The sequence below is a fragment of the Pleurodeles waltl genome, chromosome 7 (genome assembly GCF_031143425.1).
Source record: "Pleurodeles waltl isolate 20211129_DDA chromosome 7, aPleWal1.hap1.20221129, whole genome shotgun sequence".
NCBI classification, from domain to species: domain Eukaryota; kingdom Metazoa; phylum Chordata; class Amphibia; order Caudata; family Salamandridae; genus Pleurodeles; species Pleurodeles waltl.
The window spans coordinates 599,476,348-599,764,705 of NC_090446.1; the positions used below are offsets into that span (position 1 = coordinate 599,476,348).

The following is a 288,358-nucleotide window of genomic DNA, read 5'->3' on the forward strand; positions in this document are numbered from 1 at the left end:
CCTGAAATGAAGATCTCAAGGAATGAATCTGTTAAATGAGATAATTTTGACTTCTTTCTTGAAGGCCGAGGTTGAAGGGGTTTAATAGTACAATTAAATAATAGCCAATTTAAAAATCATTACAATTAATATACTAATCAGGAAGGCTACATGTCTATTTTAACTAAAATACTAACCATCCGGTACTCCAATCAACCTCACAACCCAAATTTAAAATTGTATATATAATTTATATAAAAAATACATTTAAACATACAACAATAAATTGTTAAAAAAATAACATTTCAAACAATTAACATTTTTAATATATATTTAGACAAAAACAAAATGCACAATCCTCTGGTAAACTCCACAACTGAAAACTAAAATATAATACATCATTTAAAAAATGTATTAAACAAATAACTATCAATTAAAATGTACAGCATAACATATTGATCAATTAACAATAATTAAAATCTAATTAAAAACAATAAAACACTAAACATAAAATGCCCCGCTCCCCCATGTAACCCTACTACCCAAAAATATAATTTTATCTAAAATTTTAAAATGTCTTAAACATTTAAACAAAATAACAAATAAAAGAAACAAATAAAAGATAAGCAAAATAAAAGTTCAGAAAAACAAAAGTTAACATTAACATAAACAATTCACAAAAAACTACCCACAAAATCTACCTACGAAACCAAAACAATATACATTACAATAATATTTTTTTTACAAAATATTTAACAATAACATTAAAAATACAACAAAACAACATAATAAAAATGATATTAAAGTAAACAATATTTTGATCTTCAATATTACGTCAAAACCCTTAAACACAATATTTTGGTCCACGATAATTTGTAGTCACGTTATTCTGAACATGATATTATGATCAGACTGTGTGTTTTAATCACTATTTTGGTGGAATACCCTTGAAAGTGCTAAAGGATAACAGAAGAGGAAAGGAGAGTGTAGATCGGGCAAGCAGAAGACCTGAATGAGAAAAAGATGGAATTAACTAAAGATGAGCACATGATGCCGTATCATGCTGACTGACTCCATAGCTTTTTGTTATCAATGGATGAATGCAGAATTGTTACGTCCTTCTACTTCCAAAGGGATTGTCTGAGATACGGGTGACCCTTTACATTAGCCACTGTGCCATCCAGGGTAAAAACCAACCAGACAACTGGTGCCTCCCAGAATGAGCCCTCAGCAAAGGAAAACCCACAGAGGAAGAAAAAATCTTCTGATGACCAAGTAGCTGAAGAATGGAGTTTAAATAAAAGCCAGATATTCCAGGAGAATAGAGCTGTACAAGAAAATAAATCTGGGGAAAAAAAGAGGAAAAAGGTGGCAAGGAACAGAGGGGGCATAGAGTGCAATGAAAAATACTTCAAAAGATTTGCAGCGCACCTTCCTCCCGGCAACTGCTGCCTAAATACTCTCCAGATGATAAACTATCCCAGGATCCTTTATTCCATTTCTATCTTGGATTGGGAAGAACTGGAAGGAAAACATAGAGCAATAGCCATCTTGAGTAGGCACGTAGAAAAAATACATTGCTTCAGTTCCTGTAGGGTATGTATACGCTAAACCCACTTTAAGGCGCTACAGGTGAACATGATGTAACTAGAAGAATCATCATGCCATGGTACACCAGTTGCTTGTTATGTGCACACTACGAACTGAATCATCTCTAGCTGGCTGAAGATCTCATTGAACACCCAATAGCTTTTCTGATGAACGGAACATCATTTGTAGTGCCGTCCTTGACCATGTTCAACAGCATTATTGGTGGGGGCTAAAATCCAGCTCAGTGATACATCGCTGGCCCAGATATGGAAGGACATTCCTGTATGGTGCAGTGTAGTGGGTTTACAGACCAGAAAGGGAAAACATTGCAGCAAATGCTGGGAGTTCTCTGGCACTGGGAAAGGCAAAGGATGTGTTGAGGGTAGCCTTGCAGCCACATAAGCAGCATCGCAGGTGGGTAGCACAACACAGAAGAATCCTTGGAACAGCCTGGCCAACTCTTCATGTTTATCTGAAAACACATGAGCAGCAGGGAGGTGATTAGTCAGATTTATTGATACAACTCAAATTGAATGTTTGGAAAGTGCTGCCCAATACAATGTCTTGTTTACTGTGTTTTGTATATCTCCAAGTTAGTTGTACCATATGTTGTCCTGATAAATGTGTTGCGGAATTGATACCTTTTAGTGGCATTTATTGTTTTTATTTAGGAGCACATGTTACTTTTGTCATAACCTTGTGTTGGCACAATGTAATTGTCCTGTGACAAAGCTTAATTATTACAAAGAAATATTTAAGTAACAATTGACTAAAAACAGTGATTGTAAAACATGTTTTAATGTTTTTTGCATATATTGCGTTTAAAGCAGATCTTATAAGATGGACAAAACATGCCTCAGCAATACTGAAACATTGAGACACAGAGTCATCATTGTAAATGTTATTCCATAAATGGTCACTTTTAAGAGTCCACCATCATATGCTCATAAACTAGTTGTGGGAGGCCCACACATCAATGAGCACTGATCGCTCATTCACTTATATTTAACCTTTCCAGTTTTCCAGCATTACTAAATGCAAGACTGACATTACTTAAGTTACTTCGTCACATGACTTCAAATAATGTCAGTTCGCCAGAGCTCACATAAAAGGATTGTAAAGGGGATAGGTAACACGTCTTCAGAAGCATATTCTTTTATCAAAGACAATTAAGACTGGACAGGCTATTCTGCCAGTCTGCCATTCCCTGATATGTAGTAGGCTAGTGGGTTAAATTCTTATCTGTAAAAGGTGGCATGACCGAATGTGCCCGTGAGGTTAAATTCTAAGTAGATGTTTTGCACTGCTGGTCTGGTTTGACATTTTTATACAGTTCTTCATGTTGGTTGCAGCTTTTGCCCTTCAAACAGCAGTTACAAATGTCAAGGTTGAACGTTCAAGTAAACACCCGACATTGTCAGTCCTTGTCATATTTACTGTTGAATATAATGTAGATATATATCAATGTACATGATGTATTGAACAATGCATTCATCATTACTTGTTTTGTCACCAATCCATTTCAGCGTGCAGTGCTGGTGAGGCTAGGCATGTGCAGGGCTCGGGTCAATGATCACCGAGGACCTTTGTGCTGGATGGGCACATCTTTTAAGTTCAACCAGCGAGGAAGAGACACCTTCAATCAGTAGGGGGAGCTCACCAGCCCGAACAGTCGCTCTCAAACAAAAAGACTTTAGATAAAGGCTGTTGAAGCACCTGAGGGGTGGTAAAGTTGGAGACCACATGCCAGAATGAGTTGGATGATGGTACTGCTTTTCCCCCACAAGAAAGTACAGCTGAGGTGTCCCAGAAGACCCCATTGTTAACAGGGTCTGAGTATTCCTCTTCTATAACTCAAGAGGCCCCACACAAACTGGACCTCTAGCCGTACCCCCTGCTATACATCTTCTTCCTATAACTGTCCCCTGAACCATATCTGCCAAAGGAATCACTCGCCTTAGATGCCCCTGAGTCCTCAGGTGCCGTCTCTCATAGCCCAAGATTATGTCTCGGGCTGTTTTCAAGGAGGCCATGAAAGCAGTTAGTGCTGGTCAACTGGTGGTCCCTGAGGAGATGGAGGAGATGACAGGAGAAGTATGTGCTCTCCCAGAGATGCTAGTTCATCAGCATCAGCACCTATGTTCTGACCTTCTTGATAGCAGGAGTCACGTCTTGTTTGACTTCCCATCCCTACCCACCTTCTGTTGCAATGCCTCCCAGTTTGTTTGTCAAAGTGTTTTCCATCAGTGCTATGGGAGAGAGAGCAAGAAAACACTTTCAATGGACTGGAGTGCAGAAAGCAAAATAAACAAGCATTGGCACAGCCAATAGTTCTGCCATCTGCTTCCAATTTTAGGTTTGGCAATATTTGCTTTGTTTGTGAATGCTTTTTGTAAAATTGTTCAAGAGGGCTACTTATGTGTATAAGTGCACATTGTGAAGGAGCACAATAATGTCACTCACAATGAGGCAAAGCAGTGGCTGGAGAGGGGTGACCCACTGCCTCATGCTATATACTGTGTTGGGTCAGACCAATTGATGAAGAGACCCGGCTAAATGCCATATTAGTGTATGTGTGTATATATTCCTACACAATTCTTGCTCCTCAGTTCCAAGCCCTCACAAAGGTAGCACTTTGAGTCGGCAGAGCTGCCGATCATATCAATTAGCCTCATCCAACAGTTGTGAAAATGCACACTAAAGTATGCTGTCAGGATGTTTTATTGCCCCAAACTCTTGACGGGTTTCGACCATGTAGGGTCTTGTTTACGATAATGGCAACATACTCCCAGTGCTCTAAATATACAGTACATTAGTAAAAACAAACATAAAGAAAAAAATAGACTTCCTATATTCACAGGGGCGCCATCTTGAAATGTCTTAAATTTTATTTCATTCTTTCCCAATATCTTGTGGTTCTTATCTCTAAATTTCAAGGTAATCCCAAAAATGTGAAAGCCTACACAGATTACAAAGAAAAAATTATTTCATTATCTCCCAATGTCTTGTTGGTGTTTTCTCAAAATTTCAAGTTTATGCCAAAAATGTGAAACACAACACACAATACAAAGACATTATAATAAACAAAAATAAAAATATTTGTTCGACTATTTCATATTCTGGTATCAGAAGTCAACACGATTGTACAGTTTTTCTTCTCAATGTGCTTTGGCACTCATACTTAATCATTGTTTAGGCCCACGTCAAAATCATGCAATAGGTTACTAAGGGCCATATGTACGAAAGCTTTTTCCCCATAGACACAGAATGGGTAAAATCCTTTCGTACATCTGGCCCTAAGACTCCTCCCAAACACAGGTATATTCTATCTCATGTGACTGGAAAAAAACTTTAAGCCCATAGTGGGCAATTAGTAACAGCTTCCTGTGACATATTTTTGTTACATATTTCCCCAGTAATTATCAAGTAAAAAATCATCATATATAAGACCATTATAGATAATCAAAATGAGGTCTTAGCTTCATCTTTCAAAAGGAGGTCAGTTCCTTATGTGGAATGAAGAAAAGGGTAGGGGTTGTAAACTCAAGTCTATCATGTTGCCTTCGGCTCCCATCTCCACTTACCCTTCCCTTCCCCTCTCCTTCCAGAAACAAATAAAAACACTTGTTAAAATCAGATACTGTTGTTCACCTAAAAGCTGAGAGGACAGAGAACATTAGGACATCCATTCTTCCATATATCTGTTCTGCTATGTGCATTCGAAATTACTCTCCCACATTGAGTCCTACTGAATTTGTATTTCTAAAGCTATTACATAGTTAGATTCCCTTATTTTTACTGTGAGTGATCTGTTGCACTCTATGGGCGGATTTCTTACTTGCTCAATGGCAAAGTACCTCAGGATATTCCTGTTGCTGAAATGATACTCATTTAGCAAAGTGGCGGGCTACAGGGTAGTGTTTGTCTACATTGTCTATTGCCCTCATGTGTTCAAGGATACGTTTCTTTTTGGGATGAACTATACTCCCTATGTATCACTTGTCACATGGGCACAGCAGGACACAGATCGCAAAATTGGAACTGCATGTAAGGAATTGTTTAATTTTCCTTTTACCTTTACCATAAGGAACAGAGTATTCCTTTACACATTTGATATTTCTGCACACTTAGCAGTTTCTACAAGGAAAGAAGCCCTTCAACTTTTGTATACTTTGTGCCAAGGTTCCCCTGAATTCACTTTGCATCAGTTGACCTTTAAGGAACCTTCCTTTTCTGTATGTAAGTCTGGGGATCTCATTTATTGTGTTTAGGCTTCAATTAATATTGTTATAAATCTTATACCGTCCCCTGCCTCTCCTCTAGGGGTGACTGCAGTCTGTTCAAACAGCAGGCATTCTCTGGTTTTCTCTTTGACCCTATTTACTGCTTTATCTAGTACCCATTTTGGGTAACCTCTTTCCTTAAATCTACTTCTCATGGTCTCCTGTTCAGTATTGTATGATTCCTCTGTGCTACAGTGTAAGAACCTGGACTTCTTTGCAGATGTCCCCCCACTTTTTACCCCCTTTAGATGCTGATTTTCGACTCTGACAGTGCACTGAGGCCTTCTAATCAGACCTCAGTGACAGTGTTCTTCCCCTAAAACAAGTAAAGTCTAATTGTAACCCAACTGACATGGACATTAGCACCCTGTAAGTCGCTAGTACATGGTACCCCCCGTACCTACAGCATAGGTACTAAAGAGGGTTCTTAAAGGCGGAAGTGTGTCCCAAAATTACACACAGAGTGCCATTGCATGCTGCGTGACATGGCGCCAACCATGTTTGAAAACATTACATGGCACACTCCAGTGTGCTATGCCAAAGACACTGCATGATCTATATGCGAGTCACCCCTACAGCAGGCCTTGCAGCCCTAAGGCAGGGTGCATTATGCTATGTGTGTGGACATAGCTGCATGAGCAGATGTGCCCATGTGGTGTGTAAGTCATTTTTGAGACATTACGAGGGAACAGAGAAGCCTTCTTAAGATATGTACTGGACACTGGGCAAAATGAGTTTCCCAGCTACATAATGGCTTCACTGAAACCTATGGTGTTCAATATCAAACACCTCATATTAAACTCACACGGATTCCAGTGATAGATTTATTAATACATGCACCCAGAGGGTATCTTAGAAGTATCCCCTGAAACCTACTAATCTTCTAGTGTGCTGGCTGACTGGTACAGTCCAGCCTGCCACCACAGACAGGTTTCTGACCCCCCTGCAGGTGAAAGCATATGTTTTGGAGGCAAGAAACAATGCCTGCTCTGAATGAAGGTGTTCACACCTCTTCCAGCAGGATGGCTAGTGATTTAGCATACAAAGGTCAGGGACTTCAAAGTCCCACCCGCCTTTAATATGTTACCCCGGCATCCCAGAGTCCTGGGAGATGTCACCCCCTGCCTTGAGGCCTATTTGGCACTAGGATAGGTGGGAAATTAGATAGGTTTGTGTTAAGCTCCCAGGCTAGATGGCATATAGGGGGGGGGGGGGGGGGGGGGGAGTAGTGACCCCAGGGGTAAGTAGCCCATTGGCTACTACCCTTCACAACCCTTAATCCCCCAAATTCAGTATTTAGGTGCCCCCCTGACACACGGAACTCAGATTCGTTAGACCAAAGAATAAAGAGGACACCGAAAAGCTGCAAGAAGCAAGAACAGAGGAGCAGCAACTGACTTGGTGCCAGCTCTTCTGGCCTGCCCACTGTCCTGGACAATTGCACCAAAGAGACTCGTCCTGCAGCTGACCAGCCTCCAAAAGCCTGGGAAGTATGCCAGCACATCAGGAAGCAACCCACATCCCTCTTGGAGCACGAGCTGCTTCCCTGCACGTCTGGAGGCACCAAAGACCAGCACAAGAGTATCTGCCAGTGTGACCTGGCCGGACAAAGCAACACTGCACCCGAGCCCCACAGCCCAAGGAAGAGTGAACCGATAGTGTCCACAAGATCTAGAGACCCTCCAGAGCTGAACTCCTCTTTGGGTTTAGCTGGACTGGACCCCCAGTCCGTGCCTGCAGCCTCTCTGTGCAGGACATCAAAACCACAAGAGCTTTGGACTGCGAAAACCTGACACCTGAAAGCACCACTGCACCTGAACCACCCCTTCCCCCCAAGTCCAAGTGGGCCAATGGTGCCAACGAGGTCCAAAGACCCTTGAGAGCTGAGCCCCCTTTTGGGTTCAGCTGGACTGGTCACCCAATCTCCGCTTGCAGCATCTGCACCCGTATGCCCCAGTGCCTCCCGAAGTGACCTGTTGATTCTGCCTTGGGCATTGCCCCATACTTACCTTAACTCTAGAAGAACAGTCCTGTAAGTCATTGCCAAGTACCTGTATGCAGTATATGGTTCTTTCCCACAGGATAACATTAGGGCACCGAACACTGAAAAGCACCTCTGCAACCGGATGCCCCAGAGCCGGCCAAGGTGACCTATTGGTGCTGCCTTGGACCTTGCCCCTTACTTACCTTAACTCCAGAAAGACAGTCCTGTAAGTTGTTTCCAAGTACCCATATGCAGTATATGCTTTTTTCCCCACTGAATACCATTACCACATTAAAGTCAATGCAAGTGTGTTTGCTCTATACTTCAAAACTGGTAACTTAAAAAGAATGTACTCAATAACGAAGTTCTTAGGGTTAAGAAAATATATAAAACTTGTTATTTTTCTAAATTGGTGTAGATCTCCTTATTTTGTGTGTTATTTATTGACTATGTGTGTGCAGCAAATTTTTAACACTACCCTTTGATTAGCCTAAGCTGCTCGACCGCCCTACCACAAATAGAGCACTTGAGATTTTTAAAGAAAGTCATGTGCACTTTTAAGAGGGTACCTAGACTCTTTAAACAGCATGCTTATTTTTGGTATAATATATAAATAGCTAACTTCCTACATACAGTTTCTGCATGCCCTTTGGAGTGCCCCGTATGGAATATTTTACTGGAGAGGTTCCGGGTGGTCACTCTGGACAAGCAGAATGGTATTGCCTTCCTGAATAACCTAGTGCAAATAGTGTAATTTCCTATCCCTGTTTTCACATCCAGGAAAGTTATCTTTTCTCTACTAATCTCAGATGTAAATGTGAGATTGTACTAGATAAAGCAGTAAGAAGGGCCAAAGAGTTAATAACTTAGGAACCAGTTTTACCCTGTAAATCACGTAAAACTCTCGTGGCAACCAAACAGTCCCTGGCATACTACATTTCGCCTACAAGTCTATGCCTGCATTAATCTCTTGCACAGTTATATACCCTCCTAATACATACCTCTGTTCAGCACTTATAGTGGAATGTACTATGTGCTGTAAAAAAAAGAACTACCAACCCCACTACTACAACTACATGAGGCCGAGTACAACGATTCATAATATACGTTGAATGCTTCATTCATTTCAAGATGTGAGTGCACTGTGTCTTCCTCATGAGTGCTGTGTCCTCCTCATGAGTGCAGTGTCTTCCTCATGAGTGCAGTGTGTCCTCCTCATGAGTGCACTGTGTCCTCCTCATGAGTGCACTGTGTCCTCCTCATGAGTGCACTGTCTTCCTCATGAGTGCAGTGTCTTCCTCATGAGTGCACTGTGTCCTCCTCATGAGTGCACTGTGTCCTCCTCATGAGTGCAGTGTCTTCCTCATGAGTGCACTGTGTCTTCCTCATGAGTGCAGTGTCTTCCTCATGAGTGTACTGTGTCCTCCTCATGAGTGCACTGTGTCTTCCTCATCTGTTTTTATAACACATATAGGTCATCTTTTGTGCTCTCATGCAGCAACCAGGCCAACAATCTGCACAATCCTGTCCCCACCTAGTGCTCCAGGCCAAGTGTGCCTTATAACACCACTAAGCCTGTCCACAACTTCTGTGTGTTTTCCCATCTCTTCCAATTTACCCTTGATAATTTCGGGGTCAGGCACTGTTCTATTTTCAAGGTCCCTAAATTCAGTCTCTTTGAGGCGGAGTGTTGTTTTTACTCCAAATCCAGTCTTTAAACATATTACTCTCATAGGCACCTTGAACGTGTCCCCCTCGAAGGGTGCGTCATTCACTGAGCCTGTGTTCTCCCTAAAGTAATGCGTTACGTGCGCACCTACCTTCGTGTGGAAACTGCATCTTTATTAACGTCCAGGTGTCAGGAATTTCAAAACATTAACCAAGTGTTGTTTCCTGAGGATGCAACAAGAAGCTGTATTGATCCAAGAAGTGTGTTCCTAGCTCTACTACCCCGCTAGCGCCACGTGCTAGACTCCTCAAGGTAGAAGCAGGTAGGCAGGGGAAAGGGGGATTGGACAGCAGAAAACAAGGCTATGGTGTTAAACTAAGGTGCGACTCGTCAGGTTTGTGGTGGGTGGCCTCTCATATGATGCTTGGCTACCTCTCAATTGGCTGAAGTTGTTTGCTGAAAGAGTAAACAAACATCAAACTATGTGTACTTAATTAATATGCACACTCGCTATCAATTATTTGGGTAAAGGTATGATTACCTATGCTCCTTCTTGTCCTCATGAAATATTTGTTTATGTTCTCACAAAGGAGCCTTGTCATATTTCACTGGCTTACACGCCTGCAACATAAAACACAAAGAGTTTAGCATGGTTTGTCTCAGTAGGCTAAATAACATCCTCACTTTCCAACTTTACCTGCTTCCATTAAAGGTTTATTTGTTTTCTTTTCTCTAGCATTGATTTATGAGCTTCCACTGAGAGTTCTTCAGAGAAGAAGAGCTTTTCAAAATATAAGTTTCTGAGCCTTACCTTAAACTTCAGGCGAACATCGCGAGTTCTTACGTTCAGCTCGGAACTCTGTGTCTTCGGGCTGCTCCAAAAACATGTGTCTGCAGAGACTCTGGAGCAGCTGTTTGGAATACTTAAACATAACGTGAGTTTCAAAGGCTTCTCCTCCAGAGAAGCAACAGGGAGCCCCAACTCCATCACAGGCCTTGTCGGAACGAGCACTGGTGGGAGCTTTGTTGCAGCATAAATAACCTGTCCGCGCCCCACTGTCCCCGGCCCTTCCTAACCTCTGCAAGCCCTCCTGTTTTCCCAAACACGTGCAGTAATAACAGCAAAATAAAAACAAATAATTTTAGCACCAGTTCAGTACACGCGTTATTTTAATTCACCTTCCATTTACTTATGAATGACCCTGAACCCCCGCCCACCCCACCGCGCAACTACACCAACCTACTCCCCTGTGAATAGGATCCCAACACCAGGTGGGTACCCCTGGTCTGTCCGCCCCCAGATCCAACGTCAGAAGTAACCGGTTATGATCTGAAAACCTAAGGGTCAGATGTTTCCTGGCCCACGGGCCCCCCAATCTGACTAGAAACATACTGAGTCTGAAATAGACATCATGCGCTGATTAATCATTCGGAAGCTCTGCAGACAAAGGGAGCATCTCCCTCCGAACCTCGGTTAAATGCCGCTTGGTTGACCACTCAGATAAATGTTGTGCGTACACTCTACGTGTGTCTCCCCGCAACAGGGGAGGTGACCCATCTTTTTTAGCGTCCATTTCCATATTGTAATCCTGGCCCCACATGCAGTTAGTATTACCTGTCGAGAACACCCATGGATTCTGGATTTCCAGGCATTGAAGCTGATTCATATTAGGTGCCCTCTAAGCAGCCTGTTGGTATAATATATCTGCCTTCTGAATCAGTACGTATGCTGCCCCCTACGATCGGTACTCCAGGAGATAACCAAATCAATGCACCATTGGCCACAGAAGTGTAGGTAGTACGGACTAGCTAGCACAGCCACTTTCTTGGAAGTCTGCTTAGTTCTTTGGCATTCAGATTATGGGTTTCCTGCAAACATGAGATGTGGATTTTCCTGCTAAGCAGGTATGCTAGAATTCTATAGCGTTTCATTGACATGCCCCGGCCCCTTATGATCCATAGTCGCAGGTAAGCATGATGCGAATCATAGTTACAAGAAGCGTGGAGAACCTTAAGCACCATATCTAACTCACCCAGCTCCCACGTAAGTAGCAAACAATGCCCCTGTTGTCCCAGCATGGGAGCTATGGCAGATATGGTACACACCCTTAAAGGGCATCAGCAGTGTGGGGAGAATAATCTCCAGGACAGGATAGGGATTCTTTTCAGAGATGTGTCCGATTGCTACTTTGAACGTCCCCCAGCTAAGGTTTGGATAACTACCTCACCAACCCCTACAAAATACTTTACATATAATATATCATTTTTCTCAATTAATCTATGCTACTTCCTCCTTGCCTCCCCCCACTCCACAACCACACCTGTCAACCTCCTGCCCACACAGAGAACTCCATGTGCTCCTGTTAGCTGTTGCCAACCTACAGGCCCGTGACACCATAGAATAAACCTTAATTAAGACGGGAGTCCAGCAGGCTGACGTGAAGTTTGAGCCACGTGAACGTGCGCCGGGGGACGAAGTATCATCAGTGAAAACTTCTTGATCTGAGGAACCATGCTCTAACTCCAAAGCAGATAAGTGCTGCATTCTGCTATGTAAAACAGCCTCTACCAGATGGGCTCTTTCTTCAATAGCTTGTTCTATCACGGGCCCCCTGTTCAGTGCCAGTGAGTCTCGCTTCTGCATCTTGGTTTAGCTGTGAACAACAGGGCAAAACAAATGTTGAGCTTCCGCAGGTTCTGCTTAATCTCCAGAAAGGTCTAGTGCTGTTGTTGAACTTTGGCTGTATAATCCCAAAAGACATGAACTTTTGTGCTTTGGAAATCCCAGGGGCCATGATTGCATGCTAGTTTTAAGATGCAATTGGGATAATTCAATAGTTTTGTGATCAGCGGGTGGGGTGGTGCACCTGGGGCCGGCTAGTCTTCCGGCACCCTGTGCAACCGCTCTACTGCAAATTGTGTCTTTGATATTCCATTCAAAACATTATGCAATAGCTACTGTTCTGCATACTCTTTCCAGTCACTACCTTCTGTGTTCTCTGGGACTTCAATCAGTCGCACATTATTAAGGTGAGAGCATCCCGCCGCATCTTCTGCTCTACGATTCACATTGTCCTCAGCTGTGGTCAAATCCTTCACTCTGGTTTGTAGCTCCATCACTGTAGGGTGCAGGGAAGACAAAATGGACTCATTCTCCACCACCCTTTCTGCCAGCTTCCTGTGGTGGGCACACAGTATGGAGACATACTTGGCAACCCCAACTATCTTTTTTTACAGCAAAGTTTTAGTGTCCAGAATCGCCTCTAAGATAGCCTCAAATGTATCCTTGTATGTTTTAAGAATAGTTTTGACAAATTTGACATCAGCGTCTGTGATGGGGTTGCCTAAAGACGTGGCTCCTGCTCTCTCTCAGCAGGCTGGGATTTGTTGAGCTTACGTTTCATTATTTTGCTCAATCCAAAGAGTCCAGTGGTCACGCGTGGTTATGTCAGTCCCAAAGTGGGCATTAAAATTCAGCTTGATTCCCACCTGAGAATGTACAAAAAACAAGAAACTCCTTCTGTCATTATACTACTATGTTTTGTGGCATAGAACAGCATTGCAGGGCGAGAGCTCCCATTCAGCCGACACGTGGGTCTCATACCACACGAATGAAGGTTACTGATTTTTGAGCTGCCCGCTGGGATATCCCACAAGCACACTTTATGAAATCTCTGTGCAGTGGCACCAGCAGCACTGTCCTGGTGCCTGTCACACACTACTGAGTAGGACAAAGTGTCCTGCAGAAAATAAAACCTCAGAAGCCGCACCTCTACACACACACCAATTCCTGCAAGGCGCTCCTTGAGGCCGCACTCTGCTACCAGGGGAATCTGCTGTGAAGGCCACGCTTAGGCTCCTGGGTGGCCAACATGGTTAGGGCTGATCTGCCCGAGACACATACATAAAGCGTGGCCACTATTGACCTGCCATCCAGGAGGGAAGCCAAACCCATAGTCGAGATGCTTTGCTCGGATCGCACAAGGGACAGGTCTCCTGTGCCGCTGCTTCAGATTTGCGATTCGACGGGGTCGTCCAGGCTGGGCCTCACACTCCATCGGATTTCACTCACCGGTTTGCAAGTCGTGCCACAGCTCCCGACACGTCATGGCAACTATCCTGCCATCGGGGTACAGAGGGAGAGACATCCCCTTTATGTTTGACGCAGGGTCAGAGTTCAGCCCAGGTAGGTCTTAATGTATGAGCCCTAGCCACGCCCCAGGTGATCCTCACTTTGATCTGAAACCTTACCTAGACACTAATTTTAAAAGGCCTGTGATCACTGTATGGATAGGTAGCTATGTGAATGATGCCACTCATCATATTTCTATTCTTTCAATGGAGGTTCCTGTGAATTTCTATCAGCGGAAGCTTCTTTTGGGCTTGGAAAACACTCCAAAGAGACTTCGGTCATTTCTGATGCAGTCAGTGACTCTGTGAACTCAACAGACAGCTCCACAAAAACTGATGGTCCCATTTTGAAGGTTTCCCTTTTTGTCCCTTCTCCTTTTCCTCTTCCAGTCTCCACGCCCCTGTCCTAATGCAAAGACTCCACAAAGCCGAATTGAAGCTTTGGACTAATAGTACGTTTTCTTCTAAGTTGTGAGGGAATGTCATGCCTGCCTCCCTGGCGTGACGCGTCTGTCACGAGGTGCTCTCCATGCTCTCCACGGGAAGGCGCAGGTAGGAAGAGAAGGGCAGGAGAGGAAGAGAGAGGGTACCAGTGGCAAGAAAGGAGAAGCTGGTCCTGCACACACACAAACTTGGAAAGGCCTGCCTCTAGAGGTAACAGGAGGGCCTCTCCAGTGATCCATATATGCACACAGAATACAACACAGAATAAAATAATCTTGTTTATTACGGCCCAGCATACCTTTCGCATCCATTACCCAACCTGCTTTTACACACCAGGCATTTTAGCTGAGGTATCATGCGTTATGTGACCTGCATTTCCGCCTTCAACATTATGAACTGAATTTACAAGATCAGCATGCAAACGTCTATTGGTCAAAATCCAGGACTGGCTACAAGCGACTCGTGTAGCACAGGGCACTTAACAACTATAAACAGGCTTAAGGCAGAGGCCAAATCAAGAAGTGTGGCCGAGCGGCCGATCTTGCAACCATGAAACCAGGTTCGAGTCCCGGTGAAGGCTCAACACCATGGGGGTAGGAACTGTGGCAGTCAGGAGAGATTTATGCCCCTAGGTTCTGGAGTAGGGGGATACAGACGACGACCCCCTCCTGCACCCAAGATTTTGATGTGGAAAATAATGATTAGTTAGTGACAGACAAAGCATGTCGCTTTGAAGTAATGCTGCGGAGCACCTAAGCCACGAAGAAGCCCAGTAACCCAGGGAGCAAATTCTGTGGGGGCTCAGAGACCTCTTTGTGTTGTTAATTATTTATCTACAGTCGCTCGGGTGTTGTACCACTCGTAAAATCGTGGCAGGTGAGCCAGCAGAGTAAAGGAAGGCAGGACATGCTATCGTATACTAATGTAACTGGAGGCTGTGGCCTTTAGGACAGGCTCAACACCTCATTCACTGTGTAGAGTGCCAGTCTGAGTTATGGTCTGGTAAGTACTTTTTTATTGAACTCCATATACTGACACTATTTGAAAAACAATATCTGAATAACTAAACATAAAAGCACTGACCTTTGAGTTTTACAAATCCTGGCTTCTCTACTTGTGTGATCGACTGCACATCCCTTTACTTCATTCTATAACGTTTCCTGCACCATCCCTTCTGTGAGCACGGTTAAGTAATTTAGTTCAGGATCGGGGCTCTATAAAAATTACCTGTATAGTTAATATAAAATAAGTTTGCTTCACGTTTAATAAATCACGATGTAGGCTACATAAATAGAGAACATGGCGAACATACATGTTTCGAGTAACTCGTCAGAGCATGGGGGCATTGTCATAATTCAGTGGTTTAATCATAAGTAATTAACGCAATGGGACTTGTTGAAATATATATACATAGATTTAATTGTATCATTAAAAAAAACACTTTTATCCGTTTTAGACAACATAACATTACAGTAGTGAGACTCAAAATAATAGTACAAAGTAGGAGGAGCAAACAACAGCTCTCCGAAGTACATGTGGCAGATATTTATGAAATCAAGGTCAACTAGTGCACAGAACAGGCGATCGCCACTATGATACAAAACACATAGCCTCGCTTCGTTCAGGGGGCCACTCCAACTGTGATTCACTAAGAAATGCCTTCAGAGCTATTAGAACTGTCACTATCCTACGCGGCCTGGCAGAGCCAGGATGCAGGAGCTTGTCACTCAACCTCTGCCATGCAAGGTGATCCTCCCCCAACTTGTTATCATACCTACTTAGCCTCATATGAAATTCCTTAGCCAACGCCCAATCCGCCACATCCCTGTGCCAGTGAGTCACATCTGGGGCATGCTGGCCCATCCAAGTGATGGCCACCTTGCACCTAGCAAGTACCAGTGTTAGCTGCAAAAATGTGTATGTCATCCCATGACGTTTAGGCCTTTGATGTTCCCAAATGTAGGAGGCTGGCTGTCTATGTAGTGTACAAAAACGATGTGCACTTTATAGAGAATCCAAGCAACCCCACCTTGGGGAGTGCCATGTCGAGTTTGCAACTTTTAAATACACCTTGTCATGCACTTCCAATGGCAGGCTGCATGAGACTGGTCTCTCAGATTGGCACAATTGGTGCTGCAGTTCTGGAGGGCCCTTTCAGTACCCATGCCCTAGGTACCAGGGGTACAATTCACTAGGGACTTACAAGTGTGGCTGAAGTGCCAGTACATAGTACAGTTTTGAGGAAAGAGATCTGGCCCTGAGAACCTGTTTAGCAGGGGCCCAGGGCACTTACAGTTTGGAACCACCTCATTTTCCAGGCAAAAAGAGGGGGCTACCATGTCAAAAGAGGCCCATTCTCACAGTTCGCCAACAAGCAACACTGAGGGGTCGCCCCCACCCACAGGAAAGTAACTCATGTTAGTTTACCAGCCACCTGGTTCCAGAAGTGCTGTACTGCCCAGAAGCTCCATGCCAAGTGGAGAAAATCAGCTCACTGTATTCCACCACAAGGGCAGGCATCTGTGCAGGCATGTGATTGGCAATGGAGAGCCCTGGGAGTCAGGTATGTGCAGTGTAAAAATTGTAATGTACTAGAATGAAGTGGCCATCACAAGAGACTGTCTGTGTAAGCTTGCAGATGCGTGCCCAATCTCCATCCTCCAGGGGTGTTTCCAGGTTCCCGTCCCAGGCCGCATGGGCCCGCAACTGGAGACCCTCTGCATCCATCCTCATAGCTTTGTAGAGCAAGGAGATCAAATACCTACTCAACTCGCAGAATAAAAGGGTTCCCAGGATGCTGGAAGCCCAGGGTGCCACAAGAAAAGTGGGTCAAGTTTGTTTGGCTATCTCTGCTAATCCGGCGTGGTGTAAGAAGTGCCTGGTCCCAGCGCAAATTCCGCTTGTGTGTCCTCAAAGGTAGTTAAATTCTCATTGGGGTACACGCCCCTCAATAGGTTGCATCCCCTGTCCCCTCACTCCTGGAAGAACATATGTGCAGCCAGCTTTCGGACCTGTGCCAGTATCCACACCGGCAAACCGTGGTGGAACGGAGCACATCTCAACACCACAGTGATGAGGTGTTGCCAGATTCATATTCTCTGCCATACCAAAAATGGCACTTCGGTTGGGGACCCAACCCTCTACATTAATAATGCTGGTAACTGCCCGGCCTTGACCGTCCCGGTCAGCAGAAGCTGCTCCTAACCGTCCCCAGGCTCCAACCAGCATGCTGCATGTGTTCAGCATAGTAATACAAGTCCAGCCGTGGCAGTCCCAGGCTGTCCACCCCATACGGTCTTGTCAGCATGGCCAAAGCCGCTCTGCTGCATCTGCCCGCCCAGAGCAAAGAAACGAGGATTGAGTCTAACTGCCTGAACCCGCTAGTCGGCAAGGGACAGAGAGTTTTGAAGGATGAATAGACAGATCTGCCAGAGCACCATTTTAGAGATAGCCAACCTGGCCATCAATGACAGGGAGTGTATTCCAAAAAGTAACCAAGGCTGTCAAGGCGTCCATATCTCTGCTCACTTTAAAATGTAGCTGTTGCGCCCCAGCGTGTGTGACCATGATCCCCAGGTATCTAAATTGTGCCAACTCCCAGTGCAGTCCAATTTCAGGCAACCTCTCCACTGGGGTTCTGACCAGTGATGTCAGGGGGAACAACAGGGACTTGCCATGATTTATAAAGAGGCCCGATAAGGTCCCTAAGCCATTTAGCAAGTGCAACAGGATTGGCATGTATTCCCGGAGGGGGGGGGGGGGTGAGATAAAACATTGCATCGTCTATGTACAGCGACATATTGTGCAGTACTTCCCCAATTTTTATACCCCCAGTTCTGCAGCTCCTGTCTAGCCCAGACTGCCAAGTGTTCAATGACAAGTGCAGAGAGAAGCGGGAATAGGGCCGTCCCTCAGGCCAAACCCATTTCTCTAAGCAGCACTGTCCCACCTGTACCCTGGCGCTGAGCTTGGTATAAAGTAGTCGGATCCAGCTCTGAAATTGGGGACTGAATCCAATGATCCGCAGGACCTCAAGCAAATACCTTAGTCCGCGGTGTTGAAGGTCTTTTCCAGGTCAATGGAGACCAAAGCCATTTCGGCTCCAGAATGCTCAACCTCATGCACAATGTGAGATAATCGCCAGAGACTCATCCCAGTGTTGTGGCCTAGGATAAACCTGCACTGGTCCTCATGAACCAAGACGGTCATATGAGGGTTCAGGAGGTTGGCCAACAGTTTGCATAAAACTCTCACGTCTGAATTAATCATAATGAGTGGTCTGTATGCCAGTCTTGTCTGTGCCCGGTTTCAGTAACATACAAATGTCCCCCCTCCCTCATTGTAGGCAGCAGCACCTCCCTCTCCTTTGCTTCAAGGAAGACCTCAAGCAGGCCTTGTGTAATTGCAGCAGAGAAAGTCTGGAAGAACTCAACCGAAAATCTGTCCCCAACCAGGTCCTTGGCCTGTGACAGCATGTGCAGTGCTGCTCGCAGTTTTTCTAATTCAACGGGCGCGTCTACTTCCTCAGCTGCCACCTCCCCAGGTGCAGGGAGCCCCAACCCCTCTAGATGCAACCCGTAGCAGTCTGGTGCTATCCCTAGGTCTGTGGTATACAACCGCTCCAGATGATCCTGGAATGCAGACACAATTCCCACCGGTAGTAATTCTAGTGCCTGCGGGGGACAGCTAGTGGTTTGTCAGGGACGCCGGTGCTCCCTGCGAAGGATCCAGGCCAGTAGCCTGCCTGACTTGTCTCCCCTCCCTGTGTAGCTGCTGCCTATATTGCTTTAAGGTTCTTTGTCTGGGCGGTCCTAAAGGTCCACTATCTGCCTACGCCTTTCCAGTTCTCCCCTACGTTTGTCAGGGCTAGACTGGTTCCTTCCCTGCAGTGCCACCAGGTCTGCCTCCCCTGAAGGTGTGTCTGTACCCCACCAGTCAGACCCATCCAGGTGCCCCTCGATACAGCCTTAGGTGCCTCCCATTCCGTGGCACTGTGGGCCATGGTACCCCAGTTAATGTCAAGATAGTCCATCATGGCACAAGAGAGAGCCTCCTTCCAAACAGGGTCAGTGAGTATATCAGCCGGCATCCGCCATCCCATTTCCCAGCAAGCTCCCCCACCCCCCTCCACTTTCAAAGTGCAGCAGACAGGGAATGATCAGATAGGAATTGTGCAAGGTGCATCACCTCCCTGTCCTCGATGCATAGGACCCCACCTGCCAATATTCTCCCCAGCCTGCTGTATGTGTGATGAGTTTGCAAGCGCCATGTGAACGCCCTCTGCATGGGATGACGAGCACACCAGACATCTACTAGGTCCATGTTACTCATGACCTCAGTGAAAGAGACTCATGTGGGGTTTATAACTCTTTCTGGGCGGTATCCTGTTAATGCCCTCATCCACAATGCATTTGAAGTCTCCCAGCAAATAATAGGTGTGTCCTGCTCCCGCACCAGTAGGTTCTGCATTGCTGGGAAGGAGAAGGGTCATCTATATAAGCAGCATATGTATAAGTCTCGACATATGTTAAGGAGAATGATGTCCCTGTTGCTACCCAAATCAGTGCCCCTCTGGCACACACTGAATCAGAGGAGTGGAAAACATGACCCAGCCACTTCCTGGCTTGATGCATGACTCCAGCATCACCTAAATGGGTTTCCTGCAGACAAGCAATATTAATCAGTTGCCACTTCAGGAAAGTGAGCACCCTAAATCTCTTTGTGTATGATCCTAAGCCCCTGACATTCCAAGTCAGAAGTCTAAAGTCACCTCCACTGTCTGGACAGAGATTGTGTGGGTGTCTTTCCTCCACCCACTGGATCATGGTCAATTCCAACCACTGTATAAACAGAAACAAAGATAAACTAACAAAACCAATCAACTTCCCACCCCCCCCCCCCCCCAGACTAACATAGTTTAACATAACGACTATAGCAACCCGCCCACTGCATGTGCCAGGACCTGCACAGCATCCCCATCTGTCCAACAGGGACAAGCAAACACAAGCAACTTCCAGCTAGCCATGCATCTTTGCACATGATGTCTGGCCCCTGACAGGGGTACCAGGCCCTGCCCACACGTAAAAATGCACAGTGCTGGTCGATCACTGACCCAGCGCTGCTGTGGGCCTCCATTCACTTCAAGCCTGTTAGCCTGACACTGCCCCAGCAGCCGCTGTTTCCCCCGCATTCATACAACGCCAGGCGCCACCTGTTTAGAGACACCGGAAACAGTCAGTCCCTCCAGCAAACCAGCACACAAGCAGCACAACTTCCACATAACAAAACAGCATTCACCTGCAGCCATCACCAATGCCATTCCCCACCTCAGGGCGACCAGTGTTTCAGGTATAAAGTGTAGTGTAGGGCCCGATGCCCCAGCCTCTATTTCAGTCCTGTGAGGTGGGGTTCCATCGTCCAGCGACATCTTTGGGCCCCAGTGATGCGCACCTGCATGATGCCATCCTCTAGCAACGTCACTATTTGGGAGTTCAAGGGGCCAGCTTCTCAGCGGTCCTCACTGGAACAGCTGCATCTGGGGCCCCATCATGGTTGAGGCCCAGAGTTGCCCCACAGGCTACCACGGAGCAGGAGAGCTGCAGATTTGTCCCAAAATTCCGGCCACTCCCACACGTCTTCAGGGTGGTTGGAGAAGTGTGCCTTCCCCTGCAAGGTGAGTAATCCAAAAGCATATATATTTGAGCTGCATTGTCTTCAGCTTTTGCTTCATGCTCAGGAAGGGTTTACGTAGCTCCTGCACTTTTTTGGTGTAGTACGTGTAAATGGCTTTTCAACAGTTCTCGAAGAGAGGCACCGCCTACTCACTGGAGGCATGAAGAATGCAGTCACTGTACTTCAGGATTTTTGTAATGAATGTCCTAGGACAGGCCCCTAGAAGAGGAGCCATCAGGGCCCTGTCAGCCCCCTTGAGCATGAAGAAGTCTGACAATCCCTGTGGCTGAAGCACATTCCTCACTCAGTTCTCGAGGAAGTTTTCTGCTGAGGTCCCGACCACTCTCTCCGGGAATCCTCGCACACATATGTTGCTGTGCCTTGAGCGGCCTTCAGCATCCTCCACTCGGCCCTCAAGTTCATCAGAGATCATGGACATCTGGGCCGTTTGCTGTTTAAGAGTTGCGACTTCCCCCTGCATGGCCTCAATGTTACCTTCAGCATTAGTGACTTTATCCACTACCTTCCACAGATCAGCATGGAGGAGATGTATATCATTGGAGACAATTTCTATTTTATGTTTGAGTGCGGTCTGGGAACCATGTATGTCTGCCAGCAACTCAGGTCTGGTTGGCTCCTGATCCCTCTCTGGGGGACCCTCTGTGATGTCTTCTCCACTCTGCTGTGTGAGTCTCTGGGGCTGCCGATGCAGCATTGTGTACAGTGTGATGGTATTCTTAGGATGTGAAACTACTGGGCACCCCGGCTCCTGCCACCCCAATCCAGGGTCCACAAGGTTCCCCCTGGGCACCAGTTCCCGTGAACCACTCCCAAGCTGTCACACCAGCCAGCGGCCCCACCTGAGCTACGGCGTATCTTCAGGAGCCAGGGGCTCCAGGCCTGCCTTCCGCTGATTTCCCCTTAGGCCGCCTCCCCACAGGGCCTGCTTGTCCAAAGGCCGGGTCCACAAGCCGTCATTTAGGCCCCTCCAGCAGGTTATCCACAGACACCTGCGAGAGTCAAATCGGGACTCTCACGCACATCTGAAGGGGGCACCCCACGGTCAGCCCCTCACCAAGGATGCCATACCAAGCAGGCCACAGGGGACTCCCCGCACCCAACGGTCCAGGCCAAGGTCCAGTGTCTGCAGCCTCCAGAAGGCGAAGCATCCTGGCCACAGGCCTTGATCAGGAGGTGCCCCCTCTCAGTCGGCATGTTCAGGGTGCTTCAATGTAGGATATGGGGCCAGGGCTTGAGGGAAAATACGTGAGGCCCAACGAAATGCAACAGACCCACATGTCCAGCTCCCAGGGAGGAGGCATAGACAGGTTGCTGTGCCCTGCTGTGTGTGCCCAAGACCAGTAGTGGCACAACAATCAGTTCCCAGCTTCTGCTGCATTGCTAAGACCATGCAGAGAGGCCTGGCTAGACCACCTGCTCCAGATTAAGGCCCCGGGCCTGATGTCCACTCTGGTGGCCGCGCATCTCTGTGGCAGTGCTCCAGACAAGACGCACTGCTTCCACCTTACGGCCCAGCCACTTGGCCCAGTGCTTCCCAGGGACCCCTCCAATCACCGACAGGGCCTCGAGCGACAGCCTGCTCCAGGTCCAGTGTAGTGTGCATCTGTCTCCGCTCAGCATGGCCGCCTACCTCCATCCTGGCCCCCGACATTCTCTGGGGCTCCAAGCCCCCGTCCTCTTCTCTGCAGGCGGGACCTGCACACAGGATCTGTACCACAGGGCAGCCACCCGCAGTGAAGCACCCTGCAACTGTCAGGCAAGAGTGGTGGGCCCTGACCATCACTGGCATGGGGCCCACATGCAAGTAGCCACAGAGAACTCCACAGCTCTGTCGGTCACTGGGCGTCACAGGTGGTCAGATTCGGCATCAGTCTCGCCCTCAGGTGTGACTGTCATTCATAGGGTGCATGTGGTCGCCTCAGCAGGCTGTGAATTTAAGGATTATGCAGGATTTATGCGTAGGCTGGCTGGGAGCACAGGGGTTAACATCCTGTCAGCCATGCTGCTTAGCCACATCCCCTAATTGTATAGTCTTTAGCATATTTATGCTTGATATCCGATTTGTTGTCTAAGTCACATCTTTTGATGGTTTGGCTCGTTCTTTCGATCTTGCAGCCAAGCCAGCCTCTGTCTCAGCTCTTCCCAAGGACGTCAATGCCTCCCTCCCAAATAGTGTGTCTCCTACGCCCTTGCTCAACACCCGGTTACTCTGGGCAAATTGACTTAACCCTCCCACAACAAAAAAATGTATCACTTAATATAGAGTTCATATAGCCAGTTAGAATTTTAGATGGCTAACATATAATTACAGGGATGATTTTCACCAAGGGGTTCTGAGTGACATGAAATAGACAATAAGAGCAAAGCTTGGGTTGTATATGAAGTCACTCACAACGCTGAGGTGAAAAACATCCTCGAAGTTCACTTTTTACCTGTCTATAATCTAATTGTATGCATGGCCCCCAAAATCATCTGTCCCTGCTTTCAAATGCTGTGAAGTGGCAGAAAATTAATGGCGGAGGCCATACATAACATGGCCTCAGTTATGTATCCCTGCCTCAAAGGTTAACAAGCATTTGCAATGCAATAGGTATCGCATTTGCTTGTGTTAGAGCTATTGGCATTGTAAATTCCTAACTGGATTTGTCTTGCCACATAAATTGAAAATGAAAAATAAAACAGTTGACATAAGCAAGCCGACTCAAAGCGTCAAGGCTGCCTTGAGCGTGAACGACGCATAAAAGCAAAAAGAAGTTCGGTTAGTCAAACATATCGGCACTCGTGCAATTATCCATGTAAAAGGGGCAGCCTACAAGGCAGTAACAAAACCTCCCCTAGGCGGGACAAACATAAAGCATTTACCAATGATTACAAAGGATTTTTGAAAGGCAAGTCCACAAACAAGTGAAAGTGATAGGCGTGAGGTGGGCATGGTTAAAAGCCCACAAGTCTTACAACAGGTCAAAGGGACTGCACGCCTGACCTAAAAATTAAAATTTACCTGCTATCCTACCTTCTACCTTTGGCAACTGTGCAACAGGTCAACGCGATTGCATGGTTGACCTAAAAAAAATAAAACTTACCTGCTATCCTTCCTTCAACCTTTGGCAACTGTGCTTTCTGCTTTCAGACAAAGCAGACAAGCAGTGCGGGCTGACAGGCTCTCAAGAGCGCCGTCAGCCTGGCCTGAAAGGCCTTTATGACATCACAACAGTGAGTTTTGTTATCAGCTGTTGCTATGTCATTAGGGTGACCAGGCGTCCCGGTTTTTCACCAGCTGTCCCTGTCCCACTATTTTTGTGAAATGTCCCGTTGTTTTACCTTAAAAATCTAGTCATGCTATATGTCATAGAAGTGTCAGTGAGTTGAGACATTTAGAAACTGAAACTATAGGGGCGCTCTATGAGAGCCATATTCATCAAAGCTTTAAACCCTTGTGTCACGTTCGCACTACATAAAACAAAAAAAAAACAAGTACGCACGGAATTAGTAAAGTCGAAAGGTCACCCGACTGTAGAGGAGCAGTTCAAAAGGTCGCAGACCAGGTCTTTAGGACTACCGACAACATTGCCACGCCCGGACGTTTTTGCTGAACCACGGAGAAATGGCGAGTTTAGTAGCGCTGGTATAGTTCCAGTTCTAGCCAAGTGATCAACAATATAGCCGAGATCGACGAGTAACGCTTGCTTTACGAAGTAACCGTGAGGGGTCAGTGTCGGCACCCAATCAGAACTTCATTTCTAGGACAGTGACAGCTGCTTTGCCCATCGCATGCGCGCATCCTATCAGCGGTGGGGGGGAGTGTCCATTGGCCCAGGTGGCTGGTTTATTGAATCCAAAGACTCGAAGAACTGACAGTGAGCGGCAGATAATGGTCCAATCAGCATTGTTGCCCTGAAAGTACCGAGCTGGGGTTGGCAATATGTGTCCTGGTGGGTGGGAATAAATAGCAGAACAAATATCCAATAGTAGAGAAAGCTGTAACTTGACTCCGCCTTTGTTGGTCCCGAACCAATACATCCCTGTCGGGCTGCCGCCTTCAGGCCAATGGGCGTACGGCAGGGCGGTGCTGCGGCCGAAGAGCAGCCCAATGGCACGCGGGTCAGCGCAGATTGGCCAGACTGAGGGCTGAGGGCGGGGTCAGCGGCCGGTCACTGAGGCCCAGGCAGCTGGGCTCAGAGCGGGCCCAATGGAGCTCGAGAACATTGTGGCGAATACTGTGCTGCTGAAGGCTCGAGAGGGTAAGGTGCCGGGACACCAGGGCAGCGGTGGAGGGCGCGAGGGAGGCCTTGGGACTAGCCGTGTGGAAGGGGAAAGGACATGAGCTGAAGTGTCGAGGTTTAGGATAAAGGGGAAATGAGTAGTTTCTATGGTACTCAAGGGGTTAGGGGTTTCAGAGTTTGACATCGAAGGGACAGATAAAGAATGCTGGCTACTGAAGAGGTTTTGTATCAAGGAGTGGTTGTGGGGACATGATATGGGCGGGTACAGAGGGGTGGGGTCTGGCTCAAAGTGGGAGTGGACTGTGTCTGTGTTGAATTTTGAGAGGGACAATGGGTGGTAGGTAGTGCAGCTCATACTTTTTGGGGCATATAGGGTGGTCCTTTAAGGGGGTTTGTGTGAGTCCCTAAGGCTTGTCTGATGCTGAGGGGAACTAAGTTAATAAGTGTTAGGTAGGTGTCCCCACATCTCCGGCGTTGCCCATTTCAGTCAAGTCCTGTTTTTGTTTTCTTTGCACTGAGGTACTTTAGCCGGTAATCGATAATGAAGGGGAACATAACATGAGTAACATAACGAGAACTGAACCAAATCAATGAAGACTTCATAATAAGCTACTCACTTAGTAAATTGAGAAGCATGGGTCATGGTAGAAGATGGCTTAACTGCAAGGTGAAAGGCGAGGGTCCTTGGGGATAATGGGCCGAGGAAGAGCTAGAAGCAAAGCTATAGGTGCCTCTGAAGAGCAGAGATGCTCGGGTGAGGGGGCGTTGGAATAGAGGGGAAACGTCTCTAAGGAGGGTAAAATAAAGGGTTGGTGCCCAGTGAACATATGGTGACGCGTTTATTTTGAATTAGAGGGTTCTGTTACTGTTTATTTGGCTAGGAGTTGCACTCTGTGGACCCTGGCGCTAACGTTGACCGCTTTAGGGAAGTGGCTTTTCGTCCTGGCACTGAGTTTCTGCCATAGCCAATCCTCGTTCTAGGTTTTTCAAGTTGTGGTAGACTGTTAGCCTTTTTGTGCTGTTGCATCCAATCGATTCCCTCTCCAAAAATGTCTTTGCTAGACAGTTTGCAGCCATTGTTAAACCAAACTGGATTAAATCTAGACCATCTTTTACTGAAATAATAATCTTTAGGGTTTCAGCAGAGTAGAGTCATTGTGATGCATATCTAAAAATTATGTTAAAGCAATGTCCAGCATAAGCTATCTTATAAAAGTACATTCTTAACTCTGCAAATAGAATTGTATTTTTTTAATTTGTTGTGATTCTGAGGGCTAGATTGCTCATTGTTACAAGGCGGTGGCCACCAGCATCTTCCTTAATTGTAGGTCTGGTGTGTTTTTGCTCCCTGCTTGTGTGCTGTAGACTTTTCCACACTACCTGCTAACTCATTTTTCAGATGCAGTCATCCCCTTCTAAAGTCAACTCCACATTTAACACACAATGAATTGGATTTTAAAGGGGATGTTCAGTTTGTATTGTAGTGTTCCTACCTTTATAGCTCAGCCCTCTAAATTAAGTAGTTAAACATACTAAAGCTCACAGACACTCATCATCCAGCCTGCCCATACCTAGTTAACCATCTTTGCTCCATCTCAACATTGTTTATCATGTACATGTCTTGTGTGGTATTCCCTCAATGAGGCCGAAGTACATAATATTCATCTCACTGACCATGTCTGTTTTCCCAGTCAGACTGACAGGATAAACTTGTCTTGACATTTTACTTCTTGAACCAATGTTCTTATTGTATGGTGTTTGCAATCTAGTTAAATGCCTTGGCACCAAACTGACTTCTGTGTGAACGGAAGCCTGCTTTGATGTATGCTATATTTTTTCTTTAGAATTGATAACACTCCTTTAACCATCAGTAATGTGGGGCTCACTGGCTTCTAGTTGTCTGCCTCTGGTGCCCTGCTCTGTGGAATTACACTAAACTAGCTTTTCTGCAGCCCTAGTAATTCTTCTGTATTAGGCAATCCATAGAACATAGTCGTGGCGCTGCCTACTGTCACCAAGCTGCTGTTACAATCCTTGGACTTTTCTTGTCTGCTTTTGTTACCTTATTCCCTCGTATGTTTGCGGTCTCCAGCATTGCTTTTCTTTGTAAATAGTCACATCTTCCTTTAATTCTATTCACCTACTGCACCTTATCTTGATGTTCTGTTGTGAATACTGTGCAGAATTATTGTTGAGATTTTTTTCAGATTTATCTACATTTAGCCCCTAATCTGTGCAAGCCTAGCATTCTCCCTGCTTCATTTCCAACTTTCACTAACGATCCAAAAAGTTTTATATTTGCGTTACTAATTTGGCAGTATTTCCATTCAGATTAGCTTTTTCCATCCTCGCCACCATCTGCGGTTTGACGTTCCCTAGACTAACAAGCGCAGAGTACACTTTTATGATCTGCTGCAGGAGCGCCTCAGTCGTCGATTTAGGCTATTCTGATCCTTGCACAAATAGCTGAGACCTGTCTGTGACATTCACATCTCCCATCGACTGATGATTTTGAATGGCTTCAGCACTTGGGAACTGCCAACGGCAGGCTCAGTCTTGCTAAGGTTCGTGCTTTACTCAGCCATGGCCTCGTGTGGAGATAAATTGTGCATAAATAAGCCTTTCTCGACTGTGTACGCGCCGTTTGAACTTCATAAAGTTGTAATGTTAAACGGTATTTGTTCGGTGTTAACTACAGTTATGGCCATACATTCCGCCCTAAAAAAGAAATGGCATGATATCAAGTGTTTTTTCCTACTGCCTTGCCTCCCAAAGTAGGCTTCTGCGGGGAGATACTGTACGGGATTCTGAGAAGTAGTACTTTGTACATCAGAATTTGCGTTTAGGGCAGAGCTACAATTTCGCCGACAGTCCTTCACTTTCTCTCTTTCTTTATGCTGTTAAGCATTTTCTGTATTTCGCTTGCGATCTCACAGCTCTGGTTACAGAAATTACATGTCTGTTCTTTGATGTGTTCGGTTTAAGATGTGCCCATTTTAGTTTCAGATTTTTGCGAGCCGACTTTAAACTCTGTGCCATAAAGGAAATAAATCGTATTCTACTTTTGATCTGTCATTAGCGACCTGGGCTTCATTATTTTCCCTCCATTAAGTCAAAAGTAGTCCCTTCTCCGGTCATTTCAAAGTTTAAAATGTGTGAAGTGACAACTGTGTGTACTCCTTCTTCTTCTTTTTTTTTTTTTTTTTCCCCTTTTCCTTTTCTTTTCTTTTGAATTTGCAAGGCAACAAGGTGCGCTATGTATCTTCTACGAAATTTGAGTTTTTGATTTACAACATCAAAGGAGGAGATTTTGCCTGCTGGGTTTTATGCAACATATATAAAATATGTGTTTTTATACTTGGATGTTGAGTAGTTACTAGAGTCTATTCCTACTCCAACATTCCTGGACATATTGTTTCATGCGGATGTTTGTTGTGGTGGATTGCAGCATGGCTGCCTAAAGTAAGTCTTCGCTTAAGCCAGCTTGTATATATTAGAGGATTACTTCAGTGCTAAAATTATTATTTTAGATTATGCTTTTATTGGCTGATTGATCCTGCGTTCACATGCATGCTTGGATCGGCTTCTCCACTGTGGGTAGTGTGCCTGAACCAGTGATGTTTGCGGTATATACAAACCTTTGCTAGCATTAAGAGGAGCCGCCTCGTAATAGGTTAAGTTTTCTTATCACTGAGCTTATTTGCCTGCTGTTTACAGTACTGAGTGCACAGTGTGCCTATATTTCCTCTGATTTGAATTCTCAAGAGCCCAGTGTATGGCAAGTTTCAATGAATCAGACGTTCATCGGCTGTTCATCTAAATTTGCTTATCATGTTGAACCATGTGGACGTTTTCTCTCTTGCTTGATAATGCTGTTGTACGTTTAGTGACACACTATCATGGTATTTGGTCCTAAAACGCTAAAAGCAGAGCCCATTACATTAAAGGTAACAAGCTCCGCAAGGTCAAAGCATTCCCTTACCTCTGGACCTAGTATGAAAGCTGCCTCGTTTAGTATCCTAAGCTGATGCGTTGTTTTATTTTGAGTCTCTGTTCAGCTGTCCCAGAGGTGATGAGCGCTGTTGTGTGTTGTGGCTGACATTGTTCATCACAATCATAAGGTCATTTTCTCCATCTTTCTCATGGTCCCTGCAGTTGGCTAATGTGCTCTGCTAGAAGTCTTGCCTACAAGTGATGACTGCTGGTTTGCAACCATAAAGTATAAGCAGTATGAATTTCTCTGGCATACACTTTTTTGGTGTCTCTTACGGGAGGAATAGAAGCGTCTGATTTAAACATTGTATATGGACCCTCATGTATGGATTGTTTTAGTTTCACCCGCTTTCTCAATCCTTCTTGGTTTACTTTGTGTTCTAGGCTATAACAAGAAATATTCTTGTGCAGTCTAGCAACAACCCTGACAAGTGCCACGCATCAGGGGTTAGACTAACACATTTTAGTGCTAGTGTGAGCATCACTACACCAAATTGCTTTAGTCACGCACCTTATAATGCCTGGAGCACCCCAGAAGACACGCTTGACTACATTGAACCAAGTACACTGGGAATGCGTGTACTGTGCTGGCCAGGTGCAAGCAAGCTTTGTGAGTACACTAGCATGTCTCAATCTTATTTACTTTTATATACACATCATTCCATCGATTGCTGTGGCGGGAATGAACATTACCGCCCACAATGAAGCAGAGCCAGGGACTTGAGCATAAATCTGGTCTTTTGTCTGTGCCGCAGGGTCATAATGATAAACCAACAGTGCCCTCACGTGTATCTGAAAAGTGGCACCTTGCATGTTGCTGTTTTCCGGCAAGATGCCACTGCCCCTCTGTGACCACTCAGGATCTGACTGGGCCCCAGAGCAGCTCAAGCAGCAGATTTGTTTTTCCTTGCCATGCGGTCCGCTTTTGCCAGAGTGGTTGAGGACTTTTAGCCAAGCACGACATGGAGAAGGCTGCGCTCACTGGCAGGCCGTATGTTTTTCTAAGTCCTGCATCCCTGCTCTGCGCCTGAAAAGCCCCTTTTCCCCACCTGCCTTCACATTTGCAGCCCTTTACAAGTAACAAGTACGTCCTTCGAGTGATCCGTTGTCCCAGCTGGCAGCTACAAACATTAAATTAGGCAGCAGTCGTAACGGTAACAACTGTAAGACTTTATGCCTGTAGTAAATAATGCTGGTATTTAGAACAAAATATAAGGTCTGTTGCTGGTACTCCTTACTGTGCATAGTTGACAGTAGCGTTTGTCCTGATTTCTGAAATGGTGCTTACGACCGAGTGCAGAAAAAATAGCATGTACATTCACAAACGTCTGCATGTGTGTACACCATGATTGCTCATTGCCAATTGCTACTGAGCTCTGACACTAGTAATTGTACATTAAAGTACATAGCAGCCGCGACCATAGAAAACCTGCTGCCTGTTATCCCCTAGTCTCGACACCCCAGCCTGTCACCTTTAATATGATTTCTAATGTTCATTTGTCCTCGTACTCGAGCCCTCAAGATCACAGATCTCCAGTAGTGCAGTGGCAAACTTTGAGTTTGCAGTTCAACATTGGAGCATTTGCATTACGAGATAAATTTTTTTTTGTGTCCAAGCAAATTGCCTTACAAATAAAAGTCTCAAAACTGTGCCATGCTCTGCCACAATAGTCCTGCTACTAAATAAATTAACAAACCAATAATTTTCCCCCTCTCCACCCTTCTCCACAATAAAAGCATTTGTCTTGCCGTACACCTCCTAAAACAAAAATCAAAGCAGGCAGCAGTTATCTGCCTCATAATTACCTTTAGTTGGGACTTCATGCCCAGCACTGGATATTAAATGTTTATAAAAAAAAAAAATGTAAAATGAGTTAAAACTCCCCCCTCTGAGCCCATAGTACAATGATACTACTGCTATGTAACAATTTCAACAGCCGGGCCTTGAATTTAAAACCTTTATCACCACAAATCCAATAATTGAGTGTGAAGTTGCCCCCAAAAAACACTTAGGTTGGAAGTACCACGATTTAACAATGAGGGAAAAGACATTATTTGGCCAAAGAGAGCTGCTTATCACGCTTCAGTTTGTCTTGCCATGATCTAAAGTACAAGGCAGAAGCCAATCCTTGCACTTCAGTGCAAGAAGTAGGTTGCATGTCTTCCAACAGGAGCATATATAAAGTGTAACCCAGAGTGTTACTCATAAGTCAGTGAATGTCACACGTGCACACTGAAAACATGGAAATGTCACTCAAAACCATTCTGAAAACTTGGTAGCTATGTAGCCAGTCTATTTAAGTGCAAACCACCCATCTCATTAGGATGACACACCAAGCACCTCAACTATGCAGTTTGGGGTGCAAAAGAGTAGAGAGTGCATTTCGTGCAATGTGTGCTGTTAAATGTCCAAAGGGTGACGGAACAAGGAGTACCTGAGGTTAATAAGGCGCAAAAACATGCCGCATGCGTTTTGTGCTTGGAGGTCACACTGCATGCACTAATCATCGCTCAGCTTTCCATCAGGTTTTTTTAGTTCAATGATTAGCCCAAAAACGTTTGTATCTTAAACTTTAGGTAGGTTTTTCCTGCTTCTGTAATGCATACTTTATGAGCGCTGAACAGGAATAGTCACTGGAGGATTCCTTCCAGAAACGGTGCCTGTGAAAGGCCTGCCTCCAGACAGTACAGAGATACCAAGGGTCATATGTACCAACGCACCCTGTGTACATAGCTACCATTATTCATGGGAAAAGTAGCACAGCATTTAGCTTGGTTATCAAGAAAAATGGAATTGGCCCTTGGTGAACGTCCAAGGCCACCTTCCTGTCAGCAGGGAGACCTAGCCCTTGATGATCGGTGCGAGAGGTTGAGTGCCAAGCACTTTTGGCTTTTAGTTTTTTTTTTCTTCTTCTCATCCAGTCACAGCCATGCCTTTCCATACTGTTACCCCCCCCTCTCAAGAAATTTAGCAATCTTGCAAGTTTATATTATGTACGTCTTGCACACCTATTTCATCTTCATGTTCCGGGGAAGGCAACCCCTTCTTTTCTTTATTCTAATTTATAATGGAAAAGCTAGAGTTCTGAAGAGTTAATGATGAATTTTGGCAGCCTTACAAAAATATGTCCAGAATAACACTTAAGTAGTTAAAGTAAGTAATTGATTAAACAATTCATGATGGCTTATATGTCCTCTTTCCAGCCCTTGGGTTACAGAGCACATGGTAACATTATACACTTTGCCTTGAATTTGTTATAAAACATTCACAGGAAACGCTGGTCAAGTAAAGTAAAAAGGATAAGAGAATTCTTCAAATGGACTTATTCTAAATGCGGACACTGCATTGATTTTCAACTAGAGCTCTTCACGCTGCCGTTGGTCATTCAGATCTTCACACAGCATTATCTGTGCTCTGTAAATGGAAACAAATAACTATTGAGGGTGGATGAAAGGGAACATAGCTAAAGAGTCTGAGAACTAGGAGTTTGGCAGCAAAGCAGTTGTCCTTACTACACTAGAGATCTTTACTTAAGCCAAACACAAGCCTTGGGTTACAGGTAAGGCAGAGGGGCACTGGTCCATGTGTGCGTTTGCGATACATAAGAAACGTTTGTATAAGCAGGGTTTGTGGGGCAAAAGGAGGTCTCAGGTCCTATAAGTTGAATCCAAGATACGGCCATCCTGATGTGGGAAAGCCACAGTAATGCAGGGACTAAGTAAGGCATGCAGTTGCATTTTAGGCAGTCGCAAATTTGACCTCTTTAGTCAGACACTGTGAATCTGGGACCACAAAAAGTTGTGGCTTGTAGATTCTGCTTATAATGAAGTTTCATTTTTTTTTGTTTTTTTTCTTCTTCTTAAGAAGTGCTGCAGATTATCTGGTGCACCATATTTGGCTTCGTAAAAAAAAGAAAAAAGCTGCCTAAAGCCTTTCCCCGCCACAAGACTGAATGAAAAACGTTTTTACCAGAGAGGATACAGTGACAATCATGTAGACCATCCATTCAGGAGCCCCAACAGACCTTTACCCCCACCACGCATACAACCTTGGAGCATCACCTATGAGCACAACCCTCACTCAAATCATCAACACCTCCATCACATTCGCCACATTCTGGAAAACTAAAAGCATGTAGCTGTCAGAACTATCCTCAGGAAGCCGTAGGCTGACCCGAACCTACTGAGTAACTTCCGTCCTATCTCTGTCCACCCCTATCTAGCCATTGGGATAGAGAAGGCCATCAACAAGCAACTCATAACTAACTTGAACAACGCCACCTACTGGACAACGCTCAATCGGGCTTCAGAAAAAAAAAAACACAGCACCAAAACAGCAGTTATCACTGGCACCAATGATATCTAGACCATCCTGGACAGAGGACAAACCGCAGCCTTCATCTTGCTCGACCTCTTTGCGCCATTCAACAACACACTCATCAGAAGAATCCATGAGCTTGGCACCCAAGGACCTGCACTAAACCGGTTCTGCTCTTGCCTTACGGAAGAACCCAAAAAGGCAGACTGCCACCCTTCACATTGGAAACCAAGAGTCTGATCAGCAGGTTCCCCCAAAGATTGTCTTAGCCCTACCCTGTTCGTCTACATGACTCTGCTCACCAACATCATCCGATCTCAAGGCGTCACACTCCTCTTTTACGCCAATGACACCAACTCATCCTCTCGCTGACAGGCAAAACAAATCCTCACCCCCTACCCCCCCAGAGCCAACTTCACCAATTATATGACGATGGTAGCAGAATGGATGCAAACCAACTACTTCAAGTTCAGATCAAACGACAGAAGAACTGTTCTTTTGTAAACAGGCCTTCCTGTGGGATGCCACCTTATGGCCTACGGAGCTAGGACCAACACCCACTGATCGTGCCAGAAATCTGGGGATCATCCTGGTGGCAATCTCAACATGATGGTCCAAGTCAATGCAGTGAGTGCTGCCTGCTTTCACATTCTATGTATGCTACACAAGATCTTCATGTGGCTGCCACAGAAAACGAGATTCACCGTCATGCAAGCACTCACAAGGAGAATTGACAATGGCAGCACACTCTGCCGGAATCTCCAGGCAGCTCCTACACAGACAATCCAGAAAGCTGCTGCAAGACTTGTACTCATGCTCCCACACTGCACCCGTATTTCACCACACCTCAGCCTTGCTGGCTCCCTGTTCACAAACGCAGACAATTTAAACGCTGTCATGCACCCATACAAAAGCCTTGCACAACACTGGAGCATACAGAAACAGCTGCATACACTTTCACAGCCTGCCATACACACAGCTCAGTGGAATCGGCAATAAATCAGCTTTGAAAGCATTAGTCTTCCACATTTAAAGCTTCCAGTCATTAGTTACAGAATACTAAATCAGACTTTACCACTTATTGTGCCGAATCAGAAATGAGGTATTTTTGTAGTGTGCTTCGGTAAGTTGTCAAGCAGCTCATATAAAAATATCGACTGAGATCTGTATTGGAGCACCCCTCGGGGACATGCAGTGCTGGAGAAGGCAACTGCCCCAGCAGTTGCTCTTTGTTCTTCAAACAATCAGAACCATCTCATATATCCTCTTGAGACACAGTAGAGAATTTTATTAAATATCCACTTGTTTAAGTAATGGGATGCTTCAGAAACCTACTTGTCCTCTATAAAAATGGAGGTGGTCTATTTGGCTCCATGCAGTGATGCGACAAATTGTGGTAGTCTTCTCATTGTGTAAGAGTTCTAATAATAACCTCTCTGATTATTCCAGGGTCCATATTATTTCGGATATTGGACTCTAGTATGTTATATTTCTCATAGTACTGAAGTCTGGACATACCAGGGTTCCATTTGTTTAGGGCAAATTTGTCATCACTGTAGAGCTCTGAATTTCCCATCCCCTTTGTTATGCCAAATGTTGGATTATAACTGAACTCAATATATATCATAGTTGTAATTATATTATGATTGCATTTTGTAAATTGTTCTGGCTAATGTACTTTTACACACTGACTTGATTTCACAAGATAGTATTGTAATGAAACCCATATTCTACTTTAAAAATATCTAGGTTACCAGCTGAGACCGCTCAGTATGACCATCCCTGTTGGACCACATTATGTAATTATTTGGCAAACCGCTTCATCTTACTTTACTCAGCTTGCTTGTAACAATAATTGTGAGTATGTTACCAAGTGCTAGATCAGTGACTGGGTTACTTTTTTACAGCTAGATGAACACTGCAAGGACGTTTTAAAATCGGATTGCGCTTGATTCTCAAAGCTATGCACGCAGTTAAGTTTGGCTTACATGTGCTGACGTTGGTTTTGCACTCATAAAAAGATTTACACGTAAGAAGTTTTTTGTTTTTGCGGAGCTTCTTACAGGGGCTGAAAGTTGGCAGAAAGTAGTAGTCCCAGGGCTGGAATGGGCTGCGAGTTTGTGCACAGACACAAACGTAGATGCTTATGTGTGTTCAGCAACTCCCCTCCAATTTCCTCATACCATGGAAAAGAGAAGAACATTTTAATTCAACTTACTCTGCAGATTTCTTTTTACATTAACAAATATATATTATTGAATTTGCTCAGGCAAAAGTTGAATGTACAATTGTTTCCCAGGTGGATGGTTTATTCCACTATTTCTCTAAACTGTTGTGAATTCCTGAAGTTGTAAATCTGAACCTTTGCAAATGCTGTACTGTGAACTGACATTCAACTGAACTGTGCACCAGGGATTTGGGCCTATTTGTCCAGTGGGCAAAATCAACAAAATCCCAAACAGGATGTCCAGGGCACCACTGAAACGGAATTCCACACCTCTAGGTGACGTATAGCACGACCTCCCGTTGTTTCAGGCAGGTCTTGTGGCAGGTGGTTAAACCTATAGAAAGGTGGTGTGATGGAAGCACTTCTGTGTGACACTTGCACATGATCTCATGAATGTTGTCATGTCTTTTACTGATAATCGGGCAGATAGGGAGGTATTGGGGACTCAGTCGAACAATTACAGGGAGAAAGGGGAGTTTGCATTGAAAAGGCCTTGTGCAAGCTTTTAGGGAGACATGGACCTCCCTTCTTGGAGTGGCTAGTCATCGTGAGTTTCTGCTGGTGGTATTTTGTATGTCGGTTTAGTGTTTGCAGTTGGGGTTCGTTTTGGTTTACATGGAGTGACTGGACTCCTTCTTAAACCCGCACAGTACACGCCAGGATATGTTTATAGTCGACTGTATCAGACCTTCTTATGATTCTTTTGCCTTTGTGGTAGAGTGAAACCAGCACCGCAAGTAATGTTTTAAGTGGATGATTTGTGGGATATCCGTTTATTGTGACGAAGTGTTGTTCGCTAGCCCTCGAGTGGAAAAGAATGCAGGAGTCGGAACATTTGGGGACAGACATGGTGGGTTTTGCCCCCATGGTTTTTTTTTTTTTGGGGGGGGGGGAAGGGGTGAAGTTTGAAAGTGCCTGGTTTTGCTGCCAGCTAAGTGCTTTGAACAGCTGAAAGTGGTTTTGAATTTTGTACAATCCCATAATTAATACTATGAATTTTGAGTGTGGTTATTGGCCAGGTGGACCAGAAAGCAAGTGGCGGTAAGTTAGATGTGTGGGGCATTGCAATATAGTTGCAGGTTCAAGAAAACATTAGAGTGAACTAGAGACTAGCTCTTCAGGGCACCGCGAGAGCTTGGGTTAGGGCCGGATCCAAAGTGACGCAGTAAATTGCTTTCTTTTAACATTTGTTGTAGCCCTGGTTCTACTGTAGAATTGAATTGGTGAATTTAGTCGTTAAATGTGTCTTAACTGTCTTAACGTGTCCAGTAGGCCACTATTATTTCATCAGTCTGCACTGCTGCCACTGGTTTCTAACACTGTATTCAAAATAGAAAGTGGGTGGTGAGATGGAGTAGGTTTGTAGCAAAACATTTGCTTTTTGTGTTATGTTGACAGTTCAACGGATTAGTGTCAAGTTCGGTCTGGATTTTACATACATCCGTTGGCTGTCTAGTTTGCCTGCCTGTGAGGTCGTCCCAATGAACAGTCTTTAATAACACTCTTAAGAGACTGGCTGACATGTTCGAGGCATCTGAAACGGTGCACTGAACTTCCATTACTTCTGTAAGCGCTTTGTAGAGTTCTTTTAAGTGAATGATATAACTTTTTTTTGTTTTTAAGCCTGCGGTTGTGTGCATGTGTCAGTTTCCAGATTTGTACTTCCACTTCCTTCCTGAGCTATGCGTTTTGCACACTGTAATGTGTACTTCCGCAGATCCGCTTATTGGCTGGCGAATATAAAATTTCATAGCCACCGTGAAGGAAAGTTTTATAGTAATATTAAGGACACGGAGATAATAACACAGTAGTCCCACTGCTGCAAAAATTCATCAGCAATATAGTAATGCAAAATTTCGTAAACACAAAGCTCATTATCTAAGATCACTAGGGGGATGAATTAGCATTGAAGTGTAAAAATCCTAGGCAATTCCATATTGTTGGTTCCGCGAAATTTCACTCCTTCTTCCAGTGTGACCACTTTCTTTGGGAACTGAGCATTGTTCAAATTAACCAATCAGTAGTAGTAATTGACGATTATTTCTTCTGTCTTCCTAGCATTAAAACCCAACAAACTCTCCCTGTTCATGCAATGAGTGCTGTGCCTTCCTTAAACAGCTTCATCAGTTGCCCCAGATTTCTGCACTGGCACAATGACACCTTCGTTGAACGCATATGCAGATTCATACTCTGACATCGGCTGAGTAGGGAAATGGAGGGATCGTTATATAGTTCAAGCGGAGCAGTCCTAGTGCAGCTCCCCAGTAATGGCCTGTAGGTGCAAAGCACATCAGAATAAAATCAGATCATCATGGTCTGTCACCTAATCTCGGTGCTTACTATGTTCAAAATAAATAAATGCAAGGGCCCTTGTCTAGAGGCCACTGCAGCTGCACCAGTCATTGCTCCTGCCAGCTCCGCCAATGGCTTGACCTACACCACTACTGGCCAGCACACTCCTTCCTGTAAGTGTGACAAGTCAAGACTATACCTTTCACCCCAATGCTGTAAGAATGGCTTGGGTGGCAGGAATTACTGATTTTTAATGTATATTCAATTATTGAACAACTGTTATGCTCATTTCAAAATTCGACAAACAGCGCCACCATGTGGTGGACTGTAACAAAACAAGTGCCGGTGTTGACAATTAAGTACTGGTGCTGAGCACTGGAAACCACCGGCTCAAATTAACAATTGCCTAATCTGTTCTTTATACATTCAAGCAATTGATTGCTCCATAGAACAATATGTATTACCCATGTTACACATTAATATGGTCTTAGTTCCAGCAGTTTCAACATGTAATAAAGCCCCACAACTTTTTTCTATGACACAAAGAAAGATACAAAAATGGGGAGGGCGATGACTTTCTAGGGACTGGTTGCCCAGAACTGACTCGGGCTGTTTATGTAATTGATCAACGTTAAGCAATAATACCAGCACATTATTGTGCCTTGTAACCATTTATGAAGAGGGAGTCTGAAGGTCTAGTCATAGTGGTCTAAATATCCTTATCTTTTGAAGGAGAAGGTGTGTAGTTGATTCACTTGCTCATGGTGTTTCCATTCATCTGCCTTTCAGGATTAATTAGTGTGGTCAGATACATCTACCAGTCAGTGAATTATGCACCGGATACTTAATTGTTTGGAAGCAAATATTTGTTCCTGGTCTTAATTTTATGTGTCCTTATTTTTAGGATGTTTAAAAATCCAAAATATGTTATTCACTGTTTTATGTAGCTTAAAACAGTTTAGATTTAGGCTAATGGCTCTTTCTCTGCTTGCCTTCATATGAACAAAGAGCCTCCATTTCCTGGGAGGGTTAAACCAAGGAGCCCTGTCCTGATTGATACCTTCCTTCTAGATTTCCTTGGCTTCTTGGCTGTTCAGCCTACTTGTTTCTTTTGTCACTTGTAGGCTAGCAGGTGAAGTGTGCAAATTGAGACCGGGTCATCTGCATTGGGCCTCTTCTCCTTCAAAGGTATTGAACCAGTTACAGCTTTAGCTCGGGATCCTGCCAAGACAGAGTTATTTATCTACCGATTCCAGAACCATTGAGAGCACTGAGTCTGCCATGAGCTTATTAAATCCTATATTGTTTAGGTTTTACGCACAGCAAGCGGGTATCTCCCTATCTGCTTGGTTCTCCTGATCACTACTACTTCATGATGACCTTAAAACATTCTTTGTGCTTATTTTTTGCACTCTTTTTTTTCTTTCTCTTTTTGATCAACTGATCTGTTTTTTTACACCTTTTCTTTTCTTCACTGGATAACAAGATCCGAGAAGGGATATTCTCTGTTAGCATGGCAGGGTTTAAACAGCCTGCCTGGCACTTTGTACATTTACATAACTCCAAATGCAAGTTCATTGTAAATGTGAAAGATCCTAATTCAAAAGAGGCACTTGAGGTGCCAACATGGAACTTGTGCAAATGGGTCGTGTTGTAGGGCCTCCTCAAAGCTCAGTAAAATAATGCTTTACTTCCAATATGGGCAGTGATGCAAAGGGTTTGCCCGTCATCCCTGAATGAAAAAGCAGCAGATTGATACAGGTATATAGAAAAGTGTAGCAACTTTCAGATGACTTGGCCTACTGGCTCCATCTGGCATGCTCATGTGCGTTTTTAAATGGTTCAATTGAAAGAGAAGGACTTCTGTCGAATACTAAGAGTGGACTCGTATGAATGGAAGCCATTGACCCGAGTGCCAGACAAGATTTCAGGATGCAATGCAGTCTGAGCAGAGCCTGTTGGTGGAGTTGTGAGGTTCTGCATCCTTTTCTGGGGCTCCCGATCGCATTTTTTTGGAAGGCTCTGCCCAGTATCACATATTTGCAAATAATTAATGGAAGGAAAGCAATGAGTCCCAAGATTTGAGATACTGTAATATATTTTCACACCCATCATGGATGGTTCTGAAAGTACCCCAGAGGAGTGATGCTTCCTTGGTACCAGTCCAAATAGGTTAGGATCAGTCTGAAATTTGTAAGGCTGACCATACAATATTGCCCACAAGAAGCCAGATATGCTTGGAAAAATTTATGAAGTTGGATTTTGAGCTAGTGACACTGTGGTTCCAGAGTCAAATTTAACAACATAGTTCTGGTGAAAGGCTCGAATATTGGATAGCCTTTTCCAGCCCTAAGCTATAATGGAACCAATCATTTATCACTATCTGCCACAAAGCCATGATGGGGTCGTTCACATTGTCCCCACACTTTGTATTGTGAAATCCATCTGGGATGAACTCACATCTGTCCTACTTTTCAATATCTATGTGCTTCCCCTGACACTGCTCTTTGAACGGTACCAGTTTGATTTTTCATCTTTGCACTGACAACCAGCACATCCATTTTACTTGATAAATTGTCCAGAGAATCCTCCAAACATTACCTTTTGTTTGGATTGCATACTTAAATGAAAGGCCTTCATGTTCATAAATGATGCAGAGTCTGATATTCAATTAAGCTCTTCTTCACTAGCCCACGACTAGCTCTGGACTTGGAAAGCCTGTCTGCCACTTCATCAAAAGCTGGGAGCAAGTTTATTTCTTATGCTGCTCTCTTAAGCTACTGTGGACAACCCAAATGCTCTTATTTTCTTCACAGTTTCAACAGAGTTCAGCTGATGTGTCCTCAACCTAGCACACCTCAACTCCTCTAGTCTCACTTAGAAAATTGTCAGGTTCTAAATCTAAAGGCTTCTATGCCTTGTAGTCAGAATGCACCCTAATGTCCAGACGAAGGTCCAGATTGGAACTGCACTCCACTGGCTCGCAGTGTATGGTAGGAGTAGAATAAATTAAGGGTCTGTGCACCATTCATAAAACATACTGGGAGCCTGCATGCCCGCTAAAGCTGGCATCTCATTATGTTGCAACCAAGATCTAATCATCTGATTAATCCATTCTTTGTGGATGAAGTGGAGATGCAGATCATTGATCATACAAGGACCTAGACTTTGGAATGCCATTTATCCACCTTTACATTTTATCCCAGCTAGATGTGGTTCAGAAAACGTTTGGACGTCAACCTATCCAAAGCTGCTTTCATTGAAATGGGCGCAATTGAAGAATATTGCATACGTTTACCTATCCTCTCTGATTGGACTATGATGTCCCCTTAATCTCACTCTATTTATTTTTCTTCTTTCCTATTAACCCTGTTTATTTGTAGATTAAAACTTAAAGTAGACAAATTGAGGAACTGAGGAACTGCTTTAGATAATGACGTGTTCCTGAAACATCTTTTTTGCAGAGGCTCTGCTTAGTGTGATATTGGAAAAGTTGTTTAAGTTCTGGGACATCAAAGTAGAGGAAATCCCAAATGTAATACGAATTGGTTACATTTTCTATATAATTTGTTTAGGTTTACATACGGACACCATAGAAGCAATTTTATTTAAAATTAATCTGTAACTGAACTCCGTCCCTAACAATTGAATGATTCGCATTTTAAAAATCATTAAGAGATGGACAGTGACCTAAACCGCTAGAAATTGTTTCTTCAATTCCCCACATAATTGGCAGTGTTTCAACATATTCTGATTTGCCCTTCTGATTTCCAGTGGAATCTAATCATGCCGTGTGTTCCAACCGAAAGAGCAGTAGACATCTATTCTCCGCTGTGTTCTCAATTGTAGATAGAGCTGTAATTTAGTCCAAGATCATAACATTTCTATAGACCATAAGTTGAATGGTGCTCCAAATGTAAAAGAACACTCTCACTCCATGATATTAGTATCAGTTTTATTCTCATCTTGAAGTATACTGATTTATATCAAACATTTTTATTTGTTTTAAAGTTATGTAAAAGTAACAATAACATTCCAGCTGGAGATCTCCATACATCATTGCTACGACAATGGAATGTAACAATGCACAAAGCCACATTTGGTAGTACATATTGTTTGTTAAACAGTTGGAAGTAGTCTCTCCACTGCTTCATATTTTAAAATGTTTACATGGGCAATCCCTGGCCCGATAAATACGTTTCTCCAACGTTGTCAGCCTGTGCGTAGCAGCTTGCGACTCTGATATACAAGGTGGCTGTAGTGAATCCCAGTGGTGGGTGAGATCTCTTTGCCAATTTTGAAGCTAGACCAACCAGTGTACACTCTCCATGGGGGCCTCCCAGGTCGTTGGTGGTGCCCAATATTGTTATTCTAGGGGGCCATTCCACTGGTGCCTTCAGTACCCCTCCACTGGCCTTCTGGGATTTAGCGATAACAGGACATTCCCAGACATGTGTTTTAAAAATCTGTATAGAAGCACTTTAGAGTAGTGGGCATGCCAAAGACATTGAGGTGTGAGATATGTAGCATGTATATATTTTAGTTGGGTGAGTCTTAGATGGGAAGGGATGGCTAAAGTCCGGGGATGGAAGGGCATCCAAGAAGCTCTCCAATCTGCATCATTCAAAGGACCCATCTAGCCTTCCCATTTCTGTTTGAGGGCTACGCTTTTATTTTGTACATTAATCAATAATGATCTGAAAGTTCGTGTTGCCCCCTTCATCACCTTCTCTTTTTCTGGGGAACCCGTGAGGAGTTTAGCTTCAAGGGGACTATATATTCAAGGGTTTCTGGTATCTCCACCTGTGGCATGCAAGTGCATGCTGTTGTTGTAAGTAATTGTGGCACTGAGTTTTGGAAAGAGCTAATTGGGATTGTAAGTCTTGAAAATATTTCATGCTAGGTACTTGCCAAACATCTCTCGGGTAGTTTATACCACCTTCGCCTTGTTTAGTGAACTGCTCCAACTACGCTACGTGATGAAGCCAATGTCCTTTCCATAGCGGGATCTGTTGCATGGGAGTCCTGTTTTATCCAGTTATATGCAGTCCACCAGGTCAGGACACCGCTCTTGTAGGTTACGGGAGATGTTGGGGAATAGGCCCTCCATAAAGTATGCTCGTAATATTTTTGCGGCCCACAAGGAACAGTTCTGGCTGATATGTTGGGTTTCCCTATCAATTCTCAGTCAACCATTGATCACCAGAAACTGTGAAGCCCAGTAATGTACAACAAGTTCGCCATGCCCATTCCTCCATCATACATTGGTTGGCAACACTTGCCTAGTGCAGTATTGGGGGTGGCGACTGGCTGGCACAGGAGAAGGAGCAAATCATGACAGTAAGATTCTGGAAAAAAAAGGCTGGATAAGTCAGCTGGAAGTTTTGCAAAACATAGAGGAAGTGTGGAAGAATCATTTTAAATAATGTCACTATGCTAAGGATGTGGAATGGAAGACGGCCTAACGTTGAAAATCCCACTCCTTTTGCACTCATTGAGACTTCAGGTCACACCCAGTTCAGACAAGATATAAATGCCTAAGTATTGAAAGCTAAGCCTCTTTATTGGGCTCCAAGCCTGCCAGGTGGTCATATCTGAATTTTATTTATGCAGGATCAACAACGATTTGGACCATGTAGTACAAAGTCCTGATGTTTCCTTCTTAAGAGTGAGGATCCGCAATATGTGTGGCCTGTCTCCTGAGGGTTGGCCATGTATAAATTAATGCCACTGGCATGCAGTGCTATTCTCTCTTCCTCCCTTCCCTATCAGCACCAGCCCTGTACCTGCGTCACAACTGATGAATCAAACCAGAGTTTTTATGGCTTTCGCAAGGAAGAGAGGCAACAGTGGTAAGCCTTGTCTGGTACCTCTGACAATTGAAAATGTGTCAACAAGTACCCATTAATTCACACTTGGGTGATTGGGTCGAATAGCGGAGCCCCACACCTCAGCAAATGCGAGCTCCGAATCCCACCCAGTCGGTGAAGTACCAGCCAAACGCTTTCTCAAGAAGTTCACACTGTCCTCTGTGGTTTACTTGTAGCTGTTCCTGATTTTTGTAATATTAACATAATAATGTACCAGTGGAGAGCTTGTTTTATTGTTTTTCAGCAAAAAGGAGATTTTGCCTTATCATTGCATTTACTGATTTACTTTTAAGTGATAATGTCTTAAAGCTTGAATGAGCACTGTTGCAAATTGAATGATCCCTGCCTGGTGTACTCTTGCATTCTCCTGTCATGAGTGCACAACAGTGAGCATCTGGTATCCTGGTTTTTAGTTTTGGCCCCAGCCTCAAACTAACCTAATGTGTGTTTAAAGTCCTAGGCCTGTCCCTTGACAAGTAAAGTCCTGGGGCTGTGCACCAAGCATGCCCTCAATTATTTGACAGGGGACTACCTTCCCTGTCATGGATTTAGAACGTAGGACAGTGGTGGTAGCGTCCCATGTTTAGTGAATTGATCATTGTGACCAGCTCTTTTTCTCAGTGTCTCTGGAATGGAGACCTAGTATCTAGAAGCATAGCCTGCAACATTCAATTGTGTGTTGTGTAAAATGATGTCACTAAATCTTGTCCAGGAGGTAGGCAATAGCTGGCAGTACTAACCTGGTCCAATAGTTGATTACATAGGCCTTTAGCTAATACTTTACTACTGGGCCACGTTTAGATAATATTCCACAGTTGGGCCCTCTTGAATTCTTGCTTGACATCGCCACTGTCTCTTTTATGTAATCAACAGCTGAAGAGCTTTCAGAAGCACTACTGTGAGAGTAGCTTTGGCTATGCCCACATCTTGCTTCCTTTGATTGACAGAAGCTGTGTGCTTCTGCTTAAATGGTGGTTGTACATTGGTTATTCTGACCAGCCAATGATCAAGACTTTAGGTGTAATATGTTTATTATTTAAACTTGCAGCAAAGGCACTAGGCCTGACAAATTTAAACAAGCATTAGCAATGCAATAGATCGTGCGTTTGCTTGAGGTAGAGCGATTAGTGTTGTAAATTCCTAACTGGACTTTTCTTGTCACACAAACTGAAAATAATAAGTAAACCAGTTGACATAAATAAGCCGATTCGAAGCGCCGACGTGAGCACCTTGAGAGACAAAAGGAAAAAGAAGTTTGCTTGCAGTCAAAGTTATCCGCAAAAATGCAATTATCCATGTAACAGGGTCGATGACCAAGGTGGTAAAACCGCCCTAAGGAGGGACAAACGTAAAGCAGTTACTAACAAAAACAAAGGATTTTTGAAAGACAAGCCCATGAACGAGTGCCAGTAATGGGTGTGCGGTGGGCGTGGTTAAAAGCCCAAATACATCCCAACATGTCAGAAAAGCAGCACATGCGCCCTGTTATGCTTGACCTAAAAAGCATGTAGTAAAAACAGTGGCCATTTAAGGGTGTATTGTTATTCCGCAGTACTAAAACATGTAGAGAAGTATTATACTTACATTTTATTTATATTGACAAAACACGGGTGCAGAAGGTTTGCACTGTGATAATCTTTATTAGGCTCTTTTAGAAAGGCTATGATTTTATGACTGTGTGCCTGATGGTTGCCTTGTGAGTAAGCTTGCGATGAACGCAACAGGCATGGGTTTGTTATGCTGACAGTCTAATGATCAAGAGTGTATGCTTGATTAAGTGTGGACAATTGTTTATGTCAGATGCCATAGGTCTGGTGTGTTTATTATGAACAAAGGCAGCAGGCATGACTTACTGATTGTGAAAACCATATGTTAAAATCTGTACTTGTTTAAAGGGGAATTTATATCACACTCTCTTAAAACCTGGAGATAGATATCTTGTTAAATTGATTCTCACACATTACTATTCTACAGAAGATTTGCTAGAATCTGTCCCCCTTAATAGGGGGTTTATGGGAACCGAACCCGAATAATTACATGAACCTCAATATTCCATAATCCTAATATTTACCTTAGGAAGTTCTGCAACCCTTCTCGTTGATCTAGTGGTCAGAGACCACCTGCCCTGCCCCCCCCCCCCCGCCCAGCAAGACACATTTAGCAGAGTAAAAGCATGCAAGAAACTGGGATTGATCAAGAACTCGGTTCTAGATAAAATCAAGTTTTAATACAGAATAGTTGTCATCACAGAGGAATGCAAATTTTAAGTCATAAAAAGTCGAAAATATAGAATCACAATTATAGAACCCTAACAAATCCCGCTAAACTGCCAATCTCATGAAGAGTACTGACAATATCATAGTGGGAAAGAAAATCTCAAAATACTCATACAGAGTCTCTGGATGAAAATAAGAAGTCTCCTGCTATCTTTTAAAACTAGGGGTTTACATGCACATTAATGAAGAAAACTGCAAATTCAGAATAGCATGATAATGGATTGTATGGGCAAATAAAAAACAATTTCTTAAATTGAAAAGGTCCTTAACACTAACCCATTTCTTAAGGTAAGAGAAATATTCTGCTTGCTTCCCTAGCAACTGTACTCCCGCGATGTTCAATCTAATATGAAACATTTCAAGTTGAAATTCTTCAAAATGGTACTTTAGGTACAGGATGGAAAGCTTTATTTACAATACTCGTTTTCTGTTCCCTCTATTACCACAATCTAACAACGTCATTGACATGTTCAGCGGAAACCTGCAGCAGGCTGGTAATTGGGTGAATGAATAAGCAGTAGCAATATTAACAGAACTTCAGAAACTACTCCATATCGATTTAAACAGTGCCTTATATTGAAAGAAATGTAGTATAGTTGTGCCACATATTAACACATCTAAATAAAATAGTATTATTTAAATGCAAAATCTTTAATTCACCAGTTATGGTCACATGCATCATTAAAACTACTAATCCTCACAAATAATTTGTCACCCTAGCAGTTGTATATTGTTTTGCCAACTATAATTTTCTACATAGTTATAATTTCTTGACTATAGTCGTAGCTGGATTAATTTATGCCCAGTATAGGAAGTCTGAGTTGGTTATGCTTATAAACCTGTTTTACAGGCTTTAGGTCTGACTTTCATAGAGAAAAGTTATGTTGGATGCAATACATTTTTTGTGTGTCTATTATGATAAGTTAAAACAAATTTATTAGGCCTGATTTGTCATGAATGGTGTATGTTAAAGATAATGTGCTTTTAAGGATGGATTTGTTTTACACCCTGCTAAAGCCTGTACACTGGTATATTATTGTGAATGGGATAGTGGGTTCCTGCAAGAACTGAGTCAGTGGGTGGCTGGTTTAAGGGATGCATGGATGAGTGATAGAGTCCATGTATGATGAATTAGTAAGTGCCCAAACCAACTAGTGACTGAAAAGACTCTTTTAGGTTGCAGACAGACCTCTTGGCATTACCAGTGCTACCTCAATTTAGAACCTGATATGGCTCATCCCCAGCTATTGAGCACTATTCCACCAGTAAATACTGGTTTACAAACTGCTTCTAAAGTTGCATCCCAACAATTGGCAACTTACTTCAAATAATAATACCGCCCATCAAATCCTATTGATTCTGAAGGTTTTATTGAGGTACTTGTTCTATTAAGCGCTCCTAAAAAATAATTTGCCACCCTCAGAACATTGTGTCATTACCACTGCAAAAGCTGTGTTTGCCACATTGAGTTCTCTTGCATCTCAAAATCCTACAAAATGTAGCCTCCAGGCTCCTCCAAGAATGTATTCTACCAAAATAAAGGCATTATTCAAGGATTACTGCCTGTAGCTGTAGATAAGCTGTTAATTACCATTTCTGCAATGAGACATTAGTGACCGCAACTGTTACTGGTCAGCAGGTAGCAGTGAGAAGGCTATTGGTTTCCTTTTCCCCCCTTCTCATTATTTGCTTTCCCCTTCTCATAGGCGAATTGAACACACCTTGAGCATTACAAGTTGCACTCTGTCACACTGTATCAGCCTCTCCCATTTTTCACTTAAAAGTAAAGCAGCCCTAATTGTTTTTTCATTCAAATCGTTTTATGGATAAGTTCATATCTTTTCTAGAGCAATCCAGTAGTGCATAGGGAGAGATTGGTAATACCCTTAATTTAGGCTGAACGTGCAGTTTAGGACATATTGGTACATTCAATTTTAACAGTATTTGAGTAACACTGAGATGGGACCTGTAGACTAGCATAATGTTCTCAATAACTTGGCAGGTTTTAATGGTTTCATATTCTTGATCTCTCTCTTGTGATACAGATGGATTTTCTCCACTCAATCTGGTAGTTACCTCTTGTGCATAGACTTAAAGCCAAGAGTTTTAAAAGGGCATTGGAAAGAAATAGAGGAAAGGAGAAGACAGAAAATGGAAACTATAGGAGTTATCTATATGTTACTTAATTGAAGAGGAGCAGTTGGGGTAGGTGGAAAAAACACCAACTTCATGTAGGTGTGAACCATTGTAAGTAAAGATTGACTTTATTGGATAGTTTCTCTTTACTAATCTTAATTCTGTAATGGGATTTGCTAATCAGATTAAAGGTCCAGTAACCACCACGTATGGTGTGAAAGAACATATTTTAAAACTTCTTCCAGTAAATGTCCATGAGAAGTGTGTCCCTATTTTCCGGTAGTTGATGTGGAAAGTCTGTCTAATTTCCTTGGTTTATATGTTCTGGTTTTACTTCAATTATAAATCCAAACATTCCCATCTGTTGCTCCCCACTTCTCTCCAGAATGATTTTATTATTGTGCATTAATATAAAGTGAAGAAGAGAGCATTGTTTTTTTCATCACAATGCAAACAGAGGGCTTTTTACAATACCTAGCTTGTACATTTTGCTTGAAGTCCATGGTACCCTTGAAATATCTTGAGACTCTAGTTTGAGGTATCAAAGATGAGAGTTTAAGTAAAAAAGTTTACCATTTCATATATTGATGATGCTTCCTTGACATTAAAAAAGGGGGTAGGTATTAAATACACACACTGGCATTCTAATTAAATCATTACATTTTGATAGAGGACGTTTACGTTTAAGAAAGTTGTGGAACTCTGTATTGAGTATTCTGAAACTCTCCTTTGATCAATCAAGCAGAAGAAAGGGCTGTTCATTATTGTAGAGTTCCTTTCTATTCCAATTTTGATGCAAGTGGAAATTAAAAGGTTCCACTTAAAAGGTTTTCTTGCAGTTATGATCTTGGTATAAGATATTGGACTAATAACATATTTTTAAGTTTAATCTTAATTTTCATCTTCACTGTGAGAAGAGTGTTCGCTGTACCTAAGATTATTTTGAGAGATTCTTGCTGTGTTCATGTCAGATAGTAAATACAGGTAGCGGCTCTGATTGTAATAAGTTATTTTCTAGTGATAGCGTAGCTTGGGGATCTGGAAGTATGGAGCTCTTAATGCCAACCAAATGACTTTGCTACCTAAAAGAATGTGGTAGTTGTTGACGTTATGAATTCCCTTCCTGGTTTTTTTAGTCAAAGTTTGCTCAGTATATGTTAAAATGTTGAGCCATATGAATTTGTTCATTGAATTGTTAGTGGTTTAATCAATTTATTAGGAAACGTGAGATATAGCATAATTAATGGATATTTAATATTTGGTGTTAAAATAATTGAGTTGGCCTCTGTACAACCCCCACAATGAAAGTTATTTAGGAATCCGTTTTTGTATAATATTGATTACATTTTCAATATTTTTTTCTGAGTTTATAGATACACCGTTATTTATGATATACTTATTTGTAGAGCACACTATCACCTGGGAGGGTATACTGGTGTTGAGCATGTGTCAGTCTAGCCAATTCCAGCACCTAGCAGGGCTACTTGGAAAGCCAGGTCTTCAGCTTCTTCCAGAAGTCAAGGAGTGCGGCAGAGGCTCTTTTGTGTAGTGGCAGATCGTTTCATGTAGTAAAAGCAATTTAGGTGAAGGCTCAACTGCCGAATCTGGTTTTCTGTATTCGTGGGATGTGTGAAAGTAGGAGTCTGTATCTGCAGAGGTGCCTGGAAGGTTTGTGAAAGCAGATGCAATTGTTGAGGTATGCCGGACCAGTGTTTTGTGCCTTGAAAGTGTAGGTGAGGAGTCTGAATTGTGCTTGTTTGCCTGTGGGGAGCCAGCGGAACCCCTTCAAGTGCGGTGTGGGATTAGCTTCTAAGCTCCAAAATGTCTTCAACCTTCTGGTGAGTGTTTTATTGATCCCAGCACCTTGGATGTTACCAAAGTCCAGGTTGCTAGTGATTAGGGCATGCAGGAGGGTTTTCTTGCTGCTGATTGGGAGTCATTCAAAAATCTTCCTCAGCCTCTTCAAGGTACTGAGGCAGTGATTGTCGACTAGGTTGGTTATGTCAAGTTTGCTGTCGATGACTGACTTACAAGGTTCATGACATGGGTGGTGTTGTGGTGAGGGTGGATGTCAGTCATAGCTCAGTTGGCCGCCAGGTGAAGTCCCATGATGAAGTGCCCTTCCCAAAGATCACAATTTCGGTCATGTCTGTGTTCATGTTCAAAGAGTTGGTCTACATCCAGTGGGCAATTTCAGTGATGCAGGCATTGAACCTAATCTGAGTACTGGACTTGTTTGACAGTGAGGCAGAGAATGAGTAGCATGTTGTTGGCGTAGGAGGAATTTTGATGTTGTGAGAGCAGATGATGCTGGCCAGAGGAACCATGTTTGCGTGGAAGATAAAGTACACCACTAAATATTTTACTGATACTTTTTGCCATTTAAAACCAGATCCATCCATCATTTATTTTGAATAGTCTATCTTTTTATGGGGGCATAACTTATGGCCTTTTTTGTTTATTATGTAAGCGTACATTTGAGAATCTTCACGGAAATTTAAGATGGTTCGTGTGAATGTTTCCACTTCAGACACCAAGAGAAAAGCACTGTCTGCATTGGCAACTCCTTAATAAGAATAGTTTCGAATTTTTAAGTCTGAGAAATCTTTTTCTCTGTATAGTGCTCCAATAAAAGGCTGCTGTGCCAGCAGAAATAGGAGGGTGTGATCATGGCAGTCTTGTTGTGTTCCATATTTTAACGGGAAAGGTTCAGATTCCAGTACATTAATTTTGATTAGATGTTTGATTGTGATAGAGGTCAATTGAACTGTTAGTAAAAAACAAAATAAAAAAAACACCCAAATTTGTACATTGTAAGATGATGCATAACAGAGGAATGTCACCCTATCAAAAGCCTTTTTGGTGTCTAGTGCTGTAGATGTTGTCTGGGTGGGCAATGTGTCCACAAAATGTTATTATGGTGTATTGTCACTTGAAAGTTTGACTTTCCTAAACCCCTTTAATTCGATACAGTCAAGAAAGGCAAAACTGCATTAAGCTTGTTTGCGGGCACTTTGTTATCACTTTGTGTTTTAATAAGGAGATTGGTCAGTAGTTTACTGAGTCACAAGGATGGTTGCCTTCTTTATGAATTAGGATAATTGAGGCTTTTGAGGACCTTTCTGATATTGCTGATTTTGAAATGAAGTAGGTGAAAAGAGTTTTTAGATTTGGAGTTAATGACTTGTAAAGATTGTAAAATATATTTGTTAGACCATGTGGGTCTAGCATCTACCCCTGGGTTGTGTGAACAATCGCTATAGATGTCTCTTTAAATGTTAGCTAGACATTAAGTTTTGTATTTTGAAAGAGGGAGATTTGGGGAATAGTTTTTCTGCAACCATTCTTTTTATTGTCAACGCATCTTGGATATTGTTTGGTGTGTAAAATTCCTGATAGAAATCTTCATGACTACAGTCATTTTATCTCCTACAAATCTTTGTGGTTACACAGCCTTCCTCCTGTAGTAATATGTTCTTTTCCGTTTTGATGGAACTGATGTAACATCTGATCGTTTTTGTTTTAGGTAGTTGGCTAGCATTTTTCACTTCACAGAATAGTTTTACTTTATTTAATCCTTCTGAATATCCTGCCTCCTTGCTTCTTCAATTGTTATGTTAGTATTTTAAGTTCTTAAATGAATTAAATATTGTTTGATTATTCAAGGTAATATGTATTTTTAAGTGGCTAAGACACTTTTTATAGGTGTAATACTTTCTATGTTGTTAGTATTTCTTTTGTTTTTTTGCTGCTATTCTAAGAACAGTGCCTCTTGATATGCCTTTATGGTATCACTTATTATGCAGGTTTGACTCCTGGTGTGCTGTGTAGTGGGATAGGTTCCCTTTTATTCTCTTTGTGTGCTTATTCTTTTAATATATTTCTGTTCAGCCCCCGAAACTTGCGTTTGGCAATTTCATTACCTACTTTGAGTCAGTTTCATTCAGGCACAACCTCATATACAGATAGGTATGATGTTTGTGTTTATCACTTAAGCTATACGTACTATGTTGATCTAAAAATCTATCCTTGCATAGGATTGGTGTAGGAAGGATAAAGACAGTAAATTCTTGCCCAGATGAGTTACACTTTGAATGTCTGTTTTATGGGCTTTGCTTGACTTAGTTTCAACTTTGAATTGTCTGTTTAATGCCAAGTCTAAGACCTGATTGAAATCTCCCTCCACTGTTAAAGAGATTATCTTCCCTACCTCACATCTCAAGACTGTTTATTCCCAAAAAGGAAGGGCACTTGAGTTGGGCTAGAAATGTTGATCAGCCAGAGGTCTTATGAACCATTGTTAATTTGGGATGAGACCAATCAACCTTTGGAACCCCAATCCCAATGCATAGGCTTGCTATTTGCTTTCTTAACTAGTTAGAATAACAGTGCTGTGCTTTTTTTCTTTTCTTTTGGGCCTATGAAAAAAAACAACTTCACCTACCCGCTGTTAGTGTGTTTTTCGTGCTTCGTTGCCTTGTATTTTGTTCTTAAGTAAACAATACTTTATGCCTTTGACAGTACACTATGATCTTTCGTCTTTTAAAAGGATGATTGAGGCCATTCACATCTAGAGACAAAGTTATTAATTATGGAAAAATGTATCTTGTGTCACATATTCATTTGGTGATCGAGTCCTATTCTTGTGTGAGAAACCTCCATGTCTCACCAGGCATATGGCATATCAAAAGTTTCCTAAGCTTGGGCATGGATGTACATAAGATACTGAAAATCAGAAAGGTAAAGAAAAAAGAAAGAAGGTAGAAGAAAGTAGGTAGCAAAAGGTAGAAAATACAGGTGTGTTGGGACAGGAATGTTCCTTGCATGGCATACAGTTCTTTTGTCCTGCCCTGAGTGCCCAATCATGAGTATAAGCTGTTTTTTTATTTGGGCTAGAGCCTCACACTAATTTAGTGTGTGCACGCAGTGGTTTTGGCCTGTTTCTTTACATGAAAGTCCCTGTCTGAATTCATATCTTGTGGGCCGGAAGGGGTACCAGACATGCTTTCATTTTGCTGATATTGGACTACTGTCCCTACCATGGGTCTAGCATGTAGGGAGTTGGTGGCATCATACCCTATTTTACGAATCAGTAGCTGTGACCAGACCTTTTTGTCCGTATCGCTGCTCCACATTTGCAAACGTCTGTCTCTGTGCACTAACCAAGATTCTAGTGCGAACATCCAGAGTGTATGTTGTACTTGTTTGTGTATGTGTCCATGCACTGTGGGTATGAGTGATAGAGAAATAAGATCAATTTTGAATAAGCCTGGCGTATTGCTGTGCACAAGACTGAGGTGCAGTGGGTTTCCCAGGCAGTACAATTGTATTACTGACCTTCATGAAGCTGAAAGCAGAAGGCCAAGACTGTAAAGTGGTGACTGGGGAGACAATGCTCCGATAGTAATTTATATTGGTCTTTTGGTGAGAGGAGCTGCTGATTAGTGTTCCTGTAGCTCTGTCATTTGGTAAGTGCTGAAGATCAAATGTGGGACTGAAGTCTGTTTTTCAGATTGGAAGGGACCCTTTTTTAGGCCATCCTTTTACCCTAACGTTGATCACAGTTCATTGTGGCTGATGATAGCCAGGTGCTGAAAGTTTACACCTTTTGTGCCTCTGTAGTCTGTATTCCAGGCCGAAGACTACTGTATGCAGAGGGGTGCCCCTCAGAATAAAGAGGAGCCTGGAAAGTATAGAACAGCCTGGAAAGGATACTTGAAAGAAGAACCACCGCAAACAGGTTCTGAAAGTGTAGACCTAGACCTTCATTCTGCTTTGATAGGACCCACTGATCCCCCTGCTTATCTAGTTTTAAGTTCTCTATGACCATGAAAGGGAAAGCTCTGCGGAGTACTCAGAATATTGCTGTGTAACCAGGACTTTTGTCTGCCAGCCAGCTTACCAGAGGCAAGACCAGATTACCTGAAGTCCTGCCTTGCTGAAAGAACTTGTTCATCTGACCTGAGGTGCCCAGAAGTCGGCCTACCTGCTTAAAAAGGGAAGGAGCCTAATAACCCTGTAGGAGGTGTGACTGTCCAGCCAGATACAGCAAAACCCATCTGGTGGTGAGGTCTGCCAGGAGAAGGAAGACTGAGGAGATTGATCTAAAAGCCCTTGTACTCCTGGATGCCATTCTCTCCTGTTCTGCGGTTTGAGCCTAGAACCGTGGATTTCTGGCCAGCCTGGCTGCTGTGCAGTATGACTGACCTCTGTACTATGAATCTCTTCCCAGAAACTAAAGCTAGTGCAGTGTCATGTTGCTGATTCCCTGCCGTCTGTGATTTGAACACTATTGGTGGGACTTTACTGAACCCCATTGATGCCTGTGCTGAACTGGGTAATCTGCATCTTATGCTTAATTCACACTGCATACACATTTTAACCATGGGGAAACCTGCCTACCGTTGCCCGAGGAGAAACACCCATTCAAAGAAAGGGGTTGGACAGTATCCTGAAGCACAGTAATCCTAGTGCCAGTGTCTTAGGTGTCCCTGGTAATATTGCTTTGTATGTTTGTGTTTAATAAAGTACTTGTCTTTGGTAAAGTGACACACTGGGTTGGATAATGAGTTATTGTGATGCTGAGTGAGTGAGCTCTGAGTTTGTGCGTGCTGCACTACCTACTCAAGAAGCCTATCTGCTCGCCATCACTACCACTGATTCAAATGCTGAAGGGATTTAACTTGGGTTGGTTTCCATACCTGTAGTTGGATGCACCCTAGAACATCAAACACACTACCCTGGCCCACAGCTGAGTCCAGGTAGCCACTGCTTGCCCAGTAGTGCCCTGATGAAGAGAAAGAAGCCAAAAATAGAACAAAGACATGAATAACAAGCAATGGGTCTCACATTTGCTTGCGTTAGAGCTATTGGTGTTGTACATTCATAAATGGACTTTTCTTGCCACATAAATTGGTCAACCCTGCCTCATAAATTGGTCTTTTCCTGCCACAAAATTCCAGTGCAAGCATATAAATAAAGCACTTCCATTTACCTTCTTCCTCTAGCTGCAGCAACAAAAAAAAAAGTCTGCCTTTTTATCATCCTAATTTAAATATGCCCTGCTAATTCCAATAGAATACCACTTTCACCATCAGAGTTGCTGGCTGGCAGGGAGGAGTAATAAACTAGAAGCTGTCGCCCAAACATATCAAGTGTTCAAACAGTCCTAGTGTAATAAGAATGTTAAGTTGTCCTGAATCATGGTCATAACTGCAATAAGGAAAGATTAATAAAACATATGCAATTATATAATCCAATAAAAACCTTTACCAGAAAACAAATGTTGTGCATTAAACTGTAATGCACAGAACAGCCTCTAGAGGCTTCACAATGAAAATAGCATTTGTAAGAAACATGGTCATGTTACCACATAGTTAGCCACAACAGGACATAACCACATGGAAAAAAATGACTGAAAGTAATGCAGTGTAACCATATATCTTTAGCCCATAGAGACCGTAGTGCCTTACACATTTTCAGGGATAGCAGGCCTACTGCAATGATGTTACAAACAAAACCCTTAAAACACAAATTACTCTTAGCTGTAAAACAAAAGTTACAGCCATGAAAGATGTTAAAGAGACACTGAATGTATGGAGGGGTTATTACTTTGGGGCCCCCACTAACCTAGTGTAGGGACCCAAAGATGACCTAAACAGAAAGCGCGCATCATGCTGGACTGTTTGGTGGTGTTCCCATTGTCCTAGGACCACCACGTGCTGAGTTGTGGGCAAAAATGTTTTGATAAAGAATGCTTGCAAAGCATTATAGGGTGACTTTTTCCCAAGTGCAGTGAATATTGTAGTAACAGCTATCCCACTGTACCGGGAGAGTTGCCTTGTGGATTTCTGTGTTTTTTTTGGTAAAGCATTTATCAATTATAAGTGTTTTTGGGAAATCTATGCAGCATGAAGTGGAGAGCCAAAAGAAATGACTCTGATTAAGTAGCAGTGTGAACAGTGTGACCAGCGCTCCAATACTGCCAATGGAGTTTGCGCTGTGAGGGTCATGGCTGCAATAGAGCATGAAGGGGAGAGACAAAAGAAAAAATACTTCACCTGCGCTGAAGTATATAGGCAAAAGTGCAATTATCCATGTAACTGGGCCAGTCTGAGGGCAACAAAACTGCCCCAAGGTGGGACAACGTAAAGCAATTACCAATGACATCCAGGGATTTTTGAAAGGCAAGACCACAAACGAGTGAAAGCAATGGGCATGAGGTGTGCATGGTTAAAAGCCAACAATACTTACAACAGGTCAAATCGCTTGTGGGTTTGACCGCAAATGCACACACACAACACCTGGGACCCCTGCCCTACTGACTCCCACCAACCTCTCTGATTCTGTTTGCATACTAACCAGCAGTTAAAACCCAGCCCCTCTCTCTCTCCCTCCTCCAGCACAAAAAAAAAACATTTTAATCACCCAGCCACCCATAGTTTGAAAACAACCATCAAAACAGTTGCTCTTAAACCATTTGGTTAATACAATATTTAGCTAGGCCTTAACATTCTGTTGATTAATTGAAAGTGACTGTCACTTAAAATCATAGCCCATTAAAACTTAGTTTTATGAACATCTAAATCCATTTAACCTTGTAACTGTATTAGCGTTTGAACCATGCAGTTCTTTTAGTACGAATTATTTCTTATTGCCTTTTGTATCCTCCAATTTATACATGTATATAACTACAGATAAGCCTGTGGAAGTATTTTGAGGTCTGAAGTCCCTTTGGAAATCTCTCTTCATAATCTCTCAGTATAATCCTAACAACTATTAGAGGCACATGTTTTGTGAAACAGTCTATGAAACTATTCAACAGTACATGGGTGAGAGCAATGTAGATGTCCTGATCTAAATCTGTATTATGAAGTGACCAATTAGTTTGATTGGTGATCATCTACCTTTCAGTATGATCTGTTGTTAAAAAATGTAAGCCTCTTAGGATTCTCGTATGGCAGTGTCTTTACTTTAAACATTATCTACTTGGCTTAACCTGGAAAACCATATTGATGTCTTTAGCGGAAGCGTTTTCCCCCCATTATATAACCTTTCCATATGATGCTGGGGTCTTTCTTGACAATTGAAGTATCAAGGCAGTATGTGTAGCAAATGTAGAGGTTGAAGATCATTACTTTAGTAGATTTACCTTTCCTAATGGGCAGATATCCTCTGCACTCTTTCTATTTTAAAGTCTCCGAGTAATGTGGTATCTATGATCTTAAGAGCCCGCTATTTAAGTATTTTCTTTCATAAGTTTGCATCTTTTCCTCAACCAAAAAAGATTCCAGTATTGCTAATTCATTGGCATTCTTAAAGTTAGTAATTTTGTTGGCAAGTTCCTGTACTTTTATATCAAGTTGTTAATTATTTTTTTCTCTTTTGGTACATTGGAGTAATTATGATTGGTATGTCCCTCTTCGGGTTGGTTTACTCCATGTGTTGTCAAATCACAGCAATTTTGGCGTGAATGAGAACAGTATTGGTATCAGGATTAACTTGTGCATTGTGGCCAGCTGTTCGACTATTGCTTCCTCATTTTCACCCATGTTCTTTTTCTTGTCAACAATGATGAGTGTCTTCCTAAAGTTCCTTCAGATTTTTGAAGACAGCCTTTTTGTCAAATTCTTCTTTCTGCATTCAAGATAAAGAAAAAGAAGAAAAATACTCATCATTGTTGACATTTGAAATAACAAGCACTGGCAAAGCCAATAGGTCTCTCCAATGTAAGAGATATTGTCTTCGCCAATGTATTTTAGCCATGTTGTTAATGAGCCTGGCTGCTGTTCAGCATTGCTAAATGTTAGTGGCATAGAGGAGAGTGGCGTGCGGTGTCATAGAGTGGAATGCGAAGAGTGGTATAGTGTTGTAGAGTGGAATGGCAGAGCATGTCGTATATTGTTGTGGAATAGTGTGGAGTGGCGTAGAGTGTCGGAGTTCAGTGGCACAGAGCAGCGCAAAGTGCAGTAGCGCAGAGTGGAAGAGGGTGGCACAGAGTGCAGTAACGCAGAGTGTAGTAGAGAGTAATGGTACATAGTAAAGTGGTGTAGAGTGCAGTGGTACAGATTAGATTAGAGTGGCATAGAGTTGAGTGTTAGAGTAAAGTTAATTGGCTTAGAGTGTATTGGCATAGACTGCAGTGTTTCAGAGTGGCGTGGAGTTGTACAGAGTAGATTGGTGTGTCCTAGATTGGAGTGGCGAAGAATAGCATTTTGAAGAGTAGATTGGCGTGGCCTAGACTGGAGTGGTGAATAGTGTAGTGATGAAGAGTGCAGGGTGTAGAGTAGATAGGCTTTGACTACAGTGGCATAGAGTAGAGTGGTGCAGAGTGCAGTGGTGTGTGTAAAGTGGAGTGGTGCCGATTAGAGAGCAGTGATGTAGAGTCGGGCAGAGTGGAGTATTCATGGTGTGGTAGTAGACTGCAATTACAGACAATGCATTTTCAGTTTAAATGACTATTGCATTTGCACAGACATGCAGTTTTACTAATGAAACTATACAGTGCTCGGACAAATGTGTGGAAATTGCATTACCTAGTGTAATGATCCGTTTTGATCATACTATAGTATTTGTATCTAACACACTTCAGAAATAACAAAAAATGAACTTCATTTGTGCGTTCATAATTCTAATATACTCTGAAATACTTACCCAGTTCATTTAAATGTTGTCGTGTGCTAGAAAAATACTGTTTCCTACCCCCAGTATCCAGCCAGATTGTCACACAAATCCTCTTGTATTAAAATCTCAGAAAGAAAAGTAAACAAGCGCTTTTGGAAGACAGTACCTGGCATTTGACCTTGGTCTTTAAATGCACAGGAAATGCAATGAGAAAGATTCAAAGGCCTGCTAACAGAAAGCAAGTTTGTGGAAGAATAGAGAAAACACGGTTTAGGTAACGGGAGGGATGAACTGAACCCAGAGAGCTTTAAATAAATGAAAACCAACAAATGGAAAGCCAGAAAGTGTGAGTTACAAACCAAAAGCCAGTGGTAATCAGTGAGAGGAATGCATTACTATGCCGATTTTCAGAAAGTTTCCAAGATGTATTTAGCAGACCAGACAGAAGGTGTTGTTGCCTCAACCCTCACATAAGTGGCATGCTTTCATACTCGCCTGAATTTAGAGATCTTATTAAGGGTATTACTCGGTGGATCATGAGTGTCTCTTGCTTCTTAATAGAACTTATTGTGCTCTTTTCCTTGCCTGGGGATAGTGGTACCAGCAAATCTGCTTTGAGATGTTTCTGCTTTTTATTTTCTTTACCAATAGTATACATCTTTGCCATATCGAGCTGTTTAGCATATTTAATCTCGTCATATTGTAAGTCGTTTTTAGATTTACCTTAGATCAGTATTATTAGAAAACTTTTGTTTTATTCACTTTTCTCCAGGCAGATATGTGTTTGTAATGTAGGGCAAGTTGAAATGTCTCTAGTGAGACACACTTAAGCAGTGATGCGCCAAAATGCACGCCTAATAACTTGTTAATCGGGACTATGGTAACTTGACTATGGCAAGCTGTTATGTAGCAAAGATGATAAAAAGCAGTAGTATATGGGTACATCAGGCAGTCTGTGGTGTGTTTACAATTGTGTTTACCGGCATCTCTGGACGTTTGCTCCAGAATCTCTCAGCTTTTGTAACCATGCCCATCTCTTTGGCTGTGGGTATGCAGAAAGAGGGAATGATCAGGTGGAGAATGCACTTGCAAAGTTGGTGTCAGGATCTGGACTGTACCTATGGATCCCAGGAGCTTGAAATTGTATTAAAAAATAGCTACTTGTATAAGTAACTGAGTGCTCCCGAGATTTACTTTTCTTTTTGTTTCCATGCAGTGATGTGACAATGTATGACCGCGTTCTCTAGGCAAAGAAAGATATTTTATGAGGGTTTGGATTCTAACAGGCCTTTGATTTTGCCCCCCTTCTGCAAATTGATAGACAGAAGCTGGAAGAAGGCGGGAAGCAGTAGTTCCAGAGTTGGAATGCTCTGCGAGTCTGGGCACGCCACCACACTTGCATGTTTAGGGGTGTTCACTAACTCGGCTTCAATCTCTTCCTATGTGGAAATAGTTGAAAATGTACTCTTAACAAGAGAAGGAGCAAAACGTTTTCCATGCTGGGGAAAAATTGGGTTGTAGTAAAAGTGAACTTGCAGTTTCTCAGCTGGTTTTTCGCTGCAGCAAATGTGTTATGTTTGTCTGTGTAAAGATTTAAATCTCAAATGTTTGCTAGTACAGTTTTCAGGCCTAATTCTATGAACTCTTGTGAGTCGCAAATCTGCACCAGCGCAAGGGAATATATCTTGGAATGCACTTTTGTTACTTTCTTTAAGAATCGTGCCCTTATTTGCGTGTTGCTGATGATGGTGCCTGTAATGGTTTTACACAGTCTTCATTATTTTTTTATTTTTTTATAAGGCTTGCAGACTGGACAGCACAGGTTGCCTGGTTATTAAAGACCTGTTCTGAACTTACAGTGGGCTTACAGCCTGTTATTTGCCTACCATTAAATGGTATTTTTGCCACTCATTTGCCTGTTTATTATACAGTGGCTTTGCTTTCTTTTTTGGTGTTTCTCTCTCCCCTGGAGGATATCCTGTTTACGATCCTTTCGATTGTCTGACTTGTATCCTTCCATTTCTCACATTTAGGGAACTACTTTTTTCCTTTATCATTCAGCTCTCCATTAGAGTGCAAGTGTTTTCTAGCTCTGTCCCTCATATTCTGCTCCCTGTGGAACTATATCTTCACTTCTGTCCCCCCCCCCCACCCTCAAAAACACTACATTGCTCCCACCCTTCCTATGATATCTCTAAGAGCGTATATTTTTCCTGGTGTCTTTCCAGGAGTTGTTTATAGGTTTGGCCTGCTTGCAAGATCGTTTGTTAGTATAAAAAAAAAAAACTTAAAAGGGGCTTGGAACCGCCCCCTTACCTGCCTGAGCTTACCATTGGCTTACTCCAGCGTCGCTCTGATTTACCTGCTTCGGACTAGCCAGCACATAGTCTTCACATCACTTCCTGTCATCATCTTTGTCTTCTTCACCAATCTTGTTATCAAGTTGCCTGTGGACCTAGTACTGCTTCTGGTCACTTCCTATTGTACACTGGCCAGTGTCCTTCCCGTTGGCTGTGATGCGGAAGGTACTTCTTTTTCTTCTTACATGCTGCCTTTTTTCTTCTGACATCATCTTTCTTCGCTGCCGTCTTTTTTTCTCTGACGTCTTCTCTTCTCTTCCAGCATGCTGTCTTCTTACTTCGCTGACATGTTCTTTCTTCGATGCCTTCTTCTCAGTCTTCTTTCTTTGTTGCTGTCCATCTTCTTTTTTCTTTCTGAATAAAGTCTTCTGTCATCACTGTCTTTCTCCTCACGTTTGCACACTTCTCATGCCTTCTGTTTTCTGCTGTCTTTTCTCTTCTTCCCTTTTCTATCTTCTTCCCTCTTCTAACACCTTGGTGGGGTCTTCTCACGCCTTCGGTCTTCTTCCGTCTTACATGCATGCCAATACGAAACCTATTGACTTTGCTAATGCTTGTTGTTTTAGCTTTTGTATTGTACACATTACCTAAAAGTGTAGGCCTTTAATTCTACTTCCTTGGCTACTACAGAGGACCAAGTGGCGGAATCATGTGAAAAGTAAAGTAGGCCATGTCAACCATTCGTATTCTTCTTAAAGTCTGTTCAGTTCCCCAAGTGAAATATATTTGAAAAATAAACCATGCCATTTCTGAAGGTTGCCAGTACTGAATTCAATGTTCACTATTTTTGAGATACCCTAAGATGTTTGCTTTTCTTCCAGTCTTTTGAATCTTTGTTTTTACTTTTATTGAACAGTACTTTTACAGGCAAAGACAAGAGCTCGACACTCGCATTATAAAGAGGCTACTAATTGGATTTGCCAGTGCTTGTTTCACATAGTGACATTTATCAAATTTGTGTTACTAATGCTGGAGAGGAAATAGCACGCTAACTTACTCTGCAACTTTAAATACTATTTCTTACGTTTCAATTTTTTGTGTACATTTTATTTTGAAAGTAAACAATCACCAATCTTGCTTTTATGATTCTGTACTGATTTGTTTATGATCGGAGGGGGCATTCTAGGTAGTATCAATTTGTTAAATTTTTCAAACATATGCACAGTTTTATAGTGACACTACTGTAAGTAATGCAAGCTGAGCTCAGTGCATTTTCATAGAGTGCTCTCCCTAGTAGAAAAGGCTTTTTGCATTGTTGAATTCCATGTACACGTTTGAGCAACTTATAAAGATTGACAAACCTAACCTTAGTGGCAGACAGTCCTCTTTCACAGTACCATACTGAGAGTAGGGTAAACTGGTAGCCAAAGAGTTTGTGCTGCAGAGGCTTGGACCACTTTGCTGAGTGGATAAAATAAACACCAATACTTGTCATTGACCTCAAACACTGTCCTGGTTGTAAGGGAATAATTATTCCACGTTCCTCATGGTTCTGACCTTTGGAGGTGCCTGTGACTTATTTATCATATCGTACATGAGGCACCCAGGGCCATGTTGTGTTGCATCTCTGCCTTCATACTCTGGGGCCAACAGTCGGTGTCAGACTTTTGGGGCTTCTTTTTCAGTCTCAACCCAGGTATTAATCATAGATCACGGTATATTGAACATAACTAAGCAGTCAAATTAGGTAAAGTGACTATTTTGCCTTGTATTATCACCAGGAGATGCGAGAGAGAATTATGGAGCAGCCCTCCTGTTTCCTGGTCTGTCTGTTGCCCCAGGAGACCTTTAGAAAAAACATGTTTTTCTGACTGCCCCTTAGGACTTGCAGTCCCTTTAAGTGAAGGAAGGTAGAGTAGGGCAGTGGTTCCCAACTATTTCACTTTATCATTACTGGAACCCTGGGACCCCCACTGAATCATTATTGAAAGCTGGAGTCCTAATCAGTTAATAATATTTAATTTTTTAAGTAGTCGCGGACCCCCCTGAGGAGGCTTAACGATTTACCCCCCCCCACCCAAGCGTCCCCGGACTACAGGTTGGGAACCACTGGTGTAGGGCAAAGGAAGGTGATAAGGGGCACCACATGTCAGAGCGGCAGGATAGAAGTGACAGAGTAGTGGAACAAGAGGCATTCATCCTCTTACCTGCAATTAACTGAATTCACTGAAGGAGAGGAGAAGGATAATGAAACTGAGCACATCACAGGGGAACGGAGATGGAAGCAACAGCATATTTGTTGTAGCTGTAGCTATCCAAAGGAGCATTCTGTTTGACTGAATAGCTACCATCATTTATTAGAGGTTTCCAATGGTCATTCAAGGGCACAAAATTATTATCCTCTGTTGTCTGTTGGCCCCACCCACCCACCCCCTCCCTGTGTTGGCCCCACCCACCCACCCCCTCCGTGTGTTGGCCCCACCCACCCCATCCCTCTGTTGGCTCCACCCACCCACCCCATCCCTCTGTTGTCTGTGTTGGCCCCACCCCATCCCTCTGTTGTCTGTGTTGGCCCCACCCACCCCACCCCATTCCTCTGTTGTCTGTGTTGGCCCCACCCACCCCACCCCATTCCTCTGTTGTCTGTGTTGGCCCCACCCACCCGCCCCTCCCTCTGTTGTCTGTGTTGGGCCCACCCACCCGCCCCTCCCTCTGTTGTCTGTGTTGGCCCCACCCCGCCCCCTCCCTCTGTTGTCTGTGTTGGCCCCACCCCACCCCACCCCACTCCCTCCTTCTGTTGTGTGTGTTGGCCCCACCCACCCCCCTCCCTCCCTCTGTTGTCTGTTTGCCATACCCACCCCACCCCACTCCCTCCCTCTGTTGTCTGTGTTGGCCCCACCCACCCCACCCCACTCCCTCTGTTGGCCCCACCCACCCTACCCCACTCCCTCCCTAGGTTGTCTGTGTTAGCCCCACCCACCCCACTCCCTCCCTCTGTTGTCTGTGTTGGCCCCACCCACCCCACCCCCTTCCTTCCTCTGTTGTCTTTGTTGGCCCCACCCACCCCACCCCACCCCCTCCCTCCCTCTGTTGTCTTTGTTGGCCCCACCCACCCCACCCCACACCCTCCCTCTGTTGTCTTTGTTGGCCCCACCCACCCTACCCCACTCCCTCCCTAGGTTGTCTGTGTTGGCCCCACCCACTCCCTCCCTCCCTCGGTTGTCTTTTTTAGCCCCACCAACCCCACACCCTCCCTCCCTCTGTTGTCTTTGTTGGCCCCACCCACCCCACACCCTCCCTCCCTCTGTTGTCTTTGTTGGCCCCACCCACCCCACCCCACTCCCTCCCTCTGTTGTCTGTGTTGGGCCCCACCCACCCCACTCCCTCCCTCCGTTGTCTGTGTTGGGCCCCACCCACCCCACTCCCCCCCTCTGTTGTCTGTGTTGGCACCCACCCAACCCCCCCCCCCTCTGTTGTCTGTGTTGGCCCCCAAACACCCAACCCCCCCCTCTGTTGTCTGTGTTGGCCCCCACCCACACACTTACCCCCTCTGTTGTCTGTGTTGGCCCCCACACACCTACCCCCTCTGTTGTCTGTGTTGGCCCCCCTCTGTTGTCTGGGTTGCCCCCCCCCCCACCCACCCCTTCTGTTGTCTGGGTTGCCCCCCCCCCCACCCACCCCTTCTGTTGTCTGGGTTGCCCCCCCCCCCACCCACCCCTTCTGTTGTCTGGGTTGCCCCCCCCCACCCACCCCTTCTGTTGTCTGGGTTGCCCCCCCACCCACCCCTTCTGTTGTCTGGGTTATCCCCCCCACCCACCCCTTCTGTTGTCTGGGTTATACCGCCACCCACCCACCCCTTCTGTTGTCTGTGTTGGGCCCCACCCACCCCACTCCCTCCCTCCGTTGTCTGTGTTGGGCCCCACCCACCCAACCCCCCCTCTGTTGTCTGTGTTGGCCCCCACCCACCCAACCCCCCCTCTGTTGTCTGTGTTGGCCCCCACCCACCCAAACCCCCTCTGTTGTCTGTGTTGGCCCCCACCCACCCAACCCCCCCTTCCCTGTTGTCTGTGTTGGCACCTACCCCCTCTGTTGTCTGTGTTGGCCCCCACCCACACACTTACCCCCTCTGTTGTCTGTGTAGGCCCCCACACACCTACCCCCCTCTGTTGTCTGGGTTGCCCCCATCCACCCCTTCTGTTGTCTGGGTTATACCCCCCCCCACAAACACCCACCCACCCCTTCTGTTGTCTGGGTTGCCCCCCCCCCCAAGCCACCCACCCACCCCTTCTGTTGTCTAGGTTGCCCCCACTCCCTCTCTCCGTTGTCTGTGTTGGGCCCCACCCACCCCACTCCCTCTCTCCGTTGTCTGTGTTGGGCCCCACCCACCCCACTCCCTCCCTCCGTTGTCTGTGTTGGGCCCCACCCACCCCCCCCACCCACCCCACTCGCTCCCTCCGTTGTCTGTGTTGGGCCCCACTCACCCACCCACCCCTTCTGTTGTCTGCGTTGCGCCCCCTGTTCTCTGTTGGCCCCCACCCCCCCCTCTGTTGTCTGTGTTGGCCCCCCACCCCCTCTGTTGTCTGTGTTGGCCCCCCACCCCCTCTGTTGTCTGTGTTGGCACCCACCCCCTCTATTGTCTGTGTTGGCCCCCACCCACACACCTACCCCCTATGTTGTCTGTGTTGGCCCCCCTCTGTTGTCTGGGTTGCCTTCCCCCCCCCACCCACCCCTTCTGTTGTCTGGGTTGCCTTCCCCCCCCCCACCCACCCCTTCTGTTGTCTGGGTTGCCCTCCCCCCCCCACCCACCCCTTCTGTTGTCTGGGTTGCCCTCCCCCCCCCCCACCCACCCCTTCTGTTGTCTGGGTTGCCCTACCCCCCGACCCACCCCTTCTGTTGTCTGGGTTGCCCCCACCCCTTCTGTTGTCTGGGTTGCCCCACCCCTTCTGTTGTCTGGGTTGCCCCCCCCCCCCAACCCACCCCTTCTGTTGTCTGGGTTGCCACCCACCCCTTCTGTTGTCTGGGTTGCCCCGACCCACCCACCCACCCCTTCTGTTGTCTGGGTTGCACCCCCCACCCACCCACCCCTTCTGTTGTCTGGGTTGCCCCCCCCACCCACCCACACCTTCTGTTGTCTGGGTTGCCCCACCCACCCACACCTTCTGTTGTCTGGGTTGCCACCCACCTCCTGTTTCCCCCTCTGTTTCCTCGTCTGTTGTCTGTATTGGCCCCACCCACCCCCTCTGTTACCCCCTCTGTTGTCTGTGTTGGCCCCACCCACCCCGTCTGTTACCCCCTGTGTTGGCCCCACCCACCCACCCCCTCTGTTGTCTGTCTGTGTTGGCCCACCCTCTGTTGTCTGTTGGCCCACCCTCGGTTGTTTGTCTGTGTTGGTCCACCCACCCCGTTGTGGCCCACCCTGTTGTCTCTCTATCTGTGTTGGCCCCCACCCACCCACCCCCCCTGTTGTCTATCTGTGTTGGCACCCACTTGTCTGGGTTCCCTCCCCACCCACCCACCCCTTCTGTTGTCTGGGTTCCCTCCCCACCCACCCACCCACCCCTTCTGTTGTCTGGGTTCCCTCCCCACCCCTTCTGTTGTCTGGGTTCCCTCCCCACCCACCCACCTACCCCTTCTGTTGTCTGGGTTCCCCCCCCCCCCACCCACCCACCCCTTCTGTTGTATGGGTTCCCCCCCCCCACCCACCCCTTCTGTTGTCTATCTGTGTTGGCACCCACTTGTCTGGGTTCCCTCCCCACCCACCCACCCCTTCTGTTGTCTGGGTTCCCTCCCCACCCACCCACCCACCCCTTCTGTTGTCTGGGTTCCCTCCCCACCCCTTCTGTTGTCTGGGTTCCCTCCCCACCCACCCACCTACCCCTTCTGTTGTCTGGGTTCCCCCCCCCCCACCCACCCACCCCTTCTGTTGTATGGGTTCCCCCCCCCCACCCACCCCTTCTGTTGTCTGGGTTCCCCCCCCCCCCCCACCCACCCACCCCTTCTGTTGTCTGGGTTCCCCCCCCCCCCCCACCCACCCCTTCTGTTGTCTGGGTTCCCCCCCCACCCCTTCTGTCTGTGTTCCCACCCCTTCTGTCTGTGTTTTCCCCCCACCCACCCACCCCTTCTGTCTGTGTTTTCCCCCCACCCACCCACCCCTTCTGTCTGTGTTTTCCCCCCACCCACCCACCCCTTCTGTCTGTGTTTTCCCCCCACCCACCCCTTCTGTCTGTGTTTTCCCCCCCACCCACCCACCCCTTCTGTCTGTGTTTTCCCCCCCACCCACCGACCCCTTCTGTCTGTGTTTTCCCCCCCACCCACCCCTTCTGTCTGTGTTTTCCCCCCCACCCACCCCTTCTGTCTGTTTCCCCCACCTACCCACCCACCCCTTCTGTCTGTTTCCCCCCCACCCACCCACCCCTTCTGTCTGTTTCCCCCCCACCCACCCACCCCTTCTGTCTGTTTCCCCCCCACCCACCCCTTCTGTCTGTTTCCCCCCCACCCACCCCTTCTGTCTGTTTCCCCCCCACCCACCCCTTCTGTCTGTTTCCCCCCCCACCCACCCCTTCTGTCTGTTTCCCACACCCACCCACCCCTTCTCTGTTTCCCCCCCACCCACCCCTTCTGTCTGTTTCCCCCCACCCACCCACCCCTTCTGTCTGTTTCCCCCCCCCCCACCCACCCACCCCTTCTGTCTGTTTCCCCCCACCCACCCACCCACCCACCCCTTCTGTCTGTTTCCCCCCACCCACCCACCCACCCCTTCTGTCTGTTTCCCCCCACCCACCCACCCACCCCTTCTGTCTGTTTCCCCCCACCCACCCACCCACCCCTTCTGTCTGTTTCCCCCCACCCACCCACCCCTTCTGTCTGTTTCCCCCCACCCACCCACCCCTTCTGTCTGTTTCCCCCCCACCCACCCACCCACCCCTTCTGTCTGTTTCCCCCCCACCCACCCACCCACCCCTTCTGTCTGTTTCCCCCCCACCCACCCACCCACCCCTTCTGTCTGTTTCCCCCCCACCCACCCACCCACCCCTTCTGTCTGTTTCCCCCCCCCACCCACCCCTTCTGTCTGTTTCCCCCCACCCACCCACCCCTTCTGTCTGTTTCCCCCCACCCACCCACCCCTTCTGTCTGTTTCCCCCCACCCACCCACCCACCCCTTCTGTCTGTTTCCCCCCACCCACCCACCCACCCCTTCTGTCTGTTTCCCCCCACCCACCCACCCACCCCTTCTGTCTGTTTCCCCCCACCCACCCACCCACCCCTTCTGTCTGTTTCCCCCCACCCACCCACCCCTTCTGTCTGTTTCCCCCCACCCACCCACCCACCCCTTCTGTCTGTTTCCCCCCACCCACCCACCCCTTCTGTCTGTTTCCCCCCACCCACCCACCCACCCCTTCTGTCTGTTTCCCCCCACCCACCCCTTCTGTCTGTTTCCCCCCACCCACCCACCCCTTCTGTCTGTTTCCCCCCACCCACCCCTTCTGTCTGTTTCCCCCCACCCACCCACCCCTTCTGTCTGTGTTTCCCCCCACCCACCCACCCCTTCTGTCTGTGTTTCCCCCCACCCACCCCTTCTGTCTGTGTTTCCCCCCACCCACCCACCCCTTCTGTCTGTGTTTCCCCCCCACCCACCCACCCCTTCTGTCTGTGTTTCCCCCCCACCCACCCACCCCTTCTGTCTGTGTTTCCCCCCCACCCACCCACCCCTTCTGTCTGTGTTTCCCCCCCACCCACCCACCCCTTCTGTCTGTGTTTCCCCCCCACCCACCCACCCCTTCTGTCTGTTTCCCCCCCACCCACCCACCCCTTCTGTCTGTTTCCCCCCCACCCACCCACCCCTTCTGTCTGTTTCCCCCCCACCCACCCACCCCTTCTGTCTGTTTCCCCCCCACCCACCCACCCCTTCTGTCTGTTTCCCCCCCACCCACCCACCCCTTCTGTCTGTGTTTCCCCCCCACCCACCCCTTCTGTCTGTGTTTCCCCCCCACCCACCCACCCCTTCTGTCTGTGTTTCCCCCCCACCCACCCACCCCTTCTGTCTGTGTTTCCCCCCCACCCACCCACCCCTTCTGTCTGTGTTTCCCCCCCACCCACCCACCCCTTCTGTCTGTGTTTCCCCCCCACCCACCCACCCCTTCTGTCTGTGTTTCCCCCCCACCCACCCACCCCTTCTGTCTGTTTCCCCCCACCCACCCACCCCTTCTGTCTGTGTTTCCCCCCACCCACCCACCCCTTCTGTCTGTGTTTCCCCCCACCCACCCACCCCTTCTGTCTGTGTTTCCCCCCACCCACCCACCCCTTCTGTCTGTTCCCCCCCCCACCCACCCACCCCTTCTGTCTGTTCCCCCCCCCACCCACCCACCCCTTCTGTCTGTGTTTCCCCCCCACCCACCCACCCCTTCTGTCTGTGTTTCCCCCCCACCCACCCACCCCTTCTGTCTGTGTTTCCCCCCCCACCCACCCACCCCTTCTGTCTGTGTTTCCCCCCCCACCCACCCACCCCTTCTGTCTGTGTTTCCCCCCCCACCCACCCACCCCTTCTGTCTGTGTTTCCCCCCCCACCCACCCACCCCTTCTGTCTGTGTTTCCCCCCCACCCACCCACCCCTTCTGTCTGTGTTTCCCCCCCACCCACCCACCCCTTCTGTCTGTGTTTCCCCCCCACCCACCCACCCCTTCTGTCTGTGTTTCCCCCCCCACCCACCCCTTCTGTCTGTTTCCCCCCCACCCACCCACCCCTTCTGTCTGTTTCCCCCCCACCCACCCACCCCTTCTGTCTGTTTCCCCCCCACCCACCCACCCCTTCTGTCTGTTTCCCCCCCACCCACCCACCCCTTCTGTCTGTGTTTCCCCCCACCCACCCACCCCTTCTGTCTGTTTCCCCCCACCCACCCACCCCTTCTGTCTGTGTTTCCCCCCACCCACCCACCCCTTCTGTCTGTGTTTCCCCCCACCCACCCACCCCTTCTGTCTGTGTTTCCCCCCACCCACCCACCCCTTCTGTCTGTGTTTCCCCCCCCCCACCCACCCACCCCTTCTGTCTGTGTTTCCCCCCCCCACCCACCCACCCCTTCTGTCTGTGTTCCCCCCCCCACCCACCCACCCCTTCTGTCTGTGTTTCCCCCCCCACCCACCCACCCCTTCTGTCTGTGTTTCCCCCCCCACCCCCTCCCCCGCCCCACTCCCTGCCTCTGTCTGTGTTGGTCCCTCCCCCGCCCCACTCACTCACTCCCTCTGTTGTCTGTGTTGGTCCCCCCCCCCCGCCCCACTCACTCACTCACTCCCTCTGTTGTCTGTGTTGGTCCCCCCCCCCGCCCCACTCACTCACTCACTCCCTCCCTCTGTTGTCTGTGTTGGTCCCCCCCCGCCCCACTCACTCCCTCTGTTGTCTGTGTTGGCCCCCCCGCCCCACTCACTCCCTCTGTTGTCTGTGTTGGCCCCCCCCCGCCCCACTCACTCCCTCTGTCTGTGTTGGCCCCCCCCGCCCCACTCACTCCCTCTGTTGTCTGTGTTGGACCCCCCAGCCCCACTCCCTCCCTCTGTTGTCTGTGTTGGACCCCCCAGCCCCACTCCCTCCCTCTGTTGTCTGTGTTGGACCCCCCAGCCCCACTCCCTCCCTCTGTTGTCTGTGTTGGACCCCCCAGCCCCACTCCCTCCCTCTGTTGTCTGTGTTGGCCCCACTCCCTCCCTCTGTTGTCTGTGTTGACCCCCCCAGCCCCACTCCCTCCCTCTGTTGTCTGTGTTGGACCCACCCACCCACCCCACTCCCTCCCTCTATTGTCTGTGTTGGCCCCACCCACCCACTCCCTCCCTCCCTCCCTCTGTTGTCTGTGTTGGCCACACCCACCCACTCCCTCTGTTATTCCCTCTGTTGTCTGTGTTGGCCCCACCCACCCACTCCCTCTGTTATTCTCTCTGTTGTCTGTGTTGGCCCCACCCACCCACTCCCTCTGTTATTCCCTCTGTTACCCCGTCTGTTGTCTGTGTTGGCCCCACCCACCCACCTCCTCTGTTATTCCCTGTTACCCCGTCTGTTGTCTGTGTTGGCCCCACCCACCCACCCACCCCTTCTGTCTGTGTTGGCCCCACCCACCCACCCACCCCTTCTGTCTGTGTTGGCCCCACCCACCCACCCACCCCTTCTGTCTGTGTTGGCCCCACCCACCCACCCACCCCTTCTGTCTGTGTTGGCCCCCCCACCCACCCACCCCTTCTGTTGTCTGTGTTGGCCCCCCCGGCCCCCTCCCCCGCCCCACTCCCTCCCTCTGTTGTCTGTGTTGCCCCCACGGCCCCCGCCCCACTTCCTCCCTCTGTTGTCTGTGTTGGCCCCCCCGCCCCACTCACTCCCTCTGTTGTCTGTGTTGGTCCCCCCCGCCCCTCTCACTCCCTCTGTTGTCTGTGTTGGTCCCCCCCCCCCGCCCCACTCACTCCCTCTGTTGTCTGTGTTGGCCCCACCCACTCACTCCCTCTGTTATTCCCTCTGTTGTCTGTGTTGGCCCCCCAGCCCCACTCACTCCCTCTGTTGTCTGTGTTGGACCCACCCACCCACCCCACTCCCTCCCTCTATTGTCTGTGTTGGCCCCACCCACCCACTCCCTCCCTCCCTCCCTCTGTTGTCTGTGTTGGCCACACCCACCCACTCCCTCTGTTATTCCCTCTGTTGTCTGTGTTGGCCCCACCCACCCACTCCCTCTGTTATTCCCTCTGTTGTCTGTGTTGGCCCCACCCACCCACTCCCTCTGTTATTCCCTCTGTTACCCCGTCTGTTGTCTGTGTTGGCCCCACCCACCCACCTCCTCTGTTATTCCCTGTTACCCCGTCTGTTGTCTGTGTTGGCCCCACCCACCCACCCCTTCTGTCTGTGTTGGCCCCCCCACCCACCCACCCCTTCTGGTGTCTGTGTTGGCCCCCCCGGCCCCCTCCCCCGCCCCACTCCCTCCCTCTGTTGTCTGTGTTGCCCCCACGGCCCCCGCCCCACTTCCTCCCTCTGTTGTCTGTGTTCCCCCCCCCGCCCCACTCACTCCCTCTGTTGTCTGTGTTGGTCCCCCCCGCCCCTCTCACTCCCTCTGTTGTCTGTGTTGGTCCCCCCCCCGCCCCACTCACTCCCTCTGTTGTCTGTGTTGGCCCCACCCACTCACTCCCTCTGTTGTCTGTGTTGGCCCCCCAGCCCCACTCACTCCCTCTGTTGTCTGTGTTGGACCCACCCACCCACCCCACTCCCTCCCTCTATTGTCTGTGTTGGCCCCACCCACCCACTCCCTCCCTCCCTCCCTCTGTTGTCTGTGTTGGCCACACCCACCCACTCCCTCTGTTATTCCCTCTGTTGTCTGTGTTGGCCCCACCCACCCACTCCCTCTGTTATTCCCTCTGTTGTCTGTGTTGGCCCCACCCACCCACTCCCTCTGTTATTCCCTCTGTTACCCCGTCTGTTGTCTGTGTTGGCCCCACCCACCCACCTCCTCTGTTATTCCCTGTTACCCCGTCTGTTGTCTGTGTTGGCCCCACCCACCCACCCACCCCTTCTGTCTGTGTTGGCCCCCCCACCCACCCACCCCTTCTGGTGTCTGTGTTGGCCCCCCCGGCCCCCTCCCCCGCCCCACTCCCTCCCTCTGTTGTCTGTGTTGCCCCCACGGCCCCCGCCCCACTTCCTCCCTCTGTTGTCTGTGTTGGCCCCCCCGCCCCACTCACTCCCTCTGTTGTCTGTGTTGGTCCCCCCCGCCCCTCTCACTCCCTCTGTTGTCTGTGTTGGTCCCCCCCCCCGCCCCACTCACTCCCTCTGTTGTCTGTGTTGGCCCCACCCACTCACTCCCTCTGTTATTCCCTCTGTTGTCTGTGTTGGCCCCCCAGCCCCACTCACTCCCTCTGTTGTCTGTGTTGGACGCCCCAGCCCCACTCCCTCCCTCTGTTGTCTGTGTTGGACGCCCCAGCCCCACTCCCTCCCTCTGTTGTCTGTGTTGGCCCCACTCCCTCCCTCTGTTTGTGTTGACCCCCCCCAGCCCCACTCCCTCCCTCTGTTGTCTGTGTTGGCCCCACCCACCCACCCCACTCCCTCCCTCTGTTGTCTGTGTTGGCCCCACCCACCCACTCACTCCCTCTGTTATTCCCTCTGTTGTCTGTGTTGGCCCCACCCACCCACTCCCTCTGTTATTCCCTCTGTTGTCTGTGTTGGCCCCACCCACCCACCTCCTCTGTTATTCCCTGTTACCCCGTCTGTTGTCTGTGTTGGCCCCACCCACCCACCTCCTCTGTTATTCCCTGTTACCCCGTCTGTTGTCTGTGTTGGCCCCACCCACCCACCTCCTCTGTTACCCCCTCTGTTGTCTGTGTTGGCCCCACCCACCCCCTCTGTTACCCCCTCTGTTACCCCCTGTGTTGGCCCCACCCACACACCTCCTCTGTTACCCCCTCTGTTGTCTGTGTTGGCCCTACCCACCCCCTCTGTTACCCCCTCTGTTGTCTGTGTTGGCCCCACCCACCCACCTCCTCTGTTGTCTGTGTTGGCCCCACCCACCCCCTCTGTTACCCCCTCTGTTACCCCCTGTGTTGGCCCCACCCACCCCGTCTGTTACCCCGTCTGTTGTCTGTGTTGGCCCCACCCACCCCCTCTGTTGTCTGTCTGTGTTGGCCCACCCTCTGTTGTCTGTCTGTGTTGGCCCCCAACCCACTCTGTGTTGGCTCCCAACCTTGCCCCCCCCCCCCCCACATACCCACCCTCTCTGTTGTCTGTGTTGGCTGGCCCCCACCCACCCACCCACCCTCTCTGTTGTCTGTGTTGGCCGGCCCCCACCCACCCACCCACCCTCCCTCTCTGTTGTCTGTGTTGGCCGGCCCCCACCCACCCACCCTCCCTCTCTGTTGTCTGTGTTGGCCGGCCCCCACCCACCCACCCTCCCTCTCTGTTGTCTGTGTTGGCCGGACCCCACCCTCTCTGTTGTCTGTGTTGGCCGGACCCCCCCCCCCCCCACCCTCTCTGTTGTCTGTGTTGGCCGGCCCCCACCCTCTCTCACCCTCTCTGTTGTCTGTGTTGGCCGGCCCCCACCCTCTCTCACCCTCTCTGTTGTCTGTGTTGGCCGGCCCCCACCCTCTCTCACCCTCTCTGTTGTCTGTGTTGGCTGGCCCCCACCCTCTCTCACCCTCTCTGTTGTCTGTGTTGGCCGGCCCCCACCCACCCACCCTCTCTGTTGTCCGTGTTGGGCCCCCACCCACCCACCCACCCTCTCTGTTGTCCGTGTTGGGCCCCCACCCACCCACCCTCTCTGTTGTCCGTGTTGGGCCCCCACCCACCCACCCTCTCTGTTGTCCGTGTTGGCCCCCCACCCACCCACCCTCTCTGTTGTCCGTGTTGGCCCCCCACCCACCCACCCTCTCTGTTGTCCGTGTTGGCCCCCCACCCACCCACCCTCTCTGTTGTCCGTGTTGGCCCCCCACCCACCCTCTCTGTTGTCCGTGTTGGCCCCCCACCCACCCCCTCTGATGTCTGTGTTGGCCCCCCATCCACCCCCTCTGATGTCTGTGTTGGCCCCCCACCCACCCCCTCTGATGTCTGTGTTGGCCGCCCACCCACCCCCTCTGATGTCTGTGTTGGCCGCCCACCCACCCCCTCTGATGTCTGTGTTGGCCGCCCACCCACCCCCTCTGATGTCTGTGTTGGCTGCCCACCCACCCCCTCTGATGTCTGTGTTGGCTGCCCACCCACCCCCTCTGTTGTCTGTGTTGGCTGTGATCCCCTCTGTTGTCTTATTGGCTGGTACCCCCTCTGTTGTCTTATTGGCTGGTACCCTCTCTGTTGTCTTATTGGCTGGTACCCCCTCTGTTGTCTGTGTTGTCCCTCCCTCCCTCTCTTTGTTTTCCGTGTTGGCCGCCATCCTCTGTTGTCTGTGTTGGGCCTCCCTTCCTCCCTCCCTTTGTTGTCCGTGTTCCCCACCAGTCCAACACCCCTGTTGTCAGTCTTGCTCCCCCGCCCCCCGTTATCTGTGTTGCCCATCCATTGTCCATGTTATTTAATGCAGTGCATTGCGTGATTGTGGCTTTGGAGTGCATGTCATTGCATACGTTTTCTGTCATTGCAATATTGATGTTGAATCATAGAATTGGTGGACTTGATTTGATTTTATGCAGCCTTTTGTTCCATTTAGTTCTGTCACAATGGCCATGGTCATTGACACTGCCTTGGGATTAATGTCAATGGTGCAGGTTTATCTTTCAATAATGAAGTCAACCTTCATATATGTAGTTCCAGCATATGGAATATCATTAAAGCGGAGACAAAATTACATTGCAATTAAAAGAGGAGCATCTCTCTGTAGATGCTGTGTTTTTGGAAATGGGATTTCCGAATGCCCTTTTTGCACCAGCTTCATACTGTTTTGATTGGGGCTGCTATTCAAGAATTCACCTGTGTGTGTTGCATTAGCCTACCGTCTGTTTCTCACTGATACTTTTTGCCTTTTTCATCAGAGCTTTTGTTTTTGTTTCCACACAGGTGGCGGAGGAAACCGAAAAGGGAAGAGTAAAAAATGGAGGCAGATGCTCCAGTTCCCCCACATCAGCCTCTGTGAGGAACTCCGGACGAGTATCGGTAATAACACTTTACAAGCATCAGTGTACTTCACCGTGTCCTATTTCTGCTTGCAATTGGCAGCTGCTCACCTTCATAGGATATTTGTCGGGTTTTAAGCCGCTGTTGTACAACTTTTGTCAGTCCTTAATGCATATGCATGCGACTACAGACTCCGATTCGCACACCTGGTCTTTTTGCAAGCAGAATTCTATATTCTTCCATTGCTCCCTGCAGACTCCTCTGGGGTATTGAAATGTTTCACAATTTTAAATAAGTGTTTGGCCCACTAACAGGATGACTCCAGCATTTTCATTGCACAGGTAAACCTCATTATTTGGTCAACGGTTTGTCAATGACTTAGAAATGGGTACCTTACCTTTAATTGCTTCTTCCTCCTCTACCCCCTTCACATTTCTGTTCAAGAAAGAGGAAAGTGTGGGGAGTAGGAGTCCTGACAGGGTTTTACCTGCTCTAGAAGGGCTATCGCTGTGCCCATATTTTGCCAATTTCTACCTTATTATCTCTGGCCTGGCACAGCCTTTCTACCGTCAAACTTCTGACCTGCGTAGGACCAGTGCCCTGCCAAATTCTGAGAGCTGAATGATTAGGTGAGGGTTATGTGGAACGTTTTTGGATAGGACCAATGTGTAGGAGTACCCAATATTGTTGTATGGTGTGGTGACTGTCAGTCTCTTCCTTCCCTTTTAACATCTTCTTCAGGGCCTTTGTACTCAGTCTAAGAAGCTAATAGATCGGCTTTGCTGTCCTACCTATCACATTGTCCTTCTCCTATAAAGAACGTTATCCTATACCCACAAATGGGGGGCGAAGGAGGGGGCCGGTTGTATTTCTGTTCAAGTTGGACTTAAAGCCTTTGCCTGGCTTCACTCGTTGTCTGAACCCTCCCGTTGAGAACTGTGAGGCTTGTGAAGACTGATGAGGATCTTCCAGTATGTTAATTGTAGTTTTGCGAACATGTTGTCTGAGCAGGATTGCAAGGGAACCAGTCATAAACATTACATTGGAGATCAAAAGGCCCTCAACCTCGGTTTGGAATATAGCCTAGTGGAACATGTAGCTCCATAATTTCTTTTATCATGTATTCTGTCGAACTCCAGCAATAGCATGGGCTGTGATTGCCTGCGGGCGGCGTCCATATCAACAGTTCTCTATATTTGGGTCTTACAGCTTGACTGAAGACCTGCTTATATTCCGGAGAGGATGTGGATCTCTGAGCCCTTCACTGGTTTTCCTTTCCTTCAATGACTTTCGTATTCCATCCTTCCTTCTTCCGATTCAAGTCTTCACTATTTTCCGCTATACACCCTAATACGCCTGTGTGTATTTGCTTTTCCCTTTCACCTTTGATGAGACAAGGAAATCAATTGCCCATATGGATGGCACATAGAGGCATGTCTTGGCTGAGAGCAGTGGGCTGCCAGTTTGGTCATACAACCAAATCATGCCAAATTATTTTCTGCCTTGTAGTCTGGGCAGGGTTGGATGGATGGGCCATGGGAGTTGAAATTTAGAGAGCCTTTTGAGGGGACAAAGCATGTATTCTCTAGACCCTCACTTCGTCATAGCTGTGCAACTAATTGGACACAGTTGTACACCACAATGCCACACATATAGCAACAGTGTACTACATGAATGCTGTTAGGTAACGAGAGCTCAGTTGTGCAGTAAGGATTTTTTTTTAAAGCAAATCATAGATAATTATAAATTAGCAGAGGCAACGCAGGATCGGAATTTCCCTCATAGACATGAAGTAGTAGTTGAGGGGGCTCTAACGGTTCTTATACCTATATTTCTGGGATCCGCAAACCTCTTATATGGCAGTTTCTTTAGAGTTGATAGGTGTACCTTATACAATATCTAACTTATCACTTTTACAGTTTTCCTACACCCTAGGGAACAGGGGCAGGTTTGTTTCTGAGCCTTAATGATTTTGTAACTCTTATAAACCACTAGCTCTGACGCTACCTTGATTATTACTGAACTTTTTATGGCATTTTGTTCTCATATTTTCCTGGTATTTTGACATCTCCCCCCTACAACATTTTATTACAGTCAGCTTTGTTTCAACTCAGTTTTTAGTACTCATGCGTGTTATGCCTTTTTAGAGGTACTGGGTAGTCTGTGGCTACTTAATGGTACTTGGCTGTAGGTCGACACTGCTATGGTACTCCAATTGGAAAACCTTGATACTCCCTGTGGGTGCTCGGCTCTGAGTTACTAAACCCTATCACCTCTTAGAGTAAGCTATCTTGACCCCGTAAATCATGGATTACTGCAATTATGTAGCAATGAATGTCCAAATTATGCAGCAAAATTGATTCATTTACAGGCTAAAGAAATTCACATTAAGGCATATCATACAAATAGACATACTATTTGATGTTGCCTTGCTATTTTGATATTTTACTGAACATTAATATCAATGGATTGCCAATGGAAAAAACAAATCTTCGCTTTCCTTAAGGAAAAAGCTGGCTAGAGCAGATTATATTAATAAAATATTATCCATTAACAATTCATAATGAGGCCTTTGAAGGAAGTAAAGGAACACCATGTTATAAATAATGGCCTTTCTGCTACCTAGTGCAAAATAATTTATGTACCTTGAGCGTTGCACTCAGAAGAAAAGAAGACTGCATGTAAACATTTGTAATAAAAGGTAATGTTTGTATATATATTACACATTCTGTTTATTTTCTAAAAATTGAATTAATTTGGGATTTTACGTTGTGGTCATGGTAGATCCCCTAGAAAGCATCTCTTTCCATTATGACCTAGTACTGCAGAACAGTATGGTATTTACATTTCATATTTATCATACACTTTTCCTACTAAGATGCACTTTGGAAATCGGTCCTTAAGGAGTTGTGACTTGTTTGAGATTCTTGTAAGGTCTGATGGCCTGATTTAGAGTTTGGCAAAGGGGTTACTCCGTCACAAATGTGAAGGATATCCTGTCTGCCATATTACAAGTTCAATAGTCTATTATGGAATTATACAATGGCGGACAAGATTTATACGTCAAATTTGTGACAGAGCAAACCCCTCTGCCAAATTCTAAATCAGGCTCTGAGTGTCTAATTGAATTAGCTGCTTCTTTGATAAATATCTGTAATATAAACTTGAATTTTTGTGAACAATGTAACTAAATCTTTTCATGACAAAGAAGGAAGCTTTGTTTCTCTGTGTTCTCCTGCAAAGGATTTGGTTCTGTGCTGAACACTTGGCACCAAAATGTCGAAGTGATCAACCTTCATATGTCGCACCAGATGACTGTGTGCTTGTGCCTCAGCTGCTGAGCTTCCAGTATTCAATATAAATACAATATTTCTCATACAAAATTGATTCCCAGAAGCCAACTAGGAAAACAAGGTCTACTGACTGAAGTTACTGGTGATCCAATGATGTAGTTAGTGGCAACACTGGGGTCCACTTACTGATGTGTGGAAAGTACATGTCAGTATCACTAGATTTGTAACCTAATTACGGTCCAGATGGTTGTGATTCTTTTTAATGGATCAACAATCACTATGGAGTTTCACTGGATAACAACTTTAGGGGCCTCCACCTCAGGATCAGAGTAATGATTGTCATGATTTTCCTGTGATGAGGATACCCAATCAGTCACAATATTTGCCATTTCCACTAGGGAGTTGATTTCATTGTTAAAGCATGATCACAGCTTTAAAATTCAAAATCTCCAAAACTATAGGTCTAAAAGGACAGTTCAGAGAGGTCCGGAATTGGGGCTGCCAACCTCAGCCAAGTTGAGGGTGTGAAGGAGTTTCCTCCTGGGGCTGACAAGGTAGGGCTATCTAGCCGTCATAGACATACATGGTGGTGGAGACTCACCAGCTCTTTCTGTGGCAAGCAACCATGCAGCTTTACAATCCAGTTAATGCTCTTGATTTGTTCTTCCTTTTTCTAGCCAGCTGGGCTGTGTGGATCTGGGAACTCCTATATGATGGCAGTTGACACATTCTCTACAAAGATCTTCTAGTCCGCTCTATCATGTGAGATTGGCTTCTCCAGACAGGCACTCTCACCATGCCAACTATCCACAGGTCAAAGCATTAAGTCTTCATGCAGACCTCAGACTTGGGTCCAGCATGGAAGGAGCATGACAACCCGGCATAGTCTTCAGCTCCTTGTCAAATATCTTCCTCCCACATTAGGTTGCAGGCCTCTCCATCTGGACTATCTTTCATGTGCTTACTCTCTTCTCTTGGCCTAGGATGGAAACCAGAACCAATCAGAGGGTTTGCTTTATTTTTAGTTCAAACACTCCTCCCTGAACTGGTGGAGGAACTTCGCCCTCCTTGCTCTTGCTCAGCGAGTAGAACATGTTTCGGGATGGAGGTTCTGGCAAGGAGTTTGTGCTTGGTTACATGCCAGTGACTGCATAGCTTGAGTTATGGTGACAATGGCCATCCTTGCTCAGAAAGAAGGTACACTGGAGCACCGGCCTGATAAACAGAATAGTGAAGAGATGGAGCACCTTCAAGAGACTCCACGAGTGTCCAGTTCACTGGATTAAGAACACTGAGCTAATCAGAAAAATGGCACAGTGTAAAGAAAATAACTTTTCTAAGCCTTTCGTCCCAACAATGGTTAGCTTTCCATCTCATTTTTTTAAACCTTGTTTCCAGTTGATTCTTAAAGGGTAAGCAGCTGTTTTACTTGGTTCATTTCATGCTTTTTACAGACTGGACATGTGCACAACAGGAGTACAAACGGAAAAAACATTTGTCTCTGCACTTGGTAACAGCTTTTCCTGTCCTTGTCAAAGCAGAAGTTCCTCACCGTCTGCTGATTGTGAAACTAAAAGTGCAGCATGTTCTTGAAATTTATTCTATGCGGGTGTGCAGCTTGTCCGCTAAGTGCTTCCTTCTGGATGGTGTCCAGCAAAGCTTCTGTGTTCATGAGGGAAAACTTGGATCTGACTCTTAAATGTCATCTCGATTGTCAGTCCTTCAGTGCTTGCTGAAGTAATGGAAAACTGAGTACTGTTAATTGAATGGTGCACTGTACCTTGATGAGGGGATAATATCGCTAAATCACACAAATCTAACTGTTCCTGTGACTACAGCATGAAACTCAAAAGAAGTTGCATATAAAATTGTGGATTCCATCAGCTGAAGTGAATTCACTTCGATGGTTAAATATTTGCTCCCATGAATGTTGGGTACTATGAGTGAGATATGAGAGTCTGGGGCACTCATTGTTTCTCTCCGTCTAACACTCTGAGGCTGGAGACATTGGCCACTGAGCCATAGGTTTTAGCTAGAGATAATGATGCACATGGAACAGGTCACCCAGCATTGGGTACGTTAAAGTATACATCTTAAAGTATGCACACACCAGATGAAGAAGTGTACTCTAAGGGTTGACATGCTCTGGCGTAGCTTTCTCTTGACTGACTTGCTGAGGCATAGTGTTTGGTTTTTGTAGCAGTCCTAGTGAGGCATCATTTGTTTGAGGACTTTGGCACTGGTACAAGTTAATAAAACTCTGGTGATTACATGGAGGAATCAGATCACTTGCATCTTCTTTGGTTTTACTTATGCGGTTGGGGGTGAGGGGTGATGGGGTGTAAAGAAGAGTTTTCATTCTTATAGAGGAGCCAACCAACCACCAAATTCCAGCTGTTATTCCCCAAGTATCCTGGCATCATATCCTGGCAGTTTAGAGACATTTACCTGAAAGCTGCCTCTTGCTTTTCCCTTATCCACACCTATAGCGTAGAAAAGGTTAATGTGCTTGCTTCTCTTGTGTATATTTCTACAGTGTTGGTAGGGTGGCATTGCCTGAATGGCACAGAGAAAAGACTGCTAAATAGATGTTTTAAGAGTAAGTGCGACAATAGTTTCCACACTTGTTTCTTCATTAGGCATCTACATGATACAGACAATCTTTAAAGCCTCTTCGGTATAGTTGTGGTCTCTTTGATATACCTCCAGGAACTTAATGGGCCATGTAAAGCACCCCAAGAATTCTTTCTTTTGCTTTCCACTCCCTTAACTCCTTACCAGCATATCCAAGACCGGATTGTCTGAGGGTCACGTGACAAAAGGCCATGAGCCCCTTTACAGGGTCCTTGTCTTGTCAATCCAAAGTGGTTTTCGTGGCTTCACAGACCTCCCCTGGCCCTCTTCACTTTACTCCTCTCTTCACAAAACACAGGTTAACACATCTGTGGTTTCATAATTGGGGTTAATCAATGCTAGACATTTCACCTTGTAGCCAGACTACCAGGGCATGCGAAGAGCAAAGGAGATAGAGTCTGGGGTTCGTGTGCCTGAAAGGGCCCAGGATTCCTACACCCCCACCGACTAGTTACCTCTGCACGTGCCACCTTTACTTAACCTCCACCACAACACCCAGAGACAAAGGAGCAAAATACAGAAGATCAGTTATACAACTGTGGAGCAGTCGTCCCTGTCTTGCAGATTAATACCAGTTATTGAGTAGCCTCACTAATAATCTGTTGCTTTACCATTTTAGCTCTTTTCGTTTCTGGATCAAGGTGCTTCTTTTTGTATACTTTTCCTCTTTGCTGGCAGGGCACTAGTAGTCACAGGATAACAACTGATAATTCTTTTTCGGGAACTGTTTGGTTTTGATACATAAGTGATCCCGCCATTGTTCCACCTCTTATTCGATTTGGGAGCTGCAGCCATAGAAGGATTCAGTGATAAGTGGAACGGCCTTCCTTTGCCAGACATTGTTAAAGATTAAACACTTCTGTCAATATGCCTGCACCTTCACAGTGATTTAAGAGGCTCTGATCCGGATGTTCATGTCGTACATCTGGGTTGGCCTGAGTGGGGTTTTAGGCTTGAGTAATTCCTAGCTGCTTCTGTATATCCAATCGGAATGTGTCCGATTTTCGGAGGGCATGTCAGGAACTGTTGAGGTACTTCTTGTAACCTGTGGCTCCTTCCAGCCTTGCATCTTTCTAATCGTACATATTCATTCATCCCAGCTTGCAATCTCCTCCAGGCAGAACACAGCACTATGATTCTAGGCTAGAGGCAGTGTGCTGCACACATTTAAGTATCACTGTCACTAATGTATGAGGAGCCAAAGAAATGCTCTAGTGACAGAAACCGGTATGAGATTTGAAACTGCCTCTCACATATGCAGCCTTCTTCCACATGGTGGAGATTGGTGATATTGAAAGCACATTTGCAAATACCACCTTTGCATTGGTAGGTTTAACTCTGTTATCACTTTTGTAAAATGTTATTACAGTGAGCAGTATAAGGTAAATCCATTGTGATATTCACATCTATGGCCCTTCGTCAACTGAAAACAACATTTAAATCGCTATCTTGAAAAAGCCAAAGAAAATAGCTTCCTTGCAAACCTATATTCCTTATACAACTGCCTGCTCATCTTAACAACACTGGAAACAAAATTGTGGTTGCCCTGATCTAGGGGTATTTGCAGTGACAAATCTTTCTTTCGCACTAGGCAGAGTGACTAACTGCCTATTTGACTGTTAAGGCGTGGAGTGGGGTGAGGATAATCCCTTCTCCCCGCATGACACTATACAACCTTGTGCAACACCTATTCTATTGAGCCCTTCTGCTGTTGTAACCTGGTGGCCTTATTCCTGAACTACTATTGGGTTGCTTGTGTTGAAAATCAATGTTGTGCAGTTTTGGGGGGGTGCCGATTTCTGAACCGAGGTTCTGTTCAGACCCAGCAGAATCTAAAGTTTAGAAATCCTCTTTGATATTGAATATTTTCCAAGGTGCACAAGTTGGGTCTTTAGTCGTGTGTGAAAACTATTGTGCATGCTGTGACAAACAGCAAGATAGTCTACCTTTGAGCTTGGCTCTTTTGTGACTTTTGTTAGTATTAGTTATGCTCTTGGTAATGTGTATGCATGGTGCCATTGACTCCTCCCAAGTAATTGCTCCAAATCTGTGGCACAGCGTTCTGGCAAACGCAAAGCACCTAGGCTATTTGGGTGCTAAATCCTTCTAGCCAGTGACTGATCTGGAAAGAGCACTGAGGTACAGATGGAAGTGTGATAGTGTGAGGCAGGTGAAGGTGCATTGTGTGCTACTCCTGTTCACTCTTCTCATTTTCATTTTGTGTTAGCATGAAGGCACCGTGAATGTTTAGTACTTTGATTAGACCAGGGCTAAAGCAAGCAGCTGCTACAGAGACCCAGCTGAAGTGCTGCCATGTTCCCTGCAGCTTAGTGCTGCTATTCTTCTTATTCCAGGCAAAGCACCCTTAGCATCTTTGTCAGTGCCCCTTAATCTAACCTGCATCACATTCTACTTATCCACACAAGCTCCAGTTCACTGCCATCTTGACCTGCCACCCCTCCTGCTATTGCAGTATTAAAACCCCCAACACATCTGCCTGAACATCTCAATCCTGATGTGTATCACATGTTTACATTCAAGTGCACACATTTTTGCCAACGCGCCACACTTTTTATCTATTCCAGCACCTCCCCTATCTGCACTAAGACCCACACTCTATTCTTCCAGTGTCCTGCAACAATATATTGTTCAACCATGGGCCTTTTACCACCCTGTCTCTTGCTCATATGCCACCGGCAGAAACATCCCTGCAACGAGAGTCAATTGATGTTCCACTTATTCTTTTGAAATTAGAAAATGTTATACACGGCCTCTGGAGTGCAGCTACTGTACTGCCTGTGCTGGCCCAGGAGTGGCCAGCCCAGTGGATATAAGAGCGGAGATCACACTGGTTTTTCATCGCTTTACTTTCATGAATATATGGAATGACGGGGTGTTTCTGGTGTGCGAATGTGGAAATCACAAATAGTACTGTTCATTGCAAATTCTACTGGGCTGGCAAGAGGCTGCCTTCTGCAACACTCATACTGTTAAAACACACCCCTGTGTTGCAGTGTCGGGCGCAGGAAACCACAGTTTCCTCAAGAGAAACTGTCACTGCTGCAGGTTGCAGTGTCCGGGGTGGGGTCTGTGGTTAGTGTATAATGACCAGAGGGGTTGGGGGAAGGAGCATTATGAAGGCTAGTACTAGCAAAATTTACTCTGAGGGCATCAGCATATTAGTGGCATCATGTGTTCATAGAGTGATTTCAGAGGCTGAAATTCAACATAGTTCATTTTTCTGAAGCTACCACAGAATTTAGTACTCTAACATCTGCACAGGCTATATATAGTGCCATTACAAATAGACTATATATCACTAAACAAACATGAAAATACTCAGCGAACAGAAACCTCAGTCTAATGGCACAGTCATTAGTGATCATTTACTGGCATTGCAGTTGCATTTCTTCACAACCTACATATTACTGGAAGATGTGGATATGACCTCTTCCGCCAAAATATATTTATAATGCTTGCAGGCTATATTATTCTTTAATATTCTCAATCTCCTGATTCTGCCTTAGTGTGGAAAGATTGTGTGAAGTCTTGCTGCTGTGAGCTATACAGAGAATAATTTACCTTTTGAGATGGCTTGTTCATGCAAGGGGAAGCCAACCTGATGATCAGATGACATACAGAGGTCCAGCTGACTGTAAAATCTGCTTTTGGGAAGTGTTGAGTTATTGTGATCATCCAAGAACCATTGAATCCTTGCAATACAAATGTTCCGGGGAATCAAGAACCTCATATGGGTTGCAAATTATGTCCTACCACCACTCCCAATCCCCCCTGCTCACTACTAAGTGCTGAAATGTTTGCAGTGCCTGCCTTCCTCCCCTCCACCGCAGCCTTAAAATTCCCTGCAGGCAGCACAACTTCACAAACCTTATGTGAGATTCAGCTCTGTTGGCTAAATGAGGCAGTCTCAATTCTGTAACTGTTTGATCTAAAAGTAACAAGGCATGGAAGTGATAATTTTGAAAGATCCTCCAGTAAGAGGCAAAAGAAAGATCCACATAGTTTAAGGTAAGTATTCCCATTTGAGACATGACAAGGAGCATTCCCTCCTGGAAGACCAAGATAAGAACTTATTTTCGGGGAGAGCCACATCTTCTCTCCCACTTCGGAGAGGTTACACCTCCATCCATACCTGTTACTACTGTTGAGTACTTATTTTCGAAGACCATTGAACTCCTACCACCTTCTCAGTTCTCTGCAGTGAATGATTGTTATAGGCAACAAGTTGATAAATTGAGTACTAAAGCATCTCAGCATCGAAGCTGTTCCTCTGAGGTATCTTACCTCTGTAATCTTTTTAGACCCTTTTTCATAAGCCTTGAAGCCCAGAATTAAACTTTGGTGTCACGTTTGTTAGAGCCAATTTTGGAGATATGTTTATGCCCTTCTCCACTAAAACTATAAAGAGAAGGTTATAGAAGTAATTCAAGTCTGCACTATCAACATTTTTTTTTTAATCTATGTCACACAACCTCCAGATTTGGTAGCCTCTGCTTCTAGAAAGTGCTACAATACAGGTCCCTCTCAAAGGAGAACAGGAAGGATTATCTGGGGAAAATCGTGCAACACATATGCTACCTTCATGAAGGCAGCTAGGTCCTCTGCTCTTTTGGCTAGGTGAAATGGAGCGCTATGAAAGGCAGTGGGGTAGTTTTTTTGCACTCCTTTGAGAAAGTAGAGAATAATTCAAGGGTGTTTTAAAAGAAGGATTTGTAACACCCACTTTATAAGTAGGTTCAGCAAAATATTAGACAGATCTTGCAGCTTAATGATAATACCACGATATTTGATCAAGATCTCCGGGTTTTGAGCTGTGTCTTTGGTCCCAACTGGCATAGCATAAGATCATGGGCCTGCTCTCTCACAAGTTCCTCTTTCCACCACTTGTACAGACAATGAAATCCAGTGAATGAAAGCTGATAAACTGGTTGGTCTTGTGAAATGCAAAGAATTCTGAAGTATACACCTTAAAGACTATTGGATGGATAATGGTAAAAATCTCCCAGACGGACATGGTTTCCAAGAGCATTTCCACAGCCTTGTGAAAGTCTCCCTCTGCTTAAGCAGCAATTTCCTTGCTTTTCCACTTCCAACCACTACTGCGGTGGTATACAAATTTCCAGTTGTTTCCTTTTGTGGGAGAGGATAAGAGCCAGATGATTGCTCAGTCGTGTGGCTTCCCAGTGTTGTACGTAATACAGAATCAAGGGGCAGGCAAGTTTAGCAGCAAAGCATATAAAACAGAAGTACAAAGAACTCTGTACAATTTTAAGTGAAAACCGGCATCAATTTGCCATCTAAAGTGGGGGGAAAAAGGTGTCTCCCTGGTTTACAAAAATCCACATACTTTTATAGGACTTTAGACAAGTGCTTTGGAAATACATGGTTTTCAGGTTTGCACCAATAGTGAACTAGCCAAAAGAAACATTATACTACAGAATACATTCAGAATTATCTCAATATAGTAATATGCTGAGATTTAGTCATTCTCACAGTTTTAGCTGAACCTTTTGACTGATATATTGATTTATCATGAACCTGTGATGGTTGGAAACGTCCTTGATTTGTTATAGTGAGAACACTTTTCTGAGTACTCTCTACGTAGCCGTGAACACTAGCCATACTCTATTTAGAAAAGACATTGGCAGCAGTCATCACGTGGTATATTGTTGGAGGATAGGGCAAACACAATCTGTTGGCATAAGCTTAGTTCGTAATGCTCTACATTGACAGAAAATCAACTTGCGCTACCTTGCAGATGATCAACACCACTATGATGCATTACTTCAACCAGAGGAGTCAATCCAAAAGGAGAGTTTTAGTGATAGAAGCACAGATGCTGTCGTCTCTAACAAGGCATAGTGCTGTGATGCTGGTACATCTCTTTGATCAACAGAATCTGAAGGCAGACAAACTCATCAAGTTTGTTGTGGAAGAACAACAAAAGGTGGTTAACATCCAGAGTGGTTCCAATATCTTAGAAGACTTGGGAACGCCCCATATAAATTTGTTTGCCCCTTTAGTAAATCAAAAATGTTGTGACTTTACTTCCAGGCCTCTAATAAGTTTTGTGGCTATTGCCTCTCCTATTATGTATGCCAATCTTCTACAAGGCAAAGTGACTGGTTCTCATTGCTCTGACTGGCCAGTATAATGGTGCTAGCAAGACTTGTTCTACATATTTATCCACCAGTATTTTATGCCTATATGAATGTTACTGCTTTACAAGATAAAGGCAAGAATCCTCTTCCCTGGCCTGTTGTTGAGCTTGATCGTCCAGCTCCAGAGTACCTTCCATACAACCACCTAAACCTTTGTGAAAGAGTTGTCAAAAAGAACCTTAGTGTTGTTTTTGTATACTTTTTAGTGAAACAGATTCGGAACCAGGGGCCAGATGTAGGAAGAAAGCAAATTGCGACTTGCAATTTGCGAGTCCGTGCGACTCGCAAATTGCAAGTCGCAATTTGCTATGCAGAAAGGTGTCTCAGACACCTTCTGCAACTCGCAATGGGGTCGCAAAGACCCACCTCATAAATATTTATGAGGTGGGTCGCAGTTTGCGACCCCATTGCGAGTATGGGCACTCACGGGGATGGTGGCCTGCTGGAGACAGCAGACCACCATGTCAGTGACTGCTTTTTAATAAAGCAGTTTTTTTTTTTCTATCTGCAGCCCGTTTTCCTGTTTCGGTATTTTTCAGAGCAGGCAGTGGTCCATAGGACCACTACCTGCTCTGAAAAATTGTTTTTGTGATCATTCACAAAGGGGAAGGGGTCCCATGGGGACCCCTTCCCGTTTGCGAATGGGTTACCATCCACTTCAAGTGGATGGTAACAGCGATTTCATTTGCGACCGCTTTCGCGGGCGCAAATGAAATTGCATAGCATTGCGAGTCGCAAATAGGAAGGGAACACCCCTTCCTATTTGCGAGTCGGAAATGCATTTTGCGAGTCGGATCCGACTCGCAAAATGCATTTCTGCATAGCAGAGAGGCTTTTGCGCCTCGCAAACGGCGTTTTTCGCCGTTTGCGAGGCGCAAACCCTTTGCTACATCTGGCCCCAGGTGTCTAAAGAAACAGGTTCATCCAAAAGATTGCTGGAAAGAGATGGTACTGCCTTATCTTTATTTCACCAAATCTAACCTTTCATTCTCAAAAGTGGAGTTTCTGGGCGTCCTAATTTGGCTGCAAAGACAAGTGACCTTGTAGCTCTCTGCACATAAACTTGTTCTGTGTTCTATCAAAATAAGTTAACCTAAATAAATCACTTTTATTTTTCACCCTCATATTAATCTTAAATTTCTACCTGAAAAATCCCGTCATCTCCAGCCCAAAAGTGTCTTAGAGGTTATGAGGGCATTAAGATTTTTTTTATAACAGAACGATCTGCCCTGATATGGTGAAGCACCAATCGTTCTCCTCCACCACAAATCCCTCCCCTATCTTCCCTTTAGTAGGCCTAATGTGCTGCCATATTTAATAAACGGGAGAAGGATTTTCACTATTAATGCTACTAAGTCCAAATGTGCATGTTTTTCCCCTTCCCAGATAAATACTGGTTCCAACTCGGCACCCAGGAGGTAAATTAGTGTGAAGCTGTACGCAGTCTTGTGGGCAGGTGAAGCTGCAGGTCACAGCTCAGCTGAGGCAATATTGTCTATTCCCACTCCCTCCTTCATCCTGCCTGTGTGCTCTGTGTGCATGGCCCAGACGGTTCCTACTCACAGATCAGGGTCATAGGGGAAAGGATTGGAATCATTGGTCAACCCTAGGCTATGGCAATGCTGTGGGATGTTGCTGTTGGTGGCAAGCACTGTTAGGCTGTCCTCCTTCCTGCAGTCCCTCCCCTGCCACCAACTTACCTTTGATGAAAATGTGTGCAGTGTCTTTGGGCTAGGAATTAGTGGTTCTAATTTAAGGACTCGGTGTTTGTGGACATAAAAATTCCAGGCCATGATACCCTGGGTCATTTGTATTGAGGGCTGAAGCACCTTCACTTTATTAACTTCTGTATCTTAAGGGCAAGAAAATTATTCCCAATTTCTCAGCCCATTCCCACTTAGACCCACAGGAAAACCATGTCCAGATGAGTTTTAGTGCACCTCATTCTAAGTGTTTAGTATAACTTCAACACTATCTTCTGAAAACTAGGGTTCTTGCATTCCGGCCGCAGATCTAAATTTTTATGACTCTTTGTACCTACTGGCTCCTACAGAGGGTGTAGGATTTCCCATACATACATTTTTCTCTGGGTTCATATTACAGTTCTGACTCAGGCCCTTATTAGGAGTGGCTCAATGAATTTGGATGTATTTTCAGCAGCCAAAATCCCATGCATTTTCATGCACCGAGTACAAAAATCTGAATGTTGTTCAGTGTTGGAGTAGGAAAACCTATAATTAGTGCTGTTTCCCCACCTGATAATTAAAGATCTCAGGGTATTATTTATCGAACAATGGGTACTGTTTGAGTCCTTGAGTCTTCCTATATGACCAGTACTGGTCATGCCCCATCATGGCACAGTACGCTCTGCACATTTTAAATGAATTAACCGTTCTTCCATGTGTGCAAGGTGAAAACTTGGGACACCCTCTATTGGCTCCCTAGCACATCTTCCCTCTTTCCTTACATACCCTGCAAACATGTGGAGTCAAACTGACTTTTTAAGTCACTCACTGTGACTTTCAACCTTCTTGGGGTGGGTCTAACCAGTTAGTACTTTCACAGTCAGTCTGAGTTCAGTCTGTTCTACAACTCTTCCCTCTCCTATGGTGGCATACAGACCTCTGGACAGTATTTGGCCCTGATCTTGGGCCTTTGCGGCTGAATAAATGCATTTCATTTACTGGAATAAAAAAACAAGCTTCAAGCTGCCAGGGACTGGTAGGAAAGTAGTCAACCTCCTCCCCTGCATTATGCTTGAACTGTGGTACCCTGCAGCCTCTTACTCACTAGTCAGTTTGTCTAGACTACTGCCCACTCTAAATGGGAGACGGGCCTAAGGTAGCACTTTAAAGAAGCTTGTCTGTTTGTTTTCTGCTTGAGGGATAGGGTTCTTTCACCCTCCTCAAGGCAAAAAATATTCTGACTCCCTCTGAGAACCAGATCTAACTAGCCTGGACACTGACTGACATCACTGACTCACACAGCCTGCCAAGCTGTGTCACATGCCATTAAGCAACCCTGAAGCTGAGGTTCTTACTTCACTCATGCATATGTGGAAAACTATGGAAGATCTCATTGGTCCAAAATATGTCAAGTATGGGATAGATACACAGGTCTAGTTTCCAATAAGCAGACTATACGTAGGAGGATAATGTCCTCAGTTATAACTTTAGACCCAAAAGCAAACAGGCATTTACTTGGCAGGGCTAAAGTTTTTTTTTGTTAAACATTTTATTGATATCCATAAACACCAGTCAATGTAAAATACACGCACAGCTCCTCATTTTCCCACCTAGTGCCTCTCCAATGTACATGCAATACAGAGGTTGTGCAGTGCAAGGGACGTTACCCAGTGGTGCAAGGAAATCAACAAATGAAATCAATAACTAACAAAAAACAAATATTCTGCTAGGTTAAGGAGTAAAGGAGGGCAGTGGATCCGATGACCTGGGTAATGTCCATGCTTTGGCATTGAGGATGTGTGCCAGAGAAGGTGAGGGTTGGGGCCCGGTGAGAAGATGGAGTGTGATAGCATGTATGGCAAACACAGCCAGAGGTAAGGGATACATTATCGGTGTATAGGAAAGTACCATCTTGCCTGGCATGTTACCCCCATTTTTACATGTATGTAAGTTTGGTTTTGCCTGTCTCACTGGGATCCTGCTAGCCAGGACCCCAGTACTCAGTTTGTGGCCTGAATGCGTATACCTGTGTAGTGACTAACTCTGTCACTGAGGCTCTGCTAACCAGAACCTCAGTGGATATGCTCTCTCTGCCTTTAAATTTGTCACTATAGGCTAGTGACCACTTTTACCAATTTCAATTGGCACACAGGAATACCCGTATAATTCCCAAGTATATGGTACCTAGGTACCCAGGGTATTGGGATTCCTGGAGATCCCTATGGGCTGCAGCATTTCTTTTGCCACTCATAGGGAGCTCAGACAAACCTTTACACAGGACTGCCACTGCAGCCTGAGTGAAATAACGCACACGTTATTTCACAGCCATTTTCACTGCACTTAAGTAACTTCTAAGTCAACTATATGTCTAACCTTCACTTGCTGAAGGTTTGGTGCAAAGTTACTAAGTGTGAGGGCACACTTGGACTAGCAAAGGTGCCCCCACATAGTTCAGGGCCATTTACCCAGACTTTGTGAGTGTGGGGACCCCATTACACGCGTGCACTACATTTAGGTCAATACCTATATGTGGCATCACAATGGTAACTCCGAATATGGCCATGTAACATGTCTAAGATCATGGAATTGTCCCCCCCCATGCCAAATCTGGTATTGGAGTGCCAATTTCATGGATCCCCGGGGCTCCACTATGGACCCCAGGTACTGCCAAACCAGCTCTCTGGGGTTTTCTCTGCAGCTACCGCTGCTGCCACCCCACAGACAGGGTTCTGCCCTCCTGGGGTCTGGGCAGCCCAGTCACAGGAAGGCAGAACAAAGAATTTCCTCTGAGAGAGGGTGTTACACCCTCTCCCTTTGGAAATAGGTGTTAAAGGCTGGGGAGGGTAGCCTCTCCCAGCCTCTGGAAATGCTTTGAAGGGCACAGATGCCCTCCTTGCATAAGCCAGTCTACACCGGTTTAGGGAACCCCCAGTCCCTGCTCTGGCGCAAAACTGGACAAAGGAAGGGGGAGTGACCACTCCCCTGTCCATCACCACCCCCGGGGTGGTGCCCAGAGCTCCTCCAGTGTGTCCCAGACCTCTGCCATCTTGGATCCAGAGTTGTGAGGGCATTCTTGAGGCCTCGGAGTGGCCAGTGCCAGCAGGTGACATCAGAGACACCTCCTGATCAGTGCTTAACTGACTAGGTGGCAAATCCTCCTCTGAGGGCCATTTATGGTCTCTCCAGAGGGCTATTTCTCAGATAACGACTTGCAAGAATTCACCATAGTTCCTCTGCACCTCTCTCTTCGAATTCTGCCAAGGATCGACCGGTGACTGCTCTAGGATGCCAGCACAACTGCAACAAAGTAGCAAGAAGACTACCAGCGACATTGTAGTGCCTAAACCTGCTGGCTTTCTCGACTGTTTCCTGGTGGTGCATGCTTTGGGGGCTGCCTGCCTTCATCCTGCACTGGAAGCCACGACGAAATCTCCCGTGAGTCGACTGAATCTTCCCCCTGCCTCAGCAGGCACCAAACATCAGCGTCACCGGTACTCTGGGGCCCCTCTCACCCTGACGAGTGTGGCCCCAGGAGCACAGGTGGTGGACCCAAGTGATCCAGACTGTCCAGTGGTCCAACTGTCCAAATTTGGAGGAGGTAAGTCCTTGCCTCCCCTCTCCAGACAGTAATCATGTGCACCACGTGAACTGCAGCTACAAGGGCTTCTGTGCACATTTCCATGCAATCCGGCATGCACAGCCAAGCCTAGGTCCCCAGCACTCTGTCCTGCGATGCGCAGCTCCCTAAGTTGATCTCCGGTGTCGACTGACTCTCTTTTGCAGTGTTGAGACAACCTCTGTGTTCAGACTTCTTGAACCCGTGTTCAAGGACTTCTGCGGGTGCTACCTTCTTGTGCGTGGGCTCTCTAAGTTGCTGAGGGCCCCCTCTGTCTCCTCTCCCAAGTGGCGACATCCTAGTCCTTCCTGGGCCCGGGCAGCACCCTTTTTCTTCAGCTGCGACTTTTGCAGCTAGCAAGGCTTGTTTGCAGTATTTTGCCAAGGAAACAACTCTGCATCCTCCAGCACTCAGTGGGACATCTTCTAAACGAAGGAGAAGTTCCTAGCACCTTTCGTTGTTGCAGAATCTTTAGTTTCTTCCATCCGGAGGCAGACATTTTGCACCTTCATCCAGGGCTTAGTGGGCTCCCGTTCTCCCCCCCCCTCCCCCCCCACCCCCACCCCCACCCCCACCCCCAGACACTTTCGCAACTCTTGGACTTGGTCCCCTTCCTTTACAGGTGCTCAGGTCCAGGAATCCGTCTGCAGTGCTTTGCAGTCTGTTGTGGTCTTTGCAAAATCCACTATCACGACTTTAGTGTGTTTCTGGGGAAATAGTAGCACTTTACTCCTACTTTCCAGGGTCTTGGGGTGGGTTATCTCAGACACCCTTAGTGTTTTCTTACACCTCTAACGACCCTCTACACACTACACTAGCCTAGGGGTCCATTTGTGGTTTGCATTCCACTTTCTTAGTATATGGTTTTTGTTGCCCCTAGGCCTATTGCATCATATTGGAATCTTCAGTGTTTGCATTACTTTCTGACTGTTTTACTTACCTGATTTTGGTTTGTGTGTATATTTTATGTATTTTACTTACCTCCTAAGGGAGTATATATCATCTGAGATATGTTTGGCACATTGTCACTTAAATAAAGTACCTTTTATTTTTTAGTAACTCTTGAGTATTGTGTTTCTTACGATGTAGTGCCTATATGATATAAGTGGTATAGTAGGAGCTTTGCATGACTTCTTGTTCAGCCTAAGCTGCTTTGCTATAGCTACCTCGATCAGCCTAAACTGCTAGAAGACTACTAATCTACTAATAAGGGATAACTAGACCTGGCACAAGGTGTAAGTACCATTGGTACCCACTATAAGCCAGGCCAGCCTCCTACACAGTCTGGCTGTCCCTCCTCACTCTCTGGGCAGCCAGAGGTGGCTAGAGCTATCTGCTTGAGGGCAGTCCCACTGTACAGTGACCTATGCTTGCACGTGGTCTGGCAACCGGTGTCCTCAATGTGCTGCTCCCTGCAGGTCTGCAGATTTGCATTCCGCCCATTTAATTTCCTCTGTATGCCACAGCACGAAGCTGGGTCCCCCAAACGTTTTTTCAGGCCATTGCCAATTGGTGGTGTGCCATGATTAGTACCAGGTCCATGAATCTGGTTGTTAGTAGCTTATCCAAGGTGAAGGAAAAAGACCCACTAAGTAATACAGGGGATTTTCAGGATATGGCACCTAATAGCTAGGCTGTGTTTCATGTCCCAGTAGGTGTGGATTGCTGGACAAGCTCCCACCATGTGGAATAAGTACACTCCCTTTGTGTCGCATCTGGGGCATGCACCGTGTGCCCCAGGAACATTACATTATTCCTCTTCGAGGTGAGGTAGGCCCTATTGGTAAGTTAATATTGTATACGTTTGAACCTGTCATTTCTGGAAATGCGTAGTGTAGCTTCTAAGATGTTATCCCAATATTTGCCCTGATCGGGCAGCAGTGTCCTTGGTTCAGCTTGTCCGTAGGCGTCGCAGGTCAGTTTTCACATAATGAAAAAGTGCACTGTAAACTAAGGAGATTGCCCCGGTTTTAAAGTTGTCATGTAGATGATCTGAAGGGGAGCATGTACTGGAGGTTTAGCAGAGCCAACTCACTAGTGGGCCCGTATTGTGACCCTAACTGAGCCGTATAATATGAAATGATGGGGGTGGTACCTAAACTCGTCCATAAGGGCACGGCAGTCTTTCAGCATGTAATTTTCGAAGAGGTCACCCAGGGAACCAATGCCAAACCTGCCCAGTCCTGCAATCCGTCCAAACTGTAAGGGGTGTCTATAGCAGTTAAAGCCAAATGTGGAAGTCCACAAGAGTATGGGAGTGTACAGTGTGTTTGCTGCAGCACCCGAGACCAGGCATGCTTGAGTGGGGTGAGTAAAATATCTCATTTTGTGTCCTGTTGCTGCTGAGATGGATGGAGAAGCAGCCGAAGTAGGGTGTCGCAGCCAGGTGTCTCCAGGGTGCCAGCTCCAGAGGTGTGCACCCCCCCCCCCCAGTCTCTCTCCATCATGTCATCCACACAAGCTGGGTGGTCAAGTAATAAAGCTTGTAGTCTGTGACCGCTGACTTGCCATTGGCAGTGGGGAGTTGGTGTGATCAACAAAACCCTTCATTTCCCACTGCTCCACAAAAGGGTCAATAGTAACCCATCTGTGTCTTTAAAAATAGCCCAGGCTAGGTGAAGAGGGATAAAGACACAGAAACATAACAGCCCAAGAACAAATACAATCTTCATAAGGGCAGCCTGGCCCATAATGGAGAGGTGTAATGTGTGCCAGAAGGCAGTAGACTCTCATAGGGAAGCTAGTGTCACTTAGAAGTTACCCTCAGTAACTCAGTAAAGGCTCATTCTTTTTAGAGGTAAGGTTATCTCGGCTGCTTCCATAAGAAATGTTCCAATCTCAAGCGCTTGATAGGAGCCACTTGGAAGTGTGTTCACAGATCTTGTAGTGTTGAGAAACCTTGGGGTGACCCAATAAGTCGAAGGGCCTGGGTATACTATGGTACATGCAACTAAATAGTCCCACGAACAAAAACACCAAATATGCACAGATCAAATTGCACGCATAGGCCCTAGAAAGTGGTCAATTAATTAATCAAATAGCAACAAAAGGGAAACGAATTAGAGACAACTCAATGCAAAACCACTTTAAATTATGTTAGAAATCAGTGGTCCATACATAACATTTGAAATGTAATGGTTGCCCCTTAGTGCACAAACAGAGTGCCGGAAAGGAGTACTCGTGAAGATAGCAACAAAAGATTAAGAAAACATCAATGATTAAACTGTTTCAATTCAGTAGGCGGTGTTCCAAACACATTATGAAAAGCTTGTTCATAACCACAATGAAATAATCAGCAGTTGATCCATAAAAGAAGGATGAGCCCTACGTGGTGTTATTTCCCTCCTGAGGATTAAATGTTCAGTACACCATAGAACGTTTCGACCCAAAGATAGAAAGCCAATTACAATCTTTATGGATGGTCTTCATCAGGATCAAAAAATTATGCTAAGATGAAGGAGCAACCTACAAGAAGAAAAAGTAATTCTAAGTAAAAACACCTAGAACATAAATCCAAATTATTTAGTGCGTTCTCTCCAATGCGCACAACTCCTTACCTGGAGACTGTGCACGGTAAATCCCATAATCATGCACAGATTCACTTTCAAGGAAGTAAAGGCAACAAGGCTCCTCATCTACAGAAAACCTTTTTGTTCAGTGAGAATCATCAAGAGATGCCAATTAAATACGGCATCCTACAAAATCTAAGAAAGCAAACAAAACAACTCACTCTATAGAAACGCTCACCTGAAAAATGACTACGCTCCAGAATGTGCTTTTTAAAACATGTCTTGAAATAAACTAATAAAACTTGGGCCCAAAACCAATGACCGAGTGCCACCCGGGTTAGATTTTACATCTTCCGCGGTGAGAAAGAGCAAACAAATCCAAATTCAATCAGCAACCCAACCATAAGAATCTATCTGTTACTATGTTGCTCTCCATAAGCATCCCACCATGTCAAGAGCAAAGAAGGAAAAAACTAGTGTCTCACCTGTACTATAAAGGCAACATAGTTTCTTTATCTTTTCCATTGTATAGATCCACTACGTGTTATGGAGCAAATGCCGTGCAGCATCAGCATGTGCATTTACATATGCCTGGCTTCATCAGGCTCAGCCAATCGCCTCAGCAAAGTTACATAGGGCGCGACCAATTTTACCAAAAATGCCTGCGCTGGCAAGAATTCTTATAGGGATAGTCTAAGGTTATGTCAGATGTGGCCACCTTAACAAAAAAACACCTGAAGAGTCAAAAATTCTTAACGGGACAGTCTAAGGTTGTTTGTGAAAAGAAAAATACTCAAGAGTTTCCAAAAGACAAGGGGCATATCTAAAAATAAAAAATCAAAAGATTTCCACAATCCAAACTCAAAAGTTGTGATGAAACGTAGCATAATAAAAAAAACAAAAAAACTGTCTGCATCATCAATTCAGACACTGCGTGAACCTCCACCCGGTCTCATTAACTAAAACATCACAAGTCTCAACAGCTGTGATCCACAACTATCCCCACACATTGGGACCAAAAAATGCCTACATTCAGAGTATATTGCATATAGTGATATTGCATAAGATAACCAGGGAAGCCCTCTCACAGAGAAGAGACTGCCTCCATTTTAATTCCCACATTGAAAAGGGGGGCAGGGGTTTGAATTTCATGGCCGGATCGGTTAAATGTACATAAAAAGAACAGTAGCATGAGTTGCTACTGTTCATTTTCTTAGAAAAGCAACGCGGTCAATTTGTCAGTTAGTTGCCTAGCATAATATCAAATACGGTAAACAATCCTTGTCATAAAATATTGTTAAACTCAATAAAACATGATTGTCATAAATACTACCATGACAACATGATATACATACAGTTCCAGAATGTGTACATACTTATCATGGATGCATCACACAAGATGAAAATACTGAAACATATTACCCAGTCTTCGCTATGTCCGACAATGGCTCCGAGTGTACAGGCAAATACACCAAAGATGAATCTTCATTGATTGCTCACAGTGGATACTTGTGATATCTCTTCATACTCATTCAGTCCCAGTGATACCGCATCCACATTATATATCCACTTACATTCACATAAATACAGTATGTTTGCAAAATCAAACCCCACCCCTCCTTCCCTGGGTGGACTGATTTTTCACCTTCCTGATCACTAGCCATCTGAGACTATCCACTGGGTGGTCAAAGGATTTGAAATGTTCCACCAACGGTGCTTCCTCTGTTCCACAACTGATCCTGCTACAGTGCTGTAGGATCCATGTCTTCGCCTTTTGTCGAGTTCAACCCACCTACAAAAAAACACAGGGGCATCTAATAATGTGCATAACGTCTGTGCCGTCACAGTTGATATGATCTTATAACATATATATGTATAGCCATTATAGTTAAAGCTCGTAGTCTCTATAATCGTAGTACAAGACTTACAACTGCCACATTTAAAACGTCCTCTGATCCGTGGCAAATTTGACTGTGTAAACAAATTGGTTTTGGAGGTGCCCCCTAAAAAGAAGCTTACCACAAAGTCCTTCAACCTATTGCCTTTTTTTTAAAACACATGCATGAGTAATTCCCTAGTGTCCAGCTCATTATCCACTAAGGTCTAATGTTGATTCATTATCTTCCTGATCACATGACTACTTGTGCAAAAAGTACTTATGCAAATCATCGTGCCCTGTGAATTGTCTGTCCGCTGTCTAGGCTCAAGTAAATCCTCTCTCGGGAAGTACCCGCCTCATTTCAGGTCCAAATAAGTAGAGCATTATCAATATAACACCTCCAAAAGGAGATAATGTTTGAGTAATGCTTATAAGCATTAACTATGTAAAGGCCTTCATAATAATGCATATACAAAATGGCTATATCCGGTGTGAAGGCCACCCCCATTGTAACCCCTTTTTGTTGAAAATAAGAGTCCCCTTGAACAAAGAAACAAAATCTTGGTCAAAGCTATCTCTAGGAGATAAACTATAAATTTAGTGGGAACTTGTACAAGTTCAGTTTTTCTTTTTTCTTTTCTTTTTTTCTAAGGCTTCCCTAATTACCACCAGTGCTGTTCTCTGCTGGATGTTTGTATACAATGAGGTGATATCCACGGTTACCAAAAATTGTTTCATATGATTAAAGGCCAGATTGTCAATCATTTTCATAGTTTTTATAGTATCCTTCAGGTATGCCTTTGTGGATTCAACTGCTTTCTTAAATAAAAATTCAACGTATTTACAGAGGAGTTCAAAATGGACCTACAACCAGATGGAATTAGGCGACCTGGGGGGGCGGATTCTCTTATAAATCCTAAGTAATGTGTAGATGGTGGGTAAACGTGGTTGTTTCTTATTTGGAAAATCATGGTTCGATGGCATCTGTCGCTGTAGATACACATGTTGTGCATAGCCCGCCATCTGGTGTTGGGTCGGAGTGTTACAAGTTGTTTTTCTTCGGAGAAGTCTTTCGAGTCACGGGACCGAGTGACTCCTCCTTTTGTCTCCATTGCGCATGGGCGTCGACTCCATCTTCGATTGTTTTCTTTCCGCCATCGGGTTCGGACGTGTTCCTGTCGCTCCGAGTTTCGGAACGGAAAGTTAGCTAACTATCGGAAGATTACGTCGGTATTGTTGCGTTCGGGATCGGCTTGGATAGAATCGACACCGCATCGAAGTTTGAAGAGCTCCGGTGCCCTTCGGGGTAGCTTTCGATCCCCCGTCGGGGCCTGGTCGGCCCTACCGCGTGTCAGACGACGCAGATGGAACGGACCCCGTTTCGTTTCTGTCCCAAATGCCACAACAAATACCCGTATTCAGACCAACATTTGGTCTGTAACCTGTGCCTGTCGCCTGAGCACAGTGAAGAGACTTGCGAGGCCTGTCGTGCGTTCCGGTCCCGAAAGACACTCCGTGACCGTCGAGCCAGAAGACTTCAGATGGCGTCCACGCCGACAGCACACCGAGAGTTCGAGGAACAAGAGGAGGAAGAAGCCTTCTCGATCCACGAATCGGACTCCGAGGAATTCGACGATCAAAGAACTGTGAGTAAGACGTCGAAGGCAACACACAAGAAAAGTGACAAGGCCCAGGGGACGCCACTGCCACCAGGCCATGGCTCGACCCATAAATTCGGTGACCGACCGTCGGCACCGAAAAAGGCCGAAACAGTGTCGATCGTCCGACTCCGGTCGAGACACCGGCACGCAGCCTGCTCGGGACCGAGACAGTGCTGCTGAAAAGGATCGACGCCGAGATAGCGGTGCCGAAACGGCTCGACGCCGAGACAGTGGCACCGAGGAAGATCGACGCCGAGAGGTTTCGACTCCAAAAAAGAAAAAAGTCACCTCGGAGCCGAAAAAGAGTACAGACAGGGTTTCGGTGCCAAAACGAGCCGCAACCGACCCAGTTACCGGTTCCTATTCAGAGGAGCAATCACTGTCCTCTCAGATGCGAAAGCATAGATTTGAGGAAGAGTTGCAATCCACCGAAGTGGACCATACGCAGAAACGTATTTTCATACAGGAAGGAACAGGGAAAATAAGCACCCTTCCCCCAATTAGGAGAAAAAGGAGACTGGAGTTTCAAACAGACCAAGCACCACAAACAAAAATGGTGAAAAAGGTAACTCCGCCACCCTCTCCTCCACCTGTAACTAACGTTTCACCAGCACAAACTCCATCACATTCCCCGGCTCACACCACCGCGAGCCAAGGTGACCAGGACCAAGACGCTTGGGACTTATACGACGCCCCAGTGACAACAGTCCAGAGGCGTATCCCACAAAGCCCTCACCACCAGAAGACAGCACGGCTTATTCACAAGTGGTGGCTAGAGCGGCAGAGTTCCACAACGTAAACCTTCACTCAGAACCAGTCGAGGATGACTTCTTATTCAACACCCTCTCCTCCACCCACAGCTCCTACCAAAGCTTGCCTATGCTCCCAGAAATGCTTCGGCACGCAAAGGAAATCTTCAAGGAGCCGGTCAAGAGTAGGACAATAACACCAAGGGTGGAAAAGAAATATAAAGCGCCTCCCACAGACCCTGTTTTCATCACCACACAGCTGCCACCAGATTCCGTCGTAGTAGGAGCAGCTCGCACGAGAGCCAACTCCCACACATCTGGGGATGCACCACCCCCAGATAAAGAGAGCCGCAAGTTCGATGCAGCCGGAAAGAGAGTCGCAGTACAGGCTGCAAACCAGTGGCGCATCGCTAACTCCCAAGCACTACTTGCGCGCTATGACAGAGCCCATTGGGACGAGATGCAACACCTCATTGAGCATCTACCCAAGGAACTGCAAAAGAGGGCGAAGCAGGTGGTAGAGGAAGGACAGAACATATCTAATAATCAGATACGCTCCTCTATGGACGCAGCGGACACAGCTGCGAGAACAATTAACACATCTGTGACTATAAGAAGGCACGCATGGCTACGAACGTCTGGTTTTAAACCAGAGATACAGCAGGCAGTGCTCAATATGCCATTCAATGAAAAACAACTGTTCGGACCAGAGGTGGACACGGCAATTGAGAAACTGAAAAAGGACACTGACACTGCTAAAGCCATGGGCGCACTCTACTCCCCGCAGAGCAGAGGCACTTACAGCACCTTCCGCTAGACAACCTTTAGAGGGGGGTTTCGGGGTCAGGCCACACAAGCCAGCACCTCACAGACAACACCGTCCAGCTACCAGGGACAGTACCAGAGAGGAGGCTTTCGGGGCCAATACAGAGGACAATTCCCTAGGAATAGGGGAAAATTTCAAAGCCCCAAAACCCCTACAACCAAGCAGTGACTCACATGTCACTCATCCCCTCCACACAACACCAGTGGGGGGGGAAGAATAGGTCAGTATTACCAAGCATGGGAGGAAATAACTACAGACACTTGGGTCTTAGCAATTATCCAACATGGTTATTGCATAGAATTTCTACAAATCCCTCCAAACATACCACCAAAAGCACAGAATTTATCAAAACAACATTCAGACCTTCTGGAAACAGAAGTTCAAGCATTATTGCAAAAGAACGCAATAGAACTAGTACCAGAAACGCAAATAAACACAGGAGTTTATTCACTGTACTTCCTAATACCAAAAAAGGACAAAACACTGAGACCAATCCTAGACCTCAGAACACTAAACACCTACATCAAATCAGAACACTTTCACATGGTCACGCTACAAGAGGTGTTACCATTGCTAAAGCAACAGGACTACATGACAACCTTAGATCTCAAAGACGCGTATTTCCACATACCAATACATCAGTCGCACAGGAAATACCTCAGGTTTGTATTCAAAGGAATAAATTACCAATTCAAAGTATTGCCGTTTGGTTTAACAACCGCGCCAAGAGTCTTTACAAAATGTCTAGCAGTAGTGGCTGCACACATCAGAAGGCAGCAAATACACGTATTCCCGTATCTAGACGACTGGCTAATCAAGACCAACTCACTGACAAGGTGCTCACACCACACAAATCAGGTCATACAAAACCTCTACAAACTCGGTTTCACCATCAACTATGCAAAATCACACATTCTGCCGTGCAAAGTACAACAATACTTAGGAGCCATAATAGACCCAACAAAAGGATTAGCCACTCCAAATCCACAGAGAATTCAAAATTTCAACAAGATCATACAACGCATGTACCCAACACAGAGAATACAAGCAAAAATGATATTACAACTCCTAGGCATGATGTCCTCCTGCATAGCCATTGTCCCGAACGCAAGACTGCACATGAGGCCCTTACAACAGTGCCTAGCATCGCAATGGTCACAAGCACAGGGTCACCTTCTAGATCTGGTGTTGATAGACCGCCAAACATACCTCTCGCTTCTATGGTGGAACAGTATAAATTTAAACAAAGGGCGGCCTTTCCAAGACCCAGTGCCACAATACGTAATAACGACAGATGCTTCCATGACGGGGTGGGGAGCACACCTCGATCAACACAGCATACAAGGACAATGGGACGTACATCAAACAAAATTGCACATAAATCACCTGGAACTGCTAGCAGTTTTTCAAGCACTAAAAGTATTCCAACCAATCATAACTCACAAGTACATTCTTGTCAAAACAGACAACATGACAACAATGTATTATCTAAACAAACAGGGGGGACACAGTCACCGCAGCTGAGCCTTCTAGCACAAAAGATATGGCGCTGGGCAATTCACAACCACGTTCGCCTAATAGCACAGTTTATTCCAGGGATCCAAAATCAACTTGCAGACAATCTCTCTCGAGATCACCAACAGGTCCACGAATGGGAAATTCACCCCCAAATTCTAAACACTTACTTCAAACTTTGGGGAACACCTCAAATAGACTTATTTGCGACAAAGGAGAACGCAAAATGCCAAAACTTCACATCCAGATACCCACACAGGCAGTCTCAAGGCAATGCCCTATGGATGAACTGGTCAGGGATATTTGCGTACGCTTTTCCCCCTCTCCCTCTCCTTCCATATCTAGTAAACAAATTGAGTCAAAACAAACTCAAACTCATACTGATAGCACCAACATGGGTAAGGCAACCTTGGTACACAACACTGCTAGACCTATCAGTAGTACCCCACGTCAAGTTGCCCAACAGGCCAGATCTGTTAACACAACACAAACAACAGATCAGGCATCCAAACCCAGCATCGCTGAATCTAGCAATCTGGCTCCTGAAATCCTAGAATTCGGACACTTAAACCTCACACAAGAATGTATGGAAGTCATAAAACAAGCTAGAAGACCATCCACTAGACACTGCTATGCAAGCAAATGAAAAAGGTTTGTTTGCTACTGCCATCAGAATCAAATTCAACCATTACACGCATCTCCAAAGGATGTAGTAGGCTACTTACTACACTTACAAAAATCGAACCTGGCCTTCTCTTCCATTAAAATACACCTCGCAGCAATATCTGCATACCTGCAGATTACTCATTCAACTTCACTATTTAGGATACCTGTCATTAAAGCGTTTATGGAAGGCCTCAAAAGAATTATACCACCAAGGACACCACCCGTTCCTTCATGGAACCTCAACATCGTCTTAACAAGACTCATGGGTCCACCCTTTGAACCTATGCATTCTTGCGAACTACAATTCCTAACCTGGAAAGTTGCATTTCTCATCGCCATCACATCTCTAAGAAGAGTAAGTGAAATTCAGGCGTTTACAATACAAGAACCTTTTATCCAACTACACAAAAATAAGGTAGTCCTAAGGACTAATCCTAAATTTTTACCGAAGGTTCTTTCACCATTCCACCTAAATCAAACGGTAGAACTACCAGTATTCTTCCCACAGCCAAATTCCGTAGCTGAGAGGGCACTACATACATTAGATGTCAAAAGAGCATTAATGTACTACATTGACAGAACAAAGAACATCAGAAAAACTAAACAGCTATTTATTGCATTCCAAAAACCTCATGCAGGAAACCCAATATCAAAACAAGGTATAGCCAGATGGATAGTTAAGTGCATCCAAATCTGCTACCTTAAAGCAAAACGACAGCTGCCCATTACACCAAAGGCACACTCAACCAGAAAGAAAGGTGCCACCATGGCCTTTCTAGGAAATATTCCAATGCACGAAATATGTAAGGCAGCCACATGGTCTACGCCTCACACGTTCACCAAGCACTACTGTGTAGACGTGCTATCCGCACAACAAGCCACAGTAGGTCAAGCCGTGTTAAGAACCTTATTTCAAACTACTTCCACTCCTACAGGCTGAGCCACCGCTTTTGGGGAGATAACTGCTTACTAGTCTATGCACAACATGTGTATCTACAGCGACAGATGCCATCGAACTGAAAATGTCACTTACCCAGTGTACATCTGTTCGTGGCATTAGTCGCTGAAGATTCACATGTGCCCACCCGCCTCCCCGGGAGCCTGTAGCAGTTCGGAAGTTAGCTTAAGCTTTGTACATTTGTAAATATATTATTTAAACCTTAAATAGGTACATACTTAGTCACTCCATTGCATGGGCACTATTACTACAACACAACTCCTACCTCACCCTCTGCGGGGAAAACAATCGAAGATGGAGTCGACGCCCATACGCAATGGAGACAAAAGGAGGAGTCACTCGGTCCCGTGACTCGAAAGACTTCTTCGAAGAAAAACAACTTGTAACACTCCGACCCAACACCAGATGGCGGGCTATGCACAACATGTGAATCTTCAGCGACTGATGCCACGAACAGATGTACACTGGGTAAGTGACATTTTCATTCTAATTCATTAAAAAAAAAAACATCCTCTAGTCTTTCAACAGTCACCCTCTTGATCAAAATTGACACCTCTCTAGTGGAGTCATCTCTGAGCTTCTCATAGCTTGACCCGTCATTCTGCTTTGTAGTCCTGAATATTCTGTGCCTCTATAGACCCCCCCTTCCCCGTCACATGACAATGTGTTTGTGTTTCAGTGATTCCAAGGCTTCATGCTAAAAACTTGGAGATTTTATATTTAACATATTTTCTGTGCGAGGAAAGAGTCATAACATCTCGCAGTACCACCTGTTCAAATTCAAGGACCTTATGAGACATCAGGTGTGCTGGATGGGGTGAAGGTTGAGGGTGATCTCAATCCCTGTATTAGAAAACGTGGGGCAGGAGGGAACTTTACTGAAATAGTGCCTCAACCTTACCTTCCTAAAAATTGAAGCTCCATCTTTATATTAAAAGTATTGGGTGCAGTAGTGGGTACCAAAGTGAGGCCTTTACATAGCACCTGTTGTTCTCCTGATGTCAGCTTTTAGTTAGAAAGGTTCACTGTAGGGTCAGAGGTAGGTAGAATCACCATCTGTAATAATGTTTCCATGTATGTATCTCTCCAAAGCTCTCCCGCAGGAACCGTACCTGTCTCGCGTCTCTGCTCTTGCCTCTGCCCCATCCTTGATCTCTGCCACGTCCCCTGTTCCATGGTTGGCCCTGGCCCCTCTTCCTTTGGTGGGGGGCATTGGCAGCCCCCTAAAAAAGAACCTAATGTCTGATCCTAATAATTGGATCCCGGATCATGGGTATCAGTGATTTAGAGTGACTGAGTATCAGCACAGTTTGATCCACTATCCTAAGAGGACTCTGAGAAACTGGGATACCTTCTGAAACCACCCCTGCCTCTACCTGTGTAACCTCCTTGAGAATCCTTTTGGTAATAATCTTCTTGGAGAGAGGGATAATTAATCTTGCCATAAAATGTTTGTCTTTTGCCAATTTGTCTAGCTTAAGAGATAGGGATAAGTAACCGTCTTGTCATAAAAGATTTTGTCTTTTGCCAATTTGTGTAGCCTAAGTGTCTGTGTAGTAACAGCAAACCCCGATCTGTCTTCTCAAGATGTTCCAAAGCCTCCTTTGCATTAACCAAGTCCGTGTCATGCAAAATTTCCCTTCTCAAAACTGCAATTTCCTTCGTCAATTTCTGGACTTGTTCTAGGGCTCTGTCCACCCCAACACTGTCCAATGTCTGCAGCAGTTGTTAGTCACAAAACTGAAACTTTATTTAAATTTAAGAATGTGAGACTTTTTTATTTGTGGGATTTAACTTTTATATTGCTCTTAATCTCTATTTTTAAAGTGCCTAAACTTAAGTGGTGTACTAATAACCCACCCCTGACCCCCTCAGGACTGTGTTTAGTGGCCTCAGGTGGTAAGTAGCTGCTTTCAGCATCGCAGGGGTCTGTTATCCTGATTTTGTTATGGGTTATACTGTTCCTAGCCCCCCTCCCTATCTGTTCTCTCTGCGGCTTATTCAGTCCTTGTAACCGCTCCTCCGTTTACAGAGCAGAGTGCCTATTAGATCAACATCTTTTTTTTTTTCCGCCCCTGGGTCCTTTTAGAGCTGCCATTTTGGTTAGCACTCTAGTTGACTCTCCTGCCCTTCAGTCCCCATAAAACAGGTGTGATGCAGCCCGCCCGCCCGCCCCACTACGGGCCCATGGGCCAGTATCTCTGGTCCAGCTACAGGGGAGGTAGTAACCTATTCAACTAACGTTTTACGTACCCTTAGACCTATTCGTGAGGAAGCTTATCATAACTACTTTGACTTTGTAAATCCAGTATGGTCATGTAGAAACTGTCACTGGTCCCCTCAGCTTGATCCTGGGACAGGGTCACTGGCTCAGGAGGAATCGACTAGCCTATTCCTCGTGACCAATTGTCGGTCACTGGCGGAGCATAAACCTGACATTCGCCTTCTCCTGAATGAACTCTCACTGACAGCCCTGTTCCTGACAGAAACATGGCTTCATGAGGGATCATCTGCGGATGTGGTCTTAGCACTCCCCCAGGGTTACTTGATAAATAGGCTTGACAGAAGTACCTCTATAGGTGGAGGAATTGCCATTATCTATAGGTAATCGGTAAAACTTACCTTTTGGCCCTTATCGCTTCCCAGATGCGAGAGTATTTTTTTTATCTTTACCCTTAATTCCCACTATACATTCTCAGGGGCACTGATTTATCGGCCTCCAGGACACTCCAATATTTTCATACAATCTCCCTCTGACCACATTTCCGATCTAATTTGTAAAAAAAAAAAAAAAAAAAAAACATTACTCTACTTGGTGATTTTAATATCAATGCCGAGGACACTGACAATCCAGCTGCTAGATCCCTTCTTTGTGATCTAGCTGCTCTGGAACTGGTCCAATTAGTCAGTGGTCCTACACATGCTAAAAGCCACACGACTGACCTGGTCTTTAGTAACACAGTTGGGTTAACTTCCATGCCCCCTCTTCCTCTGGTTTGGTTTGATCTTCATATAATAACACTTAACCTCTCCACTTCTGTTATCTGTAGACCCCCTCCCACCACAACGCAACTATACAGTTGTTGGCACAAACTTAAGGCAAGCAATTGGACCAACGCCCTTGGAAATCTGAAACCAACCTTTACTGGTGATACTGCTGGTTTCTCAGAGACATTCAGTGGCTGGATTGCTAAAACCTTAGATGTAGTACTCCCTTACTCAACTAGCAGGGACCCGACAAAATAATGGTGCTCCTTGGTTTTCCCCTCACCTCCACCTATTAAAAAAAGAATGTAAGCACCTGGAATGGAGATGGAGAAAATCCTATGCCTCTTTAAAGGGGAATTAAAGGGGGATTATAGGAATGCAATCAGACATTTCCATTCAGAAATTAAGTTAGCCCAGTCTACCTATTATACGTCAAGAATTGAACAGGCCTCAAACTCACCTAAGGAGTTTTTTCGAATACTTAGAGGTTGCGCAGCCTAACATGTATAGTAAGCTCTTGGACACCTCCCAAGAACTTAGTAATAATTTAGCACTTTTCTTCGAACAAAAGATAGTAGATATTTATTCTGCTTTTTCTGGAAACCTATATAACTCCCCTAACTCTACAGGTCAGGACATACCACAAGACATTTTATTTTCACACTTCCCTCCCCTTACTGATGAATTGGTTTCTAGCTTACTGGCCGCACTGAAATAGGGCTCTCCCCATGACCCAGCCCCCCCTCATGGTCTTGCTTTGGGTGCCTCTGTTATAGTTCCGGTTCTTACCAATCTCCTGAACTCCTCCCTTAATGGGAGTCTCGTTCCGGATCAGTGGAAACATGCCATAGTTAAGCGTCTACTTAAAAAACCTCATCCTAATACAGCCCTTTTGAATAACTATAGGCCTATCTCTCCGTTGCCAGCAGTGTCTACAATAATAGAAAAGCATGTGAATATCCAGCTTTCAGGTTTCCTTGAAGATAACGACATTCTCTGTCCCACCCAAATGGGTTTTAGGCCAGTCCATAGCACTGAGTCCGCACTGCTAACAGTCACTGAGGAGGCTAGAAGGTGTCTTGACCAAGGTGGTGTGATGGCCACTGTTCTTCTTGACCTTAGCGCAGCTTTTGACACATTTGATCATGGCATTCTTCTTTGGAGATTGTCTGAGCTCGTAATGACTGGTGGTGCCCTGGGATGGCTCTCCTCCTTTTTGGGGAGGGAGGACCTTTCAGGTACTGGACTGGTGCTTTCTATCTAATCGTCTATCGATTAACTGTGAGGTACCCCAGGGTTCTTCCCTTAGCCCCACGTTATTCAATATTTATATATCCCTACTCACAGAGATCGTGAAGCCTTATGGTCTTTTAATTGTCGTATGCAGTAGACACTCAGCTGGTTGTTTCTCTTTCCACTAATTCCAGCACTAATTGCTCTGCACTCACGCCCTGCCTACAGGCAGTGACCACATCGATGTTGGAATGCAAACTCAGGTTAAATGAAGATAAAACTGAAATAATGGTATTGGGACATTGTCCCCGCTTGGGGTTCCATTCTTTCATCCTGGACCCCATAAGGAATTTGCCTCCCCCTAAAGAGAATATTAAGAGCTTAGGCGTCTGGCTAGACCCTCAGCTCATGATGGATTACCATGTAACAAAGATCTCTGCAAGTTGTTTCAGTCTGCATAGATTGTTGAGGAAAGTCTTCAGAATTGTGAAGAATTGACAACTCAATGCAAAAACACTTTGAATTATATCAGAAATCAGTATTCCATACATAACATTTCAAATGCAATGGTTTCTCCTTAGTGCTCAAGCAGAGTAGTGGAAAGGAGTGCTCCTGAAAAGATAGAAACAAAAGATTAAGAAAACATCAATGAGTAAACTGCTTCAATTCAATAGGCTGTGTTTAAAACAAATTACGAAAAGCTGTCCTTAATCACAATTAAATAATTGATAGTTGATCCACAAAGGAAAGGTGACTCCTCGTATCGTTATTTCCCTCCCTCCTAGGACTATATTCTCAGTACAAGCTAGAACTAAGATGTCCACGTTTTGACCAAGGAAGTCAATTCAAATCTTAAAGGCTGGTCTTCATCAGGACCAAACAACTGAGTGAACGGGGCACCCTACAAGAAGAAAGAGTAATTCTAACTAAAAACACCTAGAACATAAATCCAAAGATTACAAGTTATTTAGTGTGTTCTCTCCCGTGCACAAAACTCCTCACCTGGAGACTGTGCATGGTAACTTCCTCAAACAGGAACAGAAGAACTTTCAAGGGAGTGAAGGGAACACTGGTCCTCGTCTACAAAAAACCTTTTTATCCAATCCTGGAACATCATGGGATGCCAATTAAATTTCGGCATCCCACAAAGAACAAATCTAAAAAAGCAAACGGTCACCTGAAAAATATGACTGAGCACCGGAATGACCTGTTCAAAACATGTCTCAAAATAAATGGATACATCTCTTAAACCCCAAACCAATATCTGAGCTGCTCCCGGGTTAAATTTCACATCTTCCACTGTGAGAGAGCAGGTGAATCCAAATTCAGTCAACAGCCCAACCATAAAAATACATCTATCAGTTACAATGTTGCTCTCCAGAAGCACCCCACCGTGTCACGAGCAAAGAAGAAAAAAGGAAAAAAATAGCATCTTACCTTCACCATAAAAGCAAAACCGTTTCTTGTCTCTTCCATTGTATAAATCCGCCACGCAGCACAGAGCAGACGCTTTTCACAGCACAGACCATGTGAACCAACTTCAACTGTGACAAAGAGTCACAGATCAATAAGCAAAAAAAACAGCCATTTTCCAAAATGTTTATGGAGTAATTAGGCTACCGCCTCGGTATCTAAAACACACCTCTGTCAGAAGGAATCTGTCAGCCAGAGAAGAGAAAACTGTAGAGCGGACGCAACTCAGTTGTGGCCTGTTTCAAACACCTGAATGAGACTCAATTCAAACTATGCACCTGATGAGTAAATTGCTGCCTGAACAACAACATTAAAGAACTTAGCACAACATCTTGGCAAACGCAAACCCTCATAGGGAATGCAGGATAAACTAAAGCATGCCAAATAAAAGCAGGAACGACATGGATTACCCCTTTCAATGTCCTTTTCAATTTATTACCGGGTCTGAAACCTAGAGGAGCTCGGCCCGTTTAAAGTCATGCTTAGAGGTCTGTCGGAGCAGGACACAATCTTCGAGGCCTTCTAGCTGCTCAGGAGTAATGGAATGTATTTATCAGATCGCCAATATCAAGCACAGTCCCCTCCTGTAGCCGTTGAGAGATGCTTCGTAAATAATTAATAAAGGTGGAGTACTCACAAAGGAGAGCAAGCCTAAAAAGATTGAAAACGGGCCTGGAAGTAGATGCTGATGAATATTACCTTGCTTCGGTTCCTGTACTGTCCACGAGATGGTGCTATCCTCACTCAGAACTGAATACAAAACGACAGCACAGTTCAGCAAGGTTTCCATTACTTTGGGCCGGATGCAGTCAAATAAATGGTATTGTATGGTAATTTATAGTGCGCGTTTCATTATGGCCCTCCCAAGGTCTAGATTGTCTGCTTTTGGTGCAGTTGGAGTTACTGGGGTTTGTGATAGTTACCTAACTGCTCTTCACCCCAACCTCAATGCGTCGCCGTATTTGAGAGATCAGAAGATTATAGCTTCCAGTGGTCTCTTCGCAAGTTCCTAAGTTAAGTGAACTGATAAAGAGGTGATGGTTGGCATGGCCGAACTCGAGTCTAGATCTTGGAAGAATGAACGGAAATCCTGTCTCTTGTCCAGTGTCCTATGGCAGAAGGTGCAGAGTGTGTGCTTTTAGTGTGACCTTCTCTCTTGACAGAGCAGTCAGGTTGAATTTATTGTGATTTCTTATCATGAATGTATTGGAGTTCTGTCCTTAGTGTGTAGCTCTAAGAGAGCTTTTCATTCAGGATTGTCTCTAGCCGGGGAAGAGGGGTAGATATATGTGCCACGGCTGCTGATTTATTCTAGGAGTGCCGGTGCTATATTCAGTGTGGTATTGTCATGAGGGAGTAGTAGCCCTGTGCTTAGTTTTCTATGGTGTGGTGGATTGTGTTAGTGCAGTGATCTGGAAGAATGTAGTCTCTTGTGGGGCAACAATTCATTTGTGGTATAATGCTAATGTTGTGTTTAGTGTGTTGTCTTTCCCCAACGAATTTGTGCCCTCTTCCATGAGACAGATGTCTCTTGTGGTGTCTGGTTCCGGTAGGTAATAGCAGTGTGTTTTCACTGGTGTCTTGGGTGAGTTTGTGCTAAGATTGGGGTCTTGTGCTTGAAGAGACAGTTCTGCGTCAGCCTACATGAACTTTCACTCATGGATGATCTTGCTATTGTCAAGTTGCTTTTGTAGAGTGAATGTGCTTATTAAATAATACCCACAAACCTAAACATGGCAATGTGTTGTGGTGATGCTGGCCTTACTGTCTTGTCCTAGAAAGGGAGTAATATCACTTTTAGTATTATCTTGTCTCCAGGGTTCATTATTGCCTTGAGTAGAATGGTCTCTTGTCCTGAATGGCCTTTAGTCTTGTTTTTAGTACGGTGCCCTGTCCTGTAACAATAGTGAAGCTCTCTTTTAATGTACTGTTGCATGGCATCCTGGAGAAGCATAAAGGTTATGTTCAGAAAGAGTATTAATATTGCATTTTAGTATGATGAGCTGTCCAGGAACAGTGATGAAGCCTGCTGCTAATCTAGTACAGTTATTTCCTAAATAGGTCCATGCCAGATTTTCAGATTAAGCACTAGTATACATTTCCGTATAATTTACATGGATGGAAATGATTGACATTGTGGCTATTTTGCAGGTTTTTACAGTGATATGGCCCTCCTCATCCACATCTCATAGTGTATTATGAGTTGTGTCCTGGATGCATGATATTGAGTTTAGGGTGATCTCCTGGAAGATCAGCAATACTGAGTTTGTTTTGATGTGATGTCCTGGAACATTGTTGAAGTTTTCTGTCAGTGTGGCATGATGTGTTGTGGATAGGTAGGAATGGTAAGTATAGTGATGTTAGGAAACAGTGGTAATGTACCTGCCATGGATGATTTCCAAACCAGTAATTAATGTAATGTCTTTGACCAGGGCAGCTGTTATCTTTTGTATAGTCAAGTGTTTATCTGGGGTGGATCACAATGTGATCTTAATTGCAATCTGCTAGTAGAATAGCAAATCATGTTGTGTGTGTGTTTTTTTTTTTGGGGGGGGGGGGGTCTGAGGGAGGGGATCTGTGGGAGGGGAAGAATAGCAATTTGTGGGGGTAGGTCCTGTAGCCTTTGCACAAGCTTGTCACAGAGCACTAATTTAGCTCATTTAGTTTCTGTTTATCTTTATGCAGAGCGAGATTACGTCAGCCTCTGTGAGAAGCAGCCCATTGGAAGGGCGTTGTTCCGGCAGTTTTGCGAGGCCCAGCCTGGCCTCTTCCGTTGTGTACGGTTTCTGGATGCTGTGGTAAGAAACATTTCTTCCTCTGCCTTCATGGATAAGTACTTTGATCAGGAGGAGGAAGTGCCCCCTGATACTCTCAACCCTATGATGGTATGTTTTGTTTTACACTTCAGAAATAAACCACCCTCCCCTTCCTGCACACCACAGACTTATAACTGAGAAACCACATTTTTGTTGTTATTGGAAATGACCAACTTGTGCGTGATATTTCCCCACAGTTTAGCATTGATTTTTTTTCTGCCCTAGCACTCTGTGAACTTCTGCTAACCTGTAGTAATGTGCTGTGCATCACCTTCAAACATGAGAGACATACCGCTGACTGGCGTATTTAACTTACCTAGAAGTCCAGAGTAGATGGTACCAAGGTGCAGCTAGTGTCAGTAGGTTAAATGTCACACATTGGATTGCATCGTCCATTGGGCCACCCCACTACAATGACATTGTAGACATGACTACAGGCCTGGCTGCAGGTTTTAACTGCAAATTCAACCTGACAAAATAAACCACCTTTTTAAATATTAATATGTCACCCATAAGTTAGTTTTTTTGCCCATAATACAGGGTGCATGGTATTTAAACATAGATGTAAATGTTTAATGTTAAGCATGTTCCTACAGTGAAAAAGCCCTAAAAGCTGTGTTCACTTTAGAATAATTAGCGGTTTCATAGCAAAGAACTAGGATGCTATGTTCCATGCTAACACTGTATTTAAGGAATGGGGCTTGCTAGAAAACTAGTTAGCAACTATTTGAATCGTTACTAAAAATCCAATTCAGTGCTGAAGTCTGTTTTTTCTAGATATTATGGAAAAGTAACTTTTAGAAAACTACCTTTGCCCTGCCTGAACTGCTTGAAATCTAAAACTTCTGCCATCCTATAACTATAATTTGAATAGATGTGAATGAAGTGAGAGCTGGCTCCCTAGAGCAAACAATAAGCTGTCCTGAATGGGCGGAGATAACCCACCTGAACCTGGCAGAATATGCAGGGGGCTCTTGGAGGATCCTTTTTGACATTAAGTGTGAAGTCCTGATTGAATGCCACATCCTGCGTGACGGGCCTACTGGGGTTTCCCTTGTGACAATTTGTGCGCACTTCAAAAATACCTCCCCTATCCCAGTAAAATGTTAGCTGACACTTGGACAGGACCGTTTTGTCCCCCGGCCTTTTAGCCCCCAATCACAGTGGGCCTCTTTTGATATTACGGTGTCAGTCTGTTTGTCAGGTCTGCTGGGTTTACGTTTAACATGTGAGGTGCACTTCATAGGGTGAAGGCAGAATGCCAAAGCAATCCTTGTGTATTTGAAGATTTAAAAAAAAAACAATGCTTATTTCTAGCTCAGATGGATCAAAGGTTTCTTTAAAAAAAAGTCCTAATTTACTGAATGATGTATTCATGTGTTAAACTAATACAGAAGAGCTGAAACTCTTTACAAGACAGCATTAACGTGTGTTAAAAATTACAAAATAGTGAACTAATACTGCCACAGAACATGAGGTGTTGTGCTTCATAATGTGCCTTATCTTGACACATATTTTAGTCATCCCTGGTGTGTAATGTGGTCCTTCTTTACCACCTAATTGTATGATATTGACCGTGTGTTAGTAAATGAAGGACTCACTCCACTGCAGTCCGCCCTAAAATTGATGTTTTTTAGAACTGTCTGTGTTTGCACGGAACAGAATACTGACTTCCTTTCTTCACTTTCTAGTCATTTCCCACTAGGAGGTACTGCAAGATAGGGGGGCTGTCGGACCATGTCCAGCACAACAGTTGTGCCATTGAATCCATCCTGCAACTTACTGACGAGGACCAAATGGCCAAAACTGTCTGAAGTTGCTTGTGTTTCCATTGGAGGAGGGCCAAGACTGTCTTGAGTATCATGTCAGGCAAATATACAAGGGACTGGGATGAAACCCCTTGTGATTACTAGTGGCTGGTATTAATTCAAACAAACCTCCCTTCAACTTTTGGTCTCCTAAGGAGACTGTCATATTTGGCACTAAAAGGGACAGTGGTCACAAGATCCTGGGTGGTTCAGGTGAAAATGAGGGCATGGAAGTGACTGGTAGAACCTACGGTTCTGCTTCACCGTATATTACAGTAAGAGTAAAATTCTGCTGACTTGCATAATGTTAATACCTCATTTATAGTTGTTGAGACTTGACCCCTACATTTTCCTTGTTCACAGCTGCTCCACTTGTGTTGCATGAGCCTATCACCCCATCTTGCTCAAAGAAAAATCAGCTTAATGGTTTATATGCCCCTTTTTCTCTTTGTTTCGGTGTAGGCAGAATATGAAGTTACCCCTGATGAGAAGCGGAAGGAATGTGGGCAGAAGTTGATAGACACCTTTCTGAAACCAACGGTATGAGTGTTAGCCTGCTCTGGAGGGGTACCGATCCCCATGCTTTGCTAGGGGAGGTGGGACTCTACATTCTTAAGTGAGGAGCTTCCTGCTGCTTGTGGTAGAGGTGGAATGCAAGGACTTTTCTTGTGTTAAATTTGCTGTTTTTACCCCTAGAGTCAAGATTACATCCCTGAAGCGTCCAGTCAACTGGTGGATGTGTGTTTTGAAAAACTTATGGAGGATCCCTGCAAGGAGCTCTTCACGGAATGTGCCAGGTGAGTCCTTGGGCACCATAAAGCAGATCATGATTTCTTCCAGTCTTTGCAGGTAAATCGTAGGGCAGACACGGTTAGAGTGAGCCTGAGCAAAAACGTCTACACCTAATTGTGCACTCCTCAAAATGTTGTTGGGTGTTTCATAATAAACAAATGCTTGATATTTCTGTGAAATTTGAATCGATTTTTGTGGTTGGATTATCCACGCATCAAGATACATGCCAACACACATATATAAAAGCATACACCTCGATTTGTTTTTTTTTTCTTCCAGAAACTGTTGTACACCCAGTTGCACCTGGCACAACATTACTTTCATTGATTGTTCTCAGTATGTATAGCATGATTATATTTTATCCGTTTTTAAATTTCTCCAGTTATTTGATTGGGATATTCCAGAATGGATTTTGTTTTCAAAAATATGTGTTTTTGCACTCAACACATGTAAATGTACCTGGACAGAGGACATTAAGCCTTTTATTTAGTTTTTTTTATTTATGGCCATTACCGTTCTAAGTATACTATTCTCCCACAAAATAAATGTTTCATTTTATTCTGTTTTTTCTTACCTTCCTCTTTTGCCAGACCCATATCATTGCATATGATGATGGGGCAGTTCAGGTCTCAGTTAATTTTGCTACCCTGCCTTTACACATGCTGGATTCTATTTTAAATGTATATTCACAGTATCTTGTTGCGTCTTTAGCCTTTTATCCTAATTACTTAAAGTGAAATAATTAATATGTGTAGTTACAATATGTTAATGGACTGTATGTATGTTGGTGCGATACAAAATTTACAAGGTGCTGCACCCATGCATTAGTCTTTGAGAGGATTCCAGTGAAATTCACTAGCTACATAATCTTCACTATCAGCTTAATTTTTCTTACTTTTCTGGGGGCTACATTTACTAAGTCTAGAACACCTTTGAGGCATTTTACTTTCTAGTTTTATCATCCATAATTTTTTATTTCTAACTTTCATTTGAAGCAGGTGACAGTTTTTGTTTTACTACGAGGTCATTATCCCTGCAGAGAGAATGTACTGGTTGATCCGTTGTGGAGTACGAGAGGCATGTGTAGCTGTAGATACACATGCTTTGCATAAGTCCGCTATCTAGTGTTAGGCTCGGAGTGCTGCAAGTTGTTTTTCTTCGAAAAATATTTTTGAGTCACAAGATCGAGTGACTCCTCCTCTCGGTGCTACTGCTCATGGGCATCAAGTCCTTTGTTAGATTTTTTTCTTTCCGCTGTCTGTTTCGGACGTGTTTCCTCTCGCTCCGGTGAATCTGGGTACGGTATCTTCTGAACTTTATTTCCACCTTTTCTATCAATATTGGTATAATTCTCCTTCCAGAACTGTACAGTGGAATTGGCCTGCCGGATTTGAAGTGGAATGGTGTTCCATTTTCTTTGTATGTAGCAGGAAAAAGCACAGCACCTACTCTTTAAAATAAATGTGTGCAGTTCCCCCGGTTTCACTATGCAGATGCTTCATGTTTGTGTTCTGAAGGATAACGTGGTCTTGCTGTTGATAGTTTTGTGAAACATACAGTCAATTTTGAATGCTAGACTTGATTGTGAGTGTGGATTTCAGAGAGATTCTGTTAAATGTCCAAATACTTTTGCGACGAGCTACCACTTGAAGAAAATCTATCCAGTAGTTGATGAGTTTTCTTGCTATATATTCTATGTAATGTATTTAGGGCTTTTAAATGGATTGCTATAATATCTCTTCATTTGTAAATTGTTCATATTTGCGCGAGTATTCTGTATAATGAATGGCTTCGACAAAAAAGTTGTTCATCTGGTTGTCTTCATAGTTGTTTCTTGAACAAAGTACAGTTGGTGATGTAAATTACAAAAATGGCATTAGCTGATACATGTTTAGTCGCAAGGCAAAGTTCTTCTCAATTTGTCCAAGGAGTTGAATGTTATTTCTGACTTTCATTTGAAGCAGTTGATAGCTTTTCCTCTTATCCTTGGCCTCCATTTTGAGCAGAATATGTATATGTATACTTAGTGTGCTAATTGTGATCTGGAGTGCACTCTGAGTGACAATCACTGTCAAGACATCTTGACGAAATGAAAGGAGTACATTGCACAAAATGTTGCCTAGTGGCAAGCTCCATACCTCTGGATCATCCTTTTAACAGAGGCATAGCTGCACTGTCAGTAGTCTTGATTTTTGTTTTTTTTCCATTTGCTGAAGCATAAAGCACTCATGCAGACGTCAGGCTTGATAGTGTTTATTTTGGCTTCGACTGTAGGTCTTGCTCAGTGAAAGAACCAACTTTCTTCTGTTGAAGGTTCACTCCTGAGTGCCTCCCCTCTTGTGGTTCACTCCATTACTATTTGCTAACCAGTAGGTGACTCAGAAATAGGTATCGTTGATGGTGCATATGTTTTTCATTGAGCAGTACAAACTGCTGTCCTTTATCTTCTGTTTTATTTAACACTACAATAAATTTAACAGTGCAAACAAGGAACACTTTAAAATGTGTATTCTCTTGAATACACACATTTTTGCATTAAAACTAGGGGTGACTAGCTTTTTTATGTACTTTAAAATGCACGTTTCCACATTGGGTCCAATTTCTACTTACAATCGCCCAAATGTAGTTTTTGTTCCCACAATGTTCTGTCCATATATCAATATAGGGTCAGGATTTGCAAAGTGCTTTTTTTCTACTTTCGAGGCTCGTTTTCTCAGACCTATTCCATTGGGTACATCTTTAATTTAGAACAAGGTGAATTAATAACTGTTGGACATTTCAGTATCTTTTTTGACTTCTTAAAATATGCTTCATAAAGCTTTAGTGAGAATTTAGTGACTTGAGCTTGATCATCTTTTCTGCTTCTGTATGTAGCAGGTTGCAGACATCAAGCAAATGTAGTGGTTTTGTATTTCCACAGGATTTGCTTCTAGTCATGGAATTCATAAATGCCAGGCCCTATGAATGAGGGGGACAGTGCTTCAATGTCTGAGTCTCAGTATGCTTGCAGAGGTGTATAGTAAATGCAAGCTCACAAAGTTTGGGATGAGCTCTTAAGTATGCCTAAGGAAGGGCTGTGATGTGCTTCATGCGAGTGGTGTTTGGCCTTCATTGTAGGTATTACACCCTCTTTAACTACCATTGTTTTGGATGGTATTGAACTCTCCACTGCATTCTCTTGGTCATTGAATCCAAAAAGCAATAATGCGGTCTAACTTTGATTTTCTCTTTCAGGTTGATACATGACTACCTGAGCGTTGCTCCCTTTGCTGATTACCTTGACAGCATCTACTTTAATCGTTTCCTGCAGTGGAAATGGCTGGAGCGGTAAGATGGCTTTACCGAAATGCTCACCCAGTTGGTAACTTTTCAGGAACAATTAGGGTGTTGAGGCTGTGGCGTATATATTTTCATGTTTTTGGGGGTACAAGTAGTAGAGGAGAGAGGTAGGCTCTGAAATGGTGAGAGGTGGATCTCATTACGTTGTTTATATGGGCTCAGCTTAGAATACAGAGGTATACTGCTGCAAAGGAAGATTTCACAACCTTTATTAGAAGGTTATAAATGGGTGGCTTTATATGAAGAGAACCCCATGGTCTCGATCAAGGCATTCTTGCTGATATTCATAAATGGTATCCCTATAAGGTATATCTCCACACATGCAGGATCTTGCAACTCATTTGTTAAAATATTAATTTTTGTTTTGGTAATACGTTAAGTAACATATGCCTTATTTGTGTAATATTTTGTCTTTTTAAATGAGACCCTGTTGAACTACTGTGAAGTACATTTGACTGAAAATACAACTCATAAATTTAAAAAGCGAAAAAACAAACTAATAATGCTATGCAGAGAATATTGACTGTACAACTTTAATGATCCCAAATTCTGCACTGTCTCACCATGCACAGCAGTGTCGATCAGTCTAGCAGTCCGTGTTTTCCTCTTACTGTGCAATGATCTTTGAACATCTGAACACTTTCTAAGCTTTATTTATCCTTAGAAGATTTCTTGGTAGCTCTTTTTAATCCTCTGGTTTTGTCATGCTAATGTTGTTTATTCATTGCTATTAAAGAAGGAGCCCCTTTTCCTTGTTTTGGTGGAGGTATTGCTTTGAATGCCTACTTCTCACTGGTGAAGAAGATAGTCTTTCTGATAGATGTTCTGTCTGTGGTTGCAAGAAATACAGGAAGATAAAGATGAGTGAATAGTCAGATAACCGATTCTTTAACATAACGTGTATTTGTAAAGCGCATGTTCATCCAGAACGGTATCTTGGTGCTGAATAACAGATGTTTATGAAACTCAAGAAATGTGTAAAATTGGTTAGGAGATGCGGTTCCTTGTGCTGCTGGAAGACTGATAAGAAGCCTGCCAGGCTGGGAGAACTTGGCAGGTTCCTAGGACGTGTCTGAAGTCACTTTCAACCAAAAGGGCTGTTGTTAACCATTCTTCAGACTGAGATCCAACACCCGGCATATAAGCTGTTATGCCTCTGCTGTTTTTCCTTGCAATAAATCACCTCTGCATTGTACCATTTGATGTTGAGGCCATTGGAGTGGTCTTGTTTGACACCAAGGACCCATTTACTATCCGGTAGTACTCAATGTTGCCATTGTTTCGCCTTCAAAGATCTTGACACCGGTATGCCTCACTCAACTGTCACAGACTACCCCACTGAAAAGCATCTCCTTTTCTTGAATCTAAGCCGAGAAGTTTGTACCCATCCCAGCTCGGCTGCCAATTAGACATTAGTGCAGGAATGCAAAGACATGCTTTTTAAGACAAAGTAAGCAGATAAACATAGACTCCCTTGTGAAAGTCTTTGTTACAGGGCCAATAAGACATTGCTCTGTGGGATTTCCTGTAGCTCAATAGGTATACTATTCTCTAGATCCTCTGGGTCACTTGACAAATATCTATAGGTATTTATGGCCTCTATGGTAAAAGCCAGTCCTTCTTATTAGCACTTAACATGTAATGTACTCTTTCAGTACACATTTTTTCAGTCTCATAATCTTATACACCAAAAGATTCACCAACTGAGTTCAACATTATTAAAGTTCTCCTCCCAGTACAAACACTGCTATTTATGGGGCCCTGCAGCTCCTCTAAAGCGGAGGCAGGAGAAAATGGATGGGCAAAAACAAAGGGTTTGTGAGTTGATTGCAGTCAGTCAGCATAAACTCCCATGAGAGTGGTTCACAACAAATAAAGTTGAATATGGGACTGACTATATGGTAAGCCTTGAAGAAGTCCATGTTGAATGAAACATGTTGACTACGAGCAACTGTATGAATGCAAATTTGAAATCAATAAAGGATGTTCATTAATCACAAAGTTAGACTTACAAGTATTACCCACATCTTTGGAGAAGTTCAGTGGATCGCAGCATTGAGAGGTAAGTGCTTCCCCCTGACACCAATGCCGTGCTTGTGCCTGCCCACACGCGCTACACGTGGAGAGAGCCCCAGGGAGAGCCATGAACTACTGGGCCTATGAGGCTGATACTGCCACTTCAGAATCAGATTCTACCTGTCTCCCACACGCCACTTCATCACTACCCCACCTCGTCTTTTGCCATGCAGTTCTGCAGCCGGGGCCGCTTTGAGAGCAGTGAATGTGCCTGGCTGCACCTGTGATAATCAGCGGTATTGCTGCTGCTTTGTTTGTCACCTTATCTGCCTACTGCCACTGTACTCTGCTCGCTCGTGGAGATGGCCGGACATGACTTCGTGACAGGGCGGTAAGGCGGTGGGATGCAGAGGGACGGTCGGGGAAGTTCGCTCCATGCCATGCCAGGCTGTCCTGCGATGTTGTGATGCACAGCCAAAAGGCTACAGCCTCAACTGTGCATGTGGCTTGAGGCAGCGGCTCCTGCAAGCATAGGGGGAGGGGGGCAAGGGGACAACTTTTGTTGCTGTTTGCTGCTGCAAGTGTTGTTGCTGTTCTTGCGGCCCAGCAGACCCTCACCCACAGCACTGACCACTTCTGCTTTTGTGAAACCTGTGCTGTGGTTCTTAACTGTGATTTTTAATTTGGTACTGCATTATCTGCCCTTAGATATAGCATTTTGGTTATACCATGGGAAAAAGAGAGACTACTACAGGGAGTGCCCTTGATGCAGAAGTTCACACTCCTTCAACCATTGATAACTTCCTGGTGCGGGCAGTAGACCTAGTTTCTAACCAAATAAAGCTGGTGGAGCGCTGACTTTCAGTTGTAACTGAGGACCTGGACAGCTTGCCGCTGACTAATACACCTAGAATGTCTCTCACAAGCAGCTGCAACCCCCAGCATCTTTCACCAAAGGTCTAAGCACTTTTAGCTCTCCCATAGGGGGCACTGACATCAATGTTGGCCCTTCACAGAATAGCCTGGAGGATGGGGCTGCGGCTACAATTACAATTGCTATTTGTATTGGTACTGGTAATAGCTCCACAAGTTTAGTGTGTACACCTGAGCCTGTGGCGAAGCGAAGGAAAAGGTCACAGAAGCCAAAAACATCTAAACCAAAATCAATCCAACTAATTCCGGTAAAACCAGGGCTCAACGACCAGACCATCTTGTGCCCCTGAATATCAATCTTTGGGATTGTCTGAGCACGAGCCTTAGTGAACATTTTGACACCAAACTACGTCCGGTCTATGATCGCCTTGCTATTGTTAAGACCAATTTGAACGTATTAATAAAACTAGGAGAATCTGTTCCTGTCTCCTTGCAAATGACAGTCACTCGTCATAGTTGGTGCTAGTTCACCAGCTGCTAGAGCAGGACCAACCATGCAGCTTTCATCCGATATAAGGAAAGTTGAGTCTAGAGGTGGTTTCAACATTGTAATTCTGTCTTCGGCTATGACTTCTGGAGTAGTTGCCAACCTTGTGCCTCAAGGGAGTGGACCCTTGCTTCTTCCTAGTAGCCTTCCTGAAAATTACCAGCCAAGGCATGCAACCCTCCCTGTGATCAACCCCCCACTGGCTTCCTGCCCCTATGTAATCACCCTAGCCAATGTTCCTAGCCTGGTGATTGACTCACCTGATCCAACTAGTGCCCTAAAGAATAAAGTAACCCATTGGCTGAACAACAATGTGAGCTGTCAGTGGAACTTCCACAATGAGATTCTTTATGTACGGCGGGTAGGGGGCATAAGCCATATGGGGAGGCAATTCCCATGAGACATAATCATTAATGTTCACAGCCCCATGGTTGCAGAGGAAGTATTAGCCTTAGCAAGAGATAGTATGATTAAGCCAAGCTCAGTTAAAATCTTGCCGCTTGGTTTATTTTATAGATACTTGTCTCAGGCCATCACAGGAACTATGGAGGTCAATCTCTAGTTCAATCCCATAACGGGAAACAATTTCACTCTTACCTTCCCCTGCAAATTAGATTCCAGGCACTAACGACTGACTTTCTGAAAAGAGGGGTGTTTGCGCTGAAGATAATGTTGCTGGGATGATTAATCACTGTTGGAATGCCAGCCCATTGGGTCGCGCATCCACCCCCTAAGGCCGACATTCCTGGGCCCGACTGACTAGCCATGGGTTCTTATCTCCACATGATGAACTGCGATACCTTAACCTGGTAGGTGACTGGGGTCCTTACGGATGGGAGTTGGGGAGGGCCTGGTTTGGATGATGAATTGGATGGAACTGTCTGCCGCAATCAGTGTTAACGAACATGCTAGTGCCTCCCACGTGGGGGCAGAGAGACTCCTTTCTCATGCGGTTGCTATGGAAATTGTGTACACGAAATGGGCTGTTTTGATGAGGTTGAGAATGTGGGGTATGGGTGAGGTGGGGGCTCGCCTCATTACAACCACTAGGTTGTTATCTTGGAATTTGGCTGGTCTTGCATCCAAATTGTCCTGCCATGAGTTGTGTGCATTCATTGATACTTATGATAAATTTATTTTCCAGGAAACTTGGTCCACTGTCCCAGTGCACCATTCACGATTTGTGACTTATAGCAAGGAGGCAATTTTGAAAGGCAGGAGTAGGCCAGCAGAGGGTTTAACAATTTGGGTCAAAACTACTCTTATGTGTAGTATCAAGGAAACAGTGAGGATTTCCTGGACATGCTGTGCATTTCTTGAAGTTCTCCAGGTACGACTTCATTTTATCTATATTGTTTATTGCAGGCCAACTGCAGGTAAATCTGAGTCTGGAGTAATCCAAATGCTATCCGCCCATTTGGCTGGTCTCCTGTACCAAGCTGTTAAGATTGTAGAGTGAGATTTTAATGGTCAGATTGAGCCCCAAGGTGCTAATGTGGAATTTTATTTACACAAAGAAACCCAATTATGGCACATTCCTAAGATAGCTATCCCCACTATTAAAAAAAAAAAAAAAAAAAAAAAAGACCCGTACGACTCTCCAACTTAACTCCTTAGTATTGAATATAGGTTTGAGAACGTGTAATGGTAGGTCAAAGTTGGATAAAGAAGGCAAACATACCTTCAATAGACTACAGTCCTCAAGTCTAATTGATTGCTTCTTACTTGACCTCCGGCCTAAGTTAATTGATATGGAGGTCATTCCCCACCAGAACAGCGATCATAATGTGCTGGCCCTAGAACTAAGGAGCTTTATTTTAACTGCACAGCCAGAGGCTAATGAGCCTTTTGATAGAAGGTTAACGGCGGCCCCATACATGCGAAGGGTAAGAAGGAGTGCGTGATCGCATTCTAGGGAGTCGATTGCTGAAGTCTATAAAGCAGTTTCTGAGGTGATTGGGGAGCAGATGCCCCTATTAAACACACCCACAGACCAGAGTGCGTCTCTGACCAACTTTAGTCTCATCTATGCCCAATTGTTTTCAAAATGAAGGTGTCATTTCTTCAAAGAGGCTAGCCGCTCAGGTAGAAGGCCTAGTTCTCCAACGAGGTAGTCGGGCTAGGAAGGTGCTAACAGGCGCAATCAAATCGAGAGACAAACTAGTACTTCAAGCATGCAGAAGGGCATATAAAGACACTATATAGGCAACTGAGAGAGTAGGAAATCAGGAACTGGGAGTGCCTCCTTGCAGCAGTTGAGAAAAGACTCAAAATCATTTTGGAATATCATTGAAACTTGTTCTTGTGATGGGTTTATTCCTGTGGAAAATTACATTAGAATGTCAGAATGGATTGCACGTTTTTCTAATTTGTATTCTCATGAGGAGCACCCTGATTATCATGAACTAGTTAACTGTGATGTAGCTCCAGCTAGTACAATGATCCTCAACCAATTATTAGATTATCAGCTCTGATAAGAGGTCCGCAGTAGAATATCAGTTTTGGTCTAGAGGAAGTAAGAGAGGCCATTAATAAGATTGTGCGGTACAAAGTTCCTGAAGTATAGACTCCCTATTTTACAATCCTTTTTAATGCCATATTGAAAGGGGGCCCTATTCCCTCAACCTGGGCTGGCGCTGATTTCGTCCCTATTTATAAGATGGGGTCGAGAAACATCCCTACTAATTATAGGCCGATAAACCTAATTGACAGTGCTCAGAAAGTCTTCTTTATGGTCATCCTGAGCAAACTCCAAGATTGTATGACCACTTTTGACATATTGACCCCGCTACAAGCAGGCTTCAGAGAGCATACTAGCACACTGGATCAGGTCTTCCATCTTTTTCTATAACACTGGAAGATTGTACAGTTGGGGGGTGGGTGCCTATATGTGGTATTTGTTGACCATAGATCTGCTTTTGACGTCGTCCCCCATTTGAAGTTGTGGCAAACTCTGGCGGATCTGGGGGTTCCACTCTATCTGCCGAATATGATTATAAGGCTGTACAATAACAACTTTGCCCAAGTCAGAAATGGGTGGATAGGCTAGCTGAGGAATTGCTTTCCGGTTATTAGGGGAGTCAGGCAGGGGTGCGTCCTTGCACCCACACTAATTTCCTTGTTCATAAATGATTTAATAAGGTATGGGGGGGGGGGGGGGTTGATCGGAGGGCTGTTGAAGATGCATAGGACTTTCCCATGCCGTCCCATTTTCCCCGGCCCTGCAGGTCTGTAATCACCAGGCACTGGGATCAGCTTTGTATGGAGTCGAGCTCTGGGGGCACAGGGAGGTACCCACCTCGATTACCATGTACAATCACTTTATGCGACAATGGTTTGGCCTGCTAATAAGTACAACGATGCTATCCTTGCGGATGGATTTGAGGCTCAAAAGTATCTCTGACATAGTGAGGTTACGGCCCCCTCTGTTTTGGAAAAGTATTTAGTCACTGGAGTTGAGCTTTTATCAATAGGGTTTGTCTGAAGTGTTGTGCCTGCTAGGGATGGGCAAACTCTTGTGGGTTAAGGATGAGAGGTCCACACTAACATCTACCAGTCTTGAGTTCCTGTGGGCCGCTCCAGAAGAGGAATGCACAATGTCTAAAGAGAAAGTTAAGAGGGCATACTGGTCATACCAAAAAGGCTTACTGTATAGTCTGCCCAATTTGGGTTCAATGACACAGACCTTTCTTATGTAGAAAGTATATTTTGCACTATATGGATGATATAGAGCCTAGCAACACAAGAAAGCTTGATCTTCAGTTCAGATATGGTCCCCTTCCTCTTGCATCATACACCTCCATGTGGGATCAACCACTAATCAATCAAATGGTTATTGCTCATTTTGCAACTCATGGCAAGAAACTATTGAACATGTTTTATTCTTCCGCCCAATCTGTCATAGCATTAGGATGAAATACGTTGCCACACTGTGCCATAGTTTTGGGGTAAGAGAATTTAAAGCAGCCTTAAGAATTATGCAATCTGACACCAGGCAGTTTGTTGTTTTTGTGGTGTTGAGATTCCTGATGCCGGTGTGGAGGATTATGCAAAGAACACTTTAATGGACATATCTTAATGCACTTTTAAGGTAGCGTCTTAACTGTCACTATTTGGTCTTAACTTCTTTAATGCTGTTTTATCTTCTTGTATGCTTTAATCTATTTTATTACACACAATATGTTATGGGTTTTATTCTTGGATTGAGTGATAGATTACAGTGTTCGCAGCATATCAAACATTCCCGTTCTAAAGCAGGCAGCACAGTGTCAATAGAAGCTTACCAACAGACTTTTGCAAAAAAGGGCAACAAGTACGTCCCATTAGAGAAACACTGATCTCATCCATAGCACAAAGAACCAGTATAGTTGTTGACTTTTTTTCTTTACAAAAATCATTAAGGTCATATTATAGGAGTGCGCACAAAACCGTCATGATTTAGGTAGGTATATAAGAACTAATGAAATATTTAGGGGATTAATAACACCATAGCACTTGTGGGAACTTTAAGAAGTCCTTACTGTCAACCATGTATTCCCCACTACTTTAAAATGCTGACGAAATCTTTTAACAGCATGCAGATCAAGGACTACTTTCAGTTCGCCCGTCCAAATGACCTATCACTGGAGCTGCATTACGTATGGACTCTACACACCCAAATGCACAGCAAGCTGCACACTTTTTTCCCTCAGGTACTATACATTACTTCACCCTCCGCTATATTCTATTCAAGGGTCCTACAAATCTACATAGCCAACCTCCATTACAAAAGGTATACACACAAATTGCCATTATTTAGTACTAGTAGTCCCTAATAGTTAAAACCATTCATTAAATGTGTATAAAAAGATTTTCAGACAAGTTGAAGGGTAAATCTACCTGTGTCTGTATGTAGGTATGTTGTTACATGTATATATTCTTGGCATTTGTGCTAAACCTTTAATTGCCGCATATACAGATGCAATTTCTGGTCATTTATTCTACTCCTAATTTTCACAATAGATAAATACCTCTTTGGCAAGACACACTATTCCACCAGTTGTACTGAACTATGAAATTACTGCTCAAACCCCATGATTTTATCCTCAAACATTCACAAGACTCATGGCATCGTCCAGCATTATAAATGATGTAAATGTGTATTAGGTGGTCTGAGCTGCGACCCACAGGCCATGTTTTAGGTCTATACCAATCACTCCAACTGAAGACATGTTTTACAAACAAAGCTGCAGCCTATGTATCCCACTTTCACTGTTTGCAACGTCCAGCTAATTCCATGCATTACTATTATGCTCCTTATTGATTGAGAGCGTCCTTATCAGTGGGTGTCTACAGACCATCTCAACCAGTTAACTAAGCTGAAGGCTTCTCTGCATGTCGGACATCTTAGTTCATGGGACCACACACCCACTCACCTGTTCAAGCGTCTGGATACCTTCACGGGTGATAGTATGCTTTACAAATAAACATATCATGACATATGACAGATAAAATGCTATATTAATCCCGAAGCACTTTAACAACGGACGTTCTAGCACCTGCTTTAGGACCAACTACATTTTCTAGATGACTGCATGAACATCAAGAATTAAGCAAGCCGTCTTCATTCAGACATGCTAGGTCTTTAAATGGAAGTGGTTCTTCATAGCATGCCTCTAATAGGCGGTAGAAATGAAAACTTGTCTAGAAGGCACACAGCTTCTTTGCAAAATGTGGGTTTTCTCTTCTTTAAGTATGTTTGTCTGTAGTCATTATATATCACAGACCCCCCAGCAATAAAAAAGTCCTGGAGGCAGGCACTTAACATGACTTTGCCACAGTATTTACAGTTAGTCTGGATAATCTGCCTTTTGAAGGTATCTTGCCAGAATTTAGTGGCAGAACTGTAACCAACTGTGTTGCGTGAAAGGGTAGGCTGCTCTTTGAGCTATGTTAGTGAGATTGGAAAATCATATTGGGCAGCAGGCTGAAAAATCTCCACCTCCACCTGGCTCTCGGACAGCAGGCTTTTAAAAAATATCTACCATCCTAGCTGGAGTTTTCTTTAGATAGTAGTATTTCTTTGTATGGTCGACACACAATTGTGGGTTCAGTAACTGTACTTTGCTGTATCTTCAATGACTTAAAATAATTGTAATTTTGTTCTCAGGGAGCCAGTTACAAAGAACACCTTCAGACAATATCGGGTGCTGGGAAAAGGTGGCTTTGGTGAGGTGAGTTTTGCACTCTGTCAGGGTCAGACAGCATAAAAAGCTCAACCTTCTGTGCCTTGCCCTTAGTCAACATTTTTCTTTTATACCTTTACCTTCTGTACTTTTTTAACGCACTTTAATCTGTTTTGTTTTATCTTGATGTCTTCTATTTCTTTGGTGTGGTCTTTGGCCTCATTCTCATTCCTGGTTGTCATAGAGAGCTTTGTCAAGTGAGCGTAGCTCCTTAGTCTTCATGATTTTATTTACATTGATTTCCGATGAATTTAGTCTTTAGCCTGATATGCCTGGATTCCCAGCGCTTAAGAGTGTGGCTGATCAGTCAAGATTAAGTGCAGCTTCAGACTACTCGTGTTTCTCGTGGGGCTTTAGAGCATGAATGGCCCAGCTACAGATAGAAATAACGTGACTCGCCCAAGATCACAATGCATCAGAAAGAGTAGGTAGTAGTTCTTGATTGTTTATTAGACCCCGTTAGGATATGTTGCTCACACAGATATCCTTTTTAAGATGCAGGAACAGTCCTTAATTTGTGGTGTTGGTCTCCGGTGCTGGGCACCGGCACTTATTTTTTAGGGCCGGTGCTTATTTTTCTGTCTCAAGCCTTTACTGTGACCAAAAGACACATATGGGAAAGACGGAGGAAGAGAAAAACAAAACAGCGTCGCAATGAGAGAAAGTAAAAAGCTGCAAGAGTAAGCTGAAGGGACAGGAAGTGGTTGTAAATGGATTAAAGAGGCCTGAGATGGCTGAGGATTACGCTACCTCAGTATTCCGTGCTCCCACATTTAATTGCAGCAGCTGCGTATTTCAGAGGAGAGCTTTGGGCACCGGCACGTTGTTGTTTACAAATTAAGCACTGTGCAGGAATGAACAGTTAGCGTGGCAGAGGGGGGGTGTGGCTTGAGAGTCAGTTTCAAGTGTATGTAATAGACAGAGGTCATCCCATTACCTTTCCTCCAGCATCTGAAACTGCCCTTTAACCTGTGTCTTCTGCTCAGGTGTGTGCGTGCCAGGTACGAGCTACAGGTAAGATGTATGCCTGCAAGAAACTGGAGAAGAAGCGGATTAAGAAGCGGAAAGGGGAGACAATGGCACTAAACGAGAAGCAGATTCTGGAGAAAGTGAACAGTAGGTTTGTAGTAAGTACTCTGCATTCTTTCCAATCTGTTGCCATCAACAAGCATTTGACACATTTAGTTTCCTTCTGCAGAGGGCATCCTGTAAGATTTTATTTTTTTCCTGTGCAGCACAAATGCTTGGGACATTAAGGTAGGTCATTAAGCTAGTATCTCACTGCCAAGATGTTTCCAAGATACAGGCCACAGCTTTAATTCCCATTGAGGCGATCGGCATTTCATCCTTCCAAGTAGAGTAAATTGGATTATTCACATTGATTGAACGGACACCTTACATTTGGAGTGTAGCTGAATGGAAAGTCTCATTTACCAGCTATTCCATAAGCATGATTTTGCCTCTCTGTTGGAGTCCACTGGGGCATGGTGGGTTCTGCTTCTCTCTACAGAAGTGCACTGTGCAATCTTTGTTCAGCTCTGCAACACACACTCTACAGAGGATCAGATATAGATTGTGTGTGAACTCGAGCATTGCATTCTCCTCCAAAGTCTATACAGCCTTGGAGAATTTCCTCTTGTCTGCAACATGCATGCACTTATTGTCTTTGTCTCTATACTGTACATGCAATATATGGGCCTTTCTGTCCACTGTAGTATGTATGTATTATTGTTTGCTCTGTACAATTTGAGCACTTAGTGTTTTTCATTAAAAGAAGAGTCGCGCCTAAGAGTACTTCTAATTTTAGGTCCTTTGCACTGGTGGATATTCATTTCTCCTATGTACAATACAGAAGTAGTACTTGATGTATTAGTGAAGTGTATCTGTTATAGCTACTTGTGCTCCTCTGTACCTCCAATGAAATACATTTCTGGTTTGCTGGTTCTTTGTTGATTGTCATAAACGGAATAGAGTATGTCATCTATCGGGGTCCCAGAACACTGAACTTTTCATTACACAGAACAAGTTGTGGCATCCAACTTGACATCTGCTGCAAAAGGAGAGTTAAACAAATTAAAGGAAAATAGCTGGTTAGGCTACATGTAATACAAGGACAAAAACGTGCACTAATCCTGGAATGTGACGGTTTCCATTTTCCATCATGCCTTGTACTGCAGTTGCCTGAAAGACTAACTTGTTTCTGCTCCTATGAGTAATGTCTCTGAACCCTTTCAGGGTTTCTCACCTTACTTTATGTGAATTATCATGCCTTTAAAGCATTTACACCTTCTATGTTTTTGATTTGTGTCAGGCCTTCTCTCTTTAAGTGCTACATGTGTGCCTCTGACCCACACGATTTGTACGGTACCCATACCACTGAATACTGCCGATTTAGCCAGTCAGAAAATGTCAGACTCCGCGTCCATTGTTGGTGTCGTGGTGACCGTGATGACATCGGGGTCAAATGTAGGGGCTGTCTCGGCGCGGTGACTTCAGTTTTTTTCTTTCCGCATCACATGCTGATCCAGGCAAGAACTACCCTGGTCACTTTTTGACCCGCCTTGACACTTTTATCAAATTTTGTGGTAACTGTTGGTGAGTCTAAGAATGTCCCCAAAGACCAAGGATTTTCACCGAATGATGCTGGTGAGGGATCCGCATCGGGCATGTTTGTGGTGTCTGGAACGCGACCCGAAGTCATGCTCTGAGTGCTGGGCCATGCGCCCGAAGGCTTTGAGGGAACGGTCCCTAAAGCTAATGGCGGCCCGGCGCTCGACTCTGCATCGCTCCCGGTCTCGTTCGAGAGGATGGTCTGGAGACCCCCACAGAGTCACCACCAATCGTCGTCCTCAAAGTCAGGGACACTGAGGATGAAAATGAAGAAGTCGAAGAAGGCCAAGCGTTCTTCGACTTCACCTTCACCCCGTTCGATGCGTTGTGGGAAGAGAGTCGCTGCTCTAGGCCTCCGTCCGTGAAGCCTTCTTCTGGATCCACTCCATGCCTCCCCGAGGTTCCTGGAGCCAGAGTGACCCCTGCCCAACTGAAAGATTTTTATGAGGCCATGCTCCTCATTTTTGGGCAGTATGATCCACCTATGGCACCTTTGGGCCTGGGGAGTTGGAAGGGGTCCCTCATTTGGAAGCAGACCCTCATGGACATACCCTTTGATGGCTCTCATCTCTCTGGAGATAAGGCGGACTCGGATCAGGAGAGATTTAAGGACTCCCGGGCTACAGCTTGGTCCCTTGGACTTTCCACAGCCCCTCATTCATAACAGTCCTCTGCCTTTTGCCTCTTTAGTGGCCACAGTAGAGGCTCCCTGCCGCATCCCTTCCCCAGCCACCGTGCCATGCATGCCGTTCAGCCTCTGCTTGGCAGGGGATGCGGAATCCCACGGGCTCATGGGACAGGGAACCAGAGGTCTGCCCAGTCCACTCCCGCTCCCTCCTGCAGCCTCCAAACCTTCCTAGTCTGTCTCCCCACCTCCGCCCAGTTGGCCCAGGATATGCCATCACCTGCCCCACTGGGAATCCATCACGACGGACAGGTGGGTTTTGCGGATCGTCCAAAGGGGTTACTCCCGCCATTTCGAGACTTCACCTCCAGCCGTGCCCCCATCTTTTGGCAGAATGACAGAGGATCACTTGGTACTTCTCAGCGAGGAAGCTGCAGCTCTCCTGGCCAAGGGGGCCATAGAGAGCTTTCCTGTGCCAGAAGTAGGCGGTGGTTGTTATTCCTGCTACTTTCTGGTGCCCAAAGCGGACAAGGTCTTACGTCGTATCCTTGACCTCAGGAACCTCAATCTCTTCATCAGGAAGGAGAAGTTCACAATGCTCATCTTGGCTCAGGTCCTTTCTCCCTTGGAATAGGAGACTGGATGGTGGCATTTGATTTGGATATTTTCATATTCCCCTCTTGCCTGCCCACCGGCGTTACCTACAATTCTTTGTAGGTCACGAGCACTTTCAGTTTACCGTGCTCCCCTTGGACATTACCAGCGCCCCTCAGGTGTTCACGAAAGTGATGGCGGTGGTTGCAGCTCATCTGAGCAGGTCGGGGATTTTAGTCTTCCCCCTACCTCGACGACTGGCTTCAGAAGGTGGATGTGCCCCAGAAAGTCATCTCCACCTTCAGACTATGGCAAACCTCCTGCACACGTTGGGGTTACTATGAACTTGCCGAAGTCAAACCTGACCCCTCTCAGACGCTCCCTTTCATCAGAGCTGTTCTGGACACAGCACAGTTTCGGGGCCTATCCACCCGATCAATGAGTCCAGGATATTCAGGCTATGATCCTGATGTTTTACCCTTCATCCTGGATTTCGGTGAGACCAACTCTGAGGCTGCTGGGCCTTACGGCCTCCTGCATCCCGCTAGTGACACATGCCAGATGGCATATGCGGGCTCTGCAGTGGGACCTTAAGTTCCAGTGGGTGCAGCGTAAGGGGAATCTCTCCAACATGGTCCAGATCTCAGAGGGGACTATGAAAGATCTGCGTTGGTGGCCTTCATATCAGGATTGGATCAAAGGCAGATCCCTCTCCCTTCCTCAACCAGAATTTTCAAAAATGACAGATACGTCACTTCAGGGAAGGGGCAGCCACATGGAAGAGGCAGAGATCAATGGACTCTGGTCTCCGGCGGAGTCTGGACTACACATCAATCTGCTGGAACTCTGGGCGATCAGACTTGTGTTGAAAGCACTCCTTCCCTCTATCAAAGGGAAAGTGGTGCAGGTGTTCACAGACACCACCACCGCCATGTGGTACTGCAACATACAGGGTGGTGTGGGGTCCTGGACCCTTTGTCAAGAGGCGCTACGCCTTTGGACATGGCTGGCACATCCGGGCATTTCTCTGGTGGTTCAACATCTGACTGGCTCTCTGAATGCCAGAGCAGACAAACTCAGCCGTTGATGCATAGTCTATCACAAATGGCGTCTCCATCCAGAGGTGGCGCAAGCCCTGTTTCAGTAGTGGTGAGAGCCTTGGATAGATCAGTTCGCCTCCACAGAGAACACGCACTGTTGGCAGTTCTGCATGTTGAAGTTTCCAAGGCAGTTCTCACTCAGTGATGCTTTTGTCTCAAGTGGAGCTCAGGCCTCCTATATGCCTTTCTGCCAATACCACTTCTTCCCAAAGTTCTAAAGAAGATCAAGGACGACCAGGCCCAAGTCATTCTTGTGGCTCCTGGCTGGGCACAAAGAGTATGGTATCCAGAGCTATTGATCATGGCCACAGATCCTCCGATCAGACCGCTCCTTCGGGAGGATCTTCTGCCGCAGCAGCAGGGGACGGTTCTTCACCTGAACCCGTCCAGTCTCCACCTTCTTACGTGTCAGTTGACGGCTTTTGACCTTCAGCCCAAAGTCTGCGATGTTATCTTGGCAGCTAGGCATCCGTCCACCAAAAAAGTATACACCTGTCATTGGCATAAATTTGTGGCATGTGCACGGATAAGTCTGTTGATCCTCTTTCTGCCCCTCTGTCTGAGGTCCTTTTGTTAATTCTTTCCTTAGCCTGTCAGGATTCTGCCTTGGGCACTCTTAAAGGCTACTTATCGGCTATCTCAGCTTTTCTTATATTGCCAGATCAACCTTCTTTTTAAATCCCCTATTGTGAGGAGATTCCTCAAAGATCTTACTGAGCTGTAACCTCCCACTCCATTTATTATGCCTGGGTGGAACCTCAGTCTTGTCCTCACTTACCTAATGTGTGCTCCATTTGAGCCGTTACACAATTGTCCTCTGCGGCTCCTTACCCTTAAGACTGTCTTTCGGTGACTATCACCTCTGCTCGCAGAGTGAATGAGCTTCAGGCTCTTTCTTCGAAGCGTCCATTTTTGTCTGTATATCCTGACAAAGTAGTGTTATGCACGAGGGCCTCCTTCTTTCCTTCCCAAGGTTCTCACACCTTTTCACGTGGGCCAATCCATCACTTTGCCTACTTTTCACCCCCCCCCCACATCCTTCTCATGAGGAGGAGAGACTCCACCGCCTGGATCCAAAAAGAGCGTTGGCGTTTGATCTTAATTGCAGTAAAGATTTCTGGGTGGATGATCAACTCTGTTGGGTATGTGGGTGCAACGAAAGGGAAGGCAGTGCAGAAGCATACCATTTCACGATGGGTGCTTCTCTGCATCAAAATGTGCTACCTTTTGGCAAAGAAGCAACCTCTAGAGGGTTTGCGTGCTCACTCAACCAGAGCAACTGCTGCTACCACAGCGTTCGCAAGCAGAGTTCCTGTCCTGGACATCTGTCAGGCAGCAACATGGGCGTCCTTGCACACGTTTACTAAACATTACTGCCCGGACAGTCAGGCCCACAGAGACTGCTACTTTGGTCATTCAGCCCTGCAGGACTTTCTAGTATGGTTTTGGTTTGCAGCCCTCCATCGAGGATGGTATTGTTGGGTATCTATTCTAAGGTAAGGAATCTGCAACTTGAAGTCTCTATCAGACGAACAAGTTACTTACCTCCGGTAACGATTTATCTGGTAGAGACATTCTAGTTGCAGATTTCTTAACAACCCACTCATCCTCCCCGCTTGCGAAATGATTTCTAGGGACAGGGATTAGACTTTTAGGGCCTTCGCTCTGGGGCACCACTTCAGTGTTCTTCATGGGTCTGCGCTTTGGTGTGGAAAGTCATGAAAAGAAACTGATGTCACCGTGCCGAGGCAGTGCCTATATTAAAATCCGACGTCATCACAGCGACCAAGATGCCAACGACGGACACAGAGTCGACCAACGCCATCTAACGGCGCACAAGGGTACTGCTCGAAGAAAGTTTCCAGATCTAATCTGACTCCTGGGGGAAATTCTAAGGTAAGGAATCTGCAACGAGAATATGTCTCTACCAGATAAATTGTTACTGAAGGTAAGTAACTTGTTGATTAATACCAGCATCCTGCACTGCTGACTTGCATGGCTGCATAGTTCAGGGTTCAAGACAACAAAACCTCCTGAACAGCGTACCCTTTGACAAGGAACATCTCTTTGGTCCACAAGTCAATGAGGCCCTTGGGGGAAAACAAAAAAATACTAAATGTATGGGGACCCTCCAAACACCTACACCTCGAGGCTCCTTTTGCAGTTCCAGCTATCAGGGTGGTTCCAAAACTACCACTTCTACCTCCGACCAACATAGTCAGTCAGCATTCTTCCTCCAAAGACTACTATAGAGGCTTTTACAAGGACAACAATACTAATGGCGAAGGTAAAGGTGCTTCCCTATGTGATGGATCTCCCACCTCTAACCAGTGACTTTCCCCACCTTCCACCCCCCCCCCCCCCCCTCCCCCCCCCACCCTCCCTTTGTACCTCAGACTGCACAACACCTGTCGGGGGTTGTTTAACTTCAGACCAGTGGGTGTTGGACATTATCCAACATAGTTACTGTTTGGAGCTCATTACCACACATCCCAACATCCCTCCTCACACCCACAGGTTATCACTGGAACATCAAACACTGCTCAAACAGGAAGTTCAAGCTCTCCTTCTTGAAGGAGTCATAGAACCCTTCATTTATAAAATCAAGGGAGTAAACACCTACTTTCTAATCCCCAAAAGGGCCAATTGTAGATCTAAGGCCCAATCACTACATCATGTCAGAGCATTTTCTTATGATCATACTCCAGGACGTGATCCCACTCCTCCAGCTAGGCAACTTTCTCACAGCCCTCGATCTAAAGGTCATCTATTTCTACATTCCAGTAAATCCAACTCATTGCAAATACTTCAGGTTTGCAGTGGATGGTAAACATCAATTCAAGGTCCTTCCAATTTGGGTGACTACCGCACCCTCAAGGGGTTACCTTAGTTTCAGACAAATCAACAACTTGCAGCGAGGACAGTCAGGCACCTCTTAGGCATGATGGCCTGCTGAACTCCTGCATCGCCATAGTACCCCATGCCTGATTGGACATTTGCCCTTAACAGGAGTGTTTAGCACAGCTGTGGTCTCAGTCACAGAGTCAGTTACAGGATCCAGATTTGATAGACTGACAGATTCATCACTCTCTGCAGTGGTGGAATCCCAACAATCGTTTGAAAGGGTGATGCTGTTCCCCAACACAGTCACTACGAACACATCAATCATAGAAGGGGTGCACATCTGAAGGATCTCCTAATATAGGGTGTATGGGACAACAAACTCCAGGGTCTCCATATCTGCTCCAGAGCGCTACAAGCTGTTCACTTTGCCTTCAAAGCATTCCTATCCTCACCTCATTTACAAGGTTGTCCTAGTCCAGATGGACAACATGACTGCCATGTACTGTCTACAGAAACCGAGAGAGAGACATGATCTCTACAATTATCCCTTCTATCACGGATCATTTGGAAATGGGCACTACATCACAACATTTATCTGCTGGCAGAAGATCTCAAAGGCACAGACAACGGCTTTAAAGACCTCCTCAGCAGGATGCAGCAACAAGTCCACAAATGGGAACTCCACTGCAAGTCCTCTTCCCATACTTCCACAAATGGGAGTTCTGTCAGATAGACCTTTTCGCAACCACAAAAAACGCATAGTGCCCAAACTTCACCTCCAGGTTCCCACACCAACTATCCCAGGGCAATGCACTATGGATAGGTTGGACAGGAATATTTGCCTATGCTTTTCCTCCTCTCCCTCTCTCTCTCCTTTCATTTCTGGTTCAGAAGCTCAGGTAAACATCTGTTACAATGATCCTGGTAGCTCCCACTTGGGCTCACCAACCCTGGTTCACAACATCATTAGCCCTCTCTTTAATTCCCCAGGAGAAACTTCCCAACAGACTGAACTTTCTCACTCAGAGCCATGGAGAGATCAGGCACCCCGATCCCAAAGCTGTTAACTTGGCGATATGGCTCCTGAGGTCATAGCGTTTGAATGTATGACCATTCTAAAAGAAGCCCATAGGCCTACCACTAGAGCTTCCTAAGCAGCAAAATGGAAACTAATTGTCTGCTACTGTTATTCAAAACACATTGGCCCCTTCAAAGACAGTGTACAAGACATTGTTGCGTGCTTCATCTCCAAAAAGCTGGGTTAGCTTTCATGTCCATAAGATTACATCTTGCTGCAAGGGCTGCCTTCCTTCAGAATATGCAATGTGACTCCATATTCAAAACACCAATCATCAAAGCCTTCATGGAAGGGCTGTAAAGTGTTTTTCCACCAGGGGTACCATCTGCACCCTCATGGAATCTCAATAGTGTTCTTACAAGCCTTATAGATCCTCCATTTGAACTATTGCAGACATGCCCCCTTCCATTCCTTTCTTGGAAAGTGGCATTTTTAGTCACGATCACCTCACTTAGACATGTTAGTAAGCTCTGGGCTTTATCCTTGGAAGACTCTTTATTTTAGTTACACAGGGTTAGGGTGGTTCTCCGCACCAACCCTAAATTTCTCCCTAAGGTGGTTTCACATTAATCAATCGAGCTACCAGTTTCAGTTGTGGAAAGGGCACTCCACATATTGGATATAAAAAGAGCCCTTATGTAATACTTGATAGAATTAAAACTTTCAAAACAACAAAATGGTTTGCTACTTTTTCACCTCCCCATAAAGGGAAACCTATATATAAATCAAGCATAGCCTGATGGATAGTTAAGTGCATTCAAACATGCTATGCTGAAGTCAATAGAACCTTACCTATGCCTCCCAGAGCACACTTTATTAGGAAGAAAGGAGCACCCATGGCTTTTACGGGAAACATCCAGATAGCGGACATATGTAAAGCAGCTACATGGTCCACAACACACACCTTTACAAAACATTATTCTGTGGATGTTTTGGCACACCAGCAAGCCAATGAAGGTTAGGCATGTACACTCCCTTTGGAGTCGGACTGCTTTACAGTCTGTGCAAATTATGTGCATCTCCAGGCACACATGCCTCAAATGGAAAATGTTACCCTGCAAGCATCGGTTTGTGGCCCTTGCAGATTTTTTCTCACACTTTCAAATGACCATCTCATTACTTTCACTTACTCTACACTTCATTCTCACCCACCTGCAGTAAAAGAATCTAACAATGGATTCTATGTCCATGCGCAGTATTGCACAGAAGGAGAAGTCACTCTACCTCATGACTCGAAGGACTTCTTTGAAGAAAAACAACCTACAACCATCCAGATCCAACACTGGATGGCAGGAGCATGCGAAGCATATAAATCTACAGCATTGAATTCCACAAACTGATGCTTACAGGGTAAGTAACGTTTTCCAACCGCGCTTCAGTAGTCATTATGTACCACATGGAAATTCTTCACTCATACAATCAGAACAAAGACAATATCCTTCCAGCCACACCACCTTCACGGTGTACCTTGCCACCCATGTAGGCAAGAGCTTCAGTGCCCCAGATAATGATAGTGATTTTAATTACACTGGAGTAATCTGAGTAATTTTGTGTTCTTTTTTTTTATGCAAAATTACCTAAAAGTGATCACTCCTAGTCATGTGATTTATATTGACCTTGGGGAAGAATGACTACTACAAGAGCACAGTAGCAGACTGCAAACTACTGCTGTTAGTGTTCTGTTGCATTTAACATGCTTTCCTTAGCACAGAATGCTTCCTCTGTCCATTTTGGATGTGACAGTTCATTTTGCGCTAAGGAAGTAGAGCTAAATGCAGGGTTTTGCTCCTTGTGTAATTCAGTGTAAACTTGAGTAAATTTGCTGTAGTTTTGTTATTCCCTCCCGTAGAACACATGGTTTTTTAAACCCATCTAGCACAGAAATGCTATCTGTAAGCTAATTTTTCAAGCTTTAGCCAGTTGTGGGAACACTGTTTTAATGGGCTTTAATACACAATCTGATACACCTATTTGTTATTTACTCCCATGCGCCTTAATCAACACCATTTGATCCACAGGAAAAATCTGCAAAGTTCACATGAAGTTTATGCTTTTTCTCTAAAATAGGATTCTCACAAAGAACCTTGAACCTCGTGATGTTCTCCACTGTTGAGCATTTTGAAAGGAAACCTACCTGTTCAACAGGCAGCATGTTATTATTTTCTATCTTTGAAAATAATTCAGTAAAATCCTCAGATAGATTTTTCTTGCGGCATCCAACATAGCATTAGTTTGATAGATTTGTTGTATTTCTCTTCTTGTAATGGGAGGAAACAAGGCTTCATTGCATGAAGTGGATTTCTTGTCATTCTTTACATAATCTAAAACTGCCCATAAAAAACGAAGACACAACCGAGGCTTTCATTTCAATTTGGTTACCAATATCCCTTCAGGGCCTTGAGATCTGAATAGGTTGATTACTTTTAAAATATCGTCTGAATCATGTCTGTATTCTGGAATGGAGAATAGTTTGCCTTGCGCTCATGGTCTAAGTACCCTCTTATGATGAGCGGAGTACTAAGTTAGACAGGCAACACAGCCACAATGCACTATCTAAAGAAACGGGTGGCACCAGCTTAATCTAAGGCAGATGTTCCTAATTAAATGTTAGTAAAAATAAAAAAAATGGGGTCTTGAACACGTGCTTCTAGACATTTGTTAAGATCAGGGTTTTTCTCAGACAGACCTGTTGCAACATCCCAAAACTTTGTTTTTAGACCTTTTGAATACCTTTTGAATAGATTGGTGAAAGAACGTTCTCTACAGTTTCTGCCAGTTCACTTCATTCAATTTGTTTTAGTGAAGCACAAATACTCTTATGCCAAGATGTTTGCACCTGAGTAGCCAAAACAGTGGGGATTTCCAGAGAGCCCTGTTTCCCCAAAGACCACACTAGGAGTTTCCATGCAAATCAAATCTCTTATCTGAGACACAAGGTCAGCTATACCATCTCAGGTCTTCTTGTATTTGTCGGCATGGCTCCTGAAGTCTCACAAAATGATTACTTAAACCTTCCTCAAGACTGTATGGATAGCTTAAAGGCAGCACAAGAGTTCTCTACAAGGCCAGCTTGTTCTTTGAAGTGGTAGAGGTTTCATTTGTGATTCTAGCATCATAACTGTGATTCTAGCATCATAACTATGATGCTATATCTTGCCAAGAGGATGGCGCATCTGTTTTCACAAACCTGAATTTTTGGAAGGTTAAAGAAAACCTATTGTCCTTTATGGTACCTTTCTCCTCCATGACAATGCAATCTGGTTTAATCTAAATTAATATTTCCAGCCTGTGTGTGAGGTCATTGCACCACTGTTAATGGAAGGCAGCTCTTTTGGTGGGCATTTTATCGCCTAGTAGAGTAAGTGAGGCTCAGAAACTGCCCAGTCTTCAGTTATCCTTTCTCCCCACCAGAGAGATCCTTGTACCACGTAGAGGTATTTTTTTTTTTTTTGCATGGACAAAATGGAGCTTGAGAAGATCTATTCAGTGATTTATCAAATATGGGCCACTTCGAGCAGGCTTAGCTACAATCAAAAAGTCCATATTCATATAGATACTACTATATATTTTACTCTATCAACAGTAGACATTCCCTCTAGATCCAAGAGCACAATACATGACTTCAGATGGCTAATGCAACTGGGTTGAGGAATATCTCATTGTTGGAAATATGTAGAGCATCTAAACCAGACATCTCAACAAGTAGCTCGTGAGCTACTGGTAGCTCTCCTACTGCCTGTAAGTAGCTCTCCTGTATTCAGCCCGGTCTACTAATTTAGAAGCTTTTACTAGATTGAATAAATATATGTGAGATGATAATGTATGTATTTTCAGATTTCATATGCTGATGTTTGTTGAAAAATGATTGAATTTCCTTAATGAATCTAAAGTTATTATTTGAGTGATAAATCATGTGGAGAGAGTTATTACTCGTATTATTACCTTTGTGTCAGGTGGATTGAAGCTAGGGCTGTTATGTATTACCTATCTAGAAACATTCTAAATTGATTCTGCTTTCGTCTTTGCTGCTGGCAACCCTGCCACATGCACTGATGTAATCACTGCTGACAATCTTGGTCACTGTTGCATCAGTGATATTAGTAGTTCAGGATGGTTTTCATTGAACATAAATAGCGCTTATAACAGAAAAGGTTGGAGACCCCCTGATCTAAACCATTGGTGGCGGGGGAGAGTGCTTTAGAGACTGCATACATACTTTTTTAGATGAGCTTACCATTCTTTTTCTATGTTACATATAAAAAAATACATTTATGACTACCAGTGAAGATCATATGATGTAGCAGAGTTATTACTTAAAGTAATCTCAGTTCTACATTTTAAAAATCTTCATTAAGGACGTTAACAACCCATCTCCTGCCCAGATCTCTCCTTTTCATCTGCAAAAGCATAATTAGTCACACTAGATCCCAAGCATGACCTGCAAATATAATTGAGCCTCTGAGGTAAGGCATGGTGGGATGTGGAACCTGCTAGCTGCTTAAAACAGCAGTACATGTTTTTGCCTTTACAATATATGCAGTCCATCAGCTTTATTTTCTTCACTTTTTTGTTGTTTTACTCCTGTTAGTTTTGTTTTTCCCTTTTGTAGCAGTTGTATGCTTGTTGCTGAAGTACTGTCATATGTAATGAAGTTTAAAAGGATATCAGAAATAATAACCTGTAAAGACTATGAAGTGTGCATTTGCATTTAAAAATGCTGTACTTTCTAAACAAATGTTATTTAAAATGAAAGCCTTCCCTGATCTGCTGCACCCAAGTTGGAATTTTCTGTGTTTTATTTCAATATAGATTTCTACTATGCAGATCAAGGGTAACCACTTTGTGATATTTCCTTATGTACTTTTAATCTTGGCCAGCTATTCAATTATTGGACCCATTCAACCTTTCCCAGTACCCCTGTGCTTTACTGTCTGTGTGTGTGTGTGTGTGTGTGTGTGTGTTTGTGACACCGAGGATGAATTGTTGTTACAAATGCTTTTGCACTGTAAGATTCTTTAAGTTTGGCAGTATTACCATTACAGATGCACAGTATAACCCCTTCTCAACATACTCCTGGGGCAACAGTGTTTGGCAGTTTGCTTTGAGGAATAGATTAAACATCTTGTATTGCAGCCAATTTACGTCGCTTCCTTCCTGTTCCTTTTTTTTTTTACAGGTGAGTTTGGCTTATGCATATGAGACTAAAGACGCCATCTGCTTGGTGCTCACTCTCATGAATGGGGGTGATCTCAAATTCCACATCTACCACATGGGTGAGGCTGGATTTGAGGAAAAGAGGGCTGTATTCTATGCTGCTGAAATTTGCTGTGGCCTGCAAGATCTGCACCAGGAGAGGATAGTCTACAGGTAATTACTGTCGCCCAGCATGACAAGAACAAAGGTGCATGTCGTACTCCTCACAGTAAAGTGTAATAAATGATCCCAAAATTGAGTGAAGCAATTGGTCATTTGTAGTAGTTGCAGAGTTGTGTGATGGGAGATTGCAGGCAAGTCTTTATATCTGTAGTTGACACTGCAGGTGACTGTATGTTCCACAGACTCAGTTGAAGCTTTAAAGTTAGAAGGGCCTATCTAAATTGATTTTTCTATTGCATGTCATGGTGTAGGAATCTTCTTTAAACTACCATGCTCAGACCTTGATGTTTATGGTGCCCAATTCCAACTTTTGGAATGTGACGCAATGTGATTTTTCATCAACTTTACTATACATTTAGGGTCTTTGGGCCCCTGCTTAGAATGAGAAAAGAGAAAGGACAAGTTCCAGTGCCGAAAGTGAGGTTCCCTAAAAGCCAGGACTGATGTCTCACATGTCGTGGTACTACTTAGTAATCTACGATTCAGTACCTAAATGCACAGTCAGCTATTCAGTATCTGGGGGAAGTCCCTTAGACTGAATGTAAAGTAGTCAAAGCTACATTAACTGCACCATGGACAGTAACCGTGCACAATGTTGTGCTCTAGGCCTTCTGATTTCTCTCAAATTCCTTTTAAAGTTAAATGAAGGGCATCATATTGGTCCCCTAAGTTTTGGAATTGCTCCTACTGACTACTGATCCTGAAATGTCACTAGATAGCATATGTGATGTGCTTGTATTTTGATATGTCCTGAAGATGACATTACAAACCAATGTACGAGGTTGAAAAGCCATTAACCTCTTTACAGTCAAGCTAAGGAATTTCTTCTGATCTGAAATATCTGAGTCGTTTTCAAACTTGCAAATCCTCTTTTATTGCAATACCTCCTTGGTTGATTGTATATCTTTGTATTTACAAAGTTTCCACTGTCACTTTTTCACTGCGTGAGAACCTCAGAACACACAATACTGCTTGAGATACTGTAGAGTTCTCAGCAAACCCTTTTCTATTTTTTTTTTTTTTTTTTTTTTACGGCATATGGTGTTGGGTGTCTATTATTGCATTACATTGAAAGTGCTTTTGGTAATTAATATAACCAAGTAATGCTAATGTGTATACCACACGAGTCCTTAGTGAACCATTGTATTTTTGTGGACTGTTTTAACAAGATAAACTCTCTACCATCAGAGCCATGGAGTGGGTGCCAAAACTCCTGGGAGAGACTAGTTATAAAAAAAAAAAAAATAATCAGAATGATACACACTCCTACCAGATGTCTAGTCTCAACAAATTCCAGGTTAGAATGCATCTAATTGTGCATTTAAATACCCATCAAATGTGAATCTCCATCCTCCAGCGGAGGATGGCTGCCATAAAAGACATAATCTTACCTAAGGGATCATTTTGCTCCCCTGGTGGATAAATGTTGGAGAAAAGGAGGACAAGGATATTTCAATATCGAAGGGCACCCTACTAATAAGCGCCTGAAGGAGCAATGTTTGTAGGCTATAGCTAAGAGGGATAACAAAGCCAAGCCATGGTTCCCCCACCACAGACATATCAAAGCCAACAACAGATCTTGCAGGACCATAAACACACAACCTAATCCCCTCCCTGCCCCACCACACCTCCTACCATCCCCACACCTGTCCTAACCCCAGGGCAGGCGAGAGGGGAGACAATGTTAGGGTTATGGGTAGAGTTGGTTCCCAAAAGAGAGCTTCCATCCTGTAAACACCAATTTGACCAGGTTATCCTCACCTGATCAAATATCACAAGTCAGGGAAGGATAAGCGATTTCCACCCATGTTGGGTGTAAATCATCTCCGCCCAATTGGTACTTGCAGTAGTGCAACAGGATTATTGCACTGAATTTCACCCCGCCGAATCCAACGTATCACCACTGCAAAGGGTATTCAGCCAGCAACATCTTGAAAAGGAAGTTCATACCCTATTTCAAAAGGGTGGTATAGTACGAGTACACCTACATCAACAGGAAAAGGGCTTATGCTGCATGTACTTCCTCATCCCCAAAAAGGACAGAACACTGTACCCAACTTAGACCCCCCCGCAGCTCAACCAAATAATCCTGTTGGAGCACTTTCATATGACCACCTAGCAGGGATTGTAGGAAAGTGCCCTTTTTCTTGGCATGGTTACCCCCGTTTTCTGCCTGTTGTCAGTGTGCTTGACTGTGTTCACTGGGATCCTGCTAATCAGGACCCCAGTGATTATGCCCTCTACTCTAAATTTGGTTGCTGCTAACCTTTTCTTCCCACAATTGTCAAACTGGTCCCCCCATATAAGTCCCTAGTATACGGTACCTAGCTACTCAGGGCATTGGGGTTCCAGGGGATCCCTATGGGCTGCAACAGTTATTCTGCCACCCATAGGGAGCCCGTGCAAAAGGTCCTGCAGGCCTGCCATTGCAGTCTGCGTGGTCACCTCACCAGGTCACTGTAAGTCACCCCTACGGTAAGCCCTCTCAGCCCAGAGGGCAGGGTGCAGGTAGCTTTGTGTGAGGATACCCCTGCACTATCAGAGGTGCCCCACAACTACAGTCCCATTTTTCTGGACTTCATGAGTGCCAGGACGGGATTTTATATCTGTACTGGGCATAGGTCACTACCTATGTCCAGCTACATAATGGTAACTAAGAACCTGAGCATGTTTGGTATCAAACACGTCTGAATCATACCCTAATACAGTTGCAAGTATTGGAGGTATGATTACATGCACTCTTGGGGCTCCTTAGAGGACCCCAGGCATGGCTATCACCAGTCTCACAGGGTTTCCAGGCAGTCTAGCTGCTGCCACCCCTCAAACTGGTTTCTGCCCTCCTGCTGCTTGATCTGATCAAGCCCAGAAAGGCAGAACAAAGGATTTCCTTTGGGAAAGGGAGGTAACACCCTCTCCCTTTGGAAATAGGTGTGACTGGTTTGGGAGGGGTAGCCTCAAAGCCACTGGTTTGCTTTGAAGGGCACATTTGGTGCCCTCCATGCATAAACCAGTCCACACCGGTTCAGGGATCCCCAGTCCCTGCTCTGGCACGAAACTGGACAATGGAAAGGGGAGTCGCCAGTCCCCTGTCCATCACCACTCCAGGGGTGGTGTCCAGAGCTCCTCCAGAGGATCCCTTGGTTCTGCCACCTTGTTTCCAAGGTTAGCAGGGAACTCTGGGAGCATCTGAGTGGCCAGGCCAGACAGGTGACGTCTGAGCCCCCCTCCTGATAGGTGCTTACCTGGTTAGGTGGCCAATCCTCCTTTCAGGGCTATTTAGGGTCTCTCTCTTGGGTGGGTCCTCAGATTCTGCTTGCAAGATTCCAGCAGGACTCCTCTACAACCTTCACTTCGACTTCTGGCCTCCGGAACTGCAACTGGAACCTCCAGGACCCGACAAGCTGCTTCAAAGAAAAAATGACTCTTCAGCAACATTGTTTCCAGGGCTCCTGCCAGCTTTTGAACAATTTCCTTGCTGTACATCCTGCAACTCGTCAGCATGCACAAGAAGAAGAAGAAGGAGGAAACTCCCTTGGAGTGAAGGAGTCACTCCCCTGCAACCGCAGGCACCTACGACAAGCGATGACCGGCTGCGTGGATACCCCTCCTGCTCAGCTGTGTGGATCCTGCATCAAGGTTGGTGGTCCGGTGTAGTCCTCTTGGTCCTCTCTGCCAGCTGTCCCATTTTAGTGGAAGTAAGCTTTTGCTTTCCCACGCAGGACAGTACCCCCGTGCACCATGTCTCTTGCAGCTGCCAAGGTTTGTTTGCATCTCCTCCAAGGGATCTTCAGGCAACGTGTAGCTCCAGTACCCAGCACTCCATCCTGCAAAGCACAGCCTCCTGCGTGGTTCTCCTTCGGCGTGGGATCCACTTTTGTAATGCTGCATGGGCTCCTTCTGCAACTCCTGTGTCCCTGTCCTGTGGGTGCTGCCTCTGCTCCTGTAGACTCTGCAATGCTGAGGGTCCCCTGTGACTCCCTCTCCTGGGTTCAGTCCTCCTGGGCCTTGCTGGTCCCCGGCAGCACCTCTTTCCCACTAAACGCAAGATTGCCTTTTCCAAGGCTTGTTGGTGGAAATCCTGCACCGAAACCCATCTGCAATCTTCCTTCCGGCGTGGGACATCATCTGCTTCCATCAGGAACTCTTCTCTGGCTCCAGGGCTGCAGTGCTGACCTGTTCTTTAGTACCGTCGACTAACTCCTGCATCCACAGCTCGGTGGGTGTAGTACCTGCTACTCCTTCTGGACTCCACTGTGACTCTTGGACTTGGTCCCCTCTCTCCACAGGTTTTTTTTCTTCAAGAATCCACTGCTGGTTTTCTTGCAGTCTTTGGGTGTCTTCTCTTTCTTTTCCTCCTTTTGGGTGGTTTGGGGAAAATCCAGTGTTTGACTCCTGCATTCCTGGTTGCTGGGGGGTACTGTGTTACTTATCTTTGTGGTTCTCTAGAAGTCCCAGCTCCCCTCTACACATTTTACTTACCTAGGTGGGGGTACCTTGTTCGCATTCCATTTTTTTAGTATTTGGTTTATGCTCCCTTTAGGACAGTGGTCTCCAAACCTCTTAATGCCGTGCGCCCCCCAGTTGAAAAATAAAAATCTATGGGCCCCCCTCAGAAATTTTCACAAATATTTTATAAAGATGGCAATGTTTAAATATGTCTAGACCTATTTAAACATTGCAGTTAGGTACTGTTACCTTTTTAAAAATGCAATAACACGCTTTTGCTTAAAACAAAGGCCTGTAATCTGTATAATGCTAATTTTGGCCAGTCTGGCACTCCCCCTAGGGGGGCCCGCCCCCCAGTTTGAAGACCTCTGCTCTAGGGTCACAATTGGTTATTACTGTTGGCACTATTTTCTAACCTTTTCTCTACCTATTTCTGATTGCTAGTGTATATATTTAGTGTATTATTTACCTCCTAAGATTGGGTCACCTCTAGTATATTGTGGTGATTTGTGCCAAAACGAAAGTACCTTCATTTTTGTACAACTGAGTGTTTTCTTTCATGTGAGTAGGTGTTGTCACTACAGTGGGATTACATGAGCTATGCATGTCTCCTAGTTAAGCCTTGGCTGCTCATCCACAGCTACCTCTAGAGAGCCTGGCTTCTAAACACTGTCTACACTTCACTGACAAAGGATACCTGGGCCTGGTATAAGGTGTAAGTACAATGGGTACCCACCACATACAAGGCCAGCTTCCTACAGGGATGATGTCATCCCATTTCTTCAACAAGTAGACTTTATGAGGGCGTTCGACCTCAAGGATGCCTATATCCAAATCACCATCCAACCAGCACATTATTGGTACTTCTTGGTTTTAGCAAATGGGCTACACTACCAGTTCTCAGTACTACCATTCAGGGTCACAACAGTCCAAGGGTCTTTATCATATGTCTTGCCGCTGTGGCCACTCACATCAGAAGAAAGGGGTTTCACATCTTCTCTTATCTAGAATGCTGGCTGATCAAGAGCAGCAGTAGGAAGCAATACCTATCACATACTCAGACAGCACTCAGCCTTTTATACGTCTAGGGTTTACAGTGAATATAAAGAAATCCCATCTGCAACCTCAAATGGTTCCACCATTATTAGGGTCAACCCTGAATTCTATTACAGGGAAGTCTTGCCTCCACCAACAGAGAATGGGGGCATCTTAACAACTGCCGCCTTTTTTTCAGTATGGTTGTCCAGTGCAGGTAACAGCTGAAACTAAACTGCTCAGGGTGATGCCATCAGGTGTAGTATTTGTCCGGCATGTCAGATTACACATGCACCCCTCCATCAATGTCTTGCCAGTTAGTAGTAACAAGTGTTGGGTCAGCTGGAACAACTTGTGATAATAAAGGTCGACACTTTCTGTATAGATGGCACACCCACAACATATTATTAGGCAAGCCTTTCTTAGATCCTTTTCTGCAGGTTAACATTACCACTGATGCATCACTTATAGTAGGGTGACCCACAACTTTGTGACCTAAATGCAAGATAACTGGACCCCTCTTCAGCAGAACAGCCACATCAACTGCCTCGAACTGCTAGCCATTTCCCTGATGTTCAAATTCTTTTTTTTTTTTTTTATAATTGTCCGGGGCAAGGTAATTCTATTAAACATCGACAGTATGACAGCAATGTACTACATACAGAAACGGGGAACCGACATTCTCTTCTGTTCTCCACCTTAGCGCAGCAGATCTGGCGCGGAGCAGCTTGTCACAACATACAGATCTTAGCAGAACACCTCCTAGGCGTGAACCACAACTTTGTGGACTTGTTAAGGAAGATGCATCAACAACTCTTTGAGTAGGAACCCCATCCTCAAGTCCTACAGCAGTACTTTTGTGGTGGGGCAGTCCAACAATCGACCTCGTTGTATTCACAAAAGCACAAAATGGCCAACCTTTGCCTCCAGATACCTATAATCTTATCAGCAATGCAGTATGGAAGAGCGCATCAGGAATATTTGCATTTGCTTTTACAGGTCTCCCACTCGTTTCTATATGTGGTCTGGAAGATGAGGCAAGTCTCAATGAGCCCCCATTGGGGTGGCAGCAACATGAGTCAGGCAGCCATCATACTCTACACTGTTAGAGATTTCCATCTTCCCTCACAAGAAGCTCCCCATCAAACTGGACCCACTCACTCAACATCAGGAATTGAGACACCCTGACCCCAGTAAACAAAATCTTGCAATTTGGCTCCCGAGGTCTTAGAATGGAGATGCTTAAATCTTCCAGACGAGTGCACAGCAAGTCTGTGTGAAGCATGTATCCCCACTTCACAGGTGTGCTGTACCACCATGCGGTAGCAATTTGGCCATTACTATCTTGCACATCTGCTTGGTCCTTTCAATGTTCCTATGCAGGACATCATTTCATAGCATATACAATTACAAAAGGCAGGATTCGTATATACCTCTATAAACCTCTGTCTGCTAGCTGCATACATTCAGAACAGGGAACACTCATCCCTTTTTCAAATTCCAATTACAAAGTTATTAATGAAGGTCTTAAAAGGGTCCCCCCCTCCTAAGGAGTCCCCAGTAACGGTCTGGAATTTGAATGCAGTTTTCACTAGATTCATCGGAACACGTTTTGAACCACAGCATTCAGTGGATTTTCAGTTCCCTTCTTAGAAAGTAGCCCTCTTGCTAGCTATTACACCTTTAAGGCGTGTTACGGATTTTCAGATGCTCACTATTCAGGAGCCCTATGTGCATAAAGGAAGAGTGGTCCTTTGTAATAATACAAAGTTTTTACCCAAAATGGTTTCATCTTTCCACATGAATCTGTCAATTGAGTTGCTAGTTTAATTCCCACAACCCGTTTTGGTTGCAGAGAGAATTTTGCACACACTAGACGAGAAACGGGCACTCCATGTAGTATAGTGACAAAATAAAATTGTTCCTTAACAATACAACTTTTTCTTGCTCATGCAAAATTATACAGAGATGAGGCAACAGGTTTTGCAAGATGGATTGTAAGATGCATTCAAATCTATTGAACAATGATGAAGAGAGTGCTTGCACTACCTCGTAGAGAACACTTTACAAATACAAATGGGGCTATCATTCTTGGGAAAACTTCCCTTAGCTGACATATGTAAGGCAGCAACATGGTAAACACTACACATGTACAGACAACATTACTTTTTGGACATTTTAGCACACCCAAAACATTTATTTCAAACATCTGCCTCGTATGCCTACTAGCCACTGTGGGGAAGATGCTGCTTTACAACAGATGCAAAACCTGTGTCTCAACAGCACACTTAATACAAATGGAATATGTTACTGACCATGTAAGCATGTATTTGTAGCTTGTAGTGCTGTAGATTCACATCCTCCCTCACCTCCCCACAAGTGGACAATGGCAGCCTATTTTGTTTCTCTCCTTAATTAGCTACAGTGCACAGGACACACGTGTGTTTTGTTACTGAGATGCTTCCCTTCTTTCTCAACACTGTATGAAAAACAATCCAAGGGTGGAGTTGATGCCCATCCCCTTGTGGACTAACAGAGGAGCGACACTACATCCTGTGACTCAAAACGTCTTTGAAGAAAAACAACTTTCAATATCCAGACCCAAAACACGGTGGCAGGAGTATGTAGAGCATGTGAATCTACAACTCTACATGCTACAAGCTGCTGCTTCTAGGATAAGTAACATATTTCTTCCAAGTACCTTACCTCTCGTTGTGCAGGAGTGCCCATCTGCTCATTTGTGTGAATTTAGCTGTATACAAGTTTTTGTGCATCCACTTTTCAATTCCTCCAGATAGGAACGCAGATGCTTGGCATCTGTGGGGAAAGTCTGTCAGTCTTTGACCACATCTTTAAGATTAATGAGGTCTTGGGTTTGTAAGGGTCAATATGACCATGCGTTTTGAGACTCACTGTAGCCTTTCTCTGGCCTGCTTCTGATAGCCCCAGAAGAAGTTTTCAAAGAGGCATGCTGATTTAGACAACTTATTCAAAACATTCAAGGGCTTGTTGGATCTTTCAACTCGTGGCTTTTATAATTGGTCACCATGAATTGCTTTTTCTGGCTCCAGTATCTCCAGTTGAACCCCAGTGCATGGCACATGCATCTTATGCTTGGCCTTTCTTGGAATTTCTCCCTTTTTCTCACATGGAAAAGTGGCCAATAAAACAAAGTTTATCCTGAATTCCAATGCAAGTCTCATTAAGCTGTTGGTTTATTTACTTTTGTGATGGATATTTTTGAAGCTCCTAAAAAGATATTTTCTGCTGGAGGCTGAGAGGGCATCATCTTTCAGCAGCTTTCTATTTGAACCAACATTTGATGGAGGTAAGAACCATGATGCTGAAAAGAACATATGACATTTCTGAAATAACAAAGGTATACACTCCCACTATTTTCAGAATTCAAACTTTAATTTGACCACAGGGTAGAGGGCAACTTGGTACAGAATTTATTACTGATATTGTGCAGATTTTTCCTTCGCACTCGGTGAGGAGACTGAATTTGTGATATAGTTTTAGAGGGACAATAATGAATATACTCTTCAGTATGGAGGGAACTTAAGATTTCTTCCTTTTTGGTGAAATAATTTGCATCTTGGGTGCAAATTTGTCAACAAATGCCCCAAAATTGTAATCTATTACATTTTAGGAGCTTTCTTCCAGTTACATAAAGTATTGGATGAGTGACCTCTAATATCACCCTCACTAGTACCTGTCATTATGATGTAAAAGTCTGCACATGAGGCACCTGCAGAAGTACCATGCAATTAGGTGGTCCAAGGAAATTCAGGAGTCTGTGTTACCTTCCTCTAGTGAGCTCTGTAATCTCTGTTCTTGTTATCTCCGGCACCAAAGTATCAAACTTGTTGAAGGTCTTACTGTATCATAGGCCGCATCAAATTATGGGGGCCACGAAAAATGTTTCCATGCTCACCTTGGGTTCTCGAATGGTACACATAAAACCTTTAAGTAAATTTTTTCCCATGGAGCAGGCCTAATGCTAATTTGCTGGAGCGTAGAGCTGTCAAAGACATCCTTACAGAAGATGTTCTGATGTAGATACATAATTAGCACAGCTAAGGACAAAGCTGATCTTTTAGCTCATGGTTATTTGCATTAGGTCACATGAGATGCTTTTTCTGGCTCCAGCGTATCAAATGTAATCCTAATGCACAGCACAGAAACCTAGACATATTGTTCTTGAGAGTTCTCCTTTGGCTCCCAAGCAAAAATATTTTTTGAAATAAAGACGGGCTAATATAACACTCCAATGTAACGGTCACCAAAGAATAGCAGTTTCCACAAAGAAGAACTCATGATAATTAATGACCTGGATTTTGAAATTTTGAAAAGATTTTCCAGTAGAAGGCAAAACCTAACTTTGTGAAGAACATCTCCAGTCTTTCTAAAAAGTCTGTGTTCATAGGGATGGTGTCTGAGAAGAGTATTTCCTGTAAGCAGTAACCACTGACCAGTCTCTTTGCACATTGCCTAGAGATTGCATTTGGACCAAATTCCTTTTATCACTGCTCAGTCCTGCATGTTGTGAGAGCCATTCTGTAGATTTAATTTTTTGTCATCTTAATCTAAAATGTAGGGAAGCTACAATAACATGTGTATGAACGGAGTACTACTTTGCAGTGCCAATTTCATTTAAATCTCTATACCATCATTGAGCACATCATGTCCTCACTTTTTATGTAGAAGCACGAGGAGACTTTGGAATCAAATTAGCTCTAAGATCTCATTGGACTATCGTAATATTTTCTGTGTGAGTTGAATCGAAGATCACTGAATGTTGGCAAGAACTGATCAAACAGTGGTATTCAGCATTGCATTCCTGTATCTAAAACATCAGGTTTGCCTGTGGAGATATGACCCAGTGGCTCAGGACAAATATTTCAAACCACTGTCGGAGAGTAAATGGAGAACGAAATTGCAGTTAGGACTAAGTACTCCACACATGCACTTCACAAAGGAATTAATTTGTTTTCATAGCTTCGCATACCAGAAACAAACTCCCACTTCCTTCACACAACCCATTCGACTCCTTAACGGACTTTTTTTCCCACCACAGTTCAGAGAATTTACCAGTATTGCTAAACAGAGCCTCCTAAAAGGGATGCATGCACAGCCTGAAATCACACTGCTAGGAAAAGCCCTACTTTAAGTGTCTTTCCACTTCTTACTCCCCTGGGTTCTTTCCATTATCATAGCAGTCAAGGCTTTTGACATCCCATCTTCCCTCCCTTTTAATTGTTAAGGCAGGTATGGTAGCTATAAATAAAATATTGATCTTTACAAGTGGTATCCAGTAAGTTCAACAAAACTCTTTCCTCTTATAAAGGCCTTTGTGAACGCATCTGATTGTGTGAAATTATTTTTTTTTCTTTCCCAAACTGGTCTCCAAACACCCACTTCTGCTTTGATGATACTGGAGGTGGTCCTTAGCCAACTTCAGACTTAATCCAATGCACGTCTTCAGTTACCTGTTGGTTTATTCGCTGTTGTGGCGGAAATTGCTGAAGCTGCCAGAAAGGACTTTGATTCCTCTATTCTCACCCGCAGGCTGACTTTAGTTGAGTCTTTGTTTGCAATGATTTCTATGCTACCTGCTTACTGTAACACAGAGGTTCTTTAACTGTGGTCCAAAGACCACTAGGGGTTAGCAAGCCTGCTTAAGGGGCCCATGACTGTTTTACAAAAAGACATAATATTACAATTAATTAATTGAAATTAATAAAGTATATACAAATACAAAAGCAAAATTGAAACCTTGCAATTTTTTCTATATTTGATTGTGAATTCAAACAAAATATTTCAATATTTGAGCATTGTGTTTGGTGTATGCTTGTATTTGTATTTTTTGTTTTTGTTTAGGTTAAAATCACAGAAATTTCCTAGGCTGGGGATTCCTGGGTTCCAGTAATGATTCATTGGATTGTCCACACAGGTCAAAAGGTTAAGGACCGCTGCTGTAACTGATGCAGGAAACTGCAGCTATTTTATTACACTTAATCAATGAGTAATCTTTGCATGTTTCACCACAATATTTAGTTCAGATGTTTGAAACTGATCATGAGTCCAGGGATTGCTTTAGTTTTGTGTAGTTCTTCCCTAATAGTTTCTAAACTTCTGGTTTCAAAGCTTTCATTTCAGTCCTCTTCTACACAACCCACCTGTAGTGTATTACAAAGCTCTGCTCTCTCCCTTTGTTTTAACTTTTATGTTACATTTGATGGATGTTTGACATGCAATTAGGCAGACAATGTACACCTTGTTACATTTCCTGCGGCTATATGTACTCAAACCTCTTAGTTACAGTCATATCAAGTGGCCCAAACAATTTAGATACACACCAGCAAACTAATGCTCAGTTCTACGTCTGAGGTTATCAACTGCTGCCAGATATGATTTTGGTGCATTTGCAGGAATCCAGCTTTATACCCTTCTTGTTTTCTTTTCCTCAAGTGTTGACTTACTTCTAGATGTTATTTGAGTGCATAATGCATAATTTGCCACATATTCTTTATCTACTTAATTTTGAAGCATCATCTGTCACTGCTGTTATGGAAATCTTATGTTCTCCATGTTTTCTTTGAATGTACTCATCGGCTTGTCATGAAGAAGGTAATCCGAGGGACTGCCATTAGGGCAGCGGATAATGTTATCAGACTCACCTTCAGGAGAGGTGGTAATAACATTTCTTGCCTTCACCTAGAGCTTGCAGTCTAGATTTCCTAATAGTGTGCACTAGTATGATTTGAAAACAAATAAACTTTTCTTTAGGTACATTTAAGTTCATGTGAGGAGGCTGATGACTTTAAAGATCTGTATCAAGAAATGTCTGTTAAAAGTTCCATTAATTCTCAAGTCTAAGGTACTCCTTCTGTATTTAACATTTTCAAGTTGAACTGGAATTGGCCCCATTTGCAATAGGTTTGCCTTTTTACAGTACCTCTTTAGGACGTCTGTCTACAAAGGAATTGGTGCTACATGCAAAGAACTGAAATGCAGAACTTTTTACTTGTTATGAAATTTGATTGCTTTGTCAAGTGTGGCACAATCCCCCTGGTCCCTACAATATGCATAAACCATTGTCTTTGAGACCAAGATTTAAGTATGCATCGGTCATCTGACTTATAAATATTAATTACATTATCTGAATGTTTATCTTTCATCAATTTCTCTTTCCCAAACACTTGCAATGGCATAAGTTTCTGTTAGCTTGTTTGTTTCCAAATATGATGGAATGAAATATGCATACTTACTTTTTTTTTTAAACACAAAATGCATCTCTAAATATACTTGTTTTCTCAGTTCTGTACAAGTTTAATGTTTTTCTTCTTATGTCTTGTACTTGTTTGATGTCCTGAATAACAGACCTTAATGTTATACAAGAATTAAATTCAGCTTTTCACAAATTATATACAACTATTTTAAGCAGGATGCTGTATGAATCCCTTATTGGTGCATTACATTTTTCCCGGTGACCAGTTAGGCACAGAAAATGTGCTTTTGTTTTTTTTTCTTCTTCAAATGTATACTTCTTGTAGTGGAGCACTGGCCATCATGTCATTTATGTACTATCTTTGAGTGCGTGTTCAGGTTTCAGTAATGCTTCTTCTTTCTGAATTTCCATACAGAGACTTAAAGCCTGAGAACATTTTGCTTGATGACCATGGTTAGTACAAAGTTTTCCTTTTCTGCTTTGTTTCATAATTGCAGATGTATGTTCAATGCCATGTATTTAATTGTTACTTGCTAGATTTTAAGAGAGCATAGTTTGTGTTGGATTTATGTAAAGATTTCTAGTGTCTGTATGGTTTGCCTGTCCTTAATTTTATTGATACATTTTACTAAAGGATTTCCTTTGACCCGAAATGAACTCAAAGTTGATAGCCAAAGTAATGAATTCTTTAAAGGAAAGTAGTTGTTCATTGTCTATAATGGGTTTATTAAAGATTCAGCAACTATGCCATAAGATTACGCTCTTGTGCATCAGAGGATATGCTCCTGTCCTCCATTTCGTGACTGCTTGCTAAAGTAATGTGGCTATGTACCCATGCATCAGGAGCACCGGCTGCATACCAAAGACCACCCTTTCTGCTTCCGTGCCTGGGCTCCAGGACCTTGGTCCACATTCAGCTGCCTCACTAGTGTCCATGTCTAAGGACTTCCTTCTTCGAAGAGTTACACATCAGATATGCACAAATAGTTTCCTTCCCTGCTATATCTCAGAAGGATTCTTTTCTTTCAAATCATGCCATTTTAACTAACTCTCAGCTTTTTAACCCGCCTTCTCTCACTGCTACTGCTGCTGCTTCCGCATCAGAGCATAGCAGCTTTTTCCATTCCCAGCTGCTGCCATAATAATACTTGGTCTATACCCAAACACCATATCAAGATCTCCTTTAATTTTTCTCTGAGCTTCAGCTTGTCACCATCTTCACAATGGAGACCTGGCTGCTTGAAGCCTCCACTCTGAATATTGCAGCCACCATGCCCCCTAATTACTCCAGCCTCTATTTTGTCCATTAGGATAAACATGGGGCTGAATTGCCATAATTTACCATGCAGTATCACTGCCATCCCTAACCTGACTCACACCATTATCATGCCCTTTTCCTACAAGCTCAAAACCATGATTAACTACTGTTACCCTGATATATTATTTTCCTGTACCCAAGGCACACTTTCGTATTTCTTTCACAGGACTCTTCACTCCTTTTACCCTTAAAAGTCACCAAATGTTGCCATTTTAGGAGATCGTAACCTCCATCTGGAGTATGCCAAAGACCAGATGCTCTCCAGTCATTCAAAGCACCTTACCCTCTTTGCCTTTCTTAGATTTCCAAGTTACTCACCTGTAGATCTGGACACCTGCTCAATGCTATGCTTACCATCATGGACCAAACTGTCACCCCCACCCTCTTCCCTTAAGTTGGCCAGACTATTTTGCTGTGCTTTTCCCCCTGCCCTTTGGGCAAGAGAATCCTCCACTTTGGCTCACTAGACCTTGGTTGAAACTATTGGCCACCACCTTTTCTTGTGTTCTTCAAAGTGGGTCATATTCTGTTTCATTCTGTATTACCTTCTCCACTGAATCCTTCATTCAACTCTTGAATCACAGAGGCCCACAACTTTGGGTCCCACGTAAACAGTTCATCTACCACAGAGTGCCCTTCCTTCCTGTAATAATCTGAGTAGCTCAGAACAGATGAAAGACTCTGTAAATCTCTTGAATGACGCATGTTAGGATTCTATGGACACAGTAGTGTATAAAACTCATATTAAAAAATACCAACAGATGATTTGTGATGCCTTCTCCTTTTATTCCTAAAACATTTATGCTATTGTCAGTTACTTTTGTGAAATGTTTTCCATGTGAAAAGGTTATTCTTCCTCCAGGTTTGTAGCACCTCATCGTTCCTTCTCAGCTGTCAGGGGTTCTCTTCAGTTTTTCTCTGTAAAATCTCTTCCATCCAAACAGAGACTGCTATAATATCTGTGATTGTTGACCATAAAATCATATTAGACCAAAGCTGCTTAGCCACTCGCATATCATTAGACATCTCAATAGCATTCACAACTGCCTCATGCTCTGCTTTGATTAACAGCCTTTTTATGAAGGACATCTAAGATCAAGCTCTCAAGTGGCTTGGCTTCTTTCGTTCTCACAGAATTTAAACCATTACTTTTTCTGTTGTTTATCTTTTCCCTCTTGTGTAGTGTTACGCAAGGATCATTGTTAGATCACTCTTTGGTTAACATTTACATGACACTTCTTGCTCAGTCTTGCTTATACGGTCTTGATAAACTTTCCTATGCCAGTGATACACAACTCATCATTTCCATCTCTGACAATCCAGACTTAATGTAGTCTAACCTTTGGTCTTTTATAAGTGTGGGTTCAAGTTGTATGCAGTACAGCCATCTCAAACTCAATAGCAACAAGACAGATGTTCTTCTCTTTGGACACCAGTCTCTTGTCTGGGCTTGGGCATGATATCCTTCAGAACTGGGGTTACTTCCCTCTCCCCTTGTATCCCCTAAATACCTTGGCATTATCTTAGATGATCAGCTTACTTTTACTAAACAAATCCGTCCGGTTTCTTGGACTTGTTTCATCTTCTTAAAACTGCTCAGGAAGATTGTAGCTTTCCTCCTGGTTCTACCTGAAAAAAGGGAATTTATTACTTAATCACCTTCCACCTTGATTATTCCATGTACATTGGTCTTCCAGATTACCTTCTGCACATCTCCAGGTTATCTAGAATCCAACTGCTTGGCTTATTTTCAGTCTGTCAGCCAGATCCTTTGTTTCTTCTGATTTAAAAAACTCTGAGCCAATCCTATGGATATGTCAAACTACCTTCGATTTCATTATTACCCTACCTGGTTAAGTTTTTAAAAAAACAATAAACTTTCAGCTTTCCCAATACCTGGAGGAGAGCAGCATGCAGGACATTAGGTAAAAATGGTTCAGAGTGATTCTTAGAACTGAAACTGCTTGGTTAGCGATAACTGACAACAATGGACCATGTTGGCTGAGGGTAAATCTGCAGCCCTTATTCTTATTGATTTATTGGCAGTAATTGACACAGTATCTCATCATGCTCATTTAAAATGTCTACAAGAGAAAGCTCTTAAATGGTTCCAGTTATTTTACTTGGCTGCGCGGCTTCAATTCACCTCTCCTGCCCACCCAAAGTTCAGATCAGATCCCATGCCAGTTACATGTGATGTCCTTCAGGGTGCATCACAGAGTCCAACACTAATATATACCTTTTGCATCTATTGTTCGTTCAGATGTCATAGATATTGTTTATTATGCAGATGACACAGTTAATTGTTTCAGTTGCTGAAAATTATCGAAACCACAAGAAGACATGATCTTGTAGAATGCCTCACAGAGGTGTCAGTGTGGAGGTGAGATCGTGGTTTAAAGCGAACGGAGACCAGACAGATATGATTCTGTTAGGTAAGGCATATTACATCTAGTCTGCTTTGTGGTGGCCCTCTAAACTTGACCCTGCTCCTAACCCCAAGAATTCCACTGCGGGCGTAGGCATTATCATAGGCAATAATTGGTCTATGAAAGACTGAGTTACAGTGGTATGTGGCATTTGCATGCTACTCTCTCCCTATTACGCAAGATATTTAGCTATATACCAATGTATTGCTGTTGTACCATCGTCAAGGCTTTGATTGTCAGCTTCCTGGACTATGTCAATGCTTCGTAGGTAGGTATGGCAGACTTAATTCTTGCTGCTACAATTTATTCAGAAACCGCAGCCAAGCTAGTGTGCAGTTTATCAAGCAGATCAGAGTCTGCTTCAACTCTTATAATACTCCAATGGCTGGCAGTGTGTAAGAGGGCAATCTTCCAATTGGTTTGTCATGCTTGCAGGCTTTCCACAGATCCAGCCCGGTTTATCTGAGCAATAGAATTATAAGTTATCAGCTGATGAGGACTTTAAGATGCTCTTATCAAGCCCACCTGGATCTGTAGAGCGAGAACAAGAGGGTGATCATTCTCCTATTTAGTAGCAAGGCAATGAGATAGTTTACCACTTAGGCTGCAAATTATCCCTGTGCCTGATCCCTTTCAGGAAGGCCCTAAAAGCCTTACTGCTTCAGTTTTAATCCCCTGCTCCTTCTAGAGTTTCTGTTTTCCTCACCATCACACCAGACTGGGCAAGGATATCCCTACGATGGTGAGTTTTGCACATTTACAGATCAGATTAACATAACATAACATAAAGAACCTCCATTGTCTATAAAAAATGTTCCATGTGTAAGGATGCCTGCCTGGTCCACGGAGCAGTCTACATTTCTGGCCCAAAGATCTGTGGGAACAAGTTCAGGCTTTATCTGCTTCCACTCTCTCTTCTCTCCCTCAGCTGAACTTGTAGTTTCCTGCATCCACTAGATTCGCATGGGTTGACACTGCTCTTCTTCCTTGCCGGCTGTGGAAAAGTGAACAATGTCCTTTCTCACTTAAATTGATTGCATGTCCTTTTGCTTATAGAAAGAAATTAAAAACTCACTTGGGTCGTTAGGTAGTTCATTTTTCTTAGTCTTCTATTGCTGCTTTTCCCCCTCCCCATCCTCCTTGCTCAGCATCAGGACTATACTGCTGCATGTTGTATATCTGTTTTGCAACGGTTGAATTGCACTTGTGTGTTTTCTTAAGGCACATTCCATTATCAACATGTGTGTAGGCTGCATCTTGGTTTTAGCACACTTTTGCAAGTCATTATTTTTGAAACTGAAGTTATTGTGAGGCTGATTGCCATCTTTATTTACTTATCATGAGGAAAACCATATATCACTTTGTTTCTGCTTCTAAAGTTTTTGATCAGTACTTCTTCCCCCAGATTTTGTTACTTCAAGTGTAATTGAAAAGTGCTAGATTCACTTCAGGAATCATCTCCCTCCGCAATAGGTCTTCTGTTTTGCCAGGTGGGGCAGTACGACTCTAGTGTGGCTCATCCCACCCATGATGGTAAATGGGCCTGTATATGACACTCACCAGCAAGTTGGCATTGGTTTCCATTTATCCAGGCATTGATGATTCAGGTTCAGATCTATCCTTCAGTATTCACAGACTTTTCTCATGTCTATTGCAACAGTAAATTAAGTCAGATGTCACCTCCTAAGATCTCAGGTGCCCAAACCCTGTATATGTTGAAAAATGATTCCTGTCTTCCCACAACATCTTTGAGGTGTCTAGGGCCTGAGCTTGGCCCTGCAGGCTGTGACTCCTGCAACCACATGCACCTGAAGCTGAAGCCCATCAGGGTGATGCTTTTTGGAAGGCTTGATTGTACAAGGATTGCCTACTAAACATAAACCCAGTGCTTTTTCTGACTGCTTTGTTGGCTTGTGTGTCCAAATTACTTGATGCAATGGACTACAAAGTCCTTGACTCGTGCACTTTGGTACAATGCACTGCAAGCGCCACATGCCTCTTGAAATGATATGCCCATGCATTATGAGAACTGGCAACCCTGCCTGTGACTACCCTTCCAGGTCACATAAAGAAATCATTTTCTGAACCAGTGAGTGATCAGGATGAATTTAAGCAAACTTTGCTGGCGCAGTGGGCTGTTCTGTGGCTATGTCTGTCACATTCCACAGGGAATGCTTATTTGCGTTCCCCTACCTTTTCATGGGGCAACCAGGCTACTTTAATCTCTATTTTCTTCAGTGGTGAATGGCTATTTGGCCAGAAAGCTGTCTCTTCCCTGGAGCGTTTAAAAAACCACTGCGCTATCGTGTGCTAGTCAGACCAGCTATAGAAAGCTTGGTTCTGGTTGCAGTACAAGCAACACACACACACAGACTCTTTTTACCTGGTTTTGATGCAGCTTTTACTGAAGTGCACTGGGTTCCTGTTAACCAAGTCCCCAGTGGCAGTGTTCTTCCCCAAAACAAGACACCTGGTCACTTGATCCCCAAGTGACCAGACCCTGGAGCACCGTTGTAAGTCCCTAGAAAGTGGTACCTCTAGTACCTAGATCATACGTACTGCATAGCGTCCCTAAGAGCTGCAGCACAACTTGTGCCACTCTGAGGGACACAGCACCAAACTCCTGCTGACTTTCATTGCAGGCCGCGTGACAAGGTGCTCCCTAAAAGTGAAAACACAACATGGCACACAGCCTGTGTGCCATGTTCCCTAAACACTACAGGTAATATTTGAAAGTCACCCCTGCAGCAGGCCTTACGGCCCTAAGGCAGAGTGCATTATATTGCATGTGTGGACATATCTGCATGAGCAGATATGCTCCTGCAATGTCTTTGCTGATTCTTAGCTATAGTAAGTGAACAGGAAACCCATTTTAAGTACATGTGCTGAACACTGGTCACTACGAGTTTCCAGCTACATGATGACTTCTCTGAAAATAGGGATGTTTGGTATCAAACATCTCGTATTAATAAACCCTCACTGATTCCAGTGATGGATTTATTAATAAATGCACCCAGGGGGCACCTCAGAGGTGCCTCTTGAAAACCTGCCAAATGCTGGTCCGATGACTGACTAGTTCTAACCAGTTTGCCACCAACAGACGTGAATCTGACCCCCAAGGGTGAGAGCATTTGCTCACTGTAGGAGGCTTGCCTGGTTTGTAGTGGGTACCTTAGATACTTACACCTTCTACCAGGTCCAGTTATCCCTTATTAGTGAAATGTAGACAGTGTCTAGAAGCCAGGTTCTCTAGGGGTAGTGTGGATGAGCAGCCAAGACCTAGCTAGGAGACATGCAGAGCTCATGCAATACCACTGTAGTCACACAGTACTCACACCAATGAAAGAAAACACTCAGTGTTACAAAAATGAAGGTACTTTATTTTGGTGACACAGCTGCCAAAAATACCTTAGAGACTATACTCCCTTAGGAGGTAAGTAATGTATACAGTATATACACTAGAATGTAGAAATAGCTGTAAAAACAGTTAGAAAACAGTGCAAATGGTGAAAATCACAATAATTAGAAATGGGCCTAGGGGGAACACAAACCATATACCAAAATAATGAAATGCGAAAGTCTGTTTCCTACCTAGGCAATTGTAGTGTTTAGAGGGGCGCTGGAAGTATTCGAAAACACCAAAGGTACATAATAGAACCCACCCCAGAGCCCAGGAAAGCAGGAGTACATCACAGTAACTTTCCTAGAATACACAAGAACACGTGAAAGAAGATTTTTGCAAGAACCAGAAGAGACTGCAAGACGCCAACAATGGATTCCTGAATCTGAAGATCTGTGGAAGAAGGGGACCAAGTCCAAGAAGCACTGAAGAGTCCAGGGAGAACAGGAGCCCCTGCTAACCTGGATGTAGGTGCAGAAGCACCACCAGTGAAGAACAGTCAGTACTGCACCCAAGAAGACGTATACAGGGTTCTGGTTGGTGCAGATGATGTCCCACGCTGGGTGGATGATTGCTGTCTGGTTTGCGTCAACGGATTCCGCCAACAAGCCTTGGCATATGCAAAGCTTGTGGTTAGCGGAAATTGGCACTGCCCGGGACCTGGTGGCCTCTACCCAGGATGGGGAGACAGAGGGGGCTCTTAGCAACTCAGAGAGCCCTCAGAAGACCAGGCAGCGTGCACAGGAGTCCCACAGCACGGGGACTAAGAAGGTGCAAAAGGAGGCCCACGCAGCACTACACAAAGAGATCCCATGCCGCCAGAGGACCACTAAAGCAGCTGTGCGTCGCAGCATAGAGTGCTGGGGGCCAGAGCTGCACGAAGATCTTTGTGGAAGGATGCCAACATGCCTTGACAACTGCAAAACACGCAGTGCACTGGGGTACTGTCTTGCATGGGGAGGCAAGCTCTTACCTCCACCAAATCTGGACAGTAGGACGTCAGGACCATCGGAACCACTTCAGTCCACCACCTGTGATGCTGGATCCACACACTTTTTCACAAGAGGGGACCCAAGCCACTGGTCGTCGCTGCAGAGTGCCTGCTGAAGCAGGGAAGTGACTCCTTCACTTCAAAGGAGATTCCTTTGTTCTTCTGGTGCAGGCTGAAGACAGACAGTCCTCGGAGGATGCACGACCTGGAAACAGTTGCAGTTACGGGAAGGAGCTGAAGATGCAATGTTGCTGAAGTCGTCTTTGCTTCTTTGTTGCAGTTTGTAGAGTTCCTGGAGGGTCCAAGTGCAGTTTCTTCGGTAGAAGGTGAAGTAAAGGATGCAGAGAATTTCTGCTGGAGTCTTGCAATCCGAATCTGAGGAAACAGCTAGAGGAGAGACTCTAAATAGCCCTGAAAGGGGGATTGGTCAGGTACACAGGTAGGCATCTATCAGGGGAGGGCTGTGACGGCACCTTCTGGCACTGACCACTCAGATACTCCCAGAGTGCCCTACCACCTTGGAATCCAAGATGACCTAACCCAGGGGCACTCTGGAGGAGCTCTGACCACCACCCCTGGGATGGTGATGGACAGGGGAGTGGTCACTTCCCTTTCGTTTGTCCAGTTTCGAGCCAGAGCAGGGACTGGGGGTCCCTGAACCGGTGTAGACTGGATTATGCAAGGAGGGCACCATCTGTGCCCTTCAAATCATTTCCAGAGGCTCTGGGAGGCTACTCCTCCCATGCCTGTAACACCTATTTCCAAAGGGAGAGGGTGTAACACCCCTCTCTCAAAGGAAATCCTTTGTTCTGCCTTCCTTGACTTGAGCTGCTCAAGCAACTGGAGGGCAGAAACCTATCTGTGAGGTGGTAGCAGCTGGGGCTGCCCGAAAAACCTCAGAAGGCTGTAATGGCAGTACTGGGGGTTCTCTAAGGAGCCCCCAGAGTGCATGGAATCCTACAAACAGTGCTAGCAAAAGCCTCTGGGTATGATTCCAACATGTTTGATACCATATTCAGAGTTACCATTGTGAAGCTGTACATAGGTAGTGACCTATGTACAGTGCACGCGTAAAATGGCGTCCCCGCACTCACGAAGTCCGGGAAATTGGTCTTGGATGACCTGGGGGCACCTCTACAAGTGCAGGGTTGCCCTCACACACAGTTACTTTGCACCTAGCCTTCAGGGTTTGGAAGGCCTGGCATGTAGGTGACTTATAAGTGACCGGGTGCAGTTTAAATGGCAGTGAAAGGGTGCATGCACCATTTCACACAAGCTGCAATGGCAGTCCTGTAGAAGCCTTGGGCTCCCTATGGGTGGCAAAAGTAATGCTGCAGCCCATAGGGATCCCTGGAACCCCAATGCCCTGGGTACGTAGGTACCATATTCTGACTTATAAGGGGGCACCAATATGCCAATTATGAGTGGAATACTGTGTTAGCAGTATCTAACAACCAGAGTTAAAGGGAGAGAGCATAAGCACTGGGGTCCTGGTTAGCAGGATCCCAGTGACACATTCATACACACTGACAAACAGGCCAAAAATAGAGGTAACTATGCTAGAGAGAGGCTACTTGCTCGGGCAGGTGTTACACACCCCTCCCCACAGGATGATCTGCATTCTAAAGCAGTAAGCTTCAAAGATGCCCACTGCCTTCTGTATGCAGAACTGGCCTTCCTCAAAGGGAGATACCGACTTCCCCTGTCCCAGGGCCCATCTGGATTAGATTGTTGTCTGTTGGTGGCAGACTTGTTAGAACTAGTCAGTGAGCTCACCAGCAGTTGGTAGGTTTTCAGAGGGCACCTCTTAGGTGCCCTCTTGGTGCATGTATCAATCCATCACTGGAATTGGTGAGGGTTTATTAATATGAGATGTTTGAAACCAAACATCCCTATTTTCAGTGCAGCAATCATGTAGCTTGGGTACTCGTATTGACCAGTGTCAAGCACGTGTATATAAAATGGCTTCAGGTTGCAGGGATATATAGGGCTTGTAGGTTCATCAAGAATCCTAGGTACCCAGAGCCAATAAATGAGCTGCACCTTGCAGTGAGTTTTCATTCTATACCCGGTATACAGCAATTCATTTGCTGAAATATAAAGAGTCAAAAATAGGTATCAAGAAAACCTTTGTATTTCCAAAATGGGCAAAAGATAAGGTGTTGAGGAGCAGTGGTTATTTGCACATCTCTGAATTCGGGGTGCCCATACTAGCATGTGAATTACAGGGCATTTCTAAAATAGACGTCTTTTTTTATACACTGTCTTATATTTGGAAGGAAAAAATGTAGAGAAAGGCAAGGGGCAATAACACTTGTTTTGCTATTCTATGTTCCCCCAAGTATCCCAATAAAAATGGTACCTCACTTGTGTGGGTAGGCCTAGTGCCCGCGACAGGAAATGCCCCAAAACACAAATTGGACACATCACATTTTCTCAAAGAAAACAGAGGTGTTTTTTGCAAAGTGCCTACCTGTGGATTTTGGCCTCTAGCTCAGCCGCCACCTAGGGAAACCTACCAAACCCAGACATTTCTGAAAACTAGACACCCAAGGGAGTCCAGGGAAGTGTGACTTGCGTGGATCCCCTAATATTTTCTTACCCAGAATTTCCTACCACCCAACGTTCCCCTCAGTCTCCCGGTAAAAATTATATCTCACTTGTGTAGGTGGGCCAAGTGTTTGTGACAGGGAAGAGCCAAAAACATGTCGAAATTGAGGGGGAACCAAAGTGGGTCCAAAAAGGCAGTTTGAAAAAAAACATTTTTAGGCTGACAAGTGCAGCAGAAATGTTATCGATATAGATGAGACAATGCTGGGTGGTAGGAATTTTGTGGATTCCAGCAGATTCCGGAAGGTTCCATCACAAAAATGTGGGAAAAATGTGTGCTTTCCAGCAAAGTTGCAGGTTTGCAGGGCATTGTGGGTAAGGATATGGTGCGGGTGCATGTGAAGCACACCACCCTGGAATCAACTAAATGTTTAGTTTTCAGATGTGTCTAGGTCTTGTGGATTTTTCCACATGGCAGCGTCCCAAAGTTGAAAAGAAAAAAAAAAAAAAAAAAGTGCAGCCCTCACCATTCCAAGTGGGACGATTTTGAGAGTTACCAAGCTCTCATGGCCCAAATGTAAAACAAAAACCAAAATAATCAAATGTCCTCTTGCTTGACATGGGATAAGATGGTTTAGTGTGCGGGGGAGAGCTGAAAGACTGTTAGCCCCTTCAGTTCGGGTGGGGGCATAACCAGGCCCATACTGGTTGGTAGCCACCACCCCACTATTTTCTTTTATTTATTTTATATTCCCTGGCATCTAGTAGACTTTCTGTCCCCCCGGGGTGTGGATTGGGGGTAATTGCCCAATCTGCCCACTGGTGGGCAGAACAACTTTGGCCCCATTTATCTGGGGTGGGGGTATGGCCATTCTCCCAACCTCTTATTTTGAAAAAAATATATATATCCCCTGGTCTCTGGTGGGCTTTCTGCCCCCCTTGGGGGCAGATGGGCCTTCCAAAATAGTCCAGTCTGCCCCCAAGGGGGGCAGTTATGGCCAACAGCAAAGTGCCCCCATGGGGAGAGACCCTTGCCCAAGGGGCTGCCCCCTCCAAACAAAACACACACACCAATCCATGGTGTCTAGAGGTTTCAGCCCCTTTTGGGGGCAGATTGGCCTAACAAAAATGGCCTAAATACAATCTACCCCCCAGGGGAGCGACCCTTGTCTAAGGGGTCGCTCCCCATACATAAAAACATAAAGTAAATAAAAAAATATATATCCCAGGTGTCTAGAGGTTTCTGCCCCCTGGGGCAGATCCACCTAATTATATTAGGCCGATCTGCCTCCGGGGGGGGGCAGAAAAGGCCTAAAAATATTTTGCCCCCCCAGCAACTCCCCTTATGCGTTAGTATATTAAAAAAAAAATATATATATATATATCCCTGGTGTCTTGTGGTTTCTGCCCCCGGGCAGGGGGGGTGGGGGCGGGGGGGGGGGGGGCAGAAATGGCCTAATAATAATTTGCTCCCCACAGGGCGACCCCCCTAAACAAAAACAAAAATATCCCTGGTGTCTAGTGGTTTCCTAATAATATTAGGCCAATCTGCCCCCGGGGGGGCAGAAATGGCCTAGAAATAATTTGCCCCCCCGAGGAGTGGCCCTTGCCCAAGGGGCCGCTCCCCTTGAAATAGCTTTATGAGTTGCGCAAGAGCACTGTTTAGATTCCAGAAGGGGGTAAGAGGTTTGAAGAGTGGAAAAACTCAGAAAAGACCTTTTAGAAATCATTTAATCAATCTGGAGGACCATAATGAAGGTGAAGAACCTGAACGTCTCTATGACGCAATTGCTGCCAGGTGAACCCTTATGGAGGAATGGGCAAGACCTGAGTACGCCAAATGCAGCAAATAAGGCAATATTTGTTCCGGTGATGAGGAAATAGGATCAATCTGTTGCTGCTGGTACCACAAACAAAATCTATTTCATTTACATGAATAGGTTTTGTTGGTGTTAATTGCTCTGGCCCTTGACAGTATATCTCTGCACTCCTGCGGAATGTTTAGATGTGCAAACTCAAGATGCTCAGGAGCCATGCTGACAACTGCATTGATTGAGGATTTGGATGCAAAACTTGTGTGTTGTTCATTGTCAGCAGATGCAGAGATATTTTCAGTGGGATATTAGACTTCACTGATAGAAGAAGAAGCTCCGTGAACCAATGCTGGCGAGGCCAGTATAGGGCTATTAGTATCAGTGTGCATTGTTCCTTTTTCATTTTGGTTAGGAACCTCTGGATCAAGGGAATGCGTGGAAAAGTGTAGGCAAAGATTCCAGACCATGCTATGGAAAACGTATTCCCCATGATCCCCATTGGTGATGCCAGCTTGCGTAGTATTGGCATTTGACCAGCTGGTGAAGAGGTCGAGGTTGGGTGTTCCCCACTGAGAAAATGTGTGGTTGACTGTGGACCGGTCCAGTTCCCATTCGTGACACTGATTATTTAAGTCTGCTGAGCAAGTCTGCTATCTTGTTTGAATGCCTGGAAGATTAACTGCTGTTAGGAGTATTCCATGCTATATGGCACAGTCCCATATCTCCTGAGCTTCCTTGGAGAGAGGAAGGGATCTTGTGCCCCCGTTTGTTGATGTAATGCATCGCAGTGGTATTGTCTGTTCTTATTACCACCTCTGAATTGGCTATCTTTGGAAGGAACGCCTGCAAGGCTAGTTGGACTGCTTTTAGCTCTAGAAGACTGATGTGCATTGTTTGAAACTATGGTGGCCATTTGCCAATTATTTGCAGGTCCTGCAAATACGCTCCCCAACCCTCTGAGGCAATAACTCATGGGGCTGGGTGATGAAGAAATGATAGGCCGATGGAAAGATGATGTTTCTGAGACCACCAAACCAGAGCCTTGGTGATGTCCGGAATGATCTTGATGGGATTTTCGAAGCTTCTTGAGACCTGGACCCACTGCAGACTGCACTATTCTTGAAGGGGGCACATTTTGAGCCTGCAGAATGGAACTAGAGGGATGCATGAAGACATCATCTCCAATAACTATTTTTAAAGGCGTACTGAAATGGATTCTTTTCTTTGCACTGATTTTGCCGGGGATAGCAGTCTTTGTTGTCTACAGTGGGGCAGGCAGTGCTGGATTGAGTGTTCAGATTTGCCCCCTAAAAATGTTATCGTGTGTGATGGTTGTGGCTTGAACTTCTCCAAATTTATAGTTAGACCTAAGCTGTTGAGTAAGGCAATGCACTTTCTGGTTGACCTGCGTGCTGCTGAGAAGATGTTTGCTTTTATCAGCCAGTCGTTTAAATATGAGAATACTTGATGTTTTCTTCTCCTGAGAAAGGCTGTGACAGGAGCTAGGCACTTTCTGATTATCCTTGGAGCTGATTTTAGACCGAATGGATGCACTCGAAATTGAAAATGGCTTCCTGCTACCATGAATCTTAAGTACTGTCTGTGTGCTGGATGAATTGGGATATGGAAGTATGCATCCCTGAGGTCTAGGGTAGACAAAGTCTCCCTGGTTCAACCGGAGAAGGACATCCTGTAGAGTTACCCTGTGGAATGGTTGTTTTTTCAAATAGATGTTTAATTCTCTGAGATCGAGAATCAGTCTACAGTCCTTCCATTTTTTGCAAATGAGGAAGGATCTGGAGTAAAATCCTTACCCTTGCTGTGACGGTGTGCCCTTGAGGAGCATTTTGTTGATCTCTTTCCAGATCAACAGATACGTTGGGGAAGTATTGGGAGGAGGTATTTGGACAAACTCCAGCGTGTGTCCGCACTTTACCAGTTGTACGACCCACTGGTCCGATGTTATGGTTTGCCACTGCTGGAGAAATAATGAGATTTTTCTGCCTAGATTTAGAGGTAGGTGTTCGAGGGTAGCCGGAGCCCTGTACACAACATGCTCTGCGAGCAGAGTCTTTATTTTGGACAAGCTGAACATCCTCTGGCTGTAGACCTTTTGTAAGCTGCTTGCAAGGTTGTCTTTAAGAGTATTGCTGGCGAAACTGTTGGGAGGCGGTTGCGAACGATGGATATCTAAACTGCTGATATGAAGCATTTCACATCCTCTTGTGGCACGAAAGAAAGACTTTCGAAACTGCAGAGTTCCCAAAGATTTTGCTGTTTCTTTGTCTGACTTTATTGACTGCAATGCCTCGTCAATATGTTTCCCAAAAAGTCCTTGACCATCAAATGGAAGGTCTAGTATTTTATTCTGTACTTCCAGATGAAATGATGTGGCCTTCAGCCAACCTTGCCTTCTGAGGACAGCAGCCCCTGCAAACTAATGAAATGCAGTAGTGGCTATGTCCATTACACAATCAGTTATCTCTGCCAATGTGCATTCTCTCTCATGTAATAACTTTTTAGCTTCCGCTTTAAAGTCCTCTGGCACTTGATCAACATATGGGGTGATGTCAGCCCAAAAATGCCTGTCATATCTGGCTAACACCACAAGGGAGTTAGCTGCTCTTACAGTTATACTGGACATTAAAGAAAATCTTTTGCCAATATTATCCAATCATCTACCTTCCTTGTCCGGAGGTGCGGATATTGGTGTAGAAGGATTTTTGGATCTTCTCTGGGCTGCTTGTGTTACCACCGAATCTGGGAGAGGATAACCAGTCAAGCATGCTGGGGAATCTTCAGGTGCTTTATATTTTTTATCTAGGCGTGGAAGCACTGCTGTGACTGTCACTGGGTTTTGCATGTGTTTCAAACCTTCCTCCCATATGTAACCGACTAGTGGCATGAAGCTAACTGATTTTTGGAATGGTTCCTTGAAGTCACAGAGAAAGCAATCTATTTGCTTGGACGGCATGGGAAGTGCAAAGCGCTTAGGAGCCCTTTCCATAAGATAATTGAATCTTCCGATGTCTCTAGAGGTGAATCTACCTTTGAAGTTGAAGGAGAAGGGGGAGCTGGGATTATATAATCGTCCCAATCCGACTGGTTGTCGAGGAGCTTACCTTCCTCTTGTTCTCCTTCCGATATGTCAGTCTCATGTGGGAGGGTCATATCAGGTGTGGCCACATTCGCCAACGGTAGAGTGGTCGGTGTCTCTCGCGGGGAGGCTACCCGAGAAATTGTAGATGATGGTAGCTGAGGTTGCACCTCTTCTGTAGCAGGAAAGCGCCTATTATAGTTGGCTAGCATTGCTCGTAAGTCAGAAATTAAAGTGTTTGGCAAATAAAAACCCTCTTGATATGCTCGATCACCTACATATTATTGTGGGTCATAACTTCGCCATACTCATCATCCTCCTCCTGGTACTTTACATTCAACTGTGAGGGACTGTGCGCTGTTCCAATTGGACTCTCCTCATCTGATTCGTCATCACCCTCCAAGAGATGAACTGGTATTAAAGGGGATATTTTACTAGGAGAAGTATGCTCTGGTGTAATTTTGGTAGTTTCCTGTCTTTTGTGTATTTTTTCCCACATCGACAAACTTGTTGACGGTGTCGTAGACGAGCTCGTCGGTGTCATAAACACCTTCGTCAACAGCGTTACAGGAGCACTCGTCGATGCTCCTTTCGTTGTCGCAGATTTTGAAGATATTTTAACCGTCAACGGTTTCGTGGTGGAAGCTACCATCGACGGGGTGGTTGTCGTCAATGATGATGACGGTAATGAAGAAACCATGGTTACCTTCATGGATGATGAAGCAGTATAGGTCTTCGTCCTCGTCGACGGTGGGTGTCTCGTCATCAACATTGTCGTTGTCAGAATAGCTGTCGTCGGTACTATTACAGAAACCGTCATCGACGGTGGAACAGATTTCGTCGTTGCCATTGACCACGAGGTTGTCGACGGTGGGGATTTGACAAGTGGTCTGTTGACTGCAAGAGCAGAGGAAGGTCTCTTAAGCGATTCAGCTGACTTCGAAGGAGGCACAGAAGATTATTTTTTAGCCCCTTCTGACCTGCTGAAATGTCCTCTTTGCCCTTTTGCAGAGAATTTGTGTGGAGATGAAAAAGGGCTGTGGCCTTTGTAAGACCCTGAGGTGGTCGTTTTGTAGGCCTTTCTTGGCTGCTCTGAGGAGGTCCTTGAGTGAGAAAAGGGGAGCACAGCTCTGAGGAGACTCCCTAGCACGACGTGCTGTAGAACATCTGAGGAACTGGAGCTTCTCTCAGGAAAGTTCTAAAGGGTGGTGTCACCTGAGTGGTGGGCTCTTAAGTTTGGTCCTTTTTTCTTAACCCCTTGTGTGCAGTGGACGAGACTACTTCTTCCTGCTCTGGGCCCCCAGGGGGAGCGCTAGCGCTCCCCCCCCCCCATGGCCTGGCACACCCCTCCACTGGGCAGGGATGGAAGGGGAATCGCTTCCCCTTCCACCCCCCTCCCCCTCCCATGACCCCCGTGGCGTCTGATGACGTCAGCTCACTTTCGCTCGCTGACCTCATCAGAGACTTTCCCCTCGGCGCTGGAAGCTCAGCTTCCAGGACCCGATTGAAGTAGAAATGCAAAGCATTTCTCCTCCGATCACGTGGAGGGGGCAGAGAAGCCTGAAAGGAGAGGAAAGGCCTTTCCTCTCCTTTCAGGCTTCTCTGAGCATTTCTGCTGCCCATGAACCAATTCCTAGAGCTTCTATGAAATTCCTTTCTTGGAAAGTAGCTCTCCTTACTGCTCTAACATCAGGCAGGCGAGTCAATGAGATACAAGCACCGTCTATACAAGATCCCTTTTTACAGATTAAACAGGATAAAATAATCTTGCACCCGCATTTCATACCAAAAGTCCCCTTGGACTTCCATTTAAATGAGCCCTTAATTTTTAAAATAAAATGTCCAAATCCTACAACTCCAGCAGAGAAGGCTCTATACTCTTTAGACATTAAAAGAAGCATTAAATTCTGTCTTGAGAGGACCAAAGCATTTTGCAAAACCAGCCAACTATTTGTGGCTTTCAGGCACCCCAACGGGGTCAACCCCTCGCCAAACAGAGCATCACAAGATGGATTTCTTCAGAAATCCAGTTTTGCCATCAAGCAGCGGGCAAGCCACTGCAAACCTCTGTTTGTGCTTTCAACATGTGCAGTATCCTCATCCACAGCACTCTTTGCAGGTATACCGCTCCATGACATTTGTAGGGCAGCAACTTGGAGAAGCTGACATACATTTACCAGACATTACTGCTTGGTTGCATTGTCTCAAACAGAAGTAGCAGTGGGCCTGGCAGTCCTAAAAAAAAAAGTGAGCTATATCTCTCATCTCACCATCCTCTATTCAGATCTGCACATTGGCTGTTCAAATAAAAAGAAAAAAACTTAAATGCATTGTAAATTCTCATAAAAAGTTTAATATCTAAGTTATGTATATGTTTATTTAGACCTGTGATGAGTATGTGTATAGAACAGAGATACATGTTCTACAATGTGCCTCAATACTGCTTACTACTCTGATTCAAGCATGTGAATCTATGAAAGTTCCAATACTGGAGTACTTACCGGTAACTTTAGTTCCCCAGAATTGAATCTTTTCATAGATTCCCATGAGACCCGCCCGCCTCCCAGAAGAACCTCACCTTCACCTCTCTTATCTCCGTTATATTCTCTGCTTAGAAAATCTGAGGAACTGGAGCTTCTTTCAGGAATATTCTAAAGGTGGTGTTCCCTGATTGGTGGGCTCTTAAGTTTGGTCCTTTTTTTTCTCCTTGAAATGACTCCTATAGAGAGGCCTAAGTGCCTTTAGGTTTAGCCTATGTTAGTACTACTTAATTAAAAGGTACCGGGGACTCCCATCTCGACGACGGGGAATGATTCAAGTATGTGAATCTATGAAAGATTCCAATACCGGAGAACTAAAGTTACAGGTAAGTAACTAATTTTGATTTCTGCTGTGCTAGGGTCCCCTTCATGCCCCATTCAGCTGTAATGGTTTTGCTCTCCCAAACCAGATTTCCTGGGACCTCTCCAATGCCATTTTTATTTGTTGGTTATAACATGTGTTGCAGATTCAAGCAATGTTATGCCTTCTCCTTGTTTCTCCAATATAAACTTTTCAGTTATGTTCTCTTACTAGTGTTTTATTCTTTTGATCCCACTTGTAGGTCACATCCGCATTTCAGACCTTGGCCTGGCAGTGCACATACCGAGTGAGCAGAGGATAAAAGGCAGAGTGGGCACTGTGGGCTATATGGGTAAGTGAACCTTTATACTCTTTCTGCACCGCAGTGTACTTATTCAGGTCCTTCCACTACTTTGCATCGTCATTCTTGGCCTTTAAAGATATTTGGCACTGATTTGGCCAGCTGCTTGCCCAGACTCATTGTACTGCTAGCGGTGGAGCTAGAAAGTGATTCTCAACTGTTGAACTGATGCAGTTCGTACTAGAAGGCGTCTGAGCAGAAATTTAATGTCCAGAGACAGTGATATTTCATCCTTAAACAACTGCTTTGTTTCCAGTCACAGCATAAGGCTTTGGATATGAAGCAGCAGTGACAGAAAAAATTAATTAATCTGCCTTTAATTAATAATGTTTTTAATCTATTAATGGTTGAAACGCTCCAACATGATGAAATTTGCATCAAAGTTGTACTGGGTGCCATTCAAGTAAAATTACTCTGATGTCAAACTCCTTCCAGCCTCACCTTTCAGTATTTCAAGGTTTCTTTCCGCAGCCATTAAGCCAACACAGTCTTTCTTCATGGTCTCAGCCGAGGACAAGAAACCCCCAATCGGTTTCTTTTATTGTTGAGGATTGCCTTCTGAAGTGTGAGATACAAAATCAAAAGGAGAGCATCCGTTTGCCTCTGTGGCACCATCTCCAACATACAATTTACCAGAGCACTAATCCAGTTCATACACAACTGCACACAATCCCCATAGCTCTGAAGTTCCATTATAGTCACACATACATCCTTTATTAGTATCCACCAAAACTCCACAAGGGTGTTGGATTTTATAAAATATTTACTTGACAATAGATGGAATTCTTTAGAAATCTAAATGTCCTGTAATACTATATACTAGGAGGTGACATTATGAACATTTTCTTGTCGTATTAGAGCTCTGTTGAACGACTCTGATTAGGTTAGTTCTCATATCATGTTAGGGTTTGGATCATAGGAAAGCTCCAGATTTTGCCACCATTCCACAAATGTACATACGGTAGGCAGTAGGCAGTAACTTCAGAGTTGGAAAGCCCTGTGGGTCTGTGCATGTCCACAAACTTTCATACTTATGGCTATCAACCAATTCCTCTATGTAAGTATTTTTCTAGGATGGCTAAAAAGAGGGGCATACGTAAAGTAAATATTTGCAGGGACTCAGCAGATTTTTGCGTGAGCAGACATGTTTATTTGCTCATGCAAAAATGGACTTCACAAACGTTTTGGGAGAAGTGCTGTTTCCAGGCCTACTTCCGTAGTCCCTTGTGTGTTCCTGTAGGCTATGAATCCACATCAGCACACAGACATATTATCTGCAGGTATAGATTTGTGAGATGCTCTAAGAATCAAGCCTGTATTTTAATATTCATGTTTCTCATTATTTTTTACTGACTCTCCATTACTGACCTTTTAAAAAAATATATTATTGGCATTCGCCGCACACATTTTACTGAATGATGAGCCTGAGAAATACTTAAAGTTGTGCAATAGTTTAAGAAAACATTCTGTTTCCAGTTTAATTTTTTTTGCATACATTTAGTTTTAAGCCAAAGGATTAGTGCTACAAAGGGTGGGGGCTTCATTGTCTAGTGGGTAAAATAAACATGAAAAATTGTCCTTGACCGCAAACAATATGTTCTGGGCATTGGATGATAGGAATACAACACCAATCGCCACCCAATTTGTGTTCTCTGTGGAAATTACTATTTTTCAGACATTACACTACATCCCCACATTCCTCCACATCTCCTGGTGTACAAATACTTGCAGTTAGGACAAGGGACAGCAATAGGAGGCAAGGGATTGTAGTATTGCTATTTGAGTGCTGAAGACTGACTCTCTGTGGCCCTCATTTAGCAGTTTTTCGATTTTCTGACGCTATTTAGTGAGGCTTGAGTATATAATATAGCCTTTGCAGGGACTCATTACACTTCAGTTGCGCCACATTATGATCATAACTGCAATATTCACTCCACAAACTGAGTAGCTTTTGTGCTCGAATGATGGGTGTTAATATCACTGAAAAATCACTGGCAATCAAATAGCAACCACTTCAGACTTAAGAATGGAATTGGTCTTGGTGTTGGATGTAATAAGCAGTCATGTACCCTGACACCATATGTCCCTGAAGCCTGGGCTACTGTTGCAAGTCAAAAGTTGTGTGATAAGTGTGCCCTTTGCACCTGAAGGTGATCAGAGAGTGGTAAGCAAGGTTGGGTTCCCTCAAGGGATTGTCATAATTAGTCATAAGGAATGAATTGCACCATCCATGCATTATGTCCTGGAGCGCTTTTAGCAAATACAGTACGGGAGATTGTATACTGGATCGTCCTAAATCTTTGTGTCCTCCCATTTTTGTGATGATACAGCATCTGTATAAACTAGTGTTGGGAGTGGAATCTGTTGGAGTAACTGAGAAAATGTCTAAAATATTCAAGGTGTTCCATTCAAATTCCACAACACCCAAGTTCTGTCTTTATGGTTTCCATGTTTTTGTGACTCGTTTGAAGCATGTTCTTTAAATTACATATTCTGCATACTCCTGCTATCTAGTGTTGGGCATAAAGTTTTAGTAGTGTTTTTTTTTTCTTTTAAAAAGTCTTTATTCTAGAGGTAGCTTGTGACTCCTCCCTGAAGTGCACAGTGCACCAAAACAAACTGAGATTGTTGTTTTTTTGGTCTTCTGGTGCAGACATGCATTTCGAACTCCAGGACCAGAGCGGTTTAAAAATTCATGCCAAATAAGAATGATTATTTGAGTCGAGGGGTGTGGAGAATATGCCATTCCCATTCTGCCCGAAGTGCAATTTAAAATACCCATGAGTTGGATTAACAATCGTGACCACGAAGAGGTGAATTGTTAAGCCTGTGAGGCATTTAAAAATAAAAAAACAAACTGCTATCAGAGGAAGCCCCACTGGCCCCACTACAGCATGCAGAATAGAGACACCATCAAACAGTCTGCAACTCTCTGCTCCGAGGAGACCAAAGGATTTTACAAAGAGGGCATGAGGGCATCAATCGTATCAGCTGGTCAAGCAGCATAGAGCCTTAAAATCCTCTCGTATGAGGGCTCTGACTTTGAGGGGGAACTATTTCAGCAAGAGGCAAGTCCTGGACCCAGGGCAAACACAACACCCAGAGCTTCCATTCCTCCACAAACATTTGAGTACCCTGGTCCTCTGCTCTCAAAAAGTCACAGCCAGAATCCAAGCACTGCTCCCTAGTCGATTGCGCATAAAGCCCAAGGCTAGAGACAGTGACCTCATTCAGCATTTGTCTCTGAGCTTGCCTCGGCGTGAACAAACCTCAAACCAAAGATCCAATCCAGAGAGCACCTTAAATTTCCATCCAACACTGAGGCTCTTACCTTGGAAACTATACCTGCTTTGAAGCTCACACTGTAAAAACCTTTGACACTGAGCTCAGCAACATGAGCCGTCGAACTCAGAGGGGACAGATGTTAGAAAGCAAATGATTTACATAAACCCGTCTTCGAGGAAGATTCTAGCGTAACATCCTGAGCAAGAGTCACAGCTGCCCCAGCCAACACTCCTGAAGAACATTCATGGAGGAAATCTCAGGAGTTATAGTTCTACCCTGTTCCAAAGAGGAGAGTCCAAGCCACATTTCACCATTTATGTTCACACCATAGTTTTCATCAATACACCATAAGGCCCCACCTCTGTCACCACAGGAGTCTGTTCACTCACTTCAATCATTCAAACCATGACAGCAGTTATGATCCACAAGACCCATACTTTGACCATGCACCACCTCAAGATGGCGTTGATGCATGGGAGGACTGAAATGTAGACTCACAGGACAATAACAGTCTGTAGCTATATCCTTTAATGCTTTATCTCCAAATGACACCACAGCATATCATGCGGTAATACAGAGGGGCACAGACCTTCATAAGAATAAGTTGCATGTAGATGGCAAGGGCATTTCTGTTGTGGAAACCCTCTCTTAGACAAAAATATTGATACAGTTTCTCCTGATGGTCAAAAACATGACAAAATGCCCGAGTAACTACTTCAAGGAACCTATCAAAGCCAGAGTTGTGACACAAGGGTTGAAATGAAGTATTAATTTGCACAGACGATCCTCTTTATAATAAAGGCCATGTCCCACCAGACTCTCTGGTCATAAATGTGGCCAGAAAAGAACAGATGGTTAAACATCTTCCAAAGGCATGATGAAGTGAGAGAAAGAACTAGTAAAGGAAGGCAAGATAATATATAACACCAACATTTTTGCACCTTAAATTCATCTGACACATTCTTCAGATAAATCAGTATTGGAATCACTCTCAAAAAGTCATACATGGCTGCGCATGCCTGGTTTTTGCCCAGAGGTGCAATACCTCATCAACGTACCGGTTAATGATGAGTACCTTTTTGGCCCTCAAATATACACCTTGCTTAAGAAAATAAATGATGCGGACCCCTCCAAGTCAACGGGTACCTAGCAAACCCAGTCTCCCTGGTCTGGATTTAGGAAGCACCAAACTTGATGAGGTGTGAAAACTGTGACTGCACTGGAAATTTGAGGATTCCAGAAACAAGAAGGACATCCACCCAAGACCTACGCTAGAGGTAGTTACTGAAGCAAGGGTAGCGGAAAGGGTTGAGACAGCTCCAGTAAACACACCTCAACCTCAAAACAGTGATTTGCCATCATTTCCTCAACTTTCCACCAGTCACCCAGTGCCTTCGAAGAAAGAATCGTCTTATTTCTTTCACAGTGGGAGGAAATAGCTGTGGGCAAGTGGGTCACGTTAGTTGTCCAGTTAGGTTTCTGCTTGGGCGTTCACTAAGGCTTGCCAGAATGCAATGTGTCAGGAACAGCAGGCTGTTGCAAGAGGGAAGTACAGGTAAATCTCTGCAAAGGAGTGATCACGTCGGTTTTCCCACACCAGCAGGGTCAAGGAGTGTTCTTGCTGTACTTTCTCATTCCCAAAAAAGTACTGTGCTGCCTGTTCTCAATCTCATTTCGCTAAATTGATGCACCCTGTTGTAGCATTTCAAAATGACAGCCCTGCAGACCGTCATTGCTTTTTGCACTGGAGACCACATGGCAAGCATTGGGTTCAAAGGCTCCAACTGCCACAGCTCTACACATCTGGCATGTTGTTAGCATTCTTAAAGTACGAACAATCATTCATAGATATGTTGACAATAAACCTCATGGATCCATAGTCATGACAAATCAGGCCACTATGGGTAGAGTTCCAACCCATCATTTTGCCTACCATGCCACCTTTGTTTGGGCCTAGCCATATGCAAATCAGTTTTGAGCTTGCTCCACCTCTCACCCGATCAGCGAAAAATAGTCTAAGGTGAAATCAGTGCCAATGCATATTATTGAATGAGGGAGGAGCGGCACAGCATTCGGTGACTTGAAGTGTTTGTCTAAACCGAACACTAGATGATAGGATTTTGTAACACATGGCTCTACGGCCGTGCACATTGCAATAGATGCTTACAAGGTCTGTAAAATTGTCCTTCCGGTGGACACTTCAAAAATGCAGATTCCTCACCTCTTAAATCACCTCCAAGACCCTGTGCTGATAAATGTTGCCTGGTCTCCAGGATCCATGTATAGATATTGTAGGAAACTGGGTTTTTGTTGTAGTAGTCTCCTCACGTTTTGCCTGGTATTTGATGAAACTTTGACCGAAGTGCACTGGGATCCTGCTAACCAGATCCCCAGTGCCAGTCTTTTTTTCCCAAAAATGCACAATTATTCCCCCAACTGGCAATACCTTTGGCACCCCTGTATATGGTACTTTGGACAGGGGTACCAAAGAAGGTCCTCAAGGGCTGCAGCATGTTGTGCCACTCTCAGGGACCACTCATCTAGCTCATCCAGACTGCCATTGCAGGCTGCGCGTCTTGGTGCAGCTAAAAGTGAAAACATGACATGGCCCCCAGCCTGTGCGCCATGCCCACTAACACTGCATGCAATATACCTAAGTCTCCCTTACAGCAGGCCTTACAGCCCTATGGCAGGGTGCAGTAGAGCAGCTATGCCCTGGGCTATGTCTTTGTCGATTCTTAGACATAGTAAGTGATCAGGGAAGCCATTTGAGGAACATGTACTGGGCACTGGTCAGTTCCACAGCTACATGATGACTTCACTGAAAATAGGATGTTTGGAATCAAACATCTTGTATTAATAAACCCTCACTGATTCCAGTGATGGATTTATTAATACATGAACCCAGAGGGCACCTCAGACGTGCCTCCTGAAAACCTGCCAACTGCTAGTTAGATCACTGACTAGTTCTTATCAGCCTGCCACCAACAGACAGGTTTCTGACCCCCAGGGGTGACAGCCTTCACTCTCAGGCTGTCCGGAACAAAGCCTGCCCTGACATGGTTGTTACACATCCCTCCCAACAGGATGACCTGCGAATTAGCATTCCAAGGCAGTGGGCTTCAAAGAGCCCACCGCCTTTGGTATGTGAATCTGGCTTCCCTCAGAGGGGAGGAGCTACTGACCAACCACCACTATTCTCCCACCCCGGCCACCCCGGCCACCCCCTCCGACCCAAGGCCCATTTGGTACCTCGACAGGAGGGAAAATGAGTAGTCTGAGAGGCGTGTCCACCTTCAGGTCAGTTCCACCCCAAGGTGAGCTACCTGAAGTGGACATGAAATTTGGTGATGACAGAACTAGGAACTCTAGCACAGGGTTATGCCCACTTCCTAGGAAGTGGCCATATGCGGGGCATAGTGACATAGTGACCCCAGAGGTAAGTATCCCATTTGCTACTAACCTACACTCCCCTAACGCCCCTAGTCTCACTATTTAGGGGAGACCCTGGCACCAGAAAATGTGATCCTGCAAACCGGAAATAAGAAGGACACTAAGGAAACACAAAAGCAAGAACTGAAGACCAGTGACTGACTAGGCACCAACCCAGACAGCTTGCCTGCTGACTTCGACAATTGTGACAAAGACTCCTCGTCCTGCAGTTGCTTGTGACTCCAAAAGCCCGGGAGGATTGCCAGCCTTAACCCAAGAATCAGGAACTCCAGTGAAGTAGCAGATCTGCTCCACTGCATCTTGCAGGCACCCCAAGAAGAACTGAGAGGACTCTGGACTACCAAAATGCGACACTGGACAGCACCACTGCACCCAGGCCCCCTAGCCCGATTCAAAGTGGGCCAACAATGCCAACGTGGTCCCCAGACCCTCCAGAGACCAAGTTCATCTTGGCTCTTCCCACTGTGACCTTCTTGACGATGCCTGCAGCCTCTTTGTGCAAGGCCTCCTGTACTGTGAGTGACCTGGAGACAAAAACCTGACACCCCAGGAAGCCTCTTCATCTGGCCGCCCCGGACCGAGGAAAAGAGGACCAAAAGGTGTCTCCCCAGCCTTGTGAGACCTGATCCCGCTTGTTGGTTCAGTCAGACTGAACCGCCGGTCCACATCTGCAGCCGCTTTCTGTAGGCCCCCTCTACTGTGAATGCCTCTGGTGACAGAAACCCAACACTGGGGCCAAACTGAGGTGGCATGGTGAGCAAAAGAATGATGGATTAAACCCAGATCTGTGACTAGGGGTGACTGTTGAAAGGTTTCAGCACTCCATCCTTCATCCTTTTGTGTTGCGAAAGTTGCCCTAAGTGGCCAGGGTATGTCTAGACATGGGTCCTTTGCTCACTGTACCACTGGATTCACGCTAGCCTGGCTGATAAGGGGTGATACCCCAAAACCGGTCCCAGGATATTTGTTTCCGATCTAGGGACACCCTGGCTTTGCATTTTCGGCTGGGCTGTTCCCATGGGAAACAGGGTCAAGACTGATTTACATATGGCTGGGTCCAAACTGGGGTGGCATAGTGAGCAAAACAACAATACATTAAACCCAGCTCTGTGACTGGGGATGAGTGTTGAAAAGTTTCAGCACTCCGTCCATCATCCTTTTGTGTTGCTACAGAAAAAGTACCCCCACACCTTGGTTAAAAAAAACCCAGGGTGTGAGGGGTCATTAGTTTTTGTTTTTAAACAACAAACTTATACTTTCGGAATTTGTTTTTGAAAACAAATTGCTTGGTGTATGGCCTTCAAAACAGACAGGCTGTTGTTCAAACTTTTTGTACCTTGATAGGAACCGACATGATGGCAGTTCGTGAATGTACAGAAATGTGTAAATTTGGCAGGTGATAGTCTGGGTGGTAGTGTCTAATGTCCTCTGCCACCCTGAAGGGCTGAGTAGTGCCCGCTAAAGTTTAGATCTAGAGACTTTTTGGAAGCACCCCATTTGTTACTTACTCTTTCTGTTATTTTACTATTGTGCCCAGTCAAGTTCTGTAGACCTGTATAAACAAGGACTGCTTTTCTAGACATTGTGGATACTATTGCAGTAATGGTTATATCAGTCTATCTTCTGGTCTAGCCAATCTTCTGGAAGCTTGCAGGCCCAGAGGGGTTTGCATTCGTTTTGTTCGTGACTTTCTTATCAAAAGGTTGCTCATCTAGGTTTTTTTTTTTTTAATCCCACCATTTAGAGTCTACTCAGTATTTTTATTAAATCTCTACTGTCTCTGGTTGAACAATGTAGACTTAACATTATAGAGCCAAACAGTAGTCCTCCTCCAATGAAAATCCAGTTGTCATTAGCATAGATGAAACAGAAGTCAAATGTGAAAACCCCTCCATTTTCCTCTTTGACGTCTTGAATGCAGAGCAGCTGTCTTCGGCTAGATGACTGTCGGACTGAAATGATAATCTTTCGATTTCAGACCAAATCGAAAAATACCAAATAGAGGGTCAGTGTCTCCACTTCCATTAAAAGCACCTCTGTCACTCAGAAGATTGAGAATCTTCTCATTGTCCATGACACATGAGAGCACTTGGTGCAAATACATGAGCGATATTGTCTAGTCAGCTATTTCAGTTAACAATGATGTTCAAATACCATTCACAACATTACCCATCTATGTAAAGTTGTTCACCGGTATTAACTATTAACAATTTCACAAGCATTCTATGTCAAGGATATCCAAAGTAAATAATAGAATACAGTGCACTCAACTGTCTCTACACAAGCCTGAGAGGCGATATTTCAGAAGTCAAGTTCAAGCTTCCTCACCTCCGGTGGAAAAGTTGAAATTAAAGGTCGGTGCATCATGCAGAAATGCCTCTGCCATCCAGTGTCTGGCTACTTTAAAACTAAAATAATCAGGGTTCGATTTGCTGTCATTTGAAGGGTTCTGCAGCCAGGCCTGGGATCCAAAACAGATGTTGGGTAGAAGAGAGGTCACATCTTAAAACATAGAATCTGAATGCCTCTGTCATGCAACTAATTGTTGTTGATTCATATGCCATTTCAATCTCTATTCAAAACCCATCTTTTTTGTACAAGTCACTTTGTATATTGCTGTTTTGTTACTTAATAATTATAGTTCTGTGCTTTGGAATTGTCTTTAGAGGCACTCTATACTTAATAATCACTCACCGTTTTGATCAGCTTCCTCCATCCATCATGCTGTAGATGTCTCCTTCCCAGGGATATATACGTGAAACTGAGTGAAGACATTAATAGTAATGGTATGTCCCTGGGCAGACAAGAAAATATTTCAGATCAGCCAACAAAATACTAAACATACTGGCAAGGAGTAAAGGGCATGAAGTCCATGTAACTAAAGTAACTGTTTTTGTTCTCCTTACAGCTCCAGAGGTAGTAAAAAATGAGCGATATACATTTAGCCCGGATTGGTGGGCTTTGGGCTGCCTGGTGTATGAAATGATAGAGGGGCAGTCCCCCTTCCAGCAGCGGAAGAAGAAAATTAAGCGAGAGGAGGTTGAGCGACTTGTGAAAGAAGTTCAGGAAGAATACTCAGAGAAGTTTTCAGCTGAAGCGCGGTCTTTTTGCACCATGGTAGGAAGACCTTTTGGTGTTTCAAGCAGTTTGATAATAGCCATGATGGGAGTAGCCGTATTTTAAGTATTCGTTTTTTCTTCATTGTGCTACCACCTTATTGATCCACATACTCGTTTGTAATAGTAACTACATGATTGTGTGTTTTGGCACCATTGCCAGTTGCGTTACCTTTGAAGAAATGGTTTATTTGCCACTGGACTTGATGTAAATTGGTAATGCGTGAGGTTGTGTGGACTTGGAGGTAGAGCTTTGACCCAAGTTCTTCTACTGCCAGAAGTTTCTGGGCCAAGCATTACAGCATTATGATAGTGTAGGATTGCCCTTAGTTGAAAGACCTTGCATCTCCCCACACCACGGCGGGACCTTTCACCTGCATCCACTACTGCTTCACGTCCACTCTAAGATCGACCACCACCACTGGCCAACTCTTACCCAGAACAACTAAGCTGCATACTGATCTACGCCAGATCATTCTGCAGACACCATGAAGGTCTGGGACACCATCTCCACCCTCGTACCCAACGTAGCCATCATTACAGAGGCCTGCCTCGTCCAAGCTTCGTCCCCCGATATTACCACTGCTATACTCAGCAACTACAAGATGAAGCACTGCACCAACAAACACGGAGGTGGCATTGCTATTATTCATAAAGAATCCATCAACTCTAGCCACATGAATGAGACCAGGACATTCATGGAATACATGAACTTCCAGCTCCAATCCAATGATGATACAACCATCAAAGGCACACTCGCTGACAGACCCCACCTGCCACTGAATCCGAACACTCCCTCTTCTTGGGAGATCTCAACTTCCACCTTGACGACCTCACAGACAACAACCCCATGGACCTCCTTGAATGAATGAACAACTCAGGCCTCAAACAACTGGTCACTGACCCAACACACAAAGCAGGGCACATGTTGGACCCATTTTTACGTCCTACAACAGAATCCGCTACAGCCAAACCACAGAGGTCACCTGGTCAGACCACTCAGTCATGCATTTCACCATTGCCAGACTCCAGCACACCACCTCCAACAACCACAGCGCCCCCCACCACATGTGGACCAAGGTCGCCCTTCACAACTGGGAAAATGCTCCCTGCACCATCCTACCCAGTGACATTGCAGACCTGAACCTGGCAGTAGAGAAATTCAACACCTGGATCACCTGTGGTACACACCAAACTGGCTAGACCGCACAGACCCAATAGATAGGCTAGTAGGTACACCCCAGAACTCAGCATGGTGAAACGTCTGGAAAAAAAGTGGTGAACCACAAGAAACATCCTAGATCAGGCCATCTACTAAGAGGCCCTCAACAACTACCACCACTAGCTCATAGCCACCAAGAAAGGACCAGACACGCCGGATGGAGATCAGCGCCAACCACACCAAAGAACTCTTTGCTATAGTCAATGAGTTAGCCTGCCCTCAAGCCACAGAAAACTCCATTCTTCCCCTCAGGAACTTTGCAACACCCTCGCTGATTACTTCCACAAGGAGATTGAGACCATCTACAGAAAATTCGACCCCCTCCCCCTTCCTGTTGCCACCCTGAAACCACACCCACCACAGCTGCCGTCCACTCGCTCACCGCATGGGAGCTGCTCACCAAACCATACAAAAATACTATCATGAATTCTATCCACTTGGGGGCATCCACCGACCCCTGCCCCTACCGACTCCGCAACCTAGCAAGCGACATGCTCAGCTTACCACCATCATCATCACCTCCATCACCACTGCTTCCTGGAGCCCTGGAAACACGCAAATGTAAGACCTCTCCTCAAGAAACCATTGGCAGACCCCAGCAAGCTCCAGAACTACTGTACCATCACTCCCCTCCCATTCCCAGCCAAAGTCCTGGAGATGGCCATCAACCTTCAACTCACGCAGCATCTGGAAAACAACAACCTGCTGAACCCTTCACAATCTGGATTCAGAGCCAACCACAGCACTGAGACAGCTCTTATCACATCTACAGACGACATCCGCACCCTGCTCGACGAAGGAAAATCCGCTGCCCTAATCCTGCTGAACCTCTCCGCAGCCTTCGACAAGGACTCTCAATTCACGCTCCTCCACAAACTGAGACAGATCGGAATCACAGACAATGAGCTCAAATGGATTGCATTCTTTCTCTCAGGGCGCAACCAGAGAGTCTGGCTCCCTCCATTCACTTTGCAACCCAAGCACACCATCTGCGGCGCCCTCTCAGAGCTCCTCCCTCAGTCCCACTCTTCAGTATCTACATTACTCCTCTTGCACACAGTCAGAACCCACAACATCACCATAGTCTCCTATGCCGAAATACACACAGTTCATCCTCTCGCTCTCAGCAGACCCCACCACTACGAAAACCAACATCCACAACTGCATAAAGAGCATCTCCACCTTGATGAAGAACCACTGCCTGAAGCTCATCACTGAGAAAACTGAAGTTCTGATCTTCAGCAGACACATCTCCATCTGGGACGATTCCTGTGGCCAGCAGAACTTGGCCCCACCTCCCTAATCCGAAAGTTCTCGCCCGCAACTTTGTTATCTTTCTATACAGCGAACTCTCCATGAAATGCCAGATCAACGCAGTCACGACAGCCTGCTTCCACACCCTCCACCAGCTCCGCAAAATCTTCAAGTGGCTCCCGGTCAGCACAAGTAAAGCAGTGACGCAAGTTCTCATCACAAGCAGACTGGACTATGGCAACACATTCTATGCGAGTACCAGCACCATTCTGATGAAGAGACTATGGCTTGTCCAGAACTGGCAAGACTGATCCTCAACTTACCCAAAAGGGACTGTATCTCCCAGCACCTGAGAGACCTCCACTGGCTCCCCATCCAGGAAAGATGTCAATTCAAGCTCCAAACCCACACCTACAAGTCCCTCCTTGACCTAGGACCCTCCTACCTGAACCACCGCCTGAGCTTCCATCGAACTCCCAGAAACCTCTCCTCCACTCACTGAGCCCTTGCGTAGGTACCACAGGCCAGACACTGCTGCAGCGGAGTTCGCTCCTTCTACTACTTAGCCACCAAGCCCTGGAACACCCTCCCCCTGCGCACCTCTTCCTCCCTAGGAAGGGGCTCAAAACCTGTTTTTTCGACCAACGAGGTAGCACAGGGCGTAGATACCCACCCGGGTGACAAGCAGGACTCTAGCAATACAGATTGATTGATCCTCCCTTTGTGCGTTTGGCATTCCCTATTATTATCCACATTTCTTGCCATGGAATCTACTCCCCTCGTGAGCGTCTCTGCCCCGAATAGTCATTGTATCCTCAATCATCCCCTTTTTCTGCTTTCAAGCACTGCTCCCCACCTAACACCCTATTCTGTTCTTTCATTTTATTCCACAGTTTACAAGTTGTTTTATTTATGGATACTTCTGACCGCAGATTGCCCATCTTCCCTGTGCCAGACTGAATTCAAAAGCTCCTGAATTTGCCACAGCAGGACAGCTAATGGTGCTGTCAAGCTCTAATGCAACTCTCTCCAGCATCTGGACAGGACGACAAAGAGCCCTATGTAGGTGTGATCCATGTGCACTGACATCAGTTCCATTTTCTTCCATTCCACGCAATGCTGAAGTGAAGCAAGGCTCCCAGCGATTACAGTACTTATTACCAAAGCCTTTATACTTCTGCAGACTATTTTTTACAGTGTGCAAGGATGTCTCTACCAAAGTTGATTTGCTTCACATTATATGATATGTAACAGAGGAGGATGACTGTCGGATCCGCATGATGTTTACTTGTGGTGCCACAGCAACCAGCATGACTCAAGGTCTTGTGCACCCTGATGCAATCCAAAGCCATCAGAGAGAATAAAGCCAAACTGCATTTCACTGAACTCAAGAAGTGTGGTACATCTGATCGCATTGCAACGCACGTCCTGGTCCATGTGGCCTTAGTCATGTAAGGGCCAAGTCGACAAAATGAGGATAGGAAGTAAACAAGGCTCTTTGACGTCCAGAAGCTTGCAGTCTGGGGGGAGATCTGACTTTCTGCATTCCAAAAGCCCAGTGCCAACTTTGCTTTCTTTGGACATGTGTCAAACCTCAAGCCAATACAACCAAACCTACCTTGCCATTGTCGTTGAGACTTTCAAAGAGACTACCATGCAGATATTCAAACTGATTCCCGCTCCTCCTCGCGAGTGTGATGCAGAGGCAGATAATCTATTAATCTCTCAGTACACTGGTGCAATCTTATATCTAAATTTACAGAATGGCATTAGTCTAGATTCTGTCCCAGAATCAGTCCTTGATTCTTCCTTATGTCCTATAGCTGAAGAAATTGCCTCTTTCACAGTTTTGGTTAGGAGGGTGACAGAATGGCTGGAACTGCCCCTCCCCACTTTAGAATCTAAGACTAACCTTGCTAAAGAGATATTTGCATCCTGGACCTTCTACTTCAGAAGCTCTCTTGCAATTTAACAAAGTTCTAAGTGACATGATTAAGTCAGATGAGTCTAAGTCATTTTCTATGCTGGCTGTACATTCTTGAGGCCACATTCACCTCCAGAGAGCCATGTAATGAGGCATCCACTTGCAAGGTGAACCTCTTCCTTCTGTTACTCCGTACATGGAGTCCAAGAAAATTAACACAATAATCAGGAATTCTTTTTTTCTTCAGGCAGTCTGGCGCTGCACTGCTCGAATGCAGTCTGCCTGTTTAATCACTGCGCTTACATCCTGTAGGACATGAAGCTTGAGATTGTGCCTGCGCTGCTTGGAAATCTACATTATGCTTTTGCACAAATGATCCATGATGCATAAAAAGCAGCTAATCAGATGTTGCATTCCAGCCTGTTCACCACAGACTGTGTTGTTTGTGCAAGGGGCTACCAGTGTCACTATTAGATGACATGCCTGGAGGTGCTCCACTAAATTTTCTGGAGACGTTTAGGCATCATTAATACTTATGGCTTTTGAAGGTGTCAGACTTTCTGAATACTAAGCTGGTGTACTTCTGGAGTGTTACAAAAACAGCAGAACTACAGCTCATTCCTCTGGATTGCTATCCCCCCGTCTGCCGATTCCCACAGCAGTTCAGGAAGTTATTCTAGGTGCCTTGCCTTTTGCCAGCAACAGCAGTTTCAGCTCATCAAGGAACCAGCACAAACTTTTTGAGGCAATAGGTAAGAGGTACTGCCAAAGGTTTGGGTCTTCAGTAGCATAAGTCCACTTCGTCTCCAGGGAATGCTTCCAAACTCACTTTAATTTGCTTTCAGTGGTACTCCTGGGCAAGTATGGTACTGGACACCACATTTCCTACCTCCGTGTCACTCGATAACTTCAAAGGTAGAATGCCCAAACTGAATAGGCCCTGCCCTAACCTTCCTCGCATTCCCTCAGTTTAAGTTCAGACATCAACAGACCGTGGCACTATACTTTCCAAACAAATGTTGATATTGATCACAAAGGAAGCTTACAAGCTTGTATTCTAGACAGGGAGGAGCATGGGCCATCAATTGTTAGTTCTTGGTCTCCAAGATGGACAGAGGCTTGAGGCTGATCTCGGATTGTTGACTTTGTTTCTTAAGAAGCTAAAGATGACCCCAGCACCAGTTCCAATAGGCTTGGGCCATGATTGTGGCATGGAGTTTCTGGACCTGAAGGACAGATACTAGTCTTGCAGTTCCACAGTTAACCATTTTGTCTTTCACCTTACATTGGCCACGCCGGTCTTCATGAAGGTAAGTCATGTCTGTGGTCATAGCCTATCCTCGCAGGACACATTTTTCCGGTAACTCATCAACTGACTGTTAAAGACAGGCACACTGCAGCTAGTCTCTAGCTACCTGCTGAAAATGTTGTTGTTACCTGCCCTGGAACTTTCCATACAAATCTCCCCTTCAGCCTTCGCGAAGACTACCTCTATTGGGTCCATCCAGGACAATCACCTTAAAGGTTTCCACCTCCACAGCTAGTGTGGGACATCCAGACTGTGATCCCTATATTTTGGATGAGAGTCATTATTCAAGTCATGATGGTTCTGAGATTCTAAAGCTTTTTAGCGTGTTAGATTTTACGGGTGCCTCATGACTGGTGGCACATGTTGTCCCTTCAGTGGAATCTGTGTCTGCAGTGCTCCCTGCATCTGCAGGTGAAACCTCATGGACAGATGTTTGTTTCAGTCAAGGTGTTTTTTGACATCCAGTGTGAAGGACACCAGTCTGCCATGTGACAGACCATTCTCTTTACCCTTTACGGAAGTCATAGTAGTAATGGATACATCCTCTTGGTCGGAATGGTCTCCTTGGCAATCTAGAGATAATTGTCTCGAACACACAACTCTTCTGCTTCTGTGTGCCAACCAATTTGTTCTTAAGCCATAATGCCTTCCATCAGGAGACGGTCATTCAAGTGCTGACTGACAATACGATCACCAGTACTGCAACAAGCACACCATTGTGGGATTACTGGCCCTCTGTCTGGCAGTGTTGAGGTTGTGGTCCCACAGGATCTCACTGGTAGTCAATCATCTACCAGGATTGCTCAACATCAGAGCGGACAAACTCAGTGGGTGTCATCTTGCTGAACTAATGTGCTGTTTGCTCCTGGATGTAGAACCATGCACCTTCACACAATGAGTTGTCCTTTGTGCCTCATCCAGAAATGCTCTGTTCTCAACATTTTGCGTTCTGGTTTCCTTTTCAAGAGTATGAACCTGTCGTTGCCTATAAGTCTTCCCACCTCTGTCGTCATGTGTACTTAAAGTCAAGCAAGAACAATTACAGCACATTCTGATAACCCCAACTAGGCTTGATACTGGAACTCCGACTCCGAAAATATACCCTCGATTTAGGCTGCCTCTTCAGAAGGATTTGCTGCCCCAGTAGCAGGGCAGAGATTTATACCTGAACCTGCACAATCTTCCTCTCCATGTTTGAAGATTGATCGGAACCAACTACGTAGGTTCAGTCTTCAGCCGGAAGTGGTGGATGCTATTTTGGCTGCTTGCTACCCCTCCACCAAGTCTGTATATACAGTCCATTGGGCTAAATATGTTTCCAGGGAAGAGAAGGAAGTCTACCTTCTTCTTAAAGCAAAACTGATGTTCTGTTTGTATTGTCTTTAACCCAGCAAGGCTTGTTAGTGAAAATAGTTAAGAGTTAATTATCAGCCTTTCTTTGCTTGCCTGATTGTTGGAAAGTGCCCCTTTTTGACTTGGTCACCACCACTTTTTGCCTGGTATCTGATGCAATTTTGACTGAAAGTGCACTGGGTTTCTGCTAACCAGGGCCCCAGTGCCAGATCTCTTTCCTAAATCTATGCAATTGTTCCTCAAGTGGCAATGCCTTTTGCCTCCTGTAAGTCTCTAGTAAATGGTACCCCTGGTACCTAGGGCATGGGTACCAAAGAGCGTCCCAAAGGGCTGCAGCATGTATTGTGCCACCCTCTGGGACCCCTCACCTAGCATATGCAGACTGCCACTGCAGGCTGCATGTCTTAGTTCAGCTAAAAGTGAAAACACAGCATGACACCCAGACTGTGCACCATGCTAAACACTACGTGTGATATTCATAAGTCACCCCTACAGCAAGCCTTGCAGCCCTAAGGCAGGGTGCATTATATTACATGTGATGACATATTTGAAAGAGTAGATATGCCCTGCTATGTCTTTGATGATTCTTAGTGAGTAAACAGTGAAGCCATTTTAAGTACATGTGCTGGGCACTGTTCACTACGAGTTCCCCAGGTTAATGATGGTTTCACTGAAACTAGGGATGTTTGGTATCAAACATCTTGTATTAATAAATTCTCACTGATGCCCGTGATGGATTTATTAATACATGCCCACCTGCATTCCCTGGCAGGGGGTTTCAAAGAAGCCCACCGCCCTTGTTATGCAAATCTTGCTTCACTCTGACGATATGCTCCCCCAACTCCCCCCCCCAACCACCACACGACCCATTTGGCACCAGGAGAGGTGGGTAGTTTAGTATGCAGAAAAGTGTGTCCACCGCTCAGGTCAGTCCCTCCACTAAGGTGAGATGCTTGATATTTACACTACATTTGGAAATCTGCCATCTTGGTGTTGGCAGATTTAGGAACTCTGAGACAGGGTTATGCCCACTTCCCACAGGAAGTGGCTATGTAGGGGGTGTAGTGACAATAGCCTATTGGCTACTACCCTACACTCCCCAAATGCCCCTAAATTCAGGGGAGGCACTGGCACCAGGAAAGCAAATGCCTGCTGACCTACAAACAAGAATGACTCTCAAACACAGAAGCAAAAGGCTGAGGAAGGACCCGAGTTGGCCCCAGCCGTGTCAGCCTGTCCGCTGCTCCTGCCGATTTGTGCCAAAGTCTACTCGTCCTGCAAGCTGCTGTTACTCCAAAAGCTTGGGAAGCCTCCCTGCCTTCAACAAACACCCAGGAACCCCTGTGGAGCAGCAGAGCTGCTTCCCTGCATCTTGCAGGCACCACAAAACAACTACAAGGACTCAGGACCACAGAAAACCAAACACCAGAAAGCACCGCTGAACCTGTGCCTCCTACCCTTAGGTGAAGTGGTTCGACTGTGCCATCGTGGTCCCTCCAGAGACAAAGCCCACCTTGGACTTGCCCACGGTGGTTTCAACGACGACACCTGAAGCCTCTGCACGCAGGCCCCCTCAACTGCGAGTGTTCCGGTGGATAAAAAACACAACACCTCAGGACACCTTTGCACCCGTCACCCCTGGCCCCTGGAGAAGAGGACTGAAGGTGTCATCTCAAGATCAAACCCTCTTGTTGGTTTCTTCCAACTGGATCACCAGTCTTCAACTGCAGCATCTCTTCAACCGTATTGATGCTCATAGGGTAACATTAGGCACCCAATGCCGTTCTACATCTCTGCACATGGCCGCGCCGATGCCGCCCGATGTGACCTTTTGATGTTGTCTTGATCCTTACCCACTCACTACCCTCAAGTCTAGGAGATTGGGCCTGTAAGTTGCTGTACCGACATTGTTTGCCATCTTTGTTTTTCCCTTCATAGGATAACATTGCAGCTTCCAAAAGTTGCACTGTCGACTTTTCATAACTGTAAAGATTTTTCTTGAAAAATATACTTACCTGATCGTATTGATTGTGGTGCAATATGGGGTAAACATATAAAGACACTTCTTATTTTTTGTAAATTGGTGTGGATCTCCTTCACGAGTCCTATGTCTCATTTGTTGACTGTGTATTTCAGATGTCTAACACGCCACACTATCCCCTAAAAGAGCACCTTGGGATTGCTAGAGCAATCATTTGTCCACTAGTAAGGGAATCCCTGGACTCTTTGCACAATATATCTCATTTTGATGTATCCTAAAGAGCCAGCTTCCTACACTGATGAGCCATCTTTATTCAAACCACCTCTTACAATAGGTTGCCTAAAAGGGCTTTTTCATATGTCCCACCTGCTCCTTTCAGTGTACTGCTGCGGGACCTTGATTTGGCCTTCACTTTTTGATGTTTGCTCCCTTCGAGCCTCTCTACAGCTGAACTTTGGGGCACTTGAACTTTAAAACTATTATTTGAATTGAAATGACTTATGCACATCTCATCAGTGAACTGCAGGCCTTGTCAATTTAACATCCGTACACTACATTTTTCCATGACAAACTGATGCTTTGTTCCTCTGCACTTTCCCCGAAACTGTTCTCATTTACTCAAAGCGCAATTCTTCCTAATCCATGCATTCTTTTCCCCCTCTGCGTCCATGTAAAGAGGAAGAAATACTTCTATAGTTGGAGCTGAGGTGTGCCCCTACTTTCCTATATTGATAGAATTAAGGAGTACCTTGCTGACAGTCAATTATTTGTTGGGCTTGCCACTGTAAAGAAAGAAAGAGGTGCAGAAATGGGCCTTATAACAAGAGATTGTCCTCTGCGTCAAGCAGTGTTATGTATTCGACAAAAAATTATCCACCTGAGTGCACAAAGGCGGAAGCTACCACCACAGCCCTATCTCAGGATGTTCCTGTGTTTGACAATTGTTTGGCAGACCAATGGGCATCTGCTCCTACTTTCACCAGTCAATACTCCATCAATTCTCAGGCTTGCAGGAAGGGTTATTTTGCCTTGTCAGTCCTGCGGGGCCTCCTGGTTTAAATTCCATTTCTAAGACCAGTTGCCTTCGTGGGTGTGGGGGAATCTGCAGTTAGAAAGTATCTATCAGAAGAATAAGTTGCTTTCCTTTGGGGTGATACTCTATATCTAAAGCCAGAGTCCTCATCCTACCTGCTTGTGGAGTGGACTTTCAGGGGTAATAGTTTGTTTTTCCACACTGCCCATACAACTCTATCTTGTCACCCACACTGCAAAAAGTAAGATTCATCTGACATCCATGCTCAAAGGTGTCCCCTATATGTGTCCCTGAATTGTTATCACTGTATAATCATGCATGTCCGGAACAGAGGCAGTAGCCAGCGGTATGTGTATTGGAGCTGTTGTAAAAGTCTCTTGATCGAGGCGGACATCTGTGGAGATCACAAGATGAGAACTGTGCTCTTAGTGTATCCACCAGAAAGAGTGTTACCAAAGGTAAGAACTTATTCACTTAGACTAGACTTTGTGTACATTAATTTCAGGATGCAGGAGATATGTATGCATTCCATGGGATTTATAGATTATTAATTCTGTACCTTATTGACCTTCCTCCCTTTCAAAGCTTCTCTGCAAAGACCCTAAAGAGCGGCTAGGGTGCCGAGGGGGTGGAGCCCAGGAGGTGAAAGATCATCCGCTCTTCAGGAACCTGAACTTCAAACGATTGGAGGCAGGAATGTTGGACCCCCCTTTCAAACCAGATGTAAGTGTGCTCTGATGGCCTATTGCCTTAAAAAGGATTTATGTTTGAGGCATTTGTGGCTTTAAATACACATTATCTGCCTATCCTGCTTTCTAGTGTTGGGTCAGAAAGTGTGCAAGTTGTTTTTCTTCTAAGAAAATCATTTGAGTCACGAAGTAGTGACTCTTCCTCAGTGATACTGCGCGTGGGCATCGACCCCATTGCTAGATTGTTTTTCTCCAGTGCGAAGTTCAGACGTGTGTGCTTACACTCAGAGTTGAGACCAATGTCTGATCTCTCTTTCGGTTCTATCCTATTGCCATCAGTATTGTTACTGGTCGCGTTTTCTTCCCTTGCACGTCGAACCTCTCTTAGCTGTCAAGTCTACACGGCTTCATCGCTGCCTGTTGAGGGCCTTGCACCTCGAGGCCTTCCATCTTTCTCTCCAGCTTCCAAACGATTCCCTCCAATTGATGGAATGAACTTCTGTTTCGCTTTTACCAGTGTTGCCACACAAAGTACCCCAGGACTGACTCCCACCAGGTCTGTAACCTGTGTCTCTCCCCATAACAAAGAATAGAGGCTGAGTGTAAAGCCTGCAAAGCTTTTCGCACAAAGAAAATGCTGCGTGATCGTCGAGCACGCTTTCTAGAAATGCGTGCAGATTTGCCAATGACAGTCCTGACCTCATCGAACAGCATGATGTTGAACAGGAGCACCACCTGGAGGCGCTGATGCCTGGAGAAGAAACCTTTATGTGGAGGCCAGCTTGGAATCAGACCCCGAGTTTGACTTTGCCTTCGCCCTCATATCGAGCCAGACTGGTACAGTGAATGTTACCCCCTGCCCCTCGGCCTCAGGTCAAATCCACCAAAAGACTTGCGCCTCCACAAAAAGAGGCCCTCAGACCACCACTGCCTGTAGGCCATGTTTGGCACTTAGACTCCAGTTCGGAGATCTTGCCCTCTGGTTTGGCACCAGAACACTACTCGAAGCTGAAAGCTTTGGGGCCGACAACCTCTACAGCCTTTATTCCAGCATGTTCCTCTGCATTGATGACTTCCGCACCGACACCAAAAATCAACTTCTGAACTACAGCTTTAAAATTGGTGCTAAAAAAGACTGCTGAGACAGTTGTGGAACCCGTTCTCCACAAACTGCAGGAAAAAATTATTTAAAAAATGCATTCATATGTACATACATTTAGTTGGGGGGGGTGGGGTATTCATATCTCTTCAGCCTTGTTTGCTAAAATATTCATGGTTCAGCCCATTTCAGCCATTGGCTTTCTTGTACTGCGAGTTGCAGCATTTAGCCTGATTACATGACATGTGCTTAAAAAGAAGTGCACATGAGCGCCATAGCTGGAGGACTCATGCTATACTTTGCTAGTGTTTTGTCTTTCCGATCTGTATTCGTTTTTGTTTCCGTGACCCCTGTGCATTTTGACTGTCTTTGAGTTGTAGTAATTTTAAAGCTAAAAGTACCTTTTCTTTTTGTCAGTAAGAATCATATTTTCCAGAGATGTGCGTTAATTAAACCTGGGAGGTTTTCTATGCTTGTTTAAGTATACATGCATGCTAAGAAGCACATGTGATGCTCTGTTAAAATGATATATGATGGTTAACTTATGTTTCAATGTGTTATTTTCGTTGGAAGCACATGTCCTGTACATTTCGGTGGTGGCATGTTTCCTGAGGTGTTTTTTCCTTCCTTTTTAAAAATTTCTGGCGTATGCATACAATGAAATAATAATAAATAACCATTGCACAAACTTGCAAATGCTTATTAAGTGGGGAATGGGGGTGTTTGAGAGAGGGTGAAACTAGTCTTGATACAGTTGAATATAGAGAAACACTTTGTTATATATATCATTTGGCGGTCTGTTAATGTGCTTTTGCAGTGTGAATCTTTCTGGATTCACATGCTGTGCATTATTCTGCCATCCAGTGTTTGGGTTTGGAATTTCTACGATTTCACCAAACGTTTTTGTCTGTCTTCTTTTTCTACCTTTGTGTTTTTGATGGGTGTCGACGGAACCTCCATTTGGTGTCTGCTTGTGATGTTGTCGTACTTCCTCTGGATTTTCTCACCTTAGGTCGCCATCTTCAGATTCTTTTTTTCCGCTGTTGGCTCCGGATGTTTTTTGCAGAGATGTCTCTAACTCGTAGGAAAAAATTGTAGTATTGCTGAAAAACTTTATCGAAAACTTTATTAAAGCTTCAGAACATCATCAACGGGGAGCGGTTGACAGATGAAGTAAGAGCTGGCGTGAAATTTTTACAAAACTTTGACAGAGGGCTGAGAATGACTGGACGAGACTGTAGGGAGTCCCTATGCGGTGTGATGGAGAAAACACCATTACAATTCTGCAGGAATTACTGGAGGGAAGATTGTAACGCCTGTGCGTTATTTGCACCGACGATGCAGACAGTGAAAGTGAAACAAAGAATGGACCATCACTCAATGCAAGGCCAACATCTACACCACCCCTTAAAGAGCTGGGACTTTCCAGTAATCATGAGCAAAATGTTGCCAAGGGAGCTGAAGGAGAAATTTCGGAGGGTGATCAAGAGATCATGGTAGTAGAGGAAGAGCTGCTGAATAAGAGCAGAAAGGAGGTGACAGTCAGCACTAAAGGCACCCGAGTCGAAAAAATTAGACTTGTGGCACAAAAGGGAGCCTTGTCATCGAAACAATCACCATCCACAGGCACTCCCTACGAAAAGGAGTCACACGGAGACCTCAAGGGGGCTCTCCTGGAGAGAAAAATCAGAAAAAGGATGTGGTGGCGTCGAAAGGCCTTGAACCTCAAACGGTTTGCCAAAACTCCCAATCTGAAAAATTGGCAAAGGAGGTTCCCACATTGAAGAGGAAACACTCGGCAACCAGACCCGAAGAGCGGGCCCTTCTAAATTGAAAATGAAAGAAAGAAAATCAAGGCCGCAATGGCCATGTTGATACAAATGAAAAAGGAATTTGACGAAATTCTATGTGGGTTCAGAATTCCACAAAAAACTTTCAGGACAAAGGAGATTTTGAGAGATAAGTAAAGGAAATTCTACCCCCTCTAACACCAGAACATCAAGAAGAGGAGGAACTCTTTAACAAGTAATGGATTAACAATTATGCAAAACTGAAAATGTAATTCTCAGGCAAGAGCACTGGATGATAGAACAGGTCCTTGTTTGTCCTTTGTCTTTTTCTTTTTCAATGATATGGTGCACTGCTTCTATTGTGTGGTGTTACAGTGCTTTTACTTTGCCTTCAGATTAGATGCCAGGTTATGTATGGGAAAGATGCTGGATTGTGTGTCCCATGTATTGAGACTTTGGTGACATGAACAAGGACCAGTACTCCTGTTGTGTTACATTGAGTTTGATGCAATGTAATGTGTAGCGTATGATGGGCGGTAGTATTTCGATGCATGCATAAAAACAAACGCAATGTCAGATATGCACAACACTGGAGTTTGTGCGCCTAGACATGCAAGTGTATGAGAGGTGAGTGTGCACTTGGGAGCTGTGAATATGCACCTGTGCTGTGCATGCAGGCCACAGTTGTGCTCTGACACCACGCAGCAAGCAAAATGCATAGCACAAAATTTAATTAACAGGATCGTATAGTGGTTAGAAGCCTGCATTGTGTGTTTTAGATGAGAGGACATTTCATATTATGTACTTAATGGCCTAAGGAAGAAGAGCTTTAGGCAGTTTATCAACCTTCGAAGGAAGGTGAATATGTGGAAACCCATGTGGGAAGATTCAGAAGGGGATTCGCCTGTGAAGGCAGTAGAAACTTCCCCTCCCAAACCCTCACTCCCTGATGATATTGGCATATATAACATTGTCATTAAAAATGCAGCAGACAAGTTTGATGTTCATCTGGAAGAGGATAACCCTCAGTCATGTTTCCTTACACTGCTGCCAAGCCAGGCAGGAAACCAGTATCTGCCCATGTTACCAAGTATTCTCAATCAACACAGGGAAGCCTGAAAAGAACCAGCCACCTGCAGAGCAGTCACACTGAGGGCCAAGAAAAAATATGTTTTTCTTTAAAGTCCCAGTGTACATTAAAGGTACTGTTGCAAATTCTGATGCTTCGCTTAACAGACGCACACATCAGCATTGGGAGGAGGTAGGGGAATTAATCAAACCTCTCCCAGAACACTACAAAAAGAGGACTGTACATCTGTTGGAGAGCGGGAAAAACATCAAACACTTCCTTGAAATCTGCACTGGATGTGGCGGACACATCTAGTCACCAATTGATGATGGAGTTACTTTAAGGCGTCATTTGTAGCTGAGAATTTCTGGATTCAAGCCAGAAGTACAGACAAAGATGTAAAATAACCCTTTTAACAGACAACAATTTTTCAGGAATACAGTTGTTGATAAGTCTCTATCAGCTAAAAAAGGACAATGAAACAGCTAAGTCCATGGATGCTTTGCAGTTTCTTGGAGGTATTTTAAGGGGGGTCTTTCACACCAAGAAGACCAGCTTCTAGAGGCACATTCCAGGCTGGGAGTCCTCATCAGGACTTCCACAGTGATACTCAGACGCCTGCAACAAAGCAGCACTACTAACAGCAAGGAAGAAATTCCTTTTGAGGAAGAGGACAATCAGCTAGAGGAGGTACAACTCCCACTAATAAGTGACTGCACTGCATCAACAACAACATCAGAAAATCCATAAGTGATAGGAAATAACAAAGACTCGGAATCGCATCACAGCACACCAGTAGATGGAAGATTACAAAACGTTCCCCAGGAGTGGTGAAAAATAACTTCAGACAAATGGATACTAAACACAATACAATACGGGTGTTGCATAGAACTAGACAAATTCCCTCAAACAAGAGGGCCAAAGAAAATGATAAATCAAAGGAGGAAACAGATCAACTTCTCAGGAAGGTCAAATAATTGTTAAACAAGCAAGCAATAGAACAGGTCCCAAATCAAGAAATCAAAGGGAATTACTCAACATATTTCCTAATACCAAATGTGACAAATCCTTGTGTCCTGCCCTAGACCTCTGGTTCATCAGCAAAAAGGTGATTATATGGCAACAATAGACTTAAAGTTTGCTTACTTGCACATACCAATGAATGCAAAGCACAAAAAGTACCTAAGGATTGTGGTAAACAGAAAACACTATTAATTCAAGGTACTAGCCTTCGGAATAAAGTCAGCACCAAGAGTATTCACAAGAACCTTAGCTGTTGTGACAGCACATCTCCGAAGAATGGGTAGACATGTATATCTGTACCTCATCGATTGGTTAGTAAGGGCACACTCTTACCAGAAATTAAAGCAGGACATTCTATTGATGATGAAGACATTGTACACTCTAGGTTTCTCAATAAATGTAGAGACGTCATCTCCAGAACCAGAATAGGAGAAGATGTGCTTTGGAGCAAAATTGAATTCGGTTCAGGGGAAAAGTGTTTCCTTGTGAGAAGAGGACACAGTCTCTTCTAGAGAAACTTCTCAGTTACCAGAAGGGGCAAGCTCTGACAGTGAGGACTGTGGGGAAGTTATTGGGAAAGATGACATCATGCATTCCCTTGATTCTATATGTGAGACTTCATAGGAGACCAATCAAGGAGTGGCTTCAAAATCAATGGACGCAAGTGACAGGGAGTTGCGAAGATCTAGCAGTTTTCCCGCAGAAGGAAATTGTGTGGTTCAACATAGAAAACATTAGAGGTGGAAGACCATTTCTTCCACCAACTCCTTCAGTAACAATAACCAGAGATGCCCCACTTATAGGATGGGGAGCTCAAATGGGCTCTCTGAAGATGCAAGGAACCTAGAGGGAGCTAGATGCTGTACAACACATCTACTTCCTGGAATTAAAGACTGAAAGCTTTCCAGAAGCACCTTCCAGGAAAGACCATTCTAATTCAGACAGACAATACAACTACAGTGTTTTACATCACCACCCCCCTCTAGACTAGCTCAGCAACTCTGGAATTCGGCAATGCAGAGGAACATGGAGATCCGGGTAATACATCTGCCAGGAAAAGACAATTGTGAAGCAGACAAACTCAGCAGGCAGGCCTCATGCTGCCATGAAGGGAAGCTCAATCAGAAAGTGGTGCAAAAGAGTTTCAAAAAATTCTGGTTCACCACCAACCTTCGGTCTCAGGGGAATGCCTTTTCGATAAACTTGTCAGTGATATTTGCATACACTTTTCTCCTAATTCCACTGCTAAACTGTCATCAGCAAATGCAAAATGATTCAAATGACCTTGGTTTTAACTGCTCCACAATGGGTAAGACAAACTTAGTAATTTCTAACACTACCGAAACAACAAGATCTGTCAATGGAAAACTGAAAGGTACTGCACCCAGAACCAGAATATTTTGAACTAACGTTGTCGCTCCTGAAGACTTAGAATCCGGACACATGAAGGTACCAGAAAATACAATGGCAGTATTAAGGGAGGCTAGAAAACCAATAACTAGGAAATGTTATATGGCAAAATGGAAAAGATTTTCACTTTGGTGTGTAAAAAATAAATTGAGCGAGGCGATCACGAGGGCACAGACAGTGTTAAAAAATCTAAACCACCTTTTACAAGAGGGTCTAACATACACATTGTTAAAGGTTCTTCTGGCCACAATTGTAGGCTACTCCAGAGGTCAAATGGCAAGAGGCTTTGCCACAGCACCAGTGATTAAAATATTCTTAGAGGGTGCATAAAGAATAGCGCCACCAAGAAGGGTACCAGCATGCACATGGAACCTAAGTTTAGTTCTTGCACAACTCCTGAAGTAACCCTTTGAGCCATTACACAAAGCTACTTTACAAATGGTAATTCTATAAAATGCTTTCTTAGTAGCTATTACTCCTCTTCGCAGAGTTAGTGCGTTAGTCACTTACAATTCAAGAACCCTATTTTCAAATTCACAAGGACAGCTTTGTCATGAGAACAGATCGACACTTCATACCAAAGGTTGCTTCACAGTCTCACATTAATATTGAAGTTTCAAGTTTCTTTCAGAGTCCAAAGACACACATTGGATGCAAGACACTCTATTATGTTTTACATTGAAAGGACAATACCTTTCAGGAAAACTCAGCAATTGTTTGTATCTATCTCAAAGAGCTGCTTGGGAAAACCAGTTATAAAGATCACAATTACAAGGTGGATTACACAAATAATTCAGCTATGTCACGCAAATGCGGGTGAAGCCCCAACAATAGCACCTGAAGCTCACTGAACATGAAAAATGATGCATCTATTGCTTTTATGTCAAATACTCCATTGCAAGAAATATGCGTGGCACCAACTTGGTCATCGGTGCACACGTTTACAAAACATTATTGCATTGACATTCAGATGAACAAGGAAGCTCAAGTTGTACAAAAGGTGCTAAAGCGTTTATTTACGAATCAATGCCCATCTTCAACCCAGCCACCGCAGTAGTTAAACCTGCCTTAAAATCAATGAACAGCATGTGAATCCAGAAAAGATTCATGTTGGAAAACGTAAAGTTTCTTACCTGTAGGTGTAGTTTTTCAGCCTGAATAATTTTTTTGATTCACAAGCGACCCACTCACCTCCACAAAGAAGGTGGGAAAAGAAGAAATAAAAAAAGAGGGAGAAAAAAAAAAAAAGAATTTGAAGATTGCTACTTGAGCTGAGAACATCCGTATGGAATAAAGCAAAGTCACAAGGAGACACCAAACGGAGGTTCCGTCAACACCCACAAACAAAGGTAGAAAAAGAAGACTGACAAACATTTTGGTAAAAATAGTACAAATTCCAGACCCCACCACTAGATGGCGGAATAACGCACAGCATGTGATTCCAGAAAATCCTTCAAGCTGCAAAACTACGCTTACAGGTATTGAAGTTGGCCTTTTACAAGAGGCCTTTTTTTGCTTGTTTTAGTTATGAGCCAAATCCTTAAAGGTAGCACATTTGATGCAAATGATTGCTTTAATAAATGAAATTCCAATTGGATTTGTTCTTGGCTGAGTTCGGCAGCCTAAATGTTTATTTGTAAATATTCTGGTTCAGCCAGCATTTAGTTTGCCTGGAGCTACTTCCACCCATAGGTTAAAGATGGCAGAATTTGTCTGTTTATTACTCAGAACAGTGGTTTTAGTTGTTCACCCACCAGATGTTGAGCTATGTTGTCTAACATCATTCTTAGATCCACGGCTTTACTTTCCAGTGCCTGAAATTCCAACCCTAAGTATTTGTAACATGGAGTACTAGAAATAAAGTTGGAGCCTACCTTTCAAGTTTGCTTAGTGTTGTGCTTGTCAACGCCTTACTTGTAAAAAAAAGAACTGACAATCATTTAATCTTTGTACGGGAAAAGACATGTTACTTATTTTGTGACAGTAGCTATTTATTAGTGCATTTCGTTAACGCGCACTTTCTATGCCTCCCCTCTCAGCCTCAGGCCATTTACTGTAAAGACGTCTTGGACATCGAGCAGTTCTCCACTGTCAAGGGAGTGGAGCTGGAGGCTACGGACAACGATTTCTACCAGAAGTTTGCCACGGGGTGTGTGTCTATTCCATGGCAGAATGAGGTAGGGTTCCCTTAGTCGTTCATTCATCGAGCCAATCTGTAATTACCATGCAGAAGTTAATTAATGTGATAAGGCAAGGCTATCGCTTGTACCTTACAGATAACTTCCAGCTTATTTGGATACATTATGTGGTTGGGGGACAGTGTCAAAAAGCTATAAATGTGGATTTAGGTCAGGCAGTACCCCCAGTTTTTCTGCCAGTCGCACAACAGTAGGGAAATCTTCAGTCTTTTCTGTGAACGGTTTCTTTTATATTCTCTTTGCCAGATGATAGAGACTGAATGTTTCAAGGAACTGAATGTTTTTGCACAAGACGGCATCGTCCCTCCAGACCTTGATTGGAAGGGGCTGCCATCCCCACAGCCAAAGAAAGGCCTCCTGCAGCGACTCTTCAGCAGACAGGTATTCCTTAACTCGAGCCTGGGTTGATGCCTGCTATTGTCATATTTCACCTTTTCAGTTTTTCCAAACACACACAAAACTAATCTGTCCTGTTCAGCTTACCCAGACCTCTCACTGCCTTGGCTTTTCTTAGTCTGTCATTTCCTTAAATCAAGGCAGACTTGAATATCTCACACTGCTTTGTGTTAGGTGTTTACCCACTAGTCCTCTCTCAATGTATCTTATGTTGACATTTGTTCTTGCATGCCTTCTGTCCCTGGGACTTTAGAAGGAGGCTATTGGATTGTTATCTATCATGAAGATTGTTCTTGTGTAAACTCAATGAATTAAGGTGAGGTGAGGTGAGCAAGAAGGGCCCTTGATAATCTCCTACAAATTGGCAATACTACAAGATATGTATTTCTAAATGCTAGCAGGTTTGCGTTAATAAATGGTGATCTTGGCCCTTTTGTACGTTGTTGATTGGATTTGGTTCCTGATTCTGCCTTATATTTCTTCCTGACTTGGTCCGTACCATCTGCGGCATTCTGCAGAAGATTGCCTGGTGCCTCTGTAGGACAACAGTATGTGCAGAGGGCCCATTCTTTCCATAAATCTCCTCTGAAATTGTCACCAAACATAATCCTGATGCTTCCTCACGCCATGTCCCACATTGCAAGTTACATAAATATTAAAGTCCAACCACAAGGAGTAGAAACACTTCCTTGTTCCAGTTGGTCTCTGTTGCTTGTCTTCCACTCTGATGCGTTTGGCATTTCCCAAATTTTTAGACTCAGCAGGAAAAACGAGCTAAATTATTTTTCTGGTTTCAAATGGTAGTTTCAGGGTTGATTTATCTCTTAAAAATGTAATTCTTGACGATCCAAAGGAGTTGTCAACATATTTATATTGCGTGAATCGAGGAGAAGCATCAAAATGGTAGATTACTGCAGACCATTTTCTTTCTAGTTCTTGGCACCAGTACTTAACCTCCTTTCCCCGAGTGCAGGGTTTGGCGTGATATTGTGCATAGTCACTTCATATCTATTCATGGCTTATGTTTTGTTTATGCTGCTGGGTTTTTAGACTCAGAAAGCTGTATTCAGGACGTTGCAAGAGAAGGTGATAAAATTATTGTAGATTTCTTGTTCCAAGTCATGACGCCTGTGATGACTCAAGTAAGCTGCTTGTGTATTATACTGCAGTTTGTCACTAGTCTGCATGGAGTGACTCTGCACAAAATAATATGAATATGTCGACCATGAGTCCTAATTATTCATGTGTAGCCCATTTTTCGAGTACACTTAATGATTTCTGGTCTCCCTTCCTGCTTGAACCTGGGACGTCCTTTAACTTGAGCAGTGTAATATAAATGCTTGACACTTCATTTTCAGAGGGGGTGCTTTGAGAACTTTATTATAGTTTACCGCAAATTATATCTTGTGGTGTCTCCAAATGTTGAAGGACACAACAGTTTTAAGACCATCTCCAAATGTGACTTTGAATTTCTCCTTGATGTCAGCCAAAGCTTATGATGTAGCTTTTAAATGTAAAGGGCACCTACCATCAGTGTCAGCACAGCAGCATTTTGCTTGGCTCTGCTGATTACCTTGTGCAGTTCTGCTTACCTCCTCACCCAAGAGATGCACAGAAAGCATAATATTTTATTGTGTGATGGAAGGACCCAGTAAACGACAGATCCATTGACTGCAGAGTCTCATGCAGTCGTTTCCATGGAAACAGTAGGAAAATGCCAGTCTGGTGCTCCTTCCTTTTTTCACTTAGTCGATGTGAATGAGATTGTCTTTCAGTATACCAGAACAAGATGTCAAATTATAATTGACCTTCCAGTGTGCACAAGAAGCAGCACCAAAAAGGGATATCATAGCTGCTTATTTTTTTTAAGTCAGTGTTTACAAAGGTTATGGCAACACTCCCCCCACACCCTCATGGTAGCCATAATGCAGCTGTATGCTTCCTGGATGGCTGTACCTGAGCCTCCTCTCTAGAAATAACTTTCCTTTACCTAAAATTAGTAATATCCAAAGCGATAACCATCTGTAACTCCAAATCAGAGGACCAGGTTTATGGAGTGTCTGCTTCTTACGGAGCTGTGAAAGGCCCTTTTACCCATCTCCTAAGTTCTTGCCTTCCTTAAGGAAAATAATTTCCTTGGTACAGGAGATGAACTTGGCATGATGTTCAGAGAAGACTCTTCCTTGTAGCTTTCTGAAACTGTTTTTTTCTTTTGAACTAGTCTTCATAGAAGGGGATGTACAAAACCAGCTTTTTCCATGGCTGTCAGTAGATGGATCCTCATCGATTGCTTGTGGTCTCTCTTTAAATTTACGAGTGCCTATTTTAAAAGAAATTAATAATGCATACTCACTTCTGCCTTCCCAGTTGTGAGATCCATGTCCTTAGACTCCCATCACTGTGATTAATGAGAAGCAAGGGAATCTCACTACGTTTACCTTGCTGACACCCATAAAGATGTAGGATCTACTTATTTGTTTGGCAACCAGACGCACCCCATTATATATTTAGTATGGGAAAGCATAGGTTTCCTTTGTGAAACACGTTTCTTCTGCTTTGCATTAGACATTTCCTCTTTGCTTTTAGAACAGCACCATTTGTTACCAATAACAATTTGACTCCATCCTAACTGTGCTGGATTATCACCCCACCACCACCATCAAATGATCTGATTTAAGTTTACAATATTTGAAATGTGACACTGGGTGATACTCATCTTCCTGTAAAAGGCTATTTAGACTATCAGTTTTTTCACGTTGATACAGTGATGTTTACGTTAGCTTCTTGTTTTGCAAGTGCCTCTTTTCTTGCAGAACTATCTTTTCATAATTTGGGGTTTTTAATCACTCCTGCTTTTAGAATCACTACTGATCTTGCTGGTCTTATTCAGTGGCTTGTAGTGGCCTTAAATCAGGGACATATTTTTTCCAGTATGAAACTATTATATATTTGCAGGGTTTTGCATACTTTATCCATCTAGTGGTTGGTTGGAAAAGTGAATTTAGGTTTTCAAAACTTCCATTGCGAGTGCTACTTATGAGATCCCAGACTGACTTTAACCATGACTCTGTAATGATCACGTTTTGATACATCTTCGTTGTAAAGTATAAATGTGTGGAGCTATTAGCCTATGGAGATAAGCCACAGAACAGTGGAATATGGGGTCTCAGGTGGGTAAGACTACAGTTTAATTTCTGATGGATACTTTTATCTGCAGATTCCTCACCTTGGAATACTCCCCAGGCACCTGATTGTCTCCCCAAACTCAGCAGTGCTCCTAGGTGCCACTAGATGGAGCTGTGCAGCTCCTCATTGGCTGTGTTGTCCCAGAGGTGACAGCGCAGATCCACATGGAAGTGCCAACCCTGAGCGCTGACATCGTTGTTACTTTCTGTCTGCGCCTTCCGATGTGGATCCAGAGCTCCACTTCCTACTTTGTTACCCTTCCGATGACTTCTGTATATATCGAATTCCAGTGAGTTAAGGGACAGTGCCCCCTCTGAAAACTGCAGCTTTCCAGCTACTCCACGATTGTAGAAAAGCAATGTCAATAATGGAGCCCTAGAAGGTGCATGTCTTGTGTCTGGGCTCGGGCCATAACTCTAGAGTTACGCAATAAATGTGCCCTCATGTACTCAAAGAACAATCCAGGACTGGAAGGTGAAGCTGAATGGTTCTGGATGTCAGCAAAGTAATCCGGTAAGTCCAAGTTGAAGTCCAGAATCAAACATAAAAGAGCGAAGCAGCACTCTCCCATCCCACCACTCTGAACTAAAAGAGACAGCGCAAGGGCATCATGATCTGTCATTCACTCTTGAGGTCTCTGGTTGTGGAGCTGTTCTCAGTTGATCCAGTGCCCTCCAAGTTCATGGGGCCATTGGCAATTCCACAGCTGACGAAAGCTTTTAAGGAGGCCATGCTGCAGACTTTTGATGTGCCTCTAGCTCCATTTGATACGCCTTTCAACCCCAAAGGAAAAAAAGGGCCTCGAGTCGGGTTACCGCTAGCAGATCCTTTTTCAGCGCTATTTAACCCCTTGGATCCACTTCTTCTGTACAGACTCTGGTATAAGCTTCCATTCCCACTCCAAGATCTGCATAGAGCCTTTCCTCTTCAAAGCCAGTACCCATGCCACTGGTGCTAAAAGAGGATCTAGTGCCGATTCCAAAGTCAGCCAAGTCAAGTGGGGTTCAATCTCAAACAATGTCACGCTACTACATTACAAAGGTGTAATCTGTAATCCTACATCATGAATGTGACACATGGCCTGTACCAGGACAGATACACCAGTAGAGGCTAATCTTATTTATGGCTTTGACTGCGAACAAGGGGCACCCCACAATGGGGATGATGATGATGATGATGATGATGATGATGGTTTTCTCCCCCTTCGTTACACAAATGATAACTTATGCATGGATTTACAAAAGGACAGTGGGCATCATGCCTCCTTTGAGGCATGATTTGACTCACCATTGGGGCCACCAATGAAAGAAAGTACCACCTTTGCAATGGTGGTCCAGGGGGCAGCAGAGGTCCTAGATTTGCAGCCGCTTTCAGAAATGTTGCATCCTCTTCCAGCCACATCTGAGTCTTTATCCCGTTTGAAAGAGGCCTTCTCAGGTACCTTGATGGCTACTTTGTCAAAGCCCTGATCTTTCCCACCAGTGAATAGGCAGGTGGTTAGGCATCCTTTAGAGGATATGGACGTGACTCTGGCAGGACGGTTGCAGGTTAGCAGGTGCATAAGTCCTACCTTTCCCATGCTGCAACAATCGCCAAAATGCTTTAGTCTGCTCTTGGTGGTGCATGCCCATACAGTAGGGGGATAGACACAAGCACACCCTCCTAGTGTGGCAATCCATCACCTCCAACAGATGGGTCTTACAAATAGCACAGCATAATTATGCCTTGTCTTTTCTTTTTGTTCCCCCAAACATTCCCCCCACATCAGAGACAATCTCAGAAGATCACCTAACCATGCTGAAAAAGAACGTGGGTCTCCCACCTGTTCTATCTCAGGTGAAACCGTTTTCTCCATCTCTGTAGGCCTGGTGCATTAGTTGGGTAACATCTATGAAGTCACTCTAATTGGAGGTAGAGTCATCAATTTCAAGAATCCATGACTGTTAGCCCTTTGACACTGTCCAATTCAGGAAGGGAGAAGAGAAGTTGAATCGGTTTCCTCGACCCCTTGAAAAGGAGGAACAGAGACATGTGGTGTACATCAGACTTCTGAACTCTTAATATTGAAGACTCAGATACTCCATATGAGAGCCATAAAAGATAGGAGGAGACTTTTTTTTGAAAACATAAGTTCTGAAGATTACAAGAAAAAAATAACCGTTCTCTCCTTCCCTTTGACATACAATCATCTCTGAGTGTACAAAATATGTATGTCTTATAAGAGAAGGGTGTTCATCCTTACCTAAATGACTAGCTTTTAAGACGCACTTTTTGAAAAGGTGCTAACCAATTAAAAACTAAACAGAACATATACAGTGAATGTGGGGGGTTGTGTTGCCCATCCGAACTCACAATTTAAACCCAATTCAAGAAAATACAGACACAAAAAGCATATTGGCATCTTACACTCAAATGGTTTCATCCTCCAGGCAGATGACCCTCTACCAGATACCTCTCTTACAGTGAAGGTTGCTTATAATCGAGTGCAAGAATTGCTGCATAAACAATGGCCACAGGCTGGGGGGGAGGGGAGGCTTTGGGTGATCTAATGACTGTTTAATACAGGTAGGCCATTTCCTTCAACAGTTCGTACATTTGAATGCCCACCCTTGTGTGAGTTTGCATATATTCAGATTCATAGCTGATAATTCAAATGGATCCACCCCTCGCAGGGCGGGAGAGCATGTGCAACGCTTAACCATATTGTTGAAGATAAATGTTTTGGGACGGATACCTTACGAGTCGCGTTAAAGTCCTTTGATTCAACAATATACAAGATGGTGCCACTATTATGATTCAATAAAGTTGAATGCAGAAGAAGCATTTATCACAGGAGGGGCGGGAGATGTGGTACATGCACGCTAAAAAGAGGAATATCCTTCTGCACAGGCTTGCAAAACTACAGCCACCTTGTAAAGCTGCAATATTAAAGAATCGTACGAATAACAGTTTGAAGGCCTGAAGTGCTCTCTAGGCATGCACTGCTGTGCACCTGACATTTTATTCATGACAAAGGAAAACTCGAAATGCCACGATTAAACATCCAAGTACTCGCACAAACGTTCACAAGGGGTGATTCTCCATACCCTGATAGGTAACATTAATTTATGCTTACTCTTCTACCAAATGCATGTTTGGTATTCAGAAGATGGAGACATCTAACGTGCCAATAAAACTGATTGCACCTAGATGGGGACACATCATGTGATTTTTACAGTTGGTGGATGTTTTCATTGTACCAGACTTCAAGCTCACAAAGGTGAAAGGTACCTTCACATAAATGCAAAATCCACGAACTCTGCGGTACAGCTCCTGAGTATGCAGATGTCCCACTGTATCAGAAAGGGAAGAGTGGCAGGTTTCAAAGAAGTTCAGAATGCCAATCAGCAGAAGAAATTGCTTTCTGGAATAATTGTGTGAAATACCGTCTCCTGTATATCACAGCCATGCATGTTGCATTCCCCTATTAAAGTAAACCTCATTACATTAAAAGCATGCAGAATGCAAAGTGTAATAGTTCTTTTTTTAGGATTCCAGTAGACGGTTTACTAGTATACGCAAATACCTTCAGTAATAATACCCAGAACACAGTCTACAAGAACACAAAAGGCAGCGACTGCATCCCTGCATAGCATTCCTCTCCTGTATCTACAGGACAGCAACTGAAAGCTGAAGGGACACTGGTGCTAAACATGGCTGTATTGAAACCAATACACCACAGAATGTAACCGAGAGAAGTTTTATGAACATAACTTCATACTGCTCGTAGCTCCGACCCGTCATTTACTTAATTTCACTTGATCACCTGCTCAGTACGTTTGAAGCTGTAACCGGATCACTCTGCAAAAGCAAGCATTAACTCAGTGTAATAGTTTTGCAACTTTACGTTTTTTTTATAGGCTTATCATTGGCCTCAGTGTGAGTTGGAGCTCTGCAAGTGATATTCACGTCAGCATACTGCCCATAATGCTTATCCTAAACCCAAACCTTACCTTAACCATAGCCCTAGCACTACAACTATAACGAACCTGAGGTTTAAACCACCCCTAACCCTAGCATAAACCACCTCTGCTCACCTGCTCAACCCCCGCTTCTTCCTTTACGCCAAAAAACAAACCCTGTCCCTTAACCTAAGCCTTATGCGTGCCTTAGTATTTTCCTCGTTTGACTTAGTTGTATCAGCAGTACTTGGATTTTTGAAATAGTGGGGATGCACCCAAGATAGAATCTGAATATGGCTTCATGTCGGGGTGTCGCACTGGGATCTCACTACAGATGCACACCTATTGTCAACTCTTTTAAAGAAGTTTCAATACAACCACTAGATGTCAGTCCTAGGCAAAGTATCTGCCTTTAGAACATTCCAGGTTGCAAAACTATTGGTACTGCTCATTAACTATTTTTCCTGTTATCTGGTGGCTTGCTTTTTGAACTAGTTAATTTTCAGGGCTTAGTGTCGTCTAGGCACCCTCTGTTGTGTCTATAACCTGGTTCCATCCCATATGTACTGTAAACCTTGTTTAAGGTCTCTTACTCCTAGTCCTTCAGCCCTCTTTACTTCATGTGACCTCTGACCTCCCTGCTAGATCTTTGAAAGGGTTGCCTGAAGAAAAAGAGACTACATAAGTGAGGCACCTGACACTTGTGCTTTGGTGTTTGCTACTGTGGGGTGGTACTGTAACTTTTGCCAGTGAATGACCAATGCTTCAGGTCTCTCCTTAGAAGGGAAGTCCATCGTTGTCATGTGGCAGATAAGAGATTTCTGCAACAGGTGCAGTTTGAGTAGCTGTTTTTCCTTTCTGTCCAGGATTGTCTTGTGATTTATTTTGTGTGCAGCTTTATTTCAATAAAGAATGGAAGAACACTGAACTACGTTTGGTCACAAGAAGTGCCAATGCCTGGCTTTTCCATTAACCAACTTATCATAGTCGAGGCTAGGCACACACACTTGCTCAGCGCCAGGATACCCTTCTGAGTTAGAGCACGCTTTACAAATACATATAACATAACAATGCAGTACATCGTGCAAAACTTTTTGTGGTTTTACTGCTGATCTGTCTTTTTGCAGCACAAAATCTCTTCCAGATACACATGCTTTTCACAATCCCACCGTGATTAGGTTGGGACCCCTATCATAATTCCACAAAAATATGTTTTTGTGGGTTTGCTGCGGAACTGTATTTTTAGCAGGACCACCACCTCCAAAACATATTGAAAATAAATTATTTTTTTAACTGTTTTTGTCTCTGTTGATTTTTAACTTTATCTGAGTTGCACAGTGTTTCATGAGTGTTGTTGCACACCCCCTGCCAATCCTTTACTCATGGGTTCTCTCACACTTCTGTTGGTGTCTTGTTTCCTCAGTTTCTTTCACAGTACTGCAGTTCTCACTTCAATGATCAACATGCACAATCCCAGCTCCTTTTACATTTCTTGGATATTAACGTGCAGTGCCTGCTTGTCTCACTTGGTTTTCAGGAGAGCCCTTACTCATCTTGTTTCAAGGATGTTCTTGCATGCTCCCTGTGCATGTCTCATGCTCTTCCCCCCTGGGGCTGTTTTCTTTCTCTAGAAATTGTGATGGCTTCTGAAATGCTGGTGCCCAAAACAAAGCATGGTGCGGTTAAGTCAGAGAGATGTGGGAGGGGTAACGAACACCTTCTGCAGGCCTTGCTTGAATGCAGTCTCATCCAGGCCTAGTCAAGGCCTTGCTTGTCCATCCCTGCTGCTGCACGCCGCCACACCATAATTTATCTTTTACCAGAGAAGCGCTCAACACCTTTCCTTGCATTCATGTCTGCTCTGCCTCCCACCCTTTGCTTTGTCTACTACGTACTAATAAGTTGCTCCATTGTACCTGCTCGGTCCTGATGAGGTGGGAAGATGGAAATTGGGGTCAAGTTGAGGTTATAACATAAGGATTTACAGGGAACTCTTGGGCTGCTGTCTGTATTTTTTAAGCAGGGGAGATCCTTGTCTGGATGTCCGCAAGATAATTGGAAGAGGGAGCAAGTTAATTTAGCAGCCATTGGGTAGCAGTGATGTTTATGCAAGCAGGACAGCGTCACTAGGGTAGGGGTACCGTAAAGGAACTAATTCACAGATTTATGTATTCCCCTGTTGTCCCTTCACCCGCCTAAACCAAGTTGTGTGTAGTCTGCTCTTTGTCCTTCCGGTCTTGACTGGGGCGACAGCAGACGTGACACTTTGCCTTGCAGACCTTAAGAAAGGGTTTCCGGTTGGGTGTCATGCTCATACTCTCCTGTGGATGATTGTATCACTTTTTATTCATATGTGGCGAGGCCTGGGTGGATTGAGGTTTAGAACAGTGAATTAAAACTAACTCTCCTCAGTTAAATAAATGTTAGCTAGGGCAGGACAGAAAGAAATAATTTAACCTCTCAATTCCAGTAATATTGCTTCTGTCCATTTTATGCTACTTGTTTTCAATAATAACCCGCTTCATTGTACTCATCCATTGAGCTGTTTCATCGATTTGTAATTCGTTCAGTATTCCCTCTGTTTAGAGGGCCTTGTTTATAAGGATAGCAAGCTTCATACGCAGTAGGTTTTAAAATTCCAGTTAAAGGCATCTAATTATTCTTGGATGCAGACTAAAAGGTTTTGTACCAGTCTCCTTGGACAACGTCCCATTACAGTTGAAGTGGGAGACATTGTAAGTTCCTTTACACCTTCCATTTGGTCAGGGGCCTATGGTGAAAAGTTAAGGGTTCCTGGTTTTACCACCGGCCACTCTGTTATTTTGGCATTGTTTCTGTTTTCAAGGTAGTTTTACAGTTGGCTGCACTATAAATTTGATGACTTCCCCTTGAGTTTTTAATATGCATATTAACAGAAAAGGTCCTGCAGCCCATTGTTGGGTCTCTCTAGTCTTCTTTACTTGAAGGCATTGGAATTCTGGCCTTGTTAAGGCTGAGTCTTGTGCTGTGTGAGGGAAGGTGTTGGTTATGACTTAGTCATACTTTGCTGTAGCATTTTGTGCACGAAATATGCTCGAGTTCCTCGATCACAGTAGTTTGGGAGTCATTTTCCCTGTCTGCTTATGCCCGAAGACGGGGCCTTTTCGGTAATGTAACACATGTACTTCGCAGTGCTTTAAAATGACAAAAGGACAGCAGTAAGCTCTATAAAGGAGTGGTTTAAATGTGTTGGTCTTCTGTATTTCCAAGGTGAAGTGTGTGCCTATTGACAACGTTTTGATAACCTCGTATATTGAATTTAGTACAATAATGTGAACTGGCTGAACAGCCTAGATCAGTTGTGTTACACAACTAAATATCTGGTTTCATCAGACGCCAGTTCTGATCGCCAGTCCTTAGGTGGTGAAAGTAACACGGGACCCCCTCAACCCTGAGTAGGCTACATAATCAATGTGTGTAATATTAGTCATATTAAAGTGAACACCACCATATCTCCAGCACAATTGGCTCTCAAGGATTGAAATAAAGTCTGCATTTGCCAGCACATAGCCTTGTAAACCAGGTCCTTTCACATGAATTAGTAAACCTGGTTAAGGTTTGTCATACCACAGAATATTGTATTTTTGTAAACATTTTGTGTAACAACAGTGACCTGGTAGGAGTTCAGTAGGTTGAACAGATGGTTGATAATGTCTGAAAATATTACCAAGAGAACATGCTTCTTCGCATTTCTCCCTTGTGTGGGCTCCCATTTAGAGTCATGCTCTATAACTAAAGCAGAGATTAAGCATATTTAGAAATAAATGGCCATTCTGTTATTTACAGGTCATATATTAAGAAAAAGTAGAATCCACATTAGTTTAAACACCACTTTGAAGACAACCTCCGGTTATATAATCTAGTATAGATGTTTGCTCTTTACTTTCACCATAAGAGTCCTCAGTCCTGACACCTTGAGGGCAAGTGAAGTTCTTATGTTTATTTAATGCTGTCTGGCCAGTCAGGAGATTTGTTTCTCAGCACCATTGCTCACTGCAATTTGATGTTTTTGGGGGCAGTGTAGGAGCACTTTTTATGACCAAGTTGGCCGCCTTTATGAAGATTCCGATATCCCACGGGTCAAAACATGTAAGGAGACCTAGATCTAGAAAGCAGGCATATTTTGATTCTAATATAATGCCCCCTGGTGATCTTAAAATGATTTGGTACACAGAAGTGCTGCCATATCGGAGGATAACCACATTTTGTACTTTTTATATCTGGTAACTTAGACTTGCTGTTTCAAGTACCCGGTACAGTCACAGTTGGCATTTAGGGGCGCAGCCAATGGAAAAATAATTCTCAGTCTGGGTTTTTTTAAATTAATTTTGTTTTGTAAGCTTGGTGGTTGGTACTCAGCACTTTGAACTCATTGTGGGCAGTTTGTTCACTCTAGTGGTCACTTTTCCAACTAATTGGTTAGATGCAGGTAGATACTTCACCTCTCCTTGTACTTGCCAAGTCCTCTCCGATGCATCAATCTGTTCTCTTTCTGTTGCCCATTGAAGATCCGCCCATGCACCCTTAATTGCTTTCCTCAGACTTGAGCTCAGTTCCTTTTTGGAACGCATCTTCGTGAAAGTCTTTTCCAGTCAGTTGTGTTTTTTCCTCTTTTGGTAGCTTGAAATGAGTCTATAGAACCTGCCGTCACTTTAAGGTCAGTTACATAGTTATTCACAGCACATCTGTGTACAGCCTGAGAAACTGTAGAAACAGATGATCTGCTCCCAGCAGTTTAATGTTTAAATTGCTCCAATGTTGCTTGAAAGCAGCTTTTCACAAATGTATGACAACTACTAAATACTAGGGTGGGGTAAAACTGTTTACTGTTGCAGACTGTCAGACTGTTTAAGATAAGGTCTAGTGCCTGGCGATGCACCAATGTCTATTGCATTTTCTCTCAGCCAAACTTCCAAGGGCGTCATTTAGTTGAGTGGTGCGGTGCCATTTGCCAAATGACTGTTTTTGATGCATTGAATCTCTCTATCATCTATGTGATGCTCAAGAAAAAGGTCAAACTTGGAGGCTAAAGCATGGGCTTCAACCCAATCCCCCACATCAACTGAGAACAAGGGACCTTAATGTCAGAGAGCCACAGAGACCTTAGATTGTCTGTAGACGGTAATCTGTGTACTAGGATCTCAGTACTTAGTTTGCAGCTCTCGTGTGCAGAATATTCCTTAAGCTGTTCCATGCATGCAGCACTCTTTCTGGATAGGTTTGCCTGCTTCTGTTTTTAGTAGACAGTTATCCTGGTCACTGGTGTCTAATATCTGAACAAAACCGGCACTTGGTGTGTTACCAGAATCTGTCCTGTCTTGCCAATCTTGGAAATATCTGTGGGAGAACTTTGTGAGCTAATTTACCTATCAGTTTAATGTAGTGCACTTTTCCTTATATGCTATTTACACAAATATGGTAAATGTTTACTACCAGAATGAACATATAACTGTGAATTTTGACATTAAAATGCTGTTGAAGCTTGACTTTGTATTTAATGCATATGCGCCCATAAAAGTTTATGGTATTCACTGGCAGCCGAAACCTGTTTGAAGCAAATATGCAGATGAGATGAGTTTCTAGCCTCCCTTCTGTTTTGATCAGTAAGGACTACTTTTGGCAGAATTCACTTTTGGCTATGTAAACCTAAGTTGTTGCTGACCTTTTGTTCAATTAGGTTCACTCCACAATCTCGTTGCCTGCTTATCTCAGTTCATGTAAGCCCCAAAGTGTCCACAATTTACGTTAGATTTTTGCTTATACAGGAATCTACACAGACACATGAATCAAATGATGGTGTTACACTTTTCTGTAGAAGGAAATGTGGAACGTTTGAAAAGCTATGGGGGACCCATCTGCTGCACGTAGAGTGAATATATGGATAAATGGTCTTAAGCCCCATCCCCTGTCAACTTCCTTCCCCTGCCCCCTAACATCCCCCTGAATTTGGTAGTTTTAATGCTATTCGTGATCTGAAAGGGCCTAAACAGTGTTGCTCATCCTTAGCATTCTTTTAAACACTGCTGCAATTGGTAATAGACTAATAATTATTTAGCATAATGTTGTCCTGACTGACGTTTGTAAACTTCCAGCACCTCATACTTTACTCTGATTTTCAGAGAGGTCACAGATTGTAATTCACATGATAAATCATATCCATTTTAAGTGCATGCTTCAAAGGTGCCAATGAGGATGCAGCCTGGCCATTGGTTGACAAGACTGGTCAGTGCACTCTTGCACCTCCCTCTCTGCCACCCCCCCACCCACCCCCCCAGTTACCCAACCTGGATCCCTTCACAAGAGGCAGCCCTGCTAATGTTCTTAAAGACAAGGTCATAGCTAAAAATCCGGTTGCCATGCCCAAAGACCACTGGCACAGCAGCCAGGTACAAAACTACCAGTGTGTCTGCGTCACCACTCTACTATTTTCCTCGTCTGCAGGAAGACTTCGAGGACAAAGTAATTGACCTTCCACTGAATGGAAATAATTTATTTTCATCTACTACTGATTATGTTCTTTAGCGGTGCACGACTGGAGTAGTATTTTTTCCAAATACCTTCACGCTCTTCTGATTTTTAATCAACCCAAGCGTTCAAGCCTTACAAAGCCAGACAAGCAGTAAGATCAAAACCTGCATTCTTTAAAAAAAAAACGATTTCTTAACGAAACTAAGGTCGGCCGTCTTGTGTCTATAGTCCATGTAGTCACTGGAATACTTTAGAAGGGCAGCAAGTCTAATGTGTCTACTCATCCTTGAAGATGATGCTGTAGCACTTACGGCTCAAGAGTGAAAATCTGGGATCGCACAGTGACCAGTGGACACTGGTGGGGTTTTCCATAGAGTAAATAGCCCATGTCTTAGGTGCTGCATTTTCCACTCCTCCGAAGCTATGTATATTTAATGGGGTCCCCTATACTTAGACGTTTTTGTATCTCCAACTATGAGCTCCTGACTCAGTAAAATTGCTTATTTTTGCTCAAATGTTAGCTTCAGTGTAACTCCACAGGCTGGCTGTTCTCAGTTTATCTGCACGCTATCTTCTTGTATATTAAGACTGAAAAGGTTTCTCAGTTTTGTGTTGGGGTATGGAAGTTAGGAGAGTTGCTGCCTGCTGTAAAATGCGTCGGTCTTCAGTAAGAACGCAGTTTAGAACGGACCAGCATAGGTATTGCACGAAGAAGCACAATTGTTCTGTCACAGTATTGTCCTTCCCATCAGGATGATTAAGATATCCGAGCATCACCTGAGGGTTAAGCTTTTTCAGGCATTGGTGATTCAGTATTTCTCTCTCAAACCAAAATGTATACCTCCTTAGAGACTGCTATATGTGTGTCCAATTCTGCAGACCGCAGTAGGTTGCGTGTCCGAGCTAGACTGTCCTCTTGGGAAAGAGTACATCTGAAAATGTTGGACTTGCTATTGTGTCCACCAAAGTTGCCCGTATGCCAGAACTGCTTTATAACAGATCCCTCTTTATTTTTCTCTTCACACGTGTGTTGCCCATGAGGTAAACATTGGTGGTCATGCCCAGGCCAGGACATTTGAAGATTATCACGGCTGTTGCTGTTTCTTGCACGAGCTCTATATCGACTAGAATATACACCAAAGATTATCTTTGCAATGACGGTTTGCTTAGAACTCTTGAATGGGCTTCTGGAACATGTTGTCTCCCAATGCCCGCTCCAGTGGAAGAGCATCTGTGATGTCCATCAGAGTTCTGCCAATACCGCTGCTTCACTGGCTTCCTCCCATGTAATGATGGGAGCCCACTTGAGTCAGGCTCTGATTCATGACTTGTTTATCTCAAGCCTAATGCTTAATATTTTTGTTTATCTGTTATCGGCTGGAATCTGAGAGCACTCGCTGCGGGAAGCAGGTCATCCAGTCTGTATGGCTTTGAAGTGCTTCACGCAGATCACATACATAAACAGATTTGTGCCTTTTCTACTGCATTTTCTGTGCAGATGTTTGCCCCTACACAGTGGGATAGGCTTTGAGGCAATTGGTAGCTTTTTCACTGGCAGCTGTAGTCTATTCAGTGCTTCATTTGCTGTATGGTTCTGTTTGTAATGGTGTTAAGAGCATCAACTCTTTAACCTTGTCCGTGTGCTCTGCTCATGCAAGCAACAGGTTCAGTCCTCTGTTAGTTATCAATGTTCACGGGCAGTTCAAGTATGGGGAGAGAGTGAGTCTTTAAAGCAGCAGATGGCATGGCTCTGCTGTTTGGTAAATAGTCACCCTTCACTCATCAGCATTTGTAGACTCTGAATACATATTTGTAGGGATTTATGGTTTCTTTTGCTGCAAGCTGCTGCTCTGTTATAGTTATTCTCTAATTTCCCTCGTTGCCCCTGGTGCCACCCGTTAAGAAGCCTGTTCACCAATCCTGCTCTTTAGCTGAGAGTTGGGCTTTCACAAGAGATGTCCACGCATTGCTCAGTCCCATCTGTGTTCAAGACTAGCAACTTGCTTATGCTGTGTTCATAGGATGACCCTGCTACCTCACCCCTCTATTGCTGAAAGTATTTCACTATGTTAACTTTCTGCTCTGCTTGCTTTGCTTCTCTCTGTCCCATCTGCTTTCTTTCTGGTGATTTCCCTCGTCACCTCCCCACCATCTCTCAGGACTGTTGTGGAAATTGCAGTGACAGTGAAGAAGAACCGACGCGGCTCTAAGCAGCCCTTGCGGAGGAGCCATGTCTGTACCAGAACCATCTGTGCGGCAGCAGGCAGTGCGCAAGAGGCCAGCCACCCATCCGTCCGTCCGTCCATCCAGGGCAGGAGGTAGCAGCGACCCTGTGGGACCGCCTTGTTTACACTTTGCACATTTGTACTTTAAGATGTTATAAATGTATATGTATAAATACAGAACTCTGGGAATGTATATTTTTAGCTTATAACACGATAAATGTTTATAAGTTGGCTTTATCTGTGAAAGGGGGAGTGTTCATATATATTTTTTTTTAAGAGGTTACAAACTGAGCATACATACCTCTAGACGAGATGAGATTGTTTTAAATCTTCACTTTGGTTAAGGGTTGTGTGCTTTCCCAAATACCCTTCTATCGCTCTAACCCAAATGGTGAGTGAGGAAATATGTTCTTGAGTTATGTAGTTTTGGGAAGTGACAAAGTCTTCCTCAGATACAGTCCATTACTTGTTAAAACTGATGCCTGGGCAGGATGTTGCTACACCTGTGCTACATGTGGCTGCTAAGCGGAAGACCATGCACTGAGCTGCCATTACTAGGTTGTGTTAGAGTGGCATGCCTTAGCAAGATACAGACAGCAGTGAGGTTTGTCAGAGAAAGACTAGTGTGTGATAAAGGGGCATGTGTTGGAGGTTTTTGACAGAGTTGTCTGTATTTCCTGCTACTGGTTTTTGTCCTGTTTATGTGCTCCCAAATGAGGGACGTTTTAGTTTGAAGAGATCCACCTTAACAAAATTTGTCTTGCACCCACAGCCCTCCTTCTTTCTTACACCTCCCTCCCCCATAGGAATAAATGGGACAAATGTATTTGCACAGCAATATGGAATGCATATGTGAGCTCTGCCACCATATTTATTGTTTAATATCCGTATCTCTCTTCAGGTAAAGTCTTGAAAAGGATTTACCACTGAGGGTACAGGCTTCACACAGTCCTAGTGTCCCAATAATTTGTGAGTCTAATAGAGCATCCTTCGGGCCCAGTCAGTGAGAAAGGTGGTCACTTCAAAAATTACCTCTCATAGGTAGGTGGGAGTTTAATTACTTCAGCACTTTGGTGAAGAGGATCTTGTACTAACCAGTCATGATTCCTCTTGATCGTAGGAGCAATTATTTGAAACCTTAAGTCTGACAACTAGCAGGTTTCCTTTTTTGGTGAGTCTCATGAGCTACCACAAGGCCCTTGAGGTCACTCTGAGGAAGAAGCCGTACCCTCTACCCGATCTGTGTGAACCGCTTTTATGCATTTCATTTGATCTCTTCTGTCTCATAGATCTCATTTGGTGTATAGGCCACTTTATTTTGCTGTATTAAAAACGAGGACTTGATGGGCACCTCATGAATCCTGCTTTCTCACCCCTGTTTTTCAGAGCTTGCATTTTACTCTTCACAAGATACATTCCTTTGGACTTTTCGCAGTCCTGCACATTGTTCTGAAATTCATCTCATAAAGGCAAATGCCCATTGTACGTTGTTGCTGGTTGTTGCCAAATGGATGGGTCTCAATTGATCAAAGCTAAATCCTTTTAAAACTAAGATATCGGTGATCATTCACCAATCATTGTGAAAAACGTATCTATCCTTAATGAGCAAATCTGCCTGCACCATTCCCAGTGATCACAAGGGTTTGCTGCATAAAAACAGTCCCTTGACCCTTCAGATCTGTTTGCTGGGCATAAAAGTGGGGTGTGTCGTCTTATCAAACTTACCAAAAAAGCTTTCCTAATGTGCCCTTCACCCACCGAGTTTTACAATTTTAGCTGTGGTGCTATAAAGAACCGATTTTTGCAAGTGGTATTTATCTAGGAGCCTTCGTGTTTAAGAGCAAATGTTTCTTTGAAATATCAAACATGGTGGCTCATATTCTTACCAAGATCTCTCATATTCAACGCACTGCCTGATCTTTCAAAAGTCTGCCCTGGCTCCCGGTGCAAATAATCTTACATCCCTTGCTTTGTCTATTGCTAGTCCTGAAAGGCATTTAACTTTTTTACCACAATACCTACAGTTAATGTGTAGTTCTGCCCTTTCCCTAGCTCTTTTCTGCTTCCCTTCATGGGCTGACCCAGAATAAGACTAGAGATCATGGCAAAGTCTTTGAGCCTTCTAAACCTGCCATTGCCATTAAAGCCTTAGCTTACTTGTGGCTTTTTCAGGGCCGGTAAAGCTGCCCATAGTTTTTGTCGGTCATGTGCAAGGCCACCATATTCCTCCATTGATCAGAAGACAACTTGGAATAAGTTCTCATCCAGAGTCCATCTGAGAAACAAGGCTGACTTTTTTACCCTCTTCTATACTGATTACAATAAAGTAACTCTAAATTCTTTAATATTTTAGCTCCAAATTCTTTAATGTTGGGTGAAAAATAGGTCCTTGTTTTATCCTGGATCTTCAACGTTCTAGTTACCATACAGAAAAAATAAGTCAAGAGTGAAACACATTTGGATAGCATTAAGGTAGTAGATGAGCATTGGCAGTTCAGCTGCAAAATAACGATGGCATTTGAGGATCCATGATGTAGGTTTTTAGGGTACCACTTTTGGTACAGGGTTTATGGTAGAAGTATGATAGGAGAACAGTACACCCCCTGGGCAGCAGTTTAAAAATAAATGAGCAGGGAGGTCACCTGCAAGGATGTATTTACAGTGACCATCCATATTGAATTGTCCTAAAGCATACCGATGGACACAGTGTCAGGCAAGTTCTTTTGTTTATTTGAGCAGGTTGCATCTCTTCATACTAGCCATCATTTCCAGGATGTTGTTCCACAACAGCGTGGTTGTTTCAGTAGGCACAGAGGCCCTAAACCACCAAGATGATGCCTAAAGCCTGGCATCAAGTGCAGGAAATAGTTTTATGTGGCCATTGTCTTATTAGGGGAGGGACTATGAGTCTATCTGGTCCCACATTGTATCCAAAGAAAATCTCATTCCTCATGCTCCCTTTTTGTTTTACCCAAGGGTGGTGTAGTGTCTCTGGAATCAGGTTTTGCAGTGTACAGCTGAAAAGCAAACCTGCCTCAGTGACACTTCAAGACTTGCAGTTTAGAGAAGTGAATCACCAGAGCGTCCTGTAACTGAAAGATTCATGTTTTTTTTAGCCTTAGCGTTTTTTATGTCTTGGTATGGGTTAAGTTTGTTGGCTTTCACTGACCTTACCAGGACAATGTTCTTGGTAAACTAAAAAATGTATCGGTGACACTCTTGTCCATGAGACCAAGCTGACCTTGAAGGTGTGGGTATTGGCCATTCTTTCACAAAATGTGAGCCAACTGATTGCGTTAAATAAGTGAATACACATTAAGGTTTTTGGAGTGCTTTTTGATGATTTGGGTCGACAGAAGATTCATTGGGGTCCGTTTGTCATCATCAGATGCCAACATTTGTTTCCTTGAGGCACAAAGACTGGCCTCTGAGGCATCAGTTCCTGATTAGCTTGCAATATTTCTTTGTTTTTCCTCATTCAGTCAGTGGGCACCTGTTCTTACATTTGCAAGAGGCTAGAGATTCTTCTCTGCTTGTAGTATTTGAACATGGACATCTTAGTTATAGATCGTAATTTTTCATTGAGTTCCATTTTAGAACAATCTGGAAATTGATCAGACATCCACGGGTGAATTACTAAATGGCCTTCTAAATGCAAATGTCTGAGATATGGTCCTCTGTGAATGGAAATGTGCCTTGTCACATGTACCCAACTATACGTTGTGCTCATGTGCTGTAATTTGCTCAGTAGAATCGTAGAGATTGTGTGTGGCTGAGATTGACCGTTATTGGCATTATGATTAAGGTGTTTTCCCTTGCAGAACAATGCTTTCCAGTTTTTAACAGATTAATTTGTCTTTTACTAAGTTTGGAACCACCTCCCACCCCTGCCCCGTTTCGATTTGTGGTCTGAATATTGAGATATCTGTTACGCTTTAGAAGCCCTTTGAGTACATACTCACTAAGGAAATATAACATGATTCACAGGAGCCTGTTTTTTATAATTGCCTTTGTTTCAGACCACCACTGACCGAGTTGCAGTACTTTTCTGTCAAAGAACCACATTGTGTGCAAACTCATGAAATGGTTTCGAATTTCAGTACTTTTAATGTTTTTGTAAAAAGAACATCTCTATATTTCTTTCCAATCTAATCTATTTTGGTGCTAAATCCTTCATTATTTAGATGTTGGAAAGATGCTCGCTTTCTACCAGGAACATACGCAGTCCTTTCAATTCGCACTTATGTTAGTTATGATGGTTGTAAACTGGGAAAGGAGACCTTCATTGTCTGTTGAGTAATTTCCTGGATTGTAGAACGTTAGTCTGCACATGTGCTACATTTTGTTAATCTATTTATGCTTCATATCTTATAGGACTACTCCATGGCTGTGCCAGTGGAAACACAGGTTCCTCCCCACAGGACCTTTAGGGTCAGGCGCTGGTACTAAATCACACGAGTTTACCTATGTTTCTGGGCATTTTCTGAGGTATATGAAGAGGGTTGTTTAGGCATAAGAGCAAAATATCTGGCATTGGATATGTTATAGTGAAGTGCCTGTTAGGCCACGAGTACGAACGTGTTCATGGTGAGTAAAATGTAGTTTCTCCCTGTGGCCTTTGCTAATCATAGGAATTTGAATATTCGCACACTTGTAAAATCCCACACTACATTTTTAAAGATGGATTTTAAAAAAAATTAAATGACCTTATTAGGAAAATGTGGTTGTAGAGAACCGTTTTTTTCTCTTTTAAAAACAAATGTAGCTAAATTAATGTTAGATTTACCACTCTAGAATGTGTGAGTGAAAGGTCTAATGTAATACTTTTGTAGAAAGGAAAACTAAGCAGGAAATGATGCATAGAGATCTCCCCCCTTGACATGAGAGAATTTTGGTACTGCTCTTTTAAAGAATTCAGGCGCCCCACTGTCCCTGAAAACTTAACTTGCTATTTGTGGCAGTTCATTTATTCTGACTGTCTCACAATTATCACTGAACACACTGGTTTCATATTTGAGTACTTCCTTCCAATAAAGTACTTTATGATCACATATTTTGACTTTGGTCTGTGACCTGGGCCATCATCAGAGTCGTATATATGTCTGAGGATAGGAAGTGTGTGTGTATTTTTTTATATGGGAGCTTTTCTTATGTGGTAATTTCATTGTTTCAGCTAGGCCTTCTCGGGGAGGAAAGAACCATTGTGCTTAGGATGCTGACACAGCAAACAGCAGGAGAAGGTGCTAATTACCCTTCCACTGATCTTTTGATGATATGGTATTCTTAGGTACCATGAAAGGAAACCCACTATGACATCCATTCATTCAGTTGAATCACTTCTATAAAATATCTTTCAACCCTTATCTTAAGGGGACATTTCTAGGGCGGCGAGAAAGCTTAACATTGAACAACTCTTTTGTGAAGATGCAACCTTTATGACTTTCAAAACCTTAAATCAGGCATCCAGGTAAATATATGTTAGATTATTCAAACAACAAAGACAATATCGGAGAATACATTGAAGTCTTCTGGTCTGGATGCCCTATATCTGAGGGAGAATACCCCATAATTTCTCTTATAGTCTCTGTTCTGCACAAGTTGCTTAATTCTGTATTATCAGATCTCTGAGACCAATGGAACAGATATATGGCTTCTCTGGGCAACAATATTTGCCTGACAGTCACAATTTCTCAATGTTGCAAGTTATACAGCCGCTAAGACTGTACTGTTTGGTATTCATTAGAACAGTTCACATTTATGATGTCTGTGGACTGAAGAGAGTACGTCAGACAAACCACTGAAGGTAGATAATCATTTCAGACCAACTGATCAACTTGGCCAAGGACTCCTTGTAACTCTATGTTTGACTATTACCGCAGAGTCCATGAGACACTCCTTGTGCATGAGGCTCACTTCTAAGTTTGAGGGTTTAATAAAGATTCTGTTACGCGGCTGTATCGGAAAGGATTCCTCACAGAGTTCAACATTAGTTCCCTGGGTGATGCAGATCTGCCCAGGGCAATTGATTCATATACCCTACTGGTACAGACCACACCAGCAGCAGCAGCACGGTCTAGAACCTTGATACCAGTGAGTCTCCAGCTGTGCTGAGATAGACCCTTGCAACTCCAAGGTCATCAGTCTATTCAAGCAAAAAAACTCTATTGCTGCCTGATAAGACGTGCCAATCATGGAGGTTTGCAGATGAGCACTGGAGTTCTGTTGACACTTTGACCAACATAACTGTATAGATTGACACTTTTACCCACATTACTGCACAGAGGACCATGTTGGTGGGCCAGCATCTGTGCAATTTATTTGCCGGATTGTTTTTACTAATCTGCTTTACCTACCACTGAAGTTTGAAGCATGTGTTTGCTAATCTTTTTTTAATGTTTATCAAGATCAAAAAGATCAGATTAAGTAGAAAAAAACGTTATTTACTTGTAATTCTGGTTCTCCATCAGGAGATTCCTCTTTAAATTAATATCCCAAAATCTTTGCCTTCAAACTATGCACATAACTGGAAAATGGTGAAAGGCTCTATGGTCTGATCTTCCTGTCAGATTGGACTTCCCTAAATGACTTCAAGTATTCTGGAATATAAGTGTCAAAATTGAGTTATTCAATTGGTGATGCCTTCGTGCACCCTTTCCTCCGTTATTTTTTTGTCAGTGTGAAGAGGATTAAAGTGACCTTTTCAGCCATACGTATTGGCTAGTTATTGCAGGTATTTAAAAATGCTTTTATTAAAAGCAGAATATGTTGCCTCCTAAAGGTATCTTTTCTTTGATGTTGAAAGAAAAATTAAAATGTGCTTTAAAAAATAAATGTGTTCCAGGATTCAGCACATTGACAGAGGAAGACTTATCTTTAGCATTTCCAAGAAGATGTCCATGATGAAGAGCTGGAATTATAAGGAAAATAAACTTAATCCAGAACTTCCTTCTTTTATAAGATAACGTATTTAATTTCCTTGACATGATGAAGAGCTGAAATTATAAGATTAACTTATTTTATCTTCCTTGGCATTCACCGGACAGCAGACATAATAAAATGACACTGTGTTTTACAAGCCCAGCATTAAGTGGTTATTCTGTGGGTAGTGGAATTAGCCTCAAGATAAACTCCTTAACCACGGCAAACATTCGGATGTCATACCTGGACACCGTCTTAGGTTAGGTATCATGCCATGTTATCAGGTGTGGAGTCACTGAAGCCCTGCACTATATTCGTGCTTTCAGAAGGAAACAAGATCTCAAACAGTCCTTGTTTCAGGTTTTATGGTGTGAGCTGCTGTTCGGTACAGTTTTGTACTCGAAACTGGAAGGCTATCTTGTATAGTAGATGGGGCATTAAAAAAATAGTGCCCTTTTTAAATCTTGGGCCCACTTAAACGCAATAATGTTACTAGATGAACCCTTTTTTAGAGTGTGCATTCTCTCTATTTGGGCTAGCATATCCAGAGTTCTGTCATTTACCAGAAGTTCTCATTTGAGACAAGGAGAACTAGGACTGGTTTGGTTTTGCTCAAAGACGTTGCTGGAAGCTTCTGGAGTTTTGCATTTCCTATTGGACCTAATGCCCACCTCACTTATCCTCCCCTAATGCTGACAATTTTTCTCCGGATCTCAAGCACTCTCAGGGACAGAACACTTGGGTAGCTCCAATTCAGGCCACTCCAAAGTCTTACCAGCATCTTCTCCTTTTCACCCTCCTCCATCTCTCTGTCAGGTTTCTCTTTTTAGGCGTAGAGGCCAGCCTTTTCATCACTGTGGTCTTTTCGATATTATGATACTGCTTTCAGAATCACCAAAGCCATCATTGGAGTCCATGTCTTCTCTGCTGTTGAAGGTCTGGCTTGTCTGCCTCACAAGCATTTATGGATCACTACTTTATTTAGCGTGTGTGAGTCTGTTAAAAATTCTGTGTTGGAGAAAATAGTTGTACTCCTCTAAATATAGTTCTCCAGGATTAATATATTTGATACATTTAGGTGACCCTCTCACCTACCCTTAGAGGCCGTCTTGTTTGTGCTCCCAGTTCGACGTCCTTGTTAGCCACTTCTGAAGTCCGAGTTCCTGGGAAATATAGATAGGCTCTATACATTTATAGGAGGAGTATACACTTTGTTACAGTCCTCCCTTCACACACCATGAGGAGGTAAGTAACCTTTTGGGGCACATGAGGACTGTATAAACTGTGCTTGGGCTGAAGAAAAGGACCTTATTCGAAAAAAGAATCATAGGAAAACGTAGAGACCCACGATGTGGTAGAATGAATGGAAGCAATAGCTAGTGGGGGAAATGACGAACCACAGGACAGCATTTGGGCTGCAAGAGTGGTCTGGGCCTTATTGGTACCAGTAGTACTGTGAAGATTGAGATAGGTCCGTTTCCTAAATTAACATTTAGAAAGCTAAATGCATTAAATGAGGTGGACGAATGTGGTGTTTAGATAGAATGACACTGTGCTGGCCGGAGGGGCTGAAGTTGGGTAAACTGATGAGTGTCCGGATAGGTCGTTTTTGCATGTGTGTGTGTCTCTTTTTCACTCCCCCTTTCCTCCCCACTCATGGCCCGCTAGGTGTGGGCCCTGAAAGCAGTGTGCAATTCTTTTATTTATATATATATATATATATATATATATATATATATATATATATATATATATATATATATATATATATATATATATATGCAGCCTGAGATGATTGTCCCATAGAGAGGGGTTGTTGGCCATTAGAATTAGGGGTGACCCTTGTAAGACTTGTTGTGGGTCTTGTTAGGGTGCATTCCCCAGGTGTCTGTGTGAGGCAGAAGGAAGGTGCAGTGGGTATTTGAGAGGTGGGTGGGCCCTGACAGGATAGGTGTGTCCAAAGGGGCAAGAGATGGTTTGGGAGCCACTGAGTGAAGTTCTGAATTTTAGACTCTTTACCACACAGCCTAGCAACTCATTTTTCCCAAAACGCACAGATCATGCCATCGTGAAGGAGTGACAGAGTGGGGGCCTCTGTCATCCTTGGTGACAACTTCATACTGCTGTCTTGCCCCGTTATTTCCCATTACAATCGTTTGTTTTCTTTTCTTCTTCTTCTTCTTTTTTTTTTATTAGAAAGTTATATGTTGCATTTTTATACAGTTTTTACGAGCATTCCAACCCTTGTACTGTACAGCTGTAATATTTGTCCGTTTGAGTTCTTAGCAATAACCTGTATCTCCTCTTCCATATGAAAATATGATATTGTATGTTTTTAATGTAGCTCTGAGCCGAGCATCTTGGACTGTGAATAATACACGATTTCAGCCAAAGAAGTTGTCGGTGTCTCATTTGTCCTGTGTGCATATTCCTGAATGTGAATAGGGGACACACAATTTGGAATGTAAACGTAAGCCTACGGTAAGACAGAAAGACTGATTTGCCCCGTGCTGTGACCTGTAGTGCACTGCAGACCTCTCAACCCGATTCGACAGCCGGACATATCCACATTCCCCAAAGTGACAGGTACTGTGGGACCATTCAGCGGCTGACACAAGGTGGTACCTAAAACCTCTGCACAAGCAACACTTGAAACACCCTTTAACACACCAGTGTAACAATGTGTACCATAACCTTTACTCTAGAGAGCACCGATGTAGGTCTATCTTCTAAATCACCTGTTCGCCACTGTGTATGTCCGTTGCACCCGACGTGGCCTAAAAGTGGCAGGTGCGTTTTAAAAAAAGCAAAAACACAAATAGATGATCACCGATGGTTGGCTGCACCGTATTCCGAGTTGGCCTAGCTGGACCCACAAGTGGTAAACACACTTTGGTTGCCTACATAAATCTTTCTACAGAGATGATGCCGAATACTACCTGCGACTTGGTTATTTCTAAATGCTCCCCCCTCCCGTGTCAGGTGCACATATCGCCCCCTCTACAATGATTGTGCGCCTTAGAGTTTTCTGTGTCTCGCTGCGAACAATTAACGTGAAGACATTTCACCTTTTTTTTTCCTGTAGGAGGCACCTGAACTTGTTTAGGAACGAGGTAGTGGTACTTGTCAGGATCTTAAACTATATTACTTGAAAGTTGTGCTTCCTAGCCAAACCTGTGCTACAAGATGTGTACGTTTGAAGAAAGCGACCACCATAATGGCCCCTAACACTGGAGGACGGTTTCAGAAGTGCAGGGTTTCCCGTGAGTGGAAAGTTTATCTTGTCTAAAATCCTACATTCTGAAAGAAACAAGCTGTCAGTTTCTGGTAGGGCTCCAACAGTGTGGGATTCTCTTCCCACTGCCAACGTCATGTTCCAGGTTTTGTTGTCTTTAATCAACAAATAAAACCCACATATTTCAATGTTTTCTAGTAAATGGATTGCAGCAACTCATTTGTATGTTGTTTTACCAACTTTAACTTTGTTCGTGTTTTTTTTACATAGAACTTGTACGTGTTTTCACTTCTACTTACAATAAAGAAAATTCTCAAGTAAATAGGGAGAAAAAATTATTCGTGCCGATTGGCCACACCAGCGTCGCCCGCAACACCCTATGCCACAAAATCTGTAGCCTTCTGTTTTGAATTGTAAATTGTGCCATGTTTCAAATGTCTTTTTTTAATCCTTTTTCATATCGATGATAGCTGTTGGGGGGAATGAATCAAAATATCCATTGACATACATTCTGAAAACTGGCATTATTTGCAAACCTTATTGTAAGTGTCTAGCGCATCTAAGTAGTGCTTAGTACTGGTGCCTGATCTGTTTCTTAACACCTTCATTTTTCACAGCACCCCTGCCAGAGTTCCCAGGAGATGGGCATTTTCCATTCGTCATGCTTTTCACATTCAAAAGTATAATGACTAGATAACAGAGCTGCGTGTGAGATAGTGCTTCGGTGCCCTTGTCAGGGAGCTGTTCCCGTAAGAAGTATTATTGACCAGGCACTGCAACCATATTTACGTCCCTGTGACCTAGATTCGTGTTACCCAAGTACTGACATAAATGTGCACACAACACGTGTGTGCCTTTTAGAAGGCATCAATGGATATTCATCACTGCTTTGGAAGCATGCTTTATGCTGTCGCCGAAAACCGAGGAAGCAGATGGTACACATGAGACAGTATTTAGGGTGATATCAGATCTCAATGCTTTCTGCTCCTTTGTCAGCAGAACTAGGCTGAAGTTGAAGAGATGGTGCTGGGTGTGCAAGATAGCAGATGCTGCTGCTGATTGTGGCAGACATGAAGAGCATTAAAACATTACCATCGTCATCGATCTTCTTGTGAAGGCCTATGTTGTGGTACTGTACATGTGAGAGAAAGAAAGCTATTAAGAAGGGAGAAAAAAGCATTGTTTGCTGAACTGTACAGCTGCTTTTTTCAGTAATAACATTTGTACAGCCATCATACCTCTGAAGAGGCTCCAAAGTGATTATCAATGGACGGGTGGGAGAATTGGCTGTTCATTGTGTTTTTGAAGGGGATTATAATGTGGCCTATATGAGAATATTTTTGGGGTCGTGCATGAGGACTGCAGGAGTGCTCTTACGTTGTAGAAAGCTCTTAGTAGTACTTTAGTTATGCGTGAAGCCAAGAGAAGTAATTGCTGCATTGATGCTCATACTTGCCATTTTATTGTGCGATACTAATTCTTCCATTTTGGTGGTATTGAATGTTGAGCCGATGTTAGGATATGCTCATGGTAAAGGGCTTTTCTGTTTTGTAACAAACTGGTCTTTACTGCCTTCCTGAATTCCAGGTGAACAGGAATGTTTCTCATCTGTGCCTCCATTGAGAGCCATAGTTTGGTTGCCTGAATAGTGGAAGAGGTATCGCGTAGCTGCTTTAAGTGTGGGATGATCAGAAGAGGTTCCAGTCTTGAGCATGGTTTAATTTTGTTTGTTCCATAGAGGTTTCCCTTGGATAACAATCTGTTGGCGTACATGGTGCTGTGGGTGAAGCAGCGACCATAGAAGCATGACCATCGGGCTAGGGGGAACCGGTGGAAGACTTGTGCAGTAAGAATGATGCTAACACATAGGCCAAGGTATAGCAGTTGTCCGACTGCTGTGTTCTGAGCCTTCGGTAATATTAATCTGAAGAATGGGACTGTTAGCCTCTCTGCAGGAATACTAGATGTGGGAAACTATGACACAGCACAGTGCTTCCATGGAGAAGAAAGTCTTCAGTAAACTTGATGCACTTACAGACACTAAAGTGTGTCTGATTTATAACACACACAGTTTTTACACCAGTTGATGGGACTGCAGATGGTCCAAAATCCCGAGACCAGATGTATATAGGGTGGTAGCTGTCTTAGATTGCCCATGTGAGAATTGTATGTTTTTTGATGAGTTTGAGGTGAATGATCAGCCTTTGTTGTTCCCTGGATTGAAGGAAGACGTCTAGATTAGAGGGGTTTCAGATATGCTGTTTTCTCAACTTTGAGGGTAAACTAGGTCTTTTCTGCATGAGTATAAAGGGTTATATCAAAGGACAGGTTGAGTTGCATTGGTGAGCTGAGGTAGGCACTGAAGTGGAGGGATGGCATAAGAAAAAAAAAAAAAGGGACAACAGAAGTGGTGACGAAAGAATTAAAGAAGAGTGGGAGAATTGGTGCTGGATCTTTGAGTTGTAGGAAGAGATTCTTACCAGTACTTGAATTGCAAGATTGTTCCGGCTCTGATACCATTAAGTGATTGGCTGTGTTTAATGCAGTTCATTGGTCCAGTAGTAGTAGTAGTAGTGTTGTGACTGTTTCTCCCAACAGCGGTTTTCTCACAGGTGTGAAACCTCGTTGATAATCAGAGAGTAGGTTATTTGCGTCCAAGAACTGTGCGAACAGTGCTCTTCTGATTTTTATCTGTGGAACCATTAATGGTTGTGCAGTAGCTAGAGATCATTGGATAGAGATTTATGTTTGATCGGGTTGATTTGGCAGGTCTTGAAAGCTTTAGGGAAGCTGTATGTATTTATTTAGGAAAGCGGTGATGACGGCTCTGATCGGGATGGCAATGGTGGTGAGAATGGTGTCCTAGAAAATCTAGAGTGGACAAGGGCCCACGGAATCTAGTGGAGCTGATGGCCTTAAGCAGCTGCCGTAATTGAATGTTTGAGAGTTGCAATAAGGTGACTAGGATCGGTTGTCTGCCTCAGGTAGATATCTTGGGCATAGGAAACCAGAGTTGGGTGGCTCTTCGACTTTGCTCGTCAGGAGGTGTTTTTAAGGGAGGTTTTGCCGAGGGGTTGAAAAATCAGGATCGTGGCTGTGGTGCAGACAGGGCACATGAAACCCAAAGTTTTGGAATACCACATCTTTTCAATGCGTGACTTTCTTCAAGCTTTGTGGTTAATTGAAGGTTTCGGACTAATCCTGTTCTGGTTTAAATGACTGTAAATGGATTTGTGGATGTTCAAGTCAATTATGGTTCAGCATTGTCAGAAACCCTCACCCCTTGCTCCCTTCCAAAGCCCCTTTCTGCCTCTTTACACTCCGCCCCGGAGAAACTGCAGTATTATTTTACATTTATGGTAAAACTATCTTGCAGAAAATTAATCCATCTGGGGCTATTAAAGCACAGGTATGCTTTATGATTTCTAAATTATGCAGCAAATCATCAGAAAAAGAGGTAAAACATAAACAAGTTCTCGTCCGGTACGACCATGGTGCCCTTGTTCTTTTGTGTGGTACTTCTTTTACCTTGGCTATTTTGTTGCTTCTGTCTCTGGGCAATTTACTATTGCTTTGTGTTCGTCAGATGCCGTCTCTGCAGGGTGTACAGGGCCAGTTCTCAGATTGCCTTGTCACACACGAGCACACACCCTGGATCTGTTTTCTTGAAGCCCATCTGGGGTGATTTGAGCTCACAAACTTTTCTAGCTCTGGGCAATTTTAATGACCGGGACTGCAGCTAGTGTATCCATCGGCGGTCCCCCATCCTGGAAATGAGTAAAACCCAAGTTAGTAAGAAATCCAATGAGCCAATAGAAGCCGTCTTTTCTTCAGCTCGTACATAGTATGAGGGTTGTAGTTTTCTCAGTAGAACTGCTTGAGACAATGTTCTGTGAGTGCGGCACAAAAATATTGGTATGCATAGCCTGTGAGAACGACGAAGTGTAGCGCCTTCCTGCCTGTTCTATGTGCTTGCTAATTTTCCCAGACATACAGGATTGAACCATTCTGTGTATTCAGTAAGTGTCCTCAATGGCTAGCCAGAGATATGGTGATGTTCACCCCTTTCTTTGATTAGCTAGTACCCTAAAACCTTCTACTCACAAATGATACATCAGGGACGATTTTCTGGGAAGCAGTAAGAGCTCTGTGGGCAAATAGGTCTGATTTAGACATGTCATGAATTTAGGCGGGGGTAGAGGCAGTGGCGGCTGGTGACATTGAAAGTGGTGGGGTGTAAACGTTTGGGATGAGTGGCCTGTGACAGGCAAGCGTAGTGAGCAAGCATGACATTCAATCACGGGCCGGGAGGGGGGTTGATCCTCCAGGGAACACTCTGAAAAAAGAGTGGCAAGTGGTGCAACTTCAAGCAAATCTGAGAGAGCAAGTTTAATAAAGCAATTGTGAAAGTGTAGCTATGACATCAATAAAGACATTTCATAAGATAATGATGTAGGTAGCTGCTTATTCAGTATGACCGGAGAACTTCATGATAGACTGAGATAACAATGCAATGCATACCTCACAGATTTACAACTGTAATCTACTGAGGAAATACAAGCTATTGTAATTTGTTGGACTCCGCACAACGAGACAGCAGGGAATAAGTATTAAAAGGCAGTAGGGTACCCTACAAGGTACTTTATGTCTCATTCAGGTGATGAAGAAATATTATCACATCACCCCATTCAGACCCAGATGAAAGGAGTGCAGAGTTGGACACTTTCATCCACAGACTTTGCTCAGGTTGCAAAATTTTAAAAAGTGTCAGGAAAACTCTTCAAGAAGTTGGTACTGCAGAAGAAAAAACATCCCAAAAATGCCACAACTTTTGGGGGAGAATTGTCCTAATAAAGGCTTCCACGGAAACCTTTGTGTATAATTGTGACACAAAAAATGAATTGGTTGAAGCTGTAAAAGCTTTGTAACCTTTGTGAGTAAAATGTATGTGTCATCTACCACGACCACTACAGGACAAAAAGCTGGCCCCTTTGAAAGAGGTAGAATCTGGTCCTCCAAGCTGAGGGGTGAAAACAGGTTTGGCCAATATACACACAAATCCTTTCTTTTCAATGGAAAAACCAGGGCTCTGCTTCAATTCAACCTACTGCGGACATATTCAAAACCTTTACTGCCATTTCAGTGAAAAACAGCAGCTCGCGGTAAATGAAGAACCAGTCAAATAAAAAGCACCTGAATTAGTTTCTTTCAGTTGAAGAATTGGTCATTGACTATCCTTGATAGACAATGTCCCTTATGGGGAAATGTGGACAATTATGTGCAAGCCTGTGCGTTCTAAAAAAAAATGGTGGGACTAGGGTAGATTCTGGTAATATATTGCAACTCGTAGGCTATGGAGGTCACAATGGAATCTTTATTGGTAGTTTGTTCTTTGCTGGTTTGAAGACAGGATGAAAGCTAGTAGGGCAGGGACGGAGTCCGACAGGCTATTACAGAAGTCCACCAGGATACAGTGGAAACGTTTTTTTTTGCGATGTGTTTGGTTCTGGTCTGAAAATGGAGTAAGGTCCGGTGGGCCTGGGGCAGAGTCCGACTGAGTATGGCACAGCAGTCCACGGGTCTAAGCTACAGTTGTCTATTGGTCTGAAGATGTGCCCTTCCACTCCAGCCAGCAGCCTCCCACCTGGACCTCTTGTTACCAGAAGCTGCTCAAGGCGCTATCTGCAGTGCTGCCTGGTTCCAGCGTTCACACATCCTGACGCTTTCCAGTTTGAGGCTGACTTGTGTGCGCAGTGGCGCACAAAGAGAACTGCTAAGTATGCACTGTGCCGAATGAGGAGGAAAAAACGGGGCAAAATATCTTTGCTTTGAATGGCAAGTGGTCACACAGTAAGGGCTATCGCGCCCCTTGATGTCTGCCCCGGGGCAAAAGAGAGTTGAGGAGCAAAACATGCCTCAGGCTAAAGTTGGAAATTCAAATGTGACCAGACACCAGCCGCACTGCGTAAATCATTCTTGGGTGCAGCTCCCACACGCTGGAAGGAACTCTCTGCCTGAAAAGACTAGATTCAGAATATCAGACAAGCTGAGCAGCTTCAGAAAAAAAAAACGAAAACGTCTTTTTTTTTTTTTTTTTTTTTTTTTTATTAAACAAAACCTAAATGAACGATAGGCAGTCTGTTTAGTTGCACCGTCCATCTGCCCCCCCCTTATTCTGGACATCTCTCCCCACTTGAACCACCCCTCCCCCCCACACACACACCCATCTAATCAAATTTTGCTTGACACAAACGTCGTTTTGTTGTGTTTAACATAACTGTTACGTTAACAGTTATGTTAACCACAACAAATCAACGTCCTTTAATATAAAATAACATTTTATTTGAGCGGCGGGGTTTGGTGTAACTAAACAGACTGCCTCTCATTCATGCAGGTGTTTCAAACGTTTTTTGTTTTTGTTTTTTCTCTAAAGCTGCTCGGCTTTTATTCGCATCTGACGGACTGAATTCGTTCTTCAGGTACTAAGTTCCTTCCAGCAAGTGGGAGCCGCACCCACAAATGGTTTATTACTCTATCCCTGAGGTCTTCAAACTGGGGGGCGGGGCCTCAAGTGGTCCCAGGGGGGGCGCCAAACTCTGGCCAAAAGAAGCATTATACAGATAACAGGCCTTTGTTTTAAACAAAAGCATGTTATTGCATTTTTAAAAAGGTAACAGCACCTGACTGCAATGTTTAAATAGGTCTGCACATACTTAAACATTGCCATCTTTATAAAATATTTGTGAAAAATTCTGAGGGGGGCCCATAGATTTTTGTTTTTCAACTGGGGGGGCGCGGCATTAAGAAGTTTGGAGGCCACTGCTCTATCCCAATTGTTAGAATTTGATTTAATGGCTTTCCGTATCATCTGTTGTATTCTCCGGTGCGCTTGTGTGAATGTTAACACATTAATGAGCGTTGCAGTCTTGGCTGAATGATCATAAAGCAGATTGCAAATTCCTGTAGTGCGGGGCCTGAGAGTGGAACAGCGCTACATTAATGGTGTCCCTTAATAAGGCCTCGAGTCATTTCAGGGATCTCCGCTCGGGGCAAGCCCTCCCCCTCATCATGGAAACACATCTGCTTGTACGAAAGAAAGTACAATCGGTTGCGTGTCCATGATGAGGGGAAGAACTATTGTACATCTCAAACGTATGCTGAATCATCACACATAGCATTTTTAATTTCATAAATGCACTGTGTACTGAACGTAATCAGGTTTGTTTTTTACTGCAAAATGATGTTCAACGTTTTATACAGGGCTCAGCATTCAAGCCAGGTTTAACGGTGTGGTGAATGCTTGTTATCGTGTCTCACCTCTCGGACCTCCACAGTTAAACCTATGCCGCCCTGTGTGCCTCCATTACTGTATATAATGCAGGAGATAAAAAAGTTTCCAGAAAACAGCTTACGAGTGTTATACTGCTTTGGTTATGAATATAATCTTCTTATAGCAAGAGCACACTGCAGCATCCAGGCGAACGGCACGCGCACACTCCATTTATGTCAGCATAGCTTTAGTGACTTCAATCACACAAACGTTAACTTGCTTGCTGCTCATTCGTTCCCTCCACACATACTCCCTTTTAATTTATTTTATGTGCGCTGTTTCTGCATGCACTCTGTTCATATTCGCACTTGGCGTCCATTCCGTTCTTTCAGGCTGAAGGTGGATTTTGCAATAAAATGACTGCCTGCCCAGTAGCCCTCACGGTTTGTCGAGTATGTCATAGGACTCCTTTACCATCAACATTACCAGGCCCCGGAGCTCCATGAGGTGCTTATTTGGTGCTGTCTGGCTGGATTCAGAGTATATTTTAATGCAAAAAAAAAAAAAAAAAAACAGCCTGTTTCCTTAGGAGATGGGCGTGCACAAGTCTTACCTGTTAGCTGACTTATTTGCTCAGACCTCGTGAGCTGCCTCCGCGCGTGGCACGCAGGACCGGTAGCGTGCATCGGCAATGGAAGTTGTAGTGGCCACGCTTTGTTCACGTAACACCTCGGCCCTCTAGCCCCACCCCTTCGTCACCTGACCAATCCACAGGCTGCTTATGTTGGTAAACAGCATGAAAGCAGCGCGAAGATTGGCTCGGTCAGGCGAACCCAGTGCTCCTCAGGTGACTTGGGGGCTGTGGCTGCAATCCCCGAGGCTCCTAACATTGCGCAGGTAGGCCAGGGTAGAAGTGCGCGTGTCGGGCTGGACAGAGCAAGGCACCCGTCCAACTCGACATGCGCTCTTCACCCCAATGAGGCCCAGCTGAAACTGTCAATCACTTACTAAGCCTGCCCACCCACGTCCGCCCTCACTTATGCAGAAGGCAAACTCGTCCGGAGCGTGCTGACATAAAAGCATTGCATTGTGGCCAGGCTGAAAACTGATTCCCAACATTTATGGGGACCGACCGTTTGGGGGGGGGGGGGAGGGGGGTGTAGGGGCGGTTAGCAAAAAAGGGGACAACGCCCTTACGTCCGAATAAAGAAACCGCCCCTGGGTAGAGGACTGTCTCTGCCTTGCAAAGTTTTTAGGCCTACGTTTCCCAACCCATAAATACCCCCAAACTCTTGCAAATGTGCCTTCATTTAATGGGTTTCCTTTCCTCATCTTTAAAGGCCCCCAGACTGTCTGCCTTGAATAAAAGACCATTCCAAAGATCCACTTCACCAGCAGCATCTAAACTTCACAACATACTGCTCCCCTCCAAATGACAACAATCAAAGTTCCACACCAGAAAGACTGGGGTCACAAAATCACATTACAAACCAATGAACCACGCAAAACATTGGCTTTCTCAATTTAAATCCCCCTCCAAATTGCTTCACTCCAATCATACAATTGCTTGTCTCCTTGTTTTATGCAAAACATGAAAGCATGGTGACACGATGGGAAATGGAGAGTAGTATGCCTAGTTCCTAATCAGCGTTTCCTGTATGATATACCAATGGCTACTGCAACATTAATTGTTAACCAGCGAGTCTCTGTCAGATAAATGGCTTTAATGCTGCATCGCTGGTCGCCCCTGTTTATGGCTTGTTTCAGAAACAACTTAATTTGCTCATAACAGAATTGGTCACAGTTGTCAGTGACTAGTATCTGTGGCGCTCGTACATTCAGCTAAATGTCTAAGGAATTCTAATAGGTAGAATGTTAGTTACCTTGATTGATGGACTTATTACTATCTGGTGTGTATGAAAGTCCCCCTAAACAAATAAAAACGATTCATAAGAATCACAGGGCCACATAGTCTATTGGTAAATTCTCTCACTGACCTGAGGTGCATGTTGATAGGTGAAAATGCCCTCTGATACATCTTGAATGCTTTTGTCACTGGAGGCACATGAAACAAAATTTACCTGGTCTAAGGTTAACACGAGTTATCCATTTCAGCTTGGAATATGCCTGCTGTTCCCTTTCTTTGTTATCACTCCTACCAAGATGCCCCTCTTATGTGAACACAATGTCAGACGTGGTAGGTGACCCCACTCTCTTTCTGGAGCCAGTCATCCCCCAACACTCACACTAGAAAATTCGTTTGTTTTCTTTGCTAACCTTTGGGTCCAAAACCACATGACGCGCTCAGTGGTACCTTTCGTAATCTTCTACAACCAATACTATCTCACTTCCTTTATTGAATTTTGCTTTACTGCCCTCCACACCTAGTGGCAACTGACAAGCTATATGCAATATTGCATAAAGTAGGTAAGCATTTAGTGCCAAAATTGTTGTGAAGCTCAAGTAGGCTTGTCGCTACCCTAGGCAGGGAACTTAAGCATGTTGCTTGTAAATCTGTGGCAAAATGGCTTGTCTGTGACAGCACCCCAAACTGCATGGGTTGAAGAAATCTGGAAATGCCTCAGTCTTGAACATACAGTTCTGATTTTCTTGGCACGGTTTCTTCTATGCCTCGTATAACCCAAAGAAGGTCAGTCCCAGTTGTATTATCTCTGGCTGGCTGTATGGTGTCCTGGTCCCCCCATTTCCCTTAATTAGTGGTTTCAATTTGGAGACAAGAGCCCAGGGACGAACCAGTTCTTTTAGATGGTCATTGTTCTGCAATGGCCAGCCATCAAAGAGTCTGTCTTGGCTTCATACAGTAAGATGGATTTTATGCTACACCCCCTTTGCTTGGGTAACAGCTGGACAATTAAACATTGACCCAGCGTAAAGGCCTGTGTAGGGGCAACTTAGACCTCCCCATCATCCCATGGTATCTGGGACCCCCCTGCAGTTATCTTCTAAGGTGAGAGCTTTAAGCTTTGGTGGTGGTGGGGGTTAGTCCACTTAGATGGCGATGAAAAGGTCATCCCAAGGGAATACTGTGTGGGTATCTGGAGTTCGTTAAAGGTGTTGCATGTGTGTATTTTTAATGACTTTTAATAGCATAACATAGTCTGGACCGTCTTCAATATTTTGAGAGGATTTCTGTTCCTGCATACTTGACACTGGGGAGCGAATGATTGATAGCTGATTATAGTTGCAGGGTCACAAGTCTTTTTGACCTTGTCTCTGAATAGGAGAGCCCATCCTGGTCCCCTTACCATAAATTTCATGCAGCCTTCCTCAATTTGGTCCTTTATTTCAGGTGTGTGTTCTGAACGGTGCCGGGGCATTTTAGAGTTAGTGTACTAGTGTGTGTTGAATGGCGTAGATATCATGTCAGAGGTGATTAAGGTCCATAAGTATGAGCTTGCACACTAAGCTCGTTTCCCTGCAGGCTATTTTTGACAGAACGTGAATGTGAAAACCTGCACCGCTTTTGTGCTGTGACCATGTCCCACAGTTTTCTGGTAGGCTGAATATACATCTACCCCTTCCAAACCAATTGGCCCTGCTGTTTGAGTTTTTTGTTCCGTCCCTTAGTCCATTTGGCAGTTCTTTGGCAGGCCGATGGTGTATGGCTATATCATGGTGCAGTCATTAAAACACCTTGTCCAGTTAGTCCCCTGCCCTTTCTCTGATAACCTGAAAAAAGGTTTGGAGGTGCACCCTGTCCATCTGTACATCTTCAGATAGCTAAAACTGGTATTTGTCTGGGCATTGTCAAGCCTGTCTACTGGCTGAGAGAAGACATTTAGAAGGATGAAGTCCTTTTTGCTGGCAACTCAGTGCAGCCCCAAGATATTTGTGGAAACCATACTAATGCACCCTGATGTACCAGCAGAGGCAGCTGTATCGCCTGTTGTAACCTGAATAGCATGTCCATGTCAGGACAACAAGGCAGGCACAAGGCCCAAATGATTAAAGCCTTTATGGAGGACATCTCAAGGGTGTGTGCTTTTCTGAAGAGACAGACATTGCTGCCCAGCGAGCTGGAATCAAGAAACAGCTGTGAAATTAAATTTCAAAGGCCTGCAAATGTAAATTTATGGATTGTGGTGCACTTGCATCGTCTCTCTCCTACCACGTACCATAGAGTTTCAGGGGAGTAAGTATAGCTCCTTTTTACAGCCCCATAGAGGTTTCAGTACTCTTTACTTCTGGTGCTATTGTTCCCTGTTTGCTGGAGCCAAGTGCAATAGTTACAAAATAATTGACTTACCCTTCTAGCCATTACCATTCCGAAATATCCACATTTAAAGTTGTGATTTTGCTGTGTTCCCAGTCTTTTGTAGCCAAGCCTATGGGTTCAGCAGGTGTCTGGGCTCCTGTGGATGCTCCGCTGACAAACATTGTTTCAGTTTGTATCTCAATTTCAGAAGGAAGGTGGCAGTACATTGTACTGTTTTACCTACCACTAATTGTAAATTAAGATTTTTTTTTTTAGCTCTCTTACTGGACATTGAGTTTACTGTGTCATCCTGGTTCTGAGATTCTGGCCTATGACCCCCTCAGAGAGTAGTCTTTGACGGCTCAGCTTTACAACTGCAGCATAAAAAGTGTCTTAAAGGAGCAACTTGTTTGTCAGGTTGGAATGCAGTTGAACTGGTATTCCTGGGAAATCATTAGTCCATGACAGAACCCACGCTGGATACTTCCCAGTAACCAAGGATGGCCCCAGAACCCACTCAATGAAAATACCTCACAACTGGAGGCAGAAGTAGAAGGCCTGAGCTGAAATGCTGGTGATTAAATCTCAGTTGTGAGGCTGGGCTTCTCCCTTTGATTCAGACAGTGACAGTGTATAAATTTGGACAGCACATATGATAGGGCATGTGAACTACTCGCCGGTTTATCTTGGGTGAAATCAGTTTTGACATTTGAGCATGCAGTGCTGGAATGATCCTAAATGGCCCCTGCTTCAGATTAAACTAAATCCTTAGAAGAGGCACTGGGTCGTGAGCTGCTACAAAACAATTACTGACCTTTTGTGCACCAAGACCTTGTCGCAGTCAACACCACCACCCCCATGTCTGACCGCAGTCTAGCCAATTTCTGATATGCAGCAAATATGTTTCTTGCACCTGAGCCAAAATCTTCCCATTTCCTCCTACCACCAGGCCTCATACAAAGTTTATTCCAGGCTTTCCCAAAAGTCTACTAATCAACTGCCCCCCCCCCCCCCCCCCTGATCCGGTGATCAGGTGTGGCTGGTTGCTACTGCCTCCCTTAACCCAAAGGAACTAGCTAAAATAAAGCCATTACATCATACAAATTTGATTAATCATAGGTGGCAATGAACATCTACAGACCTCCAGAACCATTCCAATTCCATATAGATAAACTGAGTGAGCTCACCGCTGCCACCGAAAAAAAAAGGTGTTCGTGGCATGTGTAGCTGTTGAAAAACATGCCATGCATGCGTTTGCCATCTAGTGTTGGGCTCAGATGGGTGCAAATTGTTTTTCTTTGGAGAAGTCTTTCGAGTCAAGATGCATAGTGGCTTCACCAATGATTGGTAATGTTCATGGGCATCTGCTCCATTGTCAGATTGTTTTTTCTCTGCCATTGGGTTCAGACTTGTTCCTTCTAGCTCCACCTCGATGCCGCATGGTGTTCTCACTGGGTCTGTTTAATTTCCTGTAACTCATCTGTTGAAGAAACAGTGTATCCAACGTTGGTTCAAAGAATCAAGTCGTCTTTGCTTCAGTTCTGCAGTCAAATACTTGGCGCCTGGTACGGCACCTGGCCCCTTCCGGCTTTCATCCATTCCCTGCTACAGGATGCACTTGTAATGGAAAGGACTCCATTCAGATACTTCCCAAAGTGTTGAATGAAGTACTCAAGGACAGACCTACATCCGGTGTGTAACCTTTGCCTGTCCCCAGACCATCAGGAGGTCTCCTGCTTGGTTTGCCCTGCTTTCCAAAACAAGGCAACTATGGTCTGCCAGGATCATCACGTTTCGTCTGCATCGATAGCACAACATCAAGCAGAAGATACTCCGGACTTGATGGGTAAGAGGAGACCGAGGCTAAGCAGCAGTCAGAGGCCTCCGGTGCAGAGACTCTGGTATCTGAGTTTGAGGAGGACTCGGGCTCCGATGTCAGTGCAGACAGGCCTCCACGCAGACAGCATTCATCTAAGCACCAGCTGCAATGAGTGCAGATATCCTGCCTTCCATCCTTCAACAACACAAGGAAGCAGAGCATCCACCGCGAGAGGGTCGAGCATAGTGCTCACGGGCCAACCATGAGGCCTTCAGTCCGCCACTGCCATAAGGCCATGGTCGGTACCGAGATACTGAGTCGGAGCAGACGCACATGCACTATTTAGAGTCAAAGCCTGTTTCCAAGTAACACCCTTTGACTTTGACACTCTTCGACTCCAGCATCGAGGATACCCAAGAATTCTGCCTCAACGTCTAAGCCTTCAGAGTCAAAGTCAGACTGTCCCGGAAGGCCAGCAGCCATCCTTGGCTCTGAGAAAGCCCACGTCCAAAGCAGCATCCTCCATTGCTTCCAGGGATCAACCCATCCTTCAGCGCTTCCTAGAGGAGCTCGATGTCAGGCAACAACAAAATAACATTCAACCTGGGACTGAATGTATTTTGACTAAGCCTGCTTTCCAGGCAAGACTCCGTGACTCCAAAGAGGAAGTTGATTATTCAGGTGGCCTTATATCCACCCTCTGAGTTCGTGCCAAGGTACGAGCACATCCCCACTACCTCCTCTGTCAAGTCTACCTCCACCTCTCACTTCACTCCATCCTCCTCTGCCCTCTTCTCCACCACACCTTGCCCACACTCCCTACCGCCACCAATAGTGCAGTACCTCCCGATGATTAAGATGCTCAAACCACCCAGTTAAGGCACGTCTTCTCACACCTTGGGTGCATAAGAAGTTTAAAGCTTCCCCCTCTGGCCCTCGTACATCATGGGCCAACTGCCACCTGATTCCCTAGTGGTCCATACTGCACTGAAGTGGGTTAATTCAAAGGGCACCTGGGTCGCCCGCCTGCTGGACCAAGAGAGTAAGAAAATTAGTGCTTATGCTAGTATCACCAATCCTATTGGTTTACTCTCCCAGTACAATGTTGCCCACTGGGACGAGATGGGGGCATTGCTGCAGCACCTTCAGGACCAATACAGAAAGAAGAAAGGTCAAGAGTTAGTATTGGAGGTCAAAGTTATTTCCAGTACAAATATCAGGTGCTCCTTGTGTGCAGCAGATACCATAGTTCGGGCGTCAAACCAGTATCCTCCTTCATAGGCAAGTCTGGCTGTGTGTTTCTGGCTTTAAACAAGAGTTTTGGTAGTACCTGGTCAACTTGCCTTTTGATGGTGAGTATCTGTTCAGCCCCAAGTTGATCAGATGCTGGAAAAAATAAAGAATACCATGCAGGCAAAAGCCATGGGTGCCTTGGAGATCTCCTCGGGTCAGGGCTCCTTTCACCACACACAATTTCGTGGCAGAGGTAAAACCACCACTTCCAAGGCATCCAAATCCTTTCCAAGCAGCAGACACCCTCATGGGGATTTACTCCAGGTGAGGATACAAAAGTAACAATGGTAAGTTTGGAGGGAAAGGCACAGTCCGTAAAGGGGTGGCTCCTGCCAAACAGTGACTCACTTACCCTCTCCCTAACCATCTGACACCTGTCGGAGGAAGGTTGCAGGTTTTCTGTCCTGATGGGCAGAGATAATCTTGGACAGTAGATTCTATATATTGTAGCAGAGGGGCACTGCTTGAAACTCACACCTACACCACCAAACATATCCCGTCCTCAAGAAGACACAGGCTCTCTGGAACATCAGTGTCTGCTTCAAGAGAAGATGCATGCAGTACTCGCAAAGGGACTATAGAACCTGTACTGCCACATTGCTATGGCAAGGAGCTATACGCCTTATAATTCCCAATTCCCAAAAAGCATGGACCCCTGCCCGTCCTCGATCTCAGGCCCCTCAACAAGTACATTCTGTCAGAATACTTCCACCTGGTGACACTGCAGGTTGTAATTCCACTACTACAGCAAGGCAACTTCATGACTGCACTTGACCACCCGAAGGGTGCCTACTTTCACATCTCCATCCACCCTGCACATCGATGGTTCCTCCAGTTTGTGGTAAGTGGTCAGCATTACTAGTTCAAAGTGCTACCCTTCAGAGTGACCACAGCTCCCAGGGTGTTCACAAAGTGTCTTGCAGTGTTAGCAACTTATCTGAGAAGGAGCGGCATCCACGTGCTCTCTTACCTGGACGATTGATCAAGATTGCAACATGTTAGCAGTGCCTAGAGCACACTTGAGCTACCATACATTTCCTGCACAGCCTAGGTTTTGTCATCAGATCCTGTCCAGTCCCACTGCCAGCCCTACACTCAAGTGGGAAAAGCATTCCCCAGCCCAGCAAGAGGTCAGGCATTCCAAGTGCCCTTCCTGTTTTTGGGCCAGATAGGTAACGGTCAGACAGGTCATGCTCCTCCTAGGCAAGGTGACCTCTTGCATTGCTATAGTCCCACATTCCAGAGTATATATGCACCAGTTGCAGGATTTCTCTAGCAGCTCAATGGTCACAAGTGGAGGGTCAGTGGGATGATCTAGTGTTGAATCTGGGGTTGTATTCATCACTTCTTGGCATTGGTATCTCAACAACCTGTTGCAGGGACGACTCTTCTTGGACGCAGTTCTGCAGTTCACCTTGGATTTGCGAATAGCGAAGCCTCCACATCAACCACCTGGCACTGGTAACAATTCACCTAGTCTTCAGTGTTCCTACCTCCCATTCAACATGAGATTGATCTAATCCTTACAGACAACACAACCACCATGTTTTATCTACAGAAAGAGGGTGGCATACACTCCCTGCAGCTATCCCTTCTAGCACAGAGCATTTGGTGCGCAACACATCGACTCATAGAGAACATTCCAGGAGTGGGCATAGGCTTTGCAGATCTGCTCAACAGGATGCAACAACACGTCACAACACAAAATAAAATGATGGACAGCGTGTTGAAACTTTTCAAACACTTACCCTCAGTCACAGATCTGGGTTTAATCCATTGTTATGTTCCTCGCCATGTTACCCCAGTTTAGACCCAGCCATACAGCCACATGCAAATCAGTCTTGACCCTGCCACCCATGGGAACAGTCCAGCCTGAACTGCCAATCCAGGTCCTCCCTGAACCGGAAACAAGCATTCTGGGAACGGTTTCGGGGGTATTGGCCAGGCTAGCTTGAATCCAGTGATGCAGTGGACAAGAAACCCACATCTGGGCATACCCTGGCCTCTTAGGGTGAACAGATCAACTACACAAATTAAAATAATGGCTGGAGTGTTAAAACTTGAACAATTGATTTAACCCAGATCTGTGACTGGGGGTGAGTGTTTGAAAAGTGCCAGCACTCTATCCATCATATTGTTGTGTTGCTAAGTTTGCCATGCCCGGTGGGGCCTAAGCGAGCTAAGGCTTAAGGTGTTGTGTAGGCACGATGAAGATATTGATAGTGAAGCAGTTTGTGTCTGCAGTTTAAAGATAAGAGTTTAGTCTGCGTTCAACAATATTGCCAAATTTGATCAGATATGGAAAAACCTAGATTCTGTTCCCATGACAGTCTAGTCTGCTTGTGGCCTTTAGATTATATGGAAAGACTAATGTGGTATAAGTGGGAGATCCACAATGTGATTTGCAAACAATGAAATAGAAAGTGATCCATAGCATTGTTTCGCCCATGGGTATAGTGAGCTGGTGGCACAGTGACCTTGCAATTTGTGAAAAGTTTGCCAATTATGTGTATTTGGTGGATTTCTAATGTCCTTTTTACTAAGCATTCACAGGTCAGAGGGAGCCACAGGTTGTTTGAGAGGGGTAGGTGAGAAGACTAAAGAGGCACACCCTCTATGTATTGTTAGAGTTGTAACCATGCCAAACAAGTCGTGGCCAGGGTTTGAATGTCTGTAGGGTCCAGCAGTAAGCCTCGGGGGAGCAATGTCGACAATGGTGTGTCATGTGGTTGGTGGTGTTCAGGTTTAAGGTAGGGAAGTCTGGCATCTGGGTGGTACCAGTGATAGGCAAGTAGCACTGTGCCACCAAGTAATATGACTGAAGGTCGAGAACCCCAAAACCCCTGCGTTCAGATAGCAGAGTAAGAGTCTTCCAGCGGATTTGGGGGTGGCGTCCCCAGAGCAGTTGCTGCAGAGAGTATCGAAAAAGTGTTTATTCAAAACAATAGGGATATTGATAAAGAGATATAAGAAATGTGGGAGGGCAACCATCTTGATTATGGCTATCTGGCCCAAAATTGGGAGAGGAAGCTTAATCCAAGTCTCAACCTACGTGGTGAGTTTCTCAATGGCAGGGCCGTAGTTCTGGTGAATGACTTCAGCCTGTTGTCTATGTATTACTATTTCTAAGTAGCGGGTAGAGTTTGGGCACCAGCCCAAGGGGTAGCTGAGCTCACAGGGGGTGGTGGCATCAGTCAAGGGAAACAATTCAGACTTATTCCAGTTCATGGATAGGCCAGACAGGAGTTTAAAGCATGTGATTTAGTCGATCAGGGGTGGAAGATGCATGGCCGGGTCACGAACGAACAGCAAGATATCATCAGCATACAGAGATGCCAGGAGTGGGCCTCAGTGGAAGCAAAGCCCCCTGGCTAGATGCCATTCCTGAAGGTGGCGCACCAATGGATCCAAGGCAATGATGAAGAGGACGGTGGAGGTCCTTCAACTTATTTTAGATCTCTACCCTCTCACAGCCTTCCTGCGGAAGAACAAACTGAAGATGCTTTTACTAGCCCGGAGTCTGTCTGCCATGATTCCTGGAGACTCTATGGTGGTGTTGAACTATCTGAATGATTATTTCCACATTACTGTCCTACAGGCCCACCAGCATTGGTTGTGGCTCACAATGGCTGAGGAACATTTTTAGTTTGCTTTGCTCTCTTTTGGCCTCACCAGTTCCCTTTGGATGTTCATCAAAGTGATGATGGTGGTTGCAACACACATTTTGAGGTCAGGTGTTCGTGTGTTCCCCTACCTTGATGACTGGCTGTTGAAGGCAGGCTCACCCAGGCAGCCGTAAGCCACCTTCAGACACCGACAAACCTTCTAGCATTGTGGCTCTATATCAACATGTCTTAATCACCACTAATTCCTACTCAGATGCACCAGTCATCCGAGCCATTCCCCAGAGCAGAGTGTCCAGGACATTCAAACTATGATCCTGATGTTTCAGCTTGTCCTGGATTTCTATGAGGGTGGCTTTGAGACTGTCTCCTGCTCGTCTAACACACCAGATGCCACAAGTGGGCTCTGCTGTGGGTTCTAAAGTCCCAGATAGCGGAGCACCAGCGGAACCTATTAGATTCTATCCAGGAAGGATGGAGACTGCAAAAGATCTGCAGTGGTGGGTGCTCAAACGCGATTGGGCCAGCAGCAGAGTTCTCTACTTATGTGACCCAGGGGTTACATTGGGGAAGGATGCGTTCCTGCTGGGACGGGGTCTTCTAGGAGAGGAGGAGGTCAAAGGACCCAGGTCTAAGACAGAAACCATATTCCTCATTAGGCTGTTGGAGCAATCTCCTCGGCATCGCAGGCCTTCCTGTCAACCATCAAAGGGAGACTAGCATAGGTTCTCACAGACAGCACTACTGCCAGGTTTGGGTGGGGGAATCCTGCGTCTTAAGCCAAGAGTCTGAATGCCTCTGGAACTGGCTGAATCATCAGGGCATTTCTCTAATTGTGAACCATCTGGCAGCATCTTTAAATGCCAGTGCAGACAAACTCTGCTGCCAACAAATGGCAGTTACACTGGGAGTTGACGCAGGTCATCTTCCAACAGTGGGGAGAACCCTGGCTCAATCTCTTTGCCACCACAGAGTATGCACAATGTCAACACTTTTGTGCACTGGAATGTCCTATGGGCTCTTTCTTGTAGATGGATTGTGCCAAGAGTGGAGCTTGGAACCCCTGTATACCTTCACGCCCCTCTGGCTTGGGTTTAGAAGATCAGTACCAATAGGGCCCAAGTCATCTTAGTGGTTCTGGATTGGGCCAGGGGAATATAGTATCCAGTACTCCTAGGCATGAGATTATGTTTTCCAATCCAGCTGCAGTGTCAGGAGGATGTTATGCCACAGCAGCAGGGCAGCATCTCGTACCCAGCCTTGTGCAACCGGCACATCCATGTATGAAGATTAAAAGGCAGCAGCTGATTTAATTTGATCTCCTTCCTGAGGTTGTTGATGTTGTCTTCATAAATATGATGACTGATTGATTGGTTGATATTTGTTGATCTTGACAGCTAGACGCCCTTCCACAATGTCAATGCACACCAGGCAGAGGGAAAAGTTTGTCTATTGGTGCAGCAACTTCCAGATGGACACTTTATAGACCAAACTGTCAAATGTTTTCTTTGTTTTTTTTTCTTTGGCTCAGCAAGGACTGGCAGTAGACACTGTTAAAGGCTACTTGTCAGCTCTTTAGGCTTTTTTTTTTATTTATTTTTTATTTGACGGATAAGCCTTGTTTATTCAAATCACGTGTTGTGATGGGATTTCTAAAAGGTTTTCAACACTTCCTCATCAAAGCGCTATGTGACGCCAAAATTGAACATGAATTTGGTTCTCACTTATCTAATGTGCACTCGTTTTGTGCCTATGAACGATTGTCTCCTCTGCCAGAAAACAGTCTTTTTGGTCATAGTAATGTCTGCTTGTCATGTGAGTCAGCTGCTAGCCCTCTTTGTCCAACAGCTCTATATATAATTTTTTTATTAGACAAACTGGAGTTGATAACTGGCACTGCATTTCTGCTGTAAGTAGTAACTCCTTTCTTTATTGTGCTGACTATCACCCTTCTGACATTCTTTACCCTGTCTCATCCCTCAAAAGAGTAGGAGAGATTGCATTGATTGAATACCAAAAGAACCCTCTGTTATTCCTTTTTGTCATACCACATGCCACTGAGTAGACGGTCATCTCTTTGTGGGTTCCTCCGGGGCAAGGAAAACCAAAGCAGTATAGAAAATAATTTTCTCTAGGTGGTTAATCTTTTGCATTACAATCTGCTACTCACTAGTTAAGAAGCATGCCATGTATGGGTTATGGGCCCTTCCACTTGCGTCAGTCTTGTACTACTGCTTTGGCATGTTGATTGCCCAGCCTGGATATCTGTTGGGCTATTTGTCTGCCTCAATTTTACGCGTTCACAAAGTACTACTGTCTACACAGTCTGGTCTATAGGGATCGGCATTTTGCCCATTCGGTCCTGCAGGACTTTTTAAATCTGAGCTATTCAACACATCCACCACCTTAGGAGTTACTACTCTGGTATTTGTTCATAGGGTGAGGAATGTGTGGTTAAGAATACCCATCAAAAAAACAATTTATTTACCTTTGGTACCACTCTTTCAGATGACTATTCTGTATAACTGCAGATTCTTCACTACCCTCCCCATTTAGTGGACAGGATTATTTTTCCATCTAAAAAGGTCGAACCAATTTGATGATGCGCTGTGCTTCTGAGGGCACAGGCAAGCCAGCGAAAGAAATTGACAGTGTGCAAGACTGATGCTTAAGTGCTGCTGTGTTTGTCGTTTCCATTGTGGAACGAAGTCAGTGTTGGAGCTGCACAGTCCCACTTACCAGTGCAAAGGAGTGCTGCTTTAGTGATTTCCTGGACCCAGTCAGAGAAGGTGAGGCATTTCCAGTTAGAGTATCCACCAGAAAAAGCATTACCAAAGGTAAGTAACTTGTTTAAGGTTTTACTTTATTCTTTCACGTTAAAATCCTTCCTCACCAATCTCATCCTCCACTTCCCAAAACAGTATTAGTGGAACTGTCAAATTTGACCTAACGAGCCACACAAATGTTGTGTTCTCTAACCTTTGTGCTCATTGTGCTCCCCCATTCATTTTTGAGGTGGCATTCTTTGATTCACTTGAAACAGCTACCACTATGCAGTTATCACGCTCACAGGTTTTCTGACGCCTGCATTAGAATTATTGATAGGAAGTCTAAGGCTACCTTTGTCTGTTCCTGGAATGTAAATTAGATTGTGTGTGTAATCTGTGTAATCTAATAATTTAATTTATAATCTAGCTATTGGGGCTAATGCCTTGCACATGCCTCCCGAGGCGAGTGTCAAAGTCAATGGTAAGTAATTACTCTTTAAACAGAATTATATTAGGACTGTAATTGTAGATATTTTAATAGATTCTGTCTCATTCTTGGTCAGTGATAAAGTACACAAATGTCAGCACTAGCAGCAATTGTCATTGTACTTTTCGCAAGTGAGTCTGATGTTTGGAATTGTGACGCCACATAAATATCCTTTATCAAATGCAAGCAGGCACATCTTGTCACATTCAGGTTGGACTTTTCTTTTATACATGACAGTTGAATGGAAACATTTTTGATGCAATGTTAAGGACATCTGGCATTAAATTCTCTCTAGGAATGAATTTGAGCCATCCTTATTTCTAAGAGTAGGGTAGTCTCTGCCTGGATAAACTTAGTCTTTGAGATTATACCTCACCTTACAATCTCATGCTCCCAAATATGTCTCAGAGCGAAGTTCAAATATGCAAACAGTATGTTGTACTATTAATAGCTTCTGTCTCAAAATTTCTAACACTCCTAGCTTGTTTGTATTTACTAGAGTCCGTTACAAATATATTATTTTTTATTTTTTTTAAAAGCGGTTCACGAGTCCCAGAAATATAGATGCAGACGATGCCAAAGTAAATGGTATTCCCTAGATGTCATAGGAACCAATAGAAGGTATGAATGCCAGTAAAGATCTTCACCTCTGATACCTTGGTAACTGATGGGATGCAGCAGACGCTTTAACACAATTGATAATACAAACATTGCCCAACTAAGTCAATATTTTACCTGTGTTGGAAGGGGGTAATTATACACTAAAGTGCAATGTTCTGTTTGATACTTCTAACTGCGGATTCTTTTCATTTAGAATAACCCTAAACACCAAACTGGAAACAGTGATTTTTCTTACTAGTGCTTCCTGTTTCATTAGAGGGTGTTGTGTGGTTCTGTAGTGGCCCCAGAATTGATAGAGCACAGTGGCGTAAAAGCACCTCTCCTGTGCGGTGGTGTCAGGTCCTTTCGTTCCATGCCTCACAAAATGGTCCCTTCACTCTGCTTCCAGCTTTGTCATTTTTCAACCAATTTTGAAATTTCAGGACAGTGTGGGAATGATGTCCCCACTGAAAATGACAGGCTTCCAGTCATACTAAGACTGTAAGAGACAGATGTCGGTCAGTGACATACTTGACATGTGTCCTTGGGCTCTAGACGCAAATCAAGATGTGCGACAAGTACGCCCTCAAGCTCCCAATAACGATCCCGGACAGGGAGGCAAAACTCTACTTTGCTAACTACAGTAAAAGTTTGCAGTCGAGAGACAGATCCTGCTCCAATTCGAGGGCTTTTTTCTTGGTACTGTTCCCATGAGACGTGTACTTCTAGCCCGAATTCTTCCAGTACAGTGAAATCGAAGTTCCAGCACAAACATATGAAGAGGAAGTTGGATTTGACAATACCTTGACATTCAGTCCTAGTAGAAAAGTGCGTTAAGATAAAAATCACACCTCTTCAGTGTCCTCCAGAATCTGAACCAATTCCACATTTAGCTCCATCACATCCTGATTTTTCCAGGCTGTCATCTGCTCCACAGCAAGCTGCACAATGGCCTTCAAGGAAGCCATGGTGCAAATGTTTGGTCTGATTCTACCTCCCTCTGGGACACCTTTTGGACCCCATGAAGCTGCAAGTGTCACACAATCTCACAGGCATTACCTGAGGCTCAATGTGCGCCAAAAACATTTTCAGTATGCCCTGCTCACCCTCATTCTTTCCTCTGCCCTCCTCTGACTGGACATGGAGTTTATTACGTTATTTACTGTAGTGTCCCGGTTCTGAGATCCTAGCCCATTACCCCTTCTCAGAGTAAGCTTTGGCTGCTCAGCTTTACAACTGCAGGATAGGCAAGTGTCACAAAGGATCTGCTTGGCTATCTAGTTGGAGTGCAGCATTGCTCTTATCCCTGGCACACCAGTAGTCCATGACAGAACTCATACTGTCCAGTGACCATGGATTGCACTTCAACCCACTCAATGAAAAGACCCCACAACTGCTGGCGTGGACGTTTAAGCCTTGAGCTGGAAAGCTGCTAACTCTCAATTGTGATTAGGTCTTTATGTTGTAGACCGCATTCTGGAGCCTTAATTGGTCAACTGCGTATGACTTCATCAGTAACAGTGTATTAATTTAGGCACCACTGTCATAGAGCATTTGAACTTCACAACTGCTTTCCTTGGATGAAATTAATTTTGACTTTGGAGTATGCAATGCTCAAATTATCCTCCTTGGCCCTTGCATCAGGTGAAACCAAGTCCCCAGCAGAGACACTGGGCCATGATCTGCTATGAAGCAATGTGTTGCCCTCTTCTGCATCAAAAACATGTTGCCCCAGTAGCATCACCCAACACCATGGCCCCAGATGTCTGTTCTAGGGCTTGCCAACTTCTGATCTGCAGCAAATATGCCACCTGCATCTACAACTAAAACTACCCATGGCTTTCAACCAGCAGGCATCATGAAAAGTCCAGTACCTAGACAAGCTTGCCAACCATTTCTGCCTCATAAACATCTACTAATAAACAGATAGCTCAGTAAGGTGGTGGGGTGTATCCAGTTGCTGCTGCTGCCTCCCTTAACCCAAAAGAACAAGCTAACATATAACCATTTAATGCTACACAATGGATTCATCACTGGTGGCAATGATAATCTAAAGACCCACAGGACCATTTCAATTAATAATAAATTAACTGAGTGAGCGCGCCTCCCCTGTGGGGAAGAAGGTGCAGTTAATGAGACATTTCAGTGTCTAACTTGACATTCCTTCCAACTCACTAGCCAAATCCTTTATATACTTGATTGTTAAGTACTGTCCCACCCAGTTTAATAAAGGTGAGACACTAGACACGATCCTCCTGCTTGACTTCAGACTCAGTGACTCTTGAGGTCTTCCTACATGCCTCGGTTGGTCACTGTATAATCCTCTTTCCACTACCAGGCCTCTATCTACCAAGGTTGTCTATGGTAAAATGCCTTCCAGCAAGCAGCACCCCTGTTTCAAGAGCCTTATTCGGGTTTTTCCACATTTTCCCATGAATTGCTCATGCTGTGCGAATGACTGCTAAGCAACTTCAAGTGAACAGTGAAACATATTACATAGTAAATCTCTCTCTCTTTCTCTCTCTCTATTAGGCCTGACTACTCTGTGGTACTGAATCCACATTACTAGCCAATTGAGAAGGGAACATCTATATGCTTGACAATAGCCAGCAGCTATTCTGGTGATTCTAGATTTTAGTTACTTTGGTTACCATACCACCACATACTTGCATATATTGGGTCAATCTCTGTGGATATTTATCCATACTATGCCCACCATTCTGAAGTGGGAAGTTCAATGGGTGTGCGCTGCTCTTATCCTCCATACATTAGTCCATTTGCTTACCTCACACAATTCGTCCTTCTAGTGCTGTACCTTTGACCTTCAACTCTGGTTCATATAGACCAGCTCACTGACTATTCTAGATGCAAGAACGATGAAATTACCAGTTGCCTCAAAGATTGGTTTACTACCTAGTAAGTTCTGGCTCTAAATCAGAAATCCTGGCTCAAAGACAAAAAGTATGGCCAACAGCGATGGAGTATTATTCAGATATAAGAAGTGAATTTGTCCTGCTCAGCACTTACATTTGGACATAGAAGAAATTCTGAGAAAAAGTGTCTGAGAAGGTACAGTTTAGCGGGGCACAGCTACAGAAGGTGTTCGAGGAGGAAGAGGTGTCATCGGATGGCCTTTGCTTGAAGCAGGGGTGAAGATTTCTGTGTTCAGACCTAGTCACCGAAATTGAAGTCTCAAATTCCTAGTGGATGAGGCAGAGAAATTTAACCCCAGATAGTTCTACGAGGTCGGATACCCCTTTGGCGAAAGACCACTGAAAAGGATTGTGCTCCAGAGAAGAACGTAGTGGGAGAAGCAACAAAGTCGGTCCAGCTGGTGATGCACCCTGGGCAGGTAGGCCAGCAGGTTGCTTCCGGTTGCTGGCTAGTTCTCAGAGCAGTTTTTGACCAAACTTTTTCTGAGCCCTCAGTTTTGGTATTTGGCCATCTGGGCACCGTTAGTACCTCAACCAAAGGTCCAGGGCTAGTTGAGACACCTCCTCGGGGTTCACGACTCATCCAGGCTGGGTCCAGATGCTGGTTCAAAAATGGTAGGAGCCTTTTACGTCACTGTGGCTTTGAACAGGAGGTGAGAAAATGAGCCCTTGGAGTCACTCTGATAGTTCTGGGTGCTGGTGAGGATGTAGGGCTCAACAGCAGCGTTGGCATCTGAGGGTTCAAGGCAGGCTCCAGACAGCAAAGCAGTCCTTCCAGGTACAGCAGCAGCCTGGCAGAGTGCACAGCAGGCCACAGCGGCAGCCAGTCCCCAGAGAGCCCTTCCCTCAGGTCCAGTAATGAACTTAAGAGTGGGTTTGAAGGTCCTATTTTTATACCCTGGTGCCCTTCTGGAAGGTGGAAGAAGCTTCTGGAAAGGTTCGTTGAAGGTAATGGAATATTCTGAGTCTCCTACCTCCAAGCTAGCTACAGTGACAATGTGAGGTAGTTAGGACCTTTGTGTGAAGGCAGAGCACAAGGTATTCAGTTATAAGTGGGGCTGTGCTCCGCTCCGCATGCCCATCCTGCCAGCAGATGGCCCATTTAGACACACCTAATCCCTTTATTGTGTGCTTGTCTGGGAGAAACTCACAGCTGAACCCAGTAACGTGACCCAAGACAGGCTGCAGGCACAAATGGCTAAGGGCAGGGAAATCCCAACTTTCTAAAAGTGGAGTTTTCAAAATTGTAGTGAGAAATCTAACTTTACCTTTAAAAAGGGTTTATCATTACAATTTCATAGATACCAAACATGAGATAGCTCCTTGCTCCCAATAAGAAATGACCTCTTATTAAATGTAATAAGGAAACCGCAATGTTAACCTTTAGGAAGGGTAGGCATCATAGTAGTCAAAAACAGATTTAGGAGTTTTTTCACTACCAGTACATGTAAAACTTATTAGTACATGACCAACCTTTTAATTACACCCTGCTCCATGGGCTACTTAGGGCTTATCTTAGAATTACATATAATAAAAGTGGAGTTTAAGGCTTGGCTATGGGGTTTAAATGCCAAGTCGACATGGCATTTTTAAACTGCACTCAGGCTGCAATGGCAAGCCTGGCACATGTTTTTGAGTGTCACTTCAGTGGGTGTCACAATGTGTACTGCAAGCTCACTGGTAGCATTTGAATGACAGGTCTAGGGCATATGGCATACCACTCCACAAGGGACTTGTAAGTAAAATATATATGCCAATTAGGTATATGCCAATCAGGCCCTGTTGAGGAAGTGAGAATTAGCACTAGTTAGCAGTGGTAAAGTCCACAGAGTCCTAAGGCCAACAAAAACTAATTTCAGCAAAAATTTGAGGTAGGTAATACCTTTGGGGGAAGAACACTCTAAGGTTGACAGGCCTAACACCAAATAGACCAAATACTAAATCAAACTGAAAAAGCCTTGACACCATGCTTTTACATCTACATCCAGGTACCACCTTGACATACCTCTGGTAACATCCTTCCTTGATTACTGTAACTCCCTTTTATTTGGCCCTCCTAACAACCTCCTCATCAAACCACAGAAAGTGCAAAATAGAGTAGCCCGCCTCGTTGTCTATCGCGAATTTCTATCTACAAACATTGCACAGGCTATACCTCAGAAAGAAGATCTAATTTAACCAGCTCGTCATAGTCCATTGCCCCTAACTGTAAAGTGAGCCTATTGTTTCTGCAAGACTTTCCGAGCTAGATATGTTCCCACAAGCAGCCTGCAGTCTTTTTGACCCTTCCTCTGATCTTTCAAGAGCCAAGGAACAGAAGTCCGGAAGAGGGTCTTTCTCGGTTCACAGCTCGCTACTCTGGAATACCCTGCCTCATTACTTGACCAACATTTCAAACCACAAGACTTTTGGAAAAACTGTGAAAAGACATCCACTTTGGCAGGCCTTGTTCTGCAGAACTACCATTGTCCAGCTCATGCGTCTCCTTTAGCCAATATAGTGCTGCATTTGTCGCTATATGCTTTTGTTATTTTAATAATACTGAGCCTGTAGAGCGGGCAACATTATCCACTGACTTAGTCTCCCATTGCTGACATGGTGTTACCTGGAAGTCACTGGATTGGATCTCGGGAATGCCAATTCAGTATTTCATTCTACTAAGATCAATACATTGTGTGCTAATTAATTTAGTAATAGTGTCCTCCTGTTATATGCTGCTCTGAGAAATTGAAAAAAATATAGATAAAGCACGATTTAAAAAAAGCTATTACCAAACTATGAAGAAAATGCATTTGATACTACCTTCAAAGAAAAGACGATTGAATACAGTTGCAAAAAATATCGAAAACAAAAACAAGCTGTGATTCAACTACTAAATGTGCAAAGTGTTTTCAGAGATGCCGGGGCAGGTAGCTAGATTGGTGGGTCACATTGTAAAGAAACAAACATTGCTTTCTAGCTCTTAAGGCTCCCCATATTGAACTTGGACCCAGTGACCAAATGGCTGCAGAAGAGGATGGTGCTTCTTAATCGTTCGAGGTAAGGCTGACTCTGAGAGGTGATTCTCCACATTGTAAATTAAATTAAGTTAAAGGTGATAAGGCGACCCCTGGTTACCCCATCCTTTCTTTATGGCATAATTAGTTGTGCTGAGCTCTACACTAGAACGTTTTACAGATATTTTATTGTAACCTGCAGTTAATCACATATCATATGTTTAGCAGTAGTTCTAAAAGAGTTCATGAGAATGCCCCATCCATCGGTTCGTTTTCATAGCCCATGCATGTAATAACCCCATGAATTGTACATTTCAGCTCGTGGAAAGCCTAGAAAATACATTGCTGGTTTCCTTCCTATCAATTAGTTATTTTGTTCTGTAAGCATAATAAGTTTCTTTGAATATTGAAAGCATAACCAATTGAACCAAACCCCCTTTGCTAAGTCAGAACAAAGTATATGCAAAACATAAACATTCTATGCAACTGCCCAGCTGTAGCTTAACATCGGAACGAGTTTCCCTTTTCTGCACATAAAATACATAAAATATGATTTTAAAATACGCAAATTAAAAACAGAATAAAATATGTTAAAATCTAATTTAATGACTTATGAGGGAACTGGAATGTATTTTTTTAACCAATACCATTGCCCCCCGCCCCACCTGCCTTGCTCTTTATCTGGCTCAAATGGTCCTTGTGAGTGATACATTAACTATTGCTCCTACAGTCTTACTTGTACACAAAACTGTTTGCTGTAAAGCGCTCAAACCTCTTGGTAAAGTGCCATATAAGAAGAAACCTTAAATACTATGAAATACAATGTTGGCTGTAAAAGATGCTTGACTGTTTCGTAACCTTACCATGATTGTCGACTGATATGTGTCCATTTCACATAAGATTTGTTTTTCTGCTGTGTCACATTAGGGTCTTCGGCCCTTGTATTCACTTTGTCTAGTGACACCCTGCACCTGTCCCGAACCTCCTTTTAACTCAGTCAGGATGTTGCTTACAATGGTGAAGGCAGTCCATATGTTTGAGAAATAATACAGCGTACCGGGCAACAGCACCAGTTTTCAGAGTGCAACCCTCCACACTTTCTAATGGGAAACTTGTTCTATAAGAGGACTGCCTCCCCACCCAAAGCCAAGGCCCTATTCAATTTGCCGGCTGATACATCGGCTTCTTGTCTGCATACCCTAACCTCCTAGTTATTTAAAGGTGTGTAGTTTGGAGATCAATCCTGCGCATCTGTTGTGGTAATGGCTCATCCAGCTTTGTCCTTTTGACTGTCTGCTCTGGGACTTTCTCTAACACTCCCAGTACCCACAATGTTGGCAACAGTCCTGCCTTTGTTTCTCGCAGGTATAATAGAATATCGTTGGCATACAACAAAATGGCATGCGCATGTCTCAGTATGACCAGGCTCTGTTTGCCTCCTTCACATCTCATGCGATTGGCTAACAGATCCAAACAGCAATAGTGACATAAGGCACTTGTGACTAGTTCCTGTGCATCAGCCATCGTTCCAGTATTACTCTGTTGTGGGCCTGATGTGCAACAACCTGATCCATGCTCTAAGCCATGTGTACTCGCAAACATTTTCCCAGGGGCCAAAAAGTTTGGTCTGTGATGTTCCTGGGGGCCGCATTGATGTCAGGGCAGTGGCGGTCGGGTGGGGTAGCTGGGGGGATTGGTGGCAAGGTAGGTGTAAGAGAAGCAAATGATATACATCTAGTGGCTGAAAAAAACGATGGGAAACTAGAAAACCTGGAATTAATCCCAGCTTACCCACTTTTTTTTGTGTGATCCTAGGCAATTGTTTAGTCTCACTTTCCCTCCTTTTTCTACATTATCACATTTAAGATGACCTCGAAATACATGATTCATGGCGTGCGCTGCACAAAACCTGCTTCTATGTTTGATTTAACAAACTATAATGTTGTTAATGTATGATAGGAACCCAGGCCACCCATAAAGTGCACATACCAAGTGGCTTTCCTCTTTAATTTACTATTGATGGTGTTCTCAGGGTAGAAGAAAGAATTTATGTTTCCAAATTTATGTATGAAAACTATCACTTTTAAATGAATACATTTCAATGCACTGATAAAATAAATTGTACTAAGGCAAAAATGTTCTGAATGTTAACTAAATACACGTTTTCTTAATTTTGAAGAGACTGTCTTAGCTTTACACTTGTTCTGCAAGATGTCTTTAAAAATGAAGGCGTTTCTAAAGTTAAGTGCAGGAGTCCCTACTTACTTCTTTTCTTTAGAAAAATAAGTTTGAAATAAATGATAGACACACTATTTGATATTTTTATTGTTATTGCGGAGTCGAGCAAACAGCTGCCCAGTGCTCCTGTTGCCCAAGGGGCCACATGTAAAGGTCAGAGGGGCCGCATGAGGCCCGCGGGCCGTACTTTGAGTATCCATGCTCTAAGCCTTTCTGTGAAGCCCATCTCTTGGAGGCCTTTGCATAAGCATCCCCTGTCGAGCATATCAAATGCTTTCTCAGTTTCTATGGATGCCCCAGTTGGTCCAGGAGCATCCATTGTATCCTGTTTAATATCACTTTCTTCAGTATTTTACAGTCTAAATTTAGCATCACCAAAGGTCAATATGAACTTTGATTTAGAAGATCTTGCTCGCTTTCAATAAGACTACAATGATTGCTTGTCATATTATTGGGGCAGTTTGCTTCTGTATGTGAGTACAGGTTGAGCAAACACTTTGATAGTTGGGTGAGAAGCCCTGTAGACTTCCAGTAGTAGGCCATCACTGCCTGGAGTTTTTGAGGTCGCCAGGTGTTGTACAGCCTTGTGTATCCCCTCTAAGGAGATTGGATCTTCCGTGCCAGCTGTATGTTCTGGTGTCTGCTTCTGCAGGTTAGGTGTGTTTCTGTATGCATCTAGGAATAGAGCTATTAGGAGGACTAGACAAAGATCTCATCGATGTTGGTCTGTTGTAGATGTCGGTAGTACAATGCGCATTGGTTTGTGTTAGTCTAGCATGTTACCGGTGGGTCTGCTGCAGTTGTTGAGCCTCAAGTACTCCTTGAAGTTATGTGCACCGAATGTGTTACAAATGTCAGCAAGCTGCCACCTTTTCTGCAACAATCCCTGTCTCTTGGCATCAGGCTCCACTGTCTCTCCCTCCAATTGACGTAACTGTTTCCACCCTAAGCAGGTTTTCATGCATGGTCGTCAGCTTTCCTGGGACATTCATGATGAATGTCCACATTATGTAGACATTAAAGGCGTCTCACTCCATTAGCACATCCCTAGCAGAGTCCATTATAGTGCGAAAATAGTGCACTATCTCCTCTGCTTTAGGACTTCTGTACACGGTCTCTTCCAGAGCATTCCGTTGTAGCCCCAGGTAGGGATCCTAGCAGTGTCATGCCCCATTGTAGTGCCACCAGAAGAGGGTTAAGGTTAGACAACTTCTTAGCTAGATATTCAACTCTTGGTGTCCGTCCTCATAGATGGGGTGCCATAAAGAGCATGTCTATGCGAGTATACTGTGTCTGTATGGAACTATAATTGGAGTCTCTGTTGGGTTGGGCATGCTGCAATCCATACCTGTTAGGTTCCATCCTGTCGCCCTGGTGTACCCAACAGGGAATGGGTGAGCTTTGTCTATGTTCACACCCATGACTTGGCCTCAGTAGAAATCGCCACCAAGAGAAGCAGCTCAGGTGGGGTGGCAGCTATGGGTAGTGAGATGACTGTCTAAGTATAGGGAAATATATCCCCAAAATGTGTAGTCACTTCCCATCCATCTGCCTGTCATGCATACATAAAGCCCTTCTGCATCTGTCAGTTTCCTCAGTTTTGAAGGGGACCCTGGAATGTTCTCATATCAGAATGCTCCGGAATAGGACCAGTGCATGGTATAGTACATTTGCCTTTTCCCTATGAGTCTTAGATTTTCCCTTTTGCGAGGTGTGTCTCTTGAAATATTAAGAATTGAACCTCGTCTTCTTAAGCATGCACAAACTTGCTATCTCTGTGCTACATGCTCCAACCAGCTGCTGTTCCTTATTAAGATTGTGTAAGTTTCTGGTGTTGTCAGATGTGGGATGTTGGGAGACCACTTTACAAACCATGCTCCCTTATTTAATGCGGTGTGTGTGTGTGTGGTGCGACTAACCTGTTTTTTTAATGAGCAAATTTGAGTTTTTGGTCCCGAAGAAGACATCCGGGGGAGAGCGCCGAACAGTAACTGGCAGAGCAGCGGCGGTCCACCCCCTCACCGCCCCATCTTTGCTCAGAACAAGGAGTGTGTCAAAACCTTGCCACACTGTCTGGGGACAGAAAAGGTGAACAGCTGAGGCTGGTATATCTGTTTACCAGCAAGGCTCAGCGCCTGTTCATATCGAGGATGCCACGCCAGCCTGACGGCCAGCATAAGACAAGACACCTACACAACAACATCTAGGAAGTACTTTTACAGCTATAATTGTGGGGACAGCATCTAGCCTATACCTGGCAGCCCATACCCTGCATGACGTTTACCCCACAGTTTTTTTAATCATGCAAATAGGAACCACACAGGTCAGTATATAAAATGGGTTTTTAGCTTTCCTGTCCGGTACTTTACCTACAGGTAGGTGTGAGCATGTATGTATGTGTGTATGAATGTGTGTGTGTGTGTGTGTATGTATATATATATATATATATATATATATATATATATGTGTATATATGGTTTCATCTTCAACAAGGAAATATTTAAGCAAATACAAGGCACTGCAATGGGTTTTTCATTTTCACCAACTTATGCCAAGCTAACAATGGAGTGGTGAGAACATCAAATTGCTTGGGCCCCTGAAAACAACAGTTTCATTGAAAAAAAACAATGATGTGGTTACGCTTCGTTGATGATCTGTTCCGGATATGGGATGAAACAAAAGAGGAGTTTACTAAATGCCATCTGAAACTGAATAGCAATAGAGCGAAACTCCAGTTCATGCATGAGATCAGTACTACGAGTGTATTCTTCCTTGACACCAAAATTAATGTTCAGGATAACATGATTTGGACAAAACTGTATCAAAAAGAAACAGCAGCCAGTGCAATATTGAATGTGGAAAGCTTTCATCAATAAAGCTTTAACTAGAGTATTCCATTAGAGATTTTTTTAAGAATAAGAAGGAATTGTTCATAAGACTCTGAGTTGAAAACATGGCCAAATGACCAGTGAATGGTTCAGAACACATGAATACCTTGAGAAAGTAATTAGAGCTTTCAAAAAAGCAAAACTTAAAAACAGAACACACATTTTGCATGACAAGACAAAAACGTCAAGAGGAAAATCAGATACAGTTAATAACAACATATTCAGCAGAAACAAGCAAATAACATACTAAGAAAACACTGGGCATTTATCAAATTGGATCCAGTTGTGGCAGATATAGTGGGTGATCATCCAAACATAACATAGAAAAGGGAGCTAAATTTGAAAGGCAAGTTAGTGCATAGCCATTTTAGAATCAAGAACAACACATGGATTAATTCTCCAGGTTTTTAGAAATGTAATCATTGTGAGGTGTGCAAAATAGCCATGAATATGAAGGAATTCACCCTAGCAACTAGCCAATCATGGAAAATACAACAGCACATCAAATGTAAGAGGAACTATGTGATTAAATTAAATTGAGTGCCAATGCAAACTTAAATATGTAGTACCACTTGTGAACTAAAGAAAAGGATTCTTGAACATATCCACACCACTACTAACCAAGTTAGAAGTAATGCTGTAGCCAAACATATGGAGCTGAAACATGGCAGTGAATGGGAAGATCTACGTTACTATGCAATAGATCAAATAGCACCATTAGAAAGAGGTGGAAACAGGGAAAAACTCCTTCGGCAGAGGGAATCTGGATACATAGGCCCTCATTATGATTTCGGCAGCCTTTTTCGCAGACTGCCGGAGTCACGCCCACCACTTAACCACCAGTGTTGGCGGTCTTCAGACCTCCATATTATGGCTGCTTGCTGCTCTCCACCACTATTTGGCGTGGAAGCCGCCAGCAGCCATACTGGCGGTCGGCGGTCTAGTGGAGCCTGCTCAGTCGCCACCGCCATGTCACCACAACAACGCCGACCATATTACTACATTGTAGACAATGTGGTGGTGTTGTGTTGGCGGGACACTGGCGGCAGAGCACGCTCCATGGACCCCGTTCCCTCCCAGACCACCACCAGGTAAGGTGATCGACCGACGGAGGGTGGGGGGGGCTGTTGAGTGAATGGGGATGAGGAGGGTGGGGAGGTGGTGTTTTTGTGTGCAAGTGTCTTTGTGACTGCGTGTATGCGGGGGAGTGAATGAGTGAGCGTGGATGTATGTATGTGTGGTATGTGCATGCAAGGATGGGGGAAAGGGGTACAGTACTGGGAGGGGTGTGTCGTTATTTGGGGGGATGGGGGATTCCGACATGGAGGGGGGTTAGGGAGTTCTGTAGTTGCAACAGGAATGAGTATTCCTGTTGCCAGTATCCTTACCGCCAGGGATTTCGTGGCGGGGCTGCCGCCATGGAATCCCTGGCGGTAAGGATACTCAAAATACTGTGGGCAGTGTTAGGCGGACTGGCAGGTCGAAGGTGGTACAGGTGGTGAACTGGTGGTACAGGTTGTGAACTGGCTACAATGACCCTTGTCATCATTTAGCAGTCCTGCACCGCCACGTTGTCAGCGGTCTGGCCGCCGCCACCACCGCCGGAGTGGTGGGGCAGGACCGCCAGGGTCATAATGACCTCCATAATCTTGTTATGCACTATGAGGAACTGTAAATAAACCTGTAGCACACAAACACCTGTGATAATGCATGTGACATCCTGAAGTGAACATACACAGCAGGGCAAGTAAATTGAATCAAAAGGATAAACTAATGAAAATCATATGTTGTAATACTCAGAATGGACAGAAAAGAGCAAAACACAGTAATTAATACACCTGTGATAAGGACCCATAGACTTTCAAACAAAATTAATCTTAAACAAATAAGAACAATATCGTGTAGAACAGAGCCAACCAATGACTGGTCAATGTGACAAATCGAAGAGGACATTAATACATGCATCAGCCCCTCAAAGGGCAACAAAACTGAATGAAGGGCCAACAAACTGATTAACCAAACACACTGGAGTGAGTAGAATGGGACCAACAAGGACATGGAAAGAGCAAACAAATTGGAAATATGATTGTTTCATCAACAGTGAATGGAGGTGCCAGGGAGGCTATTTGAGGAAAAGCATAAGAGGAAACGTCACCCACCTAAGTATTGCAATGGAATTAAGCATTAATGCTGCAATCTAGAAATCATAAGTCCCACAAGCACATGCCCATATGGATCAAATCATAAAAAGATAATATTGATTAGTGATATCAAAACTGACAACATCCATGTATAGATTCAGGAATCATGTTGAGCCAGTTGAAAGAATGTGTGTAGAAATGGTTAAAGCAGAGTGCATTGGCCAAACACAGTGCAGACTCCATTAAGAATAAATGAAGGCATTTGGAACTTTGGAAAATGTACTACACACCTCCTGCCAAGGTGGTGTTTCATTAAATTGCACAAGCATAAGCACTTAAAATTTTCACAGAGCACCTTTTGCACTTTAATTTTTTATCCTACTGCATTATAAGAAACATCATCTGCCAACATGCATTGGGAGATAAAACGGAACTGACGTACAATTGTGGCGAGGGTACACAGTGATGATGGACTACACACCCCTACCCCGTGAACAAGGTCCTAGGGAGGACCAAAAGCTTCAAGCGTTTTTACCTTTTAAAGTTGTAACATAAATTAAGCAACTTCTTCAATAAATTCACTGGCAGTGCCTTTCATTCGTTGTGGTGAAAATAGTGGGTAAATACAACTTGCGCCCTAAGGTAACTATAACTGACACCCTTGCCGTGCACAGTTTTCTTATCAATAATTTTATTGCAATTGTTGCAGTGATAATATCAAAGATGCCATACAAGATCTCATCAATGATATAATATTTGGAGTAATTAGCTGTACATGGCGAATGTGCGAGTTATAGTTACTTAAAAGAACTCTAACTATAACTGCTGAATTTCTATGGTTTTGTATGAGTAAATTCAGAACTTAACTATAACGTCCATGTAACCTTTGTTTTTTTCAGTGAATTTCATTTTTTTTTTTTTTAGTATAATAATTTTCATTACCATACATTAATCCAACCACCGCTGTGCGCAGCAGTGGTTGGCCACAGGGCCTGGCGGCCTCCTATAAGCACCCAACCTTGCACCGTGCATGGCCTCTGCCCATATGCGGTAGGGGTTGCCCGCTATGGCTGGCCTGCGGCCAACCCTCCTAGCCACCCAAGGCCATGCTGTGCACGCCCCTTTTGCTGTGCATGGTAGAAGTTGGCCGTGGCCTCTCTGTGTGTGCAAATAGTTGTGAGAGGGTGTACGTGGGGTGAGAGTGGCTGTCAAAGTGTGTGTCTGGGTGTGAGAGTGCGTACATCATTGTTTTAGTGGGTGCATCACTATGTGCACAGGTCTGTGAGTGGGTGCATGAGGGTGTCAGTGGGTCTGTGAGTGGGTGTGTGACAGTCTGAGTGGGTGTGTAAATGGGTGCATTACTGAGTAGGTCTGTGAGTGGGTGCGTGAGGGTCTGACTGGGCTGTGAGTGAATGCATGAGAGAATGAGTGGGTACGTGAGTGTCTGAGTGGATCTGTGAGTGGGTAAGTGTCTGAGTAGGTCTGTGGGTGGGTGAGGGACTGACTGGGCTGTGAGTGAATGCATGAGAGTCTGAGTGAGTCTGTGAGTGGGTGGATGAGTGAGTGGGTCTGTCAGTGGGTGTATAAGTGGGTAAAAGATTGAAAGACAGAGAGAAAGAGAGTGAGAGAGATAGTTGTTTAGGCTGCGATATATTACATGCTGAGGGCCATCTGTGGCTTCATCAGGGGGGCTGTGCTGCCCCACTACAACGTTTGCATAGCCCTGGGGGGGGGGGGGGGCCTGGTTCCCAGGGCTTAGGGTCCCAAAGGGACCCCCTTTCTTTTTTTTACACTTTGCCCTGGGGGTGGTGGTCCCTGGAGTGCAGGAGGCTGCAGGCTCCCCTGCATGTATTTAATTAGAAGCCCCAGGGGTTGGTGGTCCATGGGGCGTAGGGGTGCCACGGGCCCCCCACATATACTTTTATTAATGCCCTGGGGGGTGGTCCCCGGGGTGCGCGGAGGCAGCGGGCCCCTGCATATATTTAACATTTTTTTTGTATTATTTTTTTACTGGGACTCGGCTGAAGCAGAGTCCCAAGATGGCAGCCAACACTTCCTGGTTTGAATTGTTGGCAGCCAATCAGAGCTGTGCATTTCCCTGCAAGAGCTCGTCTTTGTTCGCAAATACTTTGCAGCCAGAGATATACAAATTTGAATTTCCTTACATTTCTCAAAAACTACCAAACAGGTTTACACCAGATAAGCGAAAGCGTAATCTGCGCACTGACAGTTAGTTTTCTGCCAAATTTGGCGTATTCCGTTCAGTGGTTCAGCCTGTAGTCATGTCTAAAGGGCCCTACGGAAATTAACATCGGAAATGTAAAGTTTTCTGAGCCCCCTTTTTCTCGGCCCCTGCTTAATGGAACACCCCAAAACTTTCTATGCACAACAAGAATCACCACAACACTTTTTTTGAGAATTTTGTGAAGATTCTTCAAACGGTGCCAAAGTTATAGGCAAGTCAAAAAACGCTTTTTCTATGGAAACATGGTCCTAACTAAAACTACCTAGTGGTGACCACTACTAGGTAATATATATATATATATATATATTAATTAATTAATTAATTAATTAATATATATATATATATATATATATATATATATATACATATAAAGAGAGAGAGAATGTTTGATGTTATTAAAATGGGTAAAGGTGAGTGTATAGGTAAAGAGGTTAAGGTTGATTTTAGTTTTAGGGCTGAGTAGAGGTATGGTAAAGAGAGATTTATTTTAGGGTGAAAGGGTGGATAGAGCTAAAGGGAGGCAGGGTGATTTTATTTGCCGTAAATCCATGCAGTAATGTTTGAGAAATTAAGGTTCAAATATGTACATAAGACACTGCAGAGGATCCAGAAATCTAAGGATTTGATCAGATTGACTGGCACCACATCAACAAAAATGTCCCCTGTCTGGTGAAAAAGTAAAAAAGAAATATACATATAATTCTTTTTCCTTATAGGATGAGGTTCTTCCCCCCAGATTATCACACGAGACGGTCCCACCTACTGCCAGCTCCCTTCACAGATGCTACATCTCATCTGAAGCCAACAAAGCTGAGTCACAGAGGAAGAGTACTGCTACAGCATGTGTTTGCCCTTCGTAGGGAACAGTGTCTTCACACCTCTACTGATAAAGACAGCGCTTGCTGTCAACATGATATGCAGTATCTCTTCTCCCTAAGAAACTCTAGACTACAAACTGCTCTGTCTTTCATGCTCTCATAGTGTAGCAAATAGAAGTAGACATGAGAGTGTTAGATTTTCGATGACATTTTAAACATGATAGAAATTTTCATTTTATTCTTGTTGATTATAATGTGCCTCCTTGCTGTTTTTATATTATTCTGTGCAGGTGTTTTATATGTACTGAGATACCGAGTGTTCCTGTAATAATGAAAACTTTTACTTAAAAGTGTTCCTTCTTCTTACTGTAGTGGGTGTGTGATGCTGAAAATATCAAAATAGGTTTGTTACCATGGTGCACCTGCTCCCATAATAGGGATTGTTAGTAAACCAAAAGCTATTCCTCTAATTGAATAGTACATTGAGTACAGTTCCACTAGGCTACAATAACCTGTCCTTCACATTCATCAATGGTGTATTGACCCAAGTTCCCTTGTATCACTACTGGATAGGAAAGCACACCCTGTAAAGCTACGCCAATGACGTAGCTTATGCAACAATAAAAAATGTGGCCACTTGATATGTACATATATAAAGCATAAAAGCAATTGAATAAAACATCCTGCTCCATAAGAAGCATTCAAGAAGAAGTCAAGAAGAGGCCAGCAAGGCAAAGATACAATTCCATATCGAGTTGATCGAATGGCGGAATATTGGACCGCTCAAGCAAGATATTCAGATGGATGAGCAGTCCAGCATTCCTTAACAAATGATCATCCTACGGTGCCAGTACTTTACCTCATTCCAAAAGTGCACAAAAACTTCTCTCCGGGCAGACTGATCATATCTGCTAGATATAGTATTGAAAATACTTATACGTTTGTCAATTACTTTCTCCAAGAACTTGTCTGCAATCTTCTATCATATGTGAAGGACACTGGTGACTTTCTGAAATGCATATATGGTATTCCCAGGGAAAGTGATTATTTGTTAAAGTCTTTTGAACTAACAACTCTGTACAATAGTATACATCTTATTGATGGCCTCAGTGCAGTGGAACGCTTCCTTAGAGTTAGACCTTTAAACTGTAGAAACATGTTCAAATGTTTTTAGCCATGATTAAATGATACCTAGAAAACAACTTTTTCCTTGTTTAAAAAAGAGGTGTTTCTACAATTAAGAGGCACAGTAATGGGCACCTGCCTCACCCCCAACTATGCAGGTTTGTATATGGCTGGTGGGAGGAGCAGGTGTTCCAAAAACGGCATGCAGCAGCATGGAAGGAACATATGGTTTTATGGGTTCGGTTTATCTAAGACCTTTTTGCAATTTGGAAGGGTTCCTTGGAAAGTGTGTCAACTATTGTGCACAAGATTTCTGTTAACAGACTTAATTTGCATTCAACGAGCAGTATTAATGACAATGAGGTTAACTTTTTGGACTTAACAGTATACATCAAAGACTGCAAGATAGAAACTAAGTTATACAGAAAACTCACTGCAAGTAATGCTACACTGCATGCAAAATGTTCCATCCACAAATCTTAAGACTGTTATACCATATGGTTAACTACTGAGATTGAGAAAAATTTGCAGCAGGGAAGAAGACCTTATTGTCATCCAAGGTGACAAATATTCATTCAATGACTGAGCAAGGAAACAAGTGCTTGAGATAATTAATGCATACGTTGTTGTAATTTATTTTGCCACATATTCACTTTAACAATACATGGACAATATATTAATAGTATTATGGCCCACTAGGGCAAAACTGCAGCCCGGACTGATTAGCCCTAAACCCAAATGTAACTTGTATTTTATTTATTCATTGGGAAATTAACACATGTATGAAATAATCAATGTGCATTTTTTTCTCTTTGGCATATATTCACTTTAATATTTAAAGAACATTTAATTAATGAATGAACAAGTATTTATGACCTTCACGGATTTTTGATTATTCAGCACAATGAAATATGTACATTTGCAGAGAATACTTTATTGATGGTTTTGATCGCAGTATTTCTGTGATTTCATTTGTCATGTGAGCACTCAAAATATGCCAAGCCAAAGATATATTTATTTGATTTTTCAAATAAAATCATAAAAGAGCACTGATACCATAAAATTAAATTACAGCGCATACACCAGAACCAAATAAAACAGATGAAATTTCACTAAAAAGACACAAATGGTCCCAGTCCAGTTATCACCTAAAAAAACATTCCCCTGTATAAAAGAAAACACCTACCTTTTCCTTCAGCTACTAGGATATTGCTACCTAACCATCCGTAGTTTTCATAATCTTAACAGAGAGTTTAAGAAAAGGACTGATGCTATAGCAAACCAGCAGACTATCAAGCATCTGTAAATATGAGAGAGAGTCTGCACATCAGCGAAAATCCCAAGATTTCCAAACGTGTTTAAGGCACCTTAAGAAGAAAAGTTTATTAAAAAATACAGAAAAACATGAAGTGTGTCAAAGACTGCTTCACCACCCCGTCACAAGGGCAGAGTGCCAAACGCCCTCCCCCCGTGGATTTGTCACTTTGGGAAAACCAACAAGCGCCAGACAGGGACCTAAAAAGAAGTGACCTTTCCCATTGTGATAGTTCCAGGGAAGGGGAAAAGCCAATTTTCCCTCGGGCTATGAAAATAAAGTAATCTCTAGAGCAGGGCTTGCTAAAGGCACTTTATTTTCCTAGTGCGTTCCGCAAATCTGGATTTGACTAGCTGCCCATCAGACTTTTTAGGATTGGCTGGAGTTGCAAACAAATCACATAGACCAATGTCTGTGAACAGTTCTTTGACATATTTCAACCAGGGTATGGACAAACCCTTTTCGAGACTCAGACAGTCCAACATTACTTCCCTGTTAATACTTTGTTCTAGGCTAGTCCAAAACTTTTATCCATAATAGAAAAAGCGCCAACTTGACTATGTCAGAGAGGCAGAGTTGACTAAGCTCTGCATATAAAATATAGTTTGAGGTACTAGGGGGAGGTTAAGGAGTCGCCAGCAAATTAGTCTGTCCTCCGCTTCGATGGGTGAGGCATTATGGAAACCGCACAACCCAGCCCCATATGTTGCTTTTTGGAACGCACTGCAAGTTATACATTTTAAAATACGGGGTGACCAGACCTCTGCCTTCCTTCCGGGCAAGTTTAAATAAAGAACCTGCTGTCCTACTAAGTCCTAGTCAGAGAAACCAAACTGGACTGCGGGGTAAAGACTTCAAACATCTCTTCCCTGGACTAAAGGCCATGATGTGAGTTTTCCCAAAATTAGTTGTCAAATTTAGTTTCCACATAAAGCTTATAGATGATTCGACCAAGGTACGCAGAGCTTTGAGGGATACGTGCCATTAAAATGGCGTTGTTGGCATACAACAACACTGGGACCAAAGCATTGGATGTTTTAGGTACATCTGTAGTAGCTGTTTTCAAGTAATTGCTTAGCCCATTTGTATAAATTATGAATAGCAATGGGGCTAAAAGGCACCCATACTGCACACTCTTACCTAAAGGGAAAACATCTGTGGTTTCCCCTGAGTGGCCAAACCTAAGCCTCGCCCCTAGGTTTACCATTGAAACTTCCACCCCTAGTTTCACAACGTTGTCATCTCTACGCTATCAAAAGCGATGGATAAGTCCAAGAAGGCAAGCTACAGTGGACTGTGCTTAGCGAAAATATACTTTCCCATAATTAGATGTCTGTTTTAACACTGCTCTACTGACCTAGCCCTGGCAGAAAGCTGTATTGGCAGGGGGACAAAATGCTGTTAAGATTAGCCCAGGTTTGCAAGCAGTTAAAGATTACCCACCCAACTACTTTCAACGCGCTGTCAATCAGTGAAATAGGGCAGTCACATTCGGTTGAACCCCAGTCTCTCTTTTTGAAGATGGGAACTATGATTGCCTGATCCCAAGAGTTGGGTGGTTTGACACATAGGGCATTCATAAACAAGTTAGTCAACAGGGGGCCCCATAGAGCAATATTAGATTTTAAGAGATCCATGGGTATTCCATCTAGCCCTGGGGGCCTTACCACTTGAACTTTGTCTAACTGCTAATTCGACTTCCTCAAGGGAAACCTGCAAATGGTGGTAATTTTCCAGTTGAGCACTCAAAAGGGTGTTTCAGCTCTCATCTGCGACTTGCTGATAAATGGAAGAAAAGTGTCTAACCCAATCTGCGGCAGAAATATTACACTCCAGCTGCTCCCGGAGTGACAGTAACAGTACCCCAAAAGGCTTTATTGCTTTTCATCCCTGTTACCTTTGTTTTTTTCCAGTGTGTATATATATGTACTTTTAAAAAACGAAAGTTACAGAGACGCTATAGTTAGGCTGACATTGTAAATGCACCAAACAATAGAAATTCACCAGTTATAGTTAGTTATCTGAAGTAATTATAACTCGCGCCCCCGCCATACACAGGTTTTTCTTAATTTTTTTTACTGCAAATATTACATTGATATTATCAAGGATGTTATCAAAGATGTCATGAGTGCCGTAATTTGTGGGGTAATTAGCAGTGGGTGGCGAGGGTGCAAGTTATAGTTACCTTAGGGCAGAGTTATAGTTACGTGAGGTAACTCTAACTATAACTGGTGAATTTCTATGGTTTGGTACGACCTTCACCCGTGCGCAGGGGATGTTGCCCGCAAGGCCTGGCATGCCGCCAGACCCTGCAGCCAAGACCCCCTAACCACCCAAACCCATGCTGTGCACAGCCCTTTGGTTGTGTTTAGCTGGAGTTGGCAGTGGCTTCTCTGGGTGTTAGAATAAGTGTGAGAGGGTGTATCTGGGGGTGAGAGTGGCTGTCAGATTGTTTGGGTGTGACAGTGCGTACATCAGTGTTTTGGTAGGTTCTCAGTCTGTGTGGGGGTCTTTCAGTGGTGCATGAGGGTGTCAATTGGTCTGTGAGTGGGTGCGTGAGTGGGTGTGTGAGTGGGAGAAATTGATTGAAAGAGAGACAGAAAGAGAGAGGAAAATAGAGTTTTTTTAGGCTTTAATATCTTATATACTTACAATGAGATATTTGTGTTCGATTTAAAATAAAAAAGCTATTTGTTATTTTTTAAAACTATAATAATTTTTTTATTATTAAAAAAAACGGAAATGACTCCAGCTGGACTTGAACACCCAAAGCTCAGTGTGAAGGTCTGTGAAAGAGGGACCCCTTTTTTTATTGTAAGTATTAGTCCTGGGGGGGTTGGGGATGGTCCCCGGGCAACGGGGTGGAGAAATAAATAGCATTTTGCCCAGGGGGTGGTGGTCCCCTGGGCGCGAGGGGCCACAGGTCCCCTCGCTTATTACCTGAACGCTCCAGGGAGGTGACGACCTCCGGGGCAATGGGAGGGGGCCGAGCACTCACCCCTACATTAGAATACAACCTTGGGGAGGTGGCGGTCTCCAGGGCAGCAGGGGGAAACGCAGCCCACGCATAAGACTTATACGCCCCAGGGCAGCAGGAGGGGGCCAAGTGGCCTACCCCGCTTTTTCTTTATACAAAAATATAGTAACAAAGTGTGGGAGACTGAGTTTTTTTTTTTTTTTTTTTTTTTTTTTATCATTTTGCGGCGGATCCACAGATCTACTGCGACTCTGCTTGTAAAATAAAATAAAATGCTTTTTAGCCCTGGGGGTGGATGGACCCCACCAACACATCTAATGGGTCACAGGGTTTTCGTACCCTTGCCCCTTTTCTTTATTTTTTTACATTTTTTTTGGGGGGGGGGGGGGAACTCTGATTCAGCCGAGTCCCAAGATGGCTGACAACACTTCAATTACTTCTGTTGTTGAAGTGTTATCAGCCAATCAGATCTCTGCACGAGATCTGGAGGAGTCATGAATGTATATCTATATATATATATATATATATATATATATATATATATATATATATATATATATATATATATATATATATATATATATATATATATATATTACCTAGTGGCGACCACCACTAGGTAGTTATAATTAGGACCTAGTTTCCATTTTTTGTTTGGCTAATAACTTTGGTTCCGTTTGATGAATATTCATGACATTTTCAAAACATATACTTTGCTAACTTCAGCTTCTGTCTTAAAAATTTCAGGGGTGATCTGTCAAGTGGGGGCAGAGAAAAACGAGGGTCCCAAAACACGTTTTCCCCATACATTTTTCCATATGACCTTTAAACACCCTTACAGCCCGAACCTCTGAAAGGAATTACACCAAATTTGGCACAAAGGTAGATTCTGTTGCACAAATCACGCTTTTTGTGATTTAATGTAAATTCCTTCAGTAGTTTCCGAGTCATTTAAGGCCAAAAAATATAGATATATAGGGACAGGGATCCACGTGCCACAAGAAGAATCTGGTTGGCTGGCCACAACCTGACAGAAAAGTTGTGGATGCCATTTTGGTTGTCCCATCGGTCGGGGGTGGGAAAAGAAGAGAGACAAAACACATAATGGGTCAGGATACAGGTATCCTGACCCCATTGGACATATAGAGGGGCCCCTTAGGGCCCCCTCGTGGAAATGTTTGCCCAATTATTATTTTTTTCATCTGATTTGTGGATCCATGCATCCACAGATGGATCCACAGATCCTGGATTTGCGAATCGACTTGAGGATCCACATATCCAGAGAAAATTTGAAAAAAACAAACACCAACTGTATCCAAGCTCATGCTGCGCATGGCCAAAGGCCATGCACAGCTTGGGTTTGGGTGCATGCAGGAAGTTTGGCCTCCGGGCCTGGCCATCCAGGCCCTGTGGCCAAACCCCACTGCTTATATTCACGTCTGTGAATGCTAAAAAGAAAAACGTAGAAATTCACTGAAAAAAACAAAGGTTACAGGGGTATTATAGTTAGGATCTGAATTTACTCGCACAAAACCTTAGAAATTCAGCAGTTATAGTTCGAGTTATTTCATGTAACTATAACGTGCACCCTTAGGTAACTATAACTCGCGCCTTCACCATGCGCACATTTTATATCCCTGATGACACCTTCTTTGATATACTCACTGCAACATTTACAAAAAAATTATTGATCCGAAAACTGTGCATGGTGAGGGCGTGAATTATAATTATCTTAGGGCGCGAGTGATAGTTACAGAAAGCTAGATCTTTACCCAGAAAGTGTGCTTTTTGTGTTTTGATATAAATCTGTTCAATAGTTTTTGCAAAATTAAGTTTAAAAAGAAAATAGAGATACATTAACAGTTGGTCCCTCTGGAGTCCCGTCAAAGTTGGTATTTAAAAACTAAAGCACTGAGACTGGCCAAGCAGACTTTTTCTCCTGTTAGTCATTTTACTCCCACTGCAGCAAACTCTCTGATTGGCGGTCTGCAACACTAGAAGAAATAGGCTGTAAAATGTTTAGAAAATACCATATAAAGAGATAGGATAGTGGTGTCTTGACCAAATGTAAAAAAAAAATATAGGAGGGGGGTCGCAAAAAAAAAAATGTGAAGCAGGTGTCCATGGGAGGCTTTGCTGCCCTCACTTTTTGTATACTTAAGTATGTCGCCCCAAGTAGGACAGGTATGCCCAGAGGTGGGTCCCGTGCACACTGTCACTGAAACCAAGCTATAGCTTGCTGATTAGCCCATAACAAGGGCAAAACCTGTAGTGGGTCGCTTGTGTTCCAATTCAGGGAAGACCTGGCTTGGGCGCTCGGCTGGACTGTTCACACTGGAGCAGGATCAAGACTGATTTGCATATAGCTGGGTCCAAACTGAGTTTAATTCAAGCATTCCATCCATTATTTTTTGTATACATTAGCATGGGAGGTTTGGTGCAGGGTCTGGTGAGAGGCTAGGCCCTGCGCTCAGTGCCACGCCATGCATGGGCAAAAGGTGGGCTGGATGCCTGCAGGCACCCAAGTCCAGGGCGCGTACGGCCAAAGGTCATGCATAGCAGGAGATTGGTAGCCTACAGGGCTTGCGTATGGTCGTACGATTTTACTTTATATTAAAAAAACACTGGACATTCACTGAGTATACTGAATGCTCAGTTTTGATTTCTATTTTATTCTTGCAGCCTTTTATAGTGCATGACTACCTGAAGGCATTCCAACACTGCTGTAGACACTAAAGATGGATAGAAAAGTACTGGCAGGAGGACTCAGAAGCCGAAAAGCCAGGTCTTCAAAGCCTTGCAGAAAGGAAACTCACGCTCCAGAAGATGCAGTTCCAAGGGGAGAGTATTCCAGAGTCTGTGGGCCAGAAAAAGAAGTGGACCCCCCCAGGAGGATCTGGGAATCCTGGGGACCTTCAACAGATGGGCTGACGAGGAGCGAAGGACTCTCCCTGGAGGAAATGGGCAGGCTAAGGGTCTAAGCAAGAAAGGGCCCTTGTGATTGATTGCCCTGTCCATAAAACAAAGGGACTTGAACTGCACTCAGCATTCCACAGGAAGCCAGTAAAAGTCACTTAAGGCCTTAGAGGCCGTGGCATGTTTAGGGATATTCATCAGGAGGTGGGGGGCATCATTCTGCGCAATCTGCAACTTCCTGACAAAATAGCGAGGTGAACCTAGGAACAGGGCATTCCCATGTGTCAAGACGGGCTATAACAAGGGCCTGAATAACTATTCGTCTGGCAATAAAGGGAAAGAGATGGCAAGCCTTCCGCAACTATTTCAAAATGCCATAACAGCTGGCGGCGATTTGTTTCAGCTTGAGAATCCTAGTGAGGCCTGAGTCAAACCATAACCCAAAGCTCTTTATTGAATCTTTAGGCATGTGCAGTTTGCTAAAACAGTAATCCAGTTATGAGCTCTCTTCCAGACTAAGGTGGTCATTATGAACACGGTGGTAAACACAGCTGACCAAAATGGCGATGGTGAACAGAAGACCGCCATTGGCGGTGAACAGAAACCTGCCATATAGTGAACCAAAAATCTGATTCCGACAAAAATCACAAGTCCACCAGTCTCCGCCAGGACCTTGTCGGCAGGAATGTTGGACCTCCCACCCCGCCATCGCCGAGCACACCCACATCCCGCCCTCCAAATAATGATGCACAAATCACCTTGGCGGTCAGTGGAAGCCGAACGACCACTGGCGGTGCAGACCACCACGGGCAGCAAGTGGACCCAACTGTAAGAAGTGCACACATTGGATAAGTTAAAAACCCACACACCTGACACACATACACAACACCATAAAACACACAGACACACCCCACAATCCTTTGCAGTGAAAGTAGGCCAACGAAGACAGAGATCACCAGAGGCAGACCCCGACCGTCACAATCCACGATACTTGCACCCAACCACAGAAGAGCACCTTCACCGAGATCCACACCAGACACCATTCACAACACTCACCATGGCACCACCCAAACACCCACACTTCACAGAAAGGGAGCTAAGGGCCATGGTGGATGAGATCCTGAAGGTCGAGCCACAACTATTCGGGGCTCAGGTGCAGCACACACCCATCGCCAGGAAGATGGAGCTATGGCAGGCGATTGTCAACAGGGTCAATGCAGTGGGACACCATCCACGCACCAGGGACGGCATCCGCAAGAGATGGAACAACCTGCGGGGGAAGGTCAGGGTCATGGCATCCAGGCACCACATTGCAGTCCAGAAGACTGGGGGAGGGCCTCCACCAACACCACCGACTACACTGAATGGGAGGAAAAGGTACTGGCCATCCTGCTCCCTGAAGGCCTCACTGGACTCAATGGAGGTATGGACTCGGGTAAGTCATCTACATTTACCCCATATCCATCACACCAGTAATGCATGCGCCGCCCCACCCCTCCAACACCGACCAGGACCAACACCCCACCCAGCCCACAGGCACTGAATCCACTACCCCTGCATGCCCACAAACCCACTAACAGGCCCACATCCCTCCCCTTGTGCACAGCCACCCACTCCTGCAAAGAAACACAATGGCCTATAACACCCACAATGCACCCCCACATCCTAAGCTAAAAGCAATGCTAACCCCACCAAAGCATCCTGCATGGCCCCAAAGTGTGTAAGCTGCACAAACCCGCCAAGGCCTCTGCACCCCATCCGACCCTGCAAATGTAACAGACATGTCCATTTCCTCCAACAGGCACCACCACCCATGCCACCCTGGCGGACAGGACAGGGAGTGGCAGTGCCCCCCAGGGAGACAGCCACCTCACAGGACACTGGGGATGGAACCCTGGACTTTGATGAGCAGGCTGGCCCCTCACACAGTCCTGGACTGTCACCATCCAGCAGCCCCACTCAGGATACCACTGACACTCCTACCACCCAGCCAATAACATCAGCCCAGGGCATCCGTCCCCACACCTGTGTATCCAGGCCACAGATTGGTGGAACACAGGTACAGAGGCCACAGTCACCCCTACCAACAGGCAGGAAGACGATGGTCCCAGTACAAGTGGTACCGCCAGACCTGTGCAGGGGACACAGGCACAGTGGGAGGGCATCACTGGCCCAGGGGGGTGGCCACAGGATGGATGCTGCAGCCCTGGACATGATCTCTGAGGTCCTGGGAGCCTACCACCACACCCAGGACAGATTGGCCCAGATAGTATCCACCCTGGAGCAGAGTCAGAGGATGCAGCAAGCACACCACCAAGAGGCCATGGAGCAGTGGAAACTGCACAATGCCACAATGGCCAGCATAGCAGGTGCGCTGCAGCAACTTGTCCAAACACAGCCTGAGGCCCACACAGAACAGGAAGCCCCCACTACAGCACAGGAGACAGACCGGCCAATAAGAGCATCAGCAGCACCTTCACACGTACTACCCTCTGAGGAAACACAGGGGACCTCCATCTCATCCCCTACAGCCCAACAACAGGTGCCCAAACAGTCCCTCAGGCCAAGATATGGGACAGGAAAATCTGCCAAGAACAAGGCCCCCTCAAAGAAGTGACTCTGCAAAAAAACTGTCAACTAACTATCTCACTCAATCAACCACAAAACAGTGCTACCAATAATTAAAAACTCATGTAAGCATTGATGGACCTACCAATACTGACAACAATGCTGCCACCATGTTGCCATTTAGGATAACCACCATTGACCCACTGCCATCACTGTAATTTGCACAATTTTATCCCTGCACCATATAAAACACATATCACACCTGTTACAATGTCCCCTGTCATTATGTGTGAACAAAGTGAAGTATGGATGCAACTGGTTGATAACTCCTTTATTTGTACCTGCGTAGCATGAAATGCACCACTCGCCTCACATGTTGTTGTGCCTAAATGTGTTTAGAAAAAAACACTAAATTGTATTCTGTCCTTTGTAGACCTGGACACAGTGGCAATTAGTACATTCCAACCCCCCCCCACTAGATGACAAGGCACATTGACAGTATGATGCACAGACACCAATCTCCTCCAATTGCCCCACATAGTTACTGGAAGTAGAGTTGTATGAGTTGGGTCCTGGAATTTACATCTTCTCCTTCCTTATCATCATCATCACTCTTGTCCCCTCTCTGAGGAAGCTCAATATACAGCACCCTCCTCCTCCAAGAGGGGGATAGAATTTCTCACAGCCACGTTGTGCAGCATGCAGCAGGCCACCACTATTCTACACACCTTTTCTGGCCCATAGGCCAGGGAACCCCCAGAGATATGTAGGCAACGAAATCTAGCCTTCAGGAGACCTATTGTGCGCTCTATCACCCTCCTAGTACGTCCATGGGCCTCATTGTAATTCCACTTTCCATCTGTTCCAGGATTCCTCACTGGTGTCAGGAGCCAACGCAAGTTGGGATAGCCAGAATCACCTAGAAAAAGGTTAACTACACAACATAAAATGACAAGCCTCAGAGGCAGACAGGCTGTCTGTCTGCAGGGTGGCAATAAGTGACAGAAACACCTACGTATGATCCACTCTCTGTCCTCTTGTAGTTGTTCCATCTTCTGTGGCACACTACTGTTCCTCAGCACAAATGAATCATGGACTGAACCAGGGAACATGGCATTCACATGTGTGATGTACTGGTCTGCAGTACACACCAATTGAATGTTCATGGAGTGAAAGTTTTTCCGGTTTCTGTAGACCTGTTCACTTACTCTTGGGGGGATTATAGGTATGTGGGTGCCATCGATGGCACCTATCACATGGGGTATGTTGGCAAAGGCATAGAAGTCTGACTTGATGGCAGGGAGGTCAGTACTTTTGGGAGACCTCACATAGGACTGCAGGTGTTGTACAAATGCATTCAGGAATCTTGTCAGTATAATGCTAAACATTGGCTGTGAAAAACCAGCACCCATGCCCACTGTCACTTTAAATGAGCCTGTGGCCAGGAAATGGAGTGCAGAAAGCACCTGGACTTCAGTAGGTATGGCATGCTGATTACGATTTGCCGGAGTCAGTGCAGGATCCAGTAATGAACAAAGTTCAAGAATAGTTGCACGGGTGAGTGTGTAATTGATAATGTTGTTACGCTCCACCATGGTCCGCAAATCCACAAGTGGTCTGTACACCGATGGGGCCCTTCTTCGCCACAAGGGTCGGTACCTAGGAGGAGTTGGAAACACGTGTGAGGAACACACATACATGGGCACACATTGTCAGTCATTGAGCACTGCTGGCTTGATTGTCACGACACAAATGCATAATGTGTATGATATAACATCAACTTGACCACAATGATAGATCAGGGCTTGTCAGGTGAGGTAATGTTAATTGTCACATGCCTATGTGTCTTTGGGGAACAGTAGGGTCTGCATTGTGCACTTGTAGGAATTTACCATCTTGCCTGGCATGTTACCCCCATATTTCACTGTATGTATGTTGTTTTAGTCTTTGTGTCACTGGGACCCTGCCAGGCAGGGCCCCAGTGCTCATAGTATGTGCCCTGTATGTGTTCCCTGTGTGGTGACTAACTGTCTCACTGAGGCTCTGCTAACCAGAACCTCAGTGGTTATGCTCTCTCTGCTTTCCAAATTTGTCACTGCAGACTAGTGACTAAAATTACCAATTCACATTGGCATACTGGTACACCCATATAATTCCCTTGTATATGGTACTGAGGTACCCAGGGTATTGGGGTTCCAGGAGATCCCTATGGGCTGCAGCATTTCTTTTGCCACCCATAGGGAGCTCTGACAATTCTTACACAGGCCTGCCACTGCAGCCTGCATGAAATAATGTCCACGTTATTTCACAGCCATTTACCACTGCACATAAGTAACGTATAAGTCACCTATATGTCTAACCTTCACCTGGTGAAGGTTGGGTGCAAAGTTATTTAGTGTGTGGGCCCCCTGGCACGAGCCAAGGTGCCCCCACATCGTTCAGGGCAAACTCCCCGGACTTTGTGAGTGCTGGGACACCATTACACGTGTGCACTATACATAGGTCACTACCTATGTATAGCATCACAATGGTAACTCCGAACATGGCCATGTAACATGTCTAAGATCCTGGCATTGTCACCCCAATACCATTCTGGTATTGGGGGGACAATTCCATGATCCCCCGGGTCTCTAACACAGAACCCGGGTACTGCCAAACTGCCTTTCCGGGGTCTCCACTGCAGCTGCTGCTGCTGCCAACCCCTCAGACAGGTTTCTGCCCTCCTGGGGTCCAGGCTGCCCAGGAAGGCAGAACAAAGGATTTCCTCTGAGAGAGGGTGTTACACCCTCTCCCTTTGGAAATAGGTTTGAAGGGCTGGGGGGGAGTAGCCTCCCCCAGCCTCTGGAAATGCTTTTATGGGCACAGATGGTGCCCATCTCTGCATAAGCCAGTCTACACCGGTTCAGGGATCCCCCAGCCCTGCTCTGGCGCGAAACTGGACAAAGGAAAGGGGAGTGACCACTCCCCTCACCAGTACCTCCCAGGGGAGGTGCCCAGAGCTCCTCCAGTGTGTCCCAGACCTCTGCCATCTTGGAAACATAGGTGTTGGGGGCACACTGGACTGCTCTGAGTGGCCAGTGCCAGCAGGTGACGTGAGAGGCTCCTTCTGATAGGCTCTTACCTCTCTTGGTAGCCAATCCTCCTATCTTGGTAGCCAACCCTCCTTTTCTGGCTATTTAGGGTCTCTGCTTTGGGGAATTCGTCAGATAACGAATGCAAGAGCTCACCAGAGTTCCTCTGCATCTCCCTCTTCACATTCTACCAACGATCGACCGCTGACTGCTCCAGGACGCCTGCAAAACTGCAACAAAGTAGCAAGACGACTACTACCAACATTGTAGCCCCTAATCCTGCCGGCTTTCTCGACTGTTTACTGGTGGTGCATGCTCTGGGGGTAGCCTGCCTTCACCCTGCACCAGAAGCTCCAAAGAAATCTCCTGTGGGTCGACGGAATCTTCCCCCTGCTAACGCAGGCACCAAAAGACTGCATCACTGGTCCTCTGGGTCCCCTCTCATCCTGACGAGCGTGGTCCCTGGAACACAGCAACTCTGTCCAAGTGATTCCCACAGTCCAGTGACTCTTCAGTCCAAGTTGGGTGGAGGTAAGTCCTTGCCTCCCCACGCTAGACTGCAAAGCTGTGTACTGCGTGATTTGCAGCTGCTCCGGCTCCTGTGCACTCTTCCAGGATTTCCTTTGTGCACAGTCTAGCCTGGGTCCCAAGGCACATTGTCCTGCAGTGCACAACCCCCAGAGTTGGCCTCCGACATCGTGGGACCCCCTTTTGTAACTTCACATAGACTCTGGTTCACTATTCTTCTAAGTGCCTGTTGGGGTACTTCTGTGGGTGCTGCCTGCTTCTATGAGGGCTCTCTGAGTTGCTGAGCGCCCCCTCTGTCTCCTTCTCCAAAAGGCGACATCCTGGTCCATCCTGGTCCTCAGCAGCGCCCATAAACCTCTACTGCAACCCTTGCAGCTAGCAAGGCTTGTTTGCAGTATTTCTGCGTGGGAACACCTCTGCAAACTTCATCGCAATGTGGGACATCTGTCTTCCAAAGGAGAAGTTCCTAGTCCTCTTCTTTCTTGCAGAACTCCAAGCTTCTTCTAACCAGAGGCAGCTTCCTTGCACCCTCATCCGGGGTTTCCTGGGCTCCTGCCCCCCCCTCGACACTGTTGCGACTATTGCACTTGGTCCCCTTGCCTTGCAGATCCTCAGGTCCAGAAATCCGTTGTCAGTGCACTGCTGGTGTTTGTTGTTCCTGCAGAATCCCCCTATCACAACTATTGTGCTCTCTGGGGGTAGTAGGTGCACTTTACTCCTACTTTTCAGGGTCTTGGGATGGGGTATCTTGGACACCCTGACTGTTTTCTTACAGTCCCAGCGACCCTCTACAAGCTCACATAGGTCTGAGGACCAATCGTTATTCGCATTCCACTTTTGGAGTATATGGTTTGTGTTGCCCCTATACCTATGCTTGCCTATTGCAACCTATTGTAATTCTACACTGTTTGCATTACTTTTCTGACTCTTACTTACCTATTTTGGGTTTGTGTAAATATAGCTTGTGTATATTACTTACCTTCTTACTGAGGGTACTCACTGCGGTACTTGTGGCATACTGTCATAAAAATAAAGTACCTTTATTTTTATTAACTCTGTGTATTGTGTTTTCTTATGATATTGTGCATATGATATAAGTGGTATAGTAGGAGCTTTGCATGTCTCCTAGTTCAGCCTAAGCTGCTTTGCCATAGCTACCTTCTATCAGCCTAAGGTGCTAGAAACACCACTATTCTACTAATAAGGGATAACTGGACCTGGCACAAGGTGTAAGTACCTTTCCTACCCACTACAAGCCAGGCCAGCCTCCTACATTGGTCGTGCAGCGGTGGGATAAGTACTTGTAACTACCTTACCACTTTGTCATTTTGTACTTTTCATAAGAGAATCATGTACCAAACAGTTCAGTGTATGTACACTTAAACCAAAAAGTTTGCTTTTCTTCTCTAAAACCTTTTACAAAGTTCTGAAAAGTTTCTTAAAACTTCTAAACGTTTTCTAAAAGTTTTTTCTCTGTACTTTCTCAAGTTCTAAAACTTTTTCTCTCTTCTCACTATCTCTAAACCTTTTGCTATCGTGTCTGTGGTAGATTCTGCTCCCAAAACTGTCAATGCTACTTATGACATTTTGAACTACAAGATCTTAAGGGGTCTCTGCTTAGATAGAGGTTTAGTTATAGGAAAGAACCCTACAAAAGAGTTTCTGTTTAATATGCTTATGGTGTATGACCAGAACCAGTCTGGCCCATCCAATGAGAGGTTAGTAGAAGCTTCCCAGTCTGATTCAGAGGAACCCCTTGAGGAAGCTGGAGAGGGTTCTGATAAGGGTCTGCCCCCTAGCAGGGCACCTGGTAATGCTGGTAGTAATGGAGGTTCCCATCACAGTAGAGCATCCTTTATTCCTAGCGGCCAGGTTACCAGGGTCCAGACAGATAGGGACAGGTCCCCCTCTGAAATTTCCCATTTGTCATCCGTGTCAAAGCATTCCCAACCCACCTACCCTGAGGATAACTTGTTAGAAAGGGAACTCAAAAAGTTGAGGGTTGAAGAGACCAGACTGAAGCTTAAACAGCAACAGCTGGCCTTAGATAGGGAATCCCTAGACATTGAGAAGGAAAGACAGAGGATGGGGTTAGCAGCAGTATTCCTGATAGTAATCCTGTTAGAGAGCATGAGTCCAGGAATCTGCACAAGATAGTCCCCCCTTACAAGGAGGGGGATGACATCAACAAGTGGTTTGCTGCACTTGAGAGGGCCTGTATGGTACAGTTGGTCCCTCAAAGGCAGTGGGCTGCTATTTTGTGGCTATCTTTCACTGGAAAGGGTAGGGATAGGCTCCTTACTGTTAGAGAAAGTGAAGCTAACAACTACACAGTATTGAAGGATGCACTCTTGGATGGATTTGGCTTAACCACTGAACAATACAGGATTACGTTCAGAGACACCAGAAAAGAGTCCTCTCAAGACTGGACAGATTTTGTGGACTGTTCAGTAAAGGCCTTAGAAGGGTGGTTACATGGCAGTAAGGTATCTGACTTTGAAAGCCTGTATAATCTTATTCTGAGAGACCATATTCTGAACAACTGTGTGTCTGACTTGTTGCACCAATACCTAGTGGACTTGGATCTGACCTCTCCCCAAGAATTGGGAAAGAAGGCAGACAAGTGGGTCAGAACAAGGGTGAACAGAAAGGTTCATACAGGGGGTGACAAGGATGGCAAGAAGAAGGATGGTAAGTCTTCTGAGAAGGGTGGGGACAAAGGTAAACATACTGAGTCTTCATCAGGCCCACAAAAATCCTCTGGGGGTGGTGGGTCCAAGTCCTCTTTCAATAATCAACCTAAAAAGCCTTGGTGTTATTTGTGTAAAGTCAAAGGCCATTGGGCAACTGATTCCAGTTGTCCAAAGAAAAACACCAAACCTCCCACCACCACAACCCCTGCTGCAAATTCTAGTGCCCCTAGTAATAGCAGTGGTGGTGGGAAACCTACAAATAGCCAATCCAAGGGTGTAGCTGGGATCACTATTGGCAATGTAGTTGGGGTTGGACTTGTTAGGGAGACCACAGAGGCTGTTTTAGTCTCTGAAGGTGCAATTGATTTGGCCACCTTGGTTGCTTGTCCCCTTAATATGGATAAGTACAAGCAACTTCCCCTAATAAATGGTGTTGAGGTCCAGGCCTACAGGGACACAGGAGCCAGTGTAACTATGGTGATAGAAAAACTGGTCCACCCTGAACAACACCTAGTTGGTCAGCAGTACCAAGTGACAGACGCTCATAACAACACTCTTAGCCACCCCCTGGCTGTTGTGAATCTCAACTTGGGGAGGGGCGGGGGGGTTTACTGGTCCAAAGAAAGTTGTGGTTGCCTCAGATTTACCTGTAGACTGTCTACTAGGGAATGATTTAGAGACATCAGCTTGGGCAGAAGTGGAGTTGGAGGCTCATGCAGCAATGCTGGGCATTCCTGGGCATATTTATGCTTTAACCAGGGCTCAGGCCAAAAAGCAAAAAGGACAGGGTAACTTGGATCCTGGAACAATGGACCAAGTGCTCCCTAAAGCTAGGGGTAGCAAGGGTAAATCCATACCCACTATCCCTCCCTCTACAGATGATTCCCCTTCTGAGGAAGAGGAATTTCCTCCCTGTGCAGAACCTTCACCAGATGAGCTAGCAGCAGACACTGCTGAGCTTTTGGGTGGAGGGGGGCCTGCCAGGGAAGAGCTGAGTGTGGCACAGCAAACCTGTCCCACATTAGAGGGTCTCAGACAGCAAGCTGTCAAGCAGCAAAATGGGGATGTCAGTGACAGCCATAGAGTTTACTGGGAGGACAACCTCTTGTACACAGAGTCAAGGGACCCAAAACCTGGAGCAGCCAGGAGATTGGTCATTCCCCTGCAGTACAGTGAGTTCCTCCTAACTCTTGCACATGACATTCCTTTGGCTGGGCATTTGGGCCAGATCAACACATGGGAAAGACTTGTCCCCTTGTTTCACTGGCCTAGGATGTCAGAGGACACTAAAGATTTTTGCAAGTCTTGTGTGACCTGCCAAGCCAGTGGCAAGACTGGTGGCACTCCAAAGGCCCTCTAATCCCACTTCCAGTGGTTGGGGTGCCCTTTGAAAGGGTAGGGGTTGACATAGTTGGGCCCCCTTGACCCTCCTACTGCTTCAGGCAATAGATTTATCTTGGTGGTTGTGGACCATGCCACAAGATATCTTGAAGCAATTCCTCTAAGGACCACTACAGCTCCTGCAGTGCCAAAGGCCCTCCTGGGAATCTTTTCCAGGGTGGGTTTTCCTAAAGAGGTAGTATCAGACAGGGGTAACAACTTTATGTCTGCATACTTGAAAGCAATGTGGAAGGAGTGTGGTGTTACCTACAAGTTCACCACTCCTTACCATCCACAGACTAATGGACTGCTAGAGAGGTTTAATAAAACTATCAAATGTATGATAATGGGACTCCCTGAAAAACACAGGAGGAGATGGGATGTCCTGTTACCTTGCCTCCTTTTTGCTTACAGGGAGGTACCCCAGAAAGGAGTGGGCTTCAGCCCCTTTGAACTCCTCTTTGGACACCCTGTAAGAGGTCCACTCGCTCTTGTGAAGGAGGGTTGGGAACAACCTTTAAAAGCTCCTAAACAGGACATAGTGGATTATGTACTTGGCCTAAGATCCAGAATGGCTGAGTACATGAAAAAGGCCAGTAAAAACCTTCAGGTCAGCCAGGAGCTGCAAAAGCAATGGCATGACCAGAAGGCTGTTCTGATCCAGTACCAACCAGGACAGAAGGTGTGGGTGTTGGAGCCTGTGGCCCCGGGAGCACTCCAGGACAATTGGAGTGGACCCCATCTAATTGTTGAGAAAAAGGGTGAGGTTACCTATTTGGTAGACCTGGGCACTGCCAGGAGTCCCCTTAGGGTGATTCATGTCAACCGCCTGAAACCCTACTATGACAGGGCTGATCTCACCCTGCTCATGGCAACAGTTGAGGGACAGGAAGAAGAGAGTGACCCTCTCCCTGATCTCTTTTCCACCACTGAAGCAGATGCCTTAGTGGAGGGAGTAGTTTTAGCAGATTGTCTGACTGCAGAACAGAAAGACAACTGCATCAACCTCCTAGGACAATTTTCTGACCTCTTTTCAATTGTGCCAGGTACAACATCCTGGTGTGAACACACAATTGATACTGGAGACAGCCTGCCTGTCAAAAGTAAGATTTATAGGCAGCCTGACCATGTCAGACACTGCATTAAACAAGAGGTGCAGAAAATGTTGGATCTGGGGGTGATTGAGCCTTCTGAAAGCCCATGCGCTAGCCCAGTGGTGCTTGTACCAAAGCCTCAC

The 288,358-nt window shown here is 44.5% G+C and overlaps 1 protein-coding gene across 2 annotated transcripts; it reads left to right on the top strand.

Moving 5' to 3' along the window:
- Positions 1-24,867: 24,867 nt before the first annotated feature.
- GRK6 (G protein-coupled receptor kinase 6) lies at positions 24,868-226,487 on the top strand. 2 transcript variants are annotated; one of them, XM_069244490.1, is made up of 17 exons: positions 24,868-25,014; positions 75,516-75,611; positions 113,125-113,237; positions 115,526-115,603; positions 115,760-115,860; positions 116,135-116,191; positions 119,090-119,182; positions 128,779-128,842; positions 129,841-129,981; positions 142,882-143,072; positions 156,212-156,249; positions 174,499-174,588; positions 184,244-184,452; positions 195,113-195,250; positions 203,647-203,784; positions 204,052-204,186; positions 219,995-220,180. In XM_069244490.1, the coding sequence occupies exons 1-17, from the start codon at positions 24,963-24,965 to the stop codon at positions 220,043-220,045; spliced, it is 1,785 nt and encodes a 594-aa protein (XP_069100591.1). In that variant the 5' UTR covers positions 24,868-24,962; the 3' UTR covers positions 220,046-220,180. The 2 variants fall into 2 exon arrangements, with proteins under 2 accessions (XP_069100591.1, XP_069100592.1); XM_069244491.1 differs by lacking the exon at positions 116,135-116,191 and having other exon boundaries at positions 24,869-25,014; positions 219,995-226,487.
- Positions 226,488-288,358: the final 61,871 nt, after the last annotated feature.

Bases quoted from the DNA above. Each gene is read 5' to 3' on its own strand.
- GRK6 (XM_069244490.1), top strand. From the start codon at position 24,963: ATGGAGCTCGAGAACATTGTGGCGAATACTGTGCTGCTGAAGGCTCGA. The intron at 116,192-119,089 runs GTATGTATAGCA...TTTCTCTTTCAG, and splicing joins ACTTTCATTGATTGTTCTCA to GTTGATACATGACTACCTGA. The intron at 156,250-174,498 runs GTTAGTACAAAG...TCCCACTTGTAG, and splicing joins CATTTTGCTTGATGACCATG to GTCACATCCGCATTTCAGAC.